Here is a 288,358-nt window from a genome sequence, read left to right as displayed (position 1 = left end):
AGACGCGGTTTGTACCTGAGTCATCCTTGCATGTTCCCTCATCCGAATTTCAAAGTTTTAGGGCGGCTTCCATACTTCTTGATAAGGAAAACGACAAGTAGGCGGCTGTGCTCCGAAGGTAACTCAACAAGCTTCCCTATGGGATTTTTGTGCACAGAAAAAATCACAAGTTACAACTGGTCAATTCGATCCCAAATACTTGCTCAATCTAAACAAGTTTAGCACCATTCGATAGATATGATCAAGGGCTTTCCTCTCGTATCAAACTTAGTGTTGTGGGGATTTTCAAAGCGAGGCTAGACGTCAGGGAGTGGACCCGACACACACCCCCAAATTCGGGGAATTTAATGCATGATTTACACGGCGCGTGGTAATAAATAGAAAAAATATATATTCACTGTAAAAAAAAGCCCGGACTTATAAAAACTGTGAGCTATGCTCTTAAATAATTCTGGAACGAAAAATGCTAGAGAGACGCGGTTTGTACCTGAGTCATCCTTGCATGTCCCCTCATCCGAATTTTAAAGTTTTAGGGCGGCTTCCATACTTCTTGATAAGGAAAATGACAAGTAGGCGACTGTGCTCCGAAGGTAACTCAACAAGCTTCCCTATGGGATTATTGTGCACAGAAAAATCACAAGTTACAACTGGTCAATTCGATCCCAAATACTTGCTCAATCTAAACAAGTTTAGCACCATTCGATAGATATGATCAAGGGCTTTCCTCTCGTATCAAACTTAGTGTTGTGGCCATTTTCAAGGCGAGGCTAGAGGTCAGGGAGTGGACCCGACACACACCCCCAAATTCGGGGAATTTAATGCATGATTTACACGGCGCGTGGTAATAAATAGAAAAAATATATATTCACTGTAAAAAAAAGCCCGGACTTATAAAAACTGTGAGCTATGCTCTTCAATAACTTTGGAACTAAAAATGCTAGAGAGACGCGGTTTGTACCTGAGTCATCCTTGCATGTTCCTTCATCCGAATTTCAAAGTTTTAGGGCGGCTTCCATACTTCTTGATAAGGAAAACGACAAGTAGGCGGCTGTGCTCCGAAGGTAACTCAACAAGCTTCCCTATGGGATTTTTGTGCACAGAAAAAATCACAAGTTACAACTGGTCAATTCGATCCCAAATACTTGCTCAATTTAAACAAGTTTAGCACCATTCGATAGATATGATCAAGGGCTTTCCTCTCGTATCAAACTTAGTGCTGTGGGGATTTTCAAAGCGAGGCTAGAGGTCAGGGAGTGGACCCGACACACACCCCCAAATTCGGGGAATTTAATGCATGATTTACACGGCGCGTGGTAATAAATAGAAAAAATATATATTCACTGTAAAAAAAAGCCCGGACTTATAAAAACTGTGAGCTATGCTCTTAAATAATTCTGGAACGAAAAATGCTAGAGAGACGCGGTTTGTACCTGAGTCATCCTTGCATGTCCCCTCATCCGAATTTTAAAGTTTTGGGGCGGCTTCCATACTTCTTGATAAGGAAAATGACAAGTAGGCGACTGTGCTCCGAAGGTAACTCAACAAGCTTCCCTATGGGATTATTGTGCACAGAAAAATCACAAGTTACAACTGGTCAATTCGATCCCAAATACTTGCTCAATTTAAACAAGTTTAGCACCATTCGATAGATATGATCAAGGGCTTTCCTCTCGTATCAAACTTAGTGTTGTGGGGATTTTCAAAGCGAGGCTAGAGGTCAGGGAGTGGACCCGACACACACCCCCAAATTCGGGGAATCTAATGCCTGATTTACACGGTGCGTGGTAATAAATAGAAAGAAAATATTATATTCACCGAAAAAAAGCCCGGACTTATAAAAACTGTGAGCTATGCTCTTAAATAACTTTGGAACTAAAAATGCTAGAGAGACGCGGTTTGTACCTGAGTCATCCTTGCATGTTCCCTCATCCGATTTTCAAAGTTTTAGGGCGGCTTCCATACTTCTTGATAAGGAAAACGACAAGTAGGCGGCTGTGCTCCGAAGGTAACTCAACAAGCTTCCCTATGGGATTTTTGTGCACAGAAAAAATCACAAGTTACAACTGGTCAATTCGATCCCAAATACTTGCTCAATCTAAACAAGTTTAGCACCATTCGATAGATATGATCAAGGGCTTTCCTCTCGTATCAAACTTAGTGTTGTGGGGATTTTCAAAGCGAGGCTAGACGTCAGGGAGTGGACCCGACACACACTGCCAAATTCGGGGAATTTAATGCATGATTTACACGGCGCGTGGTAATAAATAGAAAAAATATATATTCACTGTAAAAAAAAGCCCGGACTTATAAAAACTGTGAGCTATGCTCTTAAATAATTCTGGAACGAAAAATGCTAGAGAGACGCGGTTTGTACCTGAGTCATCCTTGCATGTCCCCTCATCCGAATTTTAAAGTTTTAGGGCGGCTTCCATACTTCTTGATAAGGAAAATGACAAGTAGGCGACTGTGCTCCGAAGGTAACTCAACAAGCTTCCCTATGGGATTATTGTGCACAGAAAAATCACAAGTTACAACTGGTCAATTCGATCCCAAATACTTGCTCAATCTAAACAAGTTTAGCACCATTCGATAGATATGATCAAGGGCTTTCCTCTCGTATCAAACTTAGTGTTGTGGCCATTTTCAAGGCGAGGCTAGAGGTCAGGGAGTGGACCCGACACACACCCCCAAATTCGGGGAATTTAATGCATGATTTACACGGCGCGTGGTAATAAATAGAAAAAATATATATTCACTGTAAAAAAAAGCCCGGACTTATAAAAACTGTGAGCTATGCTCTTAAATAACTTTGGAACTAAAAATGCTAGAGAGACGCGGTTTGTACCTGAGTCATCCTTGCATGTTCCTTCATCCGAATTTCAAAGTTTTAGGGCGGCTTCCATACTTCTTGATAAGGAAAACGACAAGTAGGCGGCTGTGCTCCGAAGGTAACTCAACAAGCTTCCCTATGGGATTTTTGTGCACAGAAAAAATCACAAGTTACAACTGGTCAATTCGATCCCAAATACTTGCTCAATCTAAACAAGTTTAGCACCATTCGATAGATATGATCAAGGGCTTTCCTCTCGTATCAAACTTAGTGCTGTGGGGATTTTCAAAGCGAGGCTAGAGGTCAGGGAGTGGACCCGACACACACCCCCAAATTCGGGGAATTTAATGCATGATTTACACGGCGCGTGGTAATAAATAGAAAAAATATATATTCACTGTAAAACAAAGCCCGGACTTATAAAAACTGTGAGCTATGCTCTTCAATAATTCTGGAACGAAAAATGCTAGAGAGACGCGGTTTGTACCTGAGTCATCCTTGCATGTCCCTTCATGCGAATTATAAAGTTTTAGGGCGGCTTCCATACTTCTCGATAAGGAAAATGACAAGTAGGCGACTGTGCTCCGAAGGTAAATCAACAAGCTTCCCTATGGGATTTTTGTGCACAGAAAAATCACAAGTTACAACTGGTCAAATCGATCCCAAATACTTGCTCAATCTAAACAAGTTTAGCACCAGTCGATAGATATGATCAAGGGCTTTCCTCTCGTATCAAACTTAGTGTTGTGGGGATTTTCAAAGCGAGGCTAGTGGTCAGGGAGTGGACCCGACACACACCCCCAAATTCGGGGAATTTAATGCATGATTTACACGGCGCGTGGTAATAAATAGAAAAAAGAATATATTCACTGAAAAAAAAGCCCGGACTTATAAAAACTGTGAGCTATGCTCTTCAATAATTCTGGAACGAAAAATGCTAGAGAGACGCGGTTTGTACCTGAGTCATCCTTGCATGTCCCTTCATGCGAATTATAAAGTTTTAGGGCGGCTTCCATACTTCTTGATAAGAAAAATGACAAGTAGGCGGCTGTGCTCCGAAGGTAACTCAACAAGCTTCCCTATGGGATTTTTGTGCACAGAAAAATCACAAGTTACAACTGGTCAATTCGATCCCAAATACTTGCTCAATCTAAACAAGTTTAGCACCATTCGATAGATATGATCAAGGGCTTTCCTCTCGTATTACACTTAGTGTTGTGGGGATTTTCAAAGCGAGGCTAGAGGTCAGGGAGTGGACCCGACACACACCCCCAAATTTGGGGAATTTAATGCATGATTTACACGGCGCGTGGTAATAAATAGAAAAAATATATATTCACTGTAAAAAAAAGCCCGGACTTATAAAAACTGTGAGCTATGCTCTTAAATAATTCTGGAACGAAAAATGCTAGAGAAACGCGGTTTGTACCTGAGTCATCCTTGCATGTCCCTTCATCCGAATTATAATGTTTTAGGGCGGCTTCCATACTTCTTGATAAGGAAAAGGACAAGTAGGCGGCTGTGCTCCGAAGGTAACTCAACAAGCTTCCCTATGGGATTTTTGTGCACAGAAAAATCACAAGTTACAACTGGTGAGCTATGCTCTTCAATAATTCTGGAACGAAAAATGCTAGAGAGACGCGGTTTGTACCTGAGTCATCCTTGCATGTCCCTTCATGCGAATTATAAAGTTTTAGGGCGGCTTCCATACTTCTTGATAAGGAAAATGACAAGTAGGCGGCTGTGCTCCGAAGGTAACTCAACAAGCTTCCCTATGGGATTTTTTTGCACAGAAAAATCACAAGTTACAACTGGTCAATTCGATCCCAAATACTTGCTCAATCTAAACAAGTTTAGCACCATTCGATAGATATGATCAAGGGCTTTCCTCTCGTATCAAACTTAGTGTTGTGGGGATTTTCAAAGCGAGGCTAGAGGTCAGGGAGTGGACCCGACACACACCCCCAAATTCGGGGAATTTAATGCATGATTTACACGGCGCGTGGTAATAAATTGGAAAAAAAATATATTCACTGAAAAAAAAGCCCGGACTTATAAAAACTGTGAGCTATGCTCTTAAATAATTCTGGAACGAAAAATGCTAGAGAGACGCGGTTTGTACCTGAGTCATCCTTGCATGTCCCTTCATCCGAATTTTAAAGTTTTAGGGCGGCTTCCATACTTCTTGATAAGGAAAAGGACAAGTAGGCGGCTGTGCTCCGAAGGTAACTCACCAAGCTTCCCTATGGGATTTTTGTGCACAGAAAAATCACAAGTTACAACTGGTGAGCTATGCTCTTCAATAATTCTGGAACGAAAAATGCTAGAGAGACGCGGTTTGTACCTGAGTCATCCTTGCATGTCCCTTCATGCGAATTATAAAGTTTTAGGGCGGCTTCCATACTTCTTGATAAGGAAAATGACAAGTAGGCGGCTGTGCTCCGAAGGTTACTCAACAAGCTTCCCTATGGGATTTTTGTGCACAGAAAAATCACAAGTTACAACTGGTCAATTCGATCCCAAATACTTGCTCAATCTAAACAAGTTTAGCACCATTCGATAGATATGATCAAGGGCTTTCCTCTCGTATCAAACTTAGTGTTGTTGGGATTTTCAAAGCGAGGCTAGAGGTCAGGGAGTGGACCCGACACACACCCCCAAATTCGGGGAATTTAATGCATGATTTACACGGCGCGTGGTAATAAATAGAAAAAAAATATATTCACTGAAAAAAAAGCCCGGACTTATAAAAACTGTGAGCTATGCTCTTAAATAATTCTGGAACGAAAAATGCTAGAGAGACGCGGTTTGTACCTGAGTCATCCTTGCATGTCCCTTCATCCGAATTATAAAGTTTTAGGGCGGCTTCCATACTTCTTGATAAGGAAAATGACAAGTAGGCGGCTGTGCTCCGAAGGTAACTCAACAAGCTTCCCTATGGGATTTTTGTGCACAGAAAAATCACAAGTTACAACTGGTCAATTCGATCCCAAATACTTGCTCAATCTAAACAAGTTTAGCACCATTCGATAGATATGATCAAGGGCTTTCCTCTCGTGTCAAACTTAGTGTTGTGGGGATTTTCAAAGCGAGGCTAGAGGTCAGGGAGTGGACCCGACACACACCCCCAAATTCGGGGAATTTAATGCATGATTTACACGGCGCGTGGTAATAAATAGAAAAAATATATATTCACTGTAAAAAAACGCCCGGACTTATAAAAACTGTGAGCTATGCTCTTAAATAATTCTGGAACGAAAAATGCTAGAGAGACGCGGTTTGTACCTGAGTCATCCTTGCATGTCCCTTCATCCGAATTTTAAAGTTTTAGGGCGGCTTCCATACTTCTTGATAAGGAAATTGACAAGTAGGCGGCTGTGCTCCGAAGGTAACTCAACAAGCTTCCCTATGGGATTTTTGTGCACAGAAAAATCACAAGTTACAACTGGTCAATTCGATCCCAAATACTAGCTCAATCTAAACAAGTTTAGCACCATTCGATAGATATGATCAAGGGCTTTCCTCTCGTATCAAACTTAGTGTTGTGGCCATTTTCAAAGCGAGGCTAGAGGTCAGGGAGTGGACCCGACACACGCCCCCAAATTCGGGGAATTTAATGCATGATTTACACGGCGCGTGGTAATAAATAGAAAAAATATATATTCACTGTAAAAAAAAGCCCGGACTTATAAAAACTGTGAGCTATGCTCTTAAATAATTCTGGAACGAAAAATGCTAGAGAGACGCGGTTTGTACCTGAGTCATCCTTGCATGTCCCTTCATCCGAATTTTAAAGTTTTAGGGCGGCTTCCATACTTCTTGATAAGGAAAAGGACAAGTAGGCGGCTGTGCTCCGAAGGTAACTCACCAAGCTTCCCTATGGGATTTTTGTGCACAGAAAAATCACAAGTTACAACTGGTGAGCTATGCTCTTCAATAATTCTGGAACGAAAAATGCTAGAGAGACGCGGTTTGTACCTGAGTCATCCTTGCATGTCCCTTCATGCGAATTATAAAGTTTTAGGGCGGCTTCCATACTTCTTGATAAGGAAAATGACAAGTAGGCGGCTGTGCTCCGAAGGTTACTCAACAAGCTTCCCTATGGGATTTTTGTGCACAGAAAAATCACAAGTTACAACTGGTCAATTCGATCCCAAATACTTGCTCAATCTAAACAAGTTTAGCACCATTCGATAGATATGATCAAGGGCTTTCCTCTCGTATCAAACTTAGTGTTGTTGGGATTTTCAAAGCGAGGCTAGAGGTCAGGGAGTGGACCCGACACACACCCCCAAATTCGGGGAATTTAATGCATGATTTACACGGCGCGTGGTAATAAATAGAAAAAAAATATATTCACTGAAAAAAAAGCCCGGACTTATAAAAACTGTGAGCTATGCTCTTAAATAATTCTGGAACGAAAAATGCTAGAGAGACGCGGTTTGTACCTGAGTCATCCTTGCATGTCCCTTCATCCGAATTATAAAGTTTTAGGGCGGCTTCCATACTTCTTGATAAGGAAAATGACAAGTAGGCGGCTGTGCTCCGAAGGTAACTCAACAAGCTTCCCTATGGGATTTTTGTGCACAGAAAAATCACAAGTTACAACTGGTCAATTCGATCCCAAATACTTGCTCAATCTAAACAAGTTTAGCACCATTCGATAGATATGATCAAGGGCTTTCCTCTCGTGTCAAACTTAGTGTTGTGGGGATTTTCAAAGCGAGGCTAGAGGTCAGGGAGTGGACCCGACACACACCCCCAAATTCGGGGAATTTAATGCATGATTTACACGGCGCGTGGTAATAAATAGAAAAAATATATATTCACTGTAAAAAAACGCCCGGACTTATAAAAACTGTGAGCTATGCTCTTAAATAATTCTGGAACGAAAAATGCTAGAGAGACGCGGTTTGTACCTGAGTCATCCTTGCATGTCCCTTCATCCGAATTTTAAAGTTTTAGGGCGGCTTCCATACTTCTTGATAAGGAAATTGACAAGTAGGCGGCTGTGCTCCGAAGGTAACTCAACAAGCTTCCCTATGGGATTTTTGTGCACAGAAAAATCACAAGTTACAACTGGTCAATTCGATCCCAAATACTAGCTCAATCTAAACAAGTTTAGCACCATTCGATAGATATGATCAAGGGCTTTCCTCTCGTATCAAACTTAGTGTTGTGGCCATTTTCAAAGCGAGGCTAGAGGTCAGGGAGTGGACCCGACACACGCCCCCAAATTCGGGGAATTTAATGCATGATTTACACGGCGCGTGGTAATAAATAGAAAAAATATATATTCACTGTAAAAAAAAGCCCGGACTTATAAAAACTGTGAGCTATGCTCTTAAATAATTCTGGAACGAAAAATGCTAGAGAGACGCGGTTTGTACCTGAGTCATCCTTGCATGTCCCTTCATCCGAATTTTAAAGTTTTAGGGCGGCTTCCATACTTCTTGATAAGGAAAAGGACAAGTAGGCGGCTGTGCTCCGAAGGTAACTCACCAAGCTTCCCTATGGGATTTTTGTGCACAGAAAAATCACAAGTTACAACTGGTGAGCTATGCTCTTCAATAATTCTGGAACGAAAAATGCTAGAGAGACGCGGTTTGTACCTGAGTCATCCTTGCATGTCCCTTCATGCGAATTATAAAGTTTTAGGGCGGCTTCCATACTTCTTGATAAGGAAAATGACAAGTAGGCGGCTGTGCTCCGAAGGTTACTCAACAAGCTTCCCTATGGGATTTTTGTGCACAGAAAAATCACAAGTTACAACTGGTCAATTCGATCCCAAATACTTGCTCAATCTAAACAAGTTTAGCACCATTCGATAGATATGATCAAGGGCTTTCCTCTCGTATCAAACTTAGTGTTGTTGGGATTTTCAAAGCGAGGCTAGAGGTCAGGGAGTGGACCCGACACACACCCCCAAATTCGGGGAATTTAATGCATGATTTACACGGCGCGTGGTAATAAATAGAAAAAAAATATATTCACTGAAAAAAAAGCCCGGACTTATAAAAACTGTGAGCTATGCTCTTAAATAATTCTGGAACGAAAAATGCTAGAGAGACGCGGTTTGTACCTGAGTCATCCTTGCATGTCCCTTCATCCGAATTATAAAGTTTTAGGGCGGCTTCCATACTTCTTGATAAGGAAAATGACAAGTAGGCGGCTGTGCTCCGAAGGTAACTCAACAAGCTTCCCTATGGGATTTTTGTGCACAGAAAAATCACAAGTTACAACTGGTCAATTCGATCCCAAATACTTGCTCAATCTAAACAAGTTTAGCACCATTCGATAGATATGATCAAGGGCTTTCCTCTCGTGTCAAACTTAGTGTTGTGGGGATTTTCAAAGCGAGGCTAGAGGTCAGGGAGTGGACCCGACACACACCCCCAAATTCGGGGAATTTAATGCATGATTTACACGGCGCGTGGTAATAAATAGAAAAAATATATATTCACTGTAAAAAAACGCCCGGACTTATAAAAACTGTGAGCTATGCTCTTAAATAATTCTGGAACGAAAAATGCTAGAGAGACGCGGTTTGTACCTGAGTCATCCTTGCATGTCCCTTCATCCGAATTTTAAAGTTTTAGGGCGGCTTCCATACTTCTTGATAAGGAAATTGACAAGTAGGCGGCTGTGCTCCGAAGGTAACTCAACAAGCTTCCCTATGGGATTTTTGTGCACAGAAAAATCACAAGTTACAACTGGTCAATTCGATCCCAAATACTAGCTCAATCTAAACAAGTTTAGCACCATTCGATAGATATGATCAAGGGCTTTCCTCTCGTATCAAACTTAGTGTTGTGGCCATTTTCAAAGCGAGGCTAGAGGTCAGGGAGTGGACCCGACACACGCCCCCAAATTCGGGGAATTTAATGCATGATTTACACGGCGCGTGGTAATAAATAGAAAAAATATATATTCACTGTAAAAAAAAGCCCGGACTTATAAAAACTGTGAGCTATGCTCTTAAATAATTCTGGAACGAAAAATGCTAGAGAGACGCGGTTTGTACCTGAGTCATCCTTGCATGTCCCTTCATCCGAATTTTAAAGTTTTAGGGCGGCTTCCATACTTCTTGATAAGGAAAAGGACAAGTAGGCGGCTGTGCTCCGAAGGTAACTCACCAAGCTTCCCTATGGGATTTTTGTGCACAGAAAAATCACAAGTTACAACTGGTGAGCTATGCTCTTCAATAATTCTGGAACGAAAAATGCTAGAGAGACGCGGTTTGTACCTGAGTCATCCTTGCATGTCCCTTCATGCGAATTATAAAGTTTTAGGGCGGCTTCCATACTTCTTGATAAGGAAAATGACAAGTAGGCGGCTGTGCTCCGAAGGTTACTCAACAAGCTTCCCTATGGGATTTTTGTGCACAGAAAAATCACAAGTTACAACTGGTCAATTCGATCCCAAATACTTGCTCAATCTAAACAAGTTTAGCACCATTCGATAGATATGATCAAGGGCTTTCCTCTCGTATCAAACTTAGTGTTGTTGGGATTTTCAAAGCGAGGCTAGAGGTCAGGGAGTGGACCCGACACACACCCCCAAATTCGGGGAATTTAATGCATGATTTACACGGCGCGTGGTAATAAATAGAAAAAAAATATATTCACTGAAAAAAAAGCCCGGACTTATAAAAACTGTGAGCTATGCTCTTAAATAATTCTGGAACGAAAAATGCTAGAGAGACGCGGTTTGTACCTGAGTCATCCTTGCATGTCCCTTCATCCGAATTATAAAGTTTTAGGGCGGCTTCCATACTTCTTGATAAGGAAAATGACAAGTAGGCGGCTGTGCTCCGAAGGTAACTCAACAAGCTTCCCTATGGGATTTTTGTGCACAGAAAAATCACAAGTTACAACTGGTCAATTCGATCCCAAATACTTGCTCAATCTAAACAAGTTTAGCACCATTCGATAGATATGATCAAGGGCTTTCCTCTCGTGTCAAACTTAGTGTTGTGGGGATTTTCAAAGCGAGGCTAGAGGTCAGGGAGTGGACCCGACACACACCCCCAAATTCGGGGAATTTAATGCATGATTTACACGGCGCGTGGTAATAAATAGAAAAAATATATATTCACTGTAAAAAAACGCCCGGACTTATAAAAACTGTGAGCTATGCTCTTAAATAATTCTGGAACGAAAAATGCTAGAGAGACGCGGTTTGTACCTGAGTCATCCTTGCATGTCCCTTCATCCGAATTTTAAAGTTTTAGGGCGGCTTCCATACTTCTTGATAAGGAAATTGACAAGTAGGCGGCTGTGCTCCGAAGGTAACTCAACAAGCTTCCCTATGGGATTTTTGTGCACAGAAAAATCACAAGTTACAACTGGTCAATTCGATCCCAAATACTAGCTCAATCTAAACAAGTTTAGCACCATTCGATAGATATGATCAAGGGCTTTCCTCTCGTATCAAACTTAGTGTTGTGGCCATTTTCAAAGCGAGGCTAGAGGTCAGGGAGTGGACCCGACACACGCCCCCAAATTCGGGGAATTTAATGCATGATTTACACGGCGCGTGGTAATAAATAGAAAAAATATATATTCACTGTAAAAAAAAGCCCGGACTTATAAAAACTGTGAGCTATGCTCTTAAATAATTCTGGAACGAAAAATGCTAGAGAGACGCGGTTTGTACCTGAGTCATCCTTGCATGTCCCTTCATCCGAATTTTAAAGTTTTAGGGCGGCTTCCATACTTCTTGATAAGGAAAACGACAAGTAGGCGGCTGTGCTCCGAAGGTAACTCAACAAGCTTCCCTATGGGATTTTTGTGCATAGAAAAAATCACAAGTTACAACTGGTCAATTCGATCCCAAAATACTTGCTCAATCTAAACAAGTTTAGCACCATTCGATAGATATGATCAAGGGCTTTCCTCTCGTATCAAACTTAGTGCTGTGGGGATTTTCAAAGCGAGGCTAGAGGTCAGGGAGTGGACCCGACACACACCCCCAAATTCGGGGAATTTAATGCATGATTTACACGGCGCGTGGTAATAAATAGAAAAAAAATATATTCACTGAAAAAAAAGCCCGGACTTATAAAAACTGTGAGCTATGCTCTTAAATAATTCTGGAACGAAAAATGCTAGAGAGACGCGGTTTGTACCTGAGTCATCCTTGCATGTCCCTTCATCCGAATTTTAAAGTTTTAGGGCGGCTTCCATACTTCTTCATAAAGAAAATGACAAGTAGGCGGCTGTGCTCCGAAGGTAACTCAACAAGCTTCACTATGGGATTTTTGTGCACAGAAAAATCACAAGTTACAACTGGTCAATTCGATCCCAAATACTTGCTCAATCTAAACAAGTTTAGCACCATTCGATAGATATGATCAAGGGCTTTCCTCTAGTTTCAAACTTAGTGTTGTGGGGATCTTCAAAGCGAGGCTAGAGGTCAGGGAGTGGACCCGACACACACCCCCAAATTCGGGGAATTTAATGCATGATTTACACGGCGCGTGGTAATAAATAGAAAAAATATATATTCACTGTAAAAAAACGCCCGGACTTATAAAAACTGTGAGCTATGCTCTTAAATAATTCTGGAACGAAAAATGCTAGAGAGACGCGGTTTGTACCTGAGTCATCCTTGCATGTCCCTTCATCCGAATTTTAAAGTTTTAGGGCGGCTTCCATACTTCTTCATAAGGAAAACGACAAGTAGGCGGCTGTGCTCCGAAGGTAACTCAACAAGCTTCCCTATGGGATTTTTGTGCACAGAAAAAATCACAAGTTACAACTGGTCAATTCGATCCCAAAATACTTGCTCAATCTAAACAAGTTTAGCACCATTCGATAGATATGATCAAGGGCTTTCCTCTCGTATCAAACTTAGTGCTGTGGGGATTTTCAAAGCGAGGCTAGAGGTCAGGGAGTGGACCCGACACACAACCCCAAATTCGGGGAATTTAATGCATGATTTACACGGCGCGTGGTAATAAATAGAAAAAAAATATATTCACTGAAAAAAAAGCCCGGACTTATAAAAACTGTGAGCTATGCTCTTAAATAATTCTGGAACGAAAAATGCTAGAGAGACGCGGTTTGTACCTGAGTCATCCTTGCATGTCCCTTCATCCGAATTTTAAAGTTTTAGGGCGGCTTCCATACTTCTTCATAAAGAAAATGACAAGTAGGCGGCTGTGCTCCGAAGGTAACTCAACAAGCTTCCCTATGGGATTTTTGTGCACAGAAAAATCACAAGTTACAACTGGTCAGTTCGATCCCAAATACTTGCTCAATCTAAACAAGTTTAGCACCATTCGATAGATATGATCAAGGGCTTTCCTCTAGTATCAAACTTAGTGTTGTGGGGATTTTCAAAGCGAGGCTAGAGGTCAGGGAGTGGACCCGACACACACCCCCAAATTCGGGGAATTTAATGCATGATTTACACGGCGCGTGGTAATAAATAGAAAAAATATATATTCACTGTAAAAAAACGCCCGGACTTATAAAAACTGTGAGCTATGCTCTTAAATAATTCTGGGACGAAAAATGCTAGAGAGACGCGGTTTGTACCTGAGTCATCCTTGCATGTCCCTTCATCCGAATTTTAAAGTTTTAGGGCGGCTTCCATACTTCTTGATAAGGAAAATGACAAGTAGGCGGCTGTGCTCCGAAGGTAACTCAACAAGCTTCCCTATGGGATTTTTGTGCACAGAAAAATCACAAGTTACAACTGGTCAATTCGATCCCAAATACTTGCTCAATCTAAACAAGTTTAGCACCATTCGATAGATATGATCAAGGGCTTTCCTCTCGTGTCAAACTTAGTGTTGTGGGGATTTTCAAAGCGAGGCTAGAGGTCAGGGAGTGGACCCGACACACACCCCCAAATTCGGGGAATTTAATGCATGATTTACACGGCGCGTGGTAATAAATAGAAAAAATATATATTCACTGTAAAAAAACGCCCGGACTTATAAAAACTGTGAGCTATGCTCTTCAATAATTCTGGAACTAAAAATGCTAGAGAGACGCGGTTTGTACCTGAGTCATCCTTGCATGTCCCTTCATGCGAATTATAAAGTTTTAGGGCGGCTTCCATACTTCTTGATAAGGAAAATGACAAGTAGGCGGCTGTGCTCCGAAGCAAACTCAACAAGCTTCCCTATGGGATTTTTGTGCACAGAAAAATCACAAGTTACAACTGGTCAATTCGATCCCAAATACTTGCTCAATCTAAACAAGTTTAGCACCATTCGATAGATATGATCAAGGGCTTTCCTCTCGTATCAAACTTAGTGCTGTTGGGATTTTCAAAGCGAGGCTAGAGGTCAGGGAGTGGACCCGACACACACCCCCAAATTCGGGGAATTTAATGCATGATTTACACGGCGCGTGGTAATAAATAGAAAAAATATATATTCACTGTAAAAAAAAGCCCGGACTTATAAAAACTGTGAGCTATGCTCTTAAATAATTCTGGAACGAAAAATGCTAGAGAGACGCGGTTTGTACCTGAGTCATCCTTGCATGTCCCCTCATCCGAATTTTAAAGTTTTAGGGCGGCTTCCATACTTCTTGATAAGGAAAATGACAAGTAGGCGACTGTGCTCCGAAGGTAACTCAACAAGCTTCCCTATGGGATTATTGTGCACAGAAAAATCACAAGTTACAACTGGTCAATTCGATCCCAAATACTAGCTCAATCTAAACAAGTTTAGCACCATTCGATAGATATGATCAAGGGCTTTCCTCTCGTATCAAACTTAGTGTTGTGGCCATTTTCAAAGCGAGGCTAGAGGTCAGGAAATGGACCCGACACACGCCCCCAAATTCGGGGAATTTAATGCATGATTTACACGGCGCGTGGTAATAAATAGAAAAAAAATATATTCACTGAAAAAAAAGCCCGGACTTATAAAAACTGTGAGCTATGCTCTTCAATAATTCTGGAACGAAAAATGCTAGAGAGACGCGGTTTGTACCTGAGTCATCCTTGCATGTCCCTTCATCCGAATTTCAAAGTTTTAGGGCGGCTTCCATACTTCTTGATAAGGAAAACGACAAGTAGGCGGCTGTGCTCCGAAGGTAACTCAACAAGCTTCCCTATGGGATTTTTGTGCACAGAAAAAATCACAAGTTACAACTGGTCAATTCGATCCCAAAATACTTGCTCAATCTAAACAAGTTTAGCACCATTCGATAGATATGATCAAGGGCTTTCCTCTCGTATCAAACTTAGTGCTGTGGGGATTTTCAAAGCGAGGCTAGAGGTCAGGGAGTGGACCCGACACACACCCCCAAATTCGGGGAATTTAATGCATGATTTACACGGCGCGTGGTAATAAATAGAAAAAAAATATATTCACTGAAAAAAAAGCCCGGACTTATAAAAACTGTGAGCTATGCTCTTCAATAATTCTGGAACGAAAAATACTAGAGAGACGCGGTTTGTACCTGAGTCATCCTTGCATGTCCCTTCATCCGAATTTCAAAGTTTTAGGGCGGCTTCCATACTTCTTGATAAGGAAAACGACAAGTAGGCGGCTGTGCTCCGAAGGTAACTCAACAAGCTTCCCTATGGGATTTTTGTGCATAGAAAAAATCACAAGTTACAACTGGTCAATTCGATCCCAAAATACTTGCTCAATCTAAACAAGTTTAGCACCATTCGATAGATATGATCAAGGGCTTTCCTCTCGTATCAAACTTAGTGCTGTGGGGATTTTCAAAGCGAGGCTAGAGGTCAGGGAGTGGACCCGACACACACCCCCAAATTCGGGGAATTTAATGCATGATTTACACGGCGCGTGGTAATAAATAGAAAAAAAATATATTCACTGAAAAAAAAGCCCGGACTTATAAAAACTGTGAGCTATGCTCTTAAATAATTCTGGAACGAAAAATGCTAGAGAGACGCGGTTTGTACCTGAGTCATCCTTGCATGTCCCTTCATCCGAATTTTAAAGTTTTAGGGCGGCTTCCATACTTCTTCATAAAGAAAATGACAAGTAGGCGGCTGTGCTCCGAAGGTAACTCAACAAGCTTCCCTATGGGATTATTGTGCACAGAAAAATCACAAGTTACAACTGGTCAATTCGATCCCAAATACTTGCTCAATCTAAACAAGTTTAGCACCATTCGATAGATATGATCAAGGGCTTTCCTCTAGTATCAAACTTAGTGTTGTGGGGATCTTCAAAGCGAGGCTAGAGGTCAGGGAGTGGACCCGACACACACCCCCAAATTCGGGGAATTTAATGCATGATTTACACGGCGCGTGGTAATAAATAGAAAAAATATATATTCACTGTAAAAAAACGCCCGGACTTATAAAAACTGTGAGCTATGCTCTTAAATAATTCTGGAACGAAAAATGCTAGAGAGACGCGGTTTGTACCTGAGTCATCCTTGCATGTCCCTTCATCCGAATTTTAAAGTTTTAGGGCGGCTTCCATACTTCTTCATAAGGAAAACGACAAGTAGGCGGCTGTGCTCCGAAGGTAACTCAACAAGCTTCCCTATGGGATTTTTGTGCACAGAAAAAATCACAAGTTACAACTGGTCAATTCGATCCCAAAATACTTGCTCAATCTAAACAAGTTTAGCACCATTCGATAGATATGATCAAGGGCTTTCCTCTCGTATCAAACTTAGTGCTGTGGGGATTTTCAAAGCGAGGCTAGAGGTCAGGGAGTGGACCCGACACACACCCCCAAATTCGGGGAATTTAATGCATGATTTACACGGCGCGTGGTAATAAATAGAAAAAAAATATATTCACTGAAAAAAAAGCCCGGACTTATAAAAACTGTGAGCTATGCTCTTAAATAATTCTGGAACGAAAAATGCTAGAGAGACGCGGTTTGTACCTGAGTCATCCTTGCATGTCCCTTCATCCGAATTTTAAAGTTTTAGGGCGGCTTCCATACTTCTTCATAAAGAAAATGACAAGTAGGCGGCTGTGCTCCGAAGGTAACTCAACAAGCTTCCCTATGGGATTTTTGTGCACAGAAAAATCACAAGTTACAACTGGTCAGTTCGATCCCAAATACTTGCTCAATCTAAACAAGTTTAGCACCATTCGATAGATATGATCAAGGGCTTTCCTCTAGTATCAAACTTAGTGTTGTGGGGATTTTCAAAGCGAGGCTAGAGGTCAGGGAGTGGACCCGACACACACCCCCAAATTCGGGGAATTTAATGCATGATTTACACGGCGCGTGGTAATAAATAGAAAAAATATATATTCACTGTAAAAAAACGCCCGGACTTATAAAAACTGTGAGCTATGCTCTTAAATAATTCTGGGACGAAAAATGCTAGAGAGACGCGGTTTGTACCTGAGTCATCCTTGCATGTCCCTTCATCCGAATTTTAAAGTTTTAGGGCGGCTTCCATACTTCTTGATAAGGAAAATGACAAGTAGGCGGCTGTGCTCCGAAGGTAACTCAACAAGCTTCCCTATGGGATTTTTGTGCACAGAAAAATCACAAGTTACAACTGGTCAATTCGATCCCAAATACTTGCTCAATCTAAACAAGTTTAGCACCATTCGATAGATATGATCAAGGGCTTTCCTCTCGTGTCAAACTTAGTGTTGTGGGGATTTTCAAAGCGAGGCTAGAGGTCAGGGAGTGGACCCGACACACACCCCCAAATTCGGGGAATTTAATGCATGATTTACACGGCGCGTGGTAATAAATAGAAAAAATATATATTCACTGTAAAAAAACGCCCGGACTTATAAAAACTGTGAGCTATGCTCTTCAATAATTCTGGAACTAAAAATGCTAGAGAGACGCGGTTTGTACCTGAGTCATCCTTGCATGTCCCTTCATGCGAATTATAAAGTTTTAGGGCGGCTTCCATACTTCTTGATAAGGAAAATGACAAGTAGGCGGCTGTGCTCCGAAGCAAACTCAACAAGCTTCCCTATGGGATTTTTGTGCACAGAAAAATCACAAGTTACAACTGGTCAATTCGATCCCAAATACTTGCTCAATCTAAACAAGTTTAGCACCATTCGATAGATATGATCAAGGGCTTTCCTCTCGTATCAAACTTAGTGCTGTTGGGATTTTCAAAGCGAGGCTAGAGGTCAGGGAGTGGACCCGACACACACCCCCAAATTCGGGGAATTTAATGCATGATTTACACGGCGCGTGGTAATAAATAGAAAAAATATATATTCACTGTAAAAAAAAGCCCGGACTTATAAAAACTGTGAGCTATGCTCTTAAATAATTCTGGAACGAAAAATGCTAGAGAGACGCGGTTTGTACCTGAGTCATCCTTGCATGTCCCCTCATCCGAATTTTAAAGTTTTAGGGCGGCTTCCATACTTCTTGATAAGGAAAATGACAAGTAGGCGACTGTGCTCCGAAGGTAACTCAACAAGCTTCCCTATGGGATTATTGTGCACAGAAAAATCACAAGTTACAACTGGTCAATTCGATCCCAAATACTAGCTCAATCTAAACAAGTTTAGCACCATTCGATAGATATGATCAAGGGCTTTCCTCTCGTATCAAACTTAGTGTTGTGGCCATTTTCAAAGCGAGGCTAGAGGTCAGGAAATGGACCCGACACACGCCCCCAAATTCGGGGAATTTAATGCATGATTTACACGGCGCGTGGTAATAAATAGAAAAAAAATATATTCACTGAAAAAAAAGCCCGGACTTATAAAAACTGTGAGCTATGCTCTTCAATAATTCTGGAACGAAAAATACTAGAGAGACGCGGTTTGTACCTGAGTCATCCTTGCATGTCCCTTCATCCGAATTTCAAAGTTTTAGGGCGGCTTCCATACTTCTTGATAAGGAAAACGACAAGTAGGCGGCTGTGCTCCGAAGGTAACTCAACAAGCTTCCCTATGGGATTTTTGTGCACAGAAAAAATCACAAGTTACAACTGGTCAATTCGATCCCAAAATACTTGCTCAATCTAAACAAGTTTAGCACCATTCGATAGATATGATCAAGGGCTTTCCTCTCGTATCAAACTTAGTGCTGTGGGGATTTTCAAAGCGAGGCTAGAGGTCAGGGAGTGGACCCGACACACACCCCCAAATTCGGGGAATTTAATGCATGATTTACACGGCGCGTGGTAATAAATAGAAAAAAAATATATTCACTGAAAAAAAAGCCCGGACTTATAAAAACTGTGAGCTATGCTCTTAAATAATTCTGGAACGAAAAATGCTAGAGAGACGCGGTTTGTACCTGAGTCATCCTTGCATGTCCCTTCATCCGAATTTTAAAGTTTTAGGGCGGCTTCCATACTTCTTCATAAAGAAAATGACAAGTAGGCGGCTGTGCTCCGAAGGTAACTCAACAAGCTTCCCTATGGGATTTTTGTGCACAGAAAAATCACAAGTTACAACTGGTCAATTCGATCCCAAATACTTGCTCAATCTAAACAAGTTTAGCACCATTCGATAGATATGATCAAGGGCTTTCCTCTAGTATCAAACTTAGTGTTGTGGGGATCTTCAAAGCGAGGCTAGAGGTCAGGGAGTGGACCCGACACACACCCCCAAATTCGGGGAATTTAATGCATGATTTACACGGCGCGTGGTAATAAATAGAAAAAATATATATTCACTGTAAAAAAACGCCCGGACTTATAAAAACTGTGAGCTATGCTCTTAAATAATTCTGGAACGAAAAATGCTAGAGAGACGCGGTTTGTACCTGAATCATCCTTGCATGTCCCTTCATCCGAATTTTAAAGTTTTAGGGCGGCTTCCATACTTCTTGATAAGGAAAACGACAAGTAGGCGGCTGTGCTCCGAAGGTAACTCAACAAGCTTCCCTATGGGATTTTTGTGCACAGAAAAAATCACAAGTTACAACTGGTCAATTCGATCCCAAATACTAGCTCAATCTAAACAAGTTTAGCACCATTCGATAGATATGATCAAGGGCTTTCCTCTCGTATCAAACTTAGTGCTGTGGGGATTTTCAAAGCGAGGCTAGAGGTCAGGGAGTGGACCCGACACACACCCCCAAATTCGGGGAATTTAATGCATGATTTACACGGCGCGTGGTAATAAATAGAAAAAAAATATATTCACTGAAAAAAAAGCCCGGACTTATAAAAACTGTGAGCTATGCTCTTCAATAATTCTGGAACGAAAAATGCTAGAGAAACGCGGTTTGTACCTGAGTCATCCTTGCATGTCCCTTCATGCGAATTATAAAGTTTTAAGGCGGCTTCCATACTTCTTGATAAGGAAAATGACAAGTAGGCGGCTGTGCTCCGAAGCAAACTCAACAAGCTTCCCTATGGGATTTTTGTGCACAGAAAAATCACAAGTTACAACTGGTCAATTCGATCCCAAATACTTGCTTAATCTAAACAAGTTTAGCACCATTCGATAGATATGATCAAGGGCTTTCCTCTCGTATCAAACTTAGTGTTGTGGCCATTTTCAAGGCGAGGCTAGAGGTCAGGGAGTGGACCCGACACACGCCCCCAAATTCGGGGAATTTAATGCATGATTTACACGGCGCCTGGTAATAAATAGAAAAAAATATATTCACTGTAAAAAAAGCCCGGACTTATAAAATCTGAGAGCTATGCTCTTCAATAATTCTGGAACTAAAAATGCTAGAGAGACGCGGTTTGTACCTATGTCATCCTTGCTGGTCCCTTCATCCGAATTTCAAAGTTTTAGGGCGGCTTCCATACTTCTTCATAAGGAAAATGACAAGTAGGCGGCTGTGCTCCGAAGGTAACTCAACAAGCTTCACTATGGGATTTTTTTGCACAGAAAAATCACAAGTTACAACTGGTCAATTCGATCCCAAATACTTGCTCAATTTAAACAAGTTTAGCACCATTCGATAGATATGATCAAGGGCTTTCCTCTCGTATCAAAGTTAGTGTTGTGGGGATTTTCAAAGCGAGGCTAAACGTCAGGGAGTGGACCCGACACACACCCCCAAATTCGGGGAATTTAATGCATGATTTACACGGCGCGTGGTAATAAATAGAAAAAATATATATTCACTGTAAAAAAAAGCCCGGACTTATAAAAACTGTGAGCTATGCTCTTAAATAATTCTGGAACGAAAAATGCTAGAGAGACGCGGTTTGTACCTGAGTCATCCTTGCATGTCCCCTCATCCGAATTTTAAAGTTTTAGGGCGGCTTCCATACTTCTTGATAAGGAAAATGACAAGTATGCGACTGTGCTCCGAAGGTAACTCAACAAGCTTCCCTATGGGATTATTGTGCACAGAAAAATCACAAGTTACAACTGGTCAATTCGATCCCAAATACTTGCTCAATCTAAACAAGTTTAGCACCATTCGATAGATATGATCAAGGGCTTTCCTCTCGTATCAAACTTAGTGTTGTGGCCATTTTCAAGGCGAGGCTAGAGGTCAGGGAGTGGACCCGACACACACCCCCAAATTCGGGGAATTTAATGCATGATTTACACGGCGCGTGGTAATAAATAGAAAAAATATATATTCACTGTAAAAAAAAGCCCGGACTTATAAAAACTGTGAGCTATGCTCTTAAATAATTCTGGAACGAAAAATGCTAGAGAGACGCGGTTTGTACCTGAGTCATCCTTGCATGTCCCTTCATCCGAATTTTAAAGTTTTAGGGCGGCTTCCATACTTCTTCATAAAGAAAATGACAAGTAGGCGGCTGTGCTCCGAAGGTAACTCAACAAGCTTCCCTATGGGATTTTTGTGCACAGAAAAATCACAAGTTACAACTGGTCAGTTCGATCCCAAATACTTGCTCAATCTAAACAAGTTTAGCACCATTCGATAGATATGATCAAGGGCTTTCCTCTAGTATCAAACTTAGTGTTGTGGGGATTTTCAAAGCGAGGCTAGAGGTCAGGGAGTGGACCCGACACACACCCCCAAATTCGGGGAATTTAATGCATGATTTACACGGCGCGTGGTAATAAATAGAAAAAATATATATTCACTGTAAAAAAACGCCCGGACTTATAAAAACTGTGAGCTATGCTCTTAAATAATTCTGGGACGAAAAATGCTAGAGAGACGCGGTTTGTACCTGAGTCATCCTTGCATGTCCCTTCATCCGAATTTTAAAGTTTTAGGGCGGCTTCCATACTTCTTGATAAGGAAAATGACAAGTAGGCGGCTGTGCTCCGAAGGTAACTCAACAAGCTTCCCTATGGGATTTTTGTGCACAGAAAAATCACAAGTTACAACTGGTCAATTCGATCCCAAATACTTGCTCAATCTAAACAAGTTTAGCACCATTCGATAGATATGATCAAGGGCTTTCCTCTCGTGTCAAACTTAGTGTTGTGGGGATTTTCAAAGCGAGGCTAGAGGTCAGGGAGTGGACCCGACACACACCCCCAAATTCGGGGAATTTAATGCATGATTTACACGGCGCGTGGTAATAAATAGAAAAAATATATATTCACTGTAAAAAAACGCCCGGACTTATAAAAACTGTGAGCTATGCTCTTCAATAATTCTGGAACTAAAAATGCTAGAGAGACGCGGTTTGTACCTGAGTCATCCTTGCATGTCCCTTCATGCGAATTATAAAGTTTTAGGGCGGCTTCCATACTTCTTTATAAGGAAAATGACAAGTAGGCGGCTGTGCTCCGAAGCAAACTCAACAAGCTTCCCTATGGGATTTTTGTGCACAGAAAAATCACAAGTTACAACTGGTCAATTCGATCCCAAATACTTGCTCAATCTAAACAAGTTTAGCACCATTCGATAGATATGATCAAGGGCTTTCCTCTCGTATCAAACTTAGTGCTGTTGGGATTTTCAAAGCGAGGCTAGAGGTCAGGGAGTGGACCCGACACACACCCCCAAATTCGGGGAATTTAATGCATGATTTACACGGCGCGTGGTAATAAATAGAAAAAATATATATTCACTGTAAAAAAAAGCCCGGACTTATAAAAACTGTGAGCTATGCTCTTAAATAATTCTGGAACGAAAAATGCTAGAGAGACGCGGTTTGTACCTGAGTCATCCTTGCATGTCCCCTCATCCGAATTTTAAAGTTTTAGGGCGGCTTCCATACTTCTTGATAAGGAAAATGACAAGTAGGCGACTGTGCTCCGAAGGTAACTCAACAAGCTTCCCTATGGGATTATTGTGCACAGAAAAATCACAAGTTACAACTGGTCAATTCGATCCCAAATACTAGCTCAATCTAAACAAGTTTAGCACCATTCGATAGATATGATCAAGGGCTTTCCTCTCGTATCAAACTTAGTGTTGTGGCCATTTTCAAAGCGAGGCTAGAGGTCAGGAAATGGACCCGACACACGCCCCCAAATTCGGGGAATTTAATGCATGATTTACACGGCGCGTGGTAATAAATAGAAAAAAAATATATTCACTGAAAAAAAAGCCCGGACTTATAAAAACTGTGAGCTATGCTCTTCAATAATTCTGGAACGAAAAATACTAGAGAGACGCGGTTTGTACCTGAGTCATCCTTGCATGTCCCTTCATCCGAATTTCAAAGTTTTAGGGCGGCTTCCATACTTCTTGATAAGGAAAACGACAAGTAGGCGGCTGTGCTCCGAAGGTAACTCAACAAGCTTCCCTATGGGATTTTTGTGCACAGAAAAAATCACAAGTTACAACTGGTCAATTCGATCCCAAAATACTTGCTCAATCTAAACAAGTTTAGCACCATTCGATAGATATGATCAAGGGCTTTCCTCTCGTATCAAACTTAGTGCTGTGGGGATTTTCAAAGCGAGGCTAGAGGTCAGGGAGTGGACCCGACACACACCCCCAAATTCGGGGAATTTAATGCATGATTTACACGGCGCGTGGTAATAAATAGAAAAAAAATATATTCACTGAAAAAAAAGCCCGGACTTATAAAAACTGTGAGCTATGCTCTTCAATAATTCTGGAACGAAAAATACTAGAGAGACGCGGTTTGTACCTGAGTCATCCTTGCATGTCCCTTCATCCGAATTTCAAAGTTTTAGGGCGGCTTCCATACTTCTTGATAAGGAAAACGACAAGTAGGCGGCTGTGCTCCGAAGGTAACTCAACAAGCTTCCCTATGGGATTTTTGTGCATAGAAAAAATCACAAGTTACAACTGGTCAATTCGATCCCAAAATACTTGCTCAATCTAAACAAGTTTAGCACCATTCGATAGATATGATCAAGGGCTTTCCTCTCGTATCAAACTTAGTGCTGTGGGGATTTTCAAAGCGAGGCTAGAGGTCAGGGAGTGGACCCGACACACACCCCCAAATTCGGGGAATTTAATGCATGATTTACACGGCGCGTGGTAATAAATAGAAAAAAAATATATTCACTGAAAAAAAAGCCCGGACTTATAAAAACTGTGAGCTATGCTCTTAAATAATTCTGGAACGAAAAATGCTAGAGAGACGCGGTTTGTACCTGAGTCATCCTTGCATGTCCCTTCATCCGAATTTTAAAGTTTTAGGGCGGCTTCCATACTTCTTCATAAAGAAAATGACAAGTAGGCGGCTGTGCTCCGAAGGTAACTCAACAAGCTTCCCTATGGGATTATTGTGCACAGAAAAATCACAAGTTACAACTGGTCAATTCGATCCCAAATACTTGCTCAATCTAAACAAGTTTAGCACCATTCGATAGATATGATCAAGGGCTTTCCTCTAGTATCAAACTTAGTGTTGTGGGGATCTTCAAAGCGAGGCTAGAGGTCAGGGAGTGGACCCGACACACACCCCCAAATTCGGGGAATTTAATGCATGATTTACACGGCGCGTGGTAATAAATAGAAAAAATATATATTCACTGTAAAAAAACGCCCGGACTTATAAAAACTGTGAGCTATGCTCTTAAATAATTCTGGAACGAAAAATGCTAGAGAGACGCGGTTTGTACCTGAGTCATCCTTGCATGTCCCTTCATCCGAATTTTAAAGTTTTAGGGCGGCTTCCATACTTCTTCATAAGGAAAACGACAAGTAGGCGGCTGTGCTCCGAAGGTAACTCAACAAGCTTCCCTATGGGATTTTTGTGCACAGAAAAAATCACAAGTTACAACTGGTCAATTCGATCCCAAAATACTTGCTCAATCTAAACAAGTTTAGCACCATTCGATAGATATGATCAAGGGCTTTCCTCTCGTATCAAACTTAGTGCTGTGGGGATTTTCAAAGCGAGGCTAGAGGTCAGGGAGTGGACCCGACACACACCCCCAAATTCGGGGAATTTAATGCATGATTTACACGGCGCGTGGTAATAAATAGAAAAAAAATATATTCACTGAAAAAAAAGCCCGGACTTATAAAAACTGTGAGCTATGCTCTTCAATAATTCTGGAACGAAAAATGCTAGAGAAACGCGGTTTGTACCTGAGTCATCCTTGCATGTCCCTTCATGCGAATTATAAAGTTTTAAGGCGGCTTCCATACTTCTTGATAAGGAAAATGACAAGTAGGCGGCTGTGCTCCGAAGCAAACTCAACAAGCTTCCCTATGGGATTTTTGTGCACAGAAAAATCACAAGTTACAACTGGTCAATTCGATCCCAAATACTTGCTTAATCTAAACAAGTTTAGCACCATTCGATAGATATGATCAAGGGCTTTCCTCTCGTATCAAACTTAGTGTTGTGGCCATTTTCAAGGCGAGGCTAGAGGTCAGGGAGTGGACCCGACACACGCCCCCAAATTCGGGGAATTTAATGCATGATTTACACGGCGCCTGGTAATAAATAGAAAAAAATATATTCACTGTAAAAAAAGCCCGGACTTATAAAATCTGAGAGCTATGCTCTTCAATAATTCTGGAACTAAAAATGCTAGAGAGACGCGGTTTGTACCTATGTCATCCTTGCTGGTCCCTTCATCCGAATTTTAAAGTTTTAGGGCGGCTTCCATACTTCTTCATAAGGAAAATGACAAGTAGGCGGCTGTGCTCCGAAGGTAACTCAACAAGCTTCACTATGGGATTTTTTTGCACAGAAAAATCACAAGTTACAACTGGTCAATTCGATCCCAAATACTTGCTCAATTTAAACAAGTTTAGCACCATTCGATAGATATGATCAAGGGCTTTCCTCTCGTATCAAAGTTAGTGTTGTGGGGATTTTCAAAGCGAGGCTAAACGTCAGGGAGTGGACCCGACACACACCCCCAAATTCGGGGAATTTAATGCATGATTTACACGGCGCGTGGTAATAAATAGAAAAAATATATATTCACTGTAAAAAAAAGCCCGGACTTATAAAAACTGTGAGCTATGCTCTTAAATAATTCTGGAACGAAAAATGCTAGAGAGACGCGGTTTGTACCTGAGTCATCCTTGCATGTCCCCTCATCCGAATTTTAAAGTTTTAGGGCGGCTTCCATACTTCTTGATAAGGAAAATGACAAGTATGCGACTGTGCTCCGAAGGTAACTCAACAAGCTTCCCTATGGGATTATTGTGCACAGAAAAATCACAAGTTACAACTGGTCAATTCGATCCCAAATACTTGCTCAATCTAAACAAGTTTAGCACCATTCGATAGATATGATCAAGGGCTTTCCTCTCGTATCAAACTTAGTGTTGTGGCCATTTTCAAGGCGAGGCTAGAGGTCAGGGAGTGGACCCGACACACACCCCCAAATTCGGGGAATTTAATGCATGATTTACACGGCGCGTGGTAATAAATAGAAAAAATATATATTCACTGTAAAAAAAAGCCCGGACTTATAAAAACTGTGAGCTATGCTCTTAAATAATTCTGGAACGAAAAATGCTAGAGAGACGCGGTTTGTACCTGAGTCATCCTTGCATGTCCCCTCATCCGAATTTTAAAGTTTTAGGGCGGCTTCCATACTTCTTGATAAGGAAAATGACAAGTAGGCGACTGTGCTCCGAAGGTAACTCAACAAGCTTCCCTATGGGATTATTGTGCACAGAAAAATCACAAGTTACAACTGGTCAATTCGATCCCAAATACTAGCTCAATCTAAACAAGTTTAGCACCATTCGATAGATATGATCAAGGGCTTTCCTCTCGTATCAGACTTAGTGTTGTGGCCATTTTCAAGGCGAGGCTAGAGGTCAGGGAGTGGACCCGACACACGCCCCCAAATTCGGGGAATTTAATGCATGATTTACACGGCGCGTGGTAATAAATAGAAAAAAAATATATTCACTGTAAAAAAAAGCCCGGACTTATAAAAACTGTGAGCTATGCTCTTCAATAATTCTGGAATGAAAAATGCTAGAGAGACGCGGTTTGTACCTGAGTCATCCTTGCATGTTCCCTCATCCGAATTTCAAAGTTTTAGGGCGGCTTCCATACTTCTTGATAAGGAAAACGACAAGTAGGCGGCTGTGCTCCGAAGGTAACTCAACAAGCTTCCCTATGGGATTTTTGTGCACAGAAAAATCACAAATTACAACTGGTCAATTCGATCCCAAATACTTGCTCAATTTAAACAAGTTTAGCACCATTCGATAGATATGATCAAGGGCTTTCCTCTCGTATCAAACTTAGAGTTGTGGCCATTTTCGAGGCGAGGCTAGAGGTCAGGGAGTGGACCCGACACACACCCCCAAATTCGGGGAATTTAATGCATGATTTACACGGCGCGTGGTAAGAAATAGAAAGCATATATATTCACTGTAAAAAAAAGCCCGGACTTATAAAAACTGTGAGCTATGCTCTTCAATAATTCTGGAACGAAAAATGCTAGAGAGACGCGGTTTGTACCTGAGTCATCCTTGCATGTCCCTTCATGCGAATTATAAAGTTTTAGGGCGGCTTCCATACTTCTTGATAAGGAAAATGACAAGTAGGCGGCTGTGCTCCGAAGCAAACTCAACAAGCTTCCCTATGGGATTTTTGTGCACAGAAAAATCACAAGTTACAACTGGTCAATTCGATCCCAAATACTTGCTCAATCTAAACAAGTTTAGCACCATTCGATAGATATGATCAAGGGCTTTCCTCTCGTATCAAACTTAGTGTTGTGGCCATTTTCAAGGCGAGGCTAGAGGTCAGGGAGTGGACCCGACACACGCCCCCAAATTCGGGGAATTTAATGCATGATTTACACGGCGCGTGGTAAGAAATAGAAAGCATATATATTCACTGTAAAAAAAAGCCCGGACTTATAAAAACTGTGAGCTATGCTCTTCAATAATTCTGGAACTAAAAATGCTAGAGAGACGCGGTTTGTACCTGAGTCATCCTTGCATGTCCCTTCATGCGAATTATAAAGTTTTAGGGCGGCTTCCATACTTCTTGATAAGGAAAATGACAAGTAGGCGGCTGTGCTCCGAAGCAAACTCAACAAGCTTCCCTATGGGATTTTTGTGCACAAAAAAATCACAAGTTACAACTGGTCAATTCGATCCCAAATACTTGCTCAATCTAAACAAGTTTAGCACCATTCGATAGATATGATCAAGGGCTTTCCTCTCGTATCAAACTTAGTGCTGTTGGGATTTTCAAAGCGAGGCTAGAGGTCAGGGAGTGGACCCGACACACACCCCCAAATTCGGGGAATTTAATGCATGATTTACACGGCGCGTGGTAATAAATAGAAAAAATATATATTCACTGTAAAAAAAAGCCCGGACTTATAAAAACTGTGAGCTATGCTCTTAAATAATTCTGGAACGAAAAATGCTAGAGAGACGCGGTTTGTACCTGAGTCATCCTTGCATGTCCCCTCATCCGAATTTTAAAGTTTTAGGGCGGCTTCCATACTTCTTGATAAGGAAAATGACAAGTAGGCGACTGTGCTCCGAAGGTAACTCAACAAGCTTCCCTATGGGATTATTGTGCACAGAAAAATCACAAGTTACAACTGGTCAATTCGATCCCAAATACTAGCTCAATCTAAACAAGTTTAGCACCATTCGATAGATATGATCAAGGGCTTTCCTCTCGTATCAAACTTAGTGTTGTGGCCATTTTCCAGGCGAGGCTAGAGGTCAGGGAGTGGACCCGACACACGCCCCCAAATTCGGGGAATTTAATGCATGATTTACACGGCGCGTGGTAATAAATAGAAAAAAAATATATTCACTGTAAAAAAAAGCCCGGACTTATAAAAACTGTGAGCTATGCTCTTCAATAATTCTGGAATGAAAAATGCTAGAGAGATGCGGTTTGTACCTGAGTCATCCTTGCATGTTCCCTCATCCGAATTTCAAAGTTTTAGGGCGGCTTCCATACTTCTTTATAAGGAAAACGACAAGTAGGCGGCTGTGCTCCGAAGGTAACTCAACAAGCTTCACTATGGGATTTTTGTGCACAGAAAAATCACAAATTACAACTGGTCAATTCGATCCCAAATACTTGCTCAATTTAAACAAGTTTAGCACCATTCGATAGATATGATCAAGGGCTTTCCTCTCGTATCAAACTTAGTGTTGTGGCCATTTTCAAAGCGAGGCTAGAGGTCAGGGAGTGGACCCGACACACACCCCCAAATTCGGGGAATTTAATGCATGATTTACACGGCGCGTGGTAAGAAATAGAAAGCATATATATTCACTGTAAAAAAAAGCCCGGACTTATAAAAACTGTGAGCTATGCTCTTCAATAATTCTGGAACGAAAAATGCTAGAGAGACGCGGTTTGTACCTGAGTCATCCTTGCATGTCCCTTCATGCGAATTATAAAGTTTTAGGGCGGCTTCCATACTTCTTGATAAGGAAAATGACAAGTAGGCGACTGTGCTCCGAAGGTAACTCAACAAGCTTCCCTATGGGATTATTGTGCACAGAAAAATCACAAGTTACAACTGGTCAATTCGATCCCAAATACTAGCTCAATCTAAACAAGTTTAGCACCATTCGATAGATATGATCAAGGGCTTTCCTCTCGTATCAAACTTAGTGTTGTGGCCATTTTCAAGGCGAGGCTAGAGGTCAGGGAGTGGACCCGACACACGCCCCCAAATTCGGGGAATTTAATGCATGATTTACACGGCGCGTGGTAATAAATAGAAAAAAAATATATTCACTGTAAAAAAAAGCCCGGACTTATAAAAACTGTGAGCTATGCTCTTCAATAATTCTGGAATGAAAAATGCTAGAGAGACGCGGTTTGTACCTGAGTCATCCTTGCATGTTCCCTCATCCGAATTTCAAAGTTTTAGGGCGGCTTCCATACTTCTTGATAAGGAAAATGACAAGTAGGCGGCTGTGCTCCGAAGCAAACTCAACAAGCTTCCCTATGGGATTTTTGTGCACAGAAAAATCACAAGTTACAACTGGTCAATTCGATCCCAAATACTTGCTCAATCTAAACAAGTTTAGCACCATTCGATAGATATGATCAAGGGCTTTCCTCTCGTATCAAACTTAGTGCTGTTGGGATTTTCAAAGCGAAGCTAGAGGTCAGGGAGTGGACCCGACACACACCCCCAAATTCGGGGAATTTAATGCATGATTTACACGGCGCGTGGTAATAAATAGAAAAAATATATATTCACTGTAAAAAAAAGCCTGGACTTATAAAAACTGTGAGCTATGCTCTTAAATAATTCTGGAACGAAAAATGCTAGAGAGACGCGGTTTGTACCTGAGTCATCCTTGCATGTCCCCTCATCCGAATTTTAAAGTTTTAGGGCGGCTTCCATACTTCTTGATAAGGAAAACGACAAGTAGGCGACTGTGCTCCGAAGGTAACTCAACAAGCTTCCCTACGGGATTTTTGTGCACAGAAAAATCACAAGTTACAACTGGTCAATTCGATCCCAAATACTTGCTCAATCTAAACAAGTTTAGCACCATTCGATAGATATGATCAAGGGCTTTCCTCTCGTATCAAACTTAGTGTTGTGGGGATTTTCAAAGCGAGGCTAGAGGTCAGGGAGTTGACCCGACACACACCCCCAAATTCGGGGAATTTAATGCATGATTTACACGGCACGTGGTAATAAATAGAAAAAAAATATATTCACTGAAAAAAAAGCCCGGACTTATAAAAACTGTGAGCTATGCTCTTAAATAATTCTGGAACTAAAAATGCTAGAGAGACGCGGTTTGTACCTGAGTCATCCTTGCATGTCCCTTCATCCGAATTTCAAAGTTTTAGGGCGGCTTCCATACTTCTTCATAAGGAAAATGACAAGTAGGCGGCTGTGCTCCGAAGGTAACTCAACAAGCTTCCCTATGGGATTTTTGTGCACAGAAAAATCACAAGTTACAACTGGTCTATTCGATCCCAAATACTTGCTCAATTTAAACAAGTTTAGCACCATTCGATAGATATGATCAAGGGCTTTCCTCTCGTATCAAACTTAGTGTTGTGGGGATTTTCAAAGCGAGGCTAGAGGTCAGGGAGTTGACCCGACACACACCCCCAAATTCGGGGAATTTAATGCATGATTTACACGGCACGTGGTAATAAATAGAAAAAAAATATTATATTCACCGAAAAAAAAGCCCGGACTTATAAAAACTGTGAGCTATGCTCTTAAATAATTCTGGAACTAAAAATGCTAGAGAGACGCGGTTTGTACCTGAGTCATCCTTGCATGTCCCTTCATCCGAATTTCAAAGTTTTAGGGCGGCTTCCATACTTCTTCATAAGGAAAATGACAAGTAGGCGGCTGTGCTCCGAAGGTAACTCAACAAGCTTCCCTATGGGATTTTTGTGCACAGAAAAATCACAAGTTACAACTGGTCTATTCGATCCCAAATACTTGCTCAATTTAAACAAGTTTAGCACCATTCGATAGATATGATCAAGGGCTTTCCTCTCGTATCAAACTTAGTGTTGTGGGGATTTTCAAAGCGAGGCTAGAGGTCAGGGAGTGGACCCGACACACACCCCCAAATTCGGGGAATTTAATGCATGATTTACACGGCGCGTGGTAATAAATAGAAAAAAAATATTATATTCACCGAAAAAAAAGCCCGGACTTATAAAAACTGTGAGCTATGCTCTTAAATAATTCTGCAACTAAAAATGCTAGAGAGACGCGGTTTGTACCTGAGTCATCCTTGCATGTCCCTTCATCCGAATTTTAAAGTTTTATGGCGGCTTCCATACTTCTTGATAAGGAAAATGACAAGTAGGCGGCTGTGCTCCGAAGGTAACTCAACAAGCTTCCCTATGGGATTTTTGTGCACAGAAAAATCACAAGTTACAACTGGTCAATTCGATCCCAAATACTTGCTCAATCTAAACAAGTTTAGCACCATTCGATAGATATGATCAAGGGCTTTCCTCTCGTATCAAACTTAGTGTTGTGGCCATTTTCAAGGCGAGGCTAGAGGTCAGGGAGTGGACCCGACACACACCCCCAAATTCGGGGAATTTAATGCATGATTTACACGGCGCGTGGTAATAAATAGAAAAAAAATATTATATTCACCGAAAAAAAAGCCCGGACTTATAAAAACTGTGAGCTATGCTCTTAAATAACTTTGGAACTAAAAATGCTAGAGAGACGCGGTTTGTACCTGAGTCATCCTTGCATGTTCCCTCATCCGAATTTCAAAGTTTTAGGGCGGCTTCCATACTTCTTGATAAGGAAAACGACAAGTAGGCGGCTGTGCTCCGAAGGTAACTCAACAAGCTTCCCTATGGGATTTTTGTGCACAGAAAAAATCACAAGTTACAACTGGTCAATTCGATCCCAAATACTTGTTCAATCTAAGCAAGTTTAGCACCATTCGATAGATATGATCAAGGGCTTTCCTCTCGTATCAAACTTAGTGTTGTGGCCATTTTCAAGGCGAGGCTAGAGGTCAGGGAGTGGACCCGACACACGCCCCCAAATTCGGGGAATTTAATGCATGATTTACACGGCACGTGGTAATAAATAGAAAAAAAAATATTTTCACTGAAAAAAAAGCCCGGACTTATAAAAACTGTGAGCTATGCTCTTAAATAATTCTGGAACTAAAAATGCTAGAGAGACGCGGTTTGTACCTGAGTCATCCTTGCATGTCCCTTCATCCGAATTTTAAAGTTTTAGGGCGGCTTCCATACTTCTTGATAAGGAAAACGACAAGTAGGCGGCTGTGCTCCGAAGGTAACTCAACAAGCTTCCCTATGGGATTTTTGTGCACAGAAAAAATCACAAGTTACAACTGGTCAATTCGATCCCAAATACTTGCTTCAATCTAAACAAGTTTAGCACCATTCGATAGATATGATCAAGGGCTTTCCTCTCGTATCAAACTTAGTGTTGTGGTCATTTTCAAGGCGAGGCTACAGGTCAGGGAGTGGACCCGACACACGCCCCCAAATTCGGGGAATTTAATGCATGATTTACACGGCGCGTGGTAATAAATAGAAAAAAATATATTCACTGTTAAAAAAGCCAGAACTTATAAAATCCGAGAGCTATGCTCTTAAATAATTCTGAAACTAAAAATGCTAGAGAGACGCGGTTTGTACCTGAGTCATCCTTGCATGTCCCTTCATCCGAATTTTAAAGTTTTAGGGCGGCTTCCATACTTCTTGATAAGGAAAATGACAAGTAGGCGGCTGTGCTCCGAAGGTAACTCAACAAGCTTCCCTATGGGATTTTTGTGCACAGAAAAATCACAAGTTACAACTGGTCTGTTCGATCCCAAATACTTGCTCAATTTAAACAAGTTTAGCACCATTCGATAGATATGATCAAGGGCTTTCCTCTCGTATCAAACTTAGTGTTGTGGGGATTTTCAAAGCGAGGCTAGAGGTCAGGGAGTGGACCCGACACACACCCCCAAATTCGGGGAATTTAATGCATGATTTACACGGCGCGTGGTAAGAAATAGAAAGCATGTATATTCACTGTAAAAAAAAGCCCGGACTTATAAAAACTGTGAGCTATGCTCTTCAATAATTCTGGAACGAAAAATGCTAGAGAGACGCGGTTTGTACCTGAGTCATCCTTGCATGTCCCTTCATGCGAATTATAAAGTTTTAGGGCGGCTTCCATACTTCTTGATAAGGAAAATGACAAGTAGGCGGCTGTGCTCCGAAGCAAACTCAACAAGCTTCCCTATGGGATTTTTGTGCACAGAAAAATCACAAGTTACAACTGGTCAATTCGATCCCAAATACTTGCTCAATCTAAACAAGTTTAGCACCATTCGATAGATATGATCAAGGGCTTTCCTCTCGTATCAAACTTAGTGCTGTTGGGATTTTCAAAGCGAAGCTAGAGGTCAGGGAGTGGACCCGACACACACCCCCAAATTCGGGGAATTTAATGCATGATTTACACGGCGCGTGGTAATAAATAGAAAAAATATATATTCACTGTAAAAAAAAGCCTGGACTTATAAAAACTGTGAGCTATGCTCTTAAATAATTCTGGAACGAAAAATGCTAGAGAGACGCGGTTTGTACCTGAGTCATCCTTGCATGTCCCCTCATCCGAATTTTAAAGTTTTAGGGCGGCTTCCATACTTCTTGATAAGGAAAACGACAAGTAGGCGACTGTGCTCCGAAGGTAACTCAACAAGCTTCCCTACGGGATTTTTGTGCACAGAAAAATCACAAGTTACAACTGGTCAATTCGATCCCAAATACTTGCTCAATCTAAACAAGTTTAGCACCATTCGATAGATATGATCAAGGGCTTTCCTCTCGTATCAAACTTAGTGTTGTGGGGATTTTCAAAGCGAGGCTAGAGGTCAGGGAGTGGACCCGACACACACCCCCAAATTCGGGGAATTTAATGCATGATTTACACGGCGCGTGGTAAGAAATAGAAAGCATGTATATTCACTGTAAAAAAAAGCCCGGACTTATAAAAACTGTGAGCTATGCTCTTCAATAATTCTGGAACGAAAAATGCTAGAGAGACGCGGTTTGTACCTGAGTCATCCTTGCATGTCCCTTCATGCGAATTATAAAGTTTTAGGGCGGCTTCCATACTTCTTGATAAGGAAAATGACAAGTAGGCGGCTGTGCTCCGAAGCAAACTCAACAAGCTTCCCTATGGGATTTTTGTGCACAGAAAAATCACAAGTTACAACTGGTCAATTCGATCCCAAATACTTGCTCAATCTAAACAAGTTTAGCACCATTCGATAGATATGATCAAGGGCTTTCCTCTCGTATCAAACTTAGTGCTGTTGGGATTTTCAAAGCGAAGCTAGAGGTCAGGGAGTGGACCCGACACACACCCCCAAATTCGGGGAATTTAATGCGTGATTTACACGGCGCGTGGTAATAAATAGAAAAAATATATATTCACTGTAAAAAAAAGCCTGGACTTATAAAAACTGTGAGCTATGCTCTTAAATAATTCTGGAACGAAAAATGCTAGAGAGACGCGGTTTGTACCTGAGTCATCCTTGCATGTCCCCTCATCCGAATTTTAAAGTTTTAGGGCGGCTTCCATACTTCTTGATAAGGAAAACGACAAGTAGGCGACTGTGCTCCGAAGGTAACTCAACAAGCTTCCCTACGGGATTTTTGTGCACAGAAAAATCACAAGTTACAACTGGTCAATTCGATCCCAAATACTTGCTCAATCTAAACAAGTTTAGCACCATTCGATAGATATGATCAAGGGCTTTCCTCTAGTATCAAACTTAGTGTTGTGGGGATTTTCAAAGCGAGGCTAGAGGTCAGGGAGTTGACCCGACACACACCCCCAAATTCGGGGAATTTAATGCATGATTTACACGGCGCGTGGTAATACATAGAAAAAAAATAATATATTCACCGAAAAAAAAGACCGGACTTATAAAAACTGTGAGCTATGCTCTTAAATAATTCTGCTACTAAAAATGCTAGAGAGACGCGGTTTGTACCTGAGTCATCCTTGCATGTCCCTTCATCCGAATTTTAAAGTTTTATGGCGGCTTCCATACTTCTTGATAAGGAAAATGACAAGTAGGCGGCTGTGCTCCGAAGGTAACTCAACAAGCTTCCCTATGGGATTTTTGTGCACAGAAAAATCACAAGTTACAACTGGTCAATTCGATCCCAAATACTTGCTTCAATCTAAACAAGTTTAGCACCATTCGATAGATATGATCAAGGGCTTTCCTCTCGTATCAAACTTAGTGTTGTGGTCATTTTCAAGGCGAGGCTACAGGTCAGGGAGTGGACCCGACACACGCCCCCAAATTCGGGGAATTTAATGCATGATTTACACGGCGCGTGGTAATAAATAGAAAAAAATATATTCACTGTTAAAAAAGCCAGAACTTATAAAATCCGAGAGCTATGCTCTTAAATAATTCTGAAACTAAAAATGCTAGAGAGACGCGGTTTGTACCTGAGTCATCCTTGCATGTCCCTTCATCCGAATTTTAAAGTTTTAGGGCGGCTTCCATACTTCTTGATAAGGAAAATGACAAGTAGGCGGCTGTGCTCCGAAGGTAACTCAACAAGCTTCCCTATGGGATTTTTGTGCACAGAAAAATCACAAGTTACAACTGGTCTATTCGATCCCAAATACTTGCTCAATTTAAACAAGTTTAGCACCATTCGATAGATATGATCAAGGGCTTTCCTCTCGTATCAAACTTAGTGTTGTGGGGATTTTCAAAGCGAGGCTAGACGTCAGGGAGTGGACCCGACACACACCCCCAAATTCTGGGAATTTAATGCATGATTTACACGGCGCGTGGTAATAAATAGAAAAAAAATATTATATTCACCGAAAAAAAAGCCCGGACTTATAAAAACTGTGAGCTATGCTCTTAAATAATTCTGCAACTAAAAATGCTAGAGAGACGCGGTTTGTACCTGAGTCATCCTTGCATGTCCCTTCATCCGAATTTTAAAGTTTTATGGCGGCTTCCATACTTCTTGATAAGGAAAATGACAAGTAGGCGGCTGTGCTCCGAAGCAAACTCAACAAGCTTCCCTATGGGATTTTTGTGCACAGAAAAATCACAAGTTACAACTGGTCAATTCGATCCCAAATACTTGCTCAATCTAAACAAGTTTAGCACCATTCGATAGATATGATCAAGGGCTTTCCTCTCGTATCAAACTTAGTGTTGTGGCCATTTTCAAGGCGAGGCTAGAGGTCAGGGAGTGGACCCGACACACACCCCCAAATTCGGGGAATTTAATGCATGATTTACACGGCGCGTGGTAATAAATAGAAAAAAAATATTATATTCACCGAAAAAAAAGCCCGGACTTATAAAAACTGTGAGCTATGCTCTTAAATAACTTTGGAACTAAAAATGCTAGAGAGACGCGGTTTGTACCTGAGTCATCCTTGCATGTTCCCTCATCCGAATTTCAAAGTTTTAGGGCGGCTTCCATACTTCTTGATAAGGAAAACGACAAGTAGGCGGCTGTGCTCCGAAGGTAACTCAACAAGCTTCCCTATGGGATTTTTGTGCACAGAAAAAATCACAAGTTACAACTGGTCAATTCGATCCCAAATACTTGTTCAATCTAAGCAAGTTTAGCACCATTCGATAGATATGATCAAGGGCTTTCCTCTCGTATCAAACTTAGTGTTGTGGCCATTTTCAAGGCGAGGCTAGAGGTCAGGGAGTGGACCCGACACACGCCCCCAAATTCGGGGAATTTAATGCATGATTTACACGGCACGTGGTAATAAATAGAAAAAAAAATATTTTCACTGAAAAAAAAGCCCGGACTTATAAAAACTGTGAGCTATGCTCTTAAATAATTCTGGAACTAAAAATGCTAGAGAGACGCGGTTTGTACCTGAGTCATCCTTGCATGTCCCTTCATCCGAATTTTAAAGTTTTAGGGCGGCTTCCATACTTCTTGATAAGGAAAACGACAAGTAGGCGGTTGTGCTCCGAAGGTAACTCAACAAGCTTCCCTATGGGATTTTTGTGCACAGAAAAAATCACAAGTTACAACTGGTCAATTCGATCCCAAATACTTGCTTCAATCTAAACAAGTTTAGCACCATTCGATAGATATGATCAAGGGCTTTCCTCTCGTATCAAACTTAGTGTTGTGGTCATTTTCAAGGCGAGGCTACAGGTCAGGGAGTGGACCCGACACACGCCCCCAAATTCGGGGAATTTAATGCATGATTTACACGGCGCGTGGTAATAAATAGAAAAAAATATATTCACTGTTAAAAAAGCCAGAACTTATAAAATCCGAGAGCTATGCTCTTAAATAATTCTGAAACTAAAAATGCAAGAGAGACGCGGTTTGTACCTGAGTCATCCTTGCATGTCCCTTCATCCGAATTTTAAAGTTTTAGGGCGGCTTCCATACTTCTTGATAAGGAAAATGACAAGTAGGCGGCTGTGCTCCGAAGGTAACTCAACAAGCTTCCCTATGGGATTTTTGTGCACAGAAAAATCACAAGTTACAACTGGTCTATTCGATCCCAAATACTTGCTCAATTTAAACAAGTTTAGCACCATTCGATAGATATGATCAAGGGCTTTCCTCTCGTATCAAACTTAGTGTTGTGGGGATTTTCAAAGCGAGGCTAGAGGTCAGGGAGTGGACCCGACACACACCCCCAAATTCTGGGAATTTAATGCATGATTTACACGGCGCGTGGTAATAAATAGAAAAAAAATATTATATTCACCGAAAAAAAAGCCCGGACTTATAAAAACTGTGAGCTATGCTCTTAAATAATTCTGCAACTAAAAATGCTAGAGAGACGCGGTTTGTACCTGAGTCATCCTTGCATGTCCCTTCATCCGAATTTTAAAGTTTTATGGCGGCTTCCATACTTCTTGATAAGGAAAATGACAAGTAGGCGGCTGTGCTCCGAAGGTAACTCAACAAGCTTCCCTATGGGATTTTTGTGCACAGAAAAATCACAAGTTACAACTGGTCAATTCGATCCCAAATACTTGCTCAATCTAAACAAGTTTAGCACCATTCGATAGATATGATCAAGGGCTTTCCTCTCGTATCAAACTTAGTGTTGTGGCCATTTTCAAGGCGAGGCTAGAGGTCAGGGAGTGGACCCGACACACACCCCCAAATTCGGGGAATTTAATGCATGATTTACACGGCGCGTGGTAATAAATAGAAAAAAAATATTATATTCACCGAAAAAAAAGCCCGGACTTATAAAAACTGTGAGCTATGCTCTTAAATAACTTTGGAACTAAAAATGCTAGAGAGACGCGGTTTGTACCTGAGTCATCCTTGCATGTTCCCTCATCCGAATTTCAAAGTTTTAGGGCGGCTTCCATACTTCTTGATAAGGAAAACGACAAGTAGGCGGCTGTGCTCCGAAGGTAACTCAACAAGCTTCCCTATGGGATTTTTGTGCACAGAAAAAATCACAAGTTACAACTGGTCAATTCGATCCCAAATACTTGCTTCAATCTAAACAAGTTTAGCACCATTCGATAGATATGATCAAGGGCTTTCCTCTCGTATCAAACTTAGTGTTGTGGTCATTTTCAAGGCGAGGCTACAGGTCAGGGAGTGGACCCGACACACGCCCCCAAATTCGGGGAATTTAATGCATGATTTACACGGCGCGTGGTAATAAATAGAAAAAAATATATTCACTGTTAAAAAAGCCAGAACTTATAAAATCCGAGAGCTATGCTCTTAAATAATTCTGAAACTAAAAATGCTAGAGAGACGCGGTTTGTACCTGAGTCATCCTTGCATGTCCCTTCATCCGAATTTTAAAGTTTTAGGGCGGCTTCCATACTTCTTGATAAGGAAAATGACAAGTAGGCGGCTGTGCTCCGAAGGTAACTCAACAAGCTTCCCTATGGGATTTTTGTGCACAGAAAAATCACAAGTTACAACTGGTCAATTCGATCCCAAATACTTGCTCAATTTCAACAAGTTTAGCACCATTCGATAGATATGATCAAGGGCTTTCCTCTCGTAACAAACTTAGTGTTGTGGGGATTTTCAAAGCGAGGCTAGAGGTCAGGGAGTGGACCCGACACACACCCCCAAATTCGGGGAATTTAATGCATGATTTACACGGCGCGTGGTAATAAATATAAAGAAAATATTATATTCACCGAAAAAAAGCCCGGACTTATAAAAACTGTGAGCTATGCTCTTAAATAACTTTGGAACTAAAAATGCTAGAGAGACGCGGTTTGTACCTGAGTCATCCTTGCATGTTCCCTCATCCGAATTTCAAAGTTTTAGGGCGGCTTCCATACTTCTTGATAAGGAAAACGACAAGTAGGCGGCTGTGCTCCGAAGGTAACTCAACAAGCTTCCCTATGGGATTTTTGTGCACAGAAAAATCACAAGTTACAACTGGTCAATTCGATCCCAAACACTTGCTCAATCTAAGCAAGTTTAGCACCATTCGATAGATATGATCAAGGGCTTTCCTCTCGTATCAAACTTAGTTTTGTGGGGATTCTTAAAGCGAGGCTAGAGGTCAGGGAGTGGACCCGACACACGCCCCCAAATTCGGGGAATTTAATGCATGATTTACACGGCACGTGGTAATAAATAGAAAAAAATATATTCACTGAAAAAAAAAGCCCGGACTTATAAAAACTGTGAGCTATGCTCTTAAATAATTCTGGAACTAAAAATGCTAGAGAGACGCGGTTTGTACCTGAGTCATCCTTGCATGTCCCTTCATCCGAATTTCAAAGTTTTAGGGCGGCTTCCATACTTCTTCATAAGGAAAATGACAAGTAGGCGGCTGTGCTCCGAAGGTAACTCAACAAGCTTCCCTATGGGATTTTTGTGCACAGAAAAATCACAAGTTACAACTGGTCTATTCGATCCCAAATACTTGCTCAATTTAAACAAGTTTAGCACCATTCGATAGATATGATCAAGGGCTTTCCTCTCGTATCAAACTTAGTGTTTTGGGGATTTTCAAAGCGAGGCTAGAGGTCAGGGAGTGGACCCGACACACACCCCCAAATTCGGGGAATTTAATGCATGATTTACACGGCGCGTGGTAATAAATAGAAAGAAAATATTATATTCACCGAAAAAAAAGCCCGGACTTATAAAAACTGTGAGCTATGCTCTTAAATAACTTTGGAACTAAAAATGCTAGAGCGACGCGGTTTGTACCTGAGTCATCCTTTTATGTTCCTTCATCCGAATTTCAAAGTTTTAGGGTGGCTTCCATACTTCTTGATAAGGAAAACGACAATTAGGCGGCTGTGCTCCGAAGGTAACTCAACAAGCTTTCCTATGGGATTTTTGTGCACAGAAAAAAACACAAGTTACAACTGGTCAATTCGATCCCAAATGCTTGCTCAATTCAAACAAGTTTAGCACCATCCGATAGATATGATCAAGGGCTTTCCTCTCGTATCAAACTTAGTGTTGTGGGGATTTTGAAAGCGAGGCTAGAGATCAGGGAGTGGACCCGACACACACCCCCAAATTCGGGGAATTTAATGCATGATTTACACGGCGCGTGGTAATAAATAGAAAAAAATATATTCACTGAAAAAAAAGCCCGGACTTATAAAAACTGTGAGCTATGCTCTTAAATAACTTTGGAACTAAAAATGCTAGAGAGACGCGGTTTGTACCTGAGTCATCCTTGCATGTCCCTTCATCCGAATTTTAAAGTTTTAGGGCGGCTTCCATACTTCCTGATAAGGAAAAAGACAAGTAGGCGGCTGTGCTCCGAAGGTAACTCAACAAGCTTCCCTATGGGATTTTTGTGCACAGAGGATCACAAGTTACAACTGGTCAATTCGATCCCAAATACTTGCTCAATCTAAACAAGTTTAGCACCATTCGATAGATATGATCAAGGGCTTTCCTCTCGTATCAAACTTAGTGTTGTGGGGATTTTCAAGGCGAGGCTAGAGGTCAGGGAGTGGACCCGACACACACCCCCAAATTCGGGGAATTTAATGCATGATTTACACGGCACGTGGTAATAAATAGAAAAAAAATATATTCACTGAAAACAAAGCCCGGACTTATAAAAACTGTGAGCTATGCTCTTCAATAATTCTGGAACTAAAAATGCTAGAGAGACGCGGTTTGTACCTGAGTCATCCTTGCATGTCCCTTCATCCGAATTTTAAAGTTTTAGGGCGGCTTCTATACTTCTTGATAAGGAAAATGACAAGTAGGCGGCTGTGCTCCGAAGGTAACTCAACAAGCTTCCCTATGGGATTTTTGTGCACAGAAAAATCACAAATTACAACTGGTCAATTCGATCCCAAATACTTGCTCAATCTAAACAAGTTTAGCACCATTCGATAGATATGATCAAGGGCTTTCCTCTCGTATCAAACGTAGTGTTGTGGCCATTTTCAAGGCGAGGCTAGAGGTCAGGGAGTGGACCCGACACACGCCCCCAAATTCGGGGAATTTAATGCATGATTTACACGGCGCCTGGTAATAAATAGAAAAAAATATATTCACTGTTAAAAAAGCCAGAACTTATAAAATCTGAGAGCTATGCTCTTAAATAACTTTGGAACTAAAAATGCTAGAGAGACGCGGTTTGTACCTGAGTCATTCTTGCATGTCCCTTCATCCGAATTTCAAAGTTTTAGGGCGGCTTCCATTCTTCTTGATAAGGAAAATGACAAGTAGGCGGCTGTGCTTAGAAGGTAACTCAACAAGCTTTCCTATGGGATTTTTGTGCACAGAAAAATCACAAATTACAACTGGTCAATTCGATCCCAAATACTTGCTCAATCTAAACAAGTTTAGCACCATTCGATAGATATGATCAAGGGCTTTCCTCTCGTATCAAACTTAGTGTTGTGGCCATTTTCAAGGCGAGGCTAGAGGTCAGGGAGTGGACCCGACACACGCCCCCAAATTCGGGGAATTTAATGCATGATTTACACGGCGCGTGGTAATAAATAGAAAAAAATATATTCACTGTTAAAAAAGCCAGAACTTATAAAATCTGAGAGCTATGCTCTTAAATAACTTTGGAACTAAAAATGCTAGAGAGACGCGGTTTGTACCTGAGTCATTCTTGCATGTCCCTTCATCCGAATTTTAAAGTTTTAGGGCGGCTTCCATTCTTCTTGATAAGGAAATTGACAAGTAGGCGGCTGTGCTTCGAAGGTAACTCAACAAGCTTTCCTATGGGATTTTTGTGCACAGAAAAAAACACAAGTTACAACTGGTCAATTCGATCCCAAATGCTTGCTCAATTTAAACAAGTTTAGCACCATCCGATAGATATGATCAAGGGCTTTCTTCTCGTATCAAACTTAGTGTTGTGGGGATTTTCAAAGCGAGGCTAGAGGTCAGGGAGTGGACCCGACACACACCCCCAAATTCGGGGAATTTAATGCATGATTTACACGGCGCGTGGTAATAAATAGAAGAAAATATTATATTCACCGAAAAAAAAGCCCGGACTTATAAAAACTGTGAGCTATGCTCTTAAATAACTTTGGAACTAAAAATGCTAGAGAGACGCGGTTTGTACCTGAGTCATTCTTGCATGTCCCTTCATCCGAATTTCAAAGTTTTAGGGCGGCTTCCATTCTTCTTGATAAGGAAAATGACAAGTAGGCGGCTGTGGTTCGAAGGTAACTCAACAAGCTTTCCTATGGGATTTTTGTGCACAGAAAAAAACACAAGTTACAACTGGTCAATTCGATCCCAAATGCTTGCTCAATTTAAACAAGTTTAGCACCATCCGATAGATATGATCAAGGGCTTTCTTCTCGTATCAAACTTAGTGTTGTGGGGATTTTCAAAGCGAGGCTAGAGGTCAGGGAGAGGACCCGACACACACCCCCAAATTCGGGGAATTTAATGCATGATTTACACGGCGCGTGGTAATAAATAGAAAGAAAATATTATATTCACCGAAAAAAAAGCCCGGACTTATAAAAACTGTGAGCTATGCTCTTAAATAACTTTGGAACTAAAAATGCTAGAGAGACGCGGTTTGTACCTGAGTCATCCTTGCATGTTCCCTCATCCGAATTTCAAAGTTTTATGGCGGCTTCCATACTTCTTGATAAGGAAAACGACAAGTAGGCGGCTGTGCTCCGAAGGTAACTCAACAAGCTTTCCTATGGGATTTTTGTGCACAGAAAAAATCACAAGTTACACCTGGTCAATTCGATCCCAAATACTTGCTCAATCTAAACAAGTTTAGCACCATTCGATAGATATGATCAAGGGCTTTCCTCTCGTATCAAACTCAGTGTAGTGGGGATTTTCAAAGCGAGGCTAAAGGTCAGGGAGTGGACCCGACACACACCCCCAAATTCGGGGAATTTAATGCATGATTTACACGGCGCGTGGTAATAAATAGAAAAAAAATATTCACCGAAAAAAAGCCCGGACTTATAAAAACTGTAAGCTATGCTCTTCAATAACTCTGGAACTAAAAATGCTAGAGAGACGCGGTTTGTACCTGAGTCATCCTTGCATGTCCCTTCATCCGAATTTGAAAGTTTTAGGGCGGCTTCCATACTTCTTCATAAGGAAAATGACAAGTAGGCGGCTGTGCTCCGAAGGTAACTCAACAAGCTTCCCTATGGGATTTTTGTGCACAGAAAAATCACAAGTTACAACTGGTCTATTCGATCCCAAATACTTGCTCAATTTAAACAAGTTTAGCACCATTCGATAGATATGATCAAGGGCTTTCCTCTCGTATCAAACTTAGTGTTGTGGGGATTTTCAAAGCGAGGCTAGAAGTCAGGGAGTGGACCCGACACACACCCCCAAATTCGGGGAATTTAATGCATGATTTACACGGCGCGTGGTAATAAATAGAAAAAAAATATTATATTCACCGAAAAAAAAGCCCGGACTTATAAAAACTGTGAGCTATGCTCTTAAATAATTCTGCAACTAAAAATGCTAGAGAGACGCGGTTTGTACCTGAGTCATCCTTGCATGTCCCTTCATCCGAATTTTAAAGTTTTATGGCGGCTTCCATACTTCTTGATAAGGAAAATGACAAGTAAGCGGCTGTGCTCCGAAGGTAACTCAACAAGCTTCCCTATGGGATTTTTGTGCACAGAAAAATCACAAGTTACAACTGGTCAATTCGATCCCAAATACTTGCTCAACCTAAACAAGTTTAGCACCATTCGATAGATATGATCAAGGGCTTTCCTCTCGTATCAAACTTAGTGTTGTGGGGATTTTCAAAGCGAGACTAGAGGTCAGGGAGTGGACCCGACACACACCCCCAAATTCGGAGAATTTAATGCATGATTTACACGGCGCGTGGTAATAAATAGAAAAAAAATATGTTCACCGAAAAAGCCCTGACTTATAAAAACTGTGAGCTATGCTCTTAAATAACTCTGGAACTGAATATGCTACAGAGACGCGGTTTCTACCTGAGTCATCTTTGAATGTCACTGAATCCGAATTTTAAAGTTTTAGGGCGGCTTCGATACTTCTTGATAAGGAAAATGACAAGTAGGCGGCTGTGCTCCGAAGCTAACTCAACAAGCTTCCCTATGGGATTTTTGTGCACAGAAAAAATCACAAGTTACAACTGGTCAATTCGATCCCAAATGCTTGCTCAATCTAAACAAGTTTAGCACCATTCGATAGATATGATCAAGGGCTTTCCTCTCGTATCAAACTTATTGTTGTGGCCATTTTCCAGGCGAGGCTAGAGGTCAGGGAGTGTACCCGACACACGCCCCCAAATTCGGGGAATTTAATGCATGATTTACACGGCACGTCGTAATTAATAGAAAAAAAATATTATATTCACCGAAAAAAAAGCCCGGACTTATAAAAACTGTGAGCTATGCTCTTAAATAATTCTGCAACTAAAAATGCTAGAGAGACGCGGTTTGTACCTGAGTCATCCTTGCATGTCCCTTCATCCGAATTTTAAAGTTTTATGGCGGCTTCCATACTTCTTGATAAGGAAAATGACAAGTAGGCGGCTGTGCTCCGAAGGTAACTCAACAAGCTTCCCTATGGGATTTTTGTGCACAGAAAAATCACAAGTTACAACTGGTCAATTCGATCCCAAATACTTGCTCAATTTAAACAAGTTTAGCACCATTCGATAGATATGATCAAGGGCTTTCCTCTCGTATCAAACTTAGTGTTGTGGCCATTTTCAAGGCGAGGCTAGAGGTCAGGGAGTGGACCCGACACACGCCCCCAAATTCGGGGAATTTAATGCATGATTTACACGGCGCCTGGTAATAAATAGAAAGAAAATATCAAAAACTGTGAAAATATTAAAAACTGTGAGCTATGCTCTTCAATAACTTTGGAACTAAAAATGCTAGAGAGACGCGGTTTGTACCTGAGTCATCCTTTTATGTTCCTTCATCCGAATTTCAAAGTTTTAGGGCGGCTTCCATACTTCTTGATAAGGAAAACGACAATTAGGCGGCGGTGTTTCGAAGGTAACTCAACAAGCTTCCCTATGGGATTTTTGTGCACAGAAAAATCAAAAGTTACAACTGGTCAATTCGATCCCAAATACTTGCCCAATCTAAACAAGTTTAGCACCATTCGATAGATATGATCAAGGGCTTTCCTCTCGTATCAAACTTAGTGTTGTGGGGATTTTTAAAGCGAGGCTAGAGGTCAGGGAGTGGACCCGACACACACACCCAAATTCGGGGAATTTAATGCATGATTTACACGGCGCGTGGTAATAAACAGAAGAAAAAAAATATTCACCCAAAAAAAGCCCGGACTTATAAAAACTGTGAGCTATGCTCTTCAATAACTGTGGAACTAAAAATGCTAGAATGACGCGGTTTGTACCTGAGTCATCCTTGAATGTCAATGAATCCGAATTTTACAGTTTTAGGGCGGCTTCCATACTTCTTGATAAGGAAAATGACAAGTAGGCGGGTGTGCTCCGAAGCTAACTCAACATGCAATCCCTATGGGATTTTTGTGCACAGAAAAAATCACAAGTTACAACTGGTCAATTCGATCCCAAATACTTGCTCAACCTAAACAAGTTTAGCACCATTCGATAGATATGATCAAGGGCTTTCCTCTCGTATCAAACTTAGTGTTGTGGGGTTTTTCAAAGCGAAGCGAGGACCCGACACACACCCCCAAATTCGGGGAATTTAATGCATGATTTACACGGCGCGTGGTAATAAATAGAAAAAAAAATATTCACCGAAAAAAAGCCCGGACTTATAAAAACTGTGAGCTATGCTCTTAAATAACTCTAGAACTAAAAATGCTAGAGAGACGCGGTTTGTACCTGAGTCATCTTTGAATGTCCCTGAATACGAATTTTAAAGTTTTATGTCGGCTTCCATACTTCTTGATAAGGAAAATGACAAGTAGGCGGCTGTGGTCCGAAGCTAACTCAACAAGCTTCCCTATGGGATTTTTGTGCACAGAAAAATCACAAGTTACAACTGGTCAATTCGATCCCAAAAACTTGCTCAATCTAAACAAGTTTAGCACCATTCGATAGATATGATCAAGGGCTTTCCTCTCGTATCAAACTTAGAGTTGTGGCCATTTTCAAGGCGAGGCTAGAGGTCGGGGAGTGGATCCGACACACACCCCCAAATTCGGGGAATTTACTGCATGATTTACACGGCACGTGGTAATAAATAGAAAAAAAATATATTCACTGAAAAAAAAGCCCGGACTTATAAAAACTGTGAGCTATGCTCTTAAATAATTCTGGAACTAAAAATGCTAGAGAGACGCGGTTTGTACCTGAGTCATCCTTGCATGTCCCTTCATCCGAATTTTAAAGTTTTAGGGCGGCTTCTATACTTCTTGATAAGGAAAATGACAAGTAGGCGGCTGTGCTCCGAAGGTAACTCAACAAGCTTCCCTATGGGATTTTTGTGCACAGAAAAATCACAAATTACAACTGGTCAATTCGATCCCAAATACTTGCTCAATCTAAACAAGTTTAGCACCATTCGATAGATATGATCAAGGGCTTTCCTCTCGTATCAAACTTAGTGTTGTGGCCATTTTCCAGGCGAGGCTAGAGGTCAGGGAGTGGACCCGACACACGCCCCCAAATTCGGGGAATTTAATGCATGATTTACACGGCGCCTGGTAATAAATAGAAAAAAATATATTCACTGTTAAAAAAGCCAGAACTTATAAAATCTGACAGCTATGCTCTTAAATAATTCTGAAACTAAAAATGCTAGAGAGACGCGGTTTGTACCTGAGTCATCCTTGCATGTCCCTTCAACCGAATTTCAAAGTTTTAGGGCGGCTTCCATACTTCTTCATAAGGAAAATGACAAGTAGGCGGCTGTGCTCCGAAGGTAACTCAACAAGCTTCCCTATGGGATTTTTGTGCACAGAAAAATCACAAGTTACAACTGGTCAATTCGATCCCAAATACTTGCTCAATTTAAACAAGTTTAGCACCATTCGATAGATATGATCAAGGGCTTTCCTCTCGTATCAAACTTAGTGTTGTGGGGATTTTCAAATCGAGGCTAGAGGTCAGGGAGTGGACCCGACACACACCCCCAAATTCGGGGAATTTAATGCATGATTTACACGGCGCGTGGTAATAAATAGAAAGAAAATATTATATTCACCGAAAAAAAAGCCCGGACTTATAAAAACTGTGAGCTATGCTCTTAAATAATTCTGGAACTAAAAATGCTAGAGAGACGCGGTTTGTACCTGAGTCATTCTTGCATGTCCCTTCATCCGAATTTCAAAGTTTTAGGGCGGCTTCCATTCTTCTTGATAAGGAAAACGACAAGTAGGCGGCTGTGCTCCGAAGGTAACTCAACAAGCTTCCCTATGGGATTTTTGTGCACAGAAAAAATCACAAGTTACAACTGGTCAATTCGATCCCAAATACTTGCTCAATCTAAACAAGTTTAGCACCGTTCGATAGATATGATCAAGGGCTTTCCTCTCGTATCAAACTTAGTGTTGTGGCCATTTTCCAGGCGAGGCTAGAGGTCAGGGAGTGGACCCGACACACGCCCCCAAATTCGGGGAATTTAATGCATGATTTACACGGCACGTGGTAATAAATAGAAAAAAAATATATTCACTGAAAAAAAAGCCCGGACTTATAAAAACTGTGAGCTATGCTCTTAAATAATTCTGGAACTAAAAATGCTAGAGAGACGCGGTTTGTACCTGAGTCATCCTTGCATGTCCCTTCATCCGAATTTTAAAGTTTTGGGGCGGCTTCCATACTTCTTGATAAGAAAAATGACAAGTAGGCGGCTGTGCTCCGAAAGTAACTCAACAAGCTTCCCTATGGGATTTTTGTGCACAGAAAAATCACAAGTTACAACTGGTCAATTCGATCCCAAATACTTGCTCAATCTAAACAAGTTTAGCCCCATTCGATAGATATGATCAAGGGCTTTCCTCTCGTATCAAACTTAGTGTTGTGGGGATTTTCAAAGCGAGGCTAGAGGTCAGGGAGTGGACCCGACACACACCCCCAAATTCGGGGAATTTAATGCATGATTTACACGGCACGTGGTAATAAATAGAAAAAAAATATATTCACTGAAAAAAAAGCCCGGACTTATAAAAACTGTGAGCTATGCTCTTAAATAATTCTGGAACTAAAAATGCTAGAGAGACGCGGTTTGTACCTGAGTCATCCTTGCATGTCCCTTCATCCGAATTTTAAAGTTTTAGGGCGGCTTCTATACTTCTTGATAAGGAAAATGACAAGTAGGCGGCTGTGCTCCGAAGGTAACTCAACAAGCTTCCCTATGGGATTTTTGTGCACAGAAAAATCACAAATTACAACTGGTCAATTCGATCCCAAATACTTGCTCAATCTAAACAAGTTTAGCACCATTCGATAGATATGATCAAGGGCTTTCCTCTCGTATCAAACTTAGTGTTGTGGCCATTTTCAAAGCGAGGCTAGAGGTCAGGGAGTGGACCCGACACACGCCCCCAAATTCGGGGAATTTAATGCATGATTTACACGGCGCCTGGTAATAAATAGAAAAAAATATATTCACTGTTAAAAAAGCCAGAACTTATAAAATCTGAGAGCTATGCTCTTAAATAGATCTGAAACTAAAAATGCTAGAGAGACGCGGTTTGTACCTGAGTCATCCTTGCATGTCCCTTCAACCGAATTTCAAAGTTTTAGGGCGGCTTCCATACTTCTTCATAAGGAAAATGACAAGTAGGCGGCTGTGCTCCGAAGGTAACTCAACAAGCTTCCCTATGGGATTTTTGTGCACAGAAAAATCACAAGTTACAACTGGTCAATTCGATCCCAAATACTTGCTCAATTTAAACAAGTTTAGCACCATTCGATAGATATGATCAAGGGCTTTCCTCTCGTATCAAACTTAGTGTTGTGGGGATTTTCAAAGCGAGGCTAGAGGTCAGGGAGTGGACCCGACACACACCCCCAAATTCGGGGAATTTAATGCATGATTTACACGGCGCGTGGTAAGAAATAGAAAGAAAATATTATATTCACCGAAAAAAAAGCCCGGACTTATAAAAACTGTGAGCTATGCTCTTAAATAACTTTGGAACTAAAAATGCTAGAGAGACGCGGTTTGTACCTGAGTCATTCTTGCATGTCCCTTCATCCGAATTTCAAAGTTTTAGGGCGGCTTCCATTCTTCTTGATAAGGAAAATGACAAGTAGGCGGTTGTGCTTCGAAGGTAACTCAACAAGCTTTCCTATGGGATTTTTGTGCACAGAAAAAAACACAAGTTACAACTGGTCAATTCGATCCCAAATACTTGCTCAATCTAAACAAGTTTAGCACCATTCGATAGATATGATCAAGGGCTTTCCTCTCGTATCAAACTTAGTGTTGTGGGGATTTTGAAAGCGAGGCTAGAGATCAGGGAGTGGACCCGACACACACCCCCAAATTCGGGGAATTTAATGCATGATTTACACGGCGCGTGGTAATAAATAGAAAAAAAATATATTCACTGAAAAAAAAGCCCGGACTTATAAAAACTGTGAGCTATGCTCTTAAATAATTCTGGAACTAAAAATGCTAGAGAGACGCGGTTTGTACCTGAGTCATCCTTGCATGTCCCTTCATCCGAATTTTAAAGTTTTAGGGCGGCTTCCATACTTCCTGATAAGGAAAAAGACAAGTAGGCGGCTGTGCTCCGAAGGTAACTCAACAAGCTTCCCTATGGGATTTTTGTGCACAGAGGATCACAAGTTACAACTGGTCAATTCGATCCCAAATACTTGCTCAATCTAAACAAGTTTAGCACCATTCGATAGATATGATCAAGGGCTTTCCTCTCGTATCAAACTTAGTGTTGTGGGGATTTTCAAGGCGAGGCTAGAGGTCAGGGAGTGGACCCGACACACACCCCCAAATTCGGGGAATTTAATGCATGATTTACACGGCACGTGGTAATAAATAGAAAAAAAATATATTCACTGAAAAAAAAGCCCGGACTTATAAAAACTGTGAGCTATGCTCTTAAATAATTCTGGAACTAAAAATGCTAGAGAGACGCGGTTTGTACCTGAGTCATCCTTGCATGTCCCTTCATCCGAATTTTACAGTTTTAGGGCGGCTTCCATACTTCTTGATAAGGAAAATGACAAGTAGGCGGCTGTGCTCCGAAGCTAACTCAACATGCAATCCCTATGGGATTTTTGTGCACAGAAAAAATCACAAGTTACAACTGGTCAATTCGATCCCAAATACTTGCTCAACCTAAACAAGTTTAGCACCATTCGATAGATATGATCAAGGGCTTTCCTCTCGTATCAAACTTAGTGTTGTGGGGTTTTTCAAAGCGAAGCGAGGACCCGACACACACCCCCAAATTCGGGGAATTTAATGCATGATTTACACGGCGCGTGGTAATAAATAGAAAAAAAAATATTCACCGAAAAAAAGCCCGGACTTATAAAAACTGTGAGCTATGCTCTTAAATAACTCTAGAACTAAAAATGCTAGAGAGACGCGGTTTGTACCTGAGTCATCTTTGAATGTCCCTTAATACGAATTTTAAAGTTTTATGTCGGCTTCCATACTTCTTGATAAGGAAAATGACAAGTAGGCGGCTGTGCTTCGAAGCTAACTCAACAAGCTTCCCTATGGGATTTTTGTGCACAGAAAAATCACAAGTTACAACTGGTCAATTCGATCCCAAAAACTTGCTCAATCTAAACAAGTTTAGCACCATTCGATAGATATGATCAAGGGCTTTCCTCTCGTATCAAACTCAGTGTAGTGGGGATTTTCAAAGCGAGGCTAGAGGTCAGGGAGTGGACCCGACACACACCCCCAAATTCGGGGAATTTAATGCATGATTTACACGGCACGTGGTAATAAATAGAAAAAAAATATATTCACTGAAAAAAAAGCCCGGACTTATAAAAACTGTGAGCTATGCTCTTAAATAATTCTGGAACTAAAAATGCTAGAGAGACGCGGTTTGTACCTGAGTCATCCTTGCATGTCCCTTCATCCGAATTTTAAAGTTTTAGGGCGGCTTCTATACTTCTTGATAAGGAAAATGACAAGTAGGCGGCTGTGCTCCGAAGGTAACTCAACAAGCTTTCCTATGGGATTTTTGTGCACAGAAAAAAACACAAGTTACAACTGGTCAATTCGATCCCAAATACTTGCTCAATCTAAACAAGTTTAGCACCATTCGATAGATATGATCAAGGGCTTTCCTCTCGTATCAAACTTAGTGTTGTGGGGATTTTTAAAGTGAGGCTAGAGGTCAGGGAGTGGACCCGACATACCCCTCCGTCCCAAATTCGGAGAATTTAATGCATAATTTACACGGCGTGTGGTAATAAATAGAAAAAAAATATATTCACTGTAAAAAAGCCCGGACTTATAAAAACTGTGAGCTATGCTCTTCAATAACTCTGGAACTGAATATGCTAGAGAGACGCGGTTTCTACCTGAGTCATCTTTGAATGTCACTGAATCCGAATTTTAAAGTTTTAGGGCGGCTTCCATACTTCTTGATAAGAAAAATGACAAGTAGGCGGCTGTGCTTCGAAGGTAACTCAACAAGCTTCCCTATGGGATTTTTGTGCACAGAAAAAATCACAAGTTACAACTGGTCAATTTGATCCCAAGTACTTGCTCAATCTAAACAAGTTTAGCACCATTCGATAGATATGATCGAGGGCTTTCCTCTCGTATCAAACTTAGTGTTGTGGGGTTTTTGAAAGCGAGGCTAGAGATCAGGGAGTGGACCCGACACACACCCCCAAATTCGGGGAATTTAATGCATGATTTACACGGCGCGTGGTAATAAATATAAAGAAAATATTATATTCACCGAAAAAAAGCCCGGACTTATAAAAACTGTGAGCTATGCTCTTAAATAACTTTGGAACTAAAAATGCTAGAGAGACGCGGTTTGTACCTGAGTCATCCTTGCATGTTCCCTCATCCGAATTTCAAAGTTTTAGGGCGGCTTCCATACTTCTTGATAAGGAAAACGACAAGTAGGCGGCTGTGCTCCGAAGGTAACTCAACAAGCTTCCCTATGGGATTTTTGTGCACAGAAAAATCACAAGTTACAACTGGTCAATTTGATCCCAAGTACTTGCTCAATCTAAACAAGTTTAGCACCATTCGATAGATATGATCAAGGGCTTTCCTCTCGTATCAAACTTAGTGTTGTGGGGATTTTGAAAGCGAGGCTAGAGATCAGGGAGAGGACCCGACACACACCCCCAAATTCGGGGAATTTAATGCATGATTTACACGGCGCGTGGTAATAAATAGAAAAGAAAATATATTCACTGAAAAAAAAGCCCGGACTTATAAAAACTGTGAGCTATGCTCTTAAATAATTCTGGAACTAAAAATGCTAGAGAGACGCGGTTTGTACCTGAGTCATCCTTGCATGTCCCTTCATCCGAATTTTAAAGTTTTAGGGCGGCTTCCATACATCCTGATAAGGAAAATGACAAGTAGGCGGCTGTGCTCCGAAGGTAACTCAACAAGCTTCCCTATGGGATTTTTGTGCACAGAAAAATCACAAGTTACAACTGGTCAATTCGATCCCAAATACTTGCTCAATCTAAACAAGTTTAGCACCATTCGATAGATATGATCAAGGGCTTTCCTCTCGTATCAAACTTAGTGTTGTGGGGATTTTCAAAGCGAGGCTAGAGGTCAGGGAGTGGACCCGACACACACCCCCAAATTCGGGGAATTTAATGCATGATTTACACGGCGCGTGGTAATAAATAGAAAGAAAATATTATATTCACCGAAAAAAAGCCCGGACTTATAAAAACTGTGAGCTATGCTCTTAAATAACTTTGGAACTAAAAATGCTAGAGAGACGCGGTTTGTACCTGAGTCATCCTTGCATGTTCCTTCATCCGAATTTCAAAGTTTTAGGGCGCCTTTCATTTTGATAAGGAAAACGACAAGTAGGCGGCGGTGCTCCGAAGGTAACTCAACAAGCTTCCCTATGGGATTTTTGTGCACAGAAAAAATCACAAGTTACAACTGGTCAATTCGATCCCAAATACTTGCTCAATCTAAACAAGTTTAGCACCATTCGATAGATATGATCAAGGGCTTTCCTCTCGTATCAAACTTAGTGTTGTGGGGTTTTTGAAAGCGAGGCTAGAGATCAGGGAGTGGACCCGACACACACCCCCAAATTCGGGGAATTTAATGCATGATTTACACGGCGCCTGGTAATAAATAGAAAAAAATATATTCACTGAAAAAAAAGCCCGGACTTATAAAAACTGTGAGCTATGCTCTTAAATAATTCTGGAACTAAAAATGCTAGAGAGACGCGGTTTGTACCTGAGTCATCCTTGCATGTCCCTTCATCCGAATTTCCAAGTTTTAGGGCGGCTTCCATACTTCTTGATAAGAAAAATGACAAGTAGGCGGCTGTACTTCGAAGGTAACTCAACAAGCTTCCCTATGGGATTTTTGTGCACAGAAAAAATCACAAGTTACAACTGGTCAATTCGATCCCAAATACTTGCTCAATCTAAACAAGTTTAGCACCATTCGATAGATATGATCAAGGGCTTTCCTCTCGTATCAAACTTAGTGTTGTGGGGATTTTCAAAGCGAGGCTAGAGGTCAAGGAGTGGACCCGACACACGCCCCCAAATTCGGGGAATTTAATGCATGATTTAACGGCGCCTGGTAATAAATAGAAAAAAATATATTCACTGAAAAAAAAGCCCGGACTAATAAAAACTGTGAGCTATGCTCTTAAATAATTCTGGAACTAAAAATGCTAGAGAGACGCGGTTTGTACCTGAGTCATCCTTGCATGTCCCTTCATCCGAATTTTAAAGTTTTAGGGCGGCTTCCATACTTCCTGATAAGGAAAATGACAAGTAGGCGGCTGTGCTTCGAAGGTAACTCAACAAGCTTCCCTATGGGATTTTTGTGCACAGAAAAACCACAAGTTACAACTGGTCAACTCGATCCCAAATACTTGCTCAACCTAAACAAGTTTAGCACCATTCGATAGATATGATCAAGGGCTTTCCTCTCGTATCAAACTTAGTGTTGTGGGGTTTTTGAAAGCGAGGCTAGAGATCAGGGAGTGGACCCGACACACACCCCCAAATTCGGGGAATTTAATGCATGATTTACACGGCGCGTGGTAATAAATAGAAAAAAAATATATTCACTGAAAAAAAAGCCCGGACTTATAAAAACTGTGAGCTATGCTCTTAAATAATTCTGGAACTGAAAATGCTAGAGAGACGCGGTTTGTACCTGAGTCATCCTTGCATGTCCCTTCATCCGAATTTCAAAGTTTTAGGGCGGCTTCCATACTTCTTGATAAGAAAAATGACAAGTAGGCGGCTGTGCTTCGAAGGTAACTCAACAAGCTTCCCTATGGGTTTTTTGTGCACAGAAAAAATCACAAGGTACAACTGGTCAACTCGATCCCAAATACTTGCTCAATCTACACAAGTTTAGCACCATTCGATAGATATGATCGAGGGCTTTCCTCTCGTATCAAACTTAGTGTTGTGGGGTTTTTGAAAGCGAGGCTAGAGGTCAGGGAGTGGACCCGACACACGCCCCCAAATTCGGGGAATTTAATGCATGATTTAACGGCGCCTGGTAATAAATAGAAAAAAATATATTCACTGAAAAAAAAGCCCGGACTTATAAAAACTGTGAGCTATGCTCTTAAATAATTCTGGAACTAAAAATGCTAGAGAGACGCGGTTTGTACCTGAGTCATCCTTGCATGTCCCTTCATCCGAATTTTAAAGTTTTAGGGCGGCTTCCATACTTCCTGATAAGGAAAATGACAAGTAGGCGGCTGTGCTTCGAAGGTAACTCAACAAGCTTCCCTATGGGATTTTTGTGCACAGAAAAATCACAAGGTACAACTGGTCAACTCGATCCCAAATACTTGCTCAATCTAAACAAGTTTAGCACCATTCGATAGATATGATCGAGGGCTTTCCTCTCGTATCAAACTTAGTGTTGTGGGGATTTTCAAAGCGAGGCTAGAGGTCAAGGAGTGGACCCGACACACGCCCCCAAATTCGGGGAATTTAATGCATGATTTAACGGCGCCTGGTAATAAATAGAAAAAAATATATTCACTGAAAAAAAAGCCCGGACTTATAAAAACTGTGAGCTATGCTCTTAAATAATTCTGGAACTAAAAATGCTAGAGAGACGCGGTTTGTACCTGAGTCATCCTTGCATGTCCCTTCATCCGAATTTTAAAGTTTTAGGGCGGCTTCCATACTTCCTGATAAGGAAAATGACAAGTAGGCGGCTGTGCTTCGAAGGTAACTCAACAAGCTTCCCTATGGGATTTTTGTGCACAGAAAAATCACAAGTTACAACTGGTCAACTCGATCCCAAATACTTGCTCAACCTAAACAAGTTTAGCACCATTCGATAGATATGATCAAGGGCTTTCCTCTCGTATCAAACTTAGTGTTGTGGGGTTTTTGAAAGCGAGGCTAGAGATCAGGGAGTGGACCCGACACACACCCCCAAATTCGGGGAATTTAATGCATGATTTACACGGCGCGTGGTAATAAATAGAAAAAAAATATATTCACTGAAAAAAAAGCCCGGACTTATAAAAACTGTGAGCTATGCTCTTAAATAATTCTGGAACTGAAAATGCTAGAGAGACGCGGTTTGTACCTGAGTCATCCTTGCATGTCCCTTCATCCGAATTACAAAGTTTTAGGGCGGCTTCCATACTTCTTGATAAGAAAAATGACAAGTAGGCGGCTGTGCTTCGAAGGTAACTCAACAAGCTTCCCTATGGGTTTTTTGTGCACAGAAAAAATCACAAGGTACAACTGGTCAACTCGATCCCAAATACTTGCTCAATCTACACAAGTTTAGCACCATTCGATAGATATGATCGAGGGCTTTCCTCTCGTATCAAACTTAGTGTTGTGGGGTTTTTGAAAGCGAGGCTAGAGGTCAGGGAGTGGACCCGACACACGCCCCCAAATTCGGGGAATTTAATGCATGATTTAACGGCGCCTGGTAATAAATAGAAAAAAATATATTCACTGAAAAAAAAGCCCGGACTTATAAAAACTGTGAGCTATGCTCTTAAATAATTCTGGAACTAAAAATGCTAGAGAGACGCGGTTTGTACCTGAGTCATCCTTGCATGTCCCTTCATCCGAATTTTAAAGTTTTAGGGCGGCTTCCATACTTCCTGATAAGGAAAATGACAAGTAGGCGGCTGTGCTTCGAAGGTAACTCAACAAGCTTCCCTATGGGATTTTTGTGCACAGAAAAATCACAAGTTACAACTGGTCAACTCGATCCCAAATACTTGCTCAACCTAAACAAGTTTAGCACCATTCGATAGATATGATCAAGGGCTTTCCTCTCGTATCAAACTTAGTGTTGTGGGGTTTTTGAAAGCGAGGCTAGAGATCAGGGAGTGGACCCGACACACACCCCCAAATTCGGGGAATTTAATGCATGATTTACACGGCGCGTGGTAATAAATAGAAAAAAAATATATTCACTGAAAAAAAAGCCCGGACTTATAAAAACTGTGAGCTATGCTCTTAAATAATTCTGGAACTAAAAATGCTAGAGAGACGCGGTTTGTACCTGAGTCATCCTTGCATGTCCCTTCATCCGAATTTCAAAGTTTTAAGGCGGCTTCCATACTTCTTGATAAGAAAAATGACAAGTAGGCGGCTGTACTTCGAAGGTAACTCAACAAGCTTCCCTATGGGTTTTTTGTGCACAGAAAAAATCACAAGGTACAACTGGTCAACTCGATCCCAAATACTTGCTCAATCTAAACAAGTTTAGCACCATTCGATAGATATGATCAAGGGCTTTCCTCTCGTATCAAACTTAGTGTTGTGGGGTTTTTGAAAGCGAGGCTAGAGATCAGGGAGTGGACCCGACACACACCCCCAAATTCGGGGAATTTAATGCATGATTTACACGGCGCGTGGTAATAAATAGAAAAAAAATATATTCACTGAAAAAAAAGCCCGGACTTATAAAAACTGTGACCTATGCTCTTAAATAATTCTGGAACTAAAAATGCTAGAGAGACGCGGTTTGTACCTGAGTCATCCTTGCATGTCCCTTCATCCGAATTTCAAAGTTTTAGGGCGGCTTCCATACTTCTTGATAAGAAAAATGACAAGTAGGCGGCTGTGCTTCGAAGGTAACTCAACAAGCTTCCCTATGGGATTTTTGTGCACAGAAAAAATCACAAGTTACAACTGGTCACTTAGATCCCAAATACTTGCTCAATCTAAACAAGTTTAGCACCATTCGATAGATATGATCAAGGGCTTTCCTCTCGTATCAAACTTAGTGTTGTGGGGTTTTTGAAAGTGAGGCTAGAGGTCAGGGAGTGGACCCGACACACCCCTCCGTCCCAAATTCGGAGAATTTAATGCATAATTTACACGGCGCGTGGTAATAAATAGAAAAAAAATATATTCACTGTAAAAAAGCCCGGACTTATAAAAACTGTGAGCTATGCTCTTAAATAATTCTGGAACTAAAAATGCTAGAGAGACGCGGTTTGTACCTGAGTCATCTTTGAATGTCCCTTCATCCGAATTTTAAAGTTTTAGGGCGGCTTCCATACTTCCTGATAAGGAAAATGACAAGTAGGCGGCTGTGCTCCGAAGGAACTCAACAAGCTTCCCTATGGGATTTTTGTGCACAGAAAAAATCACAAGTTACAACTGGTCAATTCGATCCCAAATACTTGCTCAATCTAAACAAGTTTAGCACCATTCGATAGATATGATCAAGGGCTTTCGTCTCGTATCAAACTTAGTGTTGTGGGGATTTTCAAAGCGAGGCTAGAGGTCAGGGAGTGGACCCGACACACGCCCCCAAATTCGGGGAATTTAATGCATGATTTACACGGCGCCTGGTAATAAATAGAAAAACATATATTCACTGAAAAAAAAGCCCGGACTTATAAAAACTGTGAGCTATGCTCTTAAATAATTCTGGAACTAAAAATGCTAGAGAGACGCGGTTTGTACCTGAGTCATCTTTGAATGTCCCTTCATCCGAATTTTAAAGTTTTAGGGCGGCTTCCATACTTCCTGATAAGGAAAATGACAAGTAGGCGGCTGTGCTCCGAAGGTAACTCAACAAGCTTCCCTATGGGATTTTTGTGCACAGAAAAATCACAAGTTACAACTGGTCAATTCGATCCCAAATACTTGCTCACTCTAAACAAGTTTAGCACCATTCGATAGATATGATCAAGGGCTTTCCTCTCGTATCAAACTTAGTGTTGTGGGGATTTTCAAAGTGAGGCTAGAGGTCAGGGAGTGGACCCGACACACACCCCCAAATTCGGGGAATTTAATGCATGATTTACACGGCACCTGGTAATAAATAGAAAAAAATATATTCACTGTAAAAAAAGCCCGTACTTATAAAATCTGAGAGCTATGCTCTTAAATAATTCTGGAATTAAAAATGCTAGAGAGACGCGGTTTGTACCTGAGTCATCCTTGCATGTCCCTTCATCCGAATTTCAAAGTTTTAGGGCGGCTTTCATACTTCTTGATAAGGAAAATGACAAGTAGGCGGCTGTGCTTCGAAGGTAACTCAACAAGCTTCCCTATGGGTTTTTTGTGCACAGAAAAAAATCACAAGTTACAACTGGTCAACTCGATCCCAAATATTTGCTCAACCTAAACAAGTTTAGCACCATTCGATAGATATGATCAAGGGCTTTCCTCTCGTATCAAACTTAGTGTTGTGGGGATTTTCAAAGCGAGGCTAGAGGTCAGGGAGTGGACCCGACACACACCACCAAATTCGGAGAATTTAATGCATGATTTACACAGCGCGTGGTAATAAATAGAAAACAAATATGTTCACCAAAAAAAGCCCGGACTTATAAAAACTGTGAGCTATGCTCTTAAATAACTCTGGAACTGAATATGCTAGAGAGACGCGGTTTCTACCTGAGTCATCTTTGAATGTCACTGAATCCGAATTTTAAAGTTTTAGGGCGGCTTCCATACTTCTTGATAAGGAAAACGACAAGTAGGCGGCTGTGCTCCGAAGGTAACTCAACAAGCTTCCCTATGGGATTTTTGTGCACAGAAAGATCACAAGTTACAACTGGTCAATTCGATCCCAAATACTTGCTCAATCTAAACAAGTTTAACACCATTCGATAGATATGATCAAGGGCTTTCCTCTCGTATCAAACTTAGTGTTGTGGGGATTTTCAAAGTGAGGCTAGAGGTCAGGGAGTGGACCCGACACACACCCCCAAATTCGGGGAATTTAATGCATGATTTACACGGCGCCTGGTAATAAATAGAAAAAAATATATTCACTGTAAAAAAAGCCCGTACTTATAAAATCTGAGAGCTATGCTCTTAAATAATTCTGGAATTAAAAATGCTAGAGAGACGCGGTTTGTACCTGAGTCATCCTTGCATGTCCCTTCATCCGAATTTCAAAGTTTTAGGGCGGCTTCCATACTTCTTGATAAGGAAAATGACAAGTAGGCGGCTGTGCTTCGAAGGTAACTCAACAAGCTTCCCTATGGGTTTTTTGTGCACAGAAAAAAATCACAAGTTACAACTGGTCAACTTGATCCCAAATATTTGCTCAACCTAAACAAGTTTAGCACCATTCGATAGATATGATCAAGGGCTTTCCTCTCGTATCAAACTTAGTGTTGTGGGGATTTTTAAAGTGAGGCTAGAGGTCAGGGAGTGGACCCGACACACACCCCCAAATTCGGAGAATTTAATGCATGATTTACACGGCGCGTGGTAATAAATAGAAAAAAAATATATTCACTGAAAAAAAAGCCGGGACTTATAAAAACTGTGAGCTATGCTCTTAAATAATTCTGGAACTAAAAATGCTAGAGAGACGCGGTTTGTTCCTGAGTCATCCTTGCATGTCCCTTCATCCCAATTTCAAAGTTTTAGGGCGGCTTCCATACTTCTTGATAAGAAAAACGACAAGTAGGCGGCTGTGCTCCGAAGGTAACTCAACAAGCTTCCCTATGGGATTTTTGTGCACAGAAAAAATCGCAAGTTACAACTGGTCAATTCGATCCCAAATACTTGCTCAATCTAAACAAGTTTAGCACCATTCGATAGATATGATCAATGGCTTTCCTCTCGTATCAAACTTAGTGTTGTGGCCATTTTCAAGGCGAGGCTAGAGGTCAGGGAGTGGACCCGACAAACGCCCCCAAATTCGGGGAATTTAATGCATGATTTACACGGCACGTGGTAATAAATAGAAAAATATATATTCACTGAAAAAAAAGCCCGGACTTATAAAAACTGTGAGCTATGCTCTTAAATAATTCTGGAACTAAAAATGCTAGAGAGACGCGGTTTGTACCTGAGTCATCCTTGCATGTCCCTTCATCCGAATTTTAAAGTTTTAGGGCGGCTTCCATACTTCCTGATAAGGAAAATGACAAGTAGGCGGCTGTGCTCCGAAGGTAACTCAACAAGCTTCCCTATGGGTTTTTTGTGCACAGAAAAGAATCACAAGTTACAACTGGTCAACTCGATCCCAAATATTTGCTCAACCTAAACAAGTTTCGCACCATTCGATAGATATGATCAAGGGCTTTCCTCTCGTATCAAACTTAGTGTTGTGGGGATTTTCAAAGCAAGGCTAGAGGTCAGGGAGTGGACCCGACACACACCACCAAATTCGGAGAATTTAATGCATGATTTACACAGCGCGTGGTAATAAATAGAAAACAAATATTAGTAACCCAAAATTAGCAATAATTGCAGCACATCTGGGAAAAAATTGGAAAGAAGCTGATTTCAACTGATAATGGTAGGTATGGGTGTCAGTTACCACCAAAAAAAAGTAAGGACCAATTGGGGTTGGGGAAATCGTTTCCCCGGGGGGTAATTAAAACCCGGGGGTTAATTACCAAAAATTTACCCAAAGTATGTTGTGTTTGGTATCAAATGAAAGGAAATTTAATTTTAAACCAAGTAAGTGATGTTCATTTTGTCATGTCATTATCCTGTGAAAAGTTACACTTGATTTAAGATGTGGCGCTTGCTATTACACAGTATCAACAAGGTCAATACACACATTCTAATGTAAAAACCTTAAAACTATTATTTTACAATACTTTGTGTCTATCAAAGTGTACCACACTTTTTGAGGGTTCAAATTAACTTGGTTTAAGACATTTTAAGTGGATACTACTGGAACTGACAAGCCAAGCTTGACAGGGCACATTAAAGACCCTTTTTACACACATTTTGGTCAAAACGGCTCGATTGGCAGTTTCCTCTGCATCGCTTAGTTATTCAGTGTCTGTAACATCAAAATGTCTACAGCACAGTCTACATGCAAACACACATGACATGCCAGCTTTGATGCTGCTACATTTCATGGTTTGGTACTGCCTCTCCCCTTCCTTCCTTGCAGTTGCAGCAAATTGTTGTTAAAAGATGGCTGGAGTGATACTCCGACAAGCATCTTGAGTCCCAATTTATTGTTGGTATCAAACTCCCAGCCTCTTCCAAGGGGCTCAAAGAGAGGTTTTGAGATGCTTCAACATCACAACTTGGAGGTGTTCACGAAGGGAGTGTTGTGCTGTTGCATTTGGTGTTAGTGGTACACGATCAGGATCTATTTTTCTTTGGCTGCTTGCTTTTGGCAACCTTGCCAGGACGTAATGTGGTCAGTGCATTTCAATGCATTGTCACATAGCTAACTTCGAAGGACGTCCCAGTAGTATCATGAAGGCACCTCCATGGTAGTATGCTATAGTTAACAGCCGGAGGCAGTGAGGGAAGCTGGAGAGAGAGTTTAAAGTGGATGAAGAAATTTTTTGCATGGCTTTTCTAAGAAATTAAATCATTTTAAGGATCTTCAGAGTTGTTGCTGGCCAGATCGGTTCCCTGCGGGAAGGACAACAGCAGGTATGCCGGCAGTTGGAGTGGACCAGACAACCCCTACCCAAGAAAGCACTCCCCTCGTAACCTGACATCTCAACATCGATAGGATAGAGGAAAATGAAGATGTAAGTCAGAAAGATTTGAAGATCTTGACAGCTTTCTCAACAGCATGTGACACCGGGGACATCACTGTAAAAAAAAAAGCTAAACACACTTGCAGCTCAAGGGCCACCATCCGGTAAATCAAATGGTCGGTTTACTGAAGGAGTTTCGCATTATCAGCCAGTTCGGTGAATCAGGTCACGATAAAACCTCGTTCCAGCATCTTAAAATTGCTGAGGGTAGAGAGTTACATGTTGTTCGTTTAGCCACACAGAAAAAAACCAAGCAAGCTTTAAGAGTGCAGGAGGTGAGTGCCGTCAAGACCAACCTGATGAAGCAGCTCAAACAAATTCAAGCTGACTTGGCCGCTCTCAAAGCTTCCACCTTAACCAAAACAGCAGAGAGGCCCAAATGCTCTAAAAACACTGTCCTCTCATGAATGTGGCTGTAACGACAAGCCAGTAAACGACCTGAATATGATCACTGCTTCACCGGTGGTAGCTCTAAGCATTTCAGGAGAGGCTGCAAACAGCGACAACGACCCCCAGCAGGCAGGAGACGGCAACGTGGCAAACGGAGGGATGAGTAGCCGTCCTGACATCCAATTAATCTCAAGAAACTCAATGTCTTCAATTTAACAAAACCTCTATACACTCACTTGATGTCTCAGAGAGTGTTTCCCTCATGGCAATGTCAGCTCAGCAACTACCACAAGGTTAAAAAATGACCAACTTAGTTGGCCCGAAGTGCACTACATGGTGTAATCTAGGAAGAAGACCAACCTAGGCTTTGTGTGATACTGGTGCCCAGGTTTCCCTAGTGTCTACATCATGGCTTATAACCAGAACATGTTCAACCAGTGACTGACTTGCTAGCCAAGGAAAAATATATCCTCATCCCCTAACACCAACAACACTCCCTTCGTGTTCACCTCTAAGTTAGGGTATGGCAGTATCTCAAAACCTCCATCATTGGGCCCCTTGAAAGAGGCTGCATGTGGAGCCGTCGTGCAATCGAGCAGATATTACAAACACCGAAAAATGAGCAATGTAGAGGAACTTTGCTATTCAAGCCATGGTGGCCCATTAATGTGTTTAGGATCTTTAATGAGCTTTCTGTCACGTTTGGCTTGTCAGTACCAGTTGTGTCTTGAACCAAGTTAATTTGAATCCTCAAACAGTGTGGTACACTTTGACAGATACAAAGTAATGTAAAATAATAGTTTTAAAGTTTTTACATTAGAATGTGTGTAATGACCTTGTTGGTACTGTGTAATAGCAAGCGCCACATCTTAAATCAAGTGTAACTTTTCACAGGATAATGACATGACAAAATGAACATCACTTACTTGGTTTAAAATTAAATTTCCTTTCATTTGATACCAAACACAACATACTTTGGGTAAATATTGGGTAATTAACCCCCAGGTTTTAATTACCCCCCTGGGAAACGATTTCCCCAACCCCAATTGGTCCTTACTTTTTTTTGGTGGTAACTGACACCCATACCTACCATTATCAGTTGAAATCAGCTTCTTTCCAATTTTTTCCCAGATAAATCCTAATATAGGGATACTATATGTTCACCAAAAAAAGCCCGGACTTATAAAAACTGTGAGCTATGCTCTTAAATAACTCTGGAACTGAATATGCTAGAGAGACGCGGTTTCTACCTGAGTCATCTTTGAATGTCACTGGATCCGAATTTTAAAGTTTTAGGGCGGCTTCCATACTTCTTGATAAGGAAAACGACAAGTAGGCGGCTGTGCTCCGAAGGTAACTCAACAAGCTTCCCTATGGGATTTTTGTGCACAGAAAGATCACAAGTTACAACTGGTCAATTCGATCCCAAATACTTGCTCAATCTAAACAAGTTTAGCACCATTCGATAGATATGATCAAGGGCTTTCCTCTCGTATCAAACTTAGTGTTGTGGGGATTTTCAAAGTGAGGCTAGAGGTCAGGGAGTGGACCCGACACACACCCCCAAATTCGGGGAATTTAATGCATGATTTACACGGCGCCTGGTAATAAATAGAAAAAAATATATTCACTGTAAAAAAAGCCCGTACTTATAAAATCTGAGAGCTATGCTCTTAAATAATTCTGGAATTAAAAATGCTAGAGAGACGCGGTTTGTACCTGAGTCATCCTTGCATGTCCCTTCATCCGAATTTCAAAGTTTTAGGGCGGCTTCCATACTTCTTGATAAGGAAAATGACAAGTAGGCGGCTGTGCTTCGAAGGTAACTCAACAAGCTTCCCTATGGGATTTTTGTGCACAGAAAAAATCACAAGTTACACCTGGTCAATTCAAACTTCAAATACTTGCTCAATCTAAACAAGTTTAGCACCATTCGATAGATATGATCAAGGGCTTTCCTCTCGTATCAAACTTAGTGTAGTGGGGATTTTCAAAGCGAGGGTAGAGGTCAGGGAGTGGACCCGACACACGCCCCCAAATTCGGGGAATTTAATGCATGATTTACACGGCGCGTGGTAATAAATAGAAAAAAAAATATTCACCGAAAAAAAGCCCGGACTTATAAAAACTGTAAGCTATGCTCTTAAATAACTCTGGAACTAAAAATGCTAGAGAGACGCAGTTTGTACCTGAGTCATCCTTGAATGTCACTGAATACGAATTTTAAAGTTTTAGGGCTACTTCCATACTTCTTGATAAGGAAAATGACAAGTAGGCGGCTGTGATCCGAAGCTATTTCAACATGCTTCCTTATGGGATTTTTGTGCACAGAAAAAATCACAAGTTACAACTGGTCAACTCGATCCCAAATACTTGCTCAACCTAAACAAGTTTAGCACCATTCGATAGATATGATCAAGGGATTTCCTCTCGTATCAAACTTAGTGTTGTGGCCATTTTCAAGGCGAGGCTAGAGGTCAGGGAGTGGACCCGACACACGCCCCCAAATTCGGGGAATTTAATGCATGATTTACACGGCGCGTGGTAATAAATAGAAAAACATTATGTTCACCGAAAATAAGCCCGGACTTATAAAAACTGTGAGCTATGCTCTTAAATAACTCTGGAACTAAAAATGCTAGAGAGACGCGGTTTGTACCTGAGTCATCCTTGCATGTTCCTTCATCCGAATTTTAAAGTTTTAGGGCGGCTTCCATACTTCTTGATAAGAAAAACGACAAGTAGGCGGCTGAGCTCCGAAGGTAACTCAACAAGCTTCCCTATGGGATTTTATGCACAGAAAAAATCACAAGTTACAACTGGTCAATTCGATCCCAAATACTTGCTCAATCTAAACAAGTTTAGCACCATTCGATAGATATGATCAAGGGCTTTCCTCTCGTATCAAACTTAGTGTTATGGGGATTTTCCAAGCGAGGCTAGAGGTCAGGGAGTGGACCTGACACACACCCCAAAATTTGGGGAATTTAATGCATGGTTTACACGGCGCGTGGTAATAAATAGAAAAAAAATACATTCACTGAAAAAAAAGCCCGGACTTATAAAATCTGTGAGCTATGCTCTCAAATAATTCTGGAACTAAAAATGCTAGAGAGACGCGGTTTGTACCTGAGTCATCCTTGAATGTCATTGAATCCGAATGTTAAAGTTTTAGGGCGGCTTCCATACTTCTTGATAAGGAAAATGACAAGTAGGCGGCTGTGCTCCGAAGCTAACTCAACATGCTTCCCTATGGGATTTTTGTGCACAGAAAAATCACAAGTTACAACTGGTCAATTCGATCCCAAATACTTGCCCAATCTAAACAAGTATAGCACCATTCGATAGATATGATCAAGTGCTTTCTACTCGTATCAAACTTAGTGTTGTGGGGATTTTCAAAGCGAGGCTAGAGGTCAGGGAGTGGACCCGACACACACCCCCAAATTTGGGGAATTTAATGCATGGTTTACACGGCGCGTGGTAATAAATAGAAAAAAATACATTCACTGAAAAAAAAGCCCGGACTTATAAAATCTGTGAGCTATGCTCTCAAATAATTCTGGAACTAAAAATGCTAGAGAGACGCGGTTTGTACCTGAGTCATCCCTGAGTGTCCCTGAATACGAATTTTAAAGTTTTAGGGCGGCTTCCATACTTCTTGATAAGGAAAATGACAAGTAGGCGGCTGTGCTCAGAAGCTATTTCAACATGCTTCCTTATGGGATTTTTGTGCACAGAAAAAATCACAAGTTACAACTGGTCAACTCGATCCCAAATACTTGCTCAACCTAAACAAGTTTAGCACCATTCGATAGATATGATCAAGGGCTTTCCTCTCGTATTAAATTTAGTGTTGTGGGGATTTTCAAAGCGAGGCTAGAGGTCAGGGAGTGGACCCGACACACACACCCAAATTCGGGGAATTTAATGCATGATTTACACGGCGCGTGGTAATAAATAGACAAAAAAATGTTCACCGAAAAAAAGCCCGGACTTATAAAAACTGTGAGCTATGCTCTTAAATAACTCTGGAACTAAAAATGCTAGAGGGACGCGGTCTGTACCTGAGTCATCTTTGAATATCACTGAATCCGAATTTGTAAGTTTTAGGGCGGCTTCCATACTTCTTGATAAGGAAAATGACAAGTAGGCGACTGTGCTCCGAAGCTAACTCAACAAGCTTCCCTATGGGATTTTTGTGCACAGAAAAAATCACAAGTTACAACTGGTCAATTCGATCCCAAATACTTGCTCAATCTAAACAAGTTTAGCACCATTCGATAGATATGATCAAGGGCTTTCCTCTCGTATTAAACTTAGTGTTGTGGGGATTTTCAAAGCGAGGCTAGAGGTCAAGGAGTGGACCCGACACACCCCCACCCCCCCCCCCCCCCCCAAATTCGGAGAATTTAAAGGAACACGTTGCCTTGGATCGGACGAGTTGGTCAAAACAAAAGCGTTTGTAACCGTTTTTTATAAAATGCATATGGTTGGAAAGATGTTTTAAAAGTAGAATACAATGATCCACACAAGTTTGCCTCGAAATTGCGTGGTTTTCCTTCTACTGTGCGAACTAACATGGTCGGCCATTTATGGGAGTCAAAATTTTGACCCCCATAAATGGCCGACGTGTTAGTCGACGAGGTAAAAGGAAAACCACGCAATTTCGAGGCATGTTTGTGTGGATCATTGTATTCTACTTTTACAACATCTTTCTACCATATGCATTTTATAAAAAACGGTTACAAACGCTTTTAAAGACCAACTCGACCGATCCAAGGCAACGTGTTCCTTTAATGCATGATTTACAAGGCGCGTGGTAATAAATAGAAAAAAAATATATTCACTGTAAAAAAAGCCCGGACTTATAAAATCTCAGAGCTATGCTCTCAAATAATTCTGGAACTAAAAATGCTAGAGAGACGCGGTTTGTACCTGAGTCATCCTTGCATGTCCCTTCATCCGAATTTCAAAGTTTTCGGGCGGCTTCCATACTTCTTGATAAGGAAAATGACAAGTAGGCGGCGTGCTCCGAAGGTAACTCAACAAGCTTCCCTATGGGATGTTTGTGCACAGAAAGATCACAAGTTACAACTGGTCATTTCGATCCCAAATACTTGCTCAACCTAAACAAGTTTAGCACCATTCGATAGATATGATCAAGGGCTTTCCTCTCGTATCAAACTTAGTGTTGTGGGGATTTTCAAACAGAGGCTAGAGGTCAGGGAGTGGACCCGACACACACCCCCAAATTCGGGGAATTTATTGCATGATTTACACGGCGCGTGGTAATAAATAGAAAAAAAATTATGTTCACCGAAAATAAGCCCGGACTTATAAAAACTGTGAGCTATGCTCTTAAATAACTCTGGAACTAAAAATGCTAGAGAGACGCGGTTTGTACCTGAGTCATTCTTGAATGTCACTGAATCTGAATTTTACAGTTTTAGGGCGGCTTCGATACTTCTTGATAAGGAAAATGACAAGTAGGCGGCTGTCCTCCGAAGCTAACTCAACACGCTTCCCTAAGGGATTTTTGTGCACAGAAAAAATCACAAGTTACAACTGGTCAATTCGATCCCAAATACTTGCTCAATCTAAACAAGTTTAGCACCATTTGATAGATATGATCAAGGGCTTTCCTCTTGTATCAAACTTAGTGTTGTGGGGATTTTTAAAGCGAGGCTAGAGGTCAGGGAGTGGACCCGACACACACCCCCAAATTCGGGGAATTTAATGCATGATTTACACGGCGCGTGGTAATAAATAGAAAAAAAATTATGTTCACCGAAAATAAGCCCGGACTTATAAAAACTGTGAGCTATGCTCTTAAATAACTCTGGAACTAAAAATGCTAGAGAGACGCCGTTTCTACTTGAGTCATCTTTGAATGTCACTGAATCCGAATTTTAAAGTTTTAGGGCGGCTTCCATACTTCTTGATAAGGAAAATGACAAGTAGGCGGCTGTGCTCCGAAGCTAACTCAACATGCTTCCCTATGGGATTGTTGTGCACAGAAAAAATCACAAGTTACAACTGGTCAATTCGATCCCAAATACTTGCTCAATATAAACAAGTTTAGCACCATTCGATAGATATGATCAAGGGCTTTCCTCTCGTATCAAACTTAGTGTTGTGGTCATTTTCAAGGCGAGGCTAGAGGTCAGGGAGTGCACCCGACACATGCCCCCAAATTCGGGGAATTTAATGCATGATTTACACGGCGCGTGGTAATAAATAGAAAAAAATTATGTTCACCGAAAATAAGCCCGGACTTATAAGAACTGTGAGCTCTGCTCTTAAATAACTCTGGAACTAAAAATGCTAGCGAGACGCGGTTTTTACTTGAGTCATCTTTGAATGTCACTGAATCCGAATTTTAAAGTTTTAGGGCGGCTTCCATACTTCTTGATAAGGAAAATGACAAGTAGGCGGCTGTGCTCCGAAGCTAACTCAACATGCTTCCCTATGGGATTGTTGTGCACAGAAAAAATCACAAGTTACAACTGGTCAATTCGATCCCAAATACTTGCTCAATATAAACAAGTTTAGCACCATTCGATAGATATGATCAAGGGCTTTCCTCTCGTATCAAACTTAGTGTTGTGGTCATTTTCAAGGCGAGGCTAGAGGTCAGGGAGTGCACCCGACACCTGCCCCCAAATTCGGGGAATTTAATGCATGATTTACACGGCGCGTGGTAATAAATAGAAAAAAATTATGTTCACCGAAAATAAGCCCGGACTTATAAAAACTGTGAGCTATGCTCTTAAATAACTCTGGAACTAAAAATGCTAGAGAGACGCGGTTTGTACCTGAGTCATCCTTGCATGTTCCTTCATCCGAATTTCAAAGTTTTAATTTTCAAAGCGAGGCTAGAGGTCAGGGAGTGGACCCGACACCCCCCCCCCCCCAAATTCGATAGATATGATCAAGGGCTTTCCTCTCATTTTAAACTTAGTGTTGTGGGGATTTTTAAAGCGAGGGAGTGGACCCGACACACGCCCCCAAATTCGGGGAATTTAATGCATGATTTACACGGCGCGTGGTAATAAATAGAAAAGAAATATATTCACCGAAAAAAAGCCCGGACTTATAAAAACTGTGAGCTATGTTCTTAAATAACTCTGGAACTAAATATGCTAGCGAGACGCGGTTTGTACCTGAGTCATCTTTGAATGTCACTGAATCCGAATTTTAAAGTTGTAGGGCGGCTTCCATACTTCTTGATAAGAAAAATGACAAGTAGGCGGCTCGGCTCCGAAGCTAACTCAACAAGCTTCCCTATGGGATTTTTGTGCACAGAAAAAATCACATGTTACAACTGGTCGATTCGATCCCAAATACTTGCTCAATCTAAACAAGTTTAGCACCATTCGATAGATATGATCAAGGGCTTTCCTCTCGTATCAAACTTAGTGTTGTGGGGGATTTTCAAAACGTGGCTAGAGGTCAGGGAGTGGACCCGACACACGCCCCCAAATTCGGGGAATTTAATGCATGATTTACACGGCGCGTGGTAATAAATAGAAAAAAATATATATTCACTGAAAAAAAAGCCCGGACTTATAAAAACTGTGGGCTATGCTCTTAAATAACTCTGGGACTAAAAATGCTAGAGAGACGCGGTTTGTACCTGTGTCATCTTTGAATGTCACTGAATCCGAATTTTAAAGTTTTAGGGCGGCTTCCATACTTCTTGATAAGGAAAATGACAAGTAGGCGGCTGTGCTCCGAAGCTAACTCAACAAGCTTCCCTATGGGATTTTTGTGCACAGAAAAAATCACATGTTACAACTGGTCGATTCGATCCCAAATACTTGCTCAATCTAAGCAAGTTTAGCACCATTCGATAGATATGATCAAGGGCTTTCCTCTCGTATCAAACTTAGTGTTGTGGGGGATTTTCAAAACGTGGCTAGAGGTCAGGGAGTGGACCCGACACACACCCCCAAATTCGGGGAATTTAATGCATGATTTACACGGCGCGTGGTAATAAATAGAAAAAAATATATTCACTGAAAAAAAGCCCGGACTTATAAAATCTGTGAGCTATGCTCTTAAATAACTCTGGAACTAAAAATGCTAGAGAGACGCGGTTTGTACCTGGGTCATCCCTGAATGACCCTGAATACGAATTTTAAAGTTTTAGGGCGGCTTCCATACTTCTTGATAAGGAAAATGACAAGTAGGCGGCTTTGCTCCGAAGCTAACTCAACAAGCTTCCCAATGGGATTTTTGTGCACAGAAAAAATCACAAGTTACAACTGGTCAATTCGATCCCAAATACTTGCTCAATCTAAAAAAGTTTGGCACCATTCGATAGATATGATCAAGGGCTTTCCTCTCGTATCAAACTTAGTATTGTGGGGATTTTAAAAGCGAGGCTAGAGGTCAGGGAGTGGACCCGACACACGCCCCCAAATTCGGGGAATTTAATGCATGATTTACACGGCGCGTGGTAATAAATAGAAAAAAATATATTCACTGAAAAAAAAGCCCGGACTTATAAAAACTGTGGGCTATGCTCTTAAATAACTCTGGGACTAAAAATGCTAGAGAGACGCGGTTTGTACCTGTGTCATCTTTGAATGTCACTGAATCCGAATTTTAAAGTTTTAGGGCGGCTTCCATACTTCTTGATAAGGAAAATGACAAGTAGGCGGCTGTGCTCCGAAGCTAACTCAACAAGCTTCCCTATGGGATTTTTGTGCACAGAAAAAATCACAAGTTACAACTGGTCAATTCGATCCCAAATACTTGCTCAATCTAAACAAGTTTAGCACCATTCGATAGATATGATCAAGGGCTTTCCTCTCGTATCAAACTTAGTGTTGTGGGGATTTTCAAAGCGAGGCTAGAGGTCAGGGAGTGGACCCGACACACACACCCAAATTCGGGGAATTTAATGCATGATTTACACGGCGCGTGGTAATAAATAGAAAAAAATATATATTCACTGTAAAAAAAGCCCGGACTTATAAAATCTCAGAGCTATGCTCTTCAATAATTCTGGAACTAAAAATGCTAGAGAGACGCGGTTTGTACCTGAGTCATCCTTGAATGTCACTGAATCCGAATTTGTAAGTTTTAGGGCGGCTTCCATACTTCTTGATAAGGAAAATGACATGTAGGCGGCTGTGCTCCGAAGCTAACTCAACATGCTTCCCTATGGGATTTTTGTGCACAGAAAAAATCACAAGTTACAACTGGTCAATTCGATCCCAAATACTTGCTCAATCTAAACAAGTTTAGCACCATTCGATAGATATGATCAAGGGCTTTCCTCTCATTTTAAACTTAGTGTTGTGGGGATTTTTAAAGCGAGGGAGTGGACCCGACACACGCCCCCAAATTCGGGGAATTTAATGCATGATTTACACGGCGCGTGGTAATAAATAGAAAAAAAATATATTCACCGAAAAAAAGCCCGGACTTATAAAAACTGTGAGCTATGTTCTTAAATAACTCTGGAACTAAATATGCTAGCGAGACGCGGTTTGTACCTGAGTCATCTTTGAATGTCACTAAATCCGAACTTTAAAGTTGTAGGGCGGCTTCCATACTTCTTGATAAGAAAAATGACAAGTAGGCGGCTTGGCTCCGAAGCTAACTCAACAAGCTTCCCTATGGGATTTTTGTGCACAGAAAAAATCACATGTTACAACTGGTCGATTCGATCCCAAATACTTGCTCAATCTAAACAAGTTTAGCACCATTCGATAGATATGATCAAGGGCTTTCCTCTCGTATCAAACTTAGTGTTGTGGGGGATTTTCAAAACGTGGCTAGAGGTCAGGGAGTGGACCCGACACACGCCCCCAAATTCGGGGAATTTAATGCATGATTTACACGGCGCGTGGTAATAAATAGAAAAAAATATATATTCACTGAAAAAAAAGCCCGGACTTATAAAAACTGTGGGCTATGCTCTTAAATAACTCTGGGACTAAAAATGCTAGAGAGACGCGGTTTGTACCTGTGTCATCTTTGAATGTCACTGAATCCGAATTTTAAAGTTTTAGGGCGGCTTCCATACTTCTTGATAAGGAAAATGACAAGTAGGCGGCTGTGCTCCGAAGCTAACTCAACAAGCTTCCCTATGGGATTTTTGTGCACAGAAAAAATCACATGTTACAACTGGTCGATTCGATCCCAAATACTTGCTCAATCTAAACAAGTTTAGCACCATTCGATAGATATGATCAAGGGCTTTCCTCTCGTATCAAACTTAGTGTTGTGGGGGATTTTCAAAACGTGGCTAGAGGTCAGGGAGTGGACCCGACACACACCCCCAAATTCGGGGAATTTAATGCATGATTTACACGGCGCGTGGTAATAAATAGAAAAAAATATATTCACTGAAAAAAAGCCCGGACTTATAAAATCTGTGAGCTATGCTCTTAAATAACTCTGGAACTAAAAATGCTAGAGAGACGCGGTTTGTACCTGGGTCATCCCTGAATGACCCTGAATACGAATTTTAAAGTTTTAGGGCGGCTTCCATACTTCTTGATAAGGAAAATGACAAGTAGGCGGCTTTGCTCCGAAGCTAACTCAACAAGCTTCCCAATGGGATTTTTGTGCACAGAAAAAATCACAAGTTACAACTGGTCAATTCGATCCCAAATACTTGCTCAATCTAAAAAAGTTTGGCACCATTCGATAGATATGATCAAGGGCTTTCCTCTCGTATTAAACTTAGTATTGTGGGGATTTTCAAAGCGAGGCTAGAGGTCAGGGAGTGGACCCGACACACGCCCCCAAATTCGGGGAATTTAATGCATGATTTACACGGCGCGTGGTAATAAATAGAAGAAAATATATATTCACTGAAAAAAAAGCCCGGACTTATAAAAACTGTGGGCTATGCTCTTAAATAACTCTGGGACTAAAAATGCTAGAGAGACGCGGTTTGTACCTGTGTCATCTTTGAATGTCACTGAATCCGAATTTTAAAGTTTTAGGGCGGCTTCCATACTTCTTGATAAGGAAAATTTATGCATGATTTACACGGCGCGTGGTAATAAATAGAAACAAATATATTCACTGAAAAAAAAAGCCCGGACTTGATAAGGAAAATGACAAGTAGGCGGCTGTGCTCCGAAGCTAACTCAACAAGCCTCCCTATGGGATTTTTGTGCACAGAAAAAATCACAAGTTACAACTGGTCAATTCGATCCCAAAGCGAGGCTAGAGGTCAGGGAGTGGACCCGACACACACCCCCAAATTCGTGGAATTTAATGCATGATTTAATAAAAATATATTCATTGAAAAAAAAAGCCCGGACTTATTAAAACTGTCAGCTGAGTAGGCCCGACACACCCCATTAATTGTGGACATTAAATGCATGATACACACGGCATGTGGTGATTATTTGAGAAAACAAATAATTGCGTTGAAAAAAAACCGGACTTATAAAAACTTTCAGCTATGCTTTTGAAACATGCTGGAACTAAACACGATAGAGAGACGCAGTTTGTACCTGCGTCATTCTGGCATGTCCCAAAATTCAGATTTCAATGTTTTAGAGCGGCTTCCAGACTTCATGATACCGAATATTAAAAGTAGGCGGCTGTGCTCCGAAACGAACTCAACAAGCCTAGCTACGGAATTATTGTGCACAGAGAAAATCAAAAGTACAACGGGTCAATTTAACCAAATTCACTTCTCAAATGGAAACAAGTTTAGCACCATTGGATGGACAATTTCAAGGGCTTTCCTCTCGTACAAACATTACTGCTGTGGGGATTTTCAATGCGACGCTAGAGGCCAGGGAGTAGACCCAACACACGCCAGAAATTGTGGACATTTAATGCATGATACACACGGCATGTGGTAATTATTGGAGAAAAAATGCGTTGAAAAAAAGCCCGGACTTACAAAAACTTTCAGCTATGCTCTTGAATGATTCTGGAGCTAAAAACGATAGAGAGACGCAGTTTGTACCTGCGTCATTCCGGCATGTCCCAAAATTCAGATTTCAAAGTTTTAGAGCGGCTTCCAGACTTCATGATACCGAATATTAAAAGTAGGCGGCTGTGCTCCGAAACGAACTCAACAAGCCTAGCTACGGAATTGTTGTGCACAGAGAAAATCAAAAGTACAACGGGTCAATTTAACCAAATTCACTTCTCAAATGGAAACAAGTTTAGCACCATTGGATGGACAATTTCAAGGGCTTTCCTCTCGTACAAACATTACTGCTGTGGGGATTTTCAATGCGACGCTAGAGGCCAGGGAGTAGACCCAACACACGCCAGAAATTGTGGACATTTAATGCATGATACACACGGCATGTGGTAATTATTGGAGAAAAAATGCGTTGAAAAAAAGCCCGGACTTACAAAAACTTTCAGCTATGCTCTTGAATGATTCTGGAGCTAAAAACGATAGAGAGACGCAGTTTGTACCTGCGTCATTCCGGCATGTCCCAAAATTCAGATTTCGAAGTTTTAGAGCGTCTTCCAGACTTCTTGATACCGAATATTAAAGGTAAGCGGCTGTGCTCCGAAACGAACTCAACAAGCCTCGCTCCGGAATTTTTGTGCACAGAGAAAATCAAAAGTACAACGGGTCAATTTGACCAAATTCATTTCTCAAATGGAAACAAGTTTAGCACCATTGGATGGAAAATTTCAAGGGCTCTGCTCTCGTACAAACATTACTGCTGTGGGGATTTTCGAAGCAACGCTAAAGTCCATAAAGTAGACCCGACACATCCCACAAATTAAGGACATTTAATGCGTGATACACCCAAAAGCCCGGACATATAAAAACTTCCAGCTATACTTTTGAATCATTCTAATACTAAAAATGCTAGAGAGACGCAGTTTGTACCTGCGTCATCCTTACGTATCCCTTCCAGACTTCTTGATACCGAAAATTAAAAGTAGGCGGCTGTGCTCCGAAACGAACTCGTAGTTAATTCTACACCAATAGTTCTAGATCTATGTCTCATTCAGGTTGTGTCACGTGCATAACCTGAATAAGCACAGGTTCAAGCTCGCGTGTCACGCCCATTTAAAGGCAGTGGACACTTTCTTTGGTAATAACTCATCGGATATAGCCATTTTCAAGGTATTTCTTCTTGTACTAATTTAATGATATGAAATTTTTCTAAGCGGGGCCAGCAGCCAGGAAGTAGACCTATACCACCCCAACGTTGTATGCATGGGCTATACACAAAAAGCCGATAAATTGTTTTGTTGAATGGTTTTAAAATAAATCTGAGCCGAACTCTTCAATAACTCTGAAATTAAACATGCTAGAGACACGGAGTCATTGTACCCGACTCTACCTGGCATATCCCTGCATCCGAATTGTAAAAGTTTTATGGCGGTTTGGACAATAGTTCTTGATAGCGGAAAAAAAGAAGTAATTGGGAATTAGAGCTGTTCTCAACAGCCTCCCAAAAGGGATTTTTGTGCACAGAGCTGTTCAATAAAAGATCACAGATTCATTAAGGTCATTTCGACTCCAGACTAATGCCTAATCTCTACAAGTTTACCGCGTCATCGGTTGGCCATACGTACACCCGATTTATTCCGGGACGAATTTTGTCGTTTTCCTTTGTAAATATGCTAAGTTACTGGTTGAAATGGAGCGATAACAATCCTGTACATCTCTGTGATCAGACACAAGGGCTTGGCCACAAAACATCGGTATTTCTCATTCTTCAAAGGTACTGTGCCATCTATATAGCCAAAGGAATGTGAAACGTGAAGTGTTTAACTCTAACTGGTACAATAGATTGCATAATGGCTATAGAACTCATTCTGGACAAAAGACTAAGCTCAAGACATACCGTATCTTCAAACCCAGTTTGAGTTTGAGTTATATTTACGTTGTGTTAATTATAATATCGCCATTCTTTGGCCCAATTCAGATGCTCTTCACACAAGCTACTTATTGAACTATAGGGAGGTTTATTGGGTTAGGGTCAAGCCAAATAATTGGGAAAGTTTCCATATGGCGCCACCACTTATTAATTTGAAGTGAAATGATATAGTATCTAATTTACCTCAATGATATCCCTTTTTGTAAAAACGAGTGAAAAAGTGGTGGCGCCATGTGGAAGGTTATCTAAAGAATTTGCCCGCATTGTCATGTTGATGTTGAAACAGAAATCCAATTTTTGCTTGAAATTGCCCATTAAACAACGACCTTATGAATATTATGTTGGCTTATGTTACTAATAAATACAAAGACTTTTAAATTCTTGGTAGGGAAGATGGAAGTAAGTTGTTTTTTTATGGACACTCCTGATGAAGCTATAGTTCATTGCGTTGCAAAGTATGTCTTTTTATTTACCGTTTAAAGAGAAAATCAAAATCTCCCCACAAATTAAGGACATTTATTGCATGGTACACACGACATGTGGTGATTAATGGGGAATAAAAAAGCCCGGCCTTAAAATAACTTTCAGCTGTACTTTTGAATCATTCTCGAACTAAAAATGCTAGAGAGGGGCAGTTTGTACCTGCGTCATCATGACATATCCCTGCATTCAAATTTCAACGTTTTAGAGCGTTTTCCACACTTCTTGATACCGAAAATTAAAAGTAGGCGGCTGTGCTCTGAAACGAACTCAACAAGCCTCCCTACCGGATTTTTGTGTACAGAGAAAATCAAAAGTAAAACGGGCCAATTTGACCCAAAATCATTGCTCAATCTAGACAAGTTTAGCACCATTGGATGGACAATTTGCAAGGGCTTTCCTGTCGAACAAACATTTTGTACTAATTTAATGATTTGAAAATTTTCTAAGCGGGGCCAGCAGCCAGGAAGTAGACCTATACTACTCCAAAGCTGTATGCATGGGCTATACACAAAAAGCCGATAAATTTTTTTGTTGAATGGTTTTAAAATAAATCTGAGCCGAACTCTTCAATAACTCTGAAATTAAACATGCTAGAGACACGGAGTCATTGTACCCGACTCTACCTGGCATATCCCTGCATCCGAATTGTAAAAGTTTTATGGCGGCTTGCACAACAGTTCTTGATAGCGGAAAAAAAACAAGTGGGAATCAGAACTGTGCTCAACAGCCTCCCAAAAGGGATTTTTGTGCACAGAGCTGTTCAATAAAAGATCACAGATTCATTAAGGTCATTTCGACTCCAGACTAAAGCCCAATCTCTACAAGTTTACCGCGTCATCGGTTGGCCATACGTACACCCGATTTATTCCCGGACGAATTTTGTCGTTTTCCTTTGTAAATATGCTAAGTTACTGGTTGAAATGGGGTGAAAACAATCCTGTACATTCTCTGTGATCAGACACAAGGGCTTGGCCAAAAAACATCGGTATTTCTCATTCGTCAAAGGTACTGTGCCATCTATATAGCCAAAGGAATGTGAAACGTGAAGTGTTTAACTCTAACTGGTACAATAGATTGCATAATGGCTATAGAACTCATTCTGGACAAAAGACTAAGCTCGGGACATACCGTATCTTCAAACCCAGTTTGAGTTTGAGTTATATTTACGTTGTGTTAATTATAATATCGCCATTCTTTGGCCCAAGGGAAAGTTTCCGTATGGCGCCACCAATTATTAATTTGATATGAAATGATATAGTGTCTAATTTACCTCAATGATATCCCTTTTTGTAAAAATGAGTGAAAAAGTGGTGGCGCCATATGGAAAGTTGTCCTAATGGCCGACCGTGTTAGTTCGTCAAGTAATAGAAAAACCACGCAAATGTGTTTGGATTATTGTATTCTACTTTTAAAACATCTTTCTAAACCATTTGCATTTTATAACAAACTGTTACACACGCTTTTCAAAGACCAACTCAACCGATCCAAGGCAACATGTTCCTTTCACACTCCTTTCCTTATGACTTCTTCACTAGTTGTTATTTATTGTTACAATATTACCCTCCCCGTTTCGGAATAAAATAAAATATATTTAAAAACAATCAACTTAGAGTATATTATGGACAGGCCGGGGGGTACGGCTTACAACAGCTTACCACTTGCTGAGTTAGACACGTCCTGCCGTGTTCAGACGCTATCACTCGGCGCTCAAAATGGCGGCAATCTTCACTGTTTCAGCTCTCCTTCAGACGCATTTCCTGATCGTATATCCATGCATGTTCTGCATCAGTCCATAGACAAACTTTGGTGGTCATTGCTACCTTCTTGTGACGGATGCTAAGACCTTTGATGAAGCTGAACAGTATACTGACAGAGTTTGTCACGCCTTGGCAGACCACTCCCAACTGGCGTATGAGCCAAGAGAAAAATGGCGGTAAAAGGGTCTTGTGTGGAGATGCGTTCTGGCCCCTTGTGGAATGAAACGCATTGCACCGGGGTGTTGAGATTCATGTGTTAATGACCTGAAACATTTCAAGCATACTCTGTTTATTCAAGATGAGCACAACTCGTCAAAAGTCATCGGGAAAGTAAATGAACAAATATAGACGTGAATGAAATGTAATAATTGTACCTGTTTGTAACCTGGTGGGGGGACAAAACTAAGAACTCGTTGTAAGTGCTGAAATTAAAGGCAATGAACACTGTTGGTAATTACTCAAAATAATAATTAGCATAAAACCTTTCTTGGTAATGAGTTTTGGGGAGAGGTTGACAGTATAACACAATGTGAGAAACAGCTCCCTCAGAAGTAACGTAGTTTTCAAGAAAGAATTAATTTTCCAAGAATTCGATTAAAGGCACCGGGGTGGATTTCACAAGGCCAGTCCTATGTTAGGACCAGTAACTCATCCTAACTTAGGACTAGTCCCATCCCTTAGCATTGCCTAGGACTAGTCCTAAGTTATGACCATGGGCGTCAATCAGGGGGGACAGGGGGACAAGTCCCCCCCCCCCACCTTTTGGAGGGTGGGGGACACAATATCAAACGTCCCCCACCTTTTTGATCACCTTTGTCATGAAGCCCAATTTTGCCCTGTGTAAGAAGAAACCCGGTGTCCCTATATGGGCATTAATCCTGTGGGTCAAGGATGACACAATTTTATGAAGGGTGGGGGACACTAGATCAAATGTCCCCCCTCAAAATTGGCCCTAGATTGCACCCCAGAGCATCTTAAATGCAAAATTTCCCCGGGCCCTTAATCGGGCCTACACCTCACGACGTAAAGGCTTCCCACGCGCATGGTCCATCGTTGACAGATTTGCACCTCCCCCCTGAAAGAGTGGAAGGAACGTGAACCCATCCCCATTTACGAAGGGTGGGGACACAGTATCAACTGTTCCCCGTGTCTTTTGACCACCTTTATCATGAAACTCATGTTTTGCACCGTGGAACTGTGGAGCACTGGAACACAATATTCCCATTGTTCTGTTTCGTTTGCCATTTGGCCGCTTAATGGCCTATAGATTGCACCACAGAGCATCTAAAAATGCACAATTTTCCCGGGCCCTTAAGCGTGTAAAGGTTTCGAATTCGCGTGCTCACTCTTTGGCAGATTTGTTCCATTCTGTAAACCTCTTATTGGCCTAAGATTGCACCACAGAGCAACTAGAATGCAAAATTTTCCTGGGCACATAAGCGGGCCCGGACCCATGCCGTAAGGTTTCACACTTGCGTGCTCACTCTTTGACAGTATTCCTCCCCCCCCCCCCAAAAAAAAAAAAAAAGACTTGGTTCAAAGACCCGCACTTGAAGATGCTGTCAACCCAAAAGGTTCTACTGCTGCTCACATTTTACAGATGTTCTGTTCCATTCTGTAAACCTCTTATTGGCCTAAAGATTGCACCACAGAGCATCTAGAATTCACAATTTTCCAGGGCCCTTAAGCGGGCCCGGACCCATGCCGTAAAGGTTTCACACTCAGGTGCTCACTCTCTCACAGATTTTCCCCCTAAAACAAGGTTCATAGATCCGCACTTGAAGATACTGTTAACTCAAAAGGTTCTACTGCTGCTCACATTTTACAAATGTTCTATGCCATTCTGTATGCCTCTTATTGCACCTCAGAGCATCTAGAATGAAAAAATTTTCCCGACCCTTTAGGCCCGGACCCAAGGCCGTAAAAGGCTTCTTGATCCGCTTTATAGCAGGCTCCCTCTTTAATACCCACCAGGGATGAACTGCCGTCTGAGCATTAGGTACAATAACCATGATAGCAAAAATAGGTGCATCATAGCTTGAAATAGGCATTAAATCTGAGAGGGGGAACATCACCCCTCAGACTCCACTGCAGCAGAGAGCATCTACGGACTTACAAATTCCCGGGGCCCTTAAGCGGGCCCCGGACCCCACGCCGTAAATGTTATTCCCCCCCCCCCCCCACACACCTTTCAAGACGGCTTGACGCCCCTGGTTATGAGGTTATGACTACCTTGGTGAAATCCACCCATGTACACGTTTGAAATTGTCAAGGACCCGTTTTCTCACTTGGTGTATCCCATCATAAGCATATAATAACAAGCGTGTGAAAATTTGGGCTCAATCGGTCATCGAACTTGCGAAGTTACGAATTTTTGTGCTTTCAGCGTTCTCAAAAACTACGTTATTTCGTTTTCCCACAATGTTTTACACTATCAACAGCTCTCCAATGCTCGATTACCAAATCAGTTTTTAAGTTAATATTTGTTTTAAGAAATTACCAAACGTGTACCCTCCCTTTAAGAGACCTCAAAATTAGATTTTGATTTTGAGGTCTCGAAATCAAGGATCAAAGCACACATCTCTGTGTTATCTCGCAACTCCGACGACCAATCGAGCTCAAGTTTTCACAGTTTTTTTATGCATATGTTGAGATACACCAAGTGAGAACACTGGTCTTTGACAATTACCAAAAGTGTCCAGTGTCTTTCAATAAATTGTAAGAGTAAAAATCGAAGCATGATGTAAAAGTGTCCATCAGTGCACAACTAAGCACAACTAACTAAGTAAGCGCAGAAAAATAGTAAGTTGCCGGACTTTTAGACCGTACGGCAGAGTCTTTCTCGAGGGTCGAGGGTTAATGACGAAGCAACAATCATGAACATGTCACTATTTGTTTTGTTGTCATTTAGCCTTCGAGAAAGATTCTGATGGATCGAAACGTCAGGCCACTCAATATGCTTTTCATTTATAATCAGGTCCTTTCGGTTGGTAAGCAGTTTGCAGCTTACTAGTTTCTCCAATTTTTATAAGCAATGAATGCGTACGATTAGCTTCCCCGGGTCGACCCCGGTCTGCCCCAGGTACGTTCGAATAAGCCTTGACGTCATTCCAGGGGCTCACCCAATTCCCAATTGCATAGAGCTGCTAAGCATGAACATTTGCTTAGCATGAAATTTCTTCCTTGATTAAAACAGGATTACCATCTAATTTCCATTTCTTGCATTTGCTTTTTTTACTGTTGTTTGCCTATCTTGACAATGAAATAAAAGTTTAAATGGGACTGGCCCGAGGTGCATGACGTCGCCACGAGATCGATGGCGAGTGATCGTTCGGGAGCTCTTCTTAGGGGCTCTTCACCCGAATGCGCATCGCATTACGGCAGGGATCGAGCTAATCGAACGCACCTGTATTTGTTGCGATCCCTGACGGGATCGAGCTAATCGAACGCACCTATATTTGTTGGGATCCCGTCAGGGATCGAGCTAATCAAAAGCACCTATATTTGTTGCATTACCAGCCAAAATACCATCTTACAAGTACGACCTGACTGGTACATCCCCATCCTGCTTTATTTTGCTCAAGCAGAAGCAAAACAGGGCCTGGGGTGGGCTGGTTGTCAAACAAGGGAAATTCTTTTTGCCCAAAGATTCATCGATAGTTATCTAGAAAATAAGGGGAACTTGTCTCTATTCTTTAATGGGGTCGTTCACGAAGGGTTGGTTTTTCCTTACAGCTAATTCTTCATCGTACATTCCACACATGTTTCCAAAAGTCTTCAAAGCAACGACATGTTTTATTACAATGCTATAATTTAACCGTTTATCCATATTTGTATCGTTTGGGATCGTCCCCTCCTCTATCGCAAGAAAAGTATTTCCCTTTAAAGCCATATTGGACCCTTTCGGTAAACAGTATTGTCCAAGGCCCACACTTCGTGTATCACAACTTCTATACCAAATAACAAACCTGTGAAAATTTGGGCTTCATCGGTCATCGGAGTCGGGAGAAAATAACGGGAAAACCCACCGTTGTATCCGCGCGTTTCGCCGTGTCATGACATGTGTTTAGAATACATCCGTAATTCTCGTTAACGAGAATTGATATTGTTTTACAGTTTTCTCAAAAAGTAAAGCATTTTATGGTATAATATTTAAAGAGAAGTATTTCGCCACTACCTTCTGTAAACCCTGTAAGTTATTTGTAAATCTGTGATTTTTTTTTTCTGTAACGAAAGGGTCCAATGGCTTTAAAAATAATGTGCTTTGCCCTTCTCAATAGAGATATGCAAATTAGGCCGTGTCCGAAACGACGACTTCGGCTACAGCTACGTCTAGATCAGCGCGTCTACCAGTGTTGAAGAATCTAGCCGATCTAGCCGTAGCTGTAGCCGAAGTTGCCGTTTCGGACACGGCCTTGGCTTCATATGTCTGTTCTGTTATATATCTCCCTTTTATCTAATTACCGTTCTCAAGACTTAGCGTGCGCCCTCTAGTGTCAAGATTGCCAATCCAGGCCAGTAGAGAAAGTTGCAATTCCCCACACACCAAGAAGTTCCTGTTTTAATACCACGTATGACAGGAAATTATGCCTAGCCTATCTTCTTTTCAGGAGCAAATATGACCCAATATTATGTTAGGTGGGGCCAACAATCGAAAAAATCCAAATGGGTATCTCTGAAAGAACAAAAATATTACACCCCCCTTTAAAAATAATATATAAAAAATAATGGGGGGGTCGGGGACCAGCAATGTTACTTTTATGTCAACAATTTAAAAGAACATAAGAGATATAGGGCTTAGTAAAGAATTTGTACAAAATTTAGGCAAAATTGAAAACGTCACGTACGCTAGCAATAGCATTTTTATCTACATTGGGCAAACAAACGAACCAAAAACACCTCAGTATATGGCCTATTTTATATCAATGTCAGGCCATGAATGGACACAAGGGGCATTCTATTTAATTTGGGCCAAGTAGGCTTATCGCAAAAATCAAGCATTCTTAAAAATGTTGGACAAAAAGAAACTGACCAAGGGAGTAGCCTTTTCATCTCTATTGACGAAAAATCAGCCATACTCAAGCATTTTTTTTTTCATAAATAATTTTGTAAATAAACTTCAAAAAAGGCTATTCGCATTGTATGCAAGGCCCCCTTTCTCGAGCACACCACTCCCTTGTTTAAGAAACATAAGCTATTGTCTCCTATGAATATAAATGTATTTCAGCAAGATGTTTTTATGTATAAGTTGTAAACAACCAACTACCTAAATCGTTACTCAATCTTTTTGTTTTTAACAGCACCGTACATGATTACAATACTAGGTCGTCAGCTAAATTTCATGGTCCCCTATTTAGATCAACTCTTTCCCAACACACAATTTCTTTCACTGGACCAAAAAACTGGAATAATCTTGTACCACCAATTACTAATTGCCCCTCAATTAGCTCGTTTAAATACCGACTAAAAACGTTTTTACTAAATTCCCAACATAATTGATCGATTTGCTTTTTCATACTGGTAGTTGGCTTAGCCGTTACTTACTTCCTACCTACTTACTTGTCTATGTTTTCTAATTTGTATTGTTTGTTTAATTGCTGTCCCTTTGTTTACTTCACTTACATGTTCTGCTTCATAGTTATATTTTCATTGTTTAACCATGGTTGAACCTTTGTGTAGCTATCTACCGTAGTGGTATGTATTTATTTATTCGTCTATTTAGTGCTGTATTCCTGTTTTGTTCTGTAATCTTGTAACGGGCACATCCACCACAAGCCTTGGCTTTTAGGATGATGCCTCCATGTGATGTGAATGTGGAAAAAATGTTTTATTGACTGATTGATTGAGGTGAGGGGGCAATTAAAGGGGTTATTCCGGGTTTTTTAACACTTAGTCCAGCACCGTACAGCTTAGGGGCACCCCGCTTCGTTAGTGGAGCGAAGTGAGCTCACTTTAAGTGCGCATGGGAATATTATACAAAGTGCAGTCATCCGGTTAGCAGTTAACATTGCTTTTCATATTTTCCCACAGGCCTACTCCATAGAATAATGTTTGTCATAATGTGTCCTTTAGGCAACATAAACAAAAAGAATTGATCGTCCTTTTTTTGTGCGGATGGGTGAGGGAGGGAGGTTTTTTTTTTTTGTTGTTTTTTTTGACATGCCAAATATGAAATCAAGAATAAAGAAATCATCACAACCACGACAAAACAGAGGGTTTGTGTGTTTTTGATGTTTTCAATGGTTTTGTCAAACAAATTTAAATCCTAGATGATATTTTCTGTAAACCTTTTCAAACAACTAAGCACAGTGTAGCCCAAGTAAACATATTTGAAGAATTGTTCTTGCTTTGCCTACTGAATAAAAATCTTCTTTAAACATCTTTTCAAACCTGTACATTTTGAAAAAAATATCAGCTGAAAAATCTGGGCAGTAAAAGTATAAAGAGATATCCAGACATGTTTTTATGATAACAACAAAAAATGGGGTAGGGGGGTTTTGAACGGTCTGGCGGGGACGATTAACACGTTTTTTTTTGTATGTGGCCTTACGAGTTACTGTTTCGGTGACATGCTCCATAGGTTTTATGACGATGCGACTTCCCTCCCATCCCAAAGACAGAAGAAAATGAATATTATTGGCGACAAATGTTGCCAGCAACGTATCCGTACAACGTATGAGTTAATCCTACTGACTTATAGTAAAAGAGTGAACATTATTTTCACTCGTGTCCGAAATAATTTGCTCTTGTCTTCTCACTTGGTGTATCTCAACATTTGCATAAAATAACAATCCTCATCCAAGTTGCGAGATAATAATGAAAGAAAAAACACCCTTGTCATACGAAGTTGTGTGCTTTCAGATGCTTGATTTCGAGACCTCAAATTCTAAACTTGATGTCTCGAAATAAAATACGTGGAAAATTACTTCTTTCTCGAAAACTACGTCACTTCAGAGGGAGCCGTTTCTCAAAATGTCCACTGCCTTTAAAACATAATAATGTAATTCAAATGTTGTCTGACTATATTATGTAGTCTCATCCAGAACTAAACCACGGTGGGCATACGATTTTAAACACAATATGGTTTTTAGTCACGTAGAGCTTTCAAAATGTCAAACAATTTAAGTACTATAATGGGTAAACAATATTTTAATAACCCTACTTACACAAAATTATTTACAATGTTACCCATCATCATTCACGGGTTTACTGCATGTATCAGTGATGTGTCGTTATCGACCGTGCGTAACTTTTCAACAGCAACACGAGAAATGCGAGGAATGCACAACTTTTGTAAAGTTTTCTATATATTTTTATAATGGTTTTCAATGAACCCAGAAGTCGTATTATATGGGCACATGAGAATAAAAGGGACAAGGTATCTTCGATTATCACTCCTGAAATTAATGGCAATACAACTATTTGGTTAGACGAAGTTCAACAGCTTTGTACTTTTTAAAGCAATTTGATAATCGTTTTACTTCGAAGCAATGTCGTTTTTGAAAAAGATCAGTTGTATCTCCCAAAATATTAAAGGCAGTGGACACTATTGGTAATGGTAATTACTCAAAATAATAATTAGCACATAACCTAAATTGGTTACTAGTAATGGGGAGAGGTTGATAGAATAGTGAAAACGGCTCCTTCAAGAAGTGACGTAGTTTCGAGAAAGAAGTAATTTTCCACGAATTTGATTTCGAGAACTAAAGTTTAGAATTTGATGTATCGAAATCAAGCATTGTGACAAGGGTGTTTTTTCTTTCATTATTATCTCGTAACTTCGACGACCGATTCAGCTCAAATTTTCACATGCTTGTTATGTTACGCATTATGTTGAGATACATCAACTGTGAAGACTAGTCTTTGACAATAATTACCAATAGTGCCCAATGTCTTTAAGTTGAAAAACGTTACTGCCAGATACGTTTTATTCAGTGTCAGGTTGAGTTCAACGACATCCCCACGACGCAACCATGCACCTTTTGAAACGATATTTTCACAGACATCGACATTAAGGATTAGAACAATCGAACGGTTAAACAATAAACAGTTTCCTTTAAAAGACATTTCGATTCATTTTCGCCTGAGCCATGGGGGGCATGCAAGCCTGTTCGAATTTTATTCTACGAAGGCCGACATGACTTTCACTTTAAAGTATTCAACAGACTTCTTTCTTTTGGGCACATTATAATAATTTAACTGGTTCTTACTCATGCTCCTATACAGCAGTAAGTTGTTGTCCCACATTTTCCCACTGTATAGAAATGTATTGTTATCAAAAAAGAGACCTGTTGTGCACTGTATATCTACTCATGCATGGTGAAGGCTACACCCTTTTGAGAAGCGAGATATATTTCTAAAGCGGGGGTAAACAGTCCGTGTAAACTTGCCTTTGTGGGGAAAAAAAAGAAAAAAAAAGAAAGGAGACTGGAAAACGGGTTTGCACAAACACGCAGTAAGGTTATTTTCCATTATGGGCGTTTTCCTGATAAGGACAACACGCATGATTTTTGTTTCGTTGCAAAGTTGCATGAAATTGTTCTAAACGGAGGGAAAAAACAAAGCTGACAAGAGTGAAAAAACAAAGGCGATCATTTTTGATCCATTTCTATTTTCGAGGAGGAAAACAAACTCTGTCAAGTTGAAGTGAATTGAACACACTTGAAACCGTTTAGCGGTGAAGGTTGCCGTGCCGTTTTCCCGTCATGGCGACCGGTAGATCACCGGTGGGGACCACGGCCACAAAATTCAAGATCTTTCTTGGAATATCTTTGTTTCTTGCCGCACACATGCTCAAGGTAAGTACACAGCTAACTGGTAATAATTATTTTATACCAAAAACATCTAGACAAACAAACAAGCAACAAGCAATCACTCGTGTTTGGCCGTGTAAAATTTGTTTAAAAAGTATTTAGTAATAAAAGTAACCACTATAAAATTAACGGTTTATTAGAAGAAACAATGTGTGGTGAACCATTAGCTTGAAAAAAACATCCTTTTTTGGAGAAGTAAGGTTCTAAAAACAACCACAATTTCAACGTTTCTAACATACTATGCTTGTATTATTATTCAAGAGAACTGAAGACGAGCAAAGTGTACTACTCGAAACGTCGATACAGAAAAGACTATGTTTTTAGAGTCAACACTCCTTCCAAAGTTATTTTACACAATGCATGTACCCGCAAGTTTATCTATATTATAAAGCCTATCCCTTCGTGTTCCCATCCCATTTATTCGTACAAGAGATACACGCGTAACTTTGCTTTGTTTTATGTCTTGTTTTCGGGGGTTTTCAGATTGCGTTGCATTTGGGCATCGGTTTTATTATTTATTTTGTGCCTCCGAAGCCGCCACAGCGATAGAACTTCGATCATGGCTTTTGGAAACCGAAAACCTAACTATATAATAACATGAATTTATATAGCGCTTAATACCAGGTTTCTAGGCTGGTAGGAAAAACACAAACACGAAGCTGCTCGAAAACAAAAATAGCTACTATTGAAAATAACAATTACTGCTCTCAAAGGTTAACATTTTCTTAAAAACAAAATAGGTCGTGACACTTACGGGTTTCGTTGACAAATAAAGAATTTCGTAAGATTCCGCACATTATCTGACACTGTCTTGTATAGCCTATAGCAAGTAGGCACAACATGGAACTTGTTAAAACATATTAAAATTGTTGTTTATATTTATTAGAAGAACATAAAATTAGCCTTCGAAAAAGATTCCGGCTATAAGGCGAAACGTCACTGTTTGTTTATTTTTTGCAAGGAAAAAAAACATGAAACTTACATCGAATTATTATGTCTGATTAATGTTAATGGATTGACATTTCTGGGTGAAGGATTCGGATCACTGCCCTAGAGTGTCATTGATTAATGTATTACACAGGATTTGTAAGGATAAATTTTAACATCCGGGTCTAACTTACTGGGTCTGAATACTGTAAAAAGTTCATACTAGACTATTTTTTATTTTATTTTTTGTGTGAAATAAAACCTTCTGAAAGAATGAGTTGGGGTGGTTCTGAAAAGAACCGTTGGTTTCAACTCGACGTTTCGATCAGTCATGCCCTGATCGTCATCTTGAGAGAAATAATCATTGCATGTTGTTCCGCAGACTTTTCCATATCGTATTCCCACTTTGCAGAGTTTCAAATCCTACTTCTATGTACTCTCTAAAATGTAAACGAGTTTAAAACACCACCCTTCGAGTGGTCCGTCATATGGCTCTTTAAAAAAGAGTGGTGGTTAATTCACTCCAGGGCAGAGTGAAAATCACTTAAAAAGATGCAAACTTCAAAAAGAGTGGAAGAACATTCGAAAAATTTGTCCCCCATGGCTCTTCAAAGAGTGCTTTTTCACTCTATTGCATTTAGAGAGTACAACTGCCTAACTCCAGATTTTTACTTAAAAATTGCCACACGCATTGTGTTTTTTGCGGAAAATAATATACGCTTACATTGGCCTTTCCATTTACACCGTCGCACACAACAAAAACAAAACTATTTCGTATTGTCATCAAAATATTAATAAAGGCCGGTTACGCCCAATGGATAGTGGGGTATGTGTGGCTCCCCAATGCTGCATGTAAACCGTAGCCTATGGAGAGTCACACACTATATAGGCGCGGTGCATAGTTCGGTTTATTATGCCAAGGTTATCATAACTATTTAATAACAATCATATACAAATAATGCCAATTCATGGAGTCTTGATGTTATGGGGACATTTTGGCCTATTTTTGGTCCCGTCGCCCACCGACCATTTTTTTTTTATTGACATTATTGTCTCAAATGTATTTGGCAATCTATTGCAATATTAGTCCTTTTTTATTGAAACTATTTGCTTGTCTTTTGCATACAAATCAAAATGTGATTGACACTATATTATGTGCACAACATTCGGTGATTTTTCGTACAAATAATTTCGTTAACAAAGTAATTAATCTACTAGCAATTAAAACAAGACTTGAGTTGTGAATGTTTGTTGTTGTTTTTGTTTGAAGCAGTGTTCCACTCAGGGACCTCCATGTTCAGAGGAATTTGTGAACACAAGAATAACATAGACCTAAAAGTGTTTACATCTTATTAAAAAAGTCACCATTTTGCCGATCAACAAACCCTAACAACGCTTCGATAAGTATCTTAATGCGAGTATTAATAACAATGAAGTATTTGTCACTGACCAGCCTTGACCAGACTCTTGACTAGAGTCTTGACCGGCCCTCTCCTTTATGTTCACGTTAAAGACACCACTTTGCGTCCACCGAGGCGTTTATACAAAATAATGACCTTCGTTTGGTTATAGACGTCATGTATTTTTCTGTGGCAGGAATGCGCATTGCCCACAAAGCATTTAACGGCAAGGCTCTCCACACTATCTCAGAACTAATTCAAGTGTATACTTCGTCAAGGAATCTTCGATCAAGTTCCGTACTTCTCCTCAATGGACCCAAGTCGTCTTTCCTGGGGGTCGTGTATTTTTATTCAGTTGTGGCACGGAACTCTCTATAGTCTTATCTCGTCTTTTATACTACAACATTCAAATCTCTAGTAAGAGATTTGAAGATATTTGAATTTTGTGGTACAGTTTTTCTAAAAACTTATCTATTTAATATTGTCACAGGTGTTCAAGGGCTAATTGGTTGTGTCTGCTCTCTTTCGTTTTGTGCGCATTATAAAATGCAAGTCTTCAATGTTATCTATTAGGGTGCTAAAGAAACCGTTTGGAAAAGCTCACACATTTTTTTGAATCCCTCACTATACGATGTCACCACTATACACTAGTTACCTTTTCAACTTCAACATTTTAAAGAACACCATAATATATTTTTAGGCACATAGTTATTAGATATTCAGGGTGTCGCTTGATGTTCACAGTTTCCGAATATTATTAAGTTCAAAAAAGTTCATAAAAGTGTTCAATGGAGGGCATAGCCGGAGGGCACATTCACTCGTAGTCATTCACACTGTGCAGTGATCCGATTAGGTTTAACCTGCGATATCACAAAGTGGTTTGTGTGGGAATTCAAAGAACAATGCATAACTTGTGTGCAAAACTGCTATTAAAAAAACTCGGCAGCCATTACTAAGCCTAAGCTACTTTGAAATTACAACACTATAGTGTGGGGGAAGGGCGGATGGGATTCGTATTATACACCCTTCCTTTTGGACCGGGTTGACACAGAATGAGTGAAAATCCACTCGTTTGGTCCGCCATTGCAAAGAGTTATTCTGGCGGACCACTATTTTTAGAGTTAAAGACGGGTATTTTTTAAACTCGATGTTTAGTTCCAAGCTCAACAATAGAGTGCCACAGATTGACTTTCACTCTCAAAAGAGCGAAATGCCACCACTCGGACGAGAGAGTGAAATTTTCACTATTTTACATTAAGAGAGCATGCACTAATGTATTTCTATTCCACACAGATAGAGACATTTTTTTATACATTTATATATTGACTCCTAAAATTACCCAAACAAAATTATGAAGACGATGACGTTTATCCCACACACGGCACCACACCCTTTTGGGATGCCAGTTGGCCACTACAAAGTATGCATTAAAAAGTTTGCCCTAATATCGTTATCTCTCGGTCCAATGACTCAAAAATCTTTATGATGGCGCTTTATAAAAGCCCAGTGTTATTATTATTTTTCTACTATGATATTGATGACGTTGATCCCACCGAGTGACGCCCCTCCCTTTTGGGATGGCCCACTGCACATACATTGAACAGTTGCACTAATGTTATTTCTTCGTGGTCCAACAAACAGATACATTTGACTCCCAAATAATTGCACAAACAAAATTATATAATGATGATGACGTTACTCTGGTTCAGTACAGATCCTGTGTAAACAACTTTCACTAACGAAATGGAATGAAGCGATCAACATCCTATCTCAAAAAGAATGCGCTCATTCATTTACAAATCAATTAAACATCAAACAAAGTATTGTTATCGTCGCCGAAAATTCACATGGTCCTTTTGGCGGGCTATCCATGCTCATCCATCACTGCAATAATGACGCTTGTGCGCCCGCGCCTTTGCCAAAAGTTCCCATTGGTCTGCCTAGAGTGGTTCCCTGTTTTACGGATAGGTATTTAAAGGCAGTGGACACTATTGGTAATAACTCAAAATAATTATTAGCATAAAACTTTACTTGGTAATGAGTAATGGGGAGAGGTTGATGGTACAAAACATTGTGAGAAACGGCTCCCTCTGAAGTGACATAGTTTTCGAGAAAGAAGTATTTTTCCACGAATTTGATTTCGAGACTAGACCTCAAGTTTAGAATTTGAGGTCTCGAAATCAAAGCACACAACTTAGTGCGACAAGGGTGTTTTTTCATTCATTATTATCTCGCAACGACCGATTGAGCTCAAATTTTCACAGGTTTATTATTTTACGTATATGTTGAGATACACCAAGTGAGAAGACTGGTCTTTGACAGTTACCAATAGTGTCCACTGTCTTTAAAAAAAAACACAATAAAAAACATAGTTAATGACCTGACATTTCGACCCCAGCAGGTTCTTTCTCGAAGGCTAAACCCCTTTCGCCAATGAAGAAAGACTCTACTATAGACCTTTATCACGGTGTGGTCATCTTGAATTTACTCCACTCCAATTTGTTGTAACCAAACTGAGGCTGGACTAAATAATAGTCTGGTGCCATGCGCAATGAATTTTAGCATTCATTACTGTTATTGGAAACAGGGGACATGACCAAGATAGTGACAGCGTGATACAGGTCTATAGGGTCGAGACTTCAGACCAACTATTTTTTGCGTTTATACCATCGGTCGTTTTGGTTGGAAAGTTGTTTGCAGAACAGCTTTTCATTCTTTTATTTAAAACGACAAATCGCGGCATCAGCCGAATTACAGGTAAATTTACAGTAGATTTTTAATCATTTTAAGAAGGCACAATGGAAGATATAAGTTACAGGAATGAATTAAAGCAAGCTTTAGAGAAATGCAGCAAAATCAATATTGTTACAATTTACGGATACTGTAAGAGGAAACACAAATAAACTCAGGCGTTTTGATTTTCTGCCTTAGATTTTTAGATACCATTGATAACATTTAGGCTTTAAACTTGGCACTATTTGCTTCGGAATGGGAAGAATGCCTCAAGGAAACTGGCCTCGAGTCGGTTTGGAGGGAAAAAAACCATCGGGGGTAATTTTTCTAGGGTAATAAATATAAACAGGCCTAAGCTAAAATTCTAAACAGCTGACCCACCAAAAATTGAAAAGAAATGTGAAGTTTATTTGTCTGAAAATATATGTTATTGGATTTCAAGAGGCCGAGAAACTTAAATATTTGTTTTGGTATGTTTTAATATTAGCATGCAATGGGAGTTTTATTTAGTGTGGTGCATGCACCCATCACACACAACAAGTAGCGTAGCTGTTCGTATTATTATTGTTTGGTGTATAGTGCGCCCTCTGTTGCTAACTTACAAAGTACGAGGAAGTTTTGACAGACAACACACGTGCGCACGCACAATCGATTTGCAGACGACAGCCAGCGGTACAAACAAAAATGGCATCTATCTTCTTAAAAATGTTGTTCAAAATATGGTCGCCTTGCCCTCATTGAAAGTGGGAGTGGAGCGGAAGGTGGTTGGTGCCAGGGGTGCCAGTACTGGAAATCGTTATGTTGTAGTTTGGTAAGGTACCTGTGCTTTTTCTCGTATTTTGGGTCTTAATATTAAGTTTAAAAAAAAATTACGGCCAATGCCCAAATGGCCAATGCAATGGTTATTAATATTATGACTGAAGTGAATGGACTGATGGACTATGGGGGAATGAGTGAGAAATTGCGGTCGGACATCTTCTTCGAAAAATGCTGGATCTTCGGAGTATCAGCACGCTCATATTTTCGGCTCTACAATAACACTACTGCTGGCATGTTCTACCTTTATTCATTCGGTTGTCAGGCTCATAACATTAAAAACTCATATAAATATTGTATTTTGTAGTTGTACACCCTCCTTAAAATTAAAAGTTTTGTTTCTAAACTAATACTTCTAAATCTACTCCTCGGAGCCACAGCACGCAGGCCTGATACTTCACGGAGGCATCGAAGGCGATTGCCTCCGTGTCCCCTGGTAATTGCCTTGGTGCCCTTGAAATGCTCTAGTAGAAATTTGCAATTTCATCATAGGGTGCCCTTTACCAAGAAGAAAATGCCTTGGTGCCCTTGTCCTTTCAAAAGCGAAGCATACAGCCCTGAGCACGTGTTAGCCTACTCCTAGCTAGAACTATGAGATTCGTAGGGCTACTCTGTAACTATCTGACTGTAGCCCCGCATCAGATATATTATAAAGTAGGGGCTGTATTAGCCCCACCTTGTTGAGCTGTAAATGGCTCCACTTTTAACATCGGTCTCATCACTGTCGCCATCACAATGTAATGGCGACAGTGACAAGACCGATGTTAAACATCGGTCTCATCACTGTCGCCATTACAATGTAGGGCGACAGTGACAAGACCGATGTTAAAAGCGGAGCCATTAATGGCAACAGTGATGAGACCAATGTTAAAAGCGGAGCCATTAAAATTAACAGGTCAACAAGGTGGGCTAGTGAAAGGGGTGTTACAGGGCAATGCCGCAGTGCATGTGCGCTATATGAATCCCATCCAAGTAATTTGCCTAATTGGATAATTTTTCAAAGACAGAAATCAGGAAAGTACTGAGTATACAGTGCTTTAAAACACACATAGATGTATAGGTAAAAACTAATTATATTCTTTATCCCCAATGCAAAAGTTACATTTTTAAAGTGATCTTATCTTTTCTACCTAGCCTGTTGATGGACAACTTGAAGGTGCAACAAAGACTAAAACTCCGTTCAGCATAACCCTGACATGGAGTGAACAAGTTGATCTCAATGAGGTCGTTGTTCAAGAAGTTGGTGGGTCAGAGACTGAGGATTCCCCTTTCTCTGTGGCATCAACAGAGACCGTTTTCACTGTCTATCATCTCAAGCAGTTGACTGAATACACTTTGACTGTGACTGACACCAACTTGGTCTCGGTTGTCTACACAGAAACCACAACAGGTATAATCATTATTTATTTTGTTTTTTAACCCATACATCGAAGTGTGTAAGCACTGTATACTCAGTACTTTCCCGAATCGTGTGAAAAAATATCACAGGCATGTTATTCGGGTGGGATTCGAACCCACAACCCTTGCAATTCTAGAGCAGTGTTTTACCAACTAGACTACAGAGGTTGCCCGGTAGCTAGAGGCAGTTCAAATCCTATGTTTTGGCAGTGGGTACCGCAACGATATAATAGATGTTTAATTTGCATCGGGGATAAAGAATATTAGATAATAGGTATTAATGAATATTGCAAGCTTTTAAATTCTCACCGATTTGAAAAATAGTTATGAGAAATTTCAGCGCTTATACTGTGAATTTTTATGTCTGGCGAAAAAGCTGGTTATTTATATCAGATAAAGAAATGGTGCTCTTGGATCAACTTCTCTGAAACATAAGTACTGTATTAGAATATAATCAGTGCAGCAAAGTTTACTATTAAAAATGCACATTATCTTGAAAAAGACAACATTTACCAACATTGTTTTTTTCTTTTAAAAATCCCTTATACTCTCCCCTTCCCCACGACAAATTCAATTTAATTTGATTCAATGTAACATCTATTTCCATACTTGCAGTACAGTAAGAAAAGACGGAATCATACTGACAAAAATAAAGTAGTACATTACAAGTAAAAAGTAAACATGATCAATGAAAATGATACTGAATTTAGGTCTCAATAATGTAAGTTGTGAGTAGGGAGGCTGTTCAAATAAGCCGAGGCTTCTGGGGAACAGCTCTAGGCGAAGACAACTTAACAAAACAAAACAGCCAGGAAAAATTGCCAAAAATGTACCAGTATTGAGCTAATTATAAAAATAATGCCTAAGAAATAATGACAGAAAGCATTTATAACAAAAAGAGGTCTGAAGACAAGCAGTTGAGTCAGGAGAGAAAGCTAAATTCCCTAAAGGCCTGGTCACACTGCAGCGATAACGAAAACAATCACCACGTCGCAAAGAGAACGCATGCTATTTGTTGAATTAACGTGTGCTTATTCTACTTGAAGCAATTCAACCAATAGAATGCCTTCTCTTTGCGTCCTAATCATAATCGTTTTCGCTGTCGCTGCATTGTGACTCGGCCTTAATCAAACTAAATTGTTTCCCCCAACATAATTTGTTTTTCAGATAACAAACTGACTGTGAATTTCAACACACCGGGTGAAATGGTGATTCAGATCCCCAACTTTGTACTGCCCCCTGATTCCTCGGCTCGACTGACCCAGATTCAAGACCCGTTGAATACTGTCACACCAGTCTCTGTGACCATCCCACTGGGAACCAATAGACAGATACCCCGTAGTAGTCTGGTGCCAGGTATTCTGTATCAGTTTGAACTTCACTTCTTGACACCGCAGGGAAATGTGTTGGATACTGTGTCACAATACCGCAATGGTTTGTATATTGTTTTTCTATAATAATAATAAGAAGAAAATAGAATTAGCTGTTGCAAACAACTTAAAGGCAGTGGACACTGTTGGTAATTACTCAAAATAATTATTAGCATAAAACCTTTCTTGGTAACGAGTAATGGGGAGAGGTTGATAGTATAAAACATTGTGAGAAACAGCTCCCTCTGAACTAATGTAGTTTTCAAGAAAGAATTAACTTTCAAAGAATTTGATTTCGAGACCTCAGATTTAGAATTTGAGGTCTTGAAATCAGGCATCTGAAAGCACACAACTTTGTGTGACCATGGTGTGACAAGGGTTTTTTCTTTCATTAATATCTCGCAACTTCGACGACCGATTGAGCTCAAATTTTCACAGGTTCGTTATTTTATGCATATGTTGTAATAGTGTCCAGTGTCTTTAAAGGGTATATATGGGTATATGCACACAACAACAGAATAGTTACCTGACAGTTCAACCCTAGAAGAGTCTTTCTCAAAGACTTTGAGAAAGGTTCTGCTATAGTTGAAACATCAGGCAACTAACTTATTTTGAAAAAGTAAAAGTTGCCTCAAGTGACAAGGCCCTAACGTACATTGAATTGTGTTACTGTTTTTTCCTCTTTTTTCTTAGCACTGAGGGCTCCACTAGGCATCAGTTTCTCGAACCGTGAAGTATCCAGCATCACCGTGACTGTTCAGCCAACTTCGCTACTGAACAGTGTGGACTACTACAGCGTTGACTACAACATTGTAGATGATCCGGCGGTCATGATGGAGAGAACAGTGGCCAACTCTGCTGATCTTACTGACCTGACAGCGAGCGTCGGGTACGAGGTCGTCGTCAAAGCAGTGGCTGGGCTCGGTGGTGATAGAGTTGAAAGCGCCAGTGTCGGGGATACATTCACTCTAAGTACTGCCCTTCAAATTTTAATTTCTTCTACCAAAATCAAATCAGATCACAGAAGTTTGAAAAAAAAGCATTTTGGATGAGGGATATGTGGGGTGGATAATGGAAGACAAGGGGGAAAATCAGATGACTGATTCATGTGTGAAGGTAGCATCTTTCTTTTAAATGAATTGGGTTGTTCCTTTTACAATGTTACTTTTTTGGTCACACTTGGGATGGGCTTTTACAATATTTGAGCAACACAAGTATGTACTCTGTGCAGTGGCAAATTTGCATTTGAACAAACAGTAATTTGGTGGAGATGTGCATGTTTTGGTGGAAAATATTGATGTTTCGAAAGCAGTTCCTGAAGTGTTTGTATCCAGGAAGGTATTCAATTGTTGAATTCCGATGCTTGTAGATTCGACACTTTGTAGTTACTTAGAAACACATGAAATTCCTTTCCTTTCCAACTTTAGTTGACTTTGCACTATACCTTGCTTGAGCCCCAATGGCTTCTTCAGTCAACTGTGCACTTTACTCTGCCCAAACTTGTTTCCTCCTTATGTTAATATTCTTTGCCTTCCTTCTTATTTTTGAAATAGTCTATTGTTGAAGTTAAGCCAGTAGAAGAACTTACACTTTTGTTTTTTATGTGTGTGCATGCAAGCATTGTCCGAACAATAACTCAAGAACGACTAGGCATATATCAAGCTTGGGATCCACCAGAAGCCTATCTTTTTTAGACCCCAAACGTCAAATGTCAAGGTCATTATGCTAAAACAAAAGAAATACTGTCCAAGCAGTAACTCAAGAATAAGATTCATCTTAACGGGGCATTTTTGTCTGTCAACATGCAATTCGTCTTTTTTTTTTAATTAAAGTTAAGAGTCTGCAATTCATACCATTGTAAATTGTCACACCCAGCCATTTATAAAATTGTCACCTATTAAATAGATGACATTCTGTTATTTTGGACTGAATGTTTTTTTATATTGCTTTTTTTCTTTTCTTTTTTTTTTTGTAGGCGGGAGAGGGTAGAGGTTTAACTGTCAATACCTTTTTGTCTCTGAGTTAACTGATCAGTTCGTTACAACATCATGATTTAAAAAAAAAATCAAACAAATGATCCGATTTCATTATGGTAAGATCAAGATCAAGAATTTATCTTTTTGTTTTTTTCCCTCGCAGCTTCTTTCACAGTTGATTTGCGTCTAGCCACCTTCCTCAGTTTGTCATGGGGCTCAGCCGGTACTGGCGTCCAATACCTCTTAGAGTACTCTCCTAACAATGGCTTCCCACTGTCACCTACTGAAGTGGCCGATGGGACCAATGAAGCGTACTTTGTACGGCTGACACCCGGAGCGGAGTACACTTTCCAGCTGTACACAAGGATCGGTATGGTGAAAGGGGAGTTGGTTACATCATCAGTCATTCAGACATGTAAGTCATAACCACGCTTGCTGTTAATATTCATAATAATAATAATAAAAAAAGATTCTAACAAAGTTTTATAAAGCGCACATATCCACCAAGGTAAGGTGCTCAGGGCAGTACTACAACAATAAATGATGAAAAAAAAAAGTTTAAAGGATTTGGGTAATGTTTGTAGCACAAAATACAATGTCCACAGATTTGAATTAAACTTACATCGTTTGAAGATGATGATAGTAGAAAGCCATAGCACCTCAGCAAGTTAAATTTAAAGGGAGGCTGTCTACTATCTACTACAAACTGCTTTCATAGGCAGCGTGCCGAATCGATACTTCCTGTCACCAAGGGAAGTGCTGAAAGACAACTCTGATTGGCTAACTCAATAGACTGTTCTCTTTGCACACGCTTGTTTAAAACTTTGGTCACTTGTAGGGCTTTTGTAGGACGCTATTAGCATGAGCATGTAAAAATGCCAGTATTTAGCGGGTCCTTTTACACTTGGACTGCTTTGCCCCTGATCTACCTGGGTAAAAGAGCAAACATGTGTTTTTGTTTTTTTTACGTTTTGAAAATTTTTGTGTATCAATTCATGAGGGCTAGTGAAAATCCTGCGGGCGATCGAGAATATTGGTTGATAAAAAAAGTTAAAGGAAACCCCTGGATAAGAGATACAGTGTAAAAAGGGCTTGAGTATGGTAACACATTGGTACCCATTATTCTCTGATCCTGAGAATCGTAATGAAGTTTTATTTTTTATTTTATTTTAGTACCGTATGGGATACTTGCCTTCAACATCAGCACCACTGAGACATCAATCACCTTATCGTGGGACGCTCCCACCGGGGCTGACACCTATGTGGTATCGTACGTCCCAGGTCCTCCTGGCAATGCAGAAGTTGTCACAGCCACCGAGTACACTTTAAACTGCCTGGAGCCAGGAACCAGTTATGATATCACTGTCTTGAGTATGAAGAATGGGCTTCAGAATGCGGACGGTGACACGATGGTCCAGACGGTTGTAACAGGTGTGAATTCTCAAATAAATAATAATAATAATATCAAAGTCTTATATAGTGCCTGGATCTACCAACTAAGGTACTTGTGTTACAGGTGCTAATTCTCAAATAAATAATAATAATAATATCAAAGTCTTATATAGTGCCTGGATCTACCAAACAAGGTACTCGTGTTACAGGTGCTAATTCTCAAATAAATAATAATAATATCAAAGTCTTTTATAGCGCACGTACCCACCAAACAAGGTACTCAAGGCGCTGAGTAGGTGCAAACTTTCAGAAAGATAGGTTATTGCAGTGATGAATTCTGAGACCCAATTATTTAGCACCTTATAAAGGTTTACAAAGCGAGGTTTCCCGTTACGAACATGGTTTAACCTTTTCCGATAAATCTATTCACTAGGTTATTAATTTTGTTTTTTTACCCATACATGTACACCCACTTGTGTTAGCACCATATACTCAGTACTTTCCCGAGGCCTGTTTAGAAAATTATCACAGGCATGTTAACTCGGGTGGGATTCAAACCCACGACCTTGTAACTCTAGAGCAGTGTCTTACCAACTAGACTACCGAGGTTGCCTGGTAGCTAGAGTTAGTAGATCCCATTTTTTCGCAGCGGGTACAGCAACCATGTAAAAGATGTTCACTTGATTTGTTTTTTGAAAAAGGTGCTGGCACCCCCGGAGCAATCAACATCAAGCAGGTTTTACCTTCTACGGTCACATTTACCTGGAATGAGGTACCGGATGCCACAGGCTACAGGGTCTCGATTAATCAAGTAGGTATTCCTGGGACTCCATTCAACCAAGACATTGGGATCAATGTTCCAAGAGAGCACACATTTCAAATCAATGCTGGTTCGACTTTGTACAGACTCAGTGTGCTCCCCTTATCATCTCCCACCGTTACTGTAGCTGCGACAAGAGACTTTACATCAGGTAGGAACTGTATGGTTTGCTCAATATTTTGTCACCAAGCTTTCCAATTTAGCAATCACAATAATTTGTTGATTTTATTTTGTGCCAATTCCATAAAATGTACACAAGCTGTTAAAAAATGGGCATATTTTGAAGCAGCGACCGCAGGATTGACCAACTGAGCCATAGGTTGGCGGCTCCCCATTTAGTCAATATCTATTCCAGACAATGGTGGGATTGGATTTGCACGGTTCAAACAATGGAGAAATCTTTAGAAAAGATACTGATCCACTGAGTTTATAAGCGCATTATGCATTTTCAGAAGAAAAAAACCTGGTATCCCTCATTAGCAATGAACCATCTAACATGACACAGGTGTTTACCAATGAAAATCAAGATTCTATTTTGTGTTAACTGCTTGCTGTGACTAGGTGTATTGCACGTGCACACACATGCATGAGCAATATTTAAAAAAAAACTGGAACAGCAAGATCTTCCCTGGTATCTTGCGTTAGCAATGAACCATCTATTATCTACTAGTGGTTACCAATGAAAATCCAGCTTTTATTTTATTGACTGCTACGATCGAAGTTTCTCACAGCGTGTGCAATATGATTGCAGCAGCAAGATTTTCCCTGGTATCTCGCAGTAGCAACGAACCATCCAGCATTATACAGGTGGTTACTGATGAAAACCAAGACTTTATTTGTTGTTGCATTGGCAATAAACTGCCGGCGACCAAAGTTTTGCAAGGGAAACCTCCCAAAACAAGAACGCAAAATAAAATCTCACACATTTTTTCAATCTTGTAAAATGTAAATTGATTTTAAAATTGAATTTAAAACTAAACTAACTTAATTAAAACAGTTTTTTTTAGCCTAATTTTGTGCTTGTTTGTGCAGTACATCACACACTACTCTATGTCCATTGCAGCTTCGCCATGCATCTGTGTACACGTGTGACCATTATGCACGCACTTTGTGCATGGTTCAATGATTATTACTGCGATCGGATACAACAAGGTTCGGATAATACAAGGAAAACGGGCCAGTCCGGCGGACCTCGTATTAACGGGAGTCGACTGTAGGTGACCTTTAGGTTCTAGACAATAACAAGACCAAACACACCCTTCCCAGGAGACCAAACACACCCTAAACACACCCTCCCCAGGAGGAGTACGTATTACCCACCATCCAGCCAAGCCAGGCAACTCAGAAAAAAAGAGTAAAAAAGTAAAAAATACCCTTAAGTAAAAGAGACTTTTCAGTATGGAGATAATTTATGTGGAGGATTGGCACGTGTCAGAACTTAGTTATCAGTGAGCTTCAAGATTGATATGGATGGTTGTTTGTGTGTTAACTATTAACTCTAAACTTTTGCCTTTGATTTTGCAGCTCCTAACGTTCCAGGAAACCTGAACGGAGTTACACTGTCGAAGGATATACAGTTGACCTGGACTGCTTCTGCTGGAGCAACTAGCTACGTCATCCATTACTATGGTAAGTCTCTGATCTTTATAATAATATTAATAATAATAATAATAATAATAATATAAGTAATCACACAAGTGTGAGTGGAATACGGAGAAATATAGCGCTTCTGCATCCAATATCCAACGAGGCCGAAGACCGAGTTGGATATGGGATGCAGATGCGCTATATTTTTTCGTATTCCACGAGCGACTTCGTCTCGGTAAAATAATCAAGAACCAGGCGTTGTTGGGATTAAACCACTAGTTGAAAACCTCTTTACCACACATTGGTTCCCTTGATAGTACTAGGTTCTTATACAGTGTATATATACATCTCTAGTGCTCAGTATATTGTCCTGCAAGGTTTGTGGAGCTACGTTTTGAAGTATGAGACCCAGACCTTTAAAGCACCATGTAATGATTAATAAGATGTTGTGGCGCAATATGCTGCCAATCACACCAGGCAAGCCCTTTCTCTTTTTGATAAGTGCAATCGGTTCTTTAACATGCATTACACAATACACAGGACCAATGGCTGTACATCCCATCCAAATAATTAATGTCATTTTATCATTGTTATAATAATTTGGGAGGCTGATCATCCTTAAGGCCGAGTAAAGGGCGAGTTATAAGCGATCGCACAATGGTTGGTCGATGGAAATCTTGACGCGCGATCACAAAAAGACACAAGTTTTAGGTCTCAGCGATGACTATAAACTGTGTCACGTGTCAAGATTTCCATCGCGACAGACTATAAACCGGACTTTATAGTCGGTCACGCGATGGTCGGGCGATGGAAATCTTGACGCGCGGTCAAAAAAAGACACAGTTTTTAGGCCTCAGCAATGACTATAAACTGTGTCGCCCGTCAAAATTTCCGACCTTCATAGCCATGTTACACAGGGCGATTTTCATGCAGTTAGTTCCAAGCACTTTCCTAGAAGAGGATCCATTCAAATATGAATGTTTACCTAATTTTCCTGGTAATCAGAAAACAGTTATTGCAAAATGACTTTTGTGCTACCAAAGTGGTCCGTTAGCATGTACTGCATTTGGTTGCCTGCAAAAGTAGCCTTGTGTCACAAGGCCCTTACTCACAGCCGAGAGGCTCAATTGCGTAGGAAGTCGACTACACAATGGCTCAAGCCACAGGAATGCCAGGGTGTCCAAGGCTGCCAACAGCATCTATCCATGATCACTGAGCATAGCGTGAGAATGAAAATGTTTGATGACAACTAGAGGGCCCAGAAAAGTAGTCTTGTTTCAAGCAAAAGAGCAGGAAATAATTCTGTACATCAAGATGAAAAAAAAAGAAGCGAAAAAGACTTTTACCCAGTAACACAAATTGTTTATCTGTGTAACATTTCAGGAAAATCATCCCCTTTGCCAACCTTAACCCAAAAGTCCTCATCCGCCCATGCCTTCCAGACCCTTCTCTCAAATCCCCCCCCCCCACCTCCCCTGAACAAATAATTAATATTTAAAACAAATTGTTACTGTGAAATAGGCATTTAAAAAAATTTAATTTTGCCGATGTGTATTCTCTTTCCCTCCCTCGTCCCTTCAGAGAACCCTGACAACACCAATGCCGTCACGGTGGAAGTGCCCAGTACTGAAACTTCTTATGACATTGCCAACCTTACTCCTGAAACGTCTTACACTGTGGAGGTCAGTGGTCTGCAGAAGAGTATCACAGACCTCTGTTTAACTGTACAAAGCCAACCAGCTAGTCAAGTATTCACAACAGGTATGTTTTTGATTCTCCTGAATACGAGCAGATTATACTGTTTGAAGCGTCGAGACAAACCGGCTCTTTTCAGAGCCAACACTCCCTCAAAAGAGAACTTTTACATGGTCGTACCCGCTAGTTAACTATTATTTCTATTTTATTCTTGTCCTTCACACCATGCAAAGCTTCAAACATCACTTAACAAAATAAACATCGTTGTTGCACAAATGGTTGTGCTTTCAGTCTTATAATATTTGAGTGAGAAATTACCTCTTTCTCAAAAACTTTTTTTCTGTTTTTATACTATCAACAGCTCTCAATTGCTTGTTACCATGTAAGTTTTTATGCTAACAATTATTTGGAGTATTTACCAACAGTGTCCAGTGTCTTTAATGAGTATTTCTTTGTCCACAGTTGAAGCAAAGTTACAAGTGACTCAATTCACAGCCACTACTATCAGGGTCACTGGATTCAACGTTGGTCAGACCTTACGCTATGATCCACCCGGACTTCTTGTTGTAACTGACACGACTTCGGAAGTTCTCACGGATCTGACCCCTGGGGTGGAGTATACAATCTATCTTGTAGATGCATTCAACAGAGAAGTAGATAAAATCACACAGTATACAAGTGAGTTTTAAGTAAATCCGGTTTAGGAGGGAAGGATATGTTCCAGATATGCCAACTTGGAATTGTTATTTAAGGGCTTGATCAATAGTGCGCTTTTAATAAAGGATAGAAGTCATCAGGCTGGCTTTTGGTACCTTATTGTCCTTGTTTTCATCTGGTGTGGTTTATGGGGGGGGGGGGGGGGGTTATGGGAGCGTGGTTCATGCTGGCTTGTGGTATATACATGTAACTCATCCTTGTTTTCCATGAAAAACGAAATGGTTGCTATGGGGGTATTTAAGCTAGGGCATTAACAGCTGTCACCATGGAAGTCATGATCAAGGGAAGTAACAAGTGAGCGTGACCAAGTGTAGCATTTTGTAAAGTGCTTCGCTGGACCTCATATTAAAATTCAAGGCCTAAATATAATCCTGCCTTCTTCTGGTTTTTCTCTCTTCAGATCCGTCTCGACCAAGAATTGTGAGTGTGACTAGCGGCTCACCACCAGAGACCGAACTGATCGTTAGAGTCGATGTACAAGGGAGCAACTACGACATTGTCAAGCTGGGCTACACTCCCTCCGACGGCTACAAGACTTCTCCCGTGGAGCAGCGCGAACTGACGTTCGTCTTTGACGGGTTGACCCCTGGGCTGACCTACAACTTTGCCGCAATCACTGTGAGCGGTGAATTGGAGAGTGAACCCATTACGCAGAGCGGAAGTACAGGTTTGTAGAAAAAATAGCACTCCTCTGTTCTGTTTGTTCCCACTCACAGTCATTTCCCCCCCCCCCCATCTGGGCCCAATTTCATGAAGCCTGTTAGCACAAAAATTTGCTTCAGCACATAAATATGTTGTTTAGCAAAAATGAGTTGCCAGCTTTCACATAAATATGTTGCTTGGCAAAAATGAGTAACAAGTCGGAATACCATATATTTACCATTGCTGCGTCATTATTTCTTGCTAAAGTAGAATTTTCTCCTTGACAGCTTTATTTGCTCGATGTAATTTAAAAGAAACTTTATAACAGTCTATTTCATGGATGCTTTTTAACTGTATGTGAGGCGCTTTGCAAAGTGAAAACAAATTTTAAGACAAGAATTTCATGTGCAATGGACTTAATGTAAGCAGACTCATGCTCTCGCTCCTGTCTTGTACATAGTTAATTCCTAGTTATTAATTTATTATTTGCTTTTAGATTATATTGTTTTTCTGTATAATTTAATACACTTTAGATTTGTTAAATTTCTATGTACTGTTTAATTCTCACCATTGTTTTTTTTCCAACGAGAGTATGGAATAAACGTTTATTGAATTGAATTGAATTGAATTGAATTGAATTGAATTGAATTGAATTGAAAGATTCAAAGAGATGAGTCTTAAAGGCACTGGATACTATTGGTAATTACTCAAAGTAATTGTTAGGAGAGTTGTTGATAGTATAAAATTTTGTAAGAAACGTTTTCCTCTGAAGTAAAACAGTGTTTGAGAAAGAAGTTATTTCTCACTAAAACATTTCAATTGAATTTGAGACCTTGGTCTTTGAAAACTACCAAAGGTGTCCAGAGACACTGGAATTTGGACTCAATTGGTCATCAAAGTTGCAAGAGATGAAAAAAAACACCCTTGTTGAACAAATTTGTGTGCTTTCAGATGCCGTTTCTCACAAATTGAATTGAATTGAATTGAATGGTTTATTCGTCAAGTATATAAAAATACATGAAATTTATAATCCTATTGTACAGCAACATATAAAATATTAAAATGTAAAAATGTACAAGAATTACCACAATACTACATAAAATAATAACCTTAATATAAGTAAAAATCATTAAAGTTTATATAAACAAACAGACAAACAAACAAACAAACAAACAGTCAAACGCTAAAGCATGATGGGTAGTGGACCCCCTCCCCAAATTAAAAGAGGCCAAATTGCACAGATGCCAGAAAATCAAATAAAACAATAATAAACAATAAGGCAGTACATAGGGCTGGATGCATAGCAGTTATCTAATAAAATCACAGTTAAAATTATGGATAGCAATAGGTAAAAATGAGTTCTTGAACCTGTTAGTCTTAAGGCTTAGTTGACAGATCCTACCAGATTTGTTGTGAACAATCAGTGGGTAAAGGGGGTGTGTGTTGTCAGACAAAATACAGTGGAACTTACTCATAAGTCTATTTTTAACTAACTCCTGAAGACCGTCATTATCTGAACCAATAATCTTACTGGCTTGTTTGGTAATGCGAACTAGTTTTTGCCTATTCAAAACTGAAAGTGAATTAAACCAAGTGATTGCACAAAAAGTCAACAAGGATAAAATAGTACTCTGATAAAATAGATTAAGAATCCGGGTGTTAACATTAAAATACTTCAGCTTCCTGACCAAGTACAACCGTTGATTAGCCTTCTTATAGATTTTCGTGGTGTTAGAGTTCCAGTTCAGCTGATCATCAATTACAGTTCCCAGATACTTGTATTCACAAAGTTTTACACTACCAACAGCTTACCGAGTAATTTTTTATGCTAACAATTTTTTGGGAGTAATTACCATAGGTATCCAGTGCCTTAAATTCTGTAAGTGTTGGAGTAATACAATCAAATTTTCCTCCCACCCACAGATCCGGGTACTCGGGGCCAAATCTACCCACACCTAGTCACGGCGACCTCCATAGCAGTCAAGTTTGGTGCTGTGGACTCGATCACAGGCTACAGGCTGACTCTGTCCCATGGAAGCATGGTCCTGCAGCAGCCACTTGGTCAACATGATCGTTACTATGAGTTCACTGGGTTGGAGCAAGGTACCCTGTACGATGTTGTTCTCTCCACTATGGGACGAGTGCCACCTGTTACTACTACAGCTAAGATTCGAACTTGTAAGTATTGCATTGGGCTATTTTTCACTTTTTGTACGACACAAAACAGAATGTATTATACTGTTTACTGTATTCATAAAGAAATTGTATAATACCGTTGGTCAAAGCTACACAGGTTTTAGTATCTTGTCTGAGAAGGATAAGTTTATTTTCCTTGTGAGTTCTCAGAATAAAACCAGTCTGAAGTGTGTCTCGAAGTACCTGTTCTCTGCTTTTACGTGTAAGGAAACTCAAACATAATTTAATATTTGTTAATGTTATATTGTGATGTAAAATATTTTTTAGTGTTGTAACCCTTCCCCAGGGTATGAGTTTGTTTTGTATTTGTTAAATAAAATTAGTACAATACAATTTACAATTATTATTATTATTATTCCTCACCAGTGGTGGGTGCTCCCAGTGGACTGACCTCATTGGATATCACGTCTCGCTCCATCTCAATTGGATGGTCACCAGCTCAAGGTTTTGTGAGTCTCTACGAGATCGGGATACGGAAGCAGTCCGAGACGAATCTGTTAATCGCAGGAACAGTCCTTGCCAGTGATCCACAAGTCTTTCTGCTTGAGAATTTGGAGCCAGACACGATCTACGTCATCACGGTGACCTCCGTCATTAAGGAGTCCGACGGGGTCTTTCGCAGCGAGAGATATGCGCTTTTGCCAGCACAAACTGGTAAGTTGCTAGAACACTCATCAAAGCCCTAAACCCCTTAAGCCTGCCTCATACTTTTGACATCACAAATTCGCAACATAGAAATTGCAACAGTTGCACTGTTTCCACTACTGCAAAACATTTGCTGCGAAAACTACCATGTGATATAAAAATTAGGAAGTATGAACCAGTCTTTACTCTGCGAGAATAACACTTTTAGTTTTTGGTTTTGTCAAAGGTATATCTTCTAGGAATAATTCCACTGTTTTCCACAGCAAGTTAAACTAATAGAATGGAAGGGAAGTTGACTTGGTAAATTTTAAATAATTTGGAATTGAACAATATTCTTGTTTTCTTTAAGCATCACTTTTTCCTGCATGTATGGATTTTACTTTTAATTGTTCGTTTATTTTATGATTTCTATAATTTGCTTTTAATAAGTTGTACCCCTTTGTTACTGACCGTTTGTACTGTATCTGCAAACAAAAAGTTGCCATTTCCCAAGTGAGGGATAACAAAGTTTTATCTATCTACCTACCTTTATTGACAGTCATTGCTAGCGTAAGGGTAACAGCAAGATCTGAGAATGCGCTTGCACTGGAGTGGGAAACTTTTCCATCTATAGATACGTTCCAGCTGTTATATTCCCCGCTGGACGGAACCAGTCCTTCACCGAGTCTGTTCCCTTCCTTCCAAACCACTTTCACCCTGGAGGAACTAACGGCGGGGATCGAGTATCACATCATTCTTGAGAAATCTGAGGGATCTGTGGTGTCTGTGATTGATGCCTTCTCTTGCTTTACACGTAAGTATTTCGGATATGAGTGTCTTTAAAGGCAGTAGACACTATTGGTAATTACTCAAAATATTTATTAGCATAAAACCTTTCTTGGTGACAAGTAATGGGGAGATGTTGATGGTATAAAACATTGTGAGAAACGGCTCCCTCTGAAGTGCCATAGCTTTCGAGAAAGAAGAAATTTGATTTCTAGACCTCAGGTTTAGAACTTGAGGTCTCGAAATCAACCATCTAAACGCACACAACTTCGTGTGACAAGGGTGTTTTTTTCTTTCATTATTATCTCGCAAGTTCGATGACCAATTGAGCTCAAATTTTCACAGGTTTGTTATTTTATGCATATGTTGAGATACACCAACTGTGATGGCTAGTCTTTGACAATTACCAGTAGTGTCCACTGCCTTTAAAACAAGTGTTAAAGGATTTTTTGTTTGAAGCTTTGCATGGTGTTGAGAAATAGGAATAAACTATAAACTAATATTTATAAACACCTCAGACAGTTTTGCTATTCCTATTGGTAGAGAGCGCCACACATGTGGGTGTTTAAACGATTAATCATGACCAGCTGGAGCTCTGTTTATAACAGGTTGTTTTCGGATACTACATGTACATGTACGCGCTAGCCTTTGGCTCAGGCCTCAATCACACGGCCACGACTCTGCCGGTTTTAAACGGCCGTTTAAGAACCCGTCACTACCCTTTTATTCCCTTAGTAAACTTGCGGGAACAACCATGTGTAAATCTCCTTTGTTGTGTAAGTGTTGGCTCTGATAAGGGCTGGTTTGGTCTTGACATGTTGAACAGTATACACTTCTCTCTCTCAAGACTACATTGTAGCAGAGTGTACTGTTCGAAACGTCGAGACCAAATCCGCTCTTCTCAGAGCCAACACTCACACAAAAGAGATTTACGTATGGTTGTACCCTCAAGTTTACTAAGGGAATCAATGTGTGGTAAAGAGGTTTTCAACTAGTGGTTTAATCCCAACAAGGCCTGGCTCTTAAAATTTACCAAGACGAAGTGGAGGTAAATTATAAAGAACGACCGGTTTAAACCACTAATTGAAAACCGATTCAACACACTTTGATTCCCATTCATAAATACCTTTTCGGTTAAAAATATCATCACTTTTTGGTCAAAAAGTGAAATAAATGCAAAAATTATAATTGTTAAAAAATTAATTTTTTCAACACAACACCCCTCCAGCTATGAAATGGTTGAGCCCTCCGCTGCCCTCGCGTAAACAAGAACTTATAAGGGAATGCAGTGGGCGTTGCGCGTATCGCGTGATGTGGCACAACTGTTTCAGCCGTTGCTCTTGACCAATAGGAATGAAGAAACTGTCCTATCCGAACAGGTGCAAGGTCACGTGTCACGCTCATGAGTTAACACTTTTTAGCGGTCATTAACAAAAGGTTTATGCACACCCACGTGACGCGTTCTCCACCAATAGGAGTAGAGAAACTGTCTGGGGTATTTATGAATGTTTGTTTATAGCTTCCTCCTGAAGTAATAAAGGTTTTGGGGAATTTTTATAATTGAAACATAACACAAATTTCCACAGATTTATATTTAACTTACAAGGTTGAAAGATTATGATAACAAAAACCTTCCTCTAAACTTCTACAGGTAAATTATATTCCATATGTCTTATCCACAGTGAGCAGGGACTCATGTCTTGTCATAAACGTGATCTACAAAAGTTATTTAACCACGTTTTTGTACATAACTTAATAACTAAAAAAAAAACTGATGTAAAATGTCTACTTGTTCGTCTGATACTAGTGCCACCCCCACCTGCTTCTGCCACTGTGGAGGACGTTACCAGTTCCGAGGCTGTCGTGTTGTGGGAACCACCCATAGTGCCGGGAGATTATCAAGGCTACTTAATCCAGATCAAATCAGCTTCGTTCGAGATCGTTGAGACGTTTCGTAGGGGCCGCTACGACGAGCGAAGAATCACCATGAGTTTTTCGGGACGCGGAGAGACCCTCACAGCCTGTGTGTTTACCACCACCGGAACTGCTGTTGAAATTGTGACAAGTTCTCCTGTCTTAGTGGATGTAACGTCAGGTAGGTTTTTTTTGTTTGTCACTCTGTTTTTTCTTCTCTTGCTTGAATGTTGCCCGACACAAGTTAAAGGCACTTGACAGTATTGGTAATTACTCAAAATAGCTGTTAGCATAAAAACTTACTTGGTAACATTGTGAGAAATGGCTCCCTCTGAAATAACATAGTTTTCAAGAAAGAAGTAATTTCTCAGAAGTAATGCTCCACTGAAGTATTTGAATTTGGTGTCGAGACCTCAGAGCATCTGAAAGCACACAAATTCGTGTGACAAGGTGTTTTTTCTTCCATTATTCTCTCGAAACTTTGACGACCAATTGAGTTCAAATTTTCACAGGTTTGTTATTTTGTGCGTATGTTGAGATACACCATGTAAAAAGACTGGTCTTTGATAACTACCAATAGTTTCCAGTGCCTTTATGGTTTTTGAAGTTCATTAAAGTTCAGTTCCACCTCCCCTAGGAGTATTTAGGAGTTACCAAGTATCAAAAGTGTAAATTCCAGCAGAAAATTAATTGATCAAAATAATAGTAGACATATTGCTGTTTATTTATAGTGTTTCTGTGCTTTCTTCTTACCTTCTTGCAGAGCCAGCTACTGTTGGGGCAATCATCAATGCTGTTTCAACACCGACAACTGTAACAGTCTACTGGTTCGATGCTCCTGATTCAACGGTGGCATATCAGGTGAATGGTTATTTTGTTTTTTCAAATGCCTCTTTTCCATAGAGCTATACATATTGACTAGAGCGCTAACTTGCTCTGCGATTTGAAGCCACCCTGGGCGCATGCATTTTTGATGTGTTGCGTGACTCTGGAACGCTTTTAATTGTAAGAGAATACACATTGCCGCTATTTCGTTTACACTCAGCGTGCGCGCTTATGTACGCGACTGCCCATTCGCATACGTCTGCGCTACGAAAACTGTGCGTTCGACTTGATTAATTGTGACGCAAAAGACACTCACAGTTTGCACGCTCATCAGCAGATTGTGCGTTCAACTTTGTGCTGCATTTTTTGTTTCGATGTCACATAAAAAAGAACAAACGCACTATCATGCAAATAGCCGTACAATTGCCGTACAAAATTTCAAGCTTTTGCATTGGTTTGTACATAAACATGGATGCGCCCACACGGCTTCAAAACCTTAGTGCGTGTATAACGGGGTGTTAGCGCTCTAGTCAATATATATAGCGCTATACTTTTATCCTACAATGCCGGCCATTCTCCTTGGGCCCCCTTGCAGTTCAAATCAATTCAATTAAATTTTAATTGGTCCTACCATGGAGGAAATTCATTAAATGCATACATGCAATACAGGGAATATTAATAACACACACTCATAAATAAACTACTCGTTGTTTGTCGTCATTGTTTCACGGTCTTCTGTGTTCCAGTCAACATTGAGCGGGGAACGGGGGAGAGAATGTTTATTGTCAGGGTAAAGTGGACAGGGAATGGTTATTGTAATGTGAGGAACGGGTGGTCCAAGCATTTTGGCCGGGATTGTAGCTAGCTTGAACTCGGTTGACCTTGTTCCTAATTCCCTGATACCCCATTTCCTGTCCTTACCCAATCTACCCTCATCTCCCCTCTCTTCTTCACATGTTCCTTGTTGTATCCTTTTTTTTGTATAATTTTCTTTGTTTCCGTTTCTTTTCCTCTCAATTGCCTCGGATTAGTTGTCTAGATAGATGGCGCTATATTATAAATTATCACACAAGCGCAAGTGGAATACAAAAAAATATAGCACTTCTGCGTCCCATATCCATCGAGGCCGAACTTCAAGCAAACTTGGCGCAAGACATAGAACACACAAGACGCATGGTAGTGATATTAGCCGTGCAATATATAGGTTTTTATCACCACTCCATTCTGCCAATCTGATTGGAGGATTAGAGAGTACTTGAAGATAAAAATATTTATTATTATTATTATTATTATTATTATTATTATTATTATTATTATTATTATTATTATTCTGCTAATCTCGATCTCAAGGTCTTTGTATTTAGACAGCTTCTCGGCAACTTTAATTGAGGTGTTTCGTTCGGAAGGTATTGACACATCAATTAGTATACACCTCTGGTCTTTCTTGTCCTTGATGATGATGTCAAGGACAATAATATTATTATTATTATTATTATTATTATTATTATTATTATTATTACTATTACTATTACTATTACTATTACTATTACTATTACTATTACTATTACTATTACTATTACTATTACTATTACTATTACTATTACTATTACTATTACTATTACTATTACTATTACTATTACTATTACTATTACTATTACTATTACTATTACTATTACTATTACTATTACTATTACTATTACTATTACTATTACTATTACTATTACTATTACTATTACTATTACTATTACTATTACTATTACTATTACTATTACTATTACTATTACTATTACTATTACTATTACTATTACTATTACTATTACTATTACTATTACTATTACTATTACTATTACTATTACTATTACTATTACTATTACTATTACTATTACTATTACTATTACTATTACTATTACTATTACTATTACTATTACTATTACTATTACTATTACTATTACTATTACTATTACTATTACTATTACTATTACTATTACTATTACTATTACTATTACTATTACTATTACTATTACTATTACTATTACTATTACTATTACTATTACTATTACTATTACTATTACTATTACTATTACTATTACTATTACTATTACTATTACTATTACTATTACTATTACTATTACTATTATTATTATTATTATTATTATTATTATTATTATTATTATTATTATTATCACTGTCACTGTCACTGTCACTGTCACTGTCACTGTCACTGTCACTGTCAGTGTCAGTGTCAGTGTCAGTGTCATTGTCATTGTCATTGTCATTGTCATTGTCATTGTCATTGTCATTGTTATTAGTAGTAGTAGTAGTAGTAGTAGTAATAGTAGTAGTAGTAGTAGTAGTGGTAGTAGTAGTATTTTCCTAACCTTCTGCCAGTCATCTTCATTCAGGGCAGTGTTTAAGTTGCTATAATAGCCTGTAGGCCTATATAGGTACATGTAGTTATTCCAAACATGTTAATTTTATTTGTTCCTGTTGCTCAACTTTTGTTAGCAAGTACATGTATAGACCGTATTGAATAACGTCTTTTTTGCCATGGAAGTCACCATCTTGTAAGACAAACCGTCTGCGGTCCAAGTGCGTACATCAAAGAAGCACGCAGCGCGCAGTATTCCCGGTTTGATTTATACGGCACATGCGCACAGACGCCATCTTGTAGGTCAGATATTTGAACGGTCACTTCATATTGAATTCGGTCTATTGTTACTGTTCTTTGTGAATTACCGAAAGGTATTCAGTGCCTTTATAGATGAGCCCTTTGAACACCTCAAAAATGTTGCTCAAATTTTTCTGCAGCTTCAACTGAACACGGAGACTGCAACCGGGCTGCAAGAGGCCACTGTCACTGGTCTGACCGAGCACACATTTTCAGGTCTGGCACCCGGTGTCCTCTACACAGTTGTACTCTCTGTCGATGATTCCAGGCAGAGCCACAAAATTCGAACAGGTTGGTTATTGTGGAAAGTGCAGCTTTTATTACTTGCACTATTTGTATTGTCCCCTATTGACCAAATTAACCTGACATCATCATCAGCATAATCTTGGATGCGCCATTTTGGTGGTCACTGGCACTGTGCGTTATTCAGTGAAGTGCGCATTTAAGGCGACGCGACGTAAAACGTGCATTCATTGACCACCGCTCATTGAGCAGAGCAAAGTGGCCCGCGTGTGACATTTGTGCGAGGGGTCATGTCAATACACCAATGTATGTTTTAAAGCCGATTAAATGACATTTCATTTTCACAACCTTATGGATACCATGAACAAAACAGATAAGGGAAAATAAAAGGACTCCATTGGGAAAATCTAAAGACTGGGGTGCTGTTAAAGGAATTCTGTGTACAAAGTCTATGGGAGGCTCTCAACTACAGGGACAAAGGAAAGAACAAAACGTGTCTCCACAGGGGATGTAAAAAAGGGAATGCGTGTGGGCATGTCCAAACAATGGGAGAACAAAGAGAAGTCCTCGGTCTACACCATGAACACAGCTATGCGTGTACGTATGTGCGGTATACATATAAAAAAAAAACTCAATTCATTTATTACTCTTTTACAGCTCCACTGAGTCCTGTATTCATCTCTGCTCCCTTGGTCCTTGCTGAATCCATCAGTATCATGTGGACACCACCCCAAGACTCCTCCTCATTCGATTCATATGTAATAGACTGGTTCCCCTCGAGTCACGTCGGCCAACGACCACCGACGACAGTAAACAGTGTCCCAGTCACGTCAACTTATCTGTTGAACAATCTGAAGCCAGATACTCACTACGAGATCGCTCTACAGACAGTGGCTGGTGCTAATACAGACTACCCGTCTAGGAGTGAAAAAATCACACTTCTAGAGAGGACAGGTATTTATGCAGATTTTTGGCTAAGACCAATGGTTTCACTTTTTTGCCAAGTTTGCCACAAACTGAATTCAACTATGGGTTGCATGAACAAAACATCCAAGTTGGGATAACTTGGGAAGGGGTGGGGGGGTTGAAGGTTGGAATTGGTATCCCTCTTATTAACGACAGTCTGGATTGTAGGATAGGGGGAAAGGAAAGGAGTTTTCCAAAGAGATGCAGTTTGTGGAATGAAGTTGTTGGAGTGGATCTTTGTTCTACATTTCACCAAACATGTGCCAAAGCAAGAGTGTATGGGTGAGGAGAAGCAGAAAGCCTCGTATCGCACTCCTGGTAGGAGGAACCAAGCAAGACACTCTGGTGTCTCATCAACCATGATAATATTTGTGAAAAGACAAAAGATGAGTAGAAGAATATACCTATGAATTGTACGTATTTAAAAACGGTTGTTGCAGTGTGTATGGCAAAATGATGGCGTGCGATATCTATAAAACCAAATGAAATACCTGATTGCGTTTCACTGATCAAGGATAACATTTTTCGCATTCACAGGACCACTCGATGAATTCCAGTTCATCTATACTCAGCTCGGGGCCACGTACATTGACATCGAGTTCGGTAAGGTCACCAGCCAGTTAATAGACATGTACCAGCTCCGGCTGTTCCAGCTACCCAACAACGAGGAGAGGATGATCAGGGTGGACGGTGACGCCGTTGGGAGCCGTCGAATCGATGAACTCATCCCAGGAACCCAGTACAACTTGATCTTAGAATCACCGAGTTTACCTGGCAGTCAGAGAAACATTGCATTTGAAACTGGTGAGTTTTTTGTACACGTTTGGTAATTACTCAAAAGAAATATTAACTCTAAAACTGACTTGGTAACGAGCATTGGAGAGCTGTTGTTAGTAACAACATTGTGGGGAAACGACTCCCTCTAAAGTAACATAGTTTTTAAGAAAGAGGTAATTTCTCACTAAAATAATAAAAGACTAGCTAGAAGTCTTTTATTCCTATCTGAAAGCACACAAAATCGTCGAACAATGGTGTGTTTTCTTTCATCATTTTCTCGCAACTTCGATGACCAATTGAGCCCAAATTTTCACAGGCTTGTTATTTTATGGTTATGATGGGATACACCAGGTGAGAAAACTGGTTTTGGACAATTACCAAACTTGTACAGTGCCTTTGCAGGCACTGGACATCTTTAGTATTTGTCAAAGACCAGTCTTCTCACTTGGTGTATCTCAACATATGCATAAAATAACAAATATGTGAAAATTTGAAATCAATTGGTCGTCGAAGTTGCAAGATAATAATAGAAGAAAAAACACCCCTGTCGCAAAAATTTGTGTGCTTTCAGATGCCTAATTAAAAGCTCTCAAAACTGAAGACTTTTAACATTAAAGTGTGAAATTACCTCTTTTTTAAAAACTATGTTACTTCAGAGGGAGCCGTTTCTCACAATGTTTTATACCATCAACAGCTCTTTATTACCAACGTAGCTCCTTGTTAACCCATATAAGGTGCTGAATAATTTGGTCTCAAAATTCATCACTGCAATTATCTATCTTTCTGAAAGTTTGTATATACTCAGCGCCTTGGGTACCTTGTTTGGTATATACGTGCGCTATATGTGACTTCGATATTATTAGGTGTTCGGGCCAACAGCCCGGAACACCTCTTATTTTTGTTCGTTTTTTTTTTTTTTATTGATAACTTCTTCTTCTTCTTCTTCTTCTTCTTCTTCTTCTTCTGTACGTCCCTTGTCCCCCTACAAAAACATCTTTCCAAACATCGTATGAACTTGAAACTTCACACATAGTTAGATATTTATTAGGAGAAGAAACCGTGTGAGTTACGTCATGATGACGTCATCAATTCTTGAGTTATGAATATTCAAAGTTTATTAATTCAAAAAATCATAACTTTTGATCTACATGAGGGATTTTTACAATCGAAACATCATCGGAATCGTCATTGAAAACTCCGTAAACGCCCCACAGACATGACCCCATTTTGATGTTGTCTTCCGGCTCAAAAGAGAGGTTGAAAATTTCAAAATTCACGTCTAAAGAACAACGTAAATCCCCATTGGTATGTGCATAAACATTGCACGTAGGCATACACTCAACGTGTAGTGTATTAGCGGTGCAGCAGAGCACGCTCCAGTAATCATCCATTTTGCTTGTTAGCGGCGATTGTCCGCTAAAAAAAATCACACTTCCCAAGCACATATAAAGTTGAAACTTCACACATAGTTAGATATGTATAAGGAGAAGAAACCGTTTGAGTTATGTCACGATGACATCATCAATTCTTGAGTTATGAATTTTCAAAGTTTATTATTTCAAAAAATCATAACTTTTGATCTACATGATGGGTTGTTACAATCGACACATCATCGGAAAGTTCGTTAAAAACTCCGTAAATGCCTCGCAGACGTGATCCCATTTTGAGCTCGTCTTCTGGTTCAAAATCAAGTTTGAAAGTTCACAATTTCTTGTATAAAGAACTACAAAATTTCCCCATTGGTTGTGCGTAACACTTGTGGCGTACACGTGTAGTGTATTAGGCATAATTTATTTGGTGGCATGCTGCCAAGTTTGTTGTACTCTGTGCCATAGCGTGATATGCATAGAGCTATATAGCTATGCAGAACGCTGCGAAAACGATTTCATTTCAATCTTCAGCGTCAAATTGTTCAAATGTTACCCTTCTGATGGCTTAGTGGTCAATGTGGAATTAAAGACGGAGTTTCGCTGAGATGGCCACCTACTTCAGTGATTCATGGGACTTTTAATTATGTAAGAAAACAACAGTACAAAATGACGAACATTGGTCATGTTTTGGTTAAACACCGAGAAGAATAGAGACGTTACATCGATCGACCACTCCCCCCGGGTGAAGGGCGTTTTGGGCCCACGGAATTCACGTCAGTATTACGATATCTATTACTTCTTGAACTTAGCATAATCATCAATTGTTTTGATTATTTGTTAAAGCAACTATCCAAGTTATTTTGAGTTAAATATTTTGAAGAAAAAAAATCTCTGAAATAACATAAGCCCTTTCAAACTTTCTCTAGTAGGAAAGGACGTTACGTAAACTAATCTATTTCTACCTCCATGCACAGACATGGATGTTACAATACAAAACATTCAAAGAAAACAGAATGGTTAAAGCATAAGGCCCAAGCAATTAGGAGTGGTCTTGCTAAAATAAACTGCCGGATTAAACAAAACTTTAGTACAAACAAATCAATAAAACAATCCAGATTTTCATCTTCTTCTTCTCTTCGTCCCTTGTCCTCGAACAAAAGCACACTTCCCAAACTCGTATGAACTTGAAACTTCGCACATAGTTAGATATGCATTAGGAGTGGAATAATGTGTTAGTTAGGTCATGATGACGTCATCCATTCTTGAGTAATAAAAATTCAAATTATTATTTCAAAAAATCATTATTTTTGATCCACGTTTTTTTTTTTTTTACTTCTTTTTTAAAATATTATCAATAGAGCGCGAAAAAGCTTCATGAAGAATAGTCTTCGTTCAAGGCGGTTAAACATACATGCCCCTTACAGTCTTTTCTTCAGTCGTCAGTCAATATTTCCTAAGTTCATATTTCCTAAACTACATAAGCTATTTTGACAATCTGTACATCATATGAAAGGGCTTTACGTACTTGACAGAAATGGATATGTTGGTGAACTTTCGTTGACCTTTTGACCTGTTTAAACGGGAAGTGACTGTGAAATGATTTGAAAGGGCGTGGTTTATTGTCTTTTAGGTCGAAATAAACATCCTTTGATGCTTTACCATCACACCATACAAGTCTGGCAAAGGTCTGGTTTAAAACAAATATTACCGATGACGTCACCAAACATACACTTTTACTAGATGACGTAATCATGTAGTTTTGACAGTTTTTGTAATTTGAATCATTTATTACAAATCTTGAGAACAAAGCAAGGTGTAATATTTGTTTTTTAATCCAGGCTTTTACTCCCGGAAACCGAACACCTTGAGTTTGTTCACAAACTCTCAATCTCTAGTTTATTATTATTATTGCTTGTTACCAAGTGAGTTTTTATTCGGACAACTATTTTGAGTAATTACCAATAGTGTCCAGGGCCTTTGATTTTAATAATCCATTTGTTTGACAGGTCCCAGCAAGCCTGATGCTGTGATCAACCACTTTGACCAGACCTCGGTCAACATCACCCTGTCGGAGCCAGCAGGTAACTTTGACGGCTTCTTCATCCAGTACTCTCCCTACGACGGTGTGACCAGCAATCAGCAGATTATCCCCAAGACCGGCTCACTGCAGAATCGTATCTATGGTCTGATACCTGGGAAGGAGTACACAGTTTCCGTCAGCGCTTACATCCGATCGACGAGTGGGGAAAGTACGAAGCTGAAGTTCACAACATGTAAGTGACTCTGTCAAGATTCTTCCTCTACTATGTCTACATACAGTTGTCTGTTGGCTAAACTCCTATGTATAGACCTTATCGCAATTACTTGGGTATGTGCGTTAGGTGTATCCCTAGCTAGACCAGAATGCACCTCATTTTAATTGTGTCATTCTGCAGAAAAGTCTTGGTACTCTAACACAAGAAATTCCCATGGGAACACGGCTTTAGATCTCAAGGGTCTTTCTCACAATCCTCGCTGTCCCCAAAAGTGATTTTTATGGCAATTGTGTTCACTCATCCATGATGTACACGTTTAAATAAAGCATGCTGCTGAGTCTATCTAAATGTCTAATGTCTTCATCATTGTCATATTCAAGGCCTTACATAAACGTTAAAGACACTGGACACTATTGGTAATTGTCAAAGACCAGTCTTCTCACTTGGTGTATCTCAATGTATGCATAAAATAACAAACCTGTAAAAATTTGAGCTCAATTGCACATCAAAGTTGCGAGATAATAATGAAAGAAAAAATAACCTTGCCACAGGAGTTCTAAATCTGAGGTCTCAAAATCAAATTTGTGGAAAATTACATTTTTCTTGAATAACTAAGTCACTTCAGAGGGAGCCGTTTCCCACAATGTTCTGTACATGTACTACCAGCCTCTCCCCATTACTCATTACCAAGTAAGGTTTTATGCTAATCATTATTTAGAGTAATTACCAATAGTGTCCACTGCCTTTAAGCCCCTCATTATATCATGGAAATTCTGCGAGTTGGTGCTCAACGGAGACTCATTCGGTCAAATAGCTCATGTTCGCCATACTTTGTAGTGCCAAGAACAAATCACATAACTTTTGCTGATAGAGCCTTATACCCAAACTCTGGAATAAACTTTATTCCCAATTGAACACATTGAAAGCCTACTCGTTTCAGGACACTGGGCAGGCTCGAGCTTCTAGATAGCTCTTGATGTTTCAGAAGGCCTACCATCAATGGCTTTTTTATTTTTTCTGTGCCTCAGCGCCTTTGTGCAAACCTTTGATTACGTTGCATACAAATTATTTATGATTGATTGATTGATCTGTATACAGTGCCCGCCGATCCCGGAGAGGTAGTCATTCGAACGTATTCAACCAATCAAATTGAAGTATACTGGGGGGATGGATCGCATCTTCCGGGCTTCCAAAGGTATACAGTCGCCATCGAACCTCAAGCCGGTTCCACGCCTGCTGTTGACACTGTCCTCAGACACGCAACGTTCTCCAATCTGAACCCGGGTGACTTGTACATAATCACTGTCACTGTTGATGCTGATGACACTCTGATTAACACCGTTTCTCAGAGAACAAGTGAGTCCGAGAAAATATTAACATTGATTTTATTTAATTTTGTTTGATTTATTGATTCTGTGAGGTGTGTATCAGGGATGTGATTTCTCAGTTTTTAAACGAAGATTTGCTTTTTTTGTTGCCCTAAAAAAAAAAAAGCTACTCCAATTTTTTTTCTTTTTTCTTTTTCTTTTAAAGATCAAAAGAATTGGAGAAATAACCTAAAAATGCCCCAGATCGGGCTTTTCAAACCATTAATTTGGCTTCATGTTCGCAAGGTTTTGAGCTCGCATGCTTTCGCACTTTGCGCTCAGAGTTAAAAACAAATTTTCAACAGCCTATCACATCCCTGATGTATATATTAATCTGTCTGCTTAAATTTTATCTCCCAATTAATTCACATTGACATTTTTGAATGAACTAATTGTATTTTTGTTTTTCTACATATATATTTATATTTCTTACTTGTTCTGGGCTTTAATGTTAACATTTTAGATATTGTAAATTTCTAAAACTGTTTAAGCAAAATTATTTAAGCAATAAACTATTTGAAAACTTATTGGGAAAAAAATAAAAAATATCCCTGACTTTTATCTGTTTTCCTAACCTTAATAACAAATCAAAGTATTCATCTTGTTTTTTTCCTCGCCATGAATGCATTTCGTTGTTTGTTATGATCGTAACAGAACCGAACCCACCGAACAATGTGGCCATCGCTCCATCGTCAGCCCTTACCCCAGTGAACTTGCCTGTTTCTTGGTCCCTCACCCTGGGTACCTTGTCCTCATATGTCGTCACCTACGTCAAAGACGGCACTACGACGGAGGTATATATTGGTAGGGTCAACTCTGACATAACGTCCTTCGTCATCGCAGATCTTGACCCTGTCACTTTCTACACGGTGCGGGTCTTTGCCTCCGCAGGATCAGGCGACAACCTGGAATTCAGCGAGCCTGCCACAGTCACTGGACTGACAGGTATGTGCTACCTTGATGATCTCATACATTTCAAAGATTGCCATTACCGAGTGATTTGTTCCAACTTAAGGACTCTATCTGGAATTTTGGGATGTGACAGGTCATTTACATATAGCCCTTGAGCAGTGTCCTCGCTTAAACGTAAGACTGTGAATGAATCTGTGGATTGAAAGACTTTAGGGTCGCAGCCCCACTCTATATTCAAAACCTGTTGACTCCCCGTACTACAAGACCGGGTCTTAGATTCACCAGTAACATGCTCTTTGTTCCCCGGTCTCGTCTAGCCAGCTACGGGGACAGGGGGTTTTCCATTACAGCACCCAGGCTCTGGAATTCACTCCCTGAAAACCTCAGGAAAATCCATGACATCTCCATCTTTCAGCATCAACTTAAGACACACCTGTTCACAATTGCTTTCCCCAACACTTGAGAATTTTCCCTCTTTCCATCTTGACGGCGCCTTTGAATGGTTTTTCACCAGACTTAGCGCTTGTTATAAATGCTGTGTTACTATTATTATTGTTATTATTAATCCTGGCCAGCATGAAATGGGTTGTCTCTGTCCCTAATTGTAGTTCCCTGCTCTTCCCTCCCCCACCATGTCTTCCGTCCTCTCCCAATATCTTACTCTCTCATCTATTCTTCACATGTTTCTTGTTGTATCCAAAACTTTTATGTCAGTCTTCTTCATTCAGGACCATTGCTTTTAATAGTTGCCATTATTTAGCCTATATGCCTTTATGTAGTTCTGTTCAACATATTTTTAAACTTTGTTTTCCTTTTACTATAATCTTATTTGTAATTAAATGTACATGTATTGTTGTTGTTATTGATGAAATGGCCGAATAAATAAAAATAATAATAATAATAATAATCAAGTTAAACCTTTGAGCCTCTCTTTAAAAAAAAGTACAAAATTTATTTGCTTTCCCCAAATTTTTAGTGAAGTAATTTTGTTTTTGGTTTCAGCTGCAATTCCACCGAATGAGATCTTCATCCGATCCCAGGACCACGAGAGCGTCACTTTCATCTGGCAGCGCAACCAGGCTGCATCTTCTTACCAAGTTGTCAAAGTACGAGTCTTGGACAATTCCGAGATGCAGATTGAGAACACCGAGAGCCAGGAGTTCACATACGACGCGTTGAGCCCAGCTACTGTTTATCGATTCACCATCACACCCATTACAGGCCAGGGTATAAATCTAACCCCTTTCGACACTCTGGTTAGGACAGGTAAATATAAGAATAAAAATAATAAAAATAATAATAATAATAATAATAATAATAATAATAATAATAATAATAATAACTGTATTTTATAACGCGCCTTTTTCAAAAGGATACAAAGCGCCAAGTATTCTCTGCAAGGTGACCATGGTGACTGGGACGAAGTTTGAATTATGAGTTCTAATCCTTAGCACCATGTAATGGTTTACATGGTACTGTGGTGCAATATGCTGCAAATTTAGCCAAGCCGCCAATAGACCTCTAGAGACCCCCCTGCGCATATCCTGTCGCCATTTTTTTATTCAAAATAGGCAAAAAACATGCACAATGATTGACTGGCACTAAAGCTTTTCAGATTCAAATTTTTAGGGCAATATCAAAGTGATATTTTTTTACATAACCACATTACTTCACAGTGAAATGTTTCTCAAAATGCTTTGTATAGTTGAAAGCTGCTATGTGCTTTCAACCAAAAGCTTTTTGTTGCCATTTATTTTGAGAGTGATTGCTACACGTAGTTCCTAGCGTCTCATTTGGAGAACCGGACATGATCTTCACCCTCTGTGTACAATGGGAAGTGCCGATTGGAGTTTTTGATTACTACGAGGTAAGAAGCTTAAAGCTTGGTTCATACTTCATGTAGCAAATTTGACGTGAATTTGACGTCACAACTCTCTTTTCGCAGCCATCTTTACAAGTTACATAAATGCGAACTGCTGCCAATTATTCTTCATGAGTTTGTGACGTCAACATTCGCTTCGCATTCAAATTCGCAGGAAGTGAGAACCTAGCGTTAGCCCCTTTTTAACCCCTACAGCACTCCCAGCGTTCTCCCTTTAAAAAGAGTCCGGGTACTTTGTGTTGGACACAAATTACAATGTCCACAGATTTACATTAAAACGCACACAGTTTGAAAATAATGATGGTAGAAAGCTTCCCTTAAAATACTACTTGCTTAGGTGCTGTAGTTTTTGAGGAATGGGTAACACAATGTTCGTTTTACATGCTAAAATTATTTGTTTTACTCATTTCTCTAAAACTAAATGTCGGTACCTCAATATGTTAGGGGGATTTATCTTTGTATTGTGTTTTTAATATTTCCATTTGAATGTGTTTTAATATCTACATGTAGGTCTGTTGTTTCCAATGTAAACTTATATCTACTAATGTGACTATTGTTGAATCTTTTTATGTCGTTTAATTTTTGGTTTACTTAGTATTTATCCTTTATTTTAAAGTCAGTGGACACTATTGGTAATTGTCAAAGACTAGTCTTCACAGTTGGTGTATCTCAACATATGCATAAAATAACAAACCTGCGCTCAATCGGGCGTCGAATTTGCGACATAATAATGAAAGAAGAAAAAACCTTGTGTCACGAAGTTGTGTGCTTTCTGTTGCTTGATTTCAAGACCTCAAATTCTAAACTTGAGGTCTCAAAATCAAATTCGTGAAAAATTTCTTCTCGAAAACTACGTCACTTCAGAGGAGGCTGTTTCTCCGAATGTTTTATACCATCAACCTCTCCCCATTACGTTTTATCAAGTAAGGTTTTATGTTGATAACTATTTTGAGTAATTACCAATAGTGTCCACTGCCTTTAAATGGTCACGTTTTTGGCGTTTTTTTTAATTTTTGTTAGGGGCTTTGTGATTCATAATGTGCCGTATAAATGCAGTTTATTATTATTATTATTGTTATTTATCTTCCGAAAGGTTTGGTACATCGATGCTGATGGCGCCAGTCAATTTGGGGGGAAGAAGCCACGAGGCCCTGAGAATGTCCTTTACCTAACGGATCTTCCACCTGAGACTTCCTTTGATGTCTCAGTGAGGACGGTGATTGAGGCAGAGGGGGGCTTTCCGATTCAGACGAGCGTTCCCACACTTATAGTTGGGACGACAGGTACATAAATTTTATTTATAAAGCACTTAACAGCACTGGACACTATTGGTAACTACTCAAAATAATTGTTAGCATTAAAACTGACTCGGTATAACAAATGATTTAGAGCTGTTGAAAGTACATGTATATAAAACTTTGTGAGAAATGGCTCCCTCTGAAGTAAGGTAGTTTTTGAGAAAAAATGTAATTTTGCACTCAAATATATAAGCGTCTGAAATCACTCAAAGTTGGGCAACAAGTTTGTTTTTTTTTTCATTATTTTCATACAACTGTGATGACCAAGTGAGCCAAATATTTCCACAGGTTTGTTATTTTTGCAGGTGTTGGGATACGCCAAGTGAGAATACTGGTCTTTTCAGTTACCAAAGGTGTCCAGTGCCTTTAATAGATGTTAAACTTGCATAGGGGATAACAAATATTATCCAAAAAAATGATCTGTGGAATTTTGGTGTCCCTCTTGTCATAGGTGTTGTGCAACCAAACCTTCTTTACCCGTACCGGCACATGTCCACCTCTCTTGGTTTCCTGTGGGCCGCGGCCGACTTTCAAGACGTGAATCAGAAAATCTACATCACGCGCATCTGGCAGGGTCCCGTTAGGCCGCAAAGCCCGCATGAGATCATTTTCGATGGATCTAACACTCCGATCTTTGTCAAGATTTTCAGCGACCTTAACGACGAGTCTCCTCTGCAACCTGGAACGCTGTACAACGTTGTCGTCAACTTCAATGGCATTTCTGAATTTTTTCAGGCATACACAACAAGTACGTCTATCTATAATATTTATTTTTTTAACTTTATTTTTCACCTTTCATTTCAAAATGGTTTATTAACGAGAATGTGAATCGCAGACCAGAAGCTGAAGTACTCATGCTTTACAATTAAAACAGCAACAAAGAAATTTAAAACTACAAAGAAGATTATACAACAAAACTGATGTAATAGCAAACTAGTGTGTATAGTATCTAGAGGTCAAACAACAACATTTTAATTCAGTTAGGTGCCTAGGAGAAATCACTGCCTATTCCAGCTTCAAAACCCATTTGAAAACTTACTATACTATTTGCAATCTGGCTTCGGCATCTCTCAGGCTGCGCCAGGAGTGTCTTTTAGACAGACATGGCGCATTATAATTTGCCACTATTATTATTTATTAATATTATTATTATTATTATTTTTATTATTATTATTATTATTATTATTATTATTATTATTATTATTATTATTATTATTATTATTGTTATTGTTATTGTTATTGTTATTGTTATTGTTATTGTTATTGTTATTGTTATTGTTATTGTTATTGTTATTGTTATTGTTATTGTTATTGTTATTGTTATTGTTATTGTTGTTGTTGTTGTTGTTGTTGTTGTTGTTGTTGTTGTTGTTGTTGTTGTTGTTGTTGTTGTTGTTGTTGTTGTTGTTGTTGTTGTTGTTGTTGTTGTTGTTGTTGTTGTTGTTGTTGTTGTTGTTGTTGTTGTTGTTGTTGTTGTTGTTGTTGTTGTTGTTGTTGTTGTTGTTGTTGTTGTTGTTGTTGTTGTTGTTGTTGTTGTTGTTGTTGTTGTTGTTGTTGTTGTTGTTGTTGTTGTTGTTGTTGTTGTTGTTGTTGTTGTTGTTGTTGTTGTTGTTGTTGTTGTTGTTGTTGTTGTTGTTGTTGTTGTTGTTGTTGTTGTTGTTGTTGTTGTTGTTGTTGTTGTTGTTGTTGTTGTTGTTGTTGTTGTTGTTGTTGTTGTTGTTGTTGTTGTTGTTGTTGTTGTTGTTGTTGTTGTTGTTGTTGTTGTTGTTGTTGTTGTTGTTGTTGTTGTTGTTGTTGTTGTTGTTGTTGTTGTTGTTGTTGTTGTTGTTGTTGTTGTTGTTGTTGTTGTTGTTGTTGTTGTTGTTGTTGTTGTTGTTGTTGTTGTTGTTGTTGTTGTTGTTGTTGTTGTTGTTGTTGTTGTTGTTGTTGTTGTTGTTGTTGTTGTTGTTGTTGTTGTTGTTGTTGTTGTTGTTGTTGTTGTTGTTGTTGTTGTTGTTGTTGTTGTTGTTGTTGTTGTTGTTGTTGTTGTTGTTGTTGTTGTTGTTGTTGTTGTTGTTGTTGTTGTTGTTGTTGTTGTTGTTGTTGTTGTTGTTGTTGTTGTTGTTGTTGTTGTTGTTGTTGTTGTTGTTGTTGTTGTTGTTGTTGTTGTTGTTGTTGTTGTTGTTGTTGTTGTTGTTGTTGTTGTTGTTGTTGTTGTTGTTGTTGTTGTTGTTGTTGTTGTTGTTGTTGTTGTTGTTGTTGTTGTTGTTGTTGTTGTTGTTGTTGTTGTTGTTGTTGTTGTTGTTGTTGTTGTTGTTGTTGTTGTTGTTGTTGTTGTTGTTGTTGTTGTTGTTGTTGTTGTTGTTGTTGTTGTTGTTGTTGTTGTTGTTGTTGTTGTTGTTGTTGTTGTTGTTGTTGTTGTTGTTGTTGTTGTTGTTGTTGTTGTTGTTGTTGTTGTTGTTGTTGTTGTTGTTGTTGTTGTTGTTGTTGTTGTTGTTGTTGTTGTTGTTGTTGTTGTTGTTGTTGTTGTTGTTGTTGTTGTTGTTGTTGTTGTTGTTGTTGTTGTTGTTGTTGTTGTTGTTGTTGTTGTTGTTGTTGTTGTTGTTGTTGTTGTTGTTGTTGTTGTTGTTGTTGTTGTTGTTGTTGTTGTTGTTGTTGTTGTTGTTGTTGTTGTTGTTGTTGTTGTTGTTGTTGTTGTTGTTGTTGTTGTTGTTGTTGTTGTTGTTGTTGTTGTTGTTGTTGTTGTTGTTGTTGTTGTTGTTGTTGTTGTTGTTGTTGTTGTTGTTGTTGTTGTTGTTGTTGTTGTTGTTGTTGTTGTTGTTGTTGTTGTTGTTGTTGTTGTTGTTGTTGTTGTTGTTGTTGTTGTTGTTGTTGTTGTTGTTGTTGTTGTTGTTGTTGTTGTTGTTGTTGTTGTTGTTGTTGTTGTTGTTGTTGTTGTTGTTGTTGTTGTTGTTGTTGTTGTTGTTGTTGTTGTTGTTGTTGTTGTTGTTGTTGTTGTTGTTGTTGTTGTTGTTGTTGTTGTTGTTGTTGTTGTTGTTGTTGTTGTTGTTGTTGTTGTTGTTGTTGTTGTTGTTGTTGTTGTTGTTGTTGTTGTTGTTGTTGTTGTTGTTGTTGTTGTTGTTGTTGTTGTTGTTGTTGTTGTTGTTGTTGTTGTTGTTGTTGTTGTTGTTGTTTTGTTAGTGTTAGTGTTAGTGTTAGTGTTAGTGTTAGTGTTAGTGTTAGTGTTAGTGTTAGTGTTAGTGTTAGTGTAAGTGTTAGTGTTAGTGTTAGTGTTAGTGTTAGTGTAAGTGTTAGTGTTAGTGTTAGTGTTAGTGTTAGTGTTAGTGTTATAGTATCTATTAAAAAGTTATAGTTGTTTTTAGTTGGGATACACCTAGATACAAATCAAGTTTAGTGCCTAGAAATTGGATCGAGGCTCAAAACCAACGAAATTTTCTCAAAGTCTTTGTTTTGCTGATTAAATCAGAAGCCGTTACAATCTTTTTGGGAGTTTCTAAATCTTTACCCTTCCGCCTTTACTTTGCAGGACCGGAAGCTGTCCAGAATCTTCAAATTGGAACCAAGGCTGTGAGCTCGATCCAGATTGCATGGAATGCTCCGGCGAGCCCCAACTTTGAGTATTACCAGGTTGAGTACTACCCAGCGGACGGACGTCAACCAGCATCCTTTCAGGTCAAGAAGGGCACTACCGTCGCAACTGTGGACCGCCTGACACCGGGTCAGCTCTACAAGTTCACGGTGTTTACAGTGACCAATTTAGAGTATGAATTGAAGAGCGAACTGAGAGATTTGTGTGAACGCACAGGTATGTTAAAAAAAAAATGGTTTCCCCATTTCCTCGTATTGTGCCATTTTAGAACCCACAACCTTTTACATTGTAGATCGTTGTTTCTCGTACATCACTGTAGGGCAAACACTAGAATATCTTAAAGGCAGTGGACATTATTGGTAATTACTCAAAATACTTATTAGCAAAAGTAATGGGGAAAGGTTGGTAGTATAAAACGTTGTCAGAAACAGTTCCCTCTGTAGTGGCATAGTTTTATGCTTTCTACTATCATCTCCGAACGATTTAAGTTTAGTGTAAATCTGTGGACATTGTGTTTTTTGTCCTACAAAAAGTATATACACCCTTTAATATTAATATTATTATTATTCTTTTTCTTTTGTTTGTTACAGAGACCATCCCAGGTGAGCTTGTTGTGAAGACGGTCGGCACAGATTCTATAACTGTGACGTGGGGTCTCCTTCCAGTTGACGCCACTAGTTACACTCTTCGAATCAGCACCGATCCCCCTGCCGATGTCACTGTAACCAATGATTTACCGTTCCACACTTTCAATGACCTTAATTCTGGACAGCCGTACACCATCGAGATTCTCTACTTCACTAATCCGTCTACAGATTCCATACAGACGTCCGTTATCCAGAGAACATGTAAGAAGTCTTTTCTTTTTTTCTTCAATAAAGTTGGCCCTGTGTAGTTTGACAGGTTTTGTTGCACAGCCGTCATTTCTTTTCTTCCTGACAAGATGCCATCATTATGGGTTTTGGTTTTGAACGGCGTCAAGTGTTTTCACCTTTCTAAAATAGCTTGCTCATACATACAGCTAACAATTTTAATTTAAACAAATTAGATTGAACACAACCGCCATCTTGGAAAGATTGAGGTGGGCAAGGGAGGGGGAAAAAAATCATGCCCAAAGTACTTGGGCTGTCATGGTAAAATGGTCAAGGGCGGTGGACTCAAGTAATTGACAGAATGTTGGTTTGAATCTTAGCCTGGTCAGTCGCGACACTTGAGCATGGCACTTTATCAAAGTTGCTTCCTTCCAGCCAGGAGTACAAATAGAGCATGGGATTAACCTGTGATGGACTGGCATCTGGGAGGAGTATAAATATTCTTGTATAAGTAAAAACACAAATTAGTTTTCTTTATCCCGATGCAAATTTGATATCTACATGTATTTTATTGTTGCGGTACTCGCTGGCAAAACATAGGATTCAAATTGCCTCTAGCTGACAGGCAATCTCGGTAGGCTGGTTGGTAAGACACTGCTCTCGAATTGCTAGGGTCGTAGGTTCGAATTCCACCCAAGGTAATATGCCTGTGATATTTTTTCACAGGACTCAGGAAAGTGCAGAGTATACAATGCTATTAACACACATCTGTTTATGGGTAAAAACCAAAGTTAACAGAAATATTCTCAATCGTATATTGCCACATTGGCTCGGGACATACTTGATGTTTTTGACTTATGCTGATCAATTTGAAGACGAACTGTGGCTTGTTAAAATGTTTATCTTCATATTTTCTAACTGCAGTGCCTGAGGCTGTACAGTTGGTTACAATTGTCGACACATCTGCATTGACGTTCGATATCACATGGATTCCATTTCAAGGCACTTCTGACTATAACAGCTACAGGTAAGATGTAGATTTGTGGTGTGTCATGCCTTGAAACATAGACTATTTATTAACCTCTGCATGGCAGCATTGAGCATGAGGAGCAGGACTTTGTACTGTATGGGAGCATTGACAGGAAGCCAATGTAGGTCTCGAGTGTTATTTCGAAAAACTATCAATGCATGAAAAAGACCCCAGTACACACTTATTGCAATTAGAAGGGGTTCGCCCCTGTGACTGGCAATGTTCAGTCATGAAGGCTGCATTAGAAAAGGAGAAGAAAGAAAATGGATGTTCAGTCAAGTCAAGATCCTTTCAAACATGAAAAAATTAGATCTCTTACATGTAATTTGACCATTTTGTTGTTGCGACAGAGTGGTTGAGTGCACTGGACTCATGCCCAAGCACAGTGTGGGTTCGGATCCCGTTTGTGGCACTTGCAAGATTCTTTACCATACATGCCATATAGTTCTTTACCAGTCATGACACTTGTGTCCTTGAGCAAGACACTAAAAACATTGCTTCTCTTCACCCATGGGTAAAATGGGTACCTGTGAGTGCAGAAATGGTTTATGTGAATGAATAGCTGGGAGCGCAGTCACTCTCAGCACCGGCTGTATACGCCCCAGGGAGCTGAGATGGTTTAAGGAATGATTTTTTAAAAGGCCCAATGACCAGGGGTAATGATGTTGGAAGTGCTTCAAGAGGCTGTTTGGGCTGTAATAAAGTGCTATATAAAAGATTTTTTGTTATTACTATTACACCAGCCTGACGGCCACATTTGAATTATTGATTTCAGGATATCATATATTACTGAATCAGGTGATGAAGTGATTGCAGGGTCCGTAAACAGGGAGGACCCAACTGAATTCACTATATCTAGACTTGAACCAGAGAATACATACACTGTTAATGTGGTTGCCGTCAGTAGTGGGCCAGAGAGTGAAACAACGTACAGTGAGCCTACAGGAGTTAATGCAACTACAAGTAAGTGTAATAAATAATAATATCTTCCAGTACGCGCTAATCCACCAATCAGAAGCTCGAACTACTAGGGGGATAAAAACAAATATGCTACGACCTCTGTTTTATATCCTACTTCCTCTGTTTTTATTACACAGTGCGTATTGTAAAATGTCATTTTGTCACGCTACATATACGGACAGTGCAAAAATTACACGCTATATTTGTTTGTATTGCACTCGCGTTTTCCTTTTATCTCTCATCATCTGGCTCATATCTTTAATCTCTCTTTTCTAAGTGGATCTGTGCCTTGTAATCTTAAGATTGCCCAGGTAACCCCTGTCTTTAAATCTGGCGATCGCCATGATTTGTCTAACTATCGTCCTATTTCTGTTCTTCCATGTTTTTCAAAAATCTTGGAAAAGCTTATCTATAAGCGACTTTTCAAATTTCTTTCCCAATTTCATCTTCTTTATGACCAGCAGTTACTCTACTGATATGGCTCTGATCCAACTTGTTGATTCTCTTTCAAATTTTCTTTCTGATAAGCTATCTTCTATAGGCGTTTTTATCAATCTTTTCAATTCTTTGAATTGAATTGAATTGAAAAGCCTTTGATACTATCAACCACTCTATTCTTCTTTCTAAACTTGAACATTACGGCATTAGAGGTGTCTGTCACCAGTGGTTTGTTGATTATCTTAATAACTGCAAACAGTTCACCTCTATCAAACAATCGTCTTCTTCTCTCAAAACAATTCATCATGGCGTGCCTCAAGGTTCTATTCTTGGTCCTCTTCTCTTTCTTATATATGTTAACGATCTTCACTGTTCTTCTAACACGTTGTCCTTTATTCTTTTCGCTGATGACACTACTATTCTTTCATCTCATACTGATTTTGATTCCCTGGTCAGTAACCTCAATACTGAGCTTACTAAAGTTTCTTCCTGGTTCCAAGCGAACAAACTCTCTCTCAACTCTAGTAAAACTAAATACATGGTCTTCTCCAGGTCTCAAGATTTGTGTGGCAGTGGAACAGTCAAAATTAATGATACATGTACTGCAATCAGTAAAGTCCACCATCGATGACAAACTTTCCTGGTCCAACCACATTACTTCCGTTTCCAAAGTCATCAGCCGAAACACTGGTGTACTTTCTAAGCTCCGCTCCTTTCTCCCATCTACCACTCTATTTTCTCTTTACAATACTCTCATTTTCCCCTTATCTGAACTACTGCAACATTGTCTGGGCACGCACAAGTACTAACAAACTTAAATCTCTTATTACCATTCAGAAAAGGGCTATTTGCATTTGCACACTTTCCCAACCTCGTGATCACACAGCACCCTTGTTTGCCAGGTAACACACACTAACAATCACCGACATTAATAAACTTCAAACAGGTATATTAATGTTCAAATATACCAATAACCTTCTTCCTCGCACTTTCTCCTCATATTTCACCTCAATTAGCGATATTCACCATTACCATACTAGATCACATAATAACTACTATACCCCTCTTGCCCGCACATCATTCTTAATGAACACACTTCGTTTCTATGAACCTCGTTTATGGAATGGACTCAGGCAATCTGTGAAATCAAAGTCCTCTGTTGGCCGATTTAAAACCGCTTTCAAAAACCATCTTATCTCCCAGTATATAGCATAGTTTACAAATACATTTGTTTTTTGTCTTGGTTTAAAGGTGCTTTACTTTGCTTGGTACCTCTTTTATTAACCGTGTCGTAATGTTGCATAAGTCAGTCTGATTTCTACTACAGTTCATGTCCACTTCGTTTGTTTGTCTGGTTTTGTTTCATTGTTTTGTTTTGTTTTGTCTTTTGTCTTTTTTTTTCCTGGGTTATGCCTCCACGTATTAGTTTATTGTATATATTGTTTTGTTTTCTTATTAAGTGATTACCCTTTGTGGAAATAAATGTTCGTTGAATTCAATTGAATTGATAATAGTGGCTTGCTGTATGGCGTGTATATCCGTCACTCAGTGTGGCTCAAGGTGGCTTTACATACAGTATTTTCCTGCATGGTATGTGGGACTGCAATTGAGTTATGAGACCTATTTGTATGACGTTTAAATACATGGCACCATGTAAAGGTTTACAATGAGCTGTGGCGCAATATGCTGCCAATCAAACCAGGAACATCTGGGCAAACCCCTTCTCTCTTCAGTAAGTGCACTAGTTTTTTTTATATGCGTTACACAAATAACAAGGGATGACCAGGGGTCGATTTCACAAAGAAGGAGGTATACAAATTGCATGGATAGTCCTAAGTTAGGACGAGTAACTGGTCCTAACTCGAGATAAGACTAGTCCTAACTTTTTGTGAAATCCACCCCAGCAGCTTTATGTCCCATCCGAAGGATGACGTATCATAGTCAATAGTTTTGCTTAAGGTAAAGTCTTTTGTACTAATATTGTTTCTTGTATTTCTTGTCTCTTTCTAATTTTCTCATCAAGTGCATTTTATTGTCTTTTAATATGTGATTGTTGCTATTTTAAAGGAACGTTACAGAACTGGTAAAAACAAAAAACGTGAAGATCACCGATTTACATTAAAACTTACACAGTTTAATGATGATGGTAGTAGAAAACATCCCTTGAAATATTTCTGTCTGAAATATCATGTTTTATGAGAAATAAATAATTTAATTTCTTGTTTTGAGTTAATCACTCGGGGAGCGTTTTACTCATTTTTGTTTTGGCATCGATGCAATGCAAAATTTGTAAACGGTTTTTCACTATTCTTTGGTGACCTAGATGGCCGATCCATCTTAAACTTTTAGACGTTTGTCAGTTTATGTATATGGTGGATAACACAAAGTGCTTACACTGCCAGCAACATTTTTGCTAGCAAAACCAATTCTGTAATGTTCCTTTAACCCTTTCAATACCACATTTTTTATTGCAAGCGCCCAACCAGATACCGCATTGTTGACAAAGGTCACAATGCTGTGTACCGTATTTTTTCACACTAAACAAAATATAACGCAATTTACAATGTGTACTGTTTTCAATCTTGATTTTCTGTGGGAAGACGTTATTTTTTTGAAAAACTTTGTGCATGCACTTTGTAGCTTATGAAATGACCTTTCCTGCTATGTCAAATTTGTAAATATTTTATCTTAATTTTGTTTGCAAGATTTGTTGCTGAAAAAAAATACTTCTATTTTTATTCGGGATTTCTGTCTCAAGAAAAACAAGATTTTCAACCTATTTTTCCTCAAGAAAAGTTTGTAAAAACTTCTCAGAAAATATAACCGTTTTATTATAGGCTTCTATTTTCATTTGTACCATAATCGGAACCTATTTTGCTGAAAAATCTTATCTGTTTTGAAAGTGTTCAGCTACCACGGTCACTTCGACCAGCACGAGTGGGTCCAGGCCCGCCCTTGCACGCCCAAGCCCACGGCGTTGAACGGGTGACGTGCTCGGTCCAGTTAGCTACCGTTGGTATATAGTCCGGTTTTGTCATCATTTGACTGCATGTCTGGCGACGAAGTACCCCGATTTGATGCCAAATGTTCACTAGATACTTTGATAGAACTTCCCAAGTCTTTTTATAGAGTCACTATAGGCAAACATATAACCCAAAACCTCCGTGCGATGAGCAGACATGATGGTGATTTTTGACGAAAAAAAAACAGAAGCGTGAAATCTTGAGGTGTACTTTTCTCGGAAAATCACAATGGCGACCCCCTATACAATACATACCATTGCAATGCTTGGTAAACAAGCAACCCATCTATATAAAACCTAACAACAGAGGGCGCCAAACAAACTAAATACAATCTCTCAAAGGCAATGCTTTTTTCTGTCGAGTTTTCTCGACATTGGTACGGAGCATTTACACAACGCACGGTCAAGTTTTCTCGACAATTTTCTCGACAATGGTAAGGAAGCGCTTGCATTGCGCGGTCGAGTAAAGTATTGAAAGGGTTAAGGCGTACTTTGACCCTTTCAGCTTATGCTGCTGGTCATTTTGTTGTATATATACCAATAAATAAAAAATATAAAGTATACCTGTTATATTATTACTATTTTATTATTATTGACTTCTTGATTGAACTGAATTGAATAAATGTTGTGTCTGGTACAGCTCAACTCGGCCAGGCTCAGTTGGCCGTTCAGCAGGTCACCGATACCACTATCACAGTCTTCTGGGGGGATGCTTCCAGTTCGCCTGGCTTCATCCGACACCTCGTGACCATCATTCCAAATGAGGGAGCCTCCAACATCAACCTTGTCAACCTGGAGGCCACATTCTCTGGTCTGACCCCTGGCAGGGAGTACACCATCCGCGTTATCGCTGTAGGGACTGATGTCACAGGAGAAACACTAACACGTACAGGTTGGTGTCACTAGTTATAGTATTGACCCCTTGCACGCGCGGCCACGCTCACCATGTTGGTGGTCAATAGGCTTACGTGTAAATGCCGCGTCACCTAAAAATGCGCACTTCACTGAATAACACACGTTGAATTTGACCACCAAAATGGTGCATCCAAGATAATTCTGATGATCACGTCAGGTGAAATGGGTCAAAAGCATGAACTCATTGCATCAGTGCAAACAAATGTTGTATCTTGTGGCGTGTCATGGCCCAGCGGTTAAGAGCACCAGATTCAAGCTCTGGTGTCTTACCGGCCAGGCCGATTTCACGAAACGCTAGGATTAAACCTATCTTGAGTAAGGACGAGTAACCCTTTCTAACTTAGGATGGGTTAAATGCCTCCTAAAGTCTTCATATACGGAACTGAACTCGTCCTAAGTGTTAAGATTAATCCTAAGTTAGGAAAGGTTTTGTGAAAACGACGGCAGGGTTGACAAACGACTTATTTTGCTTGATCGCATCACATTTTTTACTCATTTTGAATCTTACACATGTTACAATGTTAGGAATAATATGACTTGGTTTAGTGTGACAATTCAGGGGGCCAAAATAGACATAATTTATTTTTCACTCAGTGTATATCAACATATGCATAAAATAACAAACATGTGAAAATTTGAGCTCAATTGATCGTCAAAGTTGCGAGATAATAATGTGCTTTTAGATGCTTGATTTCGAGACCTCGACATCTAATGTAATTCTGAGGTCTCTAAATCAAATTCGTGGAAAACTACTTCTTTCTCGAAAACTGCATTACTTCAGAGGGAGCTTTTTCTCACAATGTTTTATAATTACAAAAACTCCCTATTACTCATAACCAAGTATAGTTCTAGGCTAATAATTATTTTAAGTAATTACCAATAGTGTCCACTGCCTCTAAAACTAATGAGTTTTAATAACTGTTTTTGTTTGTTCTTTCTTACAGTTCCTAATCCTCCGTTGAACCCAAACACTCCGCCCATCACCGGCGCTAAAACACCGGTGTCCCTCTTAGTCAGATGGGCTCGCCCTGCTGGAGATGTGACTGGCTACCGGGTAAATCTAATTCTATATTAAAGGATATTGTTACCTTTTGTAGATCAATTATTTTGGCCGTAACATGAATCCTTACTCACTCTGAATGGAGATGTATGGAAAAAAGTTTACCTGTAGAGGTTTCATTAGTCGTCAAGTTTTTGAGAAAAATTTTTAAAATTAAAGGGCAATGTTTTCATGAGAGTCACGTAAATTCATTGTAAAATAATTTGCATGTCAAGAGGATGAAAATTATTTTTGTGAAATTGTTTTACTCATTTCTTAAAAGCTACGGCACCCCAGCATGTACATGTAAATATTAAGGGGCGTTTTCTACCATCATTGTCATAAACCGTGTAAATTTAATAAGGGAATAAAAGGGTAGTAACTAGTTCTTTCATGGCTGTTTAAAACCTTGTAGGGTCGAATTGCCGTCTGATAAAGGCCCTCGCCGAACCATTCATACCTTTTTGGTTAAAAGGCGTAATAAAGTAAAAAACTCTGTAAAACTTATCCGATTCTGATGTGCTTGAGCTCTGTATGTTTCTACCTCCATGGTATTTACATGTTACATGTACATGTATAGTACGCAGTCCGTGTGTTCCTGGTGTGTTGCAAGCCTATTTCCGACAGTTTCCGGTTTCGTTCGTGCGCATGCGTGTATAGTCTTGATGCAAATCGTGCTGGTTTTACTTTCACACACAGCGCGACCAACTCACCGACAGCGCCTGCATCGCCCGTAAAAAGAAACTTCTTGCATCAAAACTAGTGCGCACAACCGGTTATAAACACTGGTTATTATCAAAGGTTTAAACACCCCCACATGACGCACTCTCCACCAATAAGAATAGCGAAACTGTCTGAGGTATTTATGAGTGTAAATTTGTGGATGCTTGTGTTTTGTTGTTGTACAAAAAAGTACCCTAACCCTTTAAACGTTAATTTTTTTAAACATACTTTAAGTGTTAAATTTTAACTTTCTGTAACCATTAGGTGTCCTACATGGAGGAGGGCAAACCGAAGGTTACCTTGGATGACATCACCGTAACCGAGGCAACGCTCACTGTGCTTAATCCAAGCACGCTTTACACTATTGAAGTAGTAACATTGAGCGGAGTGGGGAGATTTGAGACAATCAGTGAGCCTGTGTCATACACAGAGTCAACAAGTAAGTCGTTTTAGTTTGTTAACCACTTTACGTGTATAGGGATGGATAGCTCAGTTGGTAGAGTAATGGGAAGCAAATTTTTACGTCACAAGCCTATTTTTGCAGCGAATATCTGCAGGAGTTGAGCACAAGTCAACCAATGCAAACTATTCTTTGCGAATTTGTGACATCAAAGTTCGTATGGCATTCAGGAAGTATGAACCAGGCTGACATATTTTTACACCCAAAACAACTTCAGATATACCTCAAATGTTTTGCTGACAGCAAACAGCAGAATTTGTTTGGGTTTAGTTTATTCAAAGAGTGAGAACAGGTTCTGGAAAACTTGCAGTATAGGTTATTGTGTAACCCCTGATTCCATACCTTTATCCCGTTGTTATGCAAATGTGGCAAACGAGAAGGTTCAGGCTGCTTCCATGGTTTATTATTACATTCTGCTCAACGGGAGATAGGTCCAAGCCCTCAAAGATTCAGGGATGTGATTCCTCCATTTTAAAACGCCGTTCTGTTTTTTTTTGCCCTAAAAAAAAATTTCAGCTTTGCACCACCCCCCCCCCCCCACTCTCACCAAAAACATATTTACAAAAAAAGAGAGACCTCTAGCATTAGTAGGTGTAGATTTAATCAGAGGTCAAAGGTTCAAATCTTGTACTAGTAAATGCTCTTTGCTCAACCCAAACATATTTTTTCCTTTTTTTTTTTTTTAAAGCTGTTGGGGTTTACTAAAAAAAAAAAAAAAAAAAAAAAAAAGCATCATCCTACATTCTCTCTCTCTCTCTCTTTAGCCGGCGTACCTGCGGGAGAGTTGCTTGTACGTAAATTGACATCGACATCAGTGGATGTTGTCTGGGCCCCCGTAGGCTCCCTGAGATACAACGTCATTATCGCAAATACAGATGGCCCCATCGATGAGGTAAGACATCTGGTAGTGCTCTTATATCAACAGCTCAGTGCTACAATATTTAATACACTAGCATTCCGCACTAATGCTAAACATGGAAGCTATAGTACCTGGTGGTTATTCAAAAGTGTAAAATTTTATGTTTACCAACGCCCAACTACACTACCAGTGCAATTTGGAGCCTTGATGACTTTATGAGGTGGTGTGGCCGTTTGTCTGACAGCCAGGGTTTTCTTAGCGAAAATGACGTTATGTGCGGGATAAAGACACCTAACTCAAGCTTTGATGTTTCTGATCAGCAGTGTGTGCATGACCATGCATTGACCATGATTGATGAATCCTTTAGATGGGGTGTAAAGACTTAGGTCCCTTGCATTGTGTAATGCACCTAAAGTTCACCCTGGTGTTTCCTGGTGCGTCTTGGTAACCATTACATAATTCTGCTGAGCAAGTATCTTTGCTAAGCAAGAAATGAATGGAGTACCAGCCACAGCAATGGTAAATGTACGGTATTCTGTCTGGTAATCTATTTTTGTTAAGCAAGATTTCATTCTGCTTAGCAAGTTTTTGTGCTTGACATGCTTCATGGAATTGGCCCCATAAAACATTCTAAACGTCTTCCATTTCCCAAATAGGTGCAGGATGAACTTGTGGAACCAGTTATAGTTATGAGTTTCGCTAAGCAAGATTTGGTTGTGTTTAGCAGTTTTTTGTTCATGAAGTTACATGTAGGTCATGAAAATCATTCTAAACCTCTTCCATTTCTCAAATAGGTGCTGGATGAACTTGTGGAACCAGTTAGTTATGAGTTTACTGAACTGACACCATCCACTACGTACACTATTACAGTGGACGCCTTGAGCCCATCGGCTTCCTTCAACAGAGTCATACGCACAAGTAGGATTTCTTTTCTCTTTCTTAAGAATACACAATTAATGAAAGTAAACTGGCGTGTACAATCATGTAATTATTCTCTGGATATAGGCAGGTTTTTTTTCTCCTGAAGACGAGCACAGCTAATGTTTAAAAACCAAGACTTAAAGGGAAGGTACACGTTTGGTAATTACTCAATACAAGTACAAACTTGAAAACTGACTTGGTAACAAGCATTGGACACCCAGCTGGGTGGATATGTGCGCATTACAAGTCTTATTATTATTATTGTTATTATTATTATTGGAGAGCTGTTGATAGTATAAAACGTTGTGGGAAGTGACTCCCTCTGAAATAACGTAGTTTTTGAGAAGAAGGTTATTTTTCACTAAAATAATAAAATACTTCCAGCTAGAAGTGTTTTATTCCTATCTGAAAGCACACAAATACGTCCAATAAGGGTGTTTTTACTTTCATAATTTTCTCGAAACTTTGACGACCGATTGAGCCAAAGTTTTCACAGGCTTGTTATTTTATGCTTATGATGGGATACACGAAGTGAGGAGACTGGTCTATGACAATTACCAAAGGTGTACCTTCCCTTTAATCAGCTCTGCAACCATCTCTCAAAAAAGATTTATAACGCAAGTTTACTACTACCTGAGTGGAAGGTTGAAAATCAGCTTGGACTACTACCTTTGCTTGTAGAGGATCATTATCAACTTCACTACTAAGGAGTGAGTTTTTAATTGATCTCAATATTCCGACTAGCTTGCTCTAGTCTTCATCAGGATACAAAAATAAACATAAAAAATAATCATCACATTTTCTTTGATCTCGTCATTTTTAGATCCCGGTTCGCCCGGACCTATCACAGTAAGCAGCATCACCCCAACGTCCTTCACTGCACAATGGGTACCCGCGAGTGTTCCATTCGACGGATACACCATTGAGCTCATCGGGCCCGGTAACCCAACCTATGACAACACAGCGGATTCAGACACAAACAGTGTGGACTTCTCCACGCTGAATCCCCTGTCGGACTATCGTGTGGTGGTGAGGTCGAGACTAGCTGCAGCGAACCCTTTCCCTGACCAGTACGGGGACCAGGTGGCAGAGGTTGTGGAGTCTACCGGTGAGTCAGTCTGAAATCTCAAAACTATAATAATATCTTCCAACCCTTAATGAAATTATTGTATTTGGATTTATATATAAGAACTAGAGGCACTGATGATGCTGTGTGCACAAAAGCCAACGGGACCGCAAGGAGACTTGCGCGCCATTTTGTAAGTTCGTTGTATGCACATTGACAAGTCGGTGGGTGTGTTATGATAATGCTATGCAATGCTGTTTTGATGTATGTTTGGTTTGCGGTAACACCATGTGTGTATCTTCTTGCCAGGTAGAGTTGTTCTTAGGGAACTGTCTTGCTTTATTCTACTGCCGCGGAGTAGATAATCGGAGGTTCGGCAGATTCTCAGTTCTGAAAGGAACTGATGTCCTGCTTTTTAACTATTACCAGAGCGGATGGTATAGAAAATAGACTGGACTACTACTTTAGCTTATAGAATCGTAATTAACTGTACTGCCGCGGAGTCAGTTCTGAATTGGTCTCAACGTTTCGACTAGCTTGCTCTAGTCATTGTCAGGAGACTGGCAAGTAGATACACACATGGTGTTACCGCAAACCAAATATACATTGATACCTCACCATGCAATGCCTCAAATCCTATACAATGCTGTTTTGTCAACTTAGAAGATGGCGTATCTAGGCTTGTGCACCCTCTAGTGCTTACATATATATAACTTTATGATTTAAACTGAGAGGGATCGAACAGTCTAGTACGTCGTTTGATGTGATTTGACTGTGCAAGTCTCTGAAAGGAAGTTGGCAATATAAAATAAGATAAATTTGGGCATTTGAAGTTACACAAAAAACATATTTTGGAAAACTTCACCTCTGTCGACCTATCTTGGCTTGTTTCTCCATACTGATATTTTTGACAAACAACTCTTTTAGCTTTACTCATGGCACCAATGTATTTAAAAAAAAAAAGTTAATAAAACACAATAAAAATGTGCATTTATGTATATTTTTGTATAAACATTAAATGGATTTCCCCTCAACAGCTAACATTGCCTTTGACGAGATTGTCATCAGCAGTTACACGCATAACCAGATAATCGCTATCTGGTCGGAAAACATGGCTGCCGTCAATGGTTACCGGATCTACATCTATGAGTCAAGTGTTGGGCGGGGTACCTTTGAGACACAACTGGTTGACCCTAGCAACACGTTCCGGACGTACAACTTTCTGAGACTTTCATCTGGGGTGTTGTACACCATCGAGGTTGTGGTGACCCCAACAATCACCTTGTCAACGTCGCAACGAACCCGTAAGTGCACAACGCTCATGCTAACAATTTTGAAAGAAAATACTATCGCTATGGCTTTATGCGATCTCACATTTATGTGTAAAAAGAACTTCCTTCCCCCTGGGCGATACACAGGGTATGAACAACAGTATGAAAAGAGCTAAATTGTTATAGTGTAAAGATTTACACCGAGAGGCCCACATGGCGTTCACTCACCAAGAGTGTGGCTGCATCAGCTGAGGATGCCAGGACAGAAGTTGCAGAGATTAGGAGGATGCGGCATCACAATAGAGCGGTTTATCCCGAGGAAGCATCCCTCCAATGCAGATACTGTGGCCGTCAAACATCTGCCAGGATTGGCCTCTACTCTCATGAGAAGGCTTGCCAACTCAAATTACGAAACTCAACCCCCCCCCCCCCGATAGTCATGCTCGTTAGCGAGTGACAGCCTATATACATTTATATATGTAAAGATTTGTCTTTCTTGGTTATCATTAGAGACTGCCCCATGGACCAATGCTTTATTCCTCTCACTTCTCAAGAGTAACCATGGGATAAAAAACTTTCAGGGCCTCCCCTGGCCTGCATTCCAAGGGGATGAGGTACAGTGTGAAAAGGGCTTTATTGGTATAATGTAAAGGTTTCTTTTGATTGGCAATCATTATAGACTACCCAAGAACCAATGTTTTATTCCTCTCACTTCTCAAGGGTTACCATAGGATAAAAACTTCCAGGGCCTCCCCTGGGTGCATTCCTAGGGGATGAGGTACAGTGTGAAAAGGGCTATATTGGTATAATGTAAAGGTTTCTTTTGATTGGCAATCATTATAGACAACCCAAGTACCAATGTTTTATTCCTCTCACTTCTCAAGGGTAACCAAAAGATAAAAACTTTCGGGGCCTCCCCTGGGTGCGTTCCTAGGGGATGAGGTACAGTGTGAAAAGGGCTTTATTGGTATAATGTAAAGGTTTCTTTTGATTGGCAATCATTATAGACTACCCAAGAACCAATGTTTTATTCCTCTCACTTCTCAAGGGTTACCATAGGATAAAAACTTTCGGGGCCTCCCCTGGGTGCGTTCCTAGGGGATGAGGTACAGTGTGAAAAGGGCTTTATTGGTATAATGTAAAGGTTTCTTTTGATTGGCAATCATTATAGACTACCCAAGAACCAATGTTTTATTCCTCTCACTTCTCAAGGGTAACCAAAAGATAAAAACTTTCGGGGCCTCCCCTGGGTGCGTTCCTAGGGGATGAGGTACAGTGTGAAAAGGGCTTTATTGGTATAATGTAAAGGTTTCTTTTGATTGGCAATCATTATAGACAACCCAAGTACCAATGTTTTAATTAATAATAATAATAATAATAATAATAATAATAATTGGCAGTACTTATATAGATAGTACTAACAGTGTGAAAAGGGCTTTATTGGTTTAGTGGGAAGATTTTTCTTTCTTGGTTATCATTAAAGGAACACGTTGCCTTGGATCGGACGAGTTGGTCTATTAAAAGGGTTTGAAACTGCTTGTTATGAAATACATATGGTTAGAAAGATGTTTTGAAAGTAGAATATAATGATCCACTCAAATATGCCTCAAAATTGCGTGTTTTTCCTTTTACTTTGTGAACTAACACGGTCGGCCATTTAAAGGAGTCAAAAATTTGACTCCCATAAATGGCCGACCGTCGACTAGGTAAAAGGAATACCACACAATTTCGAGTAATACTTGTGCGGATCATTATATTCTACTTTTAAAATACCTTTCTAATCATATGCATTTTATAACAAATGAATACAAACGCTTTTCAAAGCCCAACTCGACCAATCCAAGGCAACGTGTTCCTTTAAATACTGCCGAAGGGAACAATGCTTTTACTCCTTTCACTCAAGGGTAACCCTGGAAACTTCTGGGCCCTCCCATGGGCTGTATTCTACAGGGATAAGAAATACAGTGTGAAAAGGGTTATATTGGTATAATGGAAAGAGGTTTTTTTCTTGGACCAATGTTTTCATTATTAATAATAATAATAATAATAATAGACTGTACTTATATAGAGCATTCCACCATAAGAGAGAAATAAATACGTAAAAAAAAAAATGAAATTATTAACTGTGATGACAATCATTGAACAAATGTGTTTTAGAACCCGTGTTTCTCTTTTCTCTTTCCTAGGTGCCGCTCAACCAGGCCTTCCCTTCCTTCAAAGTTCCTCCTCGACCACTCTCAACGTTGCCTGGAATCCATCCGAAGGACAGGTTGATTTCTACCTGTTGGACTATCTACCAGAGGGGAGCTCCGCCAATCCCATCACGGTACCAACTGAGGATGGGGCTTCCTTTGTCCTTCGCAAGCTGCTGCCTGGCGAGGATTACACAGTCTCTGTCAAGGCTGTCGCTGGGTTGGGCACGGACGAGACGGTCAGTGCTTCGAGTACTAGCACCTTGACAACAGGTATTATTATTATTGGTTTATTAAAAAATTCAAACATGGCAGACCGTTATAAAAACATAAAAATGGGAAGTGTTTACAGAAAAATTGTTAAAAGATTATGTACAAGAATTATTGACAAAAAACTACAACTTGGATTCCAGCTCCACACAAAAAAACAAGAAGTTAAACACTCAACTGTTGAGAAGGGTGGTTAGGGAAGGAATTGGGCTGTTTTTGTACCGGTTAGGTTATAGCTGAAATATAATTGTTTGGAATGAAGAGCTTCTGATTTGTTGAATAACAGGCCCCGATAACGAGAACGAAAACGAGAACGACAAAAAAATACACGCCCTTGATTGGTTGAAATGCTTCACACAGAATTTGCCCACACTCATTCATTGAGTGGATATATGATCAAAGTGAGACAACCTTGAAAAGGTAATTGTGCACGGACGGCAGTTGAAGGCAGTTGCTCAAGTGACCCTCAAAAAATTTGTTAGAAGGACGGAATTAAAGAAGTCACAGGCTTACCAATAAATGATGCATATCAAACTGCACTGGATAGGCAGAAGTAATTAGGGTCACAAAGGGTCAGTCATGACGCATAGTCCGACGACAACAGTTATTAATATTATTATTACTATTATTATTATTATTATTATTATTATTATTATTATTACAGCACCTGCTCAACCAGCGGAGGTGATATTTGTGGAAATCCTGACCCGTTCCGTGGAGTTCACTTGGGGTGAAGTCTTCACTAACTTCGATCAGTATGTGTATGAGATTATGCCCCTACAGGGGGAAAACACCGGTATTGTCCAGCCCGGCAATGTACGCACAGGCAGTTTTGCTGGCCTTGTACCAGGGAGACGTTACGATGTCACTGTCAGTGCTGGTACTCTGTCAGACACCAAAAGCTTTCGAACAAGTAAGTTGGAATATTTATTTTTTATTTTACCCATATACACGGATGTGAGCTAGCACTGTATATACTCAGTACTTTCCCAAGTTAATAATATTTGAGTTTATTTAGCGCTTTTTCACTCCCGAACGGGTGTCTCAAAGCGCTTCAAATTATTACCCCTAGTCACTGGGCCTTAATTCACTCCTTAAACCATCTCAGCTCCCTGTGGAGTATACAGCCTGGTGCAACAAATGCGCTACTCGGCTAAATCAATCACAAGAACCATCTCTGCCCTCACAGGTCCCCATTTACCCCTGGGTGGAGAGAAGCTATAATAGTTAAGTGTTTTGCTCAGGGACACAAGTGTCACGACCGGGATTCGAACCCACACTCTGCTGAACAGAATCAGCAGAGCATGAGTTCGGTGCTCTTAACCGCTCGGCCACGACAACCTATCGTATAATACTCAGTACTTTCCCAAGTTCTGTGAAAGCAAATCACAGGCATGTTACTCGGGTAAGTTGGACTTGTGCGTTTTCTATTACTGTTTTTAAAGGCGTTGTATATATATATTTTTTTTTTATAACCATTTGGTTGTACATTACCGACAGCTGCAGTGCTTCTTACTTAGGCTCTTTTTGAAATCAAGGCTTTGGCTTTGAATTCGACTTCGTCCTCTTGGTCTGTAGCCCTGAGCACGTTCGCAAAGAACGCTCAATATTGTCAAAACAACTGTCAATATTGTCAAAACAAAGCTAACCTGAGCCGGATCCCAAGCCGAAACCATGATTTTGAAAAGGGCCCTAGTAAGTTGCGATGGTGGTTGTGTATTACCAAAGGTATACTCTGCCTTACACCACAAGAGGTTGGAAACGCAAACGACAATGTCAAGTGTGGGAAGAGGGAGATGTGCATATTGATTTGCTTTTATTTTCAGTTACCTTTCTAATCAAGCCTTTCTTTGAAATTTACAATCATGGATGCGTACAGATCCTTTTGTTCGGCAAACGGCATAAAGATGTGCACTCGGCAGACGCACAAGCGCTTGCGTAAAGCTGCTATTAACCGCATACAAAACAGCATGAATGTTCTCTTTATTTGCCATCCAAAATATTATTGCACATTAACTTTTTTTTTTGTGAAGGGTCTAGTGTTTACCACTACAAAAGTTAATTTATAACTGTTTCGTCCCGAGTTCCACACCAACCAATCTGCTTTTATTCAAAGTTACTTTTTTTCATTGTTTGCTTCAGCAAAACTTATTTAATTTATTACTGTTTGCATTTGCAGTACCATTAGCCCCTAGTGGCGTCTTTCATTCAGGTTCCACACCGACCACGGTAAGAGTCAACTGGAACCAGCCTATAGACTCTACGTCAGAGTTTGACTCCTACCGCATAACGCACAACATCGGAGACGGACCGATTCTCGGGACGGTCTTTGTTTTACGCCAGCTGGATGAGTACGTCTTTGAAGATCTGATCCCAGCCACGGACTATAACATATACGTGGCCACTAGCTCTGGCAATGAACCCCTCAGGACAATAAGTGAACCTGCATCGACTGTGGTTTCAACCTGTAAGATTCAATTCAAATTAATTACTTCAATTAGCCTTTAGTATTTCTGTCTGTTTCAACTAAATTTTGCTTTTGTTATTACTTTTTGTCGCTATTAAAGGCAGTGGACACTGTTGGTAATTACTTAACATAATTATTAGCATAAAACCTTACTTTCATTATCCTTACAGTGTGACTCGGCCTTTATTATTATTAATACATTTCAATTAAATTCAGTCTGAATAAATCCCTGAAATGGAACTAAAAATACATGCATACACTCAGTAAAAAATCTTGAAACTGATTTTCACAGCACGGTGTAAAATCCTGCGAATGTGTCATATAAATTGGTCACATCATTCAAAAATTTCGAAAACCTGTCTAAAATAAAACTCTTCATTCAAGCACCCTAGGTATATTATTGGTAGAATTGTTCGCTACATTACACTCAAGTATCAATATTATAATTTTGTTATTGCACATAATAAGTACGCATCAAAGCTAATCCGCATCATTAGTACATAAGCAACATGCAGCATCAAGGTCCTGCTTTCTCCAGAAGACGATCAGAGCATACCGATGGAAACGTCAGGTTGAAAACAACGGTTCTTTTCAGAACCATGCCCCCAACTCATTTAGAAATTATCATTACATGATGTTACCAAACCTTTCTATATAATCACATTTCCCACCATGCAAAGTTTTAAATCCTAGTATTATTTTGTTTGTTATAACCTTTTACAGTTACCCCAGACGCAGGCGTTATCGTCATACTATCTGTGACCACGGACACTATTACAATATCCTGGGGTGCAGCCGATACTGTGCCAGGGTTCACAAGTTACGCTGTGACCATCGACAGTACTGACGCAAGTAAAGTTATCGATACCGTTCATCGGCGTGGTACCTTCTCAAACCTCACCCCAGGGGCCTTATTCAACATCAGTGTGACAGTCTTGACAGATACAGGGATTCAGACTTCTACTCTGCAGAGAACACGTGAGTTCGAAATAAATTTGAGCCTCTGGTTTTTCCAATGTATTTTTGGCAAAGTGTTTTTAATATTAATATCTTGTTTATCTTCATATTGTTTATTTCTGTTTGATGTATGTTTTAACATAATTGATGATGGCATGTGGGATTCAGTTTCTAACTGCAATACATGTTTTAATAAAATATTTAAAAAAAAAGGAAGGTGGGGTTAACCGGAGTTGCAAATTCTCTCCTCTGCAGAAAGTTCCCTGAAAACAAACCAATCTTTCCATGTTCTGATGAACATATATGAAAATCTCCCTGATTACATAAACCTTTTCCCTTCTTTGTTGAAAATGTTGTTCAAATATCTCCTTGATTGTTGTACAAAATCTCCCTTATTGCAAGACGTAAAATGTTGGCATCTCTGGGGTAAAGGCCAAGTCACACTGCAGCGATAACAAAAACGATAACATTAACAATGGAAAGAGAACGCATTCTATTGGTTGAATTGCTCCACGCAACCAATCGAGAGTGTGCATTTTTAACATTCGCGTTTTCGTTTTCGTTATCATGGCCTGTGTGACCGGGCCTTAACTCATTACGCCTAAGTTAACACAATGTTGCATTTGTTAACAATTTTGTTTGGGCTACATTGGTAAAAGTGTTCCTTTGTGTAGTTGCGAGTTTCTATGGTTGGTGTAGATCTAGCTTAGAATGGAGATTTAATATTTTATACAAAGGAACAACTGCAGTGAAGATCTTTTTTTTTAAATCCAGAGTGACGTGGGATCTTTTCAATTCTGTATTGACTCGTGTATTTTTGTCCCTTTGTAGTACCCCTGTCTCCATTACAAGTCACCACTGCGGACACTGATGCCGTGTCCATCACCCTGAAATGGACCCCACCTACAGACTTTTACAGTGGCTTCAGCGTTTCTTACAAGGAGGTCGGCGCCCCAGTAGATGTGCCAGCGGGTACCACACCCAGCGGCGTCAACCAACTAGAGGTAACCGGACTCCTACCTGCAACGACGTACGAGTTCAGCGTAGTGACGGTCGCCGGGACGGCTGAATTAGAGGAGATAAGCGCACCCTCTACAGCCACAGGGCAGACAGGTTTGTATTTTTTTTGCTTGACAACTGAGTGCAGACTGTTAGTTGTTTGTTTAGATGATCTTCCCATTCAGGGAACTTGGCAAAACTCCGCTTAAGATTTTCGCTGTTCCCAAAAGCGCCACCCTTTGTAAAAGATCTTTCCTCACATTTTTTCCTACTATTGTTGTTATTTGTTCAGATGACAAAACCAGTTAAAGTCTTATGCATCAAGTGTTTACATGGTTTCATCATCTTGTCTCTAAAGTGGGTCAAAGGTCAAGTTAGGCATCAGGGTAGCTCTAGGTTTCCTTCCTTGCTGTGGACCCTGGCTTTGATTCCCACCCCAAACCAGAGCTCTTATTTGGGTTTGGTTTTTGCATATGTTTTTCCCTTTTGGGGGGGTTTTCCCTCCCACATCTGAAACTGAACATATCTTCTCGTTTTCTTATTCACCATTCTGTTATTGGTGCTTGTGCTGTTGGGTGTGCAAATAAATAAATGAATTAAAAATACTGGACACAATTGGTAATTGTCAAAGACCAGTCTTCTTTCTCACTTGGTGTATCTCAACATACCTGTGAATTTTTTTTAACTCAATTGGTTGTCGATGTCGCGGGATAAAAATGGAAGAAAAAAAAACAATTGTCACACTATATTTTGTTTTGGTTGTGTAACTTACACAAATTCGACGAAAATTACTTCTTTCTAAAAAACTACGCTACTTCAGAGGGAGCGGTTTCTCGCAATGTTTTATACTATCAACAGCTTTCCGTTGCTCGTTACAAAGTAAGTTTTTATGCTTACAAATATTTTGAGTAATTACCAATAGTGTCACTGCCTTTAATGAATTTATCAAATCTTCTTTATTTTGCAGTGTCTGTGGACCCCGGCACTATTCTTCTTAACGCTGTGACATCCAGCACCATCTCAGTGGTATGGGGAAAGCTCCCTGATACTACACCAGACTACAACCTCCTCCTGTACGACCAGTCTACCATCGTCAAAAGTTCCTTGGGGCTGACGACAGAGACGGCCCAGTTTGATAGCTTGGATCCCGCAACTGAATACAGAGTTGACCTATCATACGAAGGAACTGGGCAACAGTCTAGCGACCTGGTCGTCCGCACAAGTACGTAATGTTTTTCCCTAATGACTTTTGTAGCGTGAGTTATCCAGATATTTTTATTCAATACCTTTTTATTTAATACCTCAGGTCAATTCAATTTAATGGACATTTATTTTTCATGTCGACAAAGACAATTAAGCATACAGTTGAAAACAAATAAAATGAGTATAATAATGAAAGATGGATACAACGTATAGAGATTTCAAAGATTATATCTAGATTAATTAATGTGCTAGCAAACATGCAGGGAAAAATGTTAAAGGAACATTACAGAATTGGTTTTGCTTGCAAGAACAGTTGCTGGCAGTGTAAGCACGTTATGTAATCCACCATATATATAAACTGACAAACCTGTAAAAGTTTGAGAACGATCGGCCTTCTGGGTCACGAGAGAATAGTGAAAAACCTATTACAAAGTTTGCATTGCTTCGATGCCAAAACAAACATGAATAAAACGCTCCCTGAGCGATAAACTCCAAACGGGAAATAAGACTATTTGTTTCTCATCAAATATGCAATTTCAGACAGAAATATTTCAAGGGATGTTTTCTACTATCATCATCATTAGACCGTGTAAGTTTGATGTAAATCTGTGATCTTCACAATTTTTGTTTCTTACCAATTCTGTATTGTTCCTTTAAGCATATGCACAGGTATGTGAGTGTAACAGTTACAGGATAAATTAAACTTGTACAATACAGACCCGCCTCTTTCAGGAGCCTATCTTCTCCGCCAATGATGGAGTATTCAATTCAAATCAATTCAATTCAATTCAAGAATACATTTATTTCCCTACTCTCATCAAAGAATGACAACAGTTACATGTATTACGGAATAAAGCAAAACATTTCTTTAAGTAAGAGTAAACATGAATAAATAAATAGAGTACAGGGCCGTTTTGGTAAGCATAAGCTTGTAAAAAAACAGCCAGACAGACAAGAAAACAAGACAACCAGACAGACAGACAGACAGACAGACAGACAGACGAACATAATACATGACACAACAAATTCGTAATAGAAGCGACAAGATGGCAGAACAGTTTAAAGCTGGAAAAAAAACAAGACAAGTATTGAAGAGCCCCGCTAAGTGAGTATAAATTTGCACCAAGGAATTGACCCCCAAAATGATGGGAATTGTAGAGCGCATCCTTAGGAGGTTTGTGCAAAGGGTTTATTTATACCAGAATAAAATCATTTCTTTCTGGACTGTTCCTTTTCATGTAGTTTTTAATACTTCAAATTGTCTTCTTCTTTCCTTTAGACCCGGCAAACCCTACCAACATACGCGAAATTTTTGTAACAACAACTTCCATTGAAATCTTCTGGACGGCCCCGCAAAGTGAGTTCAGTTACTACAAGGTTTTTATAACCAACGAGGCTGGGCAGAGGTCCCTCGCTGGAAGAGTAAACGTAGAGGATGATCCAAGATATCGCTTCCAGAATCTGAGTCCGGACTCGGATTACGAGATCGAAGTTGTTGCGCTCCTACTCGCCAGCGTGGATCCACAGCTTCCCGAGCAGCGAAACGATGACAAAGTGTCGAAGACCTTCCACACAGGTGGGTTTTAACAATATTAATAATAATAATAGTATTCAATATTTATGTATCGCCTTCCATGTCACAGATGTTTTGATGTTGGACCTTTTCGCCAATTTTAATTTTTTGTCATGCTTTGTCTGTGATTGTTTTCTTTTAAAATAATTTTTTTGTAATTTAATGTTTTTATCCATCCTGTTATTAACGCTTGCGCGGTTGGATGTGGATACAAAAAAAATTGTGTGATAAATTATTGTCCCCGCTTCAACAGACCCTGTAGGGAGAACGGACGTCATCGTCCAAGATGTGGCCACCACCTCCATGACTATCCTTTGGGCCAAAGCCACTGAGCCAGCAGTAGATGGCTACTTTCTCTACATCTGGCCATTCGGGGAAACTCGGCCGCAGTTCAGCAGGATCTTCCTCTCTCAGAACGAACAGCAGTCCACAGTGTCACACCAGGTCAGCGACCTCATACCGGGACGGCTGTACCAGATAGAGGTTGAGATTACGCCAAATAGTGCTGTTGCAGACAATGTTCTAACCACCACACAGCGTACTCGTAAGTTTGTCCCGACTAACAATTGAGCATACATGTAGTCGCTCCAGCGCTGAAAAGTTTACATTGTATTGGCTTTCCAGTAGTTAAAAAACTATGTGTCTTGTCTACAAGATTTTAAAAATATTGGAAATTACTGAAAAAAATTGTTAGCACAAAAACTTACTTGGTAACAAGCAATGAAGAGCTGTTGAAGTATAAAACATTGTGAGAAACTGCTCCCTCTGAAGTAATGTTTCAAGAGAGAAGTAATTTTCCTCGAATTTGATTTTGAGACCGCAGAATTAGATTTCGAGGTCCCGAAATCAAGCATCTGAAAGCACACAACTTCGTGTGACAAGGTTGTTTTTCTTCCCGCTCGCAGCTTCGACGACCAATTGAGTTCAAATGTTCACAAGTTTGTTACTTTGTGCACATTTTGAGATACACCAAGTGAGAAGACTGGTCTTTGACAATTATAAATAGTATCCAGTGTCTTTCAAGGGAAAAATCTTTAAGGGTGCTTTAAGTGGAATCAACAGGGGGCACTCTTTATCCCCGATGCAAATTAAATATCTATTCATTAATTATTATTATTATAACTATTATTTACGCCCTTGGCAGGTCCTAACCCTCCACGGGACCTAAGTTTGGTCTCCAGTACCGCAACCTCCTTAGACGTCAGCTGGTTGGGCCAGTCGAGCGAAGGTGACGTTGACCTCTATCTAGTCTCTCACTTCCCGGCCGATGGGATCACCAGCCCTCTTCTCGTTGTTCAACTCGACGCTCAACAACGGGTCAAATTTGAGAACCTCCTGCCTAACAAGGACTATGTAGTGACCGTCAGGGCTCAGTCTGGCGACGAAACTACGAGCGAGACGAGTGAAGAGATCACCGAGACTTTTACAACAGGTAGGCTTCATTTTATGCCTATAGGTTTCCAGTTGGAGATGCAAAAGTTTCTTAAAAAAGGACTCAAGAGGGTGCCATTTCAAAATCAGGTGGTTGAGTCATAGGAGTGTATGTACGATTCGGGTTCGGTTCCCGGTCATTACACGTGTGTCATTGAACAAGACGCTATACTACAATTGCTTCTATTCACCCATAGGTATAAATGGGTACCTGCGAGGGTAAAGGTTGATATCGTGTTTGATAAAGCTGTCTGAGCGCACAGCAGCTCGGGCTGATACCCCACAGGGAGCTGAGAAAGATTAAAGGATTGCATAGACTTGATGAATAGTGCACTAATGTAAAGGGTATTGATGCAGTTATTGTAAAATGCTCTATATAAGAGTAGGTATTGTTGTTATAATATTATTATTATTACATGTAATTGTATGTGTACTTCTTTACCATTGATCACTAATCACAGCAAGTGCTGGTGAGGCTGAGGTGGTCATCCGCGAAGTCACAACCACCTCCATTCAGTTCACATGGGGGGAGGTGACGGGCGAGTACAGTGGGTACACTCTTCAGATCAGCGAAGACGCCGGACCGCAGATTGCCCCTGCAGGGTTACCTGAAGTAAGGGTCTTCCGTAACCTCTTACCAGGTAGAGAGTACACTATTCAGGTGTCCACCAGCAACGATGCCCTGCCCACTGGAAGCAAGGTTGTCCGAACGAGTGAGTCCCTTTTAAACAGTTTTTTGTTTTTTTATACTGGAAAGACCTATTTCCGAGTACACATCCTTTTCAAAGTATAGACCCTCATTTGCGCCTTTTTCAATTAGAGTTTGTAATGATTCTTAATAGGTTTTTACTTATTCTTTATCCTATGGCTTGTGGGAGTGGAGAGGGCAGTTCTTGCATTTGTGGTGTTTTTACTTGGTTCTTTCATCAGTGTAACAAGTAAATCATAGTTTTATAAATATTTCTGTATTTTTCAGTTTTCCTTTTTTTAAAGCTTTTTATCAATGTTTTGACATGTAAATTTTCTATTTTGATCTTTTTAATGGACAAATAAATTATTGAATTGATTGAATTATCTGTTTTATCTGTTTTTAGTGATACATGTCAACGGCATTTTTTTGCTGTCGGATATCAATACAAAATAAATAAGTCCAGTGTTTGGAAATGGAATACCTGGAAAAATAACAGGTGAAATAGTGTCAAGTGCCTTAACATGTTTGTTTGCACCTTGTGTAGAGCCTACCAGCCCAGCCAGAATCTTCAACGTCAACCCTCAGCTGATTTCAGTCACATTCTCCGTCGCTGCTCCTGGCCAACACAACTTCCAGGACGTCGTCTTTGACTACTTCAAGGTCTCCATCAGCTTGGGGAGTAGTCTCCCACTCCAAGAGGTGTTTATTCCAGCGGACGTGACGGAGCACTCGTTCCGCGATCTGCTACCCAGAAATGAGTACACGCTGTCCGCTGCCGCTGTTTCTGGAACTGGGGAGGGCACTCAGACGGGTGAACCCATCACGCAGGTTTTTACTACACGTAGGTTACAACTGAAGCAGAGCTAATCTTATCGACGTTAAATTTGCATAGGCGGTAAAGAATATTAATTTGGGTTTTAATCTTACACCAATACATATACATATACAACAGTGTATTTGTAAAGCGCCTTTTCATCGAGATCAAAGCGCTAAAAAGGGCAAAACGAAAGGAACTAAACTACAACAAATTACATCTGAGAGATTTGTTTAACAATAGCAACGAGATACAATTTCTGATGCGTACTGGGAGTTTGATTAACGCCAATGTGTGTTAACACTGTACATGTATACTCAGTACTTAGAAATTTGCCAGGAACATTTCTTTATCGCCTTATCTTCACAACTTGAATCAGTAACTTCTGAAAATTCCTTCGTTCGTTTTATGACCAGTGCCCAATTTCTTAAAGCCTGTAAGCACAAAACCTTGTTAAGCACAGGAAACCCTTCTTAGCAGAAACAGGTTAATATCCAACATTCCAGTAAAGTTTATACTGTTGCCACCGTTGCCCCAACTCATTTTTTGCTCAGCAAAGTTATTCGTTACTACATGTAAGTAGGATTTGAAACTTTGCATGGTGGAAATACAATGTATTGTAGTAAAGGTTTGCGGTAACACCATGTAATAATAATTTCGAAATGAATTGGGGAAAAGAACCGTTGGTTTCAACTCGATGTTTCGATCAGTATTCTCTGATTGCTCCTGAAGAAAAATAACTATTGAACCCATTGTTATAAGCATTTTCTGTTAAACACTTTTATGAAATTTGGCCTTGGGCACACTTTTATAGAGCTGCCTAAGCAGAAAACATTGCTTAGCTTAGCGAAAACGAGCAAGATACCAGTCACAAAATGTACATGTGACATGGTAAGCATAATTTTGTTTTTGCTGAGCTACTTTTTATGCGTAAGCATGTCTATAAAACTCAGCTCTGATCAGAACTGTGCTTTATTTTCCGTATACAGTTACACCGTCTGCCGGGGAGATAGTTATATTGGAGGTGACGAGTACAATGATCAGAATCGCATGGGGCGACGGAAACGCATTACCTGGCTTCATTGGATACTCAGTCAGCATCAGTCCCATTGGACAGAACCCCGATCAGATTGACGGAGTGGAGCGCAGCGCTGTGTTCAGTGGTCTGGTACCTGGACAGCTCTATGACATCAGTGTTACAGTAGATGCCACTACGGACGTGGACGTGACTGCTAAGCAGAGGACAAGTGAGTCATGGTTTTAACAAATACTTCTTTTTGTATTTTTTTATTTTTTTTCAAGAGAGCCTTAGGCCTACACCCAGTTCAGACAGGCGCTCCAGAGTTGTGCCGAACTAAGTTCTTAATTAAGTACATGAAAAGTTCTAGGTCTGAAACAATAAGGAGCGACTGGACACGCTAGAAGACGAAAGATCGACTGTTGCAGTTGTCGGAACGACTCTGAACTACCTTGGTTTCAAATGCAATCTTTTCATGAGCTGAGCCAATGTAAATGTTATGTAAAGGGTGGCTGCAGTGTTTTTTAAAATAATTTAAACGATTAAATATGACTTTTTAAACCTGAAATATTTTTTATTATTTTTTATTAAATGCGTAAGTATTTTTAAAATGGTTTTCAAGAGATTAGGGGAACCCACCCTGCCCCTAAAAGGGAGCCTTCATTTGCATAAACGTGACGTCATGTCGGGAACCCGAGCCGTCTGAAACAATAAGGAGCAACTGGACATGCTAGAAGACGAAAGATCGACTGTTGCAGTTGTCGGAACGACTCTGAACTACCTTGGTTTCAAACGCAATCTTTTCATGAGCTGAGCCAATGTAAATGTTATGTTAAAGGGTGGCTGCAATGTTTTTTTTAATAATAAATAAATGCGCAAGTATTTTAAAAATGGTTTTCAAGAGATTAGGGGAAACCACTCTGCCCCTTAAAGGGAGCCTTCATTTGCATAATCGTGACGTCATGTCGGGAACCCGAGCTGTCGGGGCCCCCTGGCTGTGTGCACATAGAGACGTGTGCACTGTGTGGCCTGATACCTAGGCGCGTGTAGTTAGGGACCAGACTCTTTTTGCCGACGATATGTTTTAATTCCCGACGTGACATCGACGGTAGGGGGTGGTAACAACCCACAAAAGGGGGGGGGCATGACTTATTCGCTAATTACGCAAGTGAGATATGTCGGGGAAAAAAAGAAACACATTTTATTGATGTTCAATACATATATCAGAAATAAATGACAGCAAAATTAACTGTTTTATTTTAAGTCACTGCACATCCCTTTAAGTTTGCCTGTCTGAAACCAAAATTTATTTGGGTCGACCCAGAGGCACTCCTAATCTTATTGGTTCAGCGCGACTCTGGTGGTCTGTTTGAAACGGGTGTTACATCACAAGGCCCGTCGGCCACTTCAAGGAGAGGGCTATACGTACTTAAATGATTTAGGCTATCGGCCCAAGTCAACTGCCACCACGTTGCTAAAACAGGGTTGTATACCCTCTTTATAGTCTGGGAGGATGTAGGCATGGGTATCATCCACTAGGAGCCTGGCTGATAGAGCAGAATGCATTACCTTTTAATGAAGTACATCATGTAGTTATGGTTAAGTGCCTTGCTCAAGGGCACAAGTGTCATGACTGGGATTCAAACCCACACTGCTACTGACAACACCAGAGCTTGGGTCCGTCAAAGTTTTGCCATGACACGCCTTAAAGTGGCTATTAGTGGCTATTGGTCCATGGCTTAGAGATTTGTTTTGTAACCCCCGTGACATCAATTATGGAGTTTTATTTTTGAGTCAAAAAATCAACCCAAGGTAGTTTCTATTTTTCTTGCTATTTGACTTGGTCTCAATAGGGATCTTGGATTTTTTTGAAATTTGTTAACTAATTTTTAGGGGGGGGGGGAGTACATATAATTGGTTACAAACAGACTGTTGGCAAGCAGTTCCATGCCATCATCACATGTTTTATTGTTTGTATGTTTTTTTGTGTGGATTCCCTGTGAATTTTTGTTTTTTCTTCTTTTTGCATAAAACACAGTCCCAAACCCACCTGGACGCATTTTCGTTTCCTCCGTGATCAAACCAACGTCCTGCCGGCTTACCTACATCGTACCGACTGATATCTTTGGGGGTTTTAACATTTACTACACGGAGCTTGGACTACAGATGCGACAGTTTGCCGGCAAAGTCAACCAGAACACCAGTACCTTTAATGTCATGGGACTCCAGCCTGAGAAGGAGTATGCGATTGCTATAGAAACGGTGTCGGGCATCGGTGAGGATCAGACTACCAGTGAACCGTCCACTTCTTCATGCAGTACTGGTAAGTGCCGTGGGCATGATTTCACAAAGCAATAGAATCCATCGTCAGACAAAATTGTCAGTATCACGATAGTGATTTGTATTGTGACGTCACATTTCACTTAGCAACTACGATTGACTTGCAGTTACGATTAATCTTAGCTCTGTGTGATAATAGTAAGACATGTAAAACGCAAGAAATGCAATGCGCTGCTAAAGAATGCTGCAAAATAGCCAGAGAAGATAACAGATGCGTTTTGAATCTACATTTGAAAGTCTTAAGTAAGTTGATGTTGCGAGTGTGAGGCTCAGCCTGAAGCATGAGGCTTGATGTCACATTTCTCATCCTGTCAGATAAACCTTTGACCTTTCATCGTTTTCACTTGGATTCACAGTCAATTCACAGTCAAATCACCTGGCATCCATTTCTCTCTGATCGAGATTGTATCCAATGAAATTATTGTATCCAATGAAATTATTGTATCCAATGAAATCATTGTATCCAATGAAATCATTGTGTCTAATGAAATCATTGTATCTAATGAAATCATTGTATAAAATGAAATCATTGTATCCAATGAAATCATTGTATCTAATGAATTCATTGTATCCAATGAAATCATTGTATCTAATGAAATCATTGTATCCATCTGTAAGACCAGTACCTGTCTTTATCCTACTATTGATATTAATTAATAGTTAGCTAAAGCCAGGGTTTGTATTTGTAATGATAAAATGTTATTTGTGCAATTCAGTTTATTTCCACTCAATCAATTAGAACAAACATTGGGTGCGTTCGATTAGCTTCCCTGGGTTGACCTCGGTCTGCCCTTGGTACAATCGAATAGCTTTGACGTCATTCCAGGGGCTCACCCGGGTCAGCCCCAAGTGCCCTGCTTGTGGAATTAGTCACTTGGGGCTGGCCCGAGGTGCAAACGTCACCACTAGTGGGCGAGTGATCGTTCGATAAGCTCTTGTCAGGGGCTCACTCGAGTGAGCACCGCGGAGTCCACACATGGAAGCTAATCAAACGCACCCCAATATACACATACAGTACTTTATAAAGAATGTCATGATTAAGTGGTGACAGTCTCCTAAATTTTGACTTCCTTACAATTTGTTTCTAGGTGCTCTCCAGCCGCGGACAGTTTACTTCACCGACGTGACGTCCACAACCATTGATATTCTGTGGCTCGGAAACAACAGCATCAATCTCGTGACGATTGTCTCTGAGGACCCTCCGACAGACCCGAGTGAGGAGGCCATAGGTAGTTTGAACACCCATCAGTTTACCGGCCTGGACCCCTCCACCAAGTATACCATCTCGGTAAACCCCGGAGCGCAGTCCTCTGAATTCAGTGGAGTCACCAAAACAAGTAAGACTGTAGATCAGAGCGTTGACAGGTTGCATACTGTACTCCATGTTTTTACAATCGTTTTTTTTTGCTAGTTTTATTGATTGTATTCCTCATCCAGTCCTGTTCAAGTGTGTTTTTGATGACGTTCCAACTTCTATTTGCTTACTGTTTTTACTATAGTGCTATTTTATTATTGTAAATCATCATATCCAATTTGGTGGCCTGTTTTATTGATTGTATTTCTCAAGTCCTGTTCATGTGTGTTTTTTAATAACAAGTTTTAATCCTACTTGCAATTTTCTGAATGTTTTATCTATTTATTGCTTTTTAGTTTTTGTAAATTATGTCCATTTGGCCTGTGGGCCACGAAATGTGATACTAATAAAACGAAATGAAATGAAATGAAAGAGACTGACACTACACTGAAACCTCTGAACCCCTATAAATAGGCCGCTTCTCTCATATCTCTTCAGTCTCCTGACGATGATTAGATCAAGCTAGTCGAAACAGTGAGACCAATTTAAGACCTTACTCCGCGGCAGTGCAGTAAAAAAGAATCCTATAAGCTAAAGTAGTAGTCCCTGCCGATTTTCTATACCCTCAGCCCAGGTAGTAGTTAAAAAGCAGTAAAGTTCTTTTCAGAACTGAGAAGTCTCCTTAACAGTAGAATAAAGAATGACAGTTCTCTAAGAACAAACTCTTCCATGCAAGTAGATACACACATGGTGTTACCGCAAACCAAATATATATTGATACCTCACCATGCAATGCTTCAAATCCTATTTACATGAAATAATTACACACAATCATAAATAAACTACTGAACATAAATTAGATTAATAAAAAAATAATAAAAAAATACTAAAACCCACAATACCACAATGGAATCAAACTGAAACCAACTGAACAACATCTCGTTAATAATTCTTCTCCTGTCAGGGCCTGGGAATGTAGGATCCATCGCTCCACTGACTGAAAACCCAACCACCTTGGATGTCACCTGGACTGAACCTGCTGGAAAGTTTGACTTCTACCAGGTTAAATATTTTGACTCCGATGGCCGTGAATTTCTTGGCAGTCCCCTACTTGATGACATTGAACTGCAGTAAGTTAATTTGATTACTTTAACAATATACAAATAATAAAAATCTGTTCTTATAAAGCGCATTTTACAGTAACGAATCAAATGCCCTTCACATTAAGAAGGGTGGCATGGTTGGCGTGTGCGTAAAGCGCTCGCCTCTCACCAAGGTGACCCCAGTTCGATTCCCGAACGGGGCCATATGTGAGTTGAGTTATGGGTTGGTTCTCTGCTGTGCCACGAGGGTTTTCCAGAACAACCAGTTTTCCTCCCTCAGGAAAAATCAAACACTTTCGATCTTGGCTGTGCTCCGTGGTCATAATGGGTTGATGTGGCTGGCAGCCAAAGGTGCCCTTGCATGCCTGCTTCTTGAACACCTTGTAGACGCATCCTGCGCAATTCAGCTCTTAGCTGCGAGTAAGGATGATTAGCCCCCCCCCCCCTCCAAATTGTTATTACTATTATTATTACATTGTATTATTATTACACTGTTCATTGGGCCACAGACATTCCTTTCTTAGCTACCTGGGGAGAATACATCCCCAGGATGCCATAGGACTCCAAAGGCTTTCATAAATAAAACATCTCTCTGGTACCTATTTACAATGTATACCCCTTGGTCAAGATAAGAGTGTTGTGTTTAAGGACACAAGTGCCATGACTGTGAGTATAACCCTCGTCCCAATGACAAAACCACCATATCTTGAATACTGCACGACCATGACACCCTGAAAACATTGCTCTGTTATTTTCTTCTTTTTTTTCCCTGCAAAAAATCTCAACAACCATTATGAAGTTGAAACTTCTACAGTTAAATTAGACTACATACATATCTATTCACAGTGAATATGGGATTCATGTCATCACCCCAAAAACTTGATCTAAAAAGGTATCAAAACCCTTCAACAAAGAAAGTATTTCATCTAGTGAAGTTAATACAGGCCTTTGAATCCTCAGGACTAAGTATCTTTTTTAAAAGATTCTCAAAAGTGTTTGTAAATGCATGAGTTTTTGCACTTGAACCTGTTTTTTTGACCAGCAAGATCAGTTGAAAAAAATTGTACATGTATATGGCCTGATGTTCAATCCTAGTTCTAGTAGAGTCTTTTTTGAAGACTAAATTGCTCAATAAAAAATCTTCAAAAGGTATCAAAACCCTATAACTTATTTTGTTCTCAACAGGCACACCATTCATGGTCTTACCCCTGACATGCCGTACCTGGTTACACTGTGGGTCATGGCATACAACATTGAGAGAAATGGCTACCTGGAGAGTGAATATGCAGTAGAGCAATCAGCTCGAACTAGTGAGTATTTAGACTTGAGGCACTGGACACTATTGGTAATTAATCAAAACAACTGTTGGCATAAAAAACTTACTTACTTGATAACGAGCAATGGAGAGCTTTTGATCGTATAAAACCATGTGGAAAAAACGCTCCCTCTGAAGTAAGTTATTTTGAGAAGGAGGTAAATTCATACTCAAGTAATAAAAAACTTAATCTGAAATCTTTTATTATGCATCTAAAATTACACAAATGTGTGCAACAAGGCTGTTTTTTCTTTCATTTTTCTCTTGCAATTTCAATGACCAATCGAGCCAAAAGGTTCATTATTTTGTTATTTTATGCATATTTTGGGATACACCAAGCACGTCACATGATATTTCTTCCTTTTTATGAGAGATTCTCAACATAGCTCAGTTATGCAATGTCACCACGTTAATACAGAGGTTGCATGTTCAAGTCTCGCACAAGTCCAATTATTCTTTATTAAACCCAACACTATCAAAGGAAACTTTATTGAAAGGTTTGCGGTAACACTATGTAATGACTAGCTCTGCTACCGCAAACCTTTCCATATAGTATTTCCACCATGCAAAGTTTCAAATCTAAAGGCAGTGGACACTATTGGTGATTACTCAAAATATTTATTACCATAAAACCTTACTTGGAAACAAGTAATGGGGAGAGGTTGACAGTATAAAACATTGTGAGAAACGGCTCCCTCAAAGTTTAATAGTTTTTCCAGAAAGAAGTAACTTTCCACGAATTTGATTTCGAGACCTCAGATTTAGAATTTGAGGTCTCGAAATCACACAAACGCACACAACTTCGTGTGCAAGGGTGTTTTTTCTTTCATTATTTTCTCGCAACTTCGATGACCAATTGAGCTCAAATTTTCACAGGTTTGTTATTTTATGCATATTATGTTGAGATACACCAAGTGAGAAGACTGGTCTTTGTCAACTACCAATAGTGTCTACTGTCTTTAAAGGAAAATTCTTTGGGTGTAATTTTTAATTTTTAATTGTTTTATTTTTTTTTTTCCCCAGCACAAGTACCACCAGATCAAGTTATCATCCAGGACTTTACCACAACAGAGATCTCTATTGTCTGGTCTCATGCAGCTGGCACCAACCTGTACCAGCTGTATGTCTATCCAGAGGGTGAGCCAAGGCCGGACACCGGTGACATAGTACCCGGGACCACCGCATTGCCGAATGATCTGTTGTACCACACCTTCTCTGGGCTGTCATCAGGCATTCTGTATAACGTAGACATCAGCTATGGTGGGCAGTTTTACAATGCTCAGCAGAGAACAAGTATGTAGATTTTTCCTTTTCTATTTCAATCAATCGATCAATCAATCAATTAAGTTAAGGTGCCAATCCAACAGTCGTTGCTCATAGCGTCGTACAGTGGGCTTTCAAAATAAAAGGTGAGGTTTTATCAAAGTTGTGAATTTGGCTGATGAAGTAGATTGTTCGATGTTCTGTGAAAGATGATTCCACATCCTTGGTGCTGCGATAGAAAAGTATAGTTCTTTGCCCCAGTTTGGAACTCGCTTGGATTACGTTTCGAATTGCATGCAATTTCTCAAATGCTACAACCTATGCTACCTTCCATGCGTTTTTGGGGGGCCATGAAATTTGCGTACTCCAGCACCTTCTTTTAAAAGTTATGTGGTTATGTGAAATTAGCTTGTGGATTCGAACCCACAACCTTGTGATTGCAAGACTTGCAGTCTAATCACTGGACCACAGTCATTAAAAACCACATTATTATCTTTTCTCAATTAAAGACCCAGAACCTCCAGGTCCTCTGATACTGTTGGGTTTCACTTCCACCTCCCTCCGCTTCGTCTTCACCGAAGCTCCCGGAGCCCTCAGCCACTACGAGATTTACTATCGACCAAAGAATGGACTACCTTCTTCTCCATTTTCCATCAGTCGAAGCCAACCCGAGAATTTTGTTGTCGAAAATCTGCTTCCATCCACGGAATATTTTTTCAGGACTCTGAGCATTTCAGAGAGTCCCAGTATAACAAAGAGCAGTCGAAGTATCAACTTTTTCCCCACAAGTGAGTAACAGTAACAATAATAATGTCAAAATCTTACATGTATATAGCGCACGTGTTTACCAAACAAGGTGCTCAAGGCACTGAGTATAAACAAACTTTCAGAAAGATAGGTTATTGCAGTGATGAATTCTAAGACCCAGTAATTTAGCACCTTATAGGGGTTTACAAGGTACTATGGCGCATACAGCAGCCACAGCCAGGAACACTGGGGCGCACCCCTTCTCTTTTCGATAAATGCACTGGGTTATTTTACATGCGTTACACAACACATTGGACCAACAGCTTTATGTCCCATCCGAAGGACGAAGCAATGGTTAAGTGTCTTCCTCTCACTGCTGGGGATTCGAACCGACACTCTGCTGATCAGAAACACCAGAGTTTGAGTTTGGTGCTGTTTACCGCTTAGCCTCGACACTTCCATACGGTTTCAAGTTCCCCAAGTTTCAAGACATTTTTGTTTTCACCCGGGGGTATAAATGGGGTTATAGGTGGGAGTTTGGATTAACCCCTCCCTGACTTTTTATAGCACTATAAATCAATGAATTAACAAGTCGTAAGTTTGGCAACCCTGAAAGTTCAAATCCCGCTGTTCAACCCCAAAATTAAGTCCGAGTTTCCTGACAGGAACGCTCCCTTTTCCGCAGATTTGTCTCTTTTTTTCTCAGAAAAAGATCCTTCGGCTTCACAACCCAAAATAACAAATGAAAAAAAAACAATATAAAATAAATAATATTATTTCATTGTGTATTTATAGTTGCTGCCGTTCCAGCCGAGGTCATTCTTAGGAGTGTGACCATAAACTCCATCGTCGTGACCTGGGGAGAAGTGGAGGGTACAACCAACCCATACATTGTAGACTTGTCGAACGATGCGGGTGCAGTCGACAGGATCACCGTTCTACGGAACCAACCACTCTTAGCAGAGTTTACTGGCTTGTCCTCTGGTGACAAGTACACAGTGACAGTGTCTGTGGTTGGTGTGGCTGATGGAACATTGACACTGAGAACGAGTAAGAAAACTTGTTTTACCCATAAATAAATATAATATTAATAATAATAATAACACAGCATTTGTAAAGCGCACTTTATCCGTGTGACATTCAAAGGCGCTGGTCAAGAACAAAAAGAAAATTTCACTCGATATCTTTATAGGCTAATCTGAAGAGATGGGTTTTGAGAGAATTTTGGAATCGTGAGATGTCATGTGTGCCCTTGAGATGTTGAGGCAGAGAGTTCCAGAGGCGGGGTGAAATGTTACTGAATGCCCTGTCCCCATAGCTGGATAAATAGGTCAGAGAAACATAGAGTATGATGCCCGATGACCTCAGACCCGGCCTGACACTTCGACAATTGTGAGGCAATCAAGCTAAATGAGTCGTTTGTCCGAAATAACAGTACTGAATTGAATAGAATTGTTTTATTCATCAGGTATAAAAAGTACATGAAAACTAAATTCCAATTTTACAGCAACAGATACAATATAAAAATGTAAAAATAGCACAAGATATACTAACATCCCAACATACCAAAGAAAATAATAACATTAAAACAAAATTAATAATGATAATATACAACCAAAACAGACTTGGAGAAATAAATCAAAACAGGGGGGACATTTTCACATAATTAACATCATAAAGGGGTTAAAATTTGCATTGAAATAAATTGTGCCGATACTCTTGCTTTTCTTGGTGTTTCATGTTTTACATTTGTTGAACCAAAGGTGTTTTCATCATAGATACATGTAGGGCTTAAACAGTATTAAAGCATAGATTACAAAAATGTATACTCAGTTCAAATTTGTTGAAAAAATGACCTGAGTCGACAAACAACTCATTTTGCTTGATTGCATCACAATTACAATTTTCCTCTTGATAGAGAGTTTATGTGAATATTTTGAGAATTTCTTCCAACCTAGAATTTCAGGCCTTCAGGCCTTGTGTGTCTGGCGACTTGCGTAAAAAGAAACAAAAAACAATTACTAACTGTTCTATAATATTATTATTATTTTATTAGTTCCCCGTGAGCCAAGCTTTGTGGATGTATTAGACAGCACGGCATCAACCATCACCATCAGCTTTGGTGACACAGCAGGAGCCACTACATTCAACCTCTTTAGAATATCCTATAGCACAGGTGGTGGACCAACCATTCAGTCCGGCGAGGTTGGGCCAGATGTCAGTTCTTTCGTTCTAGAGGATCTGTTCCCAGACACTTTGTATGACATCTACCTACAGACCGTATCTAATGACGGGGGTTTTGAGACGAGCAGTGAAACAGTCTCTGCTGCAGGAACTACAGGTGAGATCTTTGTTTTACAGACTGTACATTTTCTTTTTGCAAGTAATCACACATTGTTGAAACCTTAGGTTTACAAAGACTTAGGTTTCTCATACAAAGGTTCCAAAAGACTGCAGTTCCCATTGACTAAGGTTCCCAAAGTCTTAGGTTCTCAAAGACTTATGTTCATAAAGACTTAGGTTCCCAGAGACTTAGGCTCCCACAGAGTTAGGTTCCCAGAGGCTTTGGTTCCTCATAAAAACGTTTTAAAAGATTGCAGCTCCAATTGACTAAGGTTCCTGAAGACTTAGGTTCCCAAAGACTTCGGTTCCCCAAGACTTAGTTTAACTTTTTACAAAGAATACAAAATGAATAGGGGCTGTCAAGGAAATACGAAAAGTATAAAAACTGTCATAGAAATTTATGTACAACCAGACTCCTACCAAAAATATATTTCAGAGCCACTAAAATAATACTAAAATGTACTTTGTATCAATCTGAAAAACAGGCGCTCTCACTCCAGGCGAGGTCATCGTCCTTTCCTTCACAAGCACCTCGATTGACATCACATGGGGAACGGGAGACGATCTACCAGGCTATCAAGATTTCTTTCTCCAAATCGACCCGCCGGCTGGCTCCAACCCGGTGGTCAACAGAGAAGGTCGTACAGCGACCTACAACGACCTTAGCCCTGGAGAGGAATACACCATAACGGTCACGTTGTTTGCCGATACCAATGTTGAACAGACTACAGTGCAGAGAACAAGTAAGTCTAATTGGATTGGGATGGAGTGTAACTTAAAGGGTCAGAGTACTTTTTGTAAGTCACAAAACTTTAGACGGTTTGAAGATGATGATGGTAGAAAGCTCCACTTATATTGTTACTCATTGAGGTGCTGTAATTTTTGAGAAATGATTAAAAAAAAAAAGTGTACATGTATGTCTCAGTGAGACGAAAGTTATTTTAGCATGTACAACATATTTACCTTAAAGGGTCTGTATACTTTTTGTAGGACAAAAAACACAATGTCAACAGATTTACACTAAACTTACACAGTTTGAAAACAATGACAGTAGAAAGCTTCCCTGAAAATGCTGTGCTGAGGTGCTGTAGTTTGGGGGAATTGAGTGAAACAACGTCATGAAAATAATATTCGTCTCATGAGAAGAAAATTATTTTAAGCATTTGCAAACGTATTTTTATGACATTGTTTTACTTATTTCTCCAAAACTACAGCACCTCATTAAGTAATATTTGATGGGAAACTTTCCACTATCATTATCTTCAAACCCTGTAAGTTTAATGTAAATCTATGGGCATTTTGAAAAAGTACCCAAATCCTTTAAAGCAGTTCTTTCACATTGGAATTGAAAGATACAGAATACTTAAAGACAGTGGACACTATTGGTAATTGTCAAAGACCAGTCTTCTCATTTGGTGTATCTCAACATACATGTATGCATAAAAGAACAAACCTGTTCAAATTTTAGATCGATCGGTCGTCGGAGTTGCGAGAAAACTATGAAAGAAAAAAACACCCTTGTCACACGAAGTTGTGTGCTTTCAGATGCTTGATTTCAAGACCTCAAGTTCTAAACTTGAGGTCTTGAAATCAAATTCGTGGAAAATTACTTCTTTCTCCAAAACTAGGTCACTTCAGAGGGAGCTGTTTCTCACAATGTTTTATACCCATCAACCTCTCCACATTACTTGTTGCCAAGTAAGGTTGTATGCCAATAATTATTTTGAGTAGTTACCAACAGTGTCCACTGCCTTTAAATGTAATGCTACCTACTTGCGAAACAAAAAAAGTAGGTGAAATACCAAAAATTACTACTAAAAGTAAGATTGAGCATGTGGCTGTTTAATGACTAATCTCTTAGTTTGTTTGTCATGGGAAAGGAGAAATTAACCCTTTTTCCTTACCAGAGGTGACTTTAGTTTCATTGATGCTCACCCGCCATACCCAAGCTTACCATCACTTGTAGTCAGTGTATAACAATTGCACCTCAATGGAAAGGTGAACATTTCACATGGTAAAGTCTCAAACATTGAAGCAAATTAAATTCAGAACTGATTTTTTTTCTTTCTGAATTTCAGTTCCTTTGCCAGTGACTAATTTGGGAGTGACCGGCACTGCACCAGCGTCGATCTCTTTGAGTTGGACTCCAGGAGGTGGCACTTTGACCTCTCAAGACCTCAGTGTGACCTCTGCTGACTCTGGCCCCCCGGTCAATATACCCACAATCACGCTGGGAGCTGGCACCACATCCTATACTGTCACCGGCTTGGACCCCGGTCGCACTTACACCTTCAGACTGGTAGTGAAAGCTGGTGACCAGGAGAGCCAACCTGCCAGCATTGACGGGAGTACAGGTACTAGGCTCGTTTTGTCTATCAAAGTACTGTGTCTCTATTAAAGCTTGATCAGAGATTTTACTCATGGTTGTACCCAATGTTTACTATTCATATTTATATTTGTAGTTACTCTTATTCTCAACACCATGCAAAGCAAATTTTGGCGTCACATGGTTGTTTTCGCAGTGAATGTTTCGCAGGAGTTGAACACATTTCAACTATTGCGAATAATTCGTATCGCCTTCCCAATCACAGGAAGTATGAAGTGGTCATAACTGTGTGTCTTGTTTCTGATAGACAAACAAGATATGTCCTTTCTTTTTCCAGAAAGCTTGTAATAATTTCTGAAGGTTTTACAGATAAATTTGGAGATACTAGGTTTGAGAGGTTTCACTGGCTTTATTACCGTTCAACTGCAAAATAATGTTAAACTCCATTTCCAATTAGCATTGACACAGGGATGTGATTCCTCCTTTTAAAACGTATTTCCTTTTCAAACGATTTTTGTTTTTTATCCCCCCCCCAAAAAAATGATCAAAACTCTAAAAAGACATGGGGATATAACCACATAATAATGCCCAGATTGCAGAGTAAGGCTTGCTTTGCGCTCAGTGTTCAGGTTTTTTCTCAATAGCCCATCACTTCCCTGTAATGTCATTAAAACAACAGGCCCAGATAACGACCACAAAAATGAGAAGGATACAAATGCAGGCCCTCGATTGGTTGAAGTACTCCACGTAGAATACGCCCACGCTTATTCAGCCAATCGAGGGTGGCATTATTATTGTTTGACCGGGCCTTTAGTCTCTAACATGTCTAATGGTTCCTTATTAGCCAGAGGAAGCACTGGCTGGTGTACTGATGCCATGACAACGATTTTTTATATATATATTTTTTTATGTTCTAGAATCCTTGATCGAGGGGGAGATCTTTGTGAAGAGCATCACAGAGAGTTCTTTTGTCATCGTCTGGGGAGAGGTACCGGGCGCCACTTTGTACTCGATCACCATTCCGGAATTAACAGGGATAAATGACAACCGACTAGAGGCGGAGTTTGCTGGAGTGGAACCAGCCATGGTGTACCCTATCACCATTTCGCCGATCATCGACAGCATTCAGGGTCCTTCATTCGGGAAAACTGTCCGAACAAGTAACTATTGTTATTATTGTTGTTATATTAATTATTTGCCTTGTTGGTGGATATTTTGCGTTTTCACTCATTCTGCATTATTACTTTTTAGCATCTTTCTATTGTTGTCTGGTATTTTTAATGTCTTTATAGACTTATTGTAAATAGTTATAGATTTTTAATATATGGCCAGGGATATTAGAATTGAGCGCCTTTGGGCTACATTTTTTGGGAACATTTAATAATTCCAGGCACATGTCCTTGGCTTTTGTTTTGTTTATGTTTGTATGTGATTTTATGCCGAATAAATAATAATAATGATAATAATATGTGATGGGCTCTATGGAAAAGAACGCAAACTGTCCTACACAATCGAAAGCTGGTGTAGGCTAAATCTAACCGTTAAATGTTTTGATTGTCATTAATTTTAAAATTACCAATTGTAAACCTTCCCCTTGAAAGTGTTCAATTTGTTCAACCCTGCAGATCCTCTTTCCCCTGGTCTGGTCTCCCTAACTGATCACTCCCCAACATCCCTGACCGTCTCCTGGATTCCTGCCCCTGGTGCAAACTCCTTCGACTTCTACAGGGTATCCATCACTGATCCCAGCGGTAATGAAAACTTTGCCGATCCGGTGTATCCATCAGAATCCACTGAGCACACCTTCAACGATCTGGATCCATTGACGGATTACACTGCTACCGTGGTGACTGTGCTGGAGGCAGACGCCATGTTAAATCTTGCGGAGCAGACAGGCGACACGACGCAGAGGAAAATCTTCCAAACAGGTGAGCGTGTTAAGCGGGGGTACAACCACAGAACTCCGTCCGCCCAACCCTGACATACGGGATGTTCCAGAGATTATTTCTATTATTATTTATTCTGCCTTTTCACTATACAGAAACAATACTTACAAACAAATAAAAGTTTAGCTACAGGGAAAAAAATAAATAAACTTGTTTTACAGAGAAACTAAAGCACTGGTCCTGTATGAAGATGACTAAGTTTTTGATACAAAATAATGTGAAGAATAGATGAGAGATCAGGGTAGGTTGGTAAGGACATAAGGGTAGATTTGTAATGACATGAAATGGGGTAGGAGAGGGAACAGTAGGGAATTATTAACAAAGACAACCCAGTTCATGCTGGCCAGGATTAACAACAGTGTAGTTAATCACTGTGACCTAAAAGTTTGTCAATCCAGACTAGGTTAAAGGCAGTGGACACTATTGGTAATTGTCAAAGACTAGCCTTCACAGTGGTTGTATCTCAACATATACATAAAATAACTAACCTGTGAAATCTTGAGCTCAATTGGTCATCGAAAACACCCTTGTCACACAAAGTTGTGTGCATTTAGATGGTTGATTTCGAGACCTCAAGTTCTAAATCTGAGGTCTCAAATCGCATTCGTTGAAAATTACTTCTTTCTCGAAAACTATGGCACTTCAGAGGGAGCTGTTTCTCACAATGTTTTATACCATCAACCTCTCCCCATACTCGTTACCAAGAAAGAATTATTTTGAGTAATTACCAATAGTGTTCACTGCTTTTAAAGACCTGTATTTTTTCAAATATTTCATGAGAACTCTATTTATTGGAAAATGAGTGCATTGATCACAATACTTGATTTGACCTTGGAGCCCCTATTTAAAGGCACGGGACACTGTTGGTTGTTATGCAAACAGTTGTTAGCATAAAAAACTAACTAGGTAGCCAGCAATGGAGAGCTGTTGATGGTGGAAAACATTGTGAGAAACAGGTCCCTCTAAAGTAACGTAGTTTTTGAGAAAGGGGTGTTGTATCTCTCAATAGTCTAGCCAATTGAGCCAAAATTTTCACAGATTGTTCATTTGTTGCATATATTGAGATGCACCAAATGAGAAGATACTTGTCTTTGACAGTTCCTAATGTGTCCAGTGCCTAACAAATCCCTCAGTTCTCGCAATCTATGTTCTTCTTCTACTTCCCATTTGTGCTTTTCCCCTGCACCCCGCACCTACACACTATATGGCTAACCAGCCTTCACAGTCAGTGCACCTTCATTATGGAACAATCTCCCTCTTCACATCCGTCAGGCTTCATCTCTCGAATCCTTCAAAGCCATGTTAAAGACTCATTTACTTTTATGATATTAAAGGCAGTGGACACTATTGGTAATTTCTCAAAATAATTATCAGCATAAACCTCAATTGCTAACGAGTAAATGAGTAATGGGGAGAGGTTGATAGTATAAGTCATTGTGAGAAACGGCTCCCTCTGAAGTGACATACTTTTTGAGAAAGAAGTAATTTTCCACGAATTTGATTTTGAGACCTCAAGTTTTGAATTTGAGGTCTCGAAATCAAGCATCTGAAACCACTCAACTTCGTGTGACAAGGGTGTTTTTTTCTTTCATAGTTATCTCGCAACTCCGATGACCAATCAAGCTCAAATTTTCACAGGTTTGTTATTTTATGCATATGTTGAGATACACCAAGTGAGAAGACTGGTCTTTGACAAATACCAATAGTGTCCATTGTCTTTAAGCTAAGTTATTATAGTTTGTGTTTATTCGTAGTTACTGTTCAGTGCTTTGAAACTTTTGTAGTTTTGTTTTATTTCTTTTTCTTCTTATTATTAATTTCATCCAATCGTTTATCCAGATTCAATCGCCGATGCAATGATCATTACCAGGTCTGTAACCACCACCTCGGTTACCGTCTTGTGGAATGAGATACCAGATGCCACCTCGTACCAGGTCTTCATCACCCCACCGGTTGGTTCTAATCCCAAGACGGTCATCCCAGCAGGTGGTAACACCGCTTCACTGGTCCTCAACAATCTGTTCCCTGGCCGAGACTACCTGTTCACTGTTCAAGTCCGTCCGAGCGAGCTGGTGGACAACTTTGAGACCAGACAGCGAACAAGTGAGATGATGCTTTGACATGCCTTGCTTTCAAGCTTTTTGTTAAAGGGACACGTTGCCTTGGATCGGTCGAGTTGGTCCATGAAAAGTGTTTGAAACCCTTTGTTATCTAAGGCATATGGTTAGAAAGATGTTTTAAAAGAAGAATACCAAGATCCACACAAATATGTCTCGAAATTGTGTGGTTTTCCTTTTACTTTGCGAACTAACCTGATAAGCCATATTATGGAGTCAAAAACTTGACTCTGCAGAATCAAATGGCAAGGATCTGCTTGGGTGTTATATAAAAGAATATATTATAGACCTTTTGCACGTGACGTCATTTTAGTAGGGCGCCCTCACCCAGAGGTCGAAAGGAGGTTGTTCATTGGCCAATCCTGTGTGCCACGCATACAAATCTGTGGGTTTTTAATGATTTGTCACCATTTTACCTCTAAGATGGTGGCTGGATGATATCAATGCATAAGGTCTATTGTTCTGTAGTACTTTTGTTATTTTATTCTATATTGGCCAAAAATAGTTAGTGGCCTGACATTTTGGATCTTACATGTAGCAAGTCTTTTCTTCAAGAAAGACCCTGCTAGGGTTGTAATGTCAGGACACTAACTATTTGTGGCATTTGTAACTTGGTTGGTAAGTTGTTTGCAACAGCTAATTCTATTTCCTTGTTTTTCTATAATGTGTAGTTCCTGAATCACCACTACTACTCAGCGCAGACGCTCCCACAGCAACCAGCCTTCTCATCAGATGGCTGTCCCCCGTGGGTGTAGTGGACTCCTATGAAGTCACATACTCTCCGGCTGATGGCACCCCACAGCCCCCGTTCAGGATCATAGCCACAGATCCACTTGAGCGCCGTGTGGATAATCTCCGCCCTGGAACAGACTACACTTTCTTTGTCAAGGCTGTAGCCGGTCAGGACGCAAGGTTTAGGGAAAGTGTCCCTGTCCAAGCTGTGTTCCGAACAGGTGAGAGAAAACTTGGACTTGACAGTTTTTTACTAACTTTAGCCAGGTTCCCATCGGACTGTTTCGTCCGCGACATCACGGAAAGTTATCGGAATGGCTTTGGTGTTATTCTTCTGTGCGTTCCCACCTGGACTTATGTGTATGCTGCAAATTTTCGGGGCTAAAACAATCAATCAATCTATCAATCAAAGGTCATTTGTAGAGCGCAAAAATCACGTTTTGGTTTTGAGGCACTCAGGCACAGTTGAATGGTTCAAACAGGGCCTTTAGAGTTTGTTACAGTGTAGGCGGGTGTTTCACCCACTAGGAGCCTGATAGATAGATCAGAGTGCACTACCTTCTCATCATGAACCTCCTTACATGGTGTTTGGAGCTTTGCATAAACATGAATAGTAAACTTACGGGGACAAACATGTGTTATATCTCTTTTGGGGAGGTGTTGGCTCTGAAAAGAGCCAGTTTGGTCTTGACGTGTCAAACAGTATACTCTGCTCGTCTTCAGGAGAATGAGCACAGTATACTGTTCGAAACGTTGAGACCAAACGGCTCTTTTCAGAGCCAACACTCCCTCATAAGAGATTTTACAAATGGTTGTACCCGTAGTTTACTCTTCATGTTTATATTTATAGTTATTCTTATTCTCCACACCATGCAAAGCTACAAACACCATTTGTGCACAATTTGCAAGAATTATTCGTTGCAAATTTGTGAGGTCAAAATTCGCTTTGCATTCACAGGAAGTATGAACCGGGCTTTAGTTTGTGACAGCCGTTGCATCCTTTCCTCTAACATGTCTCAAGTCTGTGGCATACTCTTATTTCTGTTTTGATTTCCCTTTTACCTCTTAAAGCAACTCCTGAGGCTGGTGAGATAATCTGCCTTGATTTTGACTCCACTTCCTTGACCGTTGGTTGGGGCCCGGTCGGTGGTACATTCTTGGGTTACAATCTTCGCATTCGACCAGGGAGCATCGCCGATCAGAATGTACCCCAGGATGGTGAGCGTATCGTCACCTTCAGTGGATTGGTACCCGGCACAGAATACACCATCACTTTGCATGTCAATCAGAATGAACAAGGATCGCTCCTCAAGAGAACAAGTAAGTCAATAAAAAAATTAAAAAATAATAATAATAGTGAACATTTATATAGCGCCCATCCATGAAACATGCTCCTGGGTGCTAAAAAAAAAATTGTTTAGCGTCCTGCCTGCTTCCGTTTTAGAGGCGCCTCCTTTTTTCCTTTTTTTTCTTTTCTTCTTTTCTTAAAGAAAAAGAAAATTAAAATTTTAGCGATCTCAGACGATTTCTTTTTTTTTTTTTAAATAGCCCAGCCAGTTGTCTGTGGAATGCACCCAGGCGTAAATGGGTCACTGTGTGTGGTCCGAGATGGTTCTTGCGATTCTTTTAGCTTGTATATGATGTAGCGCGGATTTGTTGCACAAGCTTTATACTCCCTAGGGAGCTGAGGTGGTTTAAGGAATAAATCAAATGGCCCAGTGACTAGGGTAAATAATATTGAAGCGCTTTGAGATGCACTTTGGGTGTGAAAAGCGCCATATAAAAACTGGGATATTATTGTTATTATTATTTGACAACTTTATTTTCCCTTCGAGTTTCTAAGAATAAAACCATTATGAATTGTGTTGCGAAGTACATATTCTCTGCTTTTAAGTTAAAGGAAAACCAAACATAATCTAATATTTGTTTGTGCTTTGCTCCTGTTCTTTGTTGTATCATAAGTTTAATAAGTACTGAGTACTGTACAGTTTAATAAGTACTGAGTATACACAGTGTATGGGTAAAAACCAAAATAATATAGTTTACATTTTGTAATTGTTGTAACCGTTCCTCTCGACTTGATGACAAGTCGTTAGGTGCTGCCTATTTGTCTGCCGTTCATGCAACAGTCAGAGTGCGATGTTACACATGCAACAGTAGTAGGTAGCGCGAGACTGACTCACACACGCATACTGGGATCAAGGGTGTGTGTATCGTCCCCGTAGCTACACCGCGCTGTAACTACACACCGTGCTTAACAATCATCGTCTTGACTTCAAGACTGCCGTTCCTCAGGGTATGGGGTTTGTTCCAGTGTTTAAAATAAAATTCAAGAGCATAATATACAACTGTACCCTAAGTATATCGGAAGATTAGTTTCTCCAGATTTTCTGCTCTCCCCACTTGAGATTCAGAGAAAAGCACGAGACAGGAAAGTTTGTGTCCACCTGCTGTGCAGCCGACTGATGATGATGATGATGAAAATTATTATAAGATAAATTCTCATTTCTTGTTCTGTTTTTGATAGAGCCACTGCTGCCCACAGGTTTGGGAGTGGTTGCGGGCGAGGCAACATCCACATCAGTCTCCGTGAGTTGGATCCTCCCCGATGGAGTATTTGACCTGTTTAAGATTGAGTACAGCATTGGAGGTGGCCCCAGGAAGAGCGTCGAGTTCATCGAACCCACCACGTCATACACATTAGAGAACCTACTGCCTGGAACCTCCTACGATGTCTTTGTGACGACGGTCGCAGGTAGAGGGGCAACGTCTATCGAGAGTGATGCTGCTAGCGTTGAGGCTAGTACCGGTAAGTTTGAGTGTAGATTCGGTACCTACTGGAGACCAAGGATGAGACCAAAAAAAAGGGAAATAAAAGGAAGCTATTGGGAAATTCTAAAGTCCCTGTGTGATTTACAAGGAATTTTAAGAACATGGAAAATTGAAAGAACAAAAGATGTCTCCACAGGGATGCATATACAAGAATGGCTGTGCATGATTGAATATTGTTTATTTATTTATTCATTCATTATCATTATTATTATTGTTATTTTTGTTTTGGCTCATCAAAAAAATCAAGAACTTTTTATGGTAACATGGTACATGTATATGCAAAACTAATGTATAAACAATAAACAACAACAAAGTCGTACGGTTGCCACTCTTTCAAATATGCAGCAGTTCAGTTATGGAACAGTCTTACAGAGGTTGTTAAACAGGCTGAGACATCAGAACAATTCAAAACCCGGTTAAAAACATATCTGTTTTCTTTGTACAATTGTTGATTTCCTTTTACAGCGCATAGGGACCTCACGGTGATGTGCGCTGTATAAGAATGGTTTATTATTATAATTATGATTATTATTATTGTTTTGGGGTTTTTTTTGCGCGATTGCAGTTGCTTTTGGTGATCTTCAAGTCGGAGTCTTGGATTTCACGGCAAACAGAATCGACATCGCCTGGGGTGCTGTTCCAGACCCAGCTGCCCTGTACAGTGTGACGACTGAACCGGCCGCCATCGTGGAAGGTGTGAGTCAGAGTCAGCGGACAGCCTCTCTGGTTGGCCTGACTGCTGCTACCGAGTACAGTATCACCGTCTTCCTGGCTGCTGGTGTCAACAATCCAGATATGATGACAATATCGCAACGCACACGTAAGCTGAAAGGATAAGTAGGAGAAGAAGTAGTAGTAGGGTAGGATTTGAAACTTTGCATGGTGGAAATACGAAATAGAAAGGTTTGCGGTAACACCATGAGCAGGATCCAGTTTCACCACGCATCACCGAACTCCATTTCCCGCCTCTATTTCCCGCCTTCGTGCATCACCAAGCTAATCCAGCTCCACAGTACTTAAGCAGCATGCAGCATCAGAGTCCATCTTTATCCAGAAGACAATCAGAGCACACTGATCCAAACGTCGAGTTGAAACCAACGGTTCTTTTCAGAACCACACCAACTCATTAGAGATAGTCATTACATGGTGTTACTGCAAACATTTCTATCGTAGTAGGGTGTTCAAGGCGCAGTAAATACAAAAAAACAAAAAAACAAAACAAAAATAACAAGACACAACAAAATTAGTCCTTGCAAACCTGTGACATCAGATAAGTTTGAGAAGTGATTTGATTGTTGTATGGGATTGTGTATGGCTGTGTCTGAATAGGCGGCTACAGCAACTTTTTGTGTGTTAGATTTGAATAATGTCTGGAACAATGACTTGCTTAGTCACATTGGACTGCTTACATTAAAATTCCTGAGACTAAAAGAGACTGTTGATAAGCCTTTGCATAGCAACCTCCAGATGAGCAAATCTATGTACCATTGTGCCATACAATTCATTCAGAATTTCGTATAGGTGTTCATCGTTTCTTAAGTTACCACATAAGGATAGTCTGAGGAATTCAAATAAGTGGTAAATTGTGATCCAAGTACGTCACTGTACCAGACAATATTCAAATCTACATGTAACACAGAAAATGGTGAAAAACCGTGCAAGATATTTAGAGTGTAAACACATTGTCCTTAATTTTGTTTGTAACAAGCAAAATCAGCAGCTACATTTTTTTTAAAGAGAGAGTTTTCCCAGAATATGACTTCATTTTAGAGGGAATAATTCCCAGAAAAAAATGGTTCTAGAAATGAACATAAATATCAGTAAGCTTTTAGACTAAAGTTAAACAACGATGTTTTTAAACGATTTTTTTTAATAGGTTTTCAGAGAGAAAGTGACTACATTTCAGAGGAAAATAATTCCCAGACATTTTTTTCGTCTAGTAATGAACACAAAATTCAGTAAGCTTTTGTAACAATGATGTTTTTTTTATCTTTACCGACCATGTATAATACCTTTAAATATTGATGTCCACCAGGTCCCAATCCAGCCAGTAATGTTATGGTCAAACCAGATAGTGAAGTGACCCCAGTGTTTCTGGTCATCCAATGGCAGCCAGCTGTTGGTCTGGTCAGTGGATATGACGTATCTTACAGGGTGCAAGGAAGACAGGTAAGTGCATGTTCATCATCATAGCCGTCCTCCCGAGGTAGATCCCGGAGATGGCTTCCCAACTAAGAGTCTCCATATGTAGGTCTCTATTCCTTGCTTGGTGTCCTGCTGCTGCCACAGATGGTATGTCAGCCTCTTCACAGAAGTGCTTGATATCTTCCAGCCATCGTTTCCCTGGTCTTCCTCTGGGTCTGTTTCCTGCAATGTGGCCTTCTAGAAGTATTTTGGGGTATCGGCCATTGCCCATTCTGTTCATATGCCCAAAATACTTGAGTTTAGTTTTTCTAATTGAAGTTGGAAGATCTTTATAGTAGTGAAGCAGTTCACGTACTCTTGTGTTGCGAAGTCTGTCCCTTCTGGTGACCCCCAGTATTTTCCCAAAGCAGGTTCCACAGCTAAATAGAGCTGCTTAAGCACAATAAGTAGCAAAGCACAACAAACATGTGCTCACCAGAGTAGGGTTACCAACCAAACTGCTATGTTGCATGTAGGATTTGTGACTGGTATCTGGCTCATTTGAGCTGAGCAGAAAACTCTTCGGCAATATTTTCCGCTTTAGCATCTCTATGAAATTTGGCCTTGGTCCTGAAGTGACAATGTTTTCCAACCACAAAGAATCCAATGGGGTTGTACATGTACGACTGATGACACTTTTTGAGAACATTAAATAGATTGTGAAGTACCATAGTGTTGTTTTTTTATACATAAAAAAAACAGATCATACAAGTTCGACCTTGGCACAGAAAGAGTTAGTTTGCCAATATGTAATGTATTTTAGTCTTTGGGTGTTTTTATTTTTCTTAATATTTTTCTGTAATTTTAAAAATAGAACATATTTTCTTATGCTCTGTATGTATTTTAAACGCAATTGAGCCTCTGGCTGCCAAGTTTTAATGGTTTTTTTTAATAAAACTTTTAATAATAAGAGTAGTAATAATAATTTTACAGCGGCGATCATTTTTGTTTTTAACAGCCAAAGCCCTGAACAAGATTTCAAAACATTTTCATTTTCCATCATCAGGCGGAGAGTATGGCAGGATCCACCGACACCAATACACAAGAGCTGAAGGTGACTGGTCTGGATACCGGAGTCACTTATGATTTCATTGTGAGATCAACCATAGATACTGGACCAGACAAAGTCATTGGGGAACCTGCCCTTGGATCAGGAACAACAGGTATTGTAGTTTGTTTAAAGGGTCTGCAGCCGATTTTCAAATGCTAGGATTAATCCTATCTCGAGTTAGGGCGAGTAACCCCCTCCTAACTTAGGGTGGGTTCAATGCTTCCTACGTCTTTGGATACAGAACTTATACTCGTCCTAAGTCCTAAGATTAATCCCAAGTTAGGAAGAGTTTGGTGAAATCAACAGCTGTGTACTTTTTGTAGGACACAAAACACAATGTCCACAGATTTTGATTAAACTTGGCATGGTTTGAAGATAATGATGGTAAAAAGCTTCCCTTAAAATGTTACATGTACTTACTGGGGTGCTGTACAATGTAATTCTCACAAAATGAGTAAAATAACTCACAAAGATTATTTTAGCATCTAAAATGTATTTGCGTGACATTTTTTACTAATTTTGACACAACTAATCACAACTCTGTTTTTGCAGCGATATTGGCAAGAGAGTTCAGCAGAGCCCAACTGCAGCAAACTATTTGTTGCAAATTAGTTACGTCAAAAATATGTACAAAATTAGCACAGACGGATGGGCACCAACATTTTTGTGTTTTTATACAAACAAAATATTGTCTATCCCTAGCCACCATCAATGAAGATGACATCTACATCGTCCAGGTCACAGAGAGCACCATCAAGATACGTTGGGGCCAGAACAGCAATCCTGACACCCAGGCCTACAGAGTGGCCGTCAATCTACCCACAGCCGACAACATCCTTGCTCAGGATCAGTATGGACCTGATGAAAAACTAGAGCACACGTTTGTGGATCTGACTTCGGGAACACAGTACGAGCTCTCAGTTGAGGTGGTCCTTCTAGGCGAAGGGGTGAGGCCAAGAAACTCCATTCTGGAGTATACCAGTAAGTACTTGAATAACAATAATAATAATGACTAGCGGGATGCCGCGCTTCGCGCGGCACCCCGCTAGGATATAAAAATCATTTACACAAATATTTCGAAATGTGGGTGAGGGTGTTATACGCCTCACTCAATATTTATGCATGGCGTCATAATTCTAACCCAAAATGAAGCTATTTCGCACGTCCACCACTACTTGCAGTGGCTGTACCCACCTCGTGTCACGTACCTTATGCATCTAGAAACTATAAGGCTCCCCCGTGAGCCTTATAGGGGTCTAATAAGTTGGGCCTCCCTAACGTTACACGTTTTTCAAATCAGCGTTGATAGGTGAAACTGACCGTTAGCCAGCAATAACTAAAGTTTCTTTTGTACTACACTACCAAAACTTTCTCCACACACTCAATATACATTCATAATGCTTGATTTCCTTTTTAAAAATTTCGTCAAAAATGACATTTTTACGTCCCACGATACATAGCGTTGCTACAGCACTATAAGTAAAGCGAGTTTTTGGAACATGCTGTGTGCCACAAATCTAATTTATCTACTGTTTTTTTTTCTTTTTTTTTCGGGGGGGGGGCGGGGGCGGTAAGAGCGTAGGCCTCTTTTTAGTTTATTCTCATCTGAATTGGTCTTGTAAACTTTCTGGTCAATAGGCTGCATGTATAACGGGAGCACTTAACGTGAACGTCAAAAAAGTGTTTTGCAGGCAGAGATGCCAAGTCCAGAGGCCAGCTATGTGTGAGATTTTTCAAAGCTCAACCCCCATCCCCCCGGAAAAAAATTGCCAGTTTAAGAAGGCCTTTTTAAATCGCCGCCCAACTTTTTTTTTTTATCAATAAATAAAACAATGTGAATGTGGACAAAAGGTGTTTCAAAATGCATCAAAAGCCTCCTCAGAATAATTAAAACTCACTTGAGGTACACAGGAGATGTTGATGGTTAATGTGGAGGTTCGATTGTGTCAGATTATATCCTTCCAAACTTGAAAAAAATAGACTAAAAATGATGTCCAAAATCAATCGCTCACTTCTTCTGCCTGTTGTGTCTTCGCTAGTGGAGCGCATTTCAACGAATTTGCTAAAAGAATCGGAACAAACTTGTGCGCAATAAGCGTTTTGCGCTCTGCCGAATTTGAGCTGAACCTACTGGATGAGCAAAAGCGTGCGCAATCTGCATATTTGCGCTCTGTTTGTACAAATTTTGTACAAAAAATGTCGTTAATTTTTTTTCCCCGATCTCGCCCCAATAATGGTTGATGTGCGTGTGAGCGTGAGACAGAGCCCAAATGCGTGAGTCTCACTCCTAATGCGTGAGACTTGGGAGGTCTGGTTTTTTTCTATTTTTTTATTGTCACTTTGGGCTTATTGCATCTCGCGAAATTTGAACGACAAACGACACAATTTCTGACCGCGTTCATGTTCACGCTGCTCTAGGAACAAACCTCCATACATCCCATATCTCTGGAACCCTATATCGTACAAACTAAATAAAAACGATAAACTCGTCCCCACTCCATTTTCTCTAACTTATTTCACTTTCAGAAAGCATGTCAAGTCATGTTTAAGGTTTGTTACGTCCAGTTTGGGTCAATAGACAAACTCCTAAAAATGTACCCCATTCAGCCGCACGAGGTCTCTTTTGTTAATATTATCTCCATGAGTAACCAACCCGACGGGCCGATGGCTAAATTAGGCTTCAAAATGGATTTGGCAAAATGTACATTCTGAGACCTGACCGACACACTGCTCTAACCAATTTTGTGAATGGACTTATTCAAAAGGAAACTTAATGTCGTTTTGCTTAACAACTTTGACCAAATGCAAAGCAAAGTTCTTTTTTTACAGCTTCAAAACATGCCTTTGACGTACGTGTATAAGTTTCACCATAGAGTAAGGAATGGTTTCACAATTCTACCTCCATGGTTAAACTCTGAAACTGCAACATTATACCTCCATGAACAGACCGTATTCTAAAACGTAATTCATGTACCCATTTGAGTTTACTGGCAAAAGGTCCAAGGTCGCCACCCACTGTCAACCTAAAGTGGTCCCACGGCGACCTTCTTCACCAAGCAACAGGTGGCCTGTCTCAAACCAGACAACACACCACTCACAATACACTGACCAGAATGGCTCTTTGTGTAAGGCCCCCCCCCCTCCAACCCCAAAATGTTATTAATTGTAAAGTTCCCTTAGACACCTTCCAACCTATAGCCGGCCCTACCCAATGTTTCCAAATTATTAAGCTTCCGTTTGATCCCAACCTTGTTCATCATGATAATTCTCACGCCGTTTGGAAGTGAATGCTTTTTTATAAATATTATCCATTTAATCTTTTCAACAAATGAGTCACCCGCAGAAGGATTTCTAGGAAGTCTGATAACAACGTCGACCAGTGGTTGACACATGGTCGCCTGCGAAACATCAATCTACGGTACTTCATCCATTCAATGCAAATTCGGTCAAATTCGTGAGATTGTTTCGGGTTTGTCCTGGCACCCAGCCTCTTCGACCCTTTCGACCCTGCGCGACAATGAATGAACCAATCCGGAGAACCATGCTTAGTACAACACGAAAGTAACCTGACCAAAAAGGGCGGATCGAATGGCGGGTGGGCGGTCAAGGGGCAATGAATGAACCAATCCGGAGCACCATCTGCGAAACACTGTCCAATGAGTCACCTGTCAGAAAGATTTCTAGGAAGTCTGGTAACAACATCGACCAGTGGTTGACGCACGGTCGCCGCCCAAACTTCCTCCAATCACATGACTTGTAAGTGCGAGTTTGGATCCGGGTTTTGCAGACTTGCAACCCGACGTCTGAAACCACACAAACGTATTGAATTCCACACAAACAACCGTGTTGGATTCCACAAGGATGCCATACCACTGGACCTTCTAATTTTCAATCCAAGATGGCGCAGGTTACGCTTTTAATAGTATAGATAATAATGACGTCTTCTATATATGGTATCCCAAAAAAGTGTTCATGGTGCTTGCTTAAAAAAAAAAGTTCCCCTTGGTTGTCCTCCAGCACTGCAAAGATCAAGAAAAAATGAAAACAGTCCAATGTCTATAGAATGTTACTGAAATGTTTAAGAAAAGATGAGTCTTCAGGGTTGCTTGGAAAATTTATATTGTCTGGATGGCTCTGATGGAATGAGGTAGACCGTTCCACACCTTCCCTGCAGCTACCTGGAAAGAATGGGATGGATAAATACATATTTTGTAGACCCCATGAAATTTCCTGATAGCGTTCACGCATGCCTACGGACACTATTGGTTGGCAAACGCAATAGAGATATGCACTGCCATCATCCCAATATATAAAGGCGCGATGTACCTTCATTTTGCTTATTAAAGTGTTAGCTAAGTGCGCACGCATGACGTGCAATACATATTTCATGGGAAGAGTCTATTACCGAATTCGCAGTTGATCTTGATAATCTCAACCATGAACATTTTCTGGAATGTCACAGATCTGAAGAATATGCCTGTGGATTTTTTTCCCCCAGAACCCTGGTACTCTCTCCCTGATTTTGCAGAAAGTTCATTGAAAATCAACCAATCTTTCCATGTTTTGACGAACCAATTTGAAAATCTCCCTGATTATGGAAACTTTGTCCCTACTATGCTTAGTGTAATTCTAAATATCTCCTGTGTTTTGGGACAAAATCTCCCTGATTGCATGGAACATAAACATTTTGGCAGCTCTGCATTACAATAACATCTCTATGATTTGTTCTTCTTTCAGAGCCTGTGAGCCCCTCCGTTACCTCCGTCGCCAACAAAACCCTCTCAGTGGTCATTAAAGTCCAGCCCCCTAGTGGCGGTTTCCTGCTCTTTGAGATTGCCTACCGAGACAGCGACAACGTTCGCACTCTGGTCACTGAGGTCGCAACGATAGGAGAATACGAGATCACTGGTCTGGATCCCTCCTCCAACTATGTGGTTGAAGTATCCACCATTGTGGGCACAGGGGCGGACAGACTAACAAGCCTACCAGCTCCAGTTGAGGTCACAACAGGTTAGAACTAAAGCACTTAGATACATTGTCAAACAAACAACAGCAAAATATATACAACAAATTGTTTAAAGGTTAGGAATTATCCCAACCCGTAAATGATCACACAAGACCCTTACAGAACTTCTCGTACAATTAATATTAATGTTAAGTTTGAGTCCTGGTCATGACACTTGTGTCCCTGAGCAAGGCACTTAACTATAATTGCTTCTCTCGGCCATGGGGTAAATGGGTACCAATGAGGGCAGTGATGGTTCTTGTCATTGATTTAGCTTACAGTAGCGCAATAATGTTGGAAGCGCTTCGGGACACCCTTTGGGTGTGTAAAGCGCTATATAAAATATGATTAATATTATTATTTTTATTTGTACTTTTCATTTTCAACAGCTTACATTCCAGACCAGGAGATTCTTGTTAGCGATGTCCAAACAACATCATTGGAGATACTCTGGACGGAGTCAGGCGACGTCACTGTTGAAAGTTACAGAGTGTCTACCATCCAGCCCAATGGAGAATCAACAATCTCCTTTGTTGTGCCGGCAGACAGAACGATGGTCTCGGTGCGGGGTCGACTTACTGGCCTCGTACCTGGTAGACAGTATAGTATTGTTGTGGAAACTGTCCCTGCCACTGTGGAGCTTTATGTTGTGCAAAGAACAAGTTAGTTTTTTTGTGTTTTTTTCAAGCTTGACCCGATGAAATAATTTTTAATTTAAAAAAAATATTATTTACCCCCTTAACTCTCTTCCACTTGAGAACGTCAAGGTAAAATTTATGTCTATTTGACTTTTGTTTAGTGTCATTGACATTTTCTGAAGTTGATTATTGCCAAAGTCCATTGCAAGGTTCAGGGTTTATGAATTTGTTCCAATATTAAGCTTTTAATTATTTGGACACTTATTGGTGCCACCATGGCGTCAATGTTCAAGTTCCGTCATGATAGTGAGGTTCAACTGTCTGATGATTACCAAGGTTAAGATGATCTCCTGGCTGCCACTTCCCAGGTTGTATCATAAACTTGGGTGTGGTCCCTGGCTACAGTTGTGTGGCTTCTGACTGGCTTCTGACTGGCTTCTGACTGGCACCACCGTACAAAGATATTGACAAAATAGGGAGATTGCCAACGCAGGGCTACTGATGGTAGCGTTGGTAGCTCAGTTGGTAGAGCCCCAGCACGTTAATCCTGAGGTCGCTGGTTCAATCCTGCTTTGTTGAACCCCCAAACATTTACTTGTTTAATTAAAACATCTGAGCGCCAATAGACCGTTCCATTAAGCTTCGCCCCATTGCCTATTGACCAATCATAACCCTGATTGCGCAACCAAAAGTCTGACATGCGTGTGTGTATGCTTGGCACGCGCGGCAGAGTTGTGCAGAATGGCAATGGAGAGGCTCGCGTGTTCTTGCTCGCAAGTGCCCCGTGAGCGGAGCCTAATGGATCAATCTATTACAGTGCAATGGACAGGAAATGGAAAAAAAAAATAGCCATGCAAAATGCAGCTAAACATATAATATAAATGGGCTGTAAAAACTGCCAAATATGATGGATTCTCCAATAACCTTGCACTGCTCCTTCAATGTTCTCCAGGCAAGGACCTCCAGGCAAGGACTTTTGGTAATTGATAATTTTTATTTTTTAATTTTTTGTTACCCTGCTCTCTTCTCCCACAGAACCTGAGATACCAGGCGCAGTTAATATTGTTACTGGTGACACGACCCCTACTAGTTTTCATTTAACATGGCTCCCTGCACCGTTCGATTTGACAAGCTACACAGTTAGTGCTACAGGCCCTGATGGTGTGGAAATCGAAGTGGGTAGTGTGCCATCGACTGAACAGGTAACAGTGAACTGCTTGTATATATTTCACTTCCTCCATAATCATTATCATTTTGCGCATACGTACATTTTTCATAGTTGGTTGGTCTAGTTCACGGAATCCAAGCTCTGGTGTTGTCAGCAGCACTGTGTGGGTTCGAATCCTGGCGATCCAGTGAACAAAACAGTGTAGTGCTTAAAGCTATTTCATTTCCACCTTAATCATTATCCTTTTGCGCACGCATACATGTGTCATATCTGATTGGTCTAGTTCACTGGATCCAAGCTCTGGTGTTGTCAGCAGCTCGGTGTGGGCTCGAATCCTGGCGGTCCATGAACAGAACAGTTTAGTGCTTGAAGCTATTTCATTTCCACCTTAATCATTATCCTTTTGCGCACGCATACATGTGTCATATCTGATTGGTCTAGTTTACTGGATCCAAGCTCTGGTTTTGTCAACAGCATTGTGTGGGTTCAAATCCTGGCGGTCCAGTAAACAAAAAAGTGTAGTGCTTGAAGCTATTTTATTTCCACCTTGATCGTAATCCATTTGCGCACATGCTCACGTGTTGTAGAAGAGCTGTTTTATAATTGTCTTGCTTGATTTGCCAGTGTTCTGTTTCAATTCCATCATTGGTCTACAATTGTTCAAGGTTTCACATGTTTTTGCAGTTTACACTCGTTTCTTATACTGTAGTGTTATATTTTTGCGGTAATATGGTATCTTGTATTGTTTGATGAAACCTTGGCCGAATAAATAATAATAATAATAATAATAATAATAATAATAATTTACATGTAACCATATTTGCTTCGTAAAACAGTTGGGAAGGTAGTGCAGATTTGCTTTATACCAGCCAGGCTGATTCCCTTGCCTACATCCTTATGGACTGTGAAGGGGGTAACCCTGTTTTCAGCCCAAGGAGTAGGTGGCATCGTGCCCATGTGTAAATTGTACATAAAATAGGGTTTGTAAAACCTGAGTGTGTCGCCAGCAAAAAACAAAAATGTTTTACTTTTTTTTTTAGAATTTGGTAATAGATGGTTTGACAGCCAGCACAGTCTACACTTTGTGTGTCAGAGCGAAGGCTGGAAGTGGTGAACTGGCAACAGAAAGTGAGCCATCCTGTACAGACTCAACAACAGGTAAGTGTATTGCAATCTACAAAAGCGCCAACATTCAGAAGGTAAAAGAAATATGTAAGAAAATCTGTTGTTAACATAAAAGATCTTAAACCCTTTTACTTTCACGAAACGCTAGGATAGATTAGTCCTATTTCGAGTTAGGATGAGTAACCCGTCCTAACTTAGGATGGGTTCAATGCATCCTAACATCTTCGGATATGGATCTGAACTTGTCCTAAGTCCTAAGATTAATCCTTAGTTAGAAAGAATTTGGTGAAACTGAAGGCTGGAAGGATTAAATCAGCCCAATTTTGGGGCTGTTTACTATAGACCCAGTACTTGGGGCTTTGTACTCATTTTTCATACTAGAGCCCCAGATTACGTCTCTACTACAAACAACGTCTGTATAATACGGCAGGTTTTTCAAGTGATTAGAGCCTGGTTCATACTTCCTGAGAATGCGAATGGAAATGCGCTGCGAATGTTGACGTCACAAATTGGCAGCGAATAGTTCACAACAGGTTAACGGTGTTCAACTCTTGCGAAACATTCACTGTGAACACAGCTATATATGTGATGTCAAAATTTGCTTCGCATATACAGGAAGTATGAATTCAAATCAATTCAATTTAACTCTTTATTCATTATGCCCAGCATGAAAATCACTTTCTCAGTTTGCACATTAAAATACAATTATTAAAAATAGTAGAAAAACATACATGAACCGTAGAAATTAAAACAGCAACAGTAACCGGTCTTTATTCACTATTTGTACTTGTTTTCTGTTGTCGGGAAGACCATTCAATAATTATCCTGCTGCTACAAAAAAGCTCTGGCCCCATAAAACCTAGTAAAAGGCGAGGGACATACTAAGAGAGTCTCAGGTTTTGAACGGAGCTTTTTTACACTCTTTTCCTATCAGCATCTGTCAGATTCACCACTGTCATCGCTGACGACACATTCATCTACCTCAGCTGGGATGATGATCAGCCAGTAGCCATCTCAGGCTACCGACTCAAATTTGGGGTAGAGGGACAGGCACAAGATGGTCTTGAAAATCTGCCGGTGGACAACAGTCTGACGTACAGCCACACGATCTCAGGCTTGGAGACCGGTACCCTGTATCGGATTGGGTTGTACCAAGTGCTGCTGGGAGGGGCAGAGAACTTCCAGAGTTCTGTTGTTATTCGAACGAGTAAGTGATCTTTTGGTGTTTACTGTTTAAGCACTTTGGGAATCAATTCATTTTATTAAAAAAAAAAAAAAGTTTGTTTCAGTATGAATCTTACAATTAAATTCAATTCAGTTAAATTCAGTTTAATTCACAAGCGAGGCAACTCAGAAAAAAGACAAGTAAACCATACCAAATACACAATTGCAAAAAAAGCAAAGGACAAACATTTTTAGAAAGTTATCTGGACTTACTTTTCTCTTGCTTTTCTGTATTTGGAATGCATAGTCTGAGAGGTGTTACTGTTATTAATGCTTCTCTGGTTCAAATTTTTGATAAAAAACTTTTAGTAAATTTGTCCATAACCACATTTTTTTTAAGTAAAATGATTCTCAAATTGTGTTTAACTATTGAAAGCTGCTGTACTTCTAATCAACTAATGTTTTATTGGCATTAATGTTGAGAGTGATTACCATGTATCTTCCCTTAAAAGGGTTTGGATACCTTATCTACGAAACAAAATACAATGTTCACAGATTTACATAAAAACATACAGAGTTTAAAGAAAATGATGGTAGAAAGTTTCCTAAAATATTGGTAGCTGAGGTGCTGTAGTTATTGAGAAATGAGTAAAACATTTTCACACAAAAAAAAATTGTCTCGGTAATATGATAATTGTTTAGCATGTACAATGGATTTACATGACTCTCAATGCGCTGTGATTTTCACCTTTTTTTCTTCTCATAAACTTGACGACTATCGAAGTTTAAACTTCCGCAGGTAATTCATATTTCTTACATCTTTAGTCAAAGTGAGTAGGGATTCATGTCGTGGCCAAAAGCTTGATCTACAAAAGGTACCAAAACTCTTCAAAGAGGGAATTTTCTTTGTTGGTAAATGGTAATTACTCAAAACAATTATTAGCATAAAACCTGCTTGGTAACGACTAATGGAGAGCTGTTGATAGTATATAACATGTTGAGAAACGGCTCCCTCTGAAGTAACGTAGTTTTCAAGAAAAAAGTATTTTTCCACAATTTTGATTTCGAGACCTCAGAATTAAATTTTAAGGTCTCGAAATCAAGCATCTGAAAGCACACAACTTCGTGTGACAGGGCTGTTTTTTCTTTCACTATTATTTTCTTTGACGACCAATTGAGTTAAAAGTTTCACAGTTTTCTTTTGTGTGTGCATATTTTGGGATATAACAAGTGAGAAGACTGGTCTTTGACAATTACCAAAGGTGTTCAGTGTCTTTAACCATAAAGTGAGTTTTGACTTTGTAATTTGAAAGCATTAAGAAGTGTCCTGTTTTGCTCTTCGCAGATCCGGGTCTTCCTGAGAATGTAGTCATCCAAGATGAGACTGCAAGTACGTTTTTAGTTGTATGGGATCCACCATCCAGCGGCTTGTATGACAGCTTTGAGGTGTCTTATGACTTGGACACAGCGGCCTCGTTCAATCCAATTATGGTGGTTGTCCTGCCGGGCACGGACAGGAATTATCTTGTTGCTGGGCTGACGTCTAACACAATGTACCGGGTCAGGCTTCGAACTGTGTATGGTCCTGCGAGAAGCAACGCTGTCCCGTCTGCTGGAACTACAGGTTAGATGACAATAGTACTAGAATGTTTTTATTTTTTATTATTATTTTTTTTATGCAATTCGCCAGACACACAAGGCCTGAAAGCCACTTCAAGGTGTGGGCTACAATTTTTGTTCTTCCAGGGGCCGTTGCCACCTACTCCAAGGGCTGAAACAGGGTTACCCTTTTTACAGCCCATACGGATGTAGGCTTGGGTATCATCAATCAGAAGCCTGGCTGGTAGAAAGCACTACCTCCCCAACTTTATGTAGCAAGTGTCACGACCAGGATTCGAACCCACACTCTGCTGATCGAACACCAGAGCTTGAATCCGGTGCTCTTAACCGCTAGGCCACGACACGCCACCTAGTGTTGAAAGTTTATTAAAAGTTATAAAAGTGTTGGCTTCTTCTTTCGTTTGATCTCTAGACCAAAGTGAACATGGAATATAATTTAAAAGATGGAAATGTGCATCGGTGAAACAGAATATTAAAATTTTTTTCCCATGTACACCAATGTGTGTTAGTAATGAATACTCAGTAATTTCCCGAGCTCTATGAAAAAAGTCACAGGCATATTACTTGGGCTGGCATTCGAACCCACGACCATAGCAATTCTAGAGCAGTGTGTTACCAACTAGGCCACAGAGATTGCCCGGTAGCTAGAGACAGTTCAGATATTTTGGCAGGGTACCATATCAACTTAATAGATGAAAATTTGCATCGGGTTTAAAGAATATTTTAAAAAAAATTATGTTGGGGGGGGTGGAGTTTACCCATATACACCAATGTGTATGGAAATTAAATTGGTGTGATTTCTCCGGGTCTTCATTTTGGTGGTCAGGTTGACATAGTGGAATCTTTCCTCACCTTTCATCTCTAGGACCCCCAGTTCGAATCATGCCAGGGGCACCATGTGGATTGGGTTTTTCAGTTCCTACCTGATGGCATGGGTTTTCCCTTATAATAATTTTCTGGCGTTTTTCCTCCCTCGCCTGAAACTGAAACTTCCCTCCTTCTATCCATCAAGTTCTTGGCTAATAAGTTCACTTATTAAGTTCACTTTTCTGAGAGTCCTTGCCTTCAGAACCAGAAAAAGTGAAATGAATGGTACCAGACAATATTCAAATCTATATGCGCAAAGGCTTGTTAGATCATAGGGTGGCATGGTTGGCTTGTGCGTAAAGCGCTCGCCTCTCACCAAGGTGACCCTGGTTCGATTCCCGGCCAGGGCCATACATCTATGTGAGTTGAGTTGTGCGTTGGTTCTCTGCTGTGCCATGAGGGTTTTCCAGACCATCCGGTTTTCTTCCCTCAGGAAAAATCAAACACTTTCGATCTTCGGCTGTGCTCCGTGGTCATAATGGGTTGATGTGGCTGGCAGCAAAAGACATGCCTGCTTCTCGAACACGTTGTAGCCACATCATTCGCAACTCAGCTCTCAGCTGCGAGTAAGGATGATTAGCCCCCTCAAGTTATTATTAAATTAAATTATTAATTTATCATGTGTTCTTTATTTGTGTTTATCTTCAAACTAGCTCTCACTGATGTGAATCAACTGTACTTAACGACTGTCAATACAACCTCTATAGATGTTGGCTGGGTGCCCTCACCTTCCATGTCTTATTCATTGGTAGTCACTAGCCTACCCCCTGGCCATAGTATAAACGTCGTTGATAATGAAGGCTTTGGGATGATATTGGGTCTGTACCCCGGCGAGGAATACACAGTGACACTGGGACCTGGCTCATTATCAACGGTTACCACACATACAGGTTGGATATTTGATTTTTTTTTTTTTTTTTTCTTTTTACTTCATCATCATATTGACTCTATTCACAACACACAGCGCACATATACGCGCGTCTCCTGTTCATTATCTTTTGTGTCAAAATGTGCACAAAAGGAATGGACTCCCAAAAAAGGCAGAAAATGGTAGACGTGCTTTGTTCGGAGGTGCAAAAAAAATGTACCATCCTTTTGTGCTTGTTTTGAAACACAAAATGGCTGACAGGAGACGCGCGTGTATGTGTGCTGCGGGTTGTGAATAGGGTTGTGATTAGGGTCTATTGAATACCCACTTAAGCTGCTTAGGACAATGTGTTCCTTGGCCTCCTAGAATAGCTGTCTCAATTCAAGCGTGTTTGTAGCTAATTGCTCTACCTCACAAGTGGAATTTGGACATCTTTCTGGACTTGAGCCTTCCATGGTGGGCATCCTCGTTGGTGTGGTGTGATGAAATCATTGAAGTAGACCTGATCAGGTAGCCTGTAATGGCTTTCCTGTGTAAAGAAGTTTTCTGTAACGCGTTACTTTTAAAAGGCTTGTTTTACAACTTTTCTTCAGTTCCGCTACCCACGTGTGACATCAGTTTAACTCGCAGCACTGCTCACACGCTAGACTTCGCCTGGTGTCCTCCAGAAGGGACACTGTGGGACTCATTTGATGTGACCTACAGCCCCAGCGATGGTTCTCTTTCCCAAGTCGACCCAACGGATGTCACTGTTGAACTCGTCGGCTTGGACGCTGCCAAGGAGTACACCTTGTCTGTGGTGACTGTCAGTGGGAATCAGAGGAGTAAACCAAGTATACTCTCCGCCTTCACAGGTTTGTAATCCCACATTTCAAGGGCAGGTCTGGATTTACACATAGGCCATGGCCTCCGTTGCCCTGGTCTTGGCCTTGGTGCCCCTTCAAAAGTTTCCCTTTGACTTTAAGATTTTCCAATGGAAGTGCCCTTTGCAAAATGAAAATGGCCTTGCCCTTTCAACATGTTCAAAGATAAAAAGCGGCGAGTTGGGGACTTTTGGGATGCTACACATGTAGGTGGCAACAGCAGGTTAATTCTTGGTGATGTGCACATTTTTGAGTTACGTAAACAATGGAAATCTACCTGGTTAAGCCCGGTTCATACTTCCTGTTAATGCGAATGCGATACAAATGTTGACGTCACAGGGCTGTCTTCGCAGGTTCACTGGGGAAAGCCAGCACCAGTGATCTAATAGAAAAAGAACACAAAATACCCAGCTGGCCAAGATTGATTTAAGGCACTGTACACTATTGGTAATTACTCAAAATAATTGTTAGCATAAAAACAGACTTAGTAACAAGCAATGAAGAGCTGTTGATAGTTTAAAACATTGTGAAAAAAAGGATCCTTCTTTAGTAACGTGTTGGAGAAAGAGTTGCCTGAAGCCTATTTATGGTATTTGAAAGCACACAATTTTGTATTTTTTTGAATCATTATTCTCTTGCAACTTCGATGACCAATTGAGTTTCACAGATTTGTTATTTTATTCTTTTGCTGGGATACACCAAGTTAGATTACTGGTCTTTGACAATTACTAAAGGTGTCCAGTACCTTTCAACTACAAAGTAAAAGTTGGTTGTTTAAGCCAGGAAAAGCCGTTGAAACCTTCTTTTTTTTTGTTCTCCTTTCTCCTTCCCCCACTATAGCGGCATCCTCGCCAGGAGAAATCACCATCGTGGATTGCACCACCTCATCTATCACCCTAATGTGGGGGGAGAGCCCAGTGGGTTCAGGGTACATCATCAGTGCCTTACCCGTTAGTGGCGGTCAGCTTCAGGCCTTGACGTTCTCCCTGGGTACCGACACTGCTACCTTCAACAACCTGACACCTGGGACACTGTACAGGATCGTGCTTCAGATTACCGGGACGCAAATGCCAACGACCCAGGTGGAAAAGTACACCAGTAAGTTTCTTGATTCTCCAACCACCGTTGTTTCAAGATTGTTTCTTTTTTCAACTGCTTTCAGCTTCATCAGATTCCACATTTTTTTAAATTTTACTGAGTCTGCTAAATCTACATCTACATCTATGATAATACTTGTCAACGCCTATTCAACATCTGGACAAAGTGAGAAAACAAAGAAGACGTTTCAGCTTTAGATGTGGGAGGAAAACCCAAGAGAAGTATTGTGAGGTCCCTATGTGCGTAGAGAACAAGAGAGTAGTCAGAGAAAAAAGGAGTAAACAAGTCTACTCTTTGATGCGTTTTTGGGGGGCCAACTGCTAAACATTGAGTAAAGACACTCTTAGTGGCAAAAATAATCCCCTTTTGGTATAAGTTTCCCCTCTTGACAAGTAGTAGTTCCAGTTCAATCTTTATTGTCATCTTTGTTCAAATGTATTCATGTTCCCTCATACTTTGGTGGTGCTATTTTTTGTCCGTTATCTGTATAATTTCAAACAATATTTTACCTTGTAATGCCACATAATTCAGCTTTGTGCTGCCAGTTGGTTTTTTCAATGAAAATAAATGGAAAATGGATGAAATAAACTGCTTTTTTAAACAAAATCCTGCAGAACCTAATCCGCCAACGACGCCCACCTTAGTCACTGCAACCCAGACCATGATTTCCGTTGAGTGGGGTTCGGCCACCGGCTTCTTTGACGGGTACCAAGTGTACTTCTTCACCGGCACCGAACTGGAAGAGCTGTTTGAGAATAAAACCAGAATGGAAAGTCGATCCACAATCGACGAACTACTGCCTGCCACAGACTACACCATTCGTGTCTACTCTGTTGTCGGGGATGGCATACGAAGTGAACCTGCCATGGCAGATTTCAGAACAGGTTTGTTAAAGTTTTGTATTGTTGGAAGTTTTGCATGATGTGGATAAACAGGAAGAAATTATAAACTAATTAGTAAACTTGCAGGTACAACCGTACGTAAATGTCTTTTGTGGGAGTGTTGGCTCTGACAATGAAGAAATGTCAGTTTTAGATGTGAGAGGAAAACCCCACCGGATTTTCACCAGGGAATACCCATGCAGCCATACCCATAATGTCCGATGTGTGTTTGTGTACTTGTTGGTGTTCCCTGGTCTGTTTTATGTGGGTTTCGGTGTACTATTTTTGTCTACTTATAATGTTTTTATCAATATATTGTGTAATTTTTAGTTTTATAGATTGTTGTATTTATATTTATATTTATATTTTTACATAGTTTTTAATGATTCCTGTAAGTGGCGGCTATCCGCTGTTGGATATCAATAATAAATAAAATTTAAAAAAACAAAACTAAAACCCAATTCACATAATTCCCCCAGTAGGATTCGAACGGGGGTTCCAGAGGTGGAAGGCGTGGAGACACTACTACGCCACTTAACACGAAAATTTTGAGTTTTGGTTTGAAGTACATGTAAAGCCAAACACAGCACTATCTAAGATAGGAATTAACCTTGCGGGTACATGCACATTACCTCATGATCTCAACCTACCAATCAATTCATGGAACTGCACCGTTATATTTTAACACAATATGCCTTATAACTCCTGTGGAGCTGGTTTATAATAATAATAATAATAACAATAATATCAAAGTCTTATAAAGTGCACATATCTACCAAACAAGGTACCGAAGGCGCTGAGTATATACAAACTTTCAGAAAGATAGGTTATTGCAGTGATGAATTCTGAGACCCAATTATGTAGCACCTTATAAGGGTTTATAAGGTGCTACGGCGCATTGTGCAGCCACAGCCAGGAACACCTGGGCGAACCGCTTCTCTTTTCCATAAGTGCACTGGGTTCTTTTACATGTGTTACACAACACATGGGACCAAAGGCTTTACGTCCCATCTGAAGGAGGAAGGAATGGTTAAGTGTCATGCTTAGGGACACAAGTGTTGCAGTTGGGGATTCGAACCTACACTCTGCTGATCAGATACACCATAGTTTGAATTTGGTACTTTTAACCGCTCGGCCACGACACTTCCACACCAATGAACGTCTTCTGATGTAACCAAGATCTTACCGCTCCTGGGGAGACAGATCTTTCCATGCTGCTGCCCGTCGTCTTTTGTACAGCCTTCCTTGCTTTATTTCAACCCTCAACTCCTTCAAAACTTACCTCAAAACCCACCTCATGGTAATTGCCTACAACGGCACAGTTTAATTTATACATGTGTGACCCCACAAGATTGGTTCTTTATACAAGTATTTTATTCACAAGCACAAAAGATTTTAAAAAAGGGTTGATGCGTAAGTCTATAAAAGAACAGAAAAGAAAAAGATTATAAGCAAACATAAGATTATACAATAGAAATGTCGAAAATACAAACATTAAATCAAAATAACCAAAGTAAACCTGAAACATTAAATTCTATGGCAAAGAGAAAATGTCTCAAGCTTAAGAGGATAAACTTTTACAATAGAGAAACACATTTATTATTATACCCTTTAGCCAAAGATAAAATAGTTCCTCAGTCCACCTTATTAAATATTCACGAAAACTCTAGAGTCCAGTAAAGAACACTAAGTTTTAACACTGCTATACACAATAGACAGGACTGTCCAAAAAGACAAATACATACTAATGAGCTAGCAACATGGCTGTAACATAAACAATCTAGATAGTGGTTCTGGATGTAAGCCACCTGTGCAGTGATCACATAGCAATTAGCTATACCATGCCCTCACACACACAGCACAGAGTTGTGTGATGTAGCTACCCGGTAAACCTATGTCAATAAACCAAACACACAGCCATGAACCTTGGAAGTTCCTAAGGCATTCCACAGCTGGTGTACTTAATTACTTAATCTCTACATCTCTGCAATAAACAAGTAGGAATCTCATGTGGGGTCTATGCAAGAACCTTACACACGAAACTGTAAATCTCTGAAGTTTCATGGAATAGAAACACAGAAATCTAATGTACAAAAGAAACAACAACTTAATCATAACTGAAAACCCTTAATGGCAAAATGAGCAAAATAAGGAATAATAACAATTATCAAAAGTGACTCAATCAAAGTTATCCTAGCAAGAACTTTGCAGTGAATTCCTTACTCTATGGGTAAATCAAATAACAAGAAAAACCAATAATAAAATGAATTCCATACAACTAATTTAAACTTCTCTGTGACATGAACAATAAAAGTATGGACATGGAAGAGTCTAAAACAACAAATAACTATACACTCCATCTTCAATGAAATGTAAAGTTAATTATAATAAACCAAACTATTTCTCAAGGAAACTTGTAAGAGAACTCTTTTCCTTCCTCCATATAGCAAGGTAAATTAATCCAAGGAAACATTATCCTCAACTGTTTCAAATATAACCAGAGTAAAGACAATCCAAAAAGGACAAGTTTGGGCAAAACACTGGCTTAATTTGTGCTTCCAAACTAAAACAAAAGTAACAACAAATGCAAAAAACTACAATTGTATAGACAAAGGAAACTTATCCAAACCCTCTTAAAATACAATGAATCTCCTTAGAAATGGCAATAATTATAAACACAAATATGGATTGTAGTCTAGCAGTAATAAGAAACAAAGAAAGATTTGGTACTTACATAACAAGGATGGGAATAACTCTGAAAACTGGAATAGCTCTGAGACTCTTGGAAAATGACTTGTTCACACGATGATAACTTGCAATGGAATGACTTAGTTGCACAATAGCTACACTATACCTGGGATAGAGCTGGGGCTGACCACACTGACCATACTCTGGGAAATAAGACCCTCAGCAGGTGGGCTGCTGCTAAGTCAACCATTAGTTAACTTAAGAGGGGGCAGTCACTTAAAGTGCCTGGTCACACATGTATGTCTCTTCTTTTGTTAATTGTAAAAAAAAAATTGTGCCTTGTGAGTGCCTACTTGTTAGGTGGATATGTTATACTTTAAAAGTGCTATATTGGGTGCGTTCGATTAGCTTCCCCGGGTCGACCACGGTGTGTGGCGTTTTCTTTTTCCAGGACGAACGTGTGCAGATAATTACCCACATTCGTCCTGGAAAAAAAAAACGCCACACACCGGGGTCGACCCAGGGAAGCTAGACGAACGCACCCATTATTATTATTATTATTGTTATTTTCATTATTACATCCATGTGTAAAATCTCTTTTGGAGGATTGTTGGCTCTGAAAACGGCCAGTGTGGACTCCATGTTTGCGGAGATTATACTCTACTCTGTTTTTTCTCCTGAAGAGGAGTAGAGTATACTGTTTAAAACGTTACGACCACACCGGCTCTTTTCATACACCATTCAAATACCATCTTACAGCATGTTCTGTCAGTTAATAGATTTGTTTTCACCGAATTGAATTGTTAACACTATTAAATTGTTTTCAAGAATTGCTTTCAAGAATGTACATGTGTAAGTGCAAAACAGGAAAGTATCAAGAGTCGATCCTGTTAGTCATGTGTGTAGTGTAATTTGCGTAACAGGACCCATTTACTAGAATGGGGTTGTGGGAATGGCTGCTGAATGTGCCACAGCACATAAACCCTTGCAAGGTGTTACATAAATCGGTCTCATATTTCAAACACTTCAAAATACTGTCTGGAAATAAATAACGATAAGCGCATTGAGATGCCCGTAGGTAAAGCGCTATATTAAAATAAAATAAATTATTAGTAAAATAAAATGTCCTAATTTTTGTCCCGAACCATCCAGGTGATGACATCTTAATGTTCACCAAGCTTGGCGATAGAAGCATCCGGGTCGACTGGCCAGCTCACATCCCCGGCAGTGACTTTGGCAGTTATGACATTGTATACACACCTCTCGAGGGCACTGAGTTGACGCTATCAGGCAAGACTACTCAGCTCAATGACCTCACTCCGGGGCGGCCATACAGCGTCTCTCTCTACGTTGTTACCAGCAGCGGTGACCGTCAACTTACCTCCACCGCCACGTACACGCTGCGTAAGTTTAATTTGATACAGATTATAGTTAGGTTTTTGGGCAACAGCCGACCTTTTGTTTTTTCTATTTTTTTTTATAGTTTTTAGTCTTCTTCTCCGAGTCGATTGTCTACAAGAAAAAGCATAGTTGCGAAGCTTGCATGAAGTTCAAACTTTGCATGTAGAGAGACACTGACCCAATGATAGCCGACCACTGTTTCTACAAGCATTAAGTTCTAGTCATTCTTGATGTTGTAGACTAACTTTTTGTAAATATCTCAAGTTTAACAATTCTTTGGCATCCAAGCCCTTTAGAAAATTTTCTATTTGGCCTTTGTGCCCTTCTCTTTGGCCTTGGTGCTCTTCAAAAGTTGCACCTATTGATTTGAGCTCCACAAATTCCACATCTAAGAGTTTCATTCCCTCAAATTATTTTCTCCATTCTTTTCCAGCTCCTGTTGGTCCGACAATAGAGGGCACGGTCTCTACAGTTTCCACTTTCTCTTTAGACCTGAGTCTCTTCTTCCCTGGGGTTTACGATAACCTTATTGCAACCTTGACACCTTCAACAGCTGGTGCCGGAGCAGGTAGAACCTTTAAGTCCGATTCATAATTTCTGCAAAAGCGACAAGTTTTGACGTCAGAAATTTGGATGAATAATTCGTGTCTGTTGACTTGTGCTCAACTCCTGCAAAACATTAGCTGTGAAAACGGCCACGTGTCGTCAACATTTGTATCGCATTCACATTCATCACATTCGCAGAAAAAATGAACCGGTCTTTAGTCTCTATGCCCCAAATTCTAGTACACAGGACCTTTGGCTTTAACGTAAAGGCAGTGGACACTATTGGTAAATGTAATTACTCAAAATAATTATGAGAATGAAACCTTACTTGGTAACGAGTAGTAGGGAGAGGTTGATAGTATAAAACATTGTGAGAAACGGCTCCCTCTGAAGTGACGTAGTTTTCGAGAAAGAAGTAATTTTCTGTGAATTTGATTTTGAGACCTCCGATTTAGAATTTGAGGTCTCGAAATCAAGCACCTGAAAGCACACAACTTGGTGTGACACAACTTGGTGTGACAAGGTGGGTTTTTTCTTTCATTATTATCTTGCAACTTCAACGACCAATTGAGCTCAAATTTTCACAGGTTTGCTCTTGTATGCAAATGTTGAGATACACCCAGTGACATGTATCAATAGTGTCCAGTGTCTTTAACATCCCATCCAAAGGATAAAGCAGCTACAGAAATTCAGGACTAGTATTTTACCCAGGTCAGTGATTTCAGTGTGGGGCCAGTATGCCCAAGATGGAACAAGCCCCCTTACCCTCCCCCTCAATTCAACATCCTAATTACGATCCTATAAGCTATAGTAGTAGTCCCAGCCTATTTCTATACCATCCGCCCAGTTTTTTTCAGAACTGGGAAGTCTTGCGAACACCCTAACAATCTACTAAGTAGAATTAAGCAAGACAGTTTCTTAAGAATAAACTCTACCTGGCAAGTAGATACACACATGGTGTTACCGCAAACCAAATATATATTGATACCTCACCATGCAATGCCTCAAATCCTATGTAAACAATAGTAATTGAGCAACCGGACAAATACATTATTTGATTGTATAAGTGATTACTTTGGTTTTACATTCTAGGAACAACTCAATCTCTTGAGATAGTCCTGCCACCCGACGCATGCCCAACTGTGCTATTCACCGGTTTGGAACCCTCCTGCACCTATGATGTAACTATTATTCTCCAGAGTGGGCGCCTGACTGTATCCGAGCCAGTAACGACTACTTTCACCACCGGTAAGTTAGCATTCGACATTTAAAATATTGGCAATTTGAATTTTTTTTTCCTTTTTTTTTTTTAATTACATTAGTGTGTAGATTGTTCAAGCAAATCACAATTTTTCATTCGAGTTACTCAGAATGTAATGCTTAGGGTTAAATTTATCCATAGGCTTCATTTTCTTCTGATTTTAGTGTAATGAAAAAAAAAATTGCCTTCAGAAATGTATTACTAGAAATGTATTACTAGCCTTAAAAGTGCTCAAAGCCTAGAGAACCATTGCACAACCAGCAGTGCGCATCGGGATGAAGAATTTTGACTTTGGTTTGACCCCTATACACTGATGTGTGCTAGCACTGTATACTCCTTTTTACATATAACTCAAAAAAGTACTGAGTATACAGTCTTAACACACACGTGTACCTTATTGCCTTTGTATTAAGTAGGCCTGGGCGAATTATTTAAATATCCGGTTAATGGCGAATAGGTTTTCCTATCCGTAACCGCGAATGCCTTTTTTTTCTTAACCGGATATCCGCAATGGTAGCGAATACCTATTTATAAACCGGATAGTACTGTAATTACAACCGAGTAACCAAATATTCTTCAATATCCGAATATCCGCGGACGTCGGGCGACAACTGATAAGAATGTTTGTCTGAATCCTTATGAAACTTCTATTAAGACAGCATAAAACAGCATAAATTTAGTATTTAACTAAGCTCACCTCCGTGAAGAGTTGAAACATTGACAATTCTGATGTAATTTGTTCAAAGATTACAAAAGTTTTCCTTCACGTAGAGTCAATCACGATGATCGCGATCAAAAGAAAAAGCAAATCGCCATCTTTAAATTAGATCCGGTTATTTCAATGAATGAACCAAGGGACACTGTCTAAAACTAATATCAATCCGCCCATAAGATCTCATTCACAAATGAACAGCGCTCTCTAGCGGCAATTTTTTTTCCCTTCTTTTTAATAGCGCCCTCTAGCGGCGAAAAAAACTATGCGAATATCCGGTTAATTTCGGATAGTTGGCCAGCGGTAACCGAATACCAAAATTTCACTATACGCCCAGCACTAGTATTAAGTAGTCATAAGTAACAGTTCAAACTGTTAATTATTTGAATTTTTTTTTAGGTTTGTTGTGAAGATGGAAATAAACGAACTAAACAAACAATTCTTTTTTTCTAGCTCCTCTGCTGGCCAACACAGTCTATATCGACGAAGTGACAACAAACTCAATCCGCATCCTTTGGGGAGACTTTGGAGTCGGATTCACAGAGTTCCTGATCCTCGTTACTCCATCTCCACTTGGTTCGGGATCTGCGAGGAACGTGCCGAGGGAAACCAGTTCCCTAGTGATTACCAACCTTCAGCCTGCCACACAGTATGAGATCATTGTTAGGCCGATTGGAGATGGACTCATCGGGTTCACCGTGAACTCTTTCACCAGTAAGTAACTTTGAAGCATTTACAAATGGTCTACTAGTTAGCGTGGTGTGGAGAAATAGGACATTCTCCTGAAGACACAAGCAGAGTTTATTGTTCAAAACCTTAAGCCCAAACCGGCTCTTTTCACACCATGGGCTTGAATGGTCTGGAGGTGCCTTATCCACAATTTCTTTCTACATGTTTTCAGACAAAGCAGTCTCTAGATTACTATTTACTTTCCACTGTTGGACGAAAACAAGTTTGCACAATATCCAATAACTGTTTGTTACCTTGCAGAACCATCAACCCCGGACGGGCTGTACTTCCTCGACCAGGGCACCGACAGCGTGACCATTGCCTGGGGTTCAGTCATACCCCCAGACCAATACCTCGTCTGCTACTCGCCCAGTGGTCTGCCTTCTGAACAAGTACAAAGTAACAACACACTGGAATTGACTAGTCTGGACCCTTCAGTAGAGTATACTATCAGCGTTGCGTCATACGCTGGTGACGGTTCCGGCCGTGTGCTGAGTGACAAAGTCACTCGTTACATCCGCCTTGGTAGGTACACAAAGCTACACTGTGTAGTTCTGTACATTTGTCCTTTGTTGGAAGTCATCCTGTGTTCTTCCATGTGTGTTTACATATTTTGTTCTAACATTTCCCTGTAATTGTCAGTGGCTGAAAGGCGATTATAAGCCTATTTTTTTTTCATGTTAATCTCTTGACAATAAGTGTACTACAATTTCTTTTATGTGCGTTACACAACACACGGGACCAATCGCTTTACGCCCTGTCTGAAGGCTGCAGCAATATAAATAGGACAGGCTTGAACAGCATCTTTCCTGAAAATGACCGAATGTCAGAAGCAATCATCACCCATGAGAAACGTCTACACCAGGGCAAAATTTCATAGAGCTGCTTAAACAGATAATATTGCTCAACAAATTGTCTGTTAAGCAGAAATGAGCAGGATAACCAGTTACAAATTGTACACGTGACATGGTAGTTTGGCTGGTAACCGTATTTTTGTGCTTACGAATCTCTATGAAACTGGGCCCAGATAAAATTTTTGCATTTATGTCAAATAATTCTCCAAACTATTGCGCGTTTTTCTATGCAGATGATGGCCTTCCAGGCGACATCAATGTGACCGAGGTCACGACCTCCAGCATTGCAATAAGCTGGACTGAATCCACCGTGCCCATCACCAACTACGAGGTGCAAATTGAGGAAGTCGCCTCGGGCAACCGTCTGCCGGGAGCAACCGTCATCAATCCCCCGTTTACGCACAACTTCCAGAATCTGTCGCCAGGGGTGAACTACCGGATCAATGTCCACTTCACTGGTACCGACCCACTGGTTACCAGGACACTTGAACAGCGCACCAGTGAGTTTTTGAAATCTCTTTGTAGTATTTGTTTGCGCTTACCTTAGAAATAGAACCCGGAGAACGCTGAGCTCGACTGGCGACGTAGGGATACCACAGGACACTCGTGTATGGCAATGCACATTATACTGTTTCTACTGGTTTTCATTGCATTACATTTGTAACAAAATGGCGTACATGCTTCCATAAAAATGGTCTCACAATGAAACCACACTATGACCTTACCTAAACTCTACCAATATCTTTTACACAATTTTGCACTTAAAGCGCCGAGCTTTATAATTTATCAATCTCTGACATTACCTTAAATTCTACAAATATCTTTTACACAGTTCTGTTTCTTAACATGTTGCAAGTTTTTATTAACAATCTACGCCCCAGCTATAACATTTATCAATCTATATGGCCTTACCAAAAACTGTACAAATATCTTTTACACATTTCTGTTTTGTAACTTGTTGTGACTTCAATATTCAATTTTGTTTCCCTTTTGAAAAGTTCCAAGCACACCTGGCCCAATCATCATCGGCAACGTCGATTCCTTATCAATTGCAATCACCTGGCTGCCAGCACAAGGCCTCTTCAACAATTATCGAGTCTACGTTCTGGACAATGATAATGCTGTACAGGAGCTGGCTGGTGTGGTACCACAGACGGAGGTCCGTTCATTCACCATAGACAACCTACAGCCGGATACCAGTTATACCATCAGTGTAACGACCGAGAGCGGTATGGTGGGTAGTCTCACCGAGAGTGCACCAAGAGAAATCGTCCAAACAACAAGTAGGTTTAGGTCCAATTAATGAGAAAAAACAACACATGAAACAAGCTGTCAGCCAAGCTGGCTGTTCACATTTAAAAATATGTCAAGCGGTAGTGATATTGTAATTGAAGTACATTGTATCATGGGTGTTTGGTTTACGCTCAATGGCTGTACCTGTGTGGGGCTCACGCTTATAAGCTTGCTTCTGAGATCCCCTGCTGTTTCATAAAAGTGTATTTATTTCCACCTGGCTTCAGTGTATGTTGGAACTTGTTTATAATATTGCCTATATTACAATGTAACTGTGGAAACAATCAATCTTTAAATCTTAAAATGCAGCGAGTATGAACCGACCTTTAGTCATGAGTTACCATTTGTCTGTATTAAACCATAATTCTATCACATCTACAGGTGCTATTGGGGAGTGTGACATCCTAGTTCTGGCAACGACTACAGACTCTATGATGCTTGAGTGGGGAACATGCCCTGGTGCCACTGTATACTACCTGGATCTTGTCCCAGTTCCTGCTGGCTTCATCCAGAGGGAGATCCTCAGCTCTCAGCCTCGTGAGGCATCGCTGGCTGGCCTGCTACCGGGCACCAAGTACACGGTTCTGCTGCGCATCAGTACGAGCGACGAACCTGTCAGCACGGCAACTTCTTACACAGGTATCCCAGCTAGCTTGCAACGCTTACATTCAACTTACGTCTTCTTTTGTTTTCTACAAACAGGGGTGTAGACTAAAGCCCGGTTCATACATGTACTTCCTGCAAATGTGAAGCAAATTTTTAAAGTCACATGGCTGTTTTTTTTCTCAGCGAATGTTTTGTGGAAGTTGAACACAGTTAAACTGTTGTGACATATTCATTGGGAATTTGTGATGTCAAAGTTTGTATCGCATTTGCAGGAAGTATGAACCGGGCTTGAGATCTTTTGATTTGTTTTGAGTTGGCAATCTCTATGTGGGACCATCAACATCAGCCAAACCTTTTAAGAGGCTTAAACTTCAAAAAGATCACAATAATTCCCCTGTTTACCATCTTTCGCAAACATGATTAAGTCTCCTGACGATGACTAGAGCAAGCTAGTCGAAACGTTGAGACCAATTTAAGAACTGACTCTGCGGTAGTACAGTTAATCACGACCCTATAAGCTAAAGTAGCAGTCCCATGCCTATTTTTTATACCATCCGCCCGGGTAATAGTTAAAAAGCAGAACAGTTCTTTACAGAACTGAGAAGTCTCCCGAACCCCTGAACATCTACCCCGCGGAAGTAGAATAAAGCGAGACAGTTCTCTAAGAACAAACTCAACCTGGCAAGATAGATACACACATGGTGTTACCGCAAACCAAATATACATGATTAAGTTGTGATCTTTTCTTTTTTCAGACCAATAATATATATGTATATATATATTGACATTCCTCCCTTTCATGCTTTTTCTCTCCTTTTTCGAGAGGGGGCTGGTTTTGTACATGTTAAATTGATTCGCATTGAAACAAATGTTGGTGTTATAACTAATTATCTGTAGATTTACATATGCATTTCTTGTTTGATTTCACTTGACATAAATCTGATCATTCTAACAGTTATTCTAAAAGACCCTCTTCTTTCACCAATATCTGTGTTTTTATTTTGTTCTGTTTAGTGCCAGAGGCACCCATACTTACCGTCACGCCAGGTGTCACACAGTTGGCTCTCTTGTGGTCGACCCAACCCCAGCTCTCCACAGAGATCTTCCTACTGAGTCCCGACGAGACAACCCCAAGCCTTGTCCAGACGGTGTTCTCTGGAGTAAATGCCTGGACCATCTCGGGGCTTCTTCCTGCTACGCCATACACTGTGAGCGTCATTAATGTTGCTGGTGCAGGGGAGGCTGCAAAGAGGAGTGAGCGGGCTGTACAGATGAGAAACACAGGTACTGCATTAGTTTACTTCATATTCAGGAATGTACACATTCTTGAGAACATAATTAGTCTAAGATCACAGATTTACATCAAACTTACATGTACACTGTTTTATGATGATGATAAATTAGAAAACATCCATTGAAATATTTCTGTCTGGAATGTTATATTTGATGAGAAATAAATCAAACTAGTTTTACGTTTGGAGTTTATTGCTCAGTGAGCATTTTAATAATTATTTCGGGGGAATCGATGTCATGCAAAATGTCTAATCGGTTTTTCACTATTTTCTCATGACCCAGACGGCTGCTGGTCTTAAACTTCTGTTGACCCCTTATGCGCGCGTCACACGCGGCGACTGATGCCACGCTCACCATGTTGGTGGGCAGTTGGGTGTATGTGTATTAACGCCGTGTCGCCTAAAATGCGCTCTTCACTGCATAACGCACAGCATACTCTATGCAAAGAGTTATATATGAAAACGCACAGTGAAATTGCCCACCAGTATGGCGCATTCAGGTGAAATGGGTCAATAGGTTTGTCAGTTTATGTATATGGTGGGTAACATAGAGTGCTTACACTGCTAGCAACTTTTTTGTTAGCAAAAACCTATTCTGTTCCTTTAATTTTGGTTGAAGCCTTATACATCGATGTGTGTTAGCACTGGGCAATCTCAGTGGTCTAGTTGGTAAGACAATGCTCTACAATTGCAAAGGTATCGGGCTCGAATCCCACCCGAGTAATATGCCTGTGGTTCTTAGATTTTCAGAAGGATCATAAATATTTTTTTCCCCATCTGATATCTCCTGTCCTTCATGTTTTTGTTTTTGTTTTTTAAAGCTTTTCATTAAACAGCATTAAAAATGATAAATTTGACATTTTTTTTTTTTTCTCAAGTTTCCTTAAAAAAATTCTTAAAGTGTTCTGATGACTTTTCTCCGAACCAGCTTCCTTGCCACCCTCTTCCCTTGTGGTCCAGTCCTGTGGAGATACTTGGGTGAATCTGATCTGGCCCGCCTCCGCTGTGGTAGATTTCTTGGGTTACATCATCAACACTGAGCCGACACCGACCTCGTCTCAGGGCGTCCTGTTTGTTCAGAGGCCCACCGTCACAGCGAACATTACCGACCTACTTCCCGGTACAACATACACCTTCAAATTGTCCATCAGCTTAGGTACCAACGCGAATACTGAGCTTGGGGAAGTGACCAAAACCACAAGTAAGTCATGACATCTTCTATTAGGAAGTTCTCCCTATATTTACAGTTACTTTGTTCAGGGGCCATACAACCGTTAACTGCTGTGTAGCCAGGAATTAAACCTAGGTTTATGATACAACCTGGGAAGCGGCAGCCAGGGAATCACCTTAGAGGGACAGTACACGTTTGGTAATTAATCAAAACAAATATTAACTTAAAAACTGACATGATAACGACCATTGGAGAGCTGTTGATAGTATAAACCATTGTGAGAAATGACTCCCTCTGGAGTAACGTAGTTTTTGAGAAAGAGGTAATTTCTCACCAATTCCTATCTGAAAGCACACAAATTTGTCCAACAAGGGTGTTTTTTCTTTCATAATTTTCTTGCTACTTCGATGACCAATGGAGCCCAAATTTTCACAGGCTTTTTATTTTCTGCGTATGAGGGAATACACCAAGTGAGAACACTGGTCTTTGACAACTACCAAACGTGTATAGTGCCTTTAAGGGGATGCAGCTGTTTATATTTGATATTGATAAAATAATAACACAATTTTGATATGTGTTTTTTTTCTCAGAACTTTTCCCCCCTCGGCAGTTGAGAGCAAGTGCCATCACCACATCATCCCTGACACTTAACTGGCTAGCTCCAGCCGTCGGTATGATAGACTCATATTTCCTGCACTACCAGCCGACGTCTGTCTCTCTGCCAATCGTTGTGGATCCAGAGACCTTAGACTATCAGCTGAGTGCACTTAGCCCTGGTCAAGAATACACCTTTTTACTGAGTGTCTACTCGGACTTAGCTGGAGAGAGTGCGGCGATAGAAGTCAAGGCAACAACAGGTTAGTTTTTTGCTTTCACGGAGAAGGGGGGGGGGGAGTCACTTTGTCTGATTAAAAAAGCTTGGATCTTTTCTGCCCAAATGTGCATCCCTCAAAAGCTGCTTACATGTAAGCTGCTCCACCACCAGTAATCCAGCATTGTCCCGAAGACGAGCAGAGTATACTGTTTGAAATGTCAAGCTCTGGTGTGGGCAGGGTTACGGTTCGACCATGTGGGTTCGAATCCCGGTTGTGACACTTTCTACTTAAAATTGGGGAGATACATGTAGTGCCTTCTCTGCTCTACCGGCCAGGCTTCGGATTGATGATATACCCAAGCCTACATCCGTATGGACTGTAAAAGGGTTAACCCTGTTTTAGCCCTAGGAGTAGGTGGCAACGGCCTCTGAAAAAAAAATTGTTTTAGCCCACACCTTGAAGTGGCCACCTGGCCTTATGTTTCTGGCAACTTGCATACATTTTATTTTTTAAAAGACCACACCAGCTCAACACAAAAGAGATTTACACATGGTTTTACCCACAAGTTTACTATTTATTTTTAGTTTCATCTATCACAGATCTTGTCAGTGTTTTAAATCATCCTGCTCTACCGACTGAGCTAGCTCTATATTATTGGACCAACTATTTTATTATTATTATTATTATTATTTTTATTTTTATTTATTCGGCCAAGATACAAGACAATAATGTTCACAAAAATACAGTAATTTTGTGTTTAACACTTTCGTTGGTGGGTGCTATCAGAAGTCATTCAGCCTGCGACTGCCGTATAGCCAGCAATCACAACCAAATTTACGATACAGCCTGGTATGGGAAGCGGCAGCAGAGGGATCACCACAAGGGGATGTGACTTTTCTCTTCAAATATCAAGGAATAAACCACAAGAGAAAACTGACTGGGTTAATTTTTCATTTCTTTAAACGAGCAAATACCTTAGGAAGAAGCTATAGATAAATAAATAAATTGTAAACTTGCGGGTACAACCGTGTGTAAATCATTTTAGTGGGAGTGCTGGCTCTTCAGGAAAAGACGACCAGAGTACTCCATTCAAAACGCCAAGACCACACCGGCTCTTTTCAGAGCCAACACTTCCTCTAAAGAGATTCACAGATGTTTTTACCTGCAAATTTATGATTTTTTTTATAGTTTCTTCCTATTTATCAAACAATACTGGAAGAGCACTTCTTGGTTTTTTTGCAGTTCAAGCAACCATCGGCGAGATCATCATTCTTGACTCCACGCCAACATCCATCTCACTGACAGTTGGTCAGGCAGACGCCAATCTGGCTTTCACCTCCTACATGGTGACTGCTGCAGACCAGGACGGAAACACTGTGGCAGAGGCGTCGATCTTCCCGACGGATCCCGACCTACGGGTAGAGCTGACTGGTCTGTCATCGGCCACTCTCTATGATATCAGCGTTGTATTGGTCGGCTCAGATGTACAGACTTCTACCCAACACTTAACAAGTACGTTTAAAATTGTTTTTATAACGCCTAAACATAGACCTTATTACAAGAACCCATGGTGGAAGCAATAACTGTTGGATGAAGTGCATGCTGGTCTAGCTAGCGATCAAACTTGGTTGCTAGCTCGACCAGCATGCACCTCATTCCACGGCTTACACGTTCATACCGAGTATTTGTGATGAAGTCCATTGTGGCAATCCATTATACAGTGCGCTCTTTATAGTTTGGTCATCAGATAGTATTTGATTGTTGTGCTGTCCTCGTTGCACAATGACCCTCTGTTTATGTTTGTTAATTTACCGTGATTTGCTTGAAGATAAGTATCAAGGTAGAATGTCCATCCTGAGTTTACTGCTTCAGTTGCCATAACATTTCTTTTTCTAATCTTTACTTGTGACTATAGGTCTATGCAGTATTGCTGCAGCATCTGTCTTTGTGACTGTAGCCCTATGTAGCCTTGCTGTAGAATATTTACGTGTTACTGTACTGTGTGTGGCCTTGCAACAGAATTTTTACTTGTGACTGTAGCTCAATGTAGTCTTGCTGCATAATTCCAGGTTTAGCCTTGCTAAAGTATCTGTTCTTGTTACTGTAGGTCTGTGTGTGGCCTTGTTGCAGAATTTTTACTTGTGACTAGCTCGATGTAGTCTTGCTGCATATTTCCAGGTTTAGCCTTGCTAAAGTATCTGTTCTTGTGACTGTAGGTCTGTGTAGCCTTGTTGCAGAACATGTACTTGTGACTGTAGCTCGATGTACATTAGTCTTGTACTTGTTATTGTAGGTTTAACCTTGCTACAGTATCTGTTCTTGTGACTGTAGTCCTGTGAAGCCGCTGCATTTGAAGCAGATGCATTTTATAACTGTACATGTAGTTCAAGATGTTGTATCAAACTCGGCTTTTAAAAAACCCCAATTCCATTTCTTTTGTACAGGCCCACTTCCAGTAAGGAACCTCATGGTGCTCCCCGGTCCAACCTTCCAATCCATCGGAATCAGCTGGGATGCATCGCTAAGTTCGGTCATCACTTACTACGAGATATTCAGCATAAGAGGAGAGAATGCCCCCAGAATGTACCAGGGACGGGTCCTGCCTGATCAGCTTACTGTCTTCACAGTCGACGGGCTCAACCCTAATACCTTGTATTCCATTGAGGTGTCTGCTGTGGTTACCATTGGTGGAATAACGGAGAGGAGTGATCCACGCCTGACACAGGGAGTGACAGGTAAACAACAATTTAAAAAAAGTGATCTGAAATTTTTGGGAAACACTTGAGTTGAAGCAATGGAAATTACTGGTAATTACTCGAGATAGATGTTAGCATGGAAATTTACTTGGTAACGAGCAATGGAGAGCTGTTGATAGTATAAAATATTGTGAGAAATGACTCCCCCTGAAGTAAGGTACATGTAGGTTTTGAAAAAGAGGTAATCTCTCAATCAAATACTAAAAGACTTCAGGCCTGAAGCCTTTAATTGGCATCTGAAAGCACACCAATTTGTGCAACAAGGTTATTTTTCCTTTCATTATTCACTTGCAACTTCGATGACCAATTGAGTCAACATTTTCACAGATATGTTATTTATGCATGTTGGGATACATGAGGTGAGAATAGTGGTCTTTGATGATTGTCATTAGTGGTTCAAATCTGGGTCCTAGACATTGAGGCTGATGAAAGATATATGACCGCTCAAGCTGTATTTTTACTCCCATGTACTGACTACCACTGCAATGTGGCACAGCAATGCGGTTCTCACGTGAGGGCTGATGGTGGAATGCTGTTGTTAAAGCAATAGTTATATGAACGTCATAAGTGTGGAGTGCTTTTCAACCAATATTCTGTAGAACAACAATATAAGTTATCACACAAGCGCGAGTGTAATACGGAAAAATATAGCGCTTCTGCGTCTCATATCCAACGAGGCCGAACGTATTTCCACGAGCGCGCGTGTGATAACGTATTTATCTTCAAGCAAACTTGGCGCGTGACATAGAACACACAATACGCATGGTAGTGATATTAGCCATGCAATATAGGTTTTTATCACCACTCCATTCTGCCAATCTGATTGGAGGATTAGCGCGTACTTGAAGATAATATACCCTACTATTATTCAACTATAAATATATGGTAAACTTTTGGGTACAACCATGTTTTGTGGGAGTGATGGTTCTGAAAAGAGCCAGTGTGGTGTCTATGTTTCTGAAGACGAGTAGAGTATACTGTTCTTTTCAGAGCAAACACTCGCACAAAAGAGATTTACACATTTTATTGATAGTTTCTTCTTATTTATCCACACCATGCAAATCTTCAAACAATACACACATACTGTACCTTACCTTTGAAATAAGGATAAGCTCATACTTGAAAATGGTTAAAGGCTCTGAACACGTTTGATAATTGTCAAAGACAAGTATTCTCACTTAAAGACACTGGACACTATTTGTAATTGTCAAAGACCAGTCTTCTCACTTGGTGTATCTCAACATATTGCATAAAATAACAAACCTGTGAAAATTTTAGCTCAATTGGTCGTCAAAGTTGCGAGATAATGAAAGAAAAAACAAACCTGTCACACGAAGTTGTGTGCTTTCACATGCATGATTTCGAGACCTCAAATTCTGAACTTGAAGTCTCGAAATCAAATTCGTGGAAAATTACTTCTTTCTCGAAAACTACATCACTTCAGAGGGAGCCGTTTCTCACAATGTTTTATACTATGACAACCTCTCCCCATTTACCAATTGAGGTTTAGTGCTGATAACTATTTTGAGTAATTACCAATAGTGTCCACTGTCTTTAATGTATCCCAACACATACATAAAATAACAAGCCTGTGAAAAATTGGACTCAATTGGTCATTGAAGTTGCAAGAAAGAACACCCTTGTTGTACAAAATAGTGTGCTTTCAGATAGGAATGAAAGGCTTCTGTCCAGAAGTCTTTTATTATTTAAGTGAGAAATTAACTCTTTCTCAAAAACTATGTTACTTCAGGGGAAGCAGTTTCTCATCATGTTTTATACTATCAACAGCTCTTTGTTGCTGTAACCACGTAAGGTTTTATGCTAGTTTGAGTGATTACCAAACATGAACAGTGCCTTTAATGACGTGGAGCAGTACACTGATATTTTTCTGTACACTTTTTTTGATATAAAATAGCTGCCCTTCTTGCGAATCAGCTCTCTTTCCGAAACATTGAAGACACGTCCGTGGAGGTACTGTGGGGAGAGACAGACCACGTTAACGCTGTACGCTACACGGTCGTTCTTAACCCTCAAGGATCGAATGATATCAAGGTAAGACTTTCATAATTTTATTTATTTATTTTGTCTTCCTCCTTTTTTTTCTGAAGATTGCAAAGTAAGAGAGAACACAGGCCGATTTCTCATAGCAATAAAATTCATCGCAAGGCAAATTGTCTGTATGCCACAGTGATTTGTATTGTGATGTCCCACCCTACTAAGTAGCTTCTAGCTAAAGGTAGCTACATGTAAAGGTAGACCTTTTTTGTCTTATGGAAGATTCAGTTGCACTTTTCATTGTGGCAATTCTTGAATTTAGAAAATGTTATTTGACGTGTCTTTGGCCTTTTCTCACTCATTGTAAATAGATCATCTTTGTCCTTTTCGTGTTAATTTTTTTTGTTTTAGTAAATTATTGTGTTGTATTATTGTAGGCGCCATGGGCACTCTATTGGTTGATATGTGCGCGTTAAACGTTTTGCTACTATTAATACTTACAGGCTGGTCAGAGGCAAGTCGGTGAAGATCCAGTGCTTCCGTTTAGCGATCTGATTCCAGGAACAACCTATGACGTCACTTTGACGGTGGAAATCCCTGGCAATGACGGAGCCACCACAACGAGCGATTTCCTAACAAGTAAGCTCTTTGAATGGATATTTGAACAAAAGAGTGGGGATGATTTCTTAAACGGCCGTTAAAAATTGGAAAGCTCGTTTTACAACTATAGACAACTGTGACACTCTGAAGCAAATTTTCAAATTTTTTACATTTTCAAAAGCTTTGGTAAAATTATGTTTCGTGCTCAATTTTTGCTTAGCAAAAGAAATTTGTCTAGCAAAGAAATTTGTCAAGCAGTATTTTCTTTTTAACAGCTAAATTAAATTAATAAATGATAAATAAATATTAATAAAAATTTATATAGCATAATAATAATAATAATGATAATAATAATAATAATAATAATAATAATAATAATAATAATAATAATAATAATAATAATAATAATAATAATAATAATAACAGTAACAGTAACAGTAACAGTAACAGTAACAGTAACAGTAACAGTAACAGTAACAGTAACAGTAACAGTAACAGTAACAGTAACAGTAGCAGTAGCAGTAGCAGTAGCAGTAACAGTAACAGTAACAGTAACAGTAACAGTAACAGTAACAGTAACAGTAACAGTAACAGTAACAGTAACAATAACAATAACAATAACATAACAATAACAATAACAATAACAATAACAATAACAATAACAATAATAATAATAATAATAATAATAATAATAATAAGAAGACTTGTAATGCGCTCCATGGCGCTAATACAGAGAAACAATTAAAATATAGATAAACAACAAAAACAACAAGGTATAAAAATAAGTTTAAAATCAGCAACAACCAAGCGAACAATGACCAGCAATTAAAGAAATAGACAATATAAAATGGTAAAGTTAAAATTGAGTTTGTAGTTGCTATGTGTGGCTATATGAACTGTACCTCTCAGAAGCATGTATTAAGTGTTGACAGTACACCGTCATGGGTTCGAGTCCCAGTTGGACACTTGTGTCTTTGAGCGAGACACTTTAATCAGTGACTATAATTTTATCTCTCCATCCAAGGGTAAATGGGTACCTGTGATGAGGGCAGAGATGGTTCTTGTGATTGATTAGCTTGGTTGGGCATATTTGTAGCACAAGGCTGTATACTCCCCACGGAGCTGAGATGGTTAAGGAAGGAGTTTAATGGCCCAGTGATCGGGGTAATAATGTTGAAAGCGCTTTGAGATGCCCTTAAGATGTGATCAGTGCTATATTAAAAACTGGTTATTATTATTATTATTATTATTATTATTACCATCCTACACATTGATTGTTTTCTCAACAGAGCCCAGTCCACCAGGCCCCATGTTTGCCAGTCCATACACCACCCGCATCAGACTGGTATGGACGGCACCCGCTGGCAATTACGACGGTTTCAAGCTTTCCTATGAGCAGGACGGTGGGTTGGTGGAAGAGATTCTCCCAAGCACCAGACTGAACTTTGAGGTAGAGTTCCTGTATCCGGACACACCGTACACCTTTGAGCTGGTAACGCTATCTGGTGTAGTGGAGAGCAACCCTATATCACAAATGTTCAGAACAGGTACAACAAAATTTTCAAAAAATAAGCCAGTTCCATGTTAGCTAGACTTGAATATTGTCTGGTTCAATATTTGTTGCGTGTCATGGCCGAGCGGTTAAGAGCACCGGATTCAATCTCTGGTGTTTGATCAGCAGAGTGTGGGTTTGAATCTTCGACACTTGCTACGTAAAATTGGGGAGATTCATGTAGGTGCTCTACCGGCCAGGCTTTGGACTGATGATACCCAAGCCCTCACCTGTATGGACTGTAAAAGGGAGTAACCCTGTTTCAGCCCTATGAGTAGAGGGCAACGGCCTCTAGAAAAAAATAATTGTAGCCCACACCTTGAAGTGGCCTTCAGGCCTTGTGTGTCTTGACTTGCATAAGAAAAAACGCTAAAAATTAGTGCATTGTACCAGACGTCAAGCACGTCATTGCAATGTCGAGCTTAATTACAAGTTACCACTTAAGTTTGAATTCCTCAGATTATCGAGTTAGTTGCTATGTCACATGATTAGGGGCAAGCTTTTGTTTGCATAGTTGCGTAAGAGATGGTAACAACCTGTACACAATTCTGAATGGATGTATTATGGCAATATGGTACTAAGGCTTGCTCATCTGGAGGTTGCTATGTAAAAGCTTGCCCTGTAGCAAACTTTGGCTATTCATTTTTGTCTTGCATTTATTGCTTCCATATACATGAAGAGCTGTCCAACCTTGGTTGGTACAAACTCAGGCTAAGACATTGCGACAGAGTGAATTTGTCCGTTTTTTGTGTGTGATAACATTTTATTTTCTCAATTCACAGCGAGTGTGGGAACCCTGGATATTGTGGTCCTCTCCCTCAGCACTGACTCCATCGAGGTTGTCTGGTCATCGGAGCCTGAGGCTCTGTCATATTTATGGACTATCGAGACAGGTACCGAAACTAAACACGTCATACTTTTACTCTCAGCAGCAAGAAGATAATTTATATTAATTTTGTTTTTTACCCATACACCGATGTGTGTTAGCACTGTATACTGTATTTTTTTTTTTTTTTCACAGGTCTCGGGAAAGTACTGAGTATACAGTGCTAACACACATCGGTGTATGGGTAAAAAAAAAAAGTAATATTCTTTATCCCCGATGCAAATTTAACATCTATTATTGAGAAGATAATTGATCCCAGGTTGATTTCTCCTTGCTTGAATGTTTCACCATACTGTATGGCATCTAGCCCTATGCAGGGCCCAATTTCATGGCTCTGCTAACTGTCAAATGGACCCTTCCCGTGAAATATGCTAATTACATTCACGCATACGTACAGACTCTGTTGGTTGGCAAATGCCATAGAGTTGTGCACTAAGCAGACACGCAATCGCGTCTGCGTCACGCACCCATTAGCTGTGTACAAAACCGCCCCATGTTCCCTCATTTTGCCAACCAAAACGTTAGTGCGCACGCGCTATGTGCAATTTACATATTTCATGGGAAGGGTCTATTCTGCGCTTACGGTCACCATTCTACGCTTGCATGTCAAGCGTCGAAATGTTTGCGCTATAGCTGTGTTAGCGTAGTTTCGTGAAGTACACAGGCGCACAAGCCAAAATTCCCCAGCTTTATAGTGGTGTTTATGAGAAGTTAATCTCTTCAGTTTAATAATGAGCACATGTTGCAGGATTGCAATGAAAGGATAGAGTTTAAAGGGTTTACAGTGGTATATAATGGTGGAACGGCTTGCCTCTCACCCTTACATCACAACCTGACATTTCCTTGTTAAAATCATATCTCAAAACCTACCTCTTCGGTATTGCCTAGTTACCATTAATTTTTCTTTTTGTCCCATAGCACAGTGAATAGTTTTTCTAGATACCAGCGCTTTATAAGTTTTTATTACCAATGGGTGCATTCGATAAGCTTCCCCAGGTTGACCCCGATCTTCCCCCGGTACGTTCAAAATAGCTTTGACGTCATTCCAAGGGCTCGCCTGGGTGCATGATGTCACCATGAGTGGGTGAGTGATCGTTCGATTAGCTCTTGTCAGAGGCTTACCCAAGTGAGCACCGCTGGGGTTGACACAGGGAAGCTAATCGAATGCACCCATTATTATATATATTGGGTTGGGGGTGGTCAAGGCAATTGTTTATAACATGTATAAATATATGTTTTTCCACAAGATTCCGGAGTCATGGCGACTGATACAACATCAGTAACCAACCAAATGTTTGATGGTTTAACACCTGGCAGGGAATACACAATAAATGTCAAGTCACTCTTCAACAGCGGTTCAAACATGAACAACATTGACAAAAATACTTTGGTCCAGAGAACTTGTAAGTAATCCTTCTTTGTTTTTTCTTTTCCGGTTTCAGTTCTTTAAAGATGCTATGTCAGATTTTTGGCCTTAAACATTAAAACAAATTTTTTTTTTTGAGTGAATGTTATTTTAATGAGTATCACCCGCTCTATCGCAAAAAAAGTTTAATTTTTACTTTTAATGGTCAGAAATCATGACAACAATTTGAAACGTTTCTTATAAAACACATAAGAATTGGTCACGTGATATATTGTCTGGATCCCGACAAAAACTAATTTTGAGCGCTTTATTTCACTGCTATTAATAATTGGCGGACTTTTTCGAGCAATGGCTCAAATGAAAGCTTGTAACTTTCTCGACCCCCATCAAAATACCCATTGAATTTTAAATCAACATTTTTGGTTCAAATTGGCCAAAAATCTGACATAGCATCTTTAATGATATTTGTTTTGCAGCATCTCTCCCAAAATAATCTTTTTTTCATGTTCTTTTGTCCAAATGAGGTACAGTTTGTTATAGCGGACTAAGGTTGGTATTAACATGGAGGCATCCACATTGTACAGAAGGAGTTTTGTAGAACTTTTAGAAATGTGTTGTTGATGATTTCATGACTATTTTCAGGGTGTTGTTTTTTTCTTTTTAGAGGGTGGGTGTAATGGGTGGTTTGTAAAATATTTAAAAAACACTGAGCTATATTTGAGTTAAATAAAACAAATATTGAATAAAGTAATAGAAGAGTGGCAAGGAAAAGTGTTAAGCAATATTTTCTGATTAAGCAGCTCTATGAAATTGGGCCCTGATATCGATCATGTCAATTTCTCCACTCTGACTACAGTACCTCAGCTCCCTCAGTTTGACGGACTGGAGACAGGGTCACTGCACCTGGTCATCCATTGGATCCCTCCAGGTGTCGGTGAATACTCAGGTTTCCGTATTAATTACGGAATCAGTGAAGCCGAACTGGTACCTGTAGAGTTGGGTGCAGATGAACTCTCCTATAGAATTGAGGTAAGAGCTGAAAGAGGATACCTAGAGTCTAGGTTCCATTTTTCGCAAATCTCCATTGTGCAAGCCCTAACTGTTGAATGAGGTGCATGCTGCAAACTTGATCGCTAGCTAGACCAGCATGCACCTAATTCCATGCTTAAAGTGGCGTACCGAGTATTTGCGATAAGGTCTGTGTAGGATAAGTAGGGAATGACAGTGCAAGCCCGATTTTCACTGCGTGGTAATGGCTGGGTTTGTGGCTGGCCGCTGTTAAAGGCAGTGGACACTATTGGTAATTGTCAAAGACTAGCCTTCACAGTTGGTGTATCTCAACATAAGCACAAAATAACAAAGCTGTGAAAATTTGAGGTCAATCAGTCATCGAACTTGAGAGATAATAATGAAAGAAAAAAATACCCTTGTCACACGAAGTTCTGTGCGTTTAGATGGTTGATTTTGTGACCTCAAATTCTAAACTTGAGGTCTCAAAATCAAAATTGTGGAAAAAGACTTCTTTCGCGCAAACTATGGCACTTCAGAGGGAGCCGTTTTTTCACAATGTTTTATACCATCAACCTCTCCCCATTACTCGTTACCAAGAAAGGTTTTATGCTAATAATTATTTTGAGTAATTACCAATAGTGTCCACTGCCTTTAACAGATCAAGCCGGAGGCACAGTCCGTAATTAAAGCTACCAGCCACAAACCCCAGTCATTAGCTGGTGAGAGAGCTTTTTCCACTGCTGCCTCCCACCTATGGAAGGGTCTTCCTGTCCCCATCAAAACGCTCAGACTGTTCTGTCTTTCAAAAACTGTCTCAAAGACACACCTTTTCTCCAATCTGTAGCTGGTTGTCACCGTCACTCTTGTCTTTCCTTTTCTCTATAAAAGTAAGCACCCTTGCATCCTTCGGTAATTTGCTGCTATATAAATCAAAGCTAGTCGAAACGTTGAGACCAATTCAAGAACTCAATCCGCAGTAGTGCAGTTGTACGATCCTGTAAGCTAAAGCAGTAGTCCCGCCAATTTTCTTTACTGTACCTTTTGCCCAGGTAGTAGTAAAAAAGCAGGACAGTTCTTTTCAGAACTGAGAAGTCTCCAGATCAATCCGATAAATCTACTCCACGGTAGTAGAATAAAGAAAGACAGATCTCTATAAGAATAAACTCTACCTGGCAAGTAGATACACACATGGTGATACCTCAAACCAAATTCATATATAAATCCAGTTATTGCTATTATTCTTGTTCCAAACAAATTTTTTTGTTTAGAACCTGATCCCGTCCACGAAATACACCATCAAGCTGCAGACGATTACCGGTGCTCGGGATGGCAAGGAATACAGTGGTGAAATAGCAACAAAGGGTACAACAGGTATGACCTCATCCACTGGTACTTTGTTTCTGTTTGGCTGGTTTCAGACCATGAAAGATTTAAGTGATTTTGTGAGCCTTGGGTTCTTAAGTACATTCCAGGCATGATATTTTTCTAAATTTAGTCCGTTTAATTTTTTTGGGGCCCTTGGAACATTCAGAAAAATTGTATTTAATAAGGCCTGCATGACCGATGACAAGTCCTTTAAAGCCTGCACCATGTGTACATGTGGGTCGTCCCCTGTGTACTCAATGCAATTTCCCTACTTTTTTGCATCAACCCAATATCATGCCTGACATTTTTTGGGGGGATCCTTGGGTACCAGTGTATAAGTAAGTCCTTATTTTGGAAAAAGGAATTACATGGAGATAGCAGGTGTAAGTCGCCAGAGGAAAAGGATTTTTTTTATACTTGCCTCTTTCTTTATTGGGGCTTTCCTGCAGCTGATTTTATGAAATGCTAGGATTAATCTTATCTCGAGTTAGGAAGAGTAACCCATCCTTACTTAGAATGGGTTCAATGCGTCCTAACATATATGGATACAGAATTTAGATTGTCCTAAGTCCTAGGAATAATCCATAGAGTTATATATAAGAACTAGAGCGCGCACTGGCCTATATAAGCGCCCCGGTATGCGAGCAGGCGGCCATTTTCTAAGTTGACAAAACAGCTATCTCACAGCGTGTGTTTGTGCGGCCATTTTGTAAGTTGAACAAACAGCATCGCGTGAGCATTCAATAAAAAAAAAACTCAAACGTGTATTTCATATTCAACGCGCGTGCAGAATGACGCGCTTGTCATCTTACGGTCCTGTGGCGTTTGTGCACAAAGCATCACTCGTGCGCCCTCTAGTTCTTATATATAACTCTATGAAATAATCCTAAGTTAGGAAGAGTTTTGTGTACTTGACAGCTATACTGTTGGGACAAATTCTAATGTTTTGTTCAAAGGCACTGGACACCATTGGTAATTACTCACAAAAATTGTTAGCATAAAAACTTACTTGGTAACACAAGCGATGGAGAGCTGTTGATAGTCTAAAACATTGTGAGAAACAGCTCCCTCTGAAGCAACGTAGTTTTTAAGAAAGAAGTAATTTTTCACTAAAATATTTAAATTTGATTTCGAGACCTCAGAATTACATTTTGAGGTTCCGTGTGACAAGGTTGTTGTTCGACAAACAATTAAAATGAGTTCAAAACTTCACTGGTTTGTTATTTTGTGCATATGTTGAGATACACCAAGTGAGAACACTATGACAACTTTGTCTTTGACAACTACCAACGGTGTCCAGTGTCTTTAATGTATAATTTTTTAACTTTTGATTTGTTTATCTTAACAGAACCAGTGCCAGGGAATGAGATTCTTGTCAGGGACTACACGACAACGACTATATCCATCCTGTGGGGTGCTGCTACCGGCAATGTCAGGTCCTACTTACTGTTCATTAGTCCCATCGATGGCACCGTGCCACCCAGTGTAAGTACCTGTTGACCCAATTCACCTGATGTCATCTTTAGAAAAATCTTTAATGCGCCCTTTTTTGGGGGCAATGTCACTGTCTGTTATTCAGTGAAGTGCGCATTTTAGGCAACGCTGCGTTTACACGTAAACCTATTACCCACCAGAGATGTGAGCGTGTCATAGTCAACGGGTGTGACGTGCGTGCAAGGGGTCACTAGCCAGAATCACTATACCTCAAACATAAACATAATAGAGAGCTGAATTCTCACTAGTCAGTTCATTGTTAGCCATTTAAAAATAACAAATAATCAGCATTTATAAAGCGCATTATGAACCACAGATTCCTCAATGTGCCTAACAAAAAGAACAACAAAGCTAAAAACCTGACCAGTTAAAAAATATAGGCCTAATGCTATGTCAAATGTAAAATATCCTTCAGAAAAGATGTAAATTTCCTTCTTGGATGTGCAGACCATGTGGTTTAAACCGTCTGAAGGCGCCTCATCCATAGTTTCTTACTACTCGGATGAACAGTCTCTCTTTTGGTTTCCTAGTGCCCCAATGCCCTGTAAAATCATAACAGAAATTGAGTAATTATAGGGATGCGATTTTTGTAGGAGGTCTTGATCACGGTTATTATAGCGTGGGTCGCTGGCGATTTCATCACACATATTTATTTCACACTACGCAAATTTGCAGATTCTATTATTTGCACTCAGTATGGTAATTGACGCAGGTGAAAATTTAAATAACATATATAAAAACCTCATTAAATAACACACAAATACTCATTATTAAACACTCAAGAGGGGGGAGGCATAAGTAACCCATATCAATCAAATAAAACAACTTTAAATGCAAAGAGCAAATACAGCAATCTTCCGAGCAATAACTAAATACTGAAAGGGTGAAACTTAAACATTGATCACTTAAAGGCAGTGGACACTATTGGTTATTACTCCAAATAATTATCAGCATAAAACCTCATTTGGTAATGAGTAATGGGGAGAGGATGAGGGTATAAAACATTGTGAGAAACGGCTCCCTCTGAAGTGACGTAGTTTGCGTGAAAGAAGTAATTTTCATCGAATTTAATTTCGAGACCTCAGATTTAGAACTTGAGGTCTCGAAATCAAGCATCTGAAAGCACACAACTTTGTGTGACAAGGGTGTTTTTTAGTTCATTATTATCTCGCAACTTCGATGACCGATTGAGCTTGTTATTTTATGCATATGCTGAGATAGTGAGAAGACTGGTCTTAAACAATTACCAATAGTGTCCAGTGTCTTTAAATCACAACAGCGAAATTACTTATATAATAAACTTACAATAGTTGCCGGGAGATCTCATTATATACTTCACTAAGAAAAGTTGGTGAATGATGTACAACATCCGAGATAGAAAATAAGAAAGCAGTTCAGTTTATTGTAATTTCTTAAGGTTTAATCTTATTTTTCGATGTTGAATTTTGTTTACAGATGGATCTAAGTGATGCAATTGTAAGATGATTAGATATCTTAATTTAATGAAGATGGTGGTGGGGCTGTTGTTTGTCTGTGCTCAACGTGTTCACAATGCGCCGTAATTTTTTATAGTGTGAGGATGCACTCAAAAGTATTTTTATCACATCCGGGGTTTAACGCGATTTCGTCCTGCACAGTTTAAATTGGCGTTCTGTCTCTTTTGTTGCACCATCGAATTTTAAGTTGCTTTAGATGTGGATTACAATGTATAACGGCTCCTTTAAAAGCATTGTTCATGATAGATATGGCGTCTGTGGTGGTAATGTGTGCGAGTCTTTGATAAATTTTTTGGGTATAAATGCATATATAGTTTACATTGGTTACCCCGGAGGTGATACATTGTGTTTGAGAGCGCCCTCACCAAATTAAAAATACGGCGCATTCTCTGAAATAATCTTTGAGCACTGCACGGGGCCCATATGATGTGCATTTCGATTTCAAGAAATCATGCAAAGAAACTACTACTTGTCATTGCATTACCCCTCATGTATATGCTTTTTTATTTGCTTCTGTGCATGGTTTGTGTGAATGCTGCCCTCGCCTGAAAAAGTTATATCTGGATGGTGCTTCAAATTATTTTTTCTTGTTTATATAATGTTTGGGTTGCTTTTTAAATGTTGTCTTCCCACATTGTCTTTGCGATATTTGTTTGTATATCTACCATATCTTTTTGTTTGTATATCTACCAAATCTTTTTGTTTCCTGATTATCTCATTTAGTTTTTGTTGCTTTTTGTGACAATCTTGGGTCAGGAATGGTCAGTTTGTGCTTCTGATCGCGAAAAAAACATTTGGCTAAGAATGTGGAAAATCTCTGCTTCATTAAGTCGAGAGCCTTGCTTAAATTTATTAAAGCAGTGCTTTTAATTTTTATAAGAGCGACTATAAATACAAATATTAATAGTAAACTTGCGGGTACAACCATGGGTAAAAACTCTTTTGAAGGAGTGGTGGCTCTGCAAAGAGCCGGTTTGGTCTCGACGTTTCGAACAGTATACGAAACGTTGAGACCGAACCGGCTCTTTTCAGAGCCACCACTCTTCAAAAGAGTTTTTTACCAATGGTTGTACCCGCAAGTTTACTATTAATATTTATATTCATAGTTACTCTTATTCTTCACACCATGCAAAGCTTCAAACACCATTTAACAATTTTTGTGTTTAACTATAGGGCCATTATTGCCCCTCGTTAAATTTTGGTGCAAATTTGTTTACAATATTTATGGAATATTAAATGCCTGTATCAAACTTAAACCACATGGGCAAATCTAGCTGACATTAAATGTCGCAAATTTAGGGGGAAACCTTTACTCCAAGCTACATGTACAAATAAGTGAGCCAAATTTCGGTAAATGTTTTGCTTCACATTTTATTTCTTAAACCATCTCGGCTCCCTTGTGAGTATACAGCCTGTGCTGCCAAATAATATGTAGCACACCAATCCAAGCTAAAGCAGTCACAAGAACCATCTCTGCCCTCACAAGCACCCATTTACCCCTTCATAAAGAGAAGCAATTATAGCTAAAGGTCTTGCTCAGGGAAACAATAATAATAATAATAATAATAATAGTAATATCGACCTCTTTATAGCGCACGTATCTACCAAACAAGGTACATGTACTCAAGGCCCTGAGTATATACATACTTTCAGAAAGAAAGGTTGTTGCAGTGATGAATTCTAAGACCCAATTATGTAAGGCCTTATAAGGGTTTACAAGGTGCTATGGTGCATTCAGCAGCCACAGCCAGGAACACCGGGGCGAACCCCTTCTCTTTTCAATAAGTGTCCTGGGTTCTTTTACATACGCTACACAATGAATGAGACCAATGGCTTTACGTCCCATCTGAAGGACGAAGCAATGGTTAAGAGTCTTGCTTAAGGACACAAGTGTCAGGGCTGGGGATTCGAACCCACACTCTGCGGATCAGAAAGACCAGAGTTTGAATTTGGTGCTCTTAACCGCTCGACCACGACACTTCCAAGTGTCTGTTCAAGTGTCATGAATGGGAAACTTTCATGCTCCTTCTATTCGCTCATACACATGAAGAAAAAAAACAATTTACTTCTATTGAATGACCAATACTACACAATGATATTCTGATAAACTTATTGTTATTGGTGTATGTAGCACGGGAGAGGGCCAACATTAGTAGGCTCTGTATGAACAAACCAAATTAATTTTGGGGATGTTTTTTTGCAGGCGATTGCTTCGGACCAGACTGAACACACATTCCCAGGTTTGACACCTGGGAACGAGTTTTTGATAGAACTGATGGCACAGTATGACACTGAATTAACTCCCCTCGCTACAACTCGCCAACGAACAGGTAATTCTAAATATTTATTTTGTGCAAAAGAATAATTCATGTCCTGGCGTTTCGACCCTAGCAGGCTTTTTCTGTAGCCTTCAAGAAGGACTCTGCTAGGGTCAAAATGTCAGGTCAAGAACTATTTTTCCGCATTTTCGGATGGTTAGCAGTTTGCAGTGCAGCTAATTCTATTTTCCTAAGATACATTGTACGTGCAATAACACACAGGACCTACTGCTTTGCGTCCATCCTAAAAAGATTAACCACTATTACTCGAATTCTGCTGGTCAGAAAAGCCAGGGCCAAATTTCATAGAGCAGTCAATTTTGCTTAACATATTCCTGCTTAGCAGAAGTAAGCAGGTACCATTCCGAAATAGTACATGTGACATGGTATTTTGGCTTGAAACCTTATTCTGGTTAGAATAGTTCAGTTGTGCTTTTCAAACTTTTGTGTTTAAGCAACTCTATGAAATTCGTCTCAGAGCTTGAGTCCAGTGCACTTGACCAATCGGCCTGAGCCTGTCTTAATGTCATTCTATGTTAACTTTCTTTATTTTTGCAATTTTTACAGCCCCAGTGCCACCCAGGTTCCTGATGGCTCAGACAATTGGGACGCTAGATCTCACCATTACATGGGCCGCCCCACCTTTTGGATACTTTGATGACTACATGCTGTCCTACCGTGTGCAGGGCTCCCTCAATCCAACGAGTCGGGTGCTGGATAAGACGGCCATCTCGGACAAGTTGCAAGGCCTGCTTCCAAATACACCGTACACACTAGAACTGGTAGCCCGTTCGGGCACTGGGGATTTTGCTTCGCAGAGTGAAGCCATCACGACGTCTGTAACCACAGGTAAAACCACAAGAAAAGAAACAAGTTTATACAAACGCATCGTCAAACACCTCATCTCTGCCACACCTTTGTGCTAATAGATCTTTTCCATAACATATACTAAAACATTCCTGCATGCGTACAGACCGTATTCATTTGCAAACACCATAGAAATGTGCACTCAGATGCATGAGTACGTCTGTGTCACGCATTGCCGCATGCAAAGCAGTGTGATGTTCCCTTATTTTGCGAACCAAAATGTTATTGAGAACGCACTATGTGCAACTAACATATTTCATGTGAAGGGTCTGTTCATATTCTATATTATTCACGTAGCGAATCAAAAGTAAAAAGTCATTGATACTCATTTAGGAGATTGACTATGTCGAATCCAAGTTGTTGGCATGCGTTGTTTCTGAGGGTTACTTAGGACATCCTATTCTTTAGTACGGAGCAACTAAAGGGACAGATACAAAAAATATTGAAAAAGGTTAAAAGAATACGGAAATTATTTTTTTCCCACGAAATGTATTTTTATTTCCTCACCTCAAAAATTACTTTGTAATTCCTCACCTTTAAAAAATACTTGTTTAACAGTTCCCTTTGGGGGCTCTTTACTTTAGTGATGATGACGCAGCAATCCAGCTGTAGTCGTTTATTTAGACTCAGCCTTACTCTCTACTCTCCCTTGTGTTCCTCAGAGAGTATATCCCCGCTTGTGGTTCAAGTATCTGAGGTCACCACTAACTCTATATCATTGATCTGGGGAGCGTCCATCATGCCGAATCTAGCACTTTACAACCTGAGGGTGACTCCAGCCCCACAGGTGGGTCAGAGTACGAAGCTTGTGAGTGCGGACTTGACAACAACTACTATTCCCAACCTCCTATCGGCAACCGAGTACACCTTCGAGTTGCAGTCCATTTTCCTGGACAGTCAGGTCATGGAAAACTCTCTGCCAATCAAGCAAAAGACAAGTAAGTTTTTTTTTTGTACTAAGAGTTTATGCAGGGAATTTGTTCTGCAAAACTTAATCCATAGCTTTCCATGTTATAGAGTAGGGCTCAATTTTAATGGTTCTGCTTACTGCCAAAATCTTTGATTAGGATCACAACTCTCCAATTACTTGGCAAGCGCAAAATCTATGTGTTAGAAGTTTGCCAAGTAACATGGTATATGCCAGCAGAATTTTTAACAAATAGCTATAGCATTGAGGGTACAAACCGCATCACAGCATTCACAAGCGCACACCAACCCTTAGAAATCTGAGCTCAGATACAAATGTTTGTGAATTAAAAACCATCCAAACCACTTAAAGGGACACACCGGCTCACCGTTAGCGCAATTTAGGGGTGTAGAATCATAAATAATGTTTTAATAGATGGTTGCTGTAAACAAAATCATCAAAATGTCACGTATTCAGCAAAAAATGGAGAAAAAAAAAAGCGTCCATATAACAAGCTTTCGTTACACGGACTCTTTGAATTTGAATCTTACGTTAGATTTTTCACCATTATTTACATTTTGTAGCGATAATTTTAAAAACATGATCTTTTTCGTCAATTATTCAAAAATAATTTTGTAAAAAAAATATTTAAATTTGGTTAAGTAAGTTACTTTTAGACGGCTGAAATTAAAACTAGCCCGGAAGGTCACGTGATTGTTTGTACCACTTTTTGGTTAGAACAATCACGCGACCTGCGTTTTTGTCTTAAAATGCTCAAAAATGGCAAAATTTAATGATTTTTTTTAAGGACTGTTCTTCTTCATTCCTGGAAGACCGTTGAAGTCATATCTTAGTCTATTTTGTAGCCCAAAAAGCCCAATTCGGCCTGTGTGTGTCCCTTTAACTTCGAAGGGAATCTTATCTCAAAATAGTTTATACTATTAACAGCTCCAGTAGTGCCTTTCACCAAGTAACTTTGTACGTTCAATAATTTTTGAAGTATTTACCAATCTATGACCCTTGTTACCTTTATATGCAGTGGACACCTTTTGTAGTTGTCATGAACCAGTATTCATACTTGGTGTATCCCAACATATGCATTAAAAACAACATAACTTGGACTCAATTTTTCAGCGAGGTTGCAAGAGAATAGTGGAAGAAAAGTCACCCTTGTTGCACAATTGAGTGTGCTTTCAGACGCCTAACAAAGTATTAAAAGACTTCAGGCCTGAAGCCTTTCATTATTTGAGTTAGAAAGTTTCTCTTTCTCCAAAACTATGTTACTTCAGAGGGAGCCATTCCCCACAATATTTTGTTTACAGCTCTCCGGTGCACGCTACGAAATAAAGTTTTCATTCTAATAACTTTTTCGAGTAATTACCATATTTTAGGTGTTCTGCCGTCGATTTCACCAAACTCTTCCTAACTTAGGGTTAATCTTAGGAGTTTCAGATCCAAAGACGTGTAGGACGCATTGAACCCTCCTAAAGTTTGGATGGGTTACTTGTCCTAACTCGAGATACATGTAGGATTAATCCTAGGGTTTCGTGAAATCGGCTGCAATGCCTTTAAATAATTTATCCTTATTTTTAGGTCCTGAACCACCAACTTCTTTAGCAGCGACCAATCAGGCTGCAATCTCAGTGGATCTTACGTGGGTATCTCCAAGTGGGGAATTCGATGAGCTTGAGGTTTATTACTTCCCTACGGACGGAGCAAGACAGGTAAGGTTTTTGGTCAGGAAATATCCCAAGCCCTCTGTCAATTCCATAGAGCAGCTTTTTAACCTAATTGAGAGTCATAGCAGCCACAAGTGGCTTTTACTAAAATGCCCATAGCGGCCGCAATAGCAATAACAATAAACAATAATAAAAATAATAACTAGTTCTTACACAGCGTACATTATTTCACAATAACATCTCAATGCGCTTTACATTAGTGCCCTGGTCATTGGGCCATTAATATCAAAGTCTTATATAGTGCACATATCTACCAAACAAGGTACTCAAGGCACTGAGTATATACAAACTTTCAGAAAGATAGGTTATTGCAGTGATGAAATATGAGACCCCACTATTAATATTAAGTTTACAAGGTTCTGCCGCCCATACAGCAGCCACAGCCAGGAACACCGGGCAAACCCCTTCTCTTTTCGATAAGTGCACTGTGTTCTTTTACATGCATTACACAACACACTCCTTTAAACTTTCTCAGCTTCCTGGGGAGTGTACAGCCCTGAGCTGCTGTATGGTGCTAGTGGCTTTTTTTATAATCAAGATCACCCTCTACCCTCGCAGGTACCCATTTATACACATGAGTGAAGAGATACAATCATACTAAAGCATCTTGCTCAGGGAAACAAGTACCACAACCAGGATTTGAACCCACACTCTTGATGGTATAACCACCATATGAGTTTGAAGCTCTTAACCACTTGGCCATGACACTCTACTATAGTGGAAGTAACATCCAAAATGAACATTTTCTGATGATTCCCATGTTGACGTACCAATTAAATATATAAATGTGATTTTTTGTTTACCCCCAAAAAGTGAAAAAGAGCAGTTTATAAACAGGAAGCCAAAAACAAGATTGATTTTTGTGGTCTGTGTTCTTTCCACAGATCTTTGCCAACGTGCCAAGGGATGCACCAAGTACGCTGACAGTGAATGGTCTGGACCCAGGTACCGCCTACACTATAGGGATAGTCACCATCATTGACCCAGGCACGGATAAAGAACTCAAAAGTGTCACCGCTGAAGTGCTAGCATTAACGTGTAAGTATAGAAAAGTAAAACAAGTATTAGTTAATCACTTTTACATTTGACCCTCCACCTGACAAAACATGGGTGTGATCCTTATGCTAAACTGCAGCTACACAGTTGTATGGCTTCTGACTGGCAACACTAAACAAAGATGTTGACAAAAATTAGGGAAACTGCAAACATTAGGGCTAGAAAGCCCATAGACAGAGTGTCGGCTTGATAATCCGGAGGTCGTTGATGCAAATCCCGCTCCTTAACTGTGTCCTTATTTAACCCCAGATCAATTACTTCTGCTGAAATTTAACTGGCCAATAGACCGTATCGAATAAGGACTTTACCATTCAAATACCTGTCCCACAACATGGCATCTGTGAGCGCGCATGTGCGTGCTATAGAAAACAAACCCAGATAACATATGATCAAACCAGGAACGCTGCATGCTTTATTTATTTATTTCCTTTATTTACCAAGGGTGAGCCAAATTAGTAAAAAACTGTATTCCATTTGGGCCCTGCGAAGAATCTAACATGTTAAAAGTAAACATAAAATCACATGATAAAATTACGATATAAAAATTGCGTAAAACATTTAAGAATGTTACGGAAAATTAAAAGCAATATTAACAAAAAATAAGAGTAAAAAATTAATATACACTTTTGAAATGGCTGCCGAATGAAAAATATATGGTTCTGTGGGAAACGTTATATGTATGGATACAATACAATACAATACAATGGGTTTTTTTAATAGCGCCATTTCATTTAGACCACAGCGCTTTAGAAAAACAATAGCAATGCAGATAATACAACAAATGAACAATAAAGCAATGAACAGACACTAAGGAAAAAGATGGGTTTTTTTTAAGATGGATAGCTTATGGACTCAACTTTCATATGACACAAAAAAGTCCGAAAATAATTTATGATTGGGTGAGTACTGCTCACTTTTGTAAAGGGTATGAAAAATAGGTTGCGCAGTAATTAGCCTTCCAATTTGTGAGAGGTAGGCCCTAAGTCCTTTGAAGCTTACAAAATTCACTCCAAGATGGCAGCTACGTGTTCTTCAGTGAGCAGTGCTCACCCAAGCATGAATGATTTTCAGACTTATTTGTGTCATACATGTAAACCTTTCCCACAGAAACATATTTTTTTAATAGGCAGCCATTTCAAAAAAGTTTTTTTTTTTTTTTTTTTTACAACACTGCTCTTCAATCTCTTATAAACCTTTCATTCACAGTGCAACTTCCAGAGGCCACAATTTCCATCGTTGACTTTACCTCAACATCCATATCTGTCGCTTGGGGTGTGGTCTTCACCGATCCTGCGGTGACTCAGTACCAGCTTGTGGCCACGCCCATCATTGACGGCCAATCAGGAACACCAATCCCTGCCTTCTATCCGGCCATTGCATCCCCACGGCACACCTTCGTTGATTTGACGCCAGGAACTCTGTATCAGGTTGGGTTTTTAAAGCCATTGGACCCTTTCGGTTCAGAAAAAAAAAAAAAGTTCACAGATTTACAAATAACTTACAGGGTTTACAGAAAGCAATGGTGAAAGACTTCTCTTGAAATATTATTCCATGAAATGCTTTACTTTTTGAGAAAACAGCAAAACAATATACATGTAAATTCTCGTTAATGAGAATTACGGATTACGGATTTATTTTAAACACATGTCATGACACAGCGAAACGCGCGGAAACAAGGGTGGGGTTTTCCGTTGTTTTCTCACGACTCCGACGACCGATTGAGCCTAAATTTTCACAGGTTTGTTATTTGATACAGAAGTTGTGGTACACAAAGTGTGGGCCTTGGACAACACTGTTCACCGAAAGGGTCCAATGGCTTTAATCATCATGTTACTTTTTATTTTTACGTTGCATTTTCTCATGAGAGACTACCGTACTGCTGCTGGATGTGTAAAAGCCCGGTTTATACTTCCTGTGAATGCAATACAAATTTTGATGTCACAGCCCTGTTTCCCTGCACATGTTTAGCAGGAATTGAGCACATTTCAACTCTTCCCCGAATTATTCGTTGCAAATTTGTGACGTTTTGTTTCGCATTGGTAGGAAGTATTGATCATTGTGAGCCTGATCAGTATCGTACCTTAAACGGATTTACAAGGTAAATTTGCCTGACTTATACATATTCAATTCAGTTCAATTCAATTCAATAGAATATTTGTATTCCTAAAATGAAGTATAGACAAAGGGACAAGCAATACAATGTGCTTTACTTTATGTATTTCTCTGTCCAGATATCTTTGACTGCTATTGGGAGTGATCCTTTATTAACTGGTGAAGCTGAACAAACGACCAGTAAGTATCCCATAAACATTGACTATTTAGGATAACCAGGTACTAAACTTTGGCTGTATCCAAACTTGCGAACTCCGAGGTCTAACATGCAGCTCAGTGAACAGTTTTCCAGATAATAACGCTATACAAGTCTTATTTCATTTTATCACAGCATGCAAAAGAGAGATAATATTTTCCTATGTACCGGTAACTCCTTGAGTCAAGCTACGTCTCATAGCCTTAGATCTCAAGGGTCTTTCACAGGATCCTTTCTGTTCCTAAAAGCACCGCCTTCTGTAACAGATGTACCTCCACAGTTTATCCCTAGTTCGTCTAGATGTTACCCAGTGCTTTCAGAATGGTGCCAAGTGCTCCAAAACCCGTGATTATTTTCACTTTCACTCACCAAACCTTCGAAGTTCCCTGGCCAGATCTTGGTACTTCTAGACCTTAATCCACTTATTTTTCTGATGATACATGTATGATTCTTTCCACAGGTCCTGAAGCGGTCCAGAACTTATTCCTAAGTGACGCCACCTTGACGACCCTGACAGCCTCCTGGCTGGGTCCATCCAGCACTTTTGAAAACTTTGTTGTAGTCGTGTCTGAGCCAGGCTTGGTTCCTATCCAGGAAATAAGCCTCAAGCCCACCGAGATTCGTCTGTTGATTGAGAACCTCCAACCGGGCACAGAGTACCTCGTCGAGGTCTTCGTGACAGTTGGATCGCCCAAGCTGAGGAGTGAGCCTCTCGGCCGGACTGAATCTACTCGTAAGTATTTTGTATAGCTACATACTATCATAGACCTATTTTGCAAATACTCATTGCGCAAGCACTAGCTGTTGAACGAGGCGCATGCTAGTCTAGCTTTGATCGCGCTAGCTAGACCAGCATGCACCTCATTTCAGGCATAACGCGCGCACCCAGTATTTGCAATAAGGTCTATTGTCACTGAGGCACTGCCTCACGAGGGAGAAAATGTTTCTCCATAATGGACCTACTGAAATGGGACACCTGATTGACCAGCACTGAAGAGGTACATTGTACATACTTGCGTGCTGGACAGAGTCATCTGGACCAAGATAATTTGAGATGCTGTATGGCCTCGACTTAATTGATGTGTATAGGGCTCTCAAGAATTGCGATTTGCACATGTGGAGACACCTTCTTTTTTTTTTCTTTTTTTTTAGTTGAGTTTATTGAATAAGTGTACTCAATAAAATGTTCCTGTTTTTTTTGTCAAGGACCAAATATCATGCCTGTAATGGAATGATTTCATGTTTTCTATCCAGGAATGATATCAGAGAGCAAATAGTAGCAAAAGTTCAGTGTAAAATTATAAAAAACTCTATAACAATTTTTAAACTTTTTTTTGACTCAATTCTATTGTGTAAGAGCTTTCCACTTTGTTGCACCTTCGTTATATGGAACAGCTTACTGCTTCATCGAAGCTGACTCGGTTCAGATTTGCAAAGACAAATTTGTTTGAATCTTTATCAGTCTTTTTCTTCTGTTACCACATTGCTTTATATATTTCATTTCTTTGTTTTACGTTTTGTTAACCTTGAAATACTGCTACTCCTATTGTCGCCTTTTCATCCTGTAGAACTCATATCACTCTCATAGTTATCACTCTCCATTTGCTCCCGGTTTGTGACCGTATTGTTATTAATGCGTTGTTGATAGTGGTTCATTCCTTGCACATTATTGTTCCGCGTAGAGGCTTCTGCATTATGCGGTCTCATAATATAATGCATTCTCCTGAAGACAAGCAGAGTATACTATTCGAAACGCCGAGACCAAACCTGCTGTTTTCAGAGCCAACACACACTCATAAGAGATTTTACAAATCGTTGTACCAGCAAGTTTACTATTTATTTATGGTTTCTTCTTATTTCTCCACACCATGCAAAGCTTCACACAATACTTACATATTATAATTATTCATGTTCCTGTTCTTCGACAGAATCTCTTTTACCTCTGGAACTGATAGTTCCGAGTAGAACAACAACGAGTCTGGAACTCTTGTGGGGCCAGTCCAGCAACGAAGCGAACATCCTTTACCAGGTTCAGGTGGCCGGCCATTCTACGGACTTCTCCAACCTAGAAACAGTAATCATCAACGACCTGGTCCCCGGTACCCTGTATGACATCACTGTACTGACGGTTGCGACTCCAGTCACAGAAGGGTCTATTCAAGCTCGAACCAGTAAGTATTCTGAAGAGGATTTGTTTACAGGGAGGTCAGGGCCCAATTTCATAGAGCTGCTAAGCACAAAATTTGCTTAGCATGAAATTATTTTCTTCCTTGATAAAAACAAGATTAACAACCAAATTTCCACGTGATTTTCAGGATAAGCAAACAACAGCTGAGTACCAGTAACAAGCAATATGCAACAAATGGAAATTTGGTTGGTAATCCTGTTTTTATCAAGGAAGAAATTTCATGCTAAGCAAATTTTTGTGCGTAGCAGCTCTATGAAATTGGGCCCAGTTGGTCTAGTGGTATCTTGCCTTGCCTTCGGTCTCTGGGACCCCGATTCAAATCACGCTGGGGGCACTATGTGGGTTGGGTTTTCATTCCCTGCCTGATTGCATGGGTTTGCCAAAGAGTAAATCATTTTGGTTTACCCTCCCACATTTAAAACTGAAACTTCCCTCATTGTCTTCTCTCCATGGGGTTCTTGGCTTAAGGTAATCTTCTGGCTGCCTCTTCCCAGGTTGTACCAGAAGTGTGGGTTTGATCCCTGGCTACATGTCAGCTAACCTTTGTATAGCTTCTGACTAGCACCCCAAACAAAGATTCTGACACAGTAGCGAATTACCAACATTGTAGGCCTAGATGTTGGTAGAGCGCTGGCATGTTATTTTGGAGGTCGTGGGTTCGAATCCCACTTTCATCCAGAAATCAGTTAATCATTCATACTTTTTATGACTAACTTTCAGATCCAGATCCTGTTACCGCCTTGACAGTGGTGGATACCACTGACTTGTTCCCTACCGCCACCAGTGTCCCAATCACCTGGACAGCGCCCTCTACTGTCGGCATGTTTGACCGCTTCCGCATCTTTTACAAGTCAGCTGATCTCACTGTGACTGAAGTTGCAATCGTCTTTGCGGATGTGGACACTTACGTTGTCACCGGACTGGGTGTCGGCCAGACCTATACCATCTGTGTCCAGGCAATTAGCGGGAGTGAGACCAACTTTGAGACACGTAGCGAGCCACGCAATGTTGTAGCCACCACTGGTGAGAAAATGTTTCTTGCCCCTTTCTAGAAGATCACTCTCAGAAAGATGCGTCTTTTGCTGTTTCTGTGTAGGGCAAAACTGGGCCCAATTTCATGGCTCTGCTTACGCCAAAGTGTGCTTACGATCAAGTTTCTCTGCTTACTTTGCAAGCGCCAAATTTCTATCTGTGCAATTGAAGAATGTTGAGTTTTGTGGAGTTCGCACATGCACAAACAATCAAAAGTGCTTTTTTTACCTGAGAAATAGGCTTGATGTAAGCTTGGAATTCCCTGCGTCTGTAAGCGCTGATTCTTTGCCTACAGTAGGCAAGCATGCAACTTGGATCAGCCGATTTCCTCTCTTTTTCAATCTCAGTTTTACCATTCACAATTAAAAAATACTATACAAAATCATTCACATTTTGTAATTTCCTCTTTATTGGTGAAGTTATAGCTGCATGCCTGACAGTAAGCAGAGCCATGAAATTGGCCCGATGTTTTGGCAGATACTTTTTTCTGAATGATTTTGAGTGACAAGTTTGGTTTCTCAGAGTCTGATTTAGATCTTCGTCACTAGCCACCTCTGAGTGATAATATTATCAAAAGTAAAGTAAAGTAAAGTAAAGGCCCCTTTATAGTCGGTCGCGCGATGGTCGCGCGATGGAAATCTTGATGCGTTATCCTAAAAAAACACGGTTTATAGTCATCGCTGAGACCTATAAACTGTGTCTTTTGGCAATCGCACATCAAGATTTCAATCGCGCGACCATCGCACGACAGACTATAACTCGGCCTTAAGGCCGTCTCCAAAACGGCAACTTTGTCTACAGCTACATCTAGATCAGTGTGTCTGCCAGTGTAGTAGCCAAAGTCGCACACTACACTGATAAGCAGCAGATTACTCCCTCAAAAGAATAGCACATCACGTAAAAAAGAAATTTCATTTCCGATCCAGAATCCCTGCCAGTCCTCTCCGTTGAAGTTACGGAGGTTACAACGTCGTCAATCGACATCGTCTGGGGACCTCTTGGCACTGATGACTTTCCTGCTGCAACTGCTTACTCAGCCACCATTCGCACCGAGTCCGATGCCGTTATACGCAGGATCAATAGCCAACGAGGTTTGTAGTTTTACCCCCAAAATTATTATTGTCGACATTGCCATACATGGTGATAACAACAATAATAATAATATTATACTCGGTTGTTATATAGTGCTTTATACCCTGCAAGGTATGTGGAGCTAGGTTTTGAAGTATGAGACCTGTTTCAGAAGTGATTCAACCATGCTACTGAGGGCAGCAAAAACTAACATCAAGAGATGTGTAAAACCAAACCCCTGCCAACGATAAAAATATGTTTTTAAAATATAAAAAGGAGATTTCACTCAAACGATTAAAAATCACACATTAGAAAACATGAAAAGAAAAGCAAATCAAGATTATTCCAAAACAGCACCCACAACAAAACACCACCACAATAGGAGGAAGGGACAACAATTTAACATTTAAAAAAACCATAGCCAAACACGAATGGACTAAAAGCCAAAATAAAACTGGCAAAGAGAACAACTTTTAAAATAATGAATCAGCTGTCGATTTCACCAAATTCTTCCTAACTTAGGATTAATCTTAGGACTAAGGAAGGGTCTATAGTTCAGTTCCGTATCCAAATACGTAGGGCGCATTGAACCCATCCTAAGTTGGGGTGGGTTACTCGTCCTAACTCGAGTTGCTGTAGGATTAATCCTAGCATTTCGTTAGTCGGCCGCAGGATCTTAAACTTAAATGAATAAAACAAACTTATGTATTCACCTACAGGTCAACCAACCATTGCTGCCTTCAGTGGTCTGAATTCAGGAACCCTCTACAAACTTCAGGTAGTCCTTAACGATGCTTCAAGCCAGTCGGATGTTAAACTCCAGTATACAAGTAAGTACCCTGCCTTCAAAGGCACTGGACATTATTACTAACTACTCAAAATAGTTGTTAGCATAAAAACTTACCTGGTAAAGTGCAATGGAGAGCTGTTGATAGTATAAAACATTTTGAGAAACAGCTTCCTCTGAAGTTACGTAGTTTATGAGAAAGAGGTGATTTTTCAATCAAATATTAGAAGACCTCAGGCCTAAAACCTAGAGCACACAAATTTGTGCAACAAGGGTGTTTTTTCTTTCATTATTCTCTTGCAACTTTGATGACCAATTGAGTCAAAATTCTCTTTCAGATTTGTTCTTTTGTGCATATGTTGGGATACACCAAGTGAAAATACTGGTTTTGACAACTACCAAAGGTGTCCAGTGCATTTAATCATGAGAGTTCCCACAAAATGATTCTTGGACCTAATTTATTTAGTTATTTTTAAAAGTTTTATCCGGACTTGAAAACTTTCTACAATCACAAACAAATAGAGGCTCGTGCAACTGACAACAATTTTAGAGGTAGATGTTGATATTGTGCGTGAAAAAGCCTTGGACATGGGACACAAAGCCGTTGTTCTTGTGTGTTGTGTAATGCACATAACACAACACAACCCAGTGTACTTATCGCTAAGAGAAGGGGTTTGCCCTAGTGTTCCTGGTTTGATTGGCTGCATATTGCGCCACAGCACTTTGTTAACCATTATTAAACCCGGTATGTTAAAGTGCCTTGAGTGTCCTTGAATGATGGGTATGAGCGCTATATAAGAAGCCACTTTTATTATTATTATCATTATTATGATTTGTTCAGGACCTAGTGCACCAGTCAGCCTCAGGGTATCCAGTGTGATAGCAACCAGTGCGACCCTGGATTGGCTGTTAGCCCAAGGCAATCTGGACATGTACAGCGTGCAGTTCACGGCCGAGGGGTCACCGACACAGAGCATGACCTCAGTCTTGCCGTCGATGACGAGCATCACCCTGGACAGCCTGGAGCCAAACACGATGTACACTGCAATCGTTAAGAGCACAGTCGGCAAACAAGCACTCACTGTCTCAAGCACGGAACTTCGGGAAACGTTTACTACAAGTAAGTCATCCTTTATTTGGTTTGTGGTAACATCACTTGGGAAAATTGTTGCCATTTGGTTTGTTTATGTTCAGCTACATCTCGCTATAAGTTGAATTCCTGTGTGCTTTCTATGCCCCTTTTTTTTAATGTCAAACCCAGTTTTGCTCTGTCTGTAATTTTAAAGTTTTTAATGTAAGTTTGGAGATTCAATGTAACTTTGACTATGGCAACTAAATTGAATGTTTTTAATAAACCATGAATAATAATAATACATGTATTCAAGGCCTCCATGAAAAACTCCTTGTATTGCTCTTTAAGTTCAAATTGTAACTTTTAAAGGGTTTTGCTACCTTTTGTAGATCAAGTTTTTGGCCATGACATGTATCACTACTCATCAGGAATGAAGATGTATCAAATGTCTCTGATTTATTGTTGTCTCAACAGAAGCGGCACGACTGACAATGCTGTTTTCAGACACCACTACAATCAACGTTCAGTGGTTGGCCGAGGTCGGGACGTTTGACAGCTACCAGCTGGCCTACACTCCATCAGATGGTGACAAAGACTCCCCTCTGGTCAGCGGGGTTGATGTCCGGCAAGCCATACTCACGTCCCTAACGCCAGGTCAGCTGTATACTCTAGAGCTTTACTCAGCAGTAGCTGCTACTGGCATCACAAAACTGTCGGATTCCATAAGAGTGGTGACCGGTGAGTTTTACACTGATTTCTTACAACCTCTTTCCCACTGTAAGTCTGTAGCCAGCCACTGTCTTTTCTACAGATCTTCTTCTTATTGTGTCTAATTGTGTTTCAGACAGAACTTGACACAGTTCTTAGCAATATCGTTGTACTCTGCAAGCTCCCCAGTTGTGCATTCTTGCTCCAGTAGGGGCATCTCAGGTGGTGCTCCATAGTTTGTGGCTCTGTCCTACATATGCAGGTCACATCTTCAGAGAGACACTTTTTTCACCCGCCAGTTGATGTTCTAAAACTGTTGAGGCACTTCTACCGAGGGTGCTGTTTGGACACGGCCTAAACTTGCCACCTAAATTGTGTATGGTCTGGTTCCTCTTTCATAAAAAGTTATATTATATTTTTCTGCTAAGTTTTTGAATATTTGTTTGCAGTTTATTCAACTTTTTTAATCTTAGTATTATTTTTACCCCTCCCCCTGTTAGATCCCGAGTCGACCCAACTGCGTTCCCCGCTGCAGACTTCCTCTTCGATCTCCCTGGAGTGGGATGCGCCCTCTGCTGGCAACTATAACGGTTACAAAATCCGCTACGCCGACCTCGCCGGTGATGTAGGACGAACACCAAGTCCCACCACGCGCAGTCGCAACGACCCAAGAGAGTTCGTCCTCCGTGGTTTGGACCCAGCCACCTCATACACTGTCACCATAAACGTATTCAGCCAGTTCGGAGACTTGATTAAAGAGAGCAATCCGGCGGAACTGACTGTCAATACAGGTGAGACTTCAGACTTAAAGATTTTCCAATGAAAGTGCCCTTTTCAAAATGAAAATGGCCTTGCTCGAAGATGAAATTCCAAGCCTGAGACTTGTGGACAAGGTTAGGGTTGGGAAATTTAAAATGGGGTAACAATTTAGCCGAAAACAAACAGTGAATTCCATTCCCAACTTTTCAAAGCAAACAGTTAAAAAAAAAAAGGCATTCCTTTTTCGTTTTGGGGGTTCATGCTCTTATTCTTTTATTCCCTTGTGTAAAGAATTACCTTATGGATTCATGTATAACAAAGAATTCCCTTGTGAGTTCCATTGTCTAATAATGTAAAAGACCCCACAAGGGCACTTGTGTGTGCTCACACAAAAATAACCCAAACTTTGTTCACACATTCTCACATTCTATTTTCTGCATCCCTGCGGAGACATCTCTTTTTGTTGTCTGTTGTTCATAAAGTTAAGAACCTCCCCTTGTTGATGAGCACTTGAGCCTTTAGAATTCCCCTACATGTATATATGGAGACCTTTTGTGTTCCTTTCTTTTTGTTTTTTTTCTCAGTTCATTAGGGGTGCTTTTTTCATGGCTGTACCCAATAACTGTTTCGGTCATTTGCCAGTGATTTATCAATGGCCAATACAACTGATTTCAGTTGTTGGTTAGGACTGCGCAAACAAATTTCTTCATAGACCTTATCGCAAATACTCGGTACGCGCACTTTAGACATGGACTTAGGTGCATGCTGGTCTAGCTAGCTATCAAATTTGATCACTAGCTAGACCAACATACACCTCATTCGACAGTTTGCGCTTGGTGAGTCCTCAAATTCAAAATCTTTGGAGTGTGGGTTCGAATCCCGGTCGTGACACTTGTGTCCTTGATGAAGATGCTTTACTATTATTGCTTCTCTTCACCCAGGGATATGAGGGGGTACCTGCGAGGATAGAGGTTGATATTATGTATAAAAAAAAGCCTTAGGAGCGCTTCAGTTGCCCAGGTTGTTTACACTCCCCAGGGAGCCGAGGAAGATTAAAAGAATGTTGTTGGCCCATGGACCAGGGGTCAATTTCACAAAGAGTTAGGACTAGTCCTAAGAGATATTAAAAACTTAAGGCTAGTCCTAAGTTAGGATGAGTGACTCGTTCTAACTCGAGGTAAGACTAGTCTTAATTCTTTGTGAAATCCACCCAGGGCACTATTATGTAAATGGCATTGATTATTTTGAAATGTGCTATATAGAACATGTTATTATTATTATTGTTATTGTTATCATTATTATTAATTTTGGTTGTTTACCCATACACCGATGTGTGTTAGCACTGTATACTCAGTACTTTCCCGAGTCCTGTGAAAAACTATCACAGGCATGTTACTCGGGTGGGATTCGAACCCACGACCCTTGCAATTCTAGAGCAGAGTCTTACCAATTAGACTACCGAGTTTGCCCAGCAGCTAGAGGCAATTCGAATGGGTAAACAACCAAAATTACACAGATTATTATTATTATTATTATGATTATTATTACTATTATTACTATTATTATTATTACTATTATTATTGTTACTACATGTATTATTTTTTATACAGAATCTGCCCCTCCAGCAAGCTTGACTGTTACTCTGGTGGAGACACATCAGATTACTGTCCGCATTAACCCAGCTACGGGGTCGTTGACTGGGTACATGGTCAGAGTAGTGGACGCCAACAATGTGGAGAAAGCTGATGAATTTCTGGATACAAATGCACGTAGTTATAATGCTATGGACTTGATACCTGGCGTGCAGTATACATTCACCTTGAGCATCGTTGGCCAAACAACAGATGACTTCGTCGTCACACAGTTTACAAGTAAGTTGATTTTTTACCATCCTGTGGAGCTTTCTTTATGTTGTAATAATAATAATAAAGAATAGTTATAAGCCGCCAAAATCCACCAAAATGAGGTGCTTAAGGCCCACAATAGGGGAACTACGCATAGCAAGGAAAGTAAGACATAGACCAATTACACAAAAGCGACATTAAACAATGTGGTTTTTAACTTAATCTTGAAAGTATCGAGACTAGAAATGTTTTGAGTTAGAAGAGGTACATGTAAATCATTCCAGAGTGTGGGTCCAGTAGGTAGTAGACCAGTAGACCTTATGCACATGAAGTTGTTTGAGCACAGCGCCCTCGTCTATAGAGGTCGAATAGAGGCTGTTCAGTGGCCAATTCTGGTGCGCCGTATGATCAAATCTGTGCCTTTCAACTTTATTTCGCCATCGGTTTACCTCTAAGATGTTGGCTGGATGGTGTCAATGCATAAGGTCCTTCGGTTTTTATAGTTAATAGATATCAAGTCATAATTCACAAGGGAATCCAACTGGGTTAATTTTTTAATGATTTCGGTTTGAATAAAAGAAAATTTACGGCAGCAGGATTTTAACCAACGACCTCAGGATTGACATGCCAGGGCTCTGCCAGCATAGCTATCTATAGCCATTATCTTTGTTTTATATTTGTATGAAATTGGTTACAGTTATTTTCAAAACGTACTAAATTCTTGCCTATTTTCTTACTAAGTCATTGGTTTTTCTCATTATTCTTTCCCAATATTTGTCTTTAAATAATTAATCGCAACGGATAATATAAACATTTTAAAATGCAATCTCTGTTAACTCTTTCATACGCTGACCGATCGCTAGTGTCCGGTTTAAATCCTTTTAGAAAAATAGTTGTAAAACAAACACTTAAAGAGTGCACGGCTACACAGTTTTCAGAAAAGGAAAGAGTCTCTTGGTGAGGGTGACATTGCACTGCTAAAAATGCTTTTCTTGAAACAAGAAAAACATCTTATTTTGAGAATATATTTCTTGTGTCACTCCCAAGAAATATATTCTCAAAATAAGATATTTTTCTTATTGCAAGAATACCATTTTTAGCAGTGTGTGATCTGTTTTTTGAGAGCATTCAATTGCAATTTATGTGTCCATCTGATAAATTCATCACTTGAAGAAATGGTGCATGCGAGGGTAACCTAATAGTATTTAAAAGACATTTAAAAGGGGTATATAGTACCACCAGAGAAATTCATATTGAAAACAACTTGGTTTCTATAGTTCCAGAAGCAGTTGCTGTGGATTCTGTTGTGTCGTCTAGTACTATAGAATCAGTGGACCTAAGCTGGGACCCTGTGGAACCTGCACAAGCTGGATACGCTGTTGCCAGCGGTTACCGGGTTACCTGGGAGCCGCAGGATAGCGCCCAGGATCCGATTGTAGTCACAGATCTTCTTGCCCCATCGGTGAGTGTCGTAGAGGTTTTTTTTTTTCATTCAAACAACTTAATTGGGAACTGGTACCAGTGGTGCTTATACATTATACTATAAGTCTTTTATTGCCAAGATTCTACATGTGCGTTCTTCAAAATCAAATATTTGACTTTTCCCAGGAGACAGAACACAATGTCCACATATTTACAGAAAACTTACACAGTTGGAAGATAATGTTGGGTGCTGTATTTTATTTTAGTAAAGAGTGAAACAATTTCATAAAAAATATTGTTGATGTTTTAACCACTAAGCCATGACACTCTACTATAATGCTGGTAGAAAGCTTCCCTTGTAATATTTTTCTCTCAGGAGACAAAAACTATTTTAGCTTGTAAAATGAATTTATGTGTCATTGTTTTACTCATTTCTCAATGAACAACAGCATCTCAGTAAATAATATTTTAAGTTCTTTAAAGACAGTGGACACTATTGGTAATTGTCAAAGACCAGTCTTCTCACTTGGTGTATCTCAACATATGCAAACAAAATAACAAACCTGTGAAAATTGAGCTCAATCGGTCGTCAAATTTGCGAGGTAATAATGAAAGAAAAACACCCTTGTCACACGAAGTTGTGTGATTTCTGATGCTTGATTTCGAGACCTCAAGTTCTAAACTTGAGGTCTCGAAATCAAACTCGTGGAAAATTACTTCTTCCTCGAAAACTACGTCATGTCAGAGGGAGCCGTTTCTCACAATGTTTTATACCATCAACCTCTCCCCATTACTCATAATCAAGAAAAGTTTTATGATGATAATTATTTTGAGTAATTACCAATAGTGTCCACTGCCTTTGAAAGCTTCCTAATATATAACTATCTAAATCATTGTAAACTTTCATATCCTAAGATACTAAGTAATACTGTAAACTACTCATAGTTTGAATATACTTATAAAACTTTGTAAAATGTGTAAGTTTAAATGTAGGGCTGCAATGAAATAAATGTGTGCAAATACAAATACAAAGACAAATACAAATGTTGATGAGCTTTACAGTTTAGTTTCAGATAAATAACTGAGTGAATATTTCTCACTTCAGGCCACCATTGAGGGACTACAACCTGACACTGAATACACCTTTAACATTGTGACCTTTGTTGGTGAAGGAGAATTAGAGGAGAGCAGTCCACCTACACCCGTCATAGTAACAACAGGTACTTCATCTTCAAGGAATAGTATAATAATTATAATGATAATATCAAACTCTTAAAAAGCGCACAGAACTACCAAACAAGGTACTCAAGGCGCTGAGTACATTGTATATACATTATACAGAAGGAAGGGTTAGGAAGTTATGAGACCCAATTATGAAGCACCTTATAGTTGTTTTACAAGGTGCTACGGCGCATTCGGCAGCCACAGCCAGTAGCACCGGGGCTAACCCCTTCTCTTTTCGATAAGTGCACTGGGTTCTTTTACATGCGTTACACAACACATGGGACCAACGGCTTTACCGCCCCATCTGAAGGACGAAGCAATGGTTAAGTGTCTTGCTTAAGGACACAAGTGTCACGGCTTGGGATTCGAACTCACACTCTGCTGATCAGAAACACCAGAGTTTCCATTCGGTGATCTTAACCGCTCGGCCACGACACTTCCATAAGTTGACGTTGCACCTGCAAATCAAACTTAGTTGCTTGGTAAAGTGTGATGCAATGTAAAGTCGCAATGTTAATCAGTACTGACAATTTGTCTTTTGATGGATTTTATTGCTTTGTGTAACCGACCCAAGATCAAAATTGAGAAAGATTACTGGAATGTATTGGGTCAATGACCAGTGGACACTAATGTAAAGCGCATTGATACGTTATAAGTGTGATCATGGTTATATATGATACTGTTTTGTAGTTGCCTACCTCTTGTTTTTAATAGAAACAAACCAGAACAATTTTTATTAATATAAAATGCGATATCTAAAATGCTATTATTATTGTTATTATTATTACTCTTCTAATTATTATTAGCTGTGAATGAATTTCTTATTTCCTCACTTCCCCTCAACAGCCATTCCCGGCCCAGCAGAGATTCTTCTTGTCAACGTTCAAGAGACTTCAGTAACCTTCAGCTGGGGCGTGACGATCTACCAATCAGCATCAGGGTATGAGTTAAGCATTGGATACCCCAACACCTTGGCCCGTCTGCAAACAACCAACGTCGCAGTGGATTCCACTCGGGAACACACATTCTCCGGACTCCTGCCAGGAAGACGCTATGTCCTTTACGTGGACGTGACTGGGATTGGCGGCTTGGAAAGCAACACTAGACCATTCCGGGCAAGTGAGTGTGGCCATTTTGCAGATTTTATTTTTCTTTTATAAAGGCACTGAGCATGTTTGATAATGGACCCTTCCCTTGAAATATGCTAATCACATTCACGCATGCGTACAGACCCTGTTGGTTGGCAAACGCCATAGAGTTGTGCACTAAGCAGACGCGCAATCGTGTCTGCGTCACGCACCCATTAGCCGTGTGCAAAACAGCGCGATGTTCCCCTCATTTTGCCAACCAAAACGTTAGTGCGCACGCGCTACATGTATGTGCAATTTACATTTTTCATGGGAAGGGTCTATTGTGAAAGACCAGTATTCTCATTTGGTGTATCCCAACATAAAGATAAAATAAAAAACTTTTGAAAATTTTGACTCAATTGATCTTCAAATTTGCTAAAGAATAATTTGGGAAAAAAAAACCTTTGTTGCACAAAATTGTCTGCTTTCAGATGCTTAATAAAAGGCTTCAGGCCTGAATACTTGAGTGAGAAATCACCTCTTTCTCAAAAACTATGTTTCTTCAGAGGGAGCCGTTTCCTACAATATCTTATACTATCAACAGCATCTCCATTGCTCATCACCAAGTAACTTTTTATGCTATGATTATTTTGAGTAATTACCTAAAGTGTTACCAATAGTGTTCAGTGCCAATAGGGAGCGATTGGTTGCGCACTTTGTGATGTCATGACAATGGTGACAGTACGGCATATAGGTTTGGTTTGTTTCGTTGGTTTTTGCTATATGTACATGTAGGTATTTAAACTATCTTTTGTTTAGCATGAAATCAACTAAATAACATGTTTTATAAACAACATTTTCTTATAGTCGCTGCTCCTCCACGGAACCCCCAAGTTGCCGAGGTCAGCCAGTCTATCATCACTGTGGTCTGGGATGCTGCGGTCAGTGAGGTCAGCGGCTACGAAGTCTCCATCTCAGAGTCCAACGGTCCACCCAGCGTGGTGGCTTCCCGAGGCGCCAACGTGCTGTCGGTGACGATCGAACAACTCAACCCAGCCACGGATTACATTGTGTACATTCACACTTTGGCCGGGCTCGGCATTGATCAGACGAGAAGTCGCCCTGCAGCTATCAGTCAAACTACAGGTAGTGTGACGCCCTGAAGTCAGTCATTAAAACAACATTTGTCTGATGTTTGAAAGAGTGGAGATTTTTGTGGGTTTTTTTTCATTTTTAATTTTTCGTAAAAAAAAATCATACATTTTAAATAATTTTTTATTGGTTTTCTTTTTCATTGGTGGCTATGGCTGGATCTCTGCATTATCATACGTTTAATCAGCCATGTAATACTTTTTGTTTTCAGCTGATTTCCTCTATTTTGGTTATGATTTTCCTCTTTTTTTCTTCCCTTTCTGTGCCACTATTATTATTATTATTAATACTCAACTGTTGTTAAAGATTGATAATATTTGTGTTATTCAGGTGGCGTTTTGATCACGGTAGTTCTGATACTAGACACCACCATCTCCGTCTCGTGGGTACCGAGCAACAACCCAATCACCCAGTACCAGTTTATCTATGACCCGCCCATCTGTGCTGGGGATTCATCAAGCACCATACCGATCTCTAATAACCCGATGAAGCGTCTGGATGGACTCACACCGGGCCAGAACTACAAACTCATTGTCAACACAGTTGACGCAGCTGGTACTATAACACCATACGCAAAGGAAACCTTTAGACTCGGTGAGTGTACAGTAGAACGTAGAATTTGTTCATACTATTATTGTGATTATTATAATACAATGTCACAACTTACAAGGTGCTGTGGCTACCCCTTAAAAAATTTCAACACATTGGTGCATCATGGCGGATTGGTGCGTTATGGCGGAGACAAAAAATGGATGTAGACACCAAGCCAATCTCTCTCATTCAAATAGTGTTCGTGTTGGTTTAACGTCTATGATTATGAATTTTACTGATCAAGAAATTGTGATTCGGTACTTTTACGACAATACTTCATGTAGCCATATGTGGAACTAGCAGTTACCTTTGTAGGACTCAAACCCACAACCTTGTGATAGGTAGTCCTGCAGTCAACATGGTCAATAGACCTGACCTTGATCATGCTGCCTCCATCTTGGTCTTTTTCCTTGTATAGAATAAAAAATAATGAATGCTAATAATCATTTTGCAATTAGGAACCAGACTATTTTGTTCTTCCAGCCTTGGTTTGGTAACATTGGTATCAACAGACCTTTCTTTTGTTGATGAACCAAACGCCTTGGTTGGCATGGTCGGCCGAACGTTAGTAAAATACTAAATTGTTAAAACATTTGTTTTAATCAAATTCAACATTTTCTGCAAACTTTCAGTTAAATAAAAAACCTCTTATAATTAGCTGTTTTGTTTTTAGCAAAATCAACAAACTTTGTTACATTGTTACCAAAAAAAGCGTCCTTCTCTTGATTTGCACTGGGTTGGCAAAAACTCGGGCTGTGACATTGCAAAAGAATGGTCTATGGGTGAAATTCAAGATGGCCTCACCGTAATAAAGGTCTATAACCACTGGACCACAGTGACACTTCTTGACCACATTCCCTTTGTTTTCAGAACCATTATCTTTGACTATAAACGATATTGCTGTTTCGCCCAACTCCCATGGAGCCACCCTCGGTATCGATCTTCAAGCTGCACTGGCAGGCATTCTGGACAGGATCAGATTCATTGTGGAGAACGTTTCAAGTGGCGCTGGTGCAGGCACACCCCTGATGGTTGAGGTGACGCTTCCTGTAGACGCCTGCCCTCAGATCGTCTTAACGGGCTTGGAACCGGGCACAGACTACATTGTGACACTTCACACCATCAGTGTTGATGAGGAGAGCACAACGGTCCAGATCCCGTTCACGACAGGTTGGTATAGACCTTATGCACATGACGTCATTTCTGTTGGGCGCCCTCACCTAGAGGTCAAAAGGAGGTTGTTCATTGGCCAATCCTGTGCGACGCGCGTACAAATCTGTGCGTTTCAATTATTTTATCGCCGTTTAACCTCTAAGATGGCAGCAGGATGACGTCAATGCTTAAGGATATTCCCTCATTTGCCCCAACACCCCCTCCCCCCTTGCCTATACCCCAAGCACTTTCCCTTCCATCTTCCACTTGCACATACAGATTGCAACCATACGCGCAAGCATTTTTGTTTGTTGGAACAAGTGGTTGCTCACTTCGTGATGTATAATGGCGGCGCTCTGTATTGAAGGTGGCAACACCATGTACCTGTTATTTTTGTAACATTATGATTTTTGCTGTATTGAAGGTTTATTTTACTCCTCTTTTGTACATTATGACACCAACTAATTCGGTTGTTGTTTCTTCTCAACCTGACTGCATTATTAACCACCAAAATCACACTATAAATATGTTTGTGACAAGAAAATATTATCGTCTGCTTATCGTGTTGTTGTCCGCCATCTTAAAATCACTCACTAACACCTCAGAAGTAGGTTGGCCTATGGTGTCTAACATTCGGCTCACAACTCGTTCCACTCGAAATTGTTGGCGAACGTGCGCAAACGTTGGCAACGTTTGCGCACGTGGAACACACCCCTTGTTAAGGTACTTTCAATGACTTCCAAGAAGTACTAAGACTCGCTGAAGCGTCACATTGAGTAGAAGGCATGTCATAAAAACATTGCTAAGGGGTATAAGACCTTATCAGTTTGAACCACAGATTCCTCGGCAAGGAGTCTGTCAACATTTGTGTGGATGAAATGGTCTTTGAATGGTCACCAAAAGTCTGACCTTTAAACAAAACCCTCAACTTTTATTGTCAATGATTGACTACCGATTTAATTATATTCAATGTTCACCCTGGTCCAGAGATCAAACAAAAGAAGAAGAAGAAGAGATCTTTAGTGGATTAGCTTTCCCCCAATTATCCACAGGAACACTTTTGAGAAGGTGCCTTAAAGGGTTTTGATACCTTTTGTTGATCAAGTTTGTGACAATGACATGAATCCTTGCTCACTGTAAAATGAAGATGTCTGTAAGATAATTTACCTGTAGAAGTTTCAGCTTCATTAGTCCTCAAGTTTTTTAGAGAAAAATTTGAAAAATACAGAGCAATGTTTTCAGGAGAGTTGTGTAAAACCGTATATCCCTGAGATGAAAATTACTTTGTATAAAAAAAAAATCGAAAAAAAACACAGCAAGTAGTATTTTTAAGGAAGCTTTATACCATCATTATCTTTAAACTGTATTGGGGTAAATCTGTGGACATTTGTGTCTTTTTTGTACGTATAAAAAGTACCCAAAACCCTTTTCAGACGATCTTCCTTATTTAATTTCATTCAAATTTTATTTGTTGAAGATCCTGCCGTACCGGGAGAACTAGTCATTGGAGACGTCACTGAGACGGAGATCGATTTGTACTGGGAGCCACCAACAGGTGCCAACCCTTTGACCATCCTGAGTTGGTCAACGGGCAATGCAGCTTCCTCAGTGTCGCTAGCCAACACTATCAAGGAGTACACTGTGACGGGACTCTTACCAGCTACTCGGTACTTTTTTTCTCTCACAACTTCCGCCACTGACATTTCTCAGATAATGCAGTATACAAGTAAGTATAGTATAAGGGTAACCCGGTTTAAGCCCTAGGAGGTAGTGTGGCGACTAGTAAACCATTATGTGGTGCTATTATACAACTATTGACTGCTTCAAGTGCTATGGTTAAAACTATGACTCCCGAGGTGATCCCCGGAGCGCGCCGAGGGAAAATGGAACAGTCCGGGGATCTACGAGGGAGCCGGAGTTTTAACCATTGCACGAGTTAAAGCAATCAATATTTGTTTTATGACACCCCAACAGACTATTTATCATCCTCGTATATGTAACGTTCGTACGCGCATTTCAGATACACAGATGCACAACTTGTTGGGTTCGAGGTATGGTAAAAAGACGCCTGGGTACTGCACGCTGTGTGATAGTCGTCGGATTATCACACGGCAACGATGCACTATCACACGGCCGCCGTCTGCTAAGACATATCATGTGACGTGCTCTAAACCAATGAAAAGACAGTAAGGGGTGTTATAAAAAGGAATAGGTCTCAAACGTAGCTCCACATAACCTTCAGGAAATAATACTGAACGCTTTGATACGCCCCTAGGGGTGTGAAAGCGCTATGTAAGAACCAAGTAATATTATGATTTTTTTGTGTGTGTTAATGCAGGACCCTTGGCGTTGCCCGCTCCGCCCACGGTGGATGTTAAAACCGACACACTGATCACTGTGTCATGGCAGTCCTCACCTGGAGCTGATGGATATGAGGTGAGTGCGTATGACCAAGCAATTCATATGATGGGCAATAGACCGTATTGAATAACCCCTCCAATGAATCACGCAACACGCAACATTCCCTGTTTTGGATAGTAGTAACAAATTGAAGTAGGTTGTCATGTAATTTTGTCAGTGTACATTCAGAAGCACATGAGGATTGTGGTTGTCAAAAAAAAGAAGGTAAATGACTGAGTATTTAAGAAACTGAAAGGATAAGTCTTCAAGATTTACGGGCGCAACAAATACAGACATTTTGGTTATCATTTGATAGAAGTTATACTAAAATAAATGTATTGCACAATGTTGTCCAGATACCAATTCTGCAGACCCTTAGGGATATTTAACAGCCAAAATTAAGAAATTTTCTTCCCTGGCTATTAAGAAATTTAAATTTTAAAAACAAATGTGTTCGTACAAACAAGGATACAATTTTGTTACAAAAGTGTGTGTCCATTGTTTGTATGTGACTTATTTGCCCAAGTAGGGTTTGAAACTTTGCACGGTGGAAATACGACATAGTAAGGTTTGCGGAAACTGCATGTGATGATAATCTCTAAATAAGTGTGGTTCTGGAAAGAACTGTTGGTTTCAACTCAACATTTCGATCAGTATGCTCTGATTGAGAAAGCTGGACTCTGAAGAAAGCACTTCTTTCAATTTCAGCAAAAGAATCTTGACCATAATACTCGATCTGTGCCCAATTTCATAAAGCTGTGGCTTATTAGGCAGAAAATACTGCTTAAACAATTTCTGCTTGGCAAAATAAAGCAGGATACCAGCCACCACAGATAGTACATGTGAGGTGGTATTTTGGCTGGTTACCTTATTCTGGTAAGCATAATTTTGTTGTGCTTACACACTGTAGCTACTTTTTGACGAATTCCACTAAGCCAGCAATAAGCATCCACAATACAAAAATCTTTATCATTGTGTTTGACCCCTCGATCTGTAACCCACTCTTCCATACTACATGTACATGTAGCTTAAACCCTTTCACTGTTTTATCCAGTTGTGTTACGCTTCTGAGGGTCAAATGGATACCATTATGTTGACTGTAACGACCTACGACCTGACCGGCCTTCAGCCCGACACACGGTACATCATCAGTGTTGCATCAACGGTGGGAACTGGAGTTGCTAAGGTTCTGAGTCAAAAGGAGACAATCACAGCCACAACAGGTGAGACCCCTTCCAGCGAAAAAGCGTATAAATATATTCATATAAATACCTGGCACAGTTTATCCATTTTTTTTATATTTTTTTTTTTTCCCCCTCAGTTTTCACTAAGGGAACAAAAGAGTAGTGACTCTGCCTTAAACTTCTGTTTAAAACCAGGAGGGTCGTGGTCGTGCGATTAAGGCCCTTCGGCTCGGGCCTTTATCAAACGGCCACGACCCCTGCCACGATAACACTACGCGATAAGCTACCACGTCACGCCTATATTTAAACATTTTTTACTTTCCCCCACGTGATGCCATCTCGACCAATCAGAATGGGTAAACTGTTCCAGGTATTTATGAATTAAGATTACCATAGCCATTGCGAGGGATTAACAAACAAAAAATAGTAAATCAATGTCAGTTAGAGCTCTTCTTTTTGTTCTTCTCTTTTTTTCAGTCAAGCATTTACAAAATTTACAAGAAGCAATTTTGAGGGATAAATATTAAACAAATTGTAAATCAATGTCGATTAAGAAAACAGCACTGTTACATGTACGTCAAAATTTCGCTTTGCATTCGCAGGAAGTATGGACTGGGCTTTAGAAGTGATTTTCGTCATGTTTAAAAACATGATGTGACCAAAAGAGGACGATAATAGATGATTTATTGAACTTGCCATTTCTTTGAGTTATTTTTTCCCCAAATTGCAACTTTTCGTCAAGTAAACTGCTTTATATGTGTTATTAAAACTCCTTTCATTCACTTTTAAAACAGAAATGGATACATCTATTCCAAATGCATCATCATTGCAAGGAAGAGTCACTGAGCAATCCGTTATGGTACTCTGGAATGCCCCAGATGTGAGCAACTTTGATACATATGAGCTGACGTACTCCCCAAGGGTCATCGGTAGTCCTTCATCGCCGGTCACCATCCCTAAGGATTTCACCCAAGTGGAGTTGACAGAGCTGATGCCAGGAGTGAACTACCAGTTTGTTCTACGGACTGTGAGGGGCTCGGGTCCGACCCTGGAGATGGGTGCAGATTTGACTCTTGATAATACAACTAGTAAGATCACTTCTATTTCTCTCTTTTTTTAAAGACATCGGACACTATTTGTAATTTTCAAAGACCAGTCTTCTCACTTGGTGTATCTCAACATATGCACAAGATAACAGACCTGTGAAAATTTGAACTCAATTGGTCTTTGAAGTTGCGAAATAATAATGGAAGAAAAAAAAACCTTGTGAAACCTTCTGAGGTCTTGAAATCAAATTCAAATATCTGAGTGGAAAATTACTTCTTTCTCAAAAATTACGTTACTTCACAGGGAGCCATTTCTCACAATGTTTTATACTACCAACAGCTCTCTGTTGCTTGTTACCAAGTAAGTTTTTGTGCTAACAATTATTTTGAGTAATTACCAATAGTGTCCCGTGCCTTTAACAATGTTTAGTTAGATTGGAATGTTTATGAGCTCTTAGCACTAAAAAGCTTGTTATGCAATGTTCAAATGAAACTAATAATATCCATCACCCAGTGACGCTGAAGGCGCTTTAACATACGTTGTGATCCTGCACGCTATGTGGGACTACATTAGAATCTTGGAACCTACATTTACTCCTTTTAAAGACACAGGTGTCACGACTGGGACTCGAACCTGCACTCTGCTGATCAGAAACACCAGAGTTTGAATCCGGTGCTCTTAACCGCTCGGCTAAAAAAAAGTGCCATTAAAAGTGCGACTACTTGATGTTTGTACTTCTCATGACCACCCACAGGTTCAAATACCTTCGCCGTCCTGACCGGTTCGGTAACCGATTCTGTCATCGAGTTGACGTGGGGGAGCCCTCCTGCAACGGCGACCGAAATAGAGGTGTCCTACTCACCTTCACAAGGCGACACACCAAACCCCAGTTCCAAAATGGTTGGTATCGAGTTCCCGTTGTTGGTTCTGCAGGGACTGACTGCTGATACTGATTACACAGTCACCATTAAGGCTAAGGTCGGCAACACTGAATTGGCTTCAAATGATGCAGTCATCCACACACGTGAGTACACTTATTCTAATAATTAAAAAAGTCGGTTTTTATATAGCGCTTTATACACCCGAAGGGTGTCTCAAAGCTGCTGTAGGCTTCTTAACCAAAGGTTTTGATTGCCATAAATTTTGAGAGTTTCAACCAAACGTATACCTTCTCTTTAAAAAAAAATCAGGATTGCCTGCACCACCTCTCCCTACTGCAAGCCGCATCTCTGCAACAACCATAGTTGCTGGCCAGTCACCACAAGATGGTCAGTTCCGAATGGTAGTCCGCTTGCCCTCAGTCAACGGTGGCGGCCTGGAAGTCACCAGCCCGGCTACCGGCATCCAAGATGGCTGCTCAAGGATTCCGTTCCGAGAGCTAGAACCCTCCACATTTTACGACCTTGTGTTGGTGTACACTATTAACGGTGTGCAGACAGTGGAAGCAGTGAAACGCTTCCAGACAGGTATGAAACAATGTTTAATATTGATAATGACTTTATGTAGCACATTTCACAATAATGTTTCAGTGCCCTGCCGTCGATTTCACCAAACCCTTCCTAACTTTAATCTTAAGACTTAGGACGAGTTAAGTCCCATATCCAAAGACGTAGGATCCATTGAACCCATCCTAAGTTAGGACGGGTTACTTGTCCTAACTTGATATAGGATTAATCATAGCGTTTCGGCTGCTGAAATCGGCTGCTGGTCATTGGGCCAATAAGATGTCCCTTTAATTAGGCAAGTCTACCTCTCTATATTGCGATAGGATTTTCAAATGTAGTATGTTAACATAGTTAACAAAAAACTGTATTTTGTTGACATTTTCACTGACTTAATTTATGAAGAAATTGTCACATTGTCTGGACGTTTTGTGATGTTCATACAGAAATTAATGATCTCTAAAGGGGTAGTTATACATCCCCCTTATACATGTACATGCACCTCATTTAACCAAGTATCTTGTAATGTATGCTTTTCTGAATTTTTTTATTTCAGCACGTCAAAATATGCTGTCATAGAAAGATGTTGTCTTACACATATTGTATTATTATTCCTATTGTATCATTAGTATTATCATATTATCATTATCATATCATATTTTTTATTATTATTGTAAGTATTATTCTTATTATTTTTGTAATTATTATTATATCCTTGTTTTTGTGAACAGCACCTTCCGTTCCACTTGCCTTTGACCTTGTGGACGTTTCAACAACCACCATCGCCTTGTCATGGCAGCCAGGTATCGGTGACTTCACAAACTATCTAGTGACATACAGCCCCGAGGGACCCATCAACCCAACAGCCACGACTGTGTCCAGGACGGACCTCAGGGTGATTCGGTTGCAAGGTCTCACCCCCGGCACTCTGTACACCATCAAAGTCATTCAGCAAGGGGGAATGATAGCTCTCGAGAACACTGTCGTCCAACCCACACGTAGGTTTCTTGCACATATTTTAACCTAATATGTCTGTGATTTTTTGTTACAGAGCTCGGGAAAGTACGAGTATACAGTGCTTTAACACACATTGGTGTTCATGTATATGGGTAAAACCAAGATTACTTACATGTATCTTTATACCCAATGCAAATTTCCATCTATTAAATCGTTGCGGTACCTGCTGCTAAAGTATGGGATTTGAACTGCTTCTAGCTAATGGACAATCTGGGTGGTCTAGTTGATAAGACACTCAGTGCTCTAGAAATGCAAAGTTCCTTTTTTTTTTACAGAGCTTGGGAAAGTACGGAGTGCTTCACACATTGGTGTATTGGTGTACATGTGTATGGTTAAAACCAAAATTTTACCCAATGCAAATTTCTCTCTAGTATTTTGACCTTCTTCTTGTAGTCGTGTTTGTGACATTTACTGCATATTTATTTTATTTAAAGCAAGATTTTTGCTAATTGCGGCCTGTTCTGTTAAAGGCAAAGTATACCCTTGGTTTTTGGAAGCCGGTAGCTGAATAAGGTTTGAATCCCACCCGAGTGATTTTTTCTTCTTCTTTTCACCGAACTCGGGGAAAGTACTAAGAATACAGTGCTTACACACATCTATGTAAGGGTAAAACCAAACGGTAATGTTATTAGTTGCATTGCGATCTTGTGATTTAATATGGAAACCATTTTCTCCGGCAGGACCCAACATTCCCAACCGCCTCAGGGCCACTGACGTCACCAAAGATGGGATGACCATTGCGTGGGATCAGGCGAGTGGGGACCTCGATGGCTACATGATATGCCACTATCCACAGGGAGCCGTCTCCACTCCGCTTGACAATGGCCTGACTAGACAGATCAGACTGAGTGGCCTGGAAGTCTTCACCACCTACTATGTCAAGGTGTTTTCATATCTTGGAACGTTGGAGAGTGTTCCAGCAACCCTTCAGCAAACTACAGGTTAGCCCACAAAAACATGTTTAGTATCCCGCCCCCGTGTCGCTTCTGATTGGTTTGGCTTTTGGCTACCCCAATGGTGGCAAAAAAATTGAGATTTTCCCTCCCAGATCCAGCATCTATTTGTGTGTACTTTGGTATTAACCCTTGACCTTTTTTTATGACCTTACAGTGGAAGCTGACCCTGGTGACCTTCGGATTGAAAGCTTTGATGAGACCAGTATTACTATCAACTGGTTCACTGTCTCTACAATCAATGAGTAAGGAACAGTTTTTAGGTGTTTTTTTTTTTTTTTTTTCTTTTTCATATATAGTTTTTTTATATTTTTATGCAAGTTCACCCCTGGCCAGTTTAACGTTACACTTTGAGGCTTGTGAATAATGCCAGGGACTGGCCTCCAGCGGGCGTGTACATTCACCTTTGACCTACATTCATTTCACATAGAGATACGCAGTCAAATTATATGGCGGACATGATAGGAGTGGGCTGTTTGGGCATCTATGTCACCGCTGTGTTTGTATTGACACACAGTCGTTTTGCTTACTCTAAATTGTAGAGAGGGGTAGGGGATAAATCTTACGATAATATATTTAAAGACTCTGGACACCTTTGGTAATTGTCAAAGACCAGTCTTCTTACTTGGTGTACAGTGTATCATGCACAAAATAACAAACCTGTGAAAATTTGAGCGTTGAAGTTGCGAAATAGTAATTGGAGAAAAGACATTGTGCTGTGTGCTTTCAGATGCTTGATTTTGAGACCTCAAAATCTAGTTCTGAGGTTTCAAAATCAAATTCAAATATTTTAGTGGAAAATTACTTCTTTCTCAAAAACTACGTTACAGCAGAGTGAGCCATTTCTCACAACGTTTTATACTATAAACAGCTCTCCATTACTTGTCACCAAGTAAGTTTTTATGCTAACAATTAGTTTGAGTAGTTACCAATGGGGTCCAGTGCCTTTAAATCCGTTTCCAACATCATCAATCTTGTGCCTTCTATTTGAAGTTACCGTCTGCGGAGGACAAAACTGGATGGAACAGATGAAGTGGTGTTTGACCGAACTGGTGAAACTGACCGAAATCCTCGGTTCACCTTCAACGGTCTGTTGGCGGGGGAGGAGTACATCATCTATGTCGATCCTGAGGGCCCTGGATATGGTGAACAGTCAAGGAACCAAAGAACAAGTAAGAAACCAAAGAACCTAATGTTCGTCACAGTGTCACTGTGGTCCAGTAATTAGACTGCAGGACTTGCAATCACAAGGTTGTGGGTTTGAATCCTACCAAGCGAACTGCTGATTTCACAATGGATAGCATAATAAGTATTGTCGTTACTGAATCACAATTTCTTGATAAGTGCAATTCATACTGATGATAGATAATAAACCAATGTTTGTATGAGAGAGATTGGTCCAGTGGTTAGACGGCAGGACTTGCAATCACAAGGTTGTGGGTTTGAATCCTACCAAGCGAACTGCTGATTTCACAATGGATAGAATAATAAGTATTGTCGTTACTGAATCACAATTTCTTGATTAGTGCAATTCATACTGATGATAGATAATAAACCAATGTTTGTATGAGAGAGATTGGTCCAGTGGTTAGACTGCAGGACTTGCAATCACAAGGTTTTGGGTTTGAATCCTACCTAGCAACCCGCTGATTTCATATTGGCTAGAATAAGTGTTGCGATTACTGAATTACAATTTCTTGATTGGTGCAATGCATAGTCAAAGATGTTATACCAATGTTTGTATGAGAGAGATTGGTCCAGTGGTTAGACTTGCAATCACAAGGTTTTGGGTTCGACCCTACCAAGCAACCCGCTGATTTCATATTGGCTAGAATAAGTGTTGCGATTACTGAATCACAATTTCTTGATTGGTGCAATGCATAGTCAAAGATGTTATACCAATGTTTGTATGAGAGAGATTGGTCCAGTGGTTAGACTGCAGGACTTGCAATCACAAGGTTTTGGGTTCGAACCCTACCAAGCAACCCGCTGATTTCATATTGGCTAGAATAAGTGTTGCCGTTACTGAATTACAATTTCCTGATTAGTGCAATGCATAGTCATAGGCGTTATACCAATGTTTGTATGAGAGAGATTTGTTGTTGCCAGCTTGTCGTTGATATACCATTGTTGGAGTTTGCACAGTTCCCTTGATGGGTTCAGATCGCCTATTAACAAATGAACAAACAAACCAATTGGAAACAATATCAATGCTTTTCCTTTTAGAGACCAATAGATTTTGTATAATCATTACAGAACGTCCAGACATTGACAACATTGAACATTTATTTCATAAACAATTTTTTGAAAAAGTTCCAAGAGCAATTTGAAAACAAAAAATGTATTTTGGTTTATAAATCGGGATGCTATGTTTAAACCATACATAGTAAGTGAACAGATTTAGCACAGGGTCCAATTTCATAGAGCTGCCTAAGCACCAAACCATGCTAAGCTCAATAAAATCTTGTATCAGAATTAGGTACCAGCCAAAATACTATGCCATATTTACTATCTGTAACTGGTATGCTGCTTATATATTCGCTTAGCAGAAAATTGTCAAAGGAACGTTTCTATTCTGAATAGTTAGAGTGTTCAGAGGATGGATATTTTGGATGTTTGTTTTCTACTGTAATCCAAACTCATTATTGTCTATCCAATTTTTTTTCGTCTCAGGACCAAAGCCTCCACCAAATTTCCGGGTCACTGACACCAGCGACATTCAGATAACCGTGGAGTGGGACGCAGCGCCGTCAAGCATTGTCCATCAGTACGTGTTGACCTATGACCCTCCCACTGGACAACCAGCCTCGCCCAGTGTGATCTTTTCCTTTGAAGATCGCCTGCGCACAATCACAAACTTGATGTCGAATACGCAGTACACTTTCACCCTGGTGGCCGTCTCGGGTACCGTGAGTGGGCAGATTGAGACAACAAGCACGCCTGTTACTCTACGAAATGGTAGGAATTTTACCCCTTGCATCACAAATTTAGTAAGCGCTGTATTGACCCATGTCACCTGTTGTCATCATCAGAATAATCTTGGATGCGCCATACTGGTGGGCAATGTCACCCTGTGCACTTTTCAGTGGAGTGCACATTTAAGGCGATGCAGTGTTTACACATCAGCCTATTGACCACCAAAATAGGAGCATGGCGCAGTCGCCGCGTGTGACGTGCGTACAAGGGGTCAATTAAGCTCTATAAACGCATACTTTTTATATTATTATTGTTATTATAATTAGTACTTTTATAATTATTATAATTGTTAAATGGTGAATTGGTTCTCTGCCTCCAACAGTGACCCCATTATCCCTGGAGGTGATCTCCTACACCGACACCAAGATCAATATCCGATGGGACGCTCTGAGCGGTGGCACTTTCGACCACTACCAGATCAGCTACACCCCGTACATACCTCGTCCTGAGACCATCGCCTCTCCTCGCAGCGTCCCCAAGGACTTTACCCGAGAGTTGGAGCTGTATGGCTTGGATCCTGGACAGGAGTACACCATCAAGTTGGTGACGGTTTACCGCGGTGTGATCACGTCTGACGCAATCAGCGTCACTAGACAACGTCTGGGTAAGGTTTTAGTTGGCCAAAATTAATGGATCTTCTAAGCACACAGACAGAGTTGCCAAGCACAGAAAAATCTAAGCCAGCAGGGACACTTAAGCAGCCAAAATATTTTTTTAATTTGTTTTATTACAAATTATTTTTATTTACACATCCAATAGCACAAATAGTGACAATAACAGGATGGAAACGAGAAGAAATATTTCAGTTTTTGCTATGGGAGGAAAACCCCAATGGGGGGAAAACACATGCAGTCAGGTAGGGACTGAAAACCCCAATTCTTTTGCAAGGCTCTGGTCTGAGGTGGGATTTGAACCGGGGTCCACAGAGATGAAAGGCAGATGGTAGAAACCACTGAGCCAACCTGATTGGTATACATGTACCTTGGTTACCTGAGGTACCTGAGGTACCTGAGTTGGGATTCGAACCGGGGTCCACAGAGATGAAAGGCAGATGGAAGAAACCACTGAGCCAACCTGATTGGTATACATGTACCTTGGTTACCTGAGGTACCTGAGGTGGGATTCGAACCGGGGTCCACAGAGATGAAAGGCAGATGGAAGAAACCACTGAGCCAACCTGATTGGTATACATGTACCTTGCTTATAGATTGTAAATTTGATTAGTCAAGAAACAATTGGAAAAAATATAGCACTTCTGCCAACCAAGCAGCGAGATAGCTAATATTAGAGATGATAAATTTGCGTCGGGGATAAAGAGTATTAATTTTGGTTGTTTACCCATACACCGGTGTGTGTAAGCACTGTATACTCAGTCCAGTACTCAGTACTTTCCCCAGTCCTGTCAAAAAATATCTCAGGCATGTTACTCGGGTGGGATTCGAACCCACGGCCCTTGCAATTCTAGAGCAGTGTCTTACCAACTAGCCTACCGAGGTTGCCCAGTAGCTAGAGGCAGTTCGAATCCTATGTTTTGGCAGCGGGTACCGCAACGATAGAGGAGACGTTAAATTTGCATCGGGGATGAATAATATTAATTTTGGTTGTTTATCCATATACACTGATAGCTAATATTGCATCGATTGTGACTTTTGTCCCCCTGCTATATCAAGTTGTACAGGGTGAGTAAAAAAAGGTTCACTGAGATTTGAAAACAAAACAACAACTCACACTCAAAACCCCAGTGAAGCTCATATAAACAAGCATTCTTTCCTGCTTATCTGGAAAAAAGAATGAAACAAGTTGAGAATGTCTAAGAGAAACTATGCCTGTTTTACTGAAACCACTCGTGTTTGTAGCTGGCCATGGAATGTTAAAGCTAGACTGAATCTAAACATCTGAGTAAGTAGCAAAAGGTATAGACGTTGTGACCTCTGACGTCACACGAAAAACAAAACATGATTGGCGCGCATACCGCCGGGCAAAACCTTTGTGTTTTGGCGGCCAGCTAGAAAGTGTACGCAATCTTACTATGAATACGCAACTCTTTGCCCGGCGAAACATATAGTGTTTTGTCAACAGAGGGCGGTTTTAATGTAAACCCCAGTGAAGCATCGTCTATAAAAAAGTCATTCATTTGTTTTGTCAAGTATTCCGTGGACAGCTTGCAAAATAAAGCACCTTTATTAAAATAGGCATAACTCCTCTAACGAATGATCAACTTCTCTCATTCTTTTTTTTCCATAAAAGGCAGTTGCCACTGTTGGTAATTACTCAAAGTAGTTATTAGCATTAAAGCTTACTTGGTAACAAGTAATGGAGAGCTGTTGATAGTATACAACATTGTGAGAAATGGTTTCCTCTGATGTAATGTAGTTTTTGAGAAAGTAGTAATTTTCCACAAATTTGATTTTGAGACCTCAGATTTAGAATTTGAGGTCTCAAAATCAAGCATCTAAAAGCACACAAATTAGTATGACAAGGGTGTTTTTTTCTTTCATTATTATCTCGCAACTTCGACGACCGATTGAGCTTAAAAAAAATTACAGGTTTGTTATTTTTTGCATATGTTGAGATATACCAACTGTGAAGAGTACATGTAGTCTTTGACAATTACCAACAGTGTCCACTGTCTTTAAGCAGGAGAGAGAACCTAAATATATGCTTAACTGAACTTTTGAGTTTCATTTGTTTGTTTTGGAAAAAAAATCACTGATCCCGGTCAACTTCCTTTTGACTCACCCTGTATTTTGAACTAACCGTCATTGCTTGAAATGATTTGTATCTTCAGTGCCGAGCATGATTTCTGGCATCAGTGTGCTAAACACCACGTCTAGCTCAATCAGCATCTTCTGGAGTAATGCCGGTGGTGTCAGGGATAGCTACGATGTCACTCTAACACCTGCAGGCAATGGGCTACCAATAATGCAAAGGAGAGGTATGTACTACTTTGTTTGTTTGTTTGTCTGTCTGTCTGTCTGTCTGTCTGTCTGTCTGTCTGCCTGCCTGCCTGCCTGCCTGTCTGTCTGTCTGTCTGTCTGTCTGTCTGTCTGTCTGTCTGCCTGCCTGCCTGCCTGCCTGCCTGCCTGCCTGCCTGCCTGTCTGTCTGTCTGTCTGTCTGTCTGTCTGTCTGTCTGTCTGTCTGTCTGTCTGTCTGTCTGTCTGTCTGTCTGTCTGTCTGTCTGTCTGTCTGTCTGTCTGTCTGTCTGTCTGTCTGTCTGTCTGTCTGTCTGTCTGTCTGTCTGTCTGTCTGTCTGTCTGTCTGTCTGTCTGTCTGTCTGTCTGTCTGTCTGTCTGTCTGTCTGTCTGTCTGTCTGTCTGTCTGTCTGTCTGTCTGTCTGTCTGTCTGTCTGTCTGTCTGTCTGTCTGTCTGTCTGTCTGTCTGTCTGTCTGTCTGTCTGTCTGTCTGTCTGGCTGGCTGGCTGGCTGGCTGGCTGGCTGGCTGGCTGGCTGTCTGTCTGTCTGTCTGTCTGTCTGTCTGTCTGTCTGTCTGTCTGTCTGTCTGTCTGTCTGGCTGGCTGTCTGTCTGTCTGGCTGTCTGTCTGGCTGTTTGTCTGGCTGTTTGTCTGGCTGTTTGTCTGGCTGTTTGTCTGGCTGTTTGTCTGGCTGTTTGTCTGGCTGTTTGTCTGGTTGGTTGTTTGTCTGGTTGGTTGGTTGGTTTATTTCCATTCATAGAACAACTTTGTCTGCCGGCAATGGTCTGCCCATAATGCAAACAAGAGGTAGATATGTATGTACTACACACGGCACTAGCTTAATAGTATTAGTGTCTGTCTGTTTGTTGGGGGTTGGGGTTTAGTTTGTTGGGGTGTCTGTTTGATTGTTTCTTGTTGGTTTTTTGTTTGTTTATGTATATTTCTTCTTTCTTTTTTTCCATTCATACTTGCTTATGATCAATACAAAATGCATCATTAATAGTAAAGCAAAAATTGGAGTTGAACAAAGAAAAGTGACAGGAGCGTGATTTGAACTAATGACCTCTGGATTAACTTGCTGGTGCTATACCAACTGAGCTATCCAGCCCTATGTTGGCAGTCTCCCTAATCTGTCAATTTATTTGGTTCAGGGTGCAAGCCAGAAGCCATACTGACCAGCTCTTGCTGCTGGCTTTCACGGAATTGTACAAGTCTTGCGGCCTAATAATTTAAATGATCTTATTTGACCAGTGAATGCTAAACTGCTGGAATTGAACTACTTGTTCTGACTGTTGACAGCTGGGTCAACGAAGCGTTCATCTTCAACCGAAAATTGAATGAGCTGAGTATTAGAATGAATGGATTTTTGTGTTCAATGAATTTCTGTTTTCTGTGCGTGACTTTTCAAAATGGATATTTCTATTTATTTTATTTAGATGCTGGAAGTGGGACCATTCAGGTGGCATCATTCACTGGACTCAATCCTGGTGGTTTGTACACAGTGTCAGTCGCAACGAGGAGCGGAGACTTGACTAGTGAGGCAGCGGAGCGACACGTTGCAACACGTAAGTGTAGAACCACCCTGTCTGAATTAGGTTGTTTTTTCTTTAAATTTTATTGAGGGAAGTTCGCACCACACAAGGCTAAATAAAAGCCAATCTCGACACTGAAAACTATCAATAATTACTTTAAAAAAATTGTTAGCATGAAAACTGACTTGGTAATGAGCAATGGAGAGCACAAAACATTGATAGTATCAAACTTTGCGAGAAATGGCTCCCTCTATTAAAAAGTAAGGTAGTAATTGAGAAAGCAGTAATAAAAACTTACTTGAGAACGAGCAATGGAGAGATCTTGATAGTATAAAACTTTGTGAGAAACGGCTCTCTCTGAAGTAACATAGTTTTTGAGAAACAGGTAATTTCTCACTCAAATATTAAAGGACTTCAGGCCTGAGGCCTTTTATTAGGCATCTGAAAGCACTCAAATATGTGCAACAATGGTGTTTTTTCTGTCATTATTCTCTTGCAACTTTGATGACCAATTGAGTAAAAAAAATTACATGTTTAATAGATGTTAAATTTGCATCGAGGACATAGAGTATTTATTTTGGTGTTTACCCATACACCGATGTGTGTTAGCACTGTATACTCAGTACCTTCCCAAGTCCTGTGAAAAAATCACAGGCATATTACTCGGGTGGGATTCGAACCCACGACCCTTGCAATTCTAGAGCAGTGTCTTACTAACTAGACTACCGAGGTTGCCTGGTAGCTAGAGGCAGTTTGAATCCTATGTTTTGGCAGTGGGTACCGCAACGATATGAGAGATGTTAAATTTGAATCAGGGATAAAGAATATTAATTTTGGATTTTACCCATACACCGATGTGTGTTAGCACTGTATACTCAGTACTTTCTCGAGTCCTGTGAAAAAAATATCACAGGCATGTTACTCGGGTGGGATTTGACCCTTGCAATTCTAGAGCAGTGTCTTACCAACTAGAGTACAGAGATCGCCCGGTAGCTGGGGGCATTTCAATTCCTATGTTTTGGCAGCGTGTACCGCAACGACAGGGTTTGTTGTTTTTTTGCATATGTTGGATGGGATACACCAAGTGGATACACCAAATACTGGTCTTTGACAATTATCAAAGACATTCAGTGCCTTTAACCATGTGATTGGCTTATTACCACAGGTCCACTTCCACCCTCCAATGTACGAGCTGATGTAACCGGAGCAGGGACAACTAATGCACAGGTCACTTGGGAACCCCCAGCAACAGTGACCCAGCCTATTAGTGGATACCGTATAGACCTTATCCCTGATGACTCCAGGCAGTTTCCTCAAGGTGAGAATAGACCGATCCATTAAGCTCCACCCCATTGCGTACTGACCAATCACAACACAACGAAGGTCCGACAAATAAGGTCCGACATGCCCGCGCGTATCTTAGCGCACGCGGCAGAGTTGTGCAGAAAGGCATTGGAGAACCCCACGTGTTCTTGCTCACACGTGCGTTGTGGCGGAGCCTACTGGATCGGTCTATTGGTAACTGTTTGCTTCACAGAAACAGACGTTATTATTATTTTGATTGTTTATTCTGCATAAAAACACATACAAAATACTAACATCAACAAAATGAAAGCGAGGGACATATGCCTGGAATGAAAAAAGTTTACCCAAAATACTGTAGTCCGAAGGCTTTCGATTCCAACATCCCTGGCCAGATATTAAAAATCTATAGCTATTTACAATACATGTAAGTCTATAAAAACATTGTTCCCATTAGACAACAATAGAAAGATGCTAAAAAGCATCTCTTTGCTTTTAAACTTGGACTGAAAATATTGTAATACTCGTAGTAGCTGTTTACTTTTTGCGGGAAAACCTGAAGTGTTTTTCATATGAAAAATAAAAAAAACAGTTTTCAATTAATTTTTCTAAATGTGGACATTGATATTGTCAAACAGTTGTTCATGGTGGTCATTTTTTTTTGTGTGTTATAGATTTCGCATCGACAGTAAGGTCTGCAATATTGGGGCCCGGTTTGGTACAGGGACGCATCTATTCCGTCAAGGTTTGGGCCATCATAGATCCGCCATTTGTGGATCCAGCCACCAGCGATTATGCTGTAGCTATGTTTGCCACAAGTAAGTCATGACAAATGAAAGTGTCGCTGTCCCAAAACAGATTTTATCTTAGTAGTGTGGACAAAACCTGGAACTTTTAGAGCCTTCAGTTAGTGAAGGAATACAACGTTATGTTTTGCCCTATTTGTATATCCAACAACATTTATTATTATGAAGATATCATTATTTCATCATAACAGAAAAAGCTTCATCAAAGAAAGAGGCAAGAATAATATATCCTTTTTGTCTTTGCCAACTCACACCTGTTATCTCCATATAATTTCTTGTCCAAACAGTAGACCCTTATCTTGTAAATAGTATTTTTTTTAAACAATAAAAAAAAAACAGTATGGCTGTTGACTGCCCCAGGCAGTTTAAGTGCTCATCCGCTCAGTTTAATGACCCATGTAATGACAATGTAAAGCACACTCACTCAATGAAAAGGATTTATATTTTCTGAGTTTTGGTGGCGAAACTTGGAAATTCTTTAACAGAGTTTGTCACGGAATGAAAACTTATCAAAGTCTACCTGGTAATTATAAGTCCTATATTTTTCTCAAAAAGAAAGAACTTGTGCTCTTTGATCAACTTCTCTAGCACTGAGAATACTATTCTCCAAAAAAGCTCCTTGGAATCTGTAACTCCAGGAGTTATCACAAAGTGGAATCGCCATTATTTCAATGCACCTCGTAAGGTCTGGATGCCAGTTTCAGACTTTTTACTCAGAAATGTCGTTAACTTTTCCTCTTTCAAACCTCACATCCTCAGATCCATCCTCGCCTGCGTTTGCCGTACCCGACATTGGCGCCAACTTCATCATCCTCAAATGGTCCAAGTCCCCGGGAGAGGTGACCCTCTACGAGATAGACTACTCGCCTGTATCCAGCACCGGGGTCATTCCACCGATACAGGTCCCCAGCACCTCCACGCCTCAGTCTACTTTCGGTGGACTGAGTCCCAGCACGGATTACACGTTCACTATTAAAGCTGTGAGTCGACAAACGTTTGTTGCTGCATCCGGGGTTCAGACTGTGGAGAAAGAGAGCGATGATGTCACCACTGTGTACAGAACGCGTAAGTCTGAGTTTACTGAGTGTCTATTTTTAGCATTTGTGCGGAGCGCTACTAAAAGTACTTTTGACAACAACTTTTTTTCTCTTGAAGACGATCAGAGCATACTGATTGAAAACGTTGAGTCGTTAACCAACGGTTCTTTTCAGAACCAACACCACTCAAAAAGAGATATTCACATGGTACCGCAAACCTCTCTTAGCTATACTCCCAACATGCAAAATTTTAAATCCTACTCAAATTTGTTTTTCTTTTTTCAAACCTCTAGTCCCACAACCCCCTCGCAATATTCGAGCAACTGAGGTAACACCGACATCGATTTCCCTGGAGTGGGAGGCTGGTTTATTTGGGGCTAACAGTTACCAAGTCACGTGGCAGCTGGAGGGTACTAGTTCTCCCAGCACCCCTGTGACAGTAACAACTACGAGCTACACCATAACTAATCTCATACCCTACAAGTCGTACGACATATCTGTGGTCACCGTTGTAGCACAGTTGAGGAGTGTCTCGAGTGACCTGCGGCCGAGAACACTGGCAACCAGTAAGTATTTATTTGTATTTATTTATCCCACTTCCAGCAGCACTAATAAACTCATTGCACAGTGCGCACACACGCGAGTCTCGTGTCTGCCATGTTGGAGGTTAAAATCGGCACAAAAGGATGGTACAGTTGTTTACGCACCAATGCCATGTAAACATGGTACCATCTTTTTGTGCATGTTTTGAACCCCAACATGGCGGACAGGAGACGCGCGTGTATGCACGCTGCGCGTTGTGTAATGGGTCTGTGCAATAGCGCCAATAAAAGGATGATTAGAAAACAAGTAAATGCCCAGGTTTAGATGTGAGAGGAAAACCCCCAATGAGAAAAAAAAACACACAATCAGGGAGGGACTGAACATCAAATTCTCATGCAAGGCTCTTTATCTTTAGTTTAATCCTGTTTGGTAAAAATTAAGCCTTGTGTAATTCTTTTCACTCTTTCTTTTAGTTTGGCTTTGTTTGATGTTGGATTTGTTCTTCCACAAAAAAAAACCTCACTGGTTATGAAGACATTTAGTTTTGAACTTGCGCTCTTAAGTTTCAAACTATTGTAAACTTAAGTGAGCCAAATATGGGACCTACCAACATAAATTGCACCGTGAATTTTGTGCACTTTGCGCAATCATCTAATAGCGCCCTCTTTTGATTTCATAAGGTCAAGTCTTGTTTAATTACTTCTGATTGTGTTTATAGCGTAAGTTTAAGCGTGGCCATTTGATCTTCTCTCGACCAACCAGAACAGATACGGTACAAGGTATTTATGAATTGGACGTTGGTTTTCCTTTCCATTCTAGATCCCGGAGAACCCAGGGAATTCAGCGTTGTTAAGACAAGCCCAACGACTGCTCTGGCTACTTGGTACCCACCGAGGTTTCCAAATGGCATTCTCTTATCCTACAATCTGACAATCGCCGGCCTTGTGGTAAGGGAACCAGTGAAAAGAGTGTGTGTTCAGTGCCCCGTTTCATTAAGCTGTTAAGCAGAAAATTCTGCTTAGCAAATTTCTTGGTTAGCATGAAATGACAGAGGGTACCAGTTGCAGGAATGGTAACTGTACTATGTTGTTTTGGCTGGTTACCTATTTTTGCTGAGCAAATATGTTTTTTTATGTGCTAAGCAAGTTTTTGTGCTTAGAGGCTTTACGAAATTGGGCCCAGCTCAGTTTTTGGTTTAACATAACACCCAAAGTAGATCCTTGTCGTTTGCTCTTGATTTTTATGCTAGTTCCTTCTTCTTCTTTTTTGCATAAAATTAATTTTTACTTCATTTTCCAAAAACCGGAAATTTTAGTTTGGCTTTTACATTTAAGTTGAAATTACAAAATTACAATACGTTCATTTTTACCATTTCAGAATAAAATAAATCAAAAACCACAATTCTTCTCTTTATATAAGGAGTGACACAAAAAGGAAAAAAGAAAATACTACTACTACTGCTGCTGCTGCTGCTGCTGCTGCTGCTGCTGCTGCTGCTGCTGCTGCTGCTGCTGCTGCTGCTGCTGCTGCTGCTGCTGCTGCTGCTGCTGCTGCTGCTGCTGCTGCTGCTGCTGCTGCTGCTGCTGCTGCTGCTGCTGCTGCTACTACTAGGTTCTTATATAGCACTTTATCACACCCCAAACCAGGAACACCTGGGAGAACCCCCCTGCTGCTGCTGCTACTGCTGCTGCTGCTGCTGCTGCTGCTGCTGCTGCTGCTGCTGCTGCTGCTGCTGCTGCTGCTGCTGCTGCTAGGTTCTTATATAGCACTTTATCACACCCCAAACCAGGAACACCTGGGAGAACCCCCCTCTCTTTTCGATAAGTACACTGGGTTCTTTTACGTGCGTTACACAACACACAGGACCAACGGCTCTACGTCCCGTCCAAAGGACGAAGCAATGGTTAAAATGTCTTGCTCAAGGACACAATTAAGTGTCACGACTCAAACTAGAAAACACACTCTGCAGAACAGAATCACCAGAGTTTGAATGGAATTTGGTGCTCTTAAGCTAAATGAACATTAAAAAATTGCTTTTACAAAAGGTATATTAACAGTATATTCTGTGTATTTTTAGGATGCTGGCTCGCCTCGTCTGATAATCATAAGAGCAAGCGATGATCCAAACACCCTTCATACCTACATGATCAACGACCTGGATGTCGGTAATGCATTTAGATTTAGTCTGTCAGCTAATAACAATGTTGGAAGCAGCACAACGTTAGAATTCCCGGCCACTTTGGAGTTCCCTGAAACTGGTGAGTGTTTTCCCCCCCCCCCCCCTTTCCGATTTTGATTGCTTCAAAGTTCTTGTTTATTATTTCTATGGCCATTTTGTATGCCTTATTTGGTAGTTTACTTAAAGACACTGGACACTATTGGTAATTGTCAAAGACCAGTGTTCTCACTTGGTGTATCTCAACATTATCCATTAACAAAAAAAAATGTGAAAATTTGAACTCAATTGGTTGTCGAAATTGCAAGATAATAATAGAAGAAAAACCATCCTTGTCAAATGAAGTTGTGTGCCTACAGATGCTTGATTTTGGGACCTCAAAATCTAATTCCCATTGGATCCCATTGAATATTTCCCAAATTCCACACCAATCTTGTTGACTCCCATTGTTCCCATTCAAATTGTCAATGGGATCCCATTTAATCCCGTTGATTTTTTTCAATGGCAATTTTTCCCTGGGAAGGGCTTTAGCTTATCTTTAAAAATGAATGTGTTCTTTTGTTCGTTTTAGCACCACCTCAAACATCCCATAAGCTTGGCATTTCACAGAATGTGATCCCCACTGGAAAAACTGTCACCATTCAGCTGTCCAGACAGATGTTTAGCCAGAAGTACGGACCAATCATCGAGTACGCTGTCTTGGTTGCAGAAACTACAATAGACAGTAAGTGAAGAGAGAATGCATTTCTGGATATTGTGGAATTCATTTTTGTGGCGAGTTGTTGCTGAGCGGTTCTATATTCAATTCAATTCAATTTATTGTAAACATCAGGTTAAAAACCATGAGAATTGTTTTCCAGTCTTTTCATGTAGTGATTACCATTCAGTAGTTTAAGTCACCCTAATAGTTTGAAGCTGAGCCGAATTTAGGGTTCACGCACAAATGCAGCGTGCCATAACTGCACTTGATTGTTTGAAGAAGGGGGTGGTTGCCCATTTGTAACAAGGAACCCCAGAAAAGCCCTTAGGAAAACATGTGCATATACAGTACCGATTGAAAATAACTAGACGGCGTGCGATAAATTTAGCCAATAGAAATGCCTTGGCGCGATAGACTGTTGCGCCGCCTAACGCGTGGGTTTTATCGCGCCAGACAACAAAATGCGTAAACAGCCGTCAGCATTTAGTCGCGCGTAGGCGGTACTCTTTCGCGACAATCTCCACGCGACAATCTCCACACGAAAAGTGCTGGGCCATTCTCCTTGCATGGTTGCGTGAATGCTTCAGATGTGATTCATTGTTGTTCCCAGCTGAAAGCAACCACAGTTTACAGCCTATTACAGCTTTATTTGGAAGGAAAAAGCCGGTTTGATTTGAAGAACTATTTACTGAAAAGAAGTTTGAAAATCTAGCGGCATCACAAAGGAATTGTTGCTTATAGACAGCCCATTCCAAATGAACCAATGCACGAAAGTTCTATACAGTCACTTTTGTAAACCTACCGCCTAAAACTACCGGTTTTATAAACCTACATGTAGGTCAAAAAAAGAAGAACTGAACAGGATTTGAAAAACCCAACCAACATGAAAAGGTTGCACCACAACGGTTGTTCATTGAATAATGCATTTTATCCGCAACTGATAAAATGAAATAAAACTGTCTTATCTTGTATTTCTAAAGACACCTTCTTTGGGCAAGTGGGTTCACCGGAGAACACCTGGGCGTCGGTTCAAGGCACCTACCCATGGCTACCTTACCGTGCCTCTGCACCATCCTACAATCCCTTCATCAATGTATCCAGGCGTAAGAAACGACAGACAGACGCAACATTCACTGACTTCACTGTGGGAACTGATCTCCGATGTGATAAGTCACTGGTGGAGGAGTATTGCAACGGCCCACTTATGCCGTACTCAACCTATCAGTAAGTAATAATGTAGCGTAGACGGGGTGCAACAAACAATTTAAGAAAAGAGCCGCAGATTCAGGGGGGGGGGGCTTTTACTTCCAGCCACAATATCAATATTTTATTACTGCTCAAAACTTAACTCTAAGGTTGCGACCTGCCGTCGATTTCATAAAACTCTTCCTAACTTAAGCGCTTAGAAACCTTGTATTAAGCGCTATATAAATGCATGTTATTATTTTGTTATTATTAAGACTAATCTTAGGACTTAGGACGAGTCCCAACCCTGCACTGTAGCATGCAGACCTTAAGATTAATCCTAAGTTAGGACCAGTCACTCGTCCTAACTCGTGATTAGACGAGTTCTAACTCTTTGTGAAATCGACCCATGGGCCCTCTTATATTGATACCACACTGAGAAAATGAGTATTGAAAGTTACTAGTAAAAATGCATGTAAAACAGAATATTGTGAATTTGTTTTACTTGTCTGTCAAAAACTACAGCACCTCAGCAAGTAATATTTTAAAGCCAGTGGACACTATTGGTAATTGTCAAAGACCAGTCTTCTCACTTGCTGTATCTCAACATTTGCATAAAATAACAAACCTGTGAAAATTTGAGCTCAATCGGTCATCAAAGTTGCGAGATAATAATCAAAGAAGAAAACACCCTAGTCACACGAAGTTGTGTGCGTTTAGATGGTTGATTTCGAGACCTCAAGTTCTAAACTTGAGGTCTCGAAATCAAATTCGTAGAAAATTACTTCTATCTCGAAAACTACTCCACTTCAGAGGGAGCCGTTTCTCACAATGTGTTATACTGCCAACCTCTCCATTACTCTTTACCAAGTGAGGTTTAATGCTAATAATTTTTTTGAGTAATTACCAATAGTGTCCACTGCCTTTAAAAATGCATGTAAAACAAAATATTGTGAATTTGTTTCACTTGTCTTTCAAAAATTACAGCACATCATTAAGTAATATTTTAAGGGAAGGTTTCTACCATTAATATCTTTAAACTGTGTAAGTTTAATGTAAATCTGTGGACCCTTTCTGCTTTGTGTCGTACAAAAAGTACTGAAACCTTTTAAACAAAGAAATATTGACTAGAGCGGAGTCCTCTGGATTAACTTGCTGACGCTCGACCAACTCAGACCTATCTAGCCCTATGTTTGTTGTGTTTCTATTTTGTCAGTGAAATGAAACTATTTAATTATTTGTTTCAAGGTTTGCTGTACGCGCTTACGGTGCTGATGGGAATTACACCGACACATTATGGTCAGAGCCGGTCATGACTCGTAAGTAATTTTTTCCCCTCCCATTTTTAAAACTTTCCTAGGCCCTACTTGTATGTCAAAACTTACATGGTCTGAGTTTGTGATTTTCCTGCTTTTTGCTTTTTAATCATTGCCACTTTTTTTGCTGCTGTTACTTATTTGAATATTGGTGATTATTTCGTTATGCGCTTTATGGAATTGGCACGATATAAAATGAAATATAAAACAAAAATAATACAAATTTATTGGTAGTATTTGAAACTTTGCATAGTGGAAGAATTATGAGGTGAGGTTTGATGTAGCACCACTTGAAGACTCTTTTGAGAGTGTTGGCTCTGAAAAGAACTGAGCCCAATGATACAAAGCTGCTTAGCATGAAATTTCTTTCTTGATAAAAACAGGATTACCAAGCAAATTTCCGTTTGTTGCATATTGCTTGTTACTGGTATTCAGCTATTTGCTTATCCTGAAAATCACATGGAAATTTGGTTGGTAATCCTGTTTTTATCAAGGCAAAAATGTCATGCTCAGGACATTTTTGTGCTTAGCATCTCTATGAAATTGGTCCCTGGTGGTAATGACACCCTAGATCAGTGCGTTGATCATCTTCAGGAGAATACTGCTCTATGTTGTTAGATGTTGCTTTTAAGAGTTCTGCTTTGTTGGGATTGACTGGTAGTTGGGCTTCGCTTAGTGGTCAAAAGAGATTTACACATGGTGTTACCGCAAACCTCACCTTATAATTCTTCCATCATGCAAAGTTTCAAATCATACCAATAGTTAACTGCTATTATTCTTATTTCCTTGTGTGCAATTGACTTGCTTTATTCTATTTTTTAAGGTTTTTTTCACTTACGTCTTTACCTTTCTTGTATGCCCTTATTCTCGTGTATTTTTATTTTATTTTATTGCTGTTAGAATATTTATATTTGTATAATTCCATTTAATGTTGTTCTAGTTAAGATCAGCTGGAGAGGAGAGTCTTTTAGGCAATCCTTCGGACTCCATCTGTTTCTTTTTCCTTCCTGTACTTAAATTGCTCATTGCTGTATTTTAAACGTGTTTACCTATAATGTGCGTTATTGTTCTTTTTATCTACCCGAGAATTCAAGTAACTATATAATTATAAATATTTCCCGTGCAGCATTCGACGTGACGTGGTTCATCTATCCCCTCGTCGGCATGTTGGTTCTAATCATCCTTATTCTCATCGTCTTCGGCTGCATTTGGAGAGGATGGTAAGACCCGCGCAATCTGTGACCAAGACTTTTAGTTTTGTTCATGGCAACCAACAATTTTGTCAATTTCAATAGACCCTTTTCGCAAATACCCATTGCGCAAGCAGTAACTGTTGAATGAGGTGCATGCAAGTCTACAATCATGGCCATAATGCTTGCGCCACCCATTCCTAATGCTATATAAAACCATTCCATATCCGCTTTCCCCTGACAATGAACATTGTCTCCACCGCCCCCGTCCCCCCGCTCAATGTTGACTGTATCGCAGAAGACCGGCAATCAGAACCATTACAACATTGAAAGAGGGCAGGGGGGCCCAAGAAGATATGGTTGGGATTGTAGCTTTGATCGCTAGCTAGACCAGCATGCACATCATTCCATCCCTAATGCACGCGTACCAAGTATTTGCGATAAGGTCTATGGTGAATTTGTTTAGAATCCTCTTGTAACAGTATTTGGCCAGCTGATCACTGTCATTAATTTTTCAAAGTGATTTTGTGAAGCCGTTCTTTCGCGAATGAATTGTGTTATACATCATGTGAAGGGATATTAAGTGGGGTTTTTTTTCCTCTGTAAAATCAATGGATTACTACCTACAACCCCAATTCCTGTCATGGTCCCACCTGGTCCAGAAAGTTATTGTACTTTATAAATATATAAAATATGTTGTTATCGAACAATGCATTTAATGTACCACTTTTATGGTCCAGTAATCCATTCTTTCATAGTGAATTTACTTTGTCCACACCACTTTACAAAACTGGTGGTCCATAGCCACCAATTTTTCTCAAATAAAAACTTTGATTGGCTGTAATTTTCCCGCTTCTTTCAGGATACTTCCCTAAATCCCTTTCCCCTCTCTTTTTCTATAAATGGATATGTATTTGTTTGTACTTGTTTTATGCCTCTGAAGAAGGTTCGGTTTGGATCGGAAGCTAAGGACATCTACCCTTCTCATTATATATAAAATTTATAAAGTATTCTCTTTTGAACAGAAAGTTCAAAGGGTAAGTTCAAAGAGTTCTTTCGGGGTTGTCGGCCAAAATTATTATTTTGGATATGACATGGATAACTCTCTCTTTTTGTAAGTTTTTATTGCCATTCATTCTAAGAGTGTTTACCAAACACATACCTTCCTTCTAATCTGTTTGTGTGTTTTTTTTTGTAGCTGTGGCGATCCTTCCAGTAACGCCATGTATGAGGATCGTAGCATCCTGATCGAGCCAATCAGACGGCCCTCTCCTAGTGCAAGCTCAGTCTCAAGGACAAGACCAGTCAAGGATAACCCATATGAGAATGATAACATGCGCAGTACCACCAGCAGGTAACTGAAAAATAGTCGTAGAGGCCATGGCCCAAATTCCTCTCTTAAACTATTAGCGTAAAACCTTACTTGGTAACAAGTAATGGGGAGAGGTTGATAGTATAAAACATTGTGAGAAACGGCTCCCTCTGATGTGACGTAGTTTTCGTGAAAGAAGTAATTTTCAACGAATTTGATTTTGAGACCTCAGATTTAGAATTTGAGGTCTCGAAATCAAGCATCTGAAAGCACACAACTTCGTGTGACAAGGGTGTTTTGTCTTTCATAGTTATCTTGCAACTTCAACGACCAATTGAGCTCAAATTTTCACAGGTTTGTTATTTTATACATATGTTGAGATACACCAAGTGAGATGACTGGTCTTTGACAGTTACCAATAGTGTCCACTGTCTTTAAAATAGCTGGGAGCTCTTTCTCTTAATCTCCTTCAGCCTTCGTTTGATGTCATAGTCATTACAGTCTCTCCTCGTGTATGCTCTCCAGGGCCCAATTTCATGGCTTCTGTTCTTACGAATTCTGCTCTTACGATCACGTCCAAGTGCCAAATTTCTGTGCTAGCCTTGTAAGTGTAGAATGGCTTGTAACATGGAGTACGCAGGTGCAGAAGCCAAAATTCGCCGCTAACCCGTGAAATTTGCTTGCCGTAAGCACGAAATTCCCTGCTTCCGTAAGTGCGATTCTGAGCTTACGGTAAGCAGAGCCATGAAATTGGGCCCATGTGGTTCGATCTGATGTCAGGTTGACCAGGTGATAAGAGAGGAGGTCCTCTTCAGTGTCCTTCTGAAAACGTTCTAATAACGACCAACAAAAATGACAACAAAATGAGCCAATAGACCCCTCCCTAACATTGCTCTGGATCTTGATACAAATTCTTAACGCCCTTTTACTAGAGTCAAACAAGAAGAGAGAAGACTATGAAGAAATTTCTGTTTTAGATGGGAGGAAATGTATGATTTTTTGTCCAACACCTCAAGATAGGGAATACCTGGGGGAAATAAATGTTTATTCTTTCTTAATAATAATAATAATAGTTGGTTTTTATATAGCGCTTTATACCAAGAAGGCTGATCAAAGCACTTCCACATTATTACCCCTGGTCACTGGGCCTTAAATCATTCCTTAAACCATCTCAGCTCCATGGGGAGTATACGGCCGGTGCTGCAAGTTAACGCCCTCCAAGCTTATCATTCACATAAACCATCTCTGCTCTCCCAGGTACACATTTACCCCTGGGTGGAGAGAAGCTTATGCTTAAGTGTCTTGCTCAAGGACACAAGTGTCTCGACCGGGATTCGAACCCACACTCTGCTGAACAGAAACACCAGAGATTGAGTTTGTTGCTCTTATCCCCTTGGCCACGACACCCCATTAAATGAGAAGTAATTATTAAAAAGTTGTAAATTTTGTTTCCTTAATTTTTGTTTCTTCTTTTTTCAACCAACAGGCCTGTGGCAGTCTCCAAATTTGGTCAACATGTTTCCCGTATGTCTGCCAACAATAACAAACTGTTCAGCGTAGAATACGAGGTAATTTAATGCACTTCCCTTTACTGTAAATAATACTAATAATATGATAATAGTGGCTTCTTATATAGCACTCATATCCGTCACTCAGTGATGCTCAAGGCACTTCAATATTTAATGTTTTTCCTGCAAGCTATGTGGGACAGCGTTGTATGAGACCTACATTGTACAACTTTTACATGGCACCATGTAATGTATTACAAGGTGCTGTGGCGCAATATGCAGCTCTGGGGAACACCAGGGTGAATCACTTCTCTAGCTGGGTGCACTGGGTTCTATTGTGTGCGTTACACAACACACAGGACCAGCAACACACAGGACTCAAAGGTGCCCATTGACCCCTGGATGGAGGAAACCAATTATAGTAAAGTGTTTTGCTCAGAGAGAAGTGTCACGACCGGGATTCAAACCCACACTCTGCTGAATAGAAGCACCAGAGCTTGAGTTCGGTGCTCTTATCCGCTCGGCCACAACACCCTACAGTATTTTAAACTTTGCATGGGATACAATTTAGAAAGGTTTAAGGTTACTCAACCTCAGACCCAGTGTAGTATTAAATGTACACATACATTTGTAAGGTGCAACTTTGAATAAGTATTTATTTTTTTTACATCTATTCTTCAGTCACTGCAGTTTAACGGAGCTGATTCATCAAAGAAAATATCCAAGTTTCCTGAGAACATGAACAAGAATCGTTATCGCAACATTTTGCCAAGTAAGTACTACACAATAACCACATTGCATTATTATGTACTTGCATGTCAAAAAAGTGTATTCGTGGCTTTTGATGCACCTACATGTAGTGCAGAGGTGCTTGTAGTTAGCATAGCAAAGCACACTCTTTTACTTACTTTAACTACTTTCGCTGGATAGCCCTGTAGTAGGGTGAAAATGGGAGCCGAGTACGGCAAGTCAAGTTCATGTTCAGATGAACAAATTTAAAAATCTCCCTGAATATGGAAATCTTTTCCCTATTATTACTTTGAATGGAATTCAAAATACCTCCCTGATTGCTGGACAACATTTCCCCGATTGCATAAGAAGACATAAGACATAAGAAAACTTTATTGATCTACAAAAGAAGAAATTGCATTGCTCACTCAAGTTTTTTTTCTTTCTTAAACACACCAAATTTGAAAATGTCACAACAGGCAGATACAAAAAATAGCACGAGATACAACGCACAAGGATTTAAGAATACAAAAAGATGCAACTGATTGTACTAGAGCTCTGGTCTATGATTATGAATCACGCAAATCAACTTTCTTTGATCTTTTGTTTGTTTTTCAGACGACGCCTTCCGTGTGAAATTAAGGGAGAGTGAAGACGGGTCAGACTACATCAATGCCAGCTACCTGAGTGTAAGCAGAATTTGCTATCCTTTCTCAAATGCATTTTGACTTGGGCTATCTCGGACGAAGGCAAAGGAAAGAAATTACTCAGAAAATTGTTAGCATAAAAACTTTCATGGTAACAAGCAATAGTATAACACCTTGTGAGAAACGGCTCCCAGTGAACAGAATAACTTTTCATTCAAATATTAAAATACTTCAGGCCTGTAGCCTTTTTAGGCATCTACGAGCACACCAATTCGTTCAATAAGGGTGTTTCTTTCATGTGATTCTCTTGCTCCTTACGCAGATGACCAATTGAGTCAAGATTTTTCCAGATTTGTTATTTTATACATATGTTGGGATCCACCAAGTGGGAATATTGGTCTTCGACAGTTACGAAAGGTGTCCCCAGTGCCTTTAAATGTATTTTTTTTGTGGATGTCTTTGCTCTTTTTTTTTTACGCTCTCCTTTTTAGAACACAATATGTGCTTTATTAAGGATATGGGCCCAATTTCATGAAGCCTGTAAAGTATAAAAGCTTAATTGCGATACGCACACAAATCTTGCTTAAACGAAACTGGTTACCACCCAAAGTTCCATAAAATAAACATTGTTGCAGTTGATGTGTCACTCATTTGGTAGAGCACCGGCATGTTAATCTGGAGGTTAAAGGTTCAAATCCCTCTTAAGTCGATTTTCCTCGTTCAAAAAAAGCCCAGATTATTTTGGAGAAAAAAAACTGATTTTGAATTTACAGTCCCTATGATTGTTTTTGTTTCCCCCATTCAAGTCCCTCTTCAGTTGATTTTCCCTAGATGAATAAAAAAAAAATTACTTAAATTTACCCAGTCACTTTCCTTTATGGCTCATGTTTCATCATAACTAATTTTTGTTTTACTTTTTAGCGTCTTTCTGATGTTGCCTAATGTTAATAATCTGTCGATAGACTTAATGTAAATGATTATAGATTTTTAACATGTTTTCCGGAGATATTGGAATTTGTTTATTTATTTTTTTTATTCTGGGCATTTGTGCCTGGCTTTTGTTTTGTTTATGTTCCAATCTTGTATGTGTTTTAATGCCGAATAGATAATAGTAATAAAAAAATACGACAGATATGCATATTTCTTGAAAATGATTTTGAATACAATTGCAGGGACTTAGTACGGACAACGAGTACATCGCAACGCAAGGCCCACTCCCAAATACCATGAACGACTTCTGGACTATGGTTTGGGAGCAGAAAACTACCTCCATTGTCATGGTCACCAATCTAGTGGAAAACTCCAGGGTAAGATTATTCTTCGAAACTTTCTTTAAATTTTCTTTCGATTGGTTTGAAAAATTAATTTTGTAAGTTATTATTATTTATTTGACCAAAACCAAAGTTACAATAGCACAAGAAAGAACGTTAACGAAAAAACAGTTTTAAAAGCAAGAAATAAGGAAAACAAATACAAAATTACATAAATTAGTAAATTATATTAACTAATTAAATTAACTGATTAAGAAAACAAAAACAAGAACAAAAAATATAAGAGGGCGGCTGAGGGCGGAGCATGCAGGAGGAGAACAAAACCAAATGTATTTATTGTCTTTATGCTGTTGTTGTTTTGGTCATGTATGTTATTCTAAAATGTTTTAGTGAATTTTTTGTACCTTGAATTTATTGGCTACGGGCAACTGTGACTCCGTTCACTTTCTAATCCCTTCATCAGCTAGTGTCTCAGTATTAATAATAATATTAATAATAACAATAATAATAATAACAATAATAATGAACTGTGTAGGGATCAGATTATAAATGAAACATTATTTTATATTGCAGGCTGTTTCCTTAAAACATCTATCAATAATCTTGCTTTGGATTGCAGGAAGTTGCCAGAAAATCAACCAATCTTTCCATGTTCTAATGAACAAAATTGAAAATATCCCTGAAAATTTGAAGATCTTTCCCTGTTATACAATATTAATAACCGGTTTTTATATAGCGCTTTTCACATGCGAAGGGCGTCTCAAAGCGCTTCCAACATTATTACCCCTGATCACTAGGCCTTAATTAATTCATTCTTTAAACCATCTCAACTACCTCGAGAGTAAACAGCCTGTGCATTATTAATGTGCACTACTCGGCTAAGTCAATCTCAAGAACCATCTCTGCCCTCACTGGTACTGATTTACCGCCCGGGTGGAGAGAAGCAATTATAGTTCAGTGTCTTGTTAAGGGACACAAGTGTCATGACTGGGATTCAAACCCACACTCTGCTGAAGAGAAGCACCCGAGCTTGAGTTTGGTGCTCTTATCCGCTCGGCCATGACACCCCTTGAATATAATTCTTGATATCTCCCTGATTATCTAACTGATACAAGTCTCCCTGATTGCAAGATGCAAGTGTATAGATCCAATTATTGAGTGGGAGGGCTGGCAAAGTGTTATCTTTCCTCGCCTTCCACCTCTAGGACCCTGGTTCGAATCACTCCGGGGGCACTACGTGGAACGGGTTTTCACTCCCTACTTGACAGTGTGGGTTTCCCCCTGGAGTAATTCTCTGGGGTCTTCCTCTCACATCTAAGACTAAAACGTCCTTCCTTATCTTCTCTCCTTCTTCTTGGCAAGTAAAATGATTTAATTTTTCTTTTCTGAGAGTCCTTTGCTTCACAACATGAATAAACTAAATAAAATGAAAGAACAATGAAGTTCATAAACTGTTTGTTTGTTTTCCAGGTGAAGTCTGAGCAGTACTGGCCCAATGACAACGATGAGCAAGAGTATGGTGAGATCCATATCACCCACATCAACACCGTCACTAAGCCATCATGGACCATCAGAAAGTTTGAATTAGAGAAGGTTAGTCAACTCCAACCTTATTCTGTGTGGTTTACTACGGCCCTTGTCTATAAAGACTACAGTCAGTCCCAACTCAATTTGGTTGCTGACCCTTTGGCTGACCCTAATTTGTTTGTTTTTTGCAGGAAGGGCAGACACGATTGGTGACTCATTTCCACTTCAGATCCTGGGGAGACCACGGTGTGCCGACCACTCCGGATCCAATGCTGTTCTTCATGCGTTCATTCCAAAATCAAGTGGCATCACCCAACCCCGTAGTGGTACACTGCAGGTGAGAACAAGGATTCCTTTGACCAGGGATTGTCCAGAGAATGGCTAAAGACCCCTCAGCTAAAGACCCCTGCTAAAGACCCCTTTAAGGACCCCTGCTAAAGACCGCCTGCTAAAGAACCCTCTGCTTAGGAATTCACACAAGGAAATCCTCCGCAACCTCATTTCTTCACCCCAAAACAAAGAAAGACTGTTATAAATTCTCATTCTTACCAAGAACCATGGCCGAATGGAACCTTCTACTTGTAAACGTTCGCCAATCCCCTACTATAGACACATTCAAGACAAGATTAAATGACATGCATATGTCTACCTTTATTCAGTGGGCCCACTACTAATCCACTACTCGCCACCACGCGCCTGCACCATTGATATCCCGATAGGGGAGTTTGTGTGCAAAACCGAACAGATACAGACCCCACTGTTAAAGACACCTCTGCTCAAGACCCCCTTGCTAAAGACCTCCCTGCTACAGACCCCTGCTAAAGACCCCCTGCTAAAGACCCTTCTGCTGAAGACCCCTCTACTAAAGACCCCCCCCCTACTAAAGACCTCCCTGCTAATGACTCCCTGCAAAAGACCCCTCTGCTAAAGACCCCCCTCTGCTCTCTGCTAAAGACCCCTCTGCTAAAGACCGCCACATACTAAAGGCCTCCCTACTGAAGACCCATCTGCTAAAGACCCCCCCATACTAAAGACCTCCCTGCTAATGACCCCTGCTAAAGACCCCTCTACTAGAGACCAGACACATCAACTGTCACAGGAGGGAAAACACCTTATTGCAAAGTCGATCAGCATTGAGTGGTTTTATCAATTATTATGAACACCTCTTAAATGTTTCCTTTCTAGTGCCGGAGTCGGACGATCAGGAACCTTTGTCACATTGGACATCTTGCTGCGAAGTCTTGACAGTGAGGCTCAGTTCCTGGATGTGTATGGCACTGTGGCAAACATGAGGCAAAGCCGTTGCCACATGGTGCAGACTGAGGTAAGATTCTGTTACAGTTGAGAGTGTAGTGATTTCATTTTAAGAAAAAATTAAGCCTTCTTTGTGCGCTGAAGACGCACCTTTTTTTTTTTTTTTTTTTACCCACTGAGGCATAGCGACAACGAGGAGCGCAAAGCAAAAGCTCGTCCACTTCACCATCAGCTCTTGTCAGAGAAGGTTCTCTAATATTTGACGAAGACAGTTTTCTTCACTGCTATTTACTTTAGCCAATGTAGCAGGTTTGGACTTGGCTTTGGAGAAAACTGCTCATTGGTTAAAGTTATAACGAGTATCTTACCTATTGTTAAAACCTGGTAAAAATGTTCTTTCTCTGAAACACTCTGAGCCAAAATTCTGAAAAACATGTTGTGCGGGTCAAACAAACCCGCACAACAAAGGACCCGTGAAGTCATTGGCAGCTATTTGATGTGGAAAATAGCGCCCTTAGTTGGCCAAAGCTGGAGAATTGTGCACAAACCCTATTGGGAAATTGCGCCAGTGACAACAAGGGGGTCGTTGCATATCATTATTATAGATTAGCAGTTTTCTGAAAAAGCCACACGGAGAGATGCATTTTTGATTTGAATTGCTTATTACTAAATGCAAATTTTAAGCATAAATTGGCTATAAATCGATATCTACGATGTCTATTGGCCAAAAAAGGTAATAGTTAAAATGTTGAGATTATGCTGTAGCCCCTGTTTAAGCCAAAAAATCCTTGCTCAGTAAAAATTAGATTACCGGCCAAAACTCCCCTCAATTGGTATCGCCATTTGCAAAAGAAACACGTACAAAATTAATGTGTACATAATGATAAATTTATCACTAAAATAAATAGTGCATGAAAGGGTTAAAGGAATTGTTGACCAACTGTGATGTCAGCTTTGAGAAACTTTTTTTAAACTGTGTTTGTAATTATGAAGATTTTAGTTTGCTACTGTTATAACAGTTATTTGGTGTATTGCTTATGATATTTTTGTTAATATATCCGTGTTTTTTCTGTCTGTGTACAGGACCAGTACATATTCATCCACAAGGTCTTGCTGAGAGCCATCCAGAATCCAAACACGCAAGCTGATCATTCCTGTAAGTACAAGGGAGATTTAGCTGCACGTTATGCAAGCATCGTGAACGTAATTGCCTACAAATTAGCATACGTAAAGTTGCCCTTTTTTCATGTTAGATACCTACGTCCATGCAGACGTCATACGTGAGCATGCAATAAGCCCAAAGTGGCAACGTCACCTAGAAACCATACAATTTGTTGTCGCTCACGTTCATGTGATTGCTTGTGTATTCGTGCAGCTTAACCTCGCTATTAACTCACCTTTCTGTGAGTAAACATTTTTTTGATGAGGCTTCAACACACACGCACACTTTAACCTTTTTGTGGGCAGGGTTGGAAGGGGGTTGGGTTTCGCTGGGTTCACATAGGGTCGTGGGTTCGAATCCCACCCAGGTTCAAATCCCACGCGAGTAAAATGCCTGTGATATTTTTTCACAGGACTTGAGGAAAGTACTGAGTATACAGCGCTAACACACATCGTTGTATGGGTAAAAACCAAAATAAATATTCTTTATCCCCGATGCAAATTAAACAACTCTGATGTCAAATTAATTTGTAAATTTATTTTTCAATTTTTTTTTTTTATGTTCAAATGTTGACTTTGATCCAGATAGACAACTTTCAACAATAACTATTTTTGAGCACTATTTTGTCTTTTCTCGTAGTGTCTGGAAGGAACAGGAGCCAGGACGATGACATGATGATTGATGAGAGCATTTTCGATGCTTAGTGAGGACTAGGTTACAATGGCTTTACCGCCATACATGTAACTTGATCACCATCAACCTAATAACCTGCGCGTACCCCATCACATAATGTGTGAATTGAATATTTGAAGCAGTTTCTATGATATTTTTTAAGGGGGATTGCTTTTGCATGGGATCTAACGGTTAACTCATTTCAATGACTATGTTCTGTTTTTAATTATGATGTTAGAATTGTTGAATTAAAGTCAATGTACATCTGTCTGATATTTTAGTTCAAATGGAACGATATTATACTATGTGGGTTTTTTGTAAGTATACCCAAAACATCATACTATAACCTTAGTTCCACTAATTTTAGTTTTGAAATTACAAAGTTATCGTTTTATATAAAGGAATATTATAATTTTTTTATATTATTGTTACAACTCCCTGTGAAACAATTTTTTTTAAAGGTACTGAAATAGTCAGTAAATTAAAAGAAACATGATAATTATTAGTTTACAGGTATATTTGTCAATGTTACATTTGTTTTGAAGCAACTCTCTGTGTTTGAATTACATATGTTGTCAGTTTTTTACATATATTTGGAATTTTCGTTGACATTTTCAAACACATTTTTGGTTTCGAAGAAGGAACAACTCAGTGTAATCCAAGTGTTAGTGGTACTTCCATGATCTCACTGTGTATCCATATCTTGGAGTGGCCTAACTGAAAAATATTTTATTTTTAATTAATAGCGATCAAAATAAAGCAACATTTTTAAAAAGTTGTAATGTAATTTCTCCACTTTTAGAAAGGATTCTGGTAGATTTATACTTCAAATAATCAGTGAAGTTTGTATAAATGATTTGTTTGTAAACGTAATGTTGTTAATTCCTAGAAGAGAAATTCTGAGATTGCTTGTTTTCGTTAAAGGCAGTGGACACTATTGGTAATAACTCAAAATAATTGTCAGCATAAAAACTAACTTGATTTGAGGTCCCGAAATGCAGCATCTGAAAGCACACAACTTTGTGTCACTTTTTCTTCAATTATTGTCTCGCTACTTCGACGACCAATTGAGTTCAAATTGTTACAGGTTTTAATTATTTTGTGCATATGGTGAAATACACCAAGTGAGAAGACTGGTCTTTGACAGTTACCAAATGTGTTCAGTGTCTTTAAGTTGATCAAGAAATAATGGCGCTTTCTTACCCCTCTGAACAAAGTCACTGCTTTGTAATGGCAGTTTGCCTTTAAGAGATGAATATGTGGATTCTTAAGATAACTTGCATTAATCACCATCTTTGATGTCAAACAATGGAAACGTGTGCGCACTGAGCACGACTGTATAGATCTCAACTGCTTTGGGCTAGTGCGCCATTTTATAATAATAATAATACAAATTGATAGCGATGGTGCTGGTGTCCTGGTGAAGAGAAGACTAGTAAACCAGGAAAACAGCCATCTACAATGTATAGCGCGCTGCCGGTGCCTAATTTCATAAAGCCTTTAAGCACAATAACTTGCCCGAAAGAAACGGGTCACCAGCCAAGATTACATGAAGTTTACGTTGTTGTGACTGGTGTCACACTTAAAGTTTTGCTCAGCAAAGAAATTGTTCAGAACAGTTCATCGGTTTGTTAGTTTGGACTTCTCCAAGAGACGACCAAGACGATTAGAGCATACTGATCGAAACGTCAAGTTGAAACCAACGGTTCATTTCAGAACACTCACTTAGAGGTAGTCTTTACATGGTGTTACCGCAAACCTTGTAGTTTTGATTTTGTTTATTTGGAGTGAATGCACTTCATTGTGGCTCCCCTAGTGTCTATGCTGTCTATGTATTGGTGTAGTGTTGCAGTACTTTACACAGTATGTTTTTGTTTAATTTTTTCATTTTTACAAAACTCATTATATTCTGAGACGTCTTTGTTATAACATGGAGGAATATTCCTCCATGGTTATAATATGGCCTGGTTTAAATATATTTCTCAAAGTAACGACCGTTTCCTTTGTTATTTTTGTTTAATGTAAGTGACTCATTTAAGTAAAAATTACTTAAAGCCATTGGACACTTTCGGTACAGAAAAAAAAAATCAAAAGTTCACAGATTTACAAATAACTTACAGGGTTTACAAATGGTGAAAGACTTCTCTTGAAATATTATTCCATGAAATGCTTTACTTTTTGAGAAAACATAAAAACAATATCAATTCTCGATATCGAGGATAACGGTTCATTTTAAACACATGTCATGACACGGCGGAACGTGCAGAAACGAGGGTGGGTTTTCCCACTATTTTCTCCCAACTCCGATGACCGATTGAGCCTAAATTTTCACAGTTTTTTTTTTTTTTTTAATCAGTTGTGGTATCCACGAAGTGTTGGCCTTTGGACAATACTGTTTACCGAAAGTGTCAAATGGCTTTAAGGGTAAACAAATTTGAGTGCTTACTGTAGCGGCCATATTGCGCGTTTACTATGGATTTGCATTGTGACGTCATATATTTTCGTGCACTTGCTATGGGGTGACTCTATTACTTGGGAGTTTTGTGTTTCTCACTAATATATCGAAGGACTGTAATTCAAAAGACAGCTCCCAGACTGCACAATCCAAAGATATGCCCATTGAGGTCCTTCCGTACATTGGTCATACCTCACACAAAATTCAACGGATCCTCTGTGAGCAAAGAGTAAGGACAGAGACTCTGTCCTTACTCTATGCTGTGAGGCATAAATCAAGGTCTACTACCGAACTCGCCACAATTTGGAAACGAAGCTACACACTCACTAAGACCAGCATGACTCTAGCAGTCAGGCAGGGGTCTATTGAATTCCTTGTACTTGTGGTAAAGTGTACGTTGGCGAGACCGGTAGAGACCTAACTACCAGGCTAAAAGAACATAAAGCACACGGCCGCAGAGGAGAATATGACAAATCTGCCATTGTCAATCACTCCACCGATTTAGACCATGTCATAGATTGGGAGCAGGCTCGAATCATAGCACCTGAGAGACATTGGTATACAAGGCGTATAAGGGAAACTATCGAAATACACAGACACGACACTGTGCCACTAGATATCGGTTATTTCATCAGCAGCATTTAGCATACTGTCCTACCACCCTCCTCCTCTAACAACCCCCAACCTTGAGAAATGCATCCAAGAGATTCGACGTTGGACACAACAAAACTTCCTGAGGTTAAATTATGATAAGACAGAGTTCCTTTTTGGGGGGTCACGTCAACAGTTAACTAAAAGGTTTCAGTGCCATACATCTCCATCGGTGATGCTCGGATAGCTCCCTCGCTGAAAGCTCGGAACTTGGGGGTTATAGTTGATTCATCGATGACACTTCAGCCACACATCAACAATATTGTTCGTTTATCATCATATCACATCAGGAATATAGGTAAGATTCGCAAGTACTTGGACAAAAGTGCCACTGAAAAGGTCATTCATGCATGTGTGTTACTTCTCGTCTTGACAACGGCAATGCTCTTCTCTACAGTCTTCCTAACAACCAGATTTCCCGACTTCAACGGCTCCAAAATACTGCTGCCCGCATTGTGAACCTGTCTAGATAATCCTTTTTAATCACCCCCATTCTGAAACAACTACACTGGCTTCCTATCTCTCAACGAATCATCTTCAAGCTGATGCTCATTGTCCACAAAGCTCTAAATGGCAAGGCTCCCCACTATATTTCTGAACTGCTTCAAGTTTACACTCCAGCAAGGGATCTTCGATCAAGTTCCATGCTTCTCATTTAACCCAAGTCTCGACACTCATGGGGTGACAGGTCTTTTTCTTCAGCCGCGCCACGCATCTGGAACGCTCTACCACTTAATCTTCGATCTTGTGTTTGTACCGCAAAATTCAAGTCTCTTCTCAAAACTTATCTTATGTCACAGGTTTTCAATGACTAATTGTGTT

At 40.1% G+C, this 288,358-nt stretch overlaps 2 protein-coding genes and 1 pseudogene across 3 annotated transcripts; all 3 read left to right on the top strand.

The window, feature by feature from the left end:
• The first annotated feature begins 88,149 nt into the window (after nucleotides 1-88,149).
• LOC139939568 (fibronectin-like) lies at nucleotides 88,150-124,142 on the top strand. Its single transcript, XM_071935567.1, has 24 exons — nucleotides 88,150-88,314; nucleotides 95,340-95,595; nucleotides 96,771-97,037; nucleotides 97,667-97,945; nucleotides 99,113-99,364; nucleotides 100,123-100,380; nucleotides 101,043-101,312; nucleotides 102,686-102,790; nucleotides 104,330-104,509; nucleotides 104,906-105,121; nucleotides 105,561-105,827; nucleotides 107,726-107,980; nucleotides 108,365-108,652; nucleotides 109,182-109,436; nucleotides 111,216-111,503; nucleotides 112,086-112,183; nucleotides 114,956-115,106; nucleotides 115,716-116,012; nucleotides 116,562-116,828; nucleotides 120,178-120,444; nucleotides 121,525-121,782; nucleotides 122,448-122,738; nucleotides 123,708-123,971; nucleotides 124,078-124,142. The coding sequence occupies exons 1-24, from the start codon at nucleotides 88,222-88,224 to the stop codon at nucleotides 124,140-124,142; spliced, it is 5,487 nt and encodes a 1,828-aa protein (XP_071791668.1). The 5' UTR covers nucleotides 88,150-88,221.
• Nucleotides 124,143-124,487: 345 nt separating this feature from the next.
• Nucleotides 124,488-286,421, top strand: LOC139939398 (uncharacterized). 2 transcript variants are annotated; one of them, XM_071935232.1, is made up of 134 exons: nucleotides 124,488-124,572; nucleotides 125,681-125,870; nucleotides 126,337-126,633; nucleotides 129,391-129,669; nucleotides 130,044-130,301; nucleotides 131,190-131,292; nucleotides 132,071-132,258; nucleotides 136,356-136,607; nucleotides 137,575-137,684; nucleotides 138,657-138,831; nucleotides 139,617-139,744; nucleotides 140,506-140,629; nucleotides 141,456-141,740; nucleotides 142,736-143,002; nucleotides 145,156-145,434; nucleotides 146,096-146,344; nucleotides 147,611-147,898; nucleotides 148,622-148,876; nucleotides 149,687-149,968; nucleotides 150,822-151,076; nucleotides 152,337-152,633; nucleotides 152,884-153,174; nucleotides 153,775-154,062; nucleotides 154,523-154,774; nucleotides 155,297-155,593; nucleotides 156,556-156,813; nucleotides 158,623-158,907; nucleotides 160,013-160,261; nucleotides 161,183-161,348; nucleotides 162,507-162,631; nucleotides 163,660-163,929; nucleotides 164,409-164,687; nucleotides 165,442-165,696; nucleotides 166,703-166,987; nucleotides 167,475-167,732; nucleotides 169,068-169,343; nucleotides 170,233-170,475; nucleotides 170,941-171,243; nucleotides 173,101-173,364; nucleotides 174,050-174,331; nucleotides 175,182-175,430; nucleotides 176,638-176,919; nucleotides 177,508-177,762; nucleotides 178,978-179,111; nucleotides 180,133-180,289; nucleotides 180,880-181,158; nucleotides 184,915-185,187; nucleotides 185,572-185,844; nucleotides 186,856-187,022; nucleotides 188,029-188,146; nucleotides 189,048-189,320; nucleotides 190,623-190,901; nucleotides 192,418-192,654; nucleotides 193,226-193,486; nucleotides 194,336-194,593; nucleotides 195,208-195,477; nucleotides 199,315-199,566; nucleotides 199,997-200,131; nucleotides 201,202-201,357; nucleotides 202,536-202,796; nucleotides 203,073-203,336; nucleotides 203,899-204,165; nucleotides 204,664-204,948; nucleotides 205,340-205,597; nucleotides 206,579-206,848; nucleotides 207,785-208,057; nucleotides 208,618-208,884; nucleotides 210,085-210,354; nucleotides 211,287-211,577; nucleotides 213,514-213,650; nucleotides 214,097-214,232; nucleotides 215,483-215,740; nucleotides 216,528-216,638; nucleotides 217,879-218,034; nucleotides 218,854-219,026; nucleotides 220,277-220,379; nucleotides 221,722-221,858; nucleotides 223,323-223,343; nucleotides 225,567-225,693; nucleotides 226,249-226,530; nucleotides 227,211-227,486; nucleotides 229,049-229,179; nucleotides 230,079-230,232; nucleotides 231,457-231,677; nucleotides 232,482-232,542; nucleotides 233,019-233,291; nucleotides 234,487-234,729; nucleotides 235,467-235,769; nucleotides 236,705-236,869; nucleotides 237,569-237,679; nucleotides 238,478-238,756; nucleotides 239,183-239,446; nucleotides 239,917-240,207; nucleotides 241,786-242,046; nucleotides 243,297-243,481; nucleotides 244,547-244,661; nucleotides 245,512-245,784; nucleotides 246,603-246,881; nucleotides 247,218-247,481; nucleotides 248,349-248,648; nucleotides 250,108-250,356; nucleotides 250,969-251,066; nucleotides 252,085-252,253; nucleotides 253,009-253,302; nucleotides 254,016-254,285; nucleotides 254,452-254,727; nucleotides 255,435-255,701; nucleotides 256,401-256,661; nucleotides 256,831-256,918; nucleotides 257,667-257,845; nucleotides 259,347-259,631; nucleotides 259,972-260,253; nucleotides 262,438-262,584; nucleotides 263,998-264,126; nucleotides 265,259-265,411; nucleotides 266,070-266,213; nucleotides 266,961-267,266; nucleotides 267,532-267,804; nucleotides 268,601-268,728; nucleotides 269,859-270,039; nucleotides 270,529-270,681; nucleotides 271,638-271,881; nucleotides 273,091-273,161; nucleotides 274,285-274,378; nucleotides 275,547-275,702; nucleotides 277,147-277,228; nucleotides 277,850-277,940; nucleotides 278,516-278,586; nucleotides 279,717-279,851; nucleotides 281,286-281,408; nucleotides 281,534-281,679; nucleotides 282,528-282,666; nucleotides 283,680-283,752; nucleotides 284,398-286,421. In XM_071935232.1, exons 1-134 carry the CDS (start codon nucleotides 124,513-124,515, stop codon nucleotides 284,460-284,462), a joined length of 28,473 nt encoding a protein of 9,490 aa, XP_071791333.1. In that variant the 5' UTR covers nucleotides 124,488-124,512; the 3' UTR covers nucleotides 284,463-286,421. The 2 variants fall into 2 exon arrangements, with proteins under 2 accessions (XP_071791333.1, XP_071791334.1); XM_071935233.1 differs by lacking the exon at nucleotides 223,323-223,343.
• On the top strand, nucleotides 286,361-287,575 carry LOC139939567 (uncharacterized; annotated as a pseudogene).
• The last annotated feature ends 783 nt before the right edge of the window (nucleotides 287,576-288,358 follow it).

Source organism: Asterias amurensis, chromosome 7, assembly GCF_032118995.1.
Source record: "Asterias amurensis chromosome 7, ASM3211899v1".
Taxonomy (NCBI): Eukaryota; Metazoa; Echinodermata; class Asteroidea; order Forcipulatida; family Asteriidae; genus Asterias; species Asterias amurensis.
The sequence above is the reverse complement of the archived record's forward strand: the minus strand, read 5'-3'. Positions and strand labels throughout refer to the sequence as shown.

Coding starts and splice junctions, on each gene's coding strand:
- LOC139939398 (XM_071935232.1), top strand. CDS start 124,513: ATGATCTTCACCCTCTGTGTACAATGGGAAGTGCCGATTGGAGTTTTT. Junction 187,023..188,028: donor GTGTGCCATCGACTGAACAG/GTAACAGTGAAC, acceptor TTTTTTTTTTAG/AATTTGGTAATAGATGGTTT. Junction 218,035..218,853: donor TACTTTGGTCCAGAGAACTT/GTAAGTAATCCT, acceptor CTCTGACTACAG/TACCTCAGCTCCCTCAGTTT.
- LOC139939568 (XM_071935567.1), top strand. CDS start 88,222: ATGGCGACCGGTAGATCACCGGTGGGGACCACGGCCACAAAATTCAAG. Junction 99,365..100,122: donor ATCATCAGTCATTCAGACAT/GTAAGTCATAAC, acceptor ATTTTATTTTAG/TACCGTATGGGATACTTGCC. Junction 105,828..107,725: donor TACGCAGAGCGGAAGTACAG/GTTTGTAGAAAA, acceptor TCCCACCCACAG/ATCCGGGTACTCGGGGCCAA.